Source organism: Leptopilina heterotoma, unplaced genomic scaffold, assembly GCF_015476425.1.
Source record: "Leptopilina heterotoma isolate Lh14 unplaced genomic scaffold, ASM1547642v1 Lhet_60, whole genome shotgun sequence".
NCBI lineage: Eukaryota > Metazoa > Arthropoda > Insecta > Hymenoptera > Figitidae > Leptopilina > Leptopilina heterotoma.
In genome coordinates, this window is record NW_025111138.1 from 606,780 (window position 1) to 846,109 (window position 239,330).

Genomic DNA, 239,330 nt, shown 5'->3' on the forward strand with positions numbered 1-239,330 from the left:
ATTATTTGGTAATAAAAAAGTAATCGATTATTTAAATCAAATAAATTCTTCTTCTTTTTTAAATAGAAAATTATCTCTCTCTATAATTAAAAAAAAAATATTTTCTATCAAATTTCTATCAAATGAAAAAAAAAATCAATTTGATTTGAAAAAGAAGCGAAATTAAAATTTTATTTTCACTGTGAATTATCGAATGGTTTATATAGTTGCGTGCCACGATTTTTTTTCGGAGTGGCCGACTTTTAATGTTTTGACTTTTGTTTTTCTTTTATTTATTTTTTCTCCTTATATACGAAGAAACTCTCGGTGAGTATAAAACCCTTAGCGCAGTTGTAACATTTACTAGTTTCGAAATACGTTAAATTTATTACGAGCGTGTTGAAGCACGTTGCGATATACAAGCCGGAAAACTCTTCGCGAGCTTTTACTTTACTTCGTACACAAGATTTCCTCAAACGTTACTCGCCACCCTCCCTTATATCTTTACTTGACGTTTCAACCCTTCACACGCCTTTGGAAGTCACGAAATTCAATTATACCTCGCACGCTCTCTCACATCCGTTTTATTAAAAACAATTTTTCCCCCTTTTTTGATATTTAGCATTTATTTTTCAATTTTCGCTTCAATTTTTCTTTTTTTCTTTTCTATTCACTGAAACCTTATTTTATTTAAACTTTGTTTCAATTTAAACAGAATCAAGAAAAAAGAAAGTTCCCAAAAAATATAAAAAAAATAAATAAAATAAAAAATATGAGTAAAAATATTAATTTTTGTATGAAAAAAAATTGCAATTTTTCTTTTCAAAAAAGAAAATAAAAGTCATATAGTGTTAAACGAATCGTTAATTATAGCGTGAAAGGTCAGCCCTTCGTATAAAGATTTTAGTTAAAGCTTCTCTCTCTCATCATAATGTTTTGTAATCCCTCGCTTTTCTCATTCATTGTTATTTATTTTTTTTTATCTTGTCGCCGGGGGTAGAGAAGAGAAAGACAATCCTCTTTATAAAAAGTTCGCAACACAGTATAAAGAAATAAGGCAGGCAAACGAATGTTATTTATTATATTATATGAATGGTAATTAAATTATTTCTTTCTCCCTTATTATCTTCGTGTAATCTACAAATAATAATAAAATAATAAAAATAATATGAACAAAAAAAAAAAAATTAATGGCGCTCTGGATTCTAGGCGATTGATCCTCAATGATATTATTATCAGACACCAAAACCTACAATTACAAGGATAATAATGGCTTTTCTCCTGATGATTTTTATTTCGCAATTCACAATTTTTTTTTACTCTCAAATATAGAGAAATATAGTTCGAAAATCAACTTTCAAAACGCGGCCAGCGCGACAATTATTTTTAAATACTATTTTGAATAAATTTTTCAAAATGAAAAACAATTTAAGGAAAAAAATTATTTTTTAAATAGAATATTTAAATAAAATTGATCTTCGATTTTTTTTTATAAAATATTTAAATAAAACTGATCTTCGATTGAAATGATCTTCAAATCGTTGTGATTGGCGAAGATTATTATGGCAGCGCATTTTTCTTTAATTACAACAATGCTCAATAACTTTTGCCCATTAATTTCTTTTACCTACGTTTTTATAATTATTTTATTGAGAAAAATTTTTTGCACGTAAACAATATTCGTGAATTTGTTACTTTTTTTTGTTCAGTAGTAGAAGTTCGTTTTAGTCAGACATATTTTTTGCATTTATTATCAGTGGTAAAAAAAGTTTACCAGTAAAAACTGGAATTTATAGTAAATTCTGATCAGTAGTAATTGTCAGTTTTAGTCAGACGTATTTTTACCGCAAGACTAAAAAAACTTTTTTAGTGGTCCACTAAAAAAAAGATTTTTTTTTTATCTTTTTCTGTAAATAATCTAATTTTTAGTATGACAAAAATGTTTATTTTTTTAATTTTTAGTAAAAGTAGTAAACATAACGTATAGTCAGACAGAACTGTCTTAAATCACAGACATCGTTACACAGATTTTTTACTATTTAAAAAACAATAATTTTTTAAATTTATAAAATAAATTTTTAAATATTTAATCTGTAGTTCTGGTAATTTTTACTAAAAGTACTAAATATACTACTTAGTCAGAACAAAAATTAAAATTATAGTCGTTTTAGACTCAGTAGTGCAAGCAGTTTTTAGTCAGACAAAGAATCGTATTTTTTAATTTTACTACTTTAGTAGCAATTAATAAAACTCAATTTTAGTTAAACTAAGAATTGTTCAGAATCAGTAGAAGATGTCAGTTTTTAGTCAGTCCCGTAAAGTTTTTCATCTTTTTAAAAAACAGTATTTTTCAATTTTATTTCCTGTAAGTTTTCTACTTAGTAGTACAAGTAATTTTCAGTCAGACCGAAAATAATTGAATTTTTGAATTATAATATATCAGTAGTAAAAAATAATTCTAGTCAAACTACGAAATTTTTAAGTATTAATAGCAGAATGGTATTATAGTCAAACAAAAATGATTAATTCTTCTTTAGAAATAACTTAAAATATTAAATATCAGTAGGTAATGCAATTATTTGTCAGACTAATTTTTAAACTTGTTTTTTCAAAAGCCTAATTGTGAAAGTTATTTCCAATGATAAAAATCATTCGAGTTAATTTTTATAAGTAGTAAAAGTAATTTTTAGACAGACTGTAATTTTAAACAGTTATTTTAATATCAGTAATTCAGTAGTAAATGTCAATTTTAGTCAGACACAGTTTTGAAGTATTTTTTTAGTTGCAGTAGTATTTATAATTCTTAGTCAGTTTATAATTTGTTCAAATTCTTTTAATTTTAGTACCAATATTACGTGTCTCCTTATAATTCTGACTGACAGTAGTAAAAGTCGGTTACAGTCAGACTAACGAATTGCTGTAAATTTAAAATTGAATCTAATTTGTTCAAAATTCTTGTAGTTTAAGTATTAGTAGTAAAGTTCTGCTCTAGTCAGACTAAAACTACGTGTATTTTTATAATTTTGACTATCAGTAGTAAAAGTTCGTTACAGTCAGACAGAAACTGCTTTACTTCTTCTACTTTTTTAGTATCAGTAGTAAAGGTTCGTTACTTGTTGGTTTATTATCAGTAGTAAAAATTTTTCTTAGTCAGACTGAAACTAGTTTGCTGCCTATAATTTTTTGTAGCAGTAGTAAAAGTAAGTTACAGTAAGACCAGCGATTTTCAATAAATTAAAAATTATATTCTTGTGATTTTAATAGCAATAGTAAAAATTCTTTAAAGTCAGACTTACACTACTTGGCTGCTTCAAATTTTTATCAGTAGTAGTAAAAGTACGTCACAGTCAGACAATATATTTGTTTTTCTTCTAAATCTCGGCCTTTACTAAACTTATACTAAAATTAGAAATTTTACTATTAGTAGTAAAGGCCTTTTTCAGCAAGACTGCAACTACTAGGGTACTTTTAATTTTTAGTAGCAGAAACTAATTTAAGTAGTAAATGTCAAGTTCAGTCAGACACGCTTTTGAATTTCGTATTAGTCAATCAAAAATTATTAAAATTCCGGTAATTTTGTCATCAGTAGTAAAAGTAATTCATAGTCAGACATTCCAAACATTCATTAAAAATCACATGAATTAAAAAAATTTTCTTTTTTAATATTTCAACATTTGTAATTTTTTACATCTATTTGCAAAAAAAAAAAAAAAAAAAAAAAAAATGGGTAAAAATTATCAAGTACCACTGCATTCTAGTGTCGAAGATCTTGAACAATAAATGGTGTATCCTCCCGGTCCGAACATAACATCGAATCATTATTAATATATAATTGCACTTGAAAAAATATCAAAGGACATTTCTTTTTTTTTTAACAATACAAATCGAGTTCGTTGACATATATATAATATATATTTTCTTTTTTCTTACACATAAAAAATTGACTATTAAAAATATAAATTTCTAATCGTAATTGAAACTTTCTTCGTTGCCAAAGTTGTGTCAAATGTCTATGAGCAAAAGTGTGTCTCGTTCCTAAAGTTTCCCAAGACTTCCTAAGGACTAAGTTTGAATTTTCGGGGGGAGGGTGGTGCTATATAGAGAGGGGGTCGAAGGGGGGGGGGTGTCTCTTCACAGGTCGCTGAACACGAGAGGCTCTGCCTTAAGATTCTATCGACAGTCACTGTGCATCAAAGGCGTAATAGTCGGCATACCGTTATTCAATATCGCTTTCTCGGCATTAGCCGAGATCGAACGTTGCTCACAGACAATAACTATTAGCAAACTTTGTAACAAATCGAATAATGTCCGTGAAATTTCAAGCAGCGTTTCTCTCTTGAGATTGATATAGTGGTCGGCATTGAGAAGCACTGTTGAAATTACGTTGTCGGCTTATCTCTCTTAGAAAATTAGTTCTTAATAACTTGGAAATGAGGTCCGAGGATGAGAACTCTTCCTCTCTCTCTCTCTCTCTCTCTCTCTTTTAGTCTCTCTTTTTCTTTTAAGTATTAATATATATAAACCAAATGAACATTTCTTCCGTTTCATCAACTTTTGGAATTTTAGTCCAACTCTCTCTCTCTCTCTCTCTTTAGTTTCCTTTCACTTGATCAGTTTTTCAAAAAAAAAAAAATTCTCAGCAAAAAAAAAAAGAATTCTCTTTACTTTAAGTTTTGAATTGTTTCTTTCAGAGTTTTTCATCCCGGGAACATGAAGATAATTGAGTCGATGTGCACTCTTCCCTCTCTTTTTTTTCACAATTTCTTCAAACGAAACAAACTTCTCTCTTCCGCTCGAACGCGTAATCGATCCGGGCAAAAAAAAAAAAAAAAAAAAAAAAAGGCTGGCGAAAAAAAACTTGCAGAGCAGCTGAAAAAGTATATCCAAAAAGAAATGAAACTTTTCGAAACTAAAACGAAATATACATTTCATACGAGAAAATAATAATGATCGATGTAAAAATACCTAGAGAGAAAGAAAAATTTCAAAAAGAGATAAGAGAGGAAAAAAACCAAAAATTCCAAGTTAAAAAGAGTTAAAAAATATATGCGTGAAAAATTTGGCAACAGTGTGAAACCCTGTGATACGGGAGATTTGAAAAAGGGGTGGGTGTGGGGGGATGAGGGAATGGTGGCTTTTGGCTACGCAACGATATCCATATCAGAAGGATTCGAGGACGTTGGTGCTAAACTGCCGAGAGTCTCGTCGTCGGGCAAAGGATGATGACAAGCGGGTGCAGGTGGACTCAGAGGTGGAAGGTGAGGTGACGACAGCATTGGATCACCACTGTGCACTGGTCCATTTGTATCATCTTCCATCAAATCCTCCAACTGAGACATACTTAGCGCCGCTGCCCCATCCGTTATCACATCTGGCATCTGAAACACATTTTTTTTTCTCAATTCTTTCGACCCCTAATTTCTCTTCATCATCAACACCACATAACACCTTCTTCTTCTTCTTTTTTTTTTCCTTTTTCTTCTTGACATAAAATCTTGTCTGATAAATGTTTCAAAAAAAATTTTCCGAAAACAAGAATTTTTTTTTGGAAATCCTAAATCAATATCAGGGTGTCTACAACTAATTTGAAAAAAATTTCCCTGACATTTACATGTTTTCTAGGCCTTCTAAATTTTTTTTTTCTCCAGGTTTTAAGAATCGACATAAGGGGTTAAAAAAAATGCATTGCATAAATTTTATTTAATAACAGTTATAAATGACGTTAAGGAAGTTCACAACGTTTGTCATCAACGATTTAAAGAAAAAAACAATATTTTACGTTTACAAAATTTTCTTTTTTAACTTTTTGTTCAAGAAACATTGTAAAAGTTTTATTAAGACAAAAGTTTGAATAGAAAATTATTTCTTCTTCTAAATCATTGTAAACGTCACCAACGTTATAAATTATGAATATAAAATAAAACATTTTAAAAAAAATTATCAGGGCTCGAATCAATAACAGTATTTAAAAATACGTACTTTACGGACCAAAAAAAAAAAATTACGGACCATTTACGAACAACAATATAACCAGTCCGAGTCAAATAAGAGAAAATTTTACTTAAAACTATAAAATAAATTTCTTCATGTTTTATATTTTATATAATAATTAAAGATGTCCGAAAGATAAAATCATTATTTTTATTTTATATTTTAAGAATATTGTAGGTACTTCTTCAAAATTATTTTCATCATTTCAATCCAATTATTATTTTCAATAATTTTTAACTAAAATTATTTAACTAAAAGTTCTTTGACAATTTTCAAATCCATTTATTTACAATATTCAATTTTACCGAAATTTACTGAAATTCATTTATAATTCTCAATTTTTATTAGAATTTAATTATTTAAATACAAAAATAAGTAATTTATTGAATTATTGAAGTTTCTTAAAAGTGAATTCTCATAAAGAATTTTACCAACAAAGGATAATTACATTTTTCGAATAATTTAATTAAAATTGTATTAATTTAAAATATTAAAAATAATTAAAATTCCTTGATGAGTTTTATTGTTTATGAAAATAATTGAATTCCTAAAAAGAATTTTATTATTTACGAAAATAATTAAGTGGATGGATACTAAATTATATGAATTTGATAATATTTAATTTATTAAATTTTTATCTTTATCTTATTAACATTTTTCATAATTTTATTTACTGATTTTTTAATATTTAAATTTTAAAATTATTCAATAAAAAGTATCAATTAATTAATTATTATATTAACTAATTAATATTATTATTAGTAATAGTAGTAGTAATTAATAAATAATTAAATTATAACAATAATTTTTTATAACACAAAAAATTACAATTACAAAAATTATTCTACTTTTTACAAATTTTATTGTCATTTCATTTATTTATTATTAGTGCAAAATTTATTACGATTATGTAAATTTTATTCATTTAATTCTAAAAAATCAAATTTTTTTTTAAAAATCTAAATAAAAAAAAGGAAATTGTGCAAATTTTTTAACTCTAAAAAGTAAAAAGAACTACTTATGTGGTTTCGTTAAAAAATTATTTAAATTTTTTTTTAAATAAATAAAAAATTTTTGCATAATTTCAATTTGTGAGACAATATTTTTTAACAAACCTTTTGGTTTTTTAGAGAACAAAATAAAAAAAAACTGTTATGATTTTGATTTGTTAATTACAATTTTGATATCAGGTATTACAGAATTATTATATATTTTTTTTTAAATAAGGCCAACAATTTGCATAATTGCGCTTTCTTATTTAAAAACTTGGCGAGAAAAAGCGAAAAAATGATAAAATAAAATCAATATTTTTTAAATTAATAAAAATTTGTTTAAAATTAATTAACGAGATAATAAATATTTGAGATAATTTGTTTAAAAAAATTTCTGAAAGAGAAATAGAAATGTTGCTAATTCTTTCTTATTTATCTTTAAAAAACTGAGAGTTTTGTTAAAAAATTGTAATTGAAAAATATAAATTGTATAAATTATTTTTTATAAAAAAAACAGAATATGGAATAAAAATTGTCATTATAAAATAGAAATTATGCAAATCAATTTCCAAAAAAACATTTCTTAACCTCTCCTCTTTTAAAACTAAATATTATTTTTCGATTTTTACAAAAAAATATTACTTTTTGTAAGTTTTTCTGCATTTTCATTGGAAAATTAAAATTTTTTCTAATAAATTATGCAAAGTTTAGAAATGGAACAATAGATTTTCAAAAAAATAGAAAAAAATTATATAAAAAATTTTTTTTTGTCATTTTAAAATTATATTGTTCTCACATTTTTTATTTAAAAAAAAATATTTATAATTGAAAAAAATTGTTATTTTAGAATTTTATTAGATATTTTATTGATAAAAAAAACTTAGCTTTCCAATGAAAATAATTTTAAAAAAGTGGAAAATAATACATTTTTTGTAAAAATTGAAATTATTTAATTTTTGTTAAAAATGAAAAATAATATTTATTTTTAAAAAAATATTTTAGGCTTTTATTAATTTTTGGATGCTACACCAAAATTTACTAGAGTTTTATTTAAATTTCAATTAATTTTTAAATTAAATTATTAAATTAATAATTTAATTTAAATATCATTTATAAATTATACATTCAAATGTAAAATTTACCGTAGTTTTAAGACAATCACAGAGAATTACATTTTTTACTTTATCGTTTATTTATTCTATAATTTATTTATTTATTATTATTTATAATTTTTTTTTTATATTTTTTTAATTTATCTCAAATTGAAACAAAAATCGTATAAAAACGTTGCATCGCAATAATTTTGATGTTCTTTTATAAATTAAATAATATAAATATAAATTAATATTTATAAATAAATATATATAAACAAATTAGTAATTAAATTAGTAAATTAATATTTTTTATTCTTTTATAAAAAAAATATTTGAATTTAAATATTTTTAGGCATTATTTTCGTAATAATTAGGTATATTATATTTTATGCTAATTCATATTTTTTAAGTAGTGTGAAGTATTAAAATAAAAATAAACAAAAAGATTATTGTTTACAGTTGACGAAGCAAGTAGTTATATAAAATAATAATTACTAAATTTGATTTTAAAAAATATATATTCCTAAAAATGAAAAATTAAAAATACTTTTTTAATTTTTATGCGTAGTAACAAAATTTTAAATCAATTATTACGTTCTAAAAACAAATGGGAAAGAAGCAACGGCAGTAGGGTAATAAAAATTTTCGATCATTTTGATCTCTTTTTCAATTCAATTTAATTTTCCTTTTGGTTAATTAATAATTTTCCCCTAATAATTTTTTCTATAATAATCAGTAATTAATATTTGTTAATATTAATATTTATTATTATAAATATTTATTATTTTTTTTTAATAATTTGTAAGCTTTAGATTAACTGTATTTTCTTTAAAAGACAAGAAAATTTCTCCTCCAAAAGCATGAAAAAAAAAAAATTGACACTAAAAGTTATAACGCGACTCGTAATAAACAAGCAAACAAACTATTCCGTCAAGTTGAACATGTTAATTTGCAGAAAGGTCGAATATTGTGTCATCAAAGTGATAAAATCTAAACGGAAGGAGACTCATACACGTTTTGTTTCATTTTTCTTTTCAATTCTCAACCTCGATGCATCAAGATGCTTCTCAAAAGCATAATATTATCAAAAAAAAAAAAAGAAAAAAAAATCGTCGTTTCCCCTGTCGCATTACGCGAGTAAATTGAACGTGTGCGGTCAAAAGCAATTAAGATCCTAATCGCATAATTGCTTCATCGAAAGTACGACGAGAGACAGAGGGAGAAAAAAAGTGCATTACGAATTGTTTTTGTTTTTTTCTCTCTCTCCCTCTCTCTTCTTCTCATGACAAGCAGATACATTTTCACTGTATATAGTCCATGGAAAGTTCTCACTTTGAAAATGTGCGGCCAAAGCGGTGAAAGTTTTTCTTCGATTTTCCTGCTTCGATACGAACCGAGGGTATATAAGAAGTTTGGATGTCTCTCAATCCTGAACAAATGCGGTTAAACTTTTTAAACCTCAGATCTTCGATTACTTCCCAAGGACACACGACAGTTCAAACCGACAACTTTTATTGAATCATGAAATGCCGCTCAATACAGCAATTTATTTATTTTTTTTTTTTCTTTACTTCACAATTTTTCTCTAACTTTAAACTTCACTATATTTTGTTTCTTTAATTTTAATATTAAATTTGTTTTAATTTTTCACTGACCTTTCTAATCACATTTTTTTTCCTCACAAAAATTCAGTGTACTCGCTGCGTTAGGAAACTTTTTTTCAAAAAACGTATTTTAGAAAAAAAATGAATTTCGAGAGAAGAATATCCCAGAATAGTGGAAAATAAGGAAAAAATTTAATCTCTCCAACAATGAGAATTCAAACTATTCTTATCAATGTTTACGTTTCCAATCAGAAAGAGATTTAACATCGAGCTTCATGAGATGTGAAACTTTATCTTGAACTAGTAATAATTTCCAACTATTATCATTTTAGAGGTAGAGAATTCACACCTGATAAGGGGAAAAGATTACTCTTGCGTGAAGAAAAGAAAAAAAGATTTGACTCAATAAAAATCAAATTCTTGATAATAGAACGTCAGAAATGTAATATTTTTTTTTTTTTTAAAGAATGTTATCTAATCGGAATGCAACCGATCGTAAAGCATGATTTTCAGAGAGAGTGAGAGAGAGAGATAGTGAAGAAAGAGAGCGAGAGAGAGAAAGAGAGAAAGAGAATTTTATCTCCTGTAATAATTCATCACTCACACTACCTCCGAAAAGCTCCGAACATCTTTCTCAAACAATTCACTGAGATTCACAAGACAAAATCACAGTTTCCTGAAAGCGAAGCACAGGAAGTGCGAGAGAACGCATTCATGAATACACTTCACCTCATTCGGGCTATTAAGGATTCATACTAGTCAGATAATGAATGGTGTTGCTATGCATTGAGCAGAGAAGTACTACGAGACAAACAACTTTAAACTAACAATCGCTTTATACCAGCAAATTCTTGCACATAATTTATTATATTTCACCGAAAATTCATTTACTATATTTAACGTCATTCATCACTTTGGGAATTAACCCTTTCAGTGCCTAAGGGGACGTATGCATATTGAGGCTAATATATTTTTTTTACTACAAAATAATAAACAAAACCAAAAACGAAAATTTCATTCAATTAATCATTCACTGATTTAATTCTCTAAATTTGAATCAGTTAAAAATTACTGATTTAGAAGAAAAAAGTCAGTTACTAATTCAAATAGTAATATTTCTACTGACAATTAGTTAAAAATAATTGATGTTTCAAGAAATTTGTTTTGACTTATTCAATTAGTTAAGTTTAATTAATTTTTCAGTTGCTTTTTACTAAAAATCAGTTATTTTTTCACTAAAAGGCAAATATTTTTAACCGATTCAGAAACAAAAAGTCAGTCACACTGATTATCACTTAAAACCATTAATTTAAACTGATTCAAATTAAGAGAGCAGGGTTGCAACAACATTTTAATTATATTTTTCCATGACTTTTCCCTGAATTACAGACAAAATTTTGACAATAATTCAACAGAATTGTTAGTTAAAAGTATAAAAATTGAGATTTTTAAAGATTTTAATTTGAAACCTATTCAAAATTTAATTAGTTATGAAAAATCACGCTCAAATGCTTTTATTCTTCAATTATAATCTAAAATTTTAACTGAAATACATTTTTAAATCAATTTTTATCAGAAAATTCTACTAGAATTATTATTATTTAAATAAAAACATAAATAATGATTTATTGAATAATCGCATGTTTCTTAAACTTGAATTCTCATAAAAGAATTTTTTAAATAATAGAATTCTTTTGACAAATTTTAATATAATTTTTAAGAATAATTAATTACATTTTTCCAGAAATTTGATTAAAATTGAATTAAAAATAATTGAAATTCTGCAATGAGTTTTATTATTTACATATGAAAATAATTTAATTCCTAAAAAGAATTTTATTAATTACGAAAATAATTTAATCCCTGTAAAAATTTCAGGTATTTATAAAAATAAAATTACGCAAAGAAATTTTTAAAAAAATTTGTAAATAATTGCATTCCTGTGAAATTTTTATTATTTTATGAAAATAATTAAAGGTTTGCTTAGAATTTTATTAAATATTTTTTTCCTGTCTTTAACTAAAATTCTGCTGTAAATGCATTATTTATAATAATTTCTAAAAAAGTTCCTTGAGAATTTTCAAATTCATTTGTTTACAATTCCATTTACAATTTACAATTCAAGTTCTTCAATAAAATATATATTGTTACTTAAAATTTATAAAATTTATAATTGTTATAAATATAAAATTATAAAATTATAAATATAAAATTTATAATTGTTACTTAAAATCTTTAAAAATTCAGATTTTCAAAGATTTTAATTTGAAACCATTTCAAAATTTAATTATTTCAAAAAATTCACGATATAGTGCTTTTAATATTCAATTATTATCTAAAATTTTAACTAAAATTTATTTTTAAATCAATTTTTATTATAAAATTCTACGCGAATTCAATTATTTAAATACAAAAATAAATAATTGATTGAAGAATTGAATTTTCGCAAAAATAAATACTCATATGGACTTTTACTTCCAAATTTTCAAATAATTGAACTCTTTTGACAAATTTTAATAAAATTTTAAAGAATAATCGCATTATTCGAAGAATTTTAGAACTTATGAGAATAATTGAATTCTTGCGACGAATTTTATTAATTTTTTTTTTTATTGATTGAATTCTTTTGAGAAATTTTATTAAAATACTTCATATTGAAAATAATTGAATTAATTTCGACAAATTTTTCGAATTAAATAAATTTCTACGAAGATTCTTTTTTAAAAATTTTAAAAATAATTAAATTTCTGCAATCATTTGTAACTTCTCCAAAATCCAATTTTTTTAGTGTTTCTTACTAAAATTCGTCTACAAATCCATTATTTTTAATAATTAATTGCATATGCAATAAAAAATTGATAATAATAATGAAAATAAGCATAATAATAAGCAAAATTAAAAAAATTATTTACAAATTTTTATTTAATTTAATTAATTAATATACCTCATTTAAAAACGAACAGACTTTAGAAATAAAATTTCAATACAATAAATCTGAATACATAATAAATTTGAAAATTTCAATCAAATATGTAAATTATTTATAGGGATTTGAAATATTCCGTTCTCACATGTAAATAAAAATATAAATTTTTAACAACATTTTTTGCCATTGCTGCAAAATAAATTATTTTTTTCTTCTATACACAATTTCTTAACTATTACAAAATCTATAATATATATTGATTCATTATTTCTTCATAAATATTTGAATCATTTGGAATGACAATTGAAATAATAAAACAATTTTAATTTGAAAAAATATATATATTGCCATTACTGCAATAGGCAATCAAGTTATTTACAATTAACTATTTATAAATTTTCTTACTGACTTATAAATCAGAGTAAATAGCTCTTTAATAATTCCAAAATAAAAATGTCCCTGAAGTATTCAATATTTATTTCCTCAATATTTTTTAATGAAAAATTAATTTTTTACATGAAATCGAGATGATTTTTTTTTCAAATTTAAAAAATTAATTATCAATCAATTGCTAATTTGTCATTATTTGATATTTTTTAACTACTCAATGGCAAAAATAAATAAATCCACCAAACAGATAATTTATATAATAAATAATTTATTTTTAAGAGCTAATAAATTGCTAATCAGTAATTAAATCCTAATTGCTAAAAAAGTGATAAAACTGGCAATTAATTTTCAATTTTCTAACCATTAATAAGTTTCTAATTTGTAGTGAAATTCTGCTTAAAATTATAAACAAATAACTTCAACAAACTATTACTAATTATACTAATTACACTAATTAAACTAATTACACTAATTACACTAATTAAACTAATTAAGCTAATTAATAATTAATCATTTAAAAAATAATTCTTTTTCTTTATTCCAAAATAAATTGATATTAAACAAATATTATTCAAAATGTTATTTACTAAATTAAATTAATTAACTAAACTGATTAATACTAATTAATCATTTCAAAAATAATTCTTTTTCTCTCTTCCAAAATAAATTAATATACAAATATTATCCGAAATATTATTAACAAAACAATTTAGAATTAACTTAATTAATTACAATTTACTATTTAAAATCGCATTATCGCATTCCTGGGGAATTTTAATTATTTATGAAAATAATTGAATGTTTCATAAATTTTTTTTAAATAACTGAATTCTTTTGGAAAAATTTATTAAAATCAGTAGACATTGAAAATCATTGAAATGTGAAAAATTTTTGAAAATAATTGAATTTCTGCGAAGAATTTTATAATTTTTGAATATAATTAAATTCTTGTGATGAATATTGTTACTTATGAAAATAGTTGAATCACTATAAAAGATTTCATTATTTATGAAAATAATTAAAGTATTGCAAAGAATTTTATAAAAAAATTATAACTGACTTTTTTGCTAAAAAATTGTCAATTCTTTTTTGCAAAAAAAATTATCAATTTTTTTAAATAATTGAATTTCTATGAAATTTTTATTATTTATAAAAATAATTAAATATTTGTGTAGAATTTTATTACAATTTTTTTTTAAATAAGTGAATTATTTCGGAAAATTGTATTAAAAGAGATATGGAAAATCATTGAATTGAGAAAAATTTTCGAAAATAATTTTATTACGGAGAAGAATTTTATTATTTTTATTGATAATTGATATTTTAACCCGAATTTTTTTTAATTTTTCAACATAATTGAATTTCTGAGAAGAATTTTATTACTTTTTCAAAAATCAATTTTTTTCCTGTTATTAACTAAAATTCTTGGATTATTTTCAATAATTAATTAAATATATAGGGTAATTGTACCAATTGTCGAGGATTTTAGCAAATATTATTCTAAATGTTATTTAGTAAATTAAATTATTTAATTTAACTGATTAATTAATACCAATATTAATCATTTCAAAAATAATTCTTTTTCTCTCTTCCAAAGTAAATTAATATTATACAAATATTATCCGAAATATTATTAACAAAATAATTTAATATTAAGTTTATTAATTGTTATTTAATTCTTAAATTAAGTATAACTTACAGAACAATTTAATATTATTACTTTAATTAATTATAATTTACTGTTTAAAATCGCATTACATATTTACATGGTTTAGAAAAAAAATTTCTTATCTTAAATTATAATATTTGATTCTTATTTTTTTTTTCTAATTAGCAACAATTGCATATGATGAAGCCTCATGAGGAGATGATTAAAATAATATAAATTGAAAATGTTGGATTAAATTGAAATTACAAAGCACGTGTCGTGAAATCGAAGACAACGGTACTATCACCTTTAAAGAGCATTCAATTGACTGGTGGTTATACAACAAGAGGAGACATACTCGTATCAATAGGGCGTTAGTGCCTACACGCATCCCTAGCGAATGAGCAATCGAATAAACAAACAACCATGCTATATTCTCGTAAAAAACAGATGCAGATTACGAAACGAGCTTAAAACAATTGAAATGTTTACATGGATTGACGAGTCAAAGAGAAAACGAATCAGCCATATATACTCCGCGATAGGCGGTTACAAGCTTTTGAGGTCCCAGCCTCCAATTTCTCTCGATTATTTTATCTCTAGTTTAAAAAAAAAAAAAAAAAAGAAAGAAATTCTATGTTTTTTTAGTAAATGAAATACAAAAAAGGCTGAGAGAGAAAAAGAGTGAGAGTGAGATAAAAATTGTGGATTTTCTTTCCACTTAATCCACGAAAATGTTCCGATGATTTTTAGATTAATCTTTGCAAATCTTTTTTTCCTTTTGCTATCATTCTCCAACTGTTCGCGTTTCACTTCATCAATATTGTGGATTTAACGATTTTTTGAAATAATACTTTTATAACTTTAGCAATATGGGAAAGAAAAAATCTAATATTTGAAATATTTTTTGATTAAAAACTATTTTTTTTTTATTAAAAAAAGAATGTGGTTTTAAAAGAAATGAATTTCATTCACAGAATTTGGCAATTTTGCTCACCGAAAGTATTATTTAGAAAATAATTTAGAAATCATTCTAATTATAAAGTATTAAAGATTTCTAAATTATTATTTCATTATTTGAGCGAAATTAAATAATTGAATAATAAAAATAATTTTCCAAATTAAAATAAAGCTATGTTTATTTACATTTGAGAAAAGAATATTTAAAATTTGTATAAATAATTTACCATATTTGATAGAAATTTTCAAATTTATTATCTATTCACATTTATTGTATTGTAAGTTTTTTTAAAGTGTGTTCTCGTTTTTGAATAGGAATATTAATTGATTAAATAAAATACAAATTTGTAAATAATTTTATTAATTTTGCTTATTATATTTATTTCTATTATTACTCTCAATTTTTTATTGTTTAAATATAAATGTAATTAATTATTAAAGATAATTAATTTCTAGACGAATTTTAGTTAAAAACACTAAAAAATTGAATTTTGGAGAAGTTACAAAATGATTGCAGAAATTCAATTATATTCAAAAGTAATAAAATTCTTCTCAGAAATTCAATTATTATCAAAAAATTTTAACAAAATTCTTGGCAAAATTTCAATTATTTTCAAACAATTTTTTTCAATTCAATGATTTTCAATATCTATTTTAATAAAATTACCCGAAAGAATTTAGTTATTTAAAAAATTTTTTGATAAAATTCTACGCAAACATTTAATTAATTTCCATATAAATAATAATAATTCACAGAAATTCAATTATTTAATTGAATTATTATTTATTTATTATTTATAATTATTTAGTAACACTTAAAAAATTGAATTTTGGAGAAGTTACTAATTATTGCAAAAATTCAATTATTTTAAAAAGTAATAAAATTCTTTCCAAAAATTCAATTACGTTCAAAAATTTAAAAAAATTTCCCTAAAAATTTCAATTATCTTTATAAATAATAAAATTTATTCTTCTCCAAAATTCAATTATTTTCAAAAATTTTAATAAAATTGAAAAATAAATTAAGTTAATAACTAGGAAAAAATGAGGATCGAAACCCATTTTATTTGTATAAAATTATTGGCAAAATTCCAATTATTTTCAAAAATTTTGCTTCATGCAGTGATTTTCGATATAATTTACTATTTTCATAAAATTTTCCAAAAGAATTCAATTAATTAAAAACAGGTTTTGATAAAATCCTACGTTTCATTATTTTCATAAATAATAAAGATTTTACATGAATTCAATTATTTACAAATAATAGTTTACAAAATTTCTTCACAATAATTCCATTATTTTCATAAATAATAAAACTCATCACAAAATTTTAATTAATTTTAAAACAATATTTTAATTAAATTCCTGAAAAAATGCAATTATTCTTAATAGTTTTATTAAAATTCGTCAAAAGAATTAAATTATTTTAAGAAATTTTGACATATTTGTTTATTGCAATTTAATAAATATTTGCAATACATTTTTAATTAAATTTCTTGAAAGAATATAATTATTTTCTAAAATTTTAATGAAAATCTTCGAACAATTCAATTATTTTCAAAATTGTTTAATAAGAATCTTCGTAGAAATTGATTTATGTAATTTGAAAAATTTGTCGAAATTCAATTATTATTAATTTCTACTATTTCAATAGAATTTCCCATAAGAATTCAATTATTTTTATAGATTATAAAATTCTTCGAAAAATGCAATTATTCTTGAAAATTTTATTAAAATTTTTCGAAAGAATTCAATTATTCGAACAACTTTTAATAAAGTTCTTTATTATAAAACTCATCGCACGATTTCAATTAGTTTTAATACAATTTTAAATAAATTTCTCAAAAAATGCAATTCTTAAATAATTTTTTTTTTAATTTTATTAAAATTCTTCAAGGAAATTCAATTATTAAAAAAAAAAAAAAATTTGATATCATTTGCTTATTAGAATTTAATAATTATTTTCAATACATTTTTTGATAAATTAAGTTATTGAAATAAAAATAAATATTAGGGAGATTTAAATTAATTCCTTCATTCGATTTTTTGTAAACTCGAGATTTTTTTTAAGTAACCGATTTTCTTCCACTCTCCCCTATTATGAAAAATATTATAAAAAAATTAAATATAAACAAATTTCTTATAAGATAAAATTCAATATTTATTCCTTTATCTCTAAAGGAAGATTTTTCCAATAAAAACAAGTTTTCTCAGTGTGTATATCAGAATTTTAGAAATTTTATATAATATCAGAGACTGGAGAATATAGAAAATTTTCTGAATTATTTTTTACCTTCGTTTTCTTTCATTTTTCTCGGGTGAAAATAAATAGAAGCGCTCTATGCCTCTAAGGGAGAATTATTTTAAAAATTCAGTCTCATAGTTTCCAACCTATATATATATAGATATATATTTAGAAAAATAGTAAAAAGAAAAAAATGTTTTAAATTGAAGTTTAAAAATAGCTTACCTTTCGATGTTCGAGTTTGTGCTTGGCATAAGCGTTGAAGAGGCCTTCCGATGTAGAAGCCCATGAACTAAAATCCGCAAGCGGAATTCCGTGTGTCTTCGCCTGGAGTTCCAGCTCCTGAACACGTAAGAGCAACCTCCGGTTCTGATTCTCCAACTGTTTATGCCTCAGTTCGCTTTGCTTCATTCTCGTTAATTCATTTTTAAGAAGTTTTATATATTCTACGGACGATTTTAAAATTGTACCTTTATTTGGTCTCACGTCCCTGACAATCTCGTAGTAACTGGAAAACAAAACAAAGAAACACTTTATTTTATTTTTTATTTTTTTGTTTTTTTGTGCAAAAAAGAAATTTTTATTTAAATAAACGATTATTAGTTGTCTATCTATTATCAAATAAATATTTATCATATCAAGTAAATATTTATTTCTATTGAATAATTTTTATTTGAGTCAATTGAATGGTATTTGCTACAAATACTTCAATTAAATTATTATTTTCTAGAATTTTTATCTATAAAATTTTTTTTTAAATCAAGTCTTTCTAATAATTTTTAAAAACGTTTTTTAATAATTTTCAAATCCATTTGTTTACAAATAAATTTTACGAAATTTTGATAAAAATTCCTTAGAAAAACTGAAAAAATTAATTCCACATAATTGTTAGTTTAAGTATAAAAAATTAAGATTTTCAAAGATTTGAATTTGAAACCTTTTCAAAAATTAATTATTTCTAAAAATTCAAGCATTTAATATTCAATTATTAATTATTATCAAAAATTTTAACTGAAATTAATTTTTAAATCAATTTTTATTAGAAAATTCTACGCAAGAATTCAATTATTTCAATACAAAAATAAATAATTTATTAAATAATTAAATGTTCCATACACTGTAAAAAAAGGGAGTTAAATTTTAACTCCCCCGGGGGGTCTATAAAAGTAGCACCCATTGGGAAGTTAATTCCAGGGGAGTTAAATAAAGAGAGTTAAAACTTCACACCCAAATGCTAACTCCCCATGGAAAAAATAACTCGCGCGGGTGTTGAATGAAGGGAGTTAGAAATTAACTCTCTTTTGGAGTTGATTTTTAACTCGAAAAATTTAACTCCCGAGTCCGTTAACTCCCTAAATTTTTTACAGTGTAAAATTGAATTATCCTAAGGAATATTGTCAACAAATTTTTAAATAACTTAAATTTTAAACAAATTTCTGCGTAGATTTTTCTAATAAAATTTTTAAGAATAATTACATTTTTTGAGGAATTCAATTAAAATTCTATTAAAAATAATTTAAATTCTGCTGAGTTTTATTATTTATGAAAATAATTGAATTATTGCGAAGAATTTTAGAAAGAAAATTACAATAATTGATTTCTTATAAAATTGTTAATTTTTTTTAAATAATTGAATTCGTGTGAAATTTTAATTATTTATGAAAATAATTGAATGTTTGTGCTGAATTAAATGAACAATTTTTTTTAAATAACTGAATTCTTTTGGAAAAAATTTTTAAAGTTAGTAGACATTGAAAATCATTGAATTGTGAAAAATTTTTGAAAATAATTGAAATTTTGACAAAAATTTTATTAAAATTTTCGGAAATAATTAAATTTTGAAACACAATTTTGATATTCATAAAAATAATTGAAATTTTGACGACCATTTCTAAAAAAATTTTAAGAATAATTGAATTTCTGTAAACCATTTTATTACTTTTGAAAATAATTGAATTTCTGCGAAGAATTTTATAACTTTCGAATATAATTGAATTCTTCTGATGAATGTTGTTACTTATGAAAATAGTTGAATCACAGTTCAAAATTTCATTATTTACGAAAATAACTTAATTATTGCAAAGAATTTTATAAAAAATTTTAAATAATTGATTTTTTGCTAAAAAATTGTCAATTCTTTTTTAAATAATTGAATTCCTTTGAAATTTTTATTATTTTCTGAAATAATTTTGTGGTTGTGCCGAATTTTATCAAAATTTATTTTGAATTTAACTGAATTCTTTTTGTAAATATTATTAAAATAGTAAATGATATTGAAAATCATTGAATTGAGAAATATTTTTGAAAATAATTCAAATTCTGACTGTGAATTACTATTATTTATGAAAATAATTAAATATTTGCGTAGAATTTTATTAAAATTTTTTTTAAATAACTGAATTCTTCCGGGAAATTTTATTAAAATAGTAGATGTTGAAAATCATTGAATTAAGAAAAAATTTTGAAAATAATTGAAATTTTGCCAAGAATTTTATTAAAATTTGTTGAAAATAATTAAACTTCGGAGAAGAATTTTATTATTTTTATAGATAATTGAAATTTTACTGCGAATTTTTAAAAAATTTTCAACATAATTGAATTTTAGGGAAGAATTTTATTACTTTTGAAAATAATTAAATTTCTGCAATCATTCGTGACTCTTCCAATATTCAATATTTTTGTATTATTATCTAAAATTCTTACATTATTTTCAATAATTAATTAAATATTAGATACATGAAAAATTTTAGCTAATTTCAGTAGAAATTGAATTATTAAAATATCTTTTTAACAGTGTACAATACATTCGGCAATATATTCAATTGAAGAAAATATTTTTAGAGAATAATATTTTTTGTTATTTATTAACAATCTCACCCTCTTTCTTTTGATAATGTCTTTCTCTCTCTCTCTCTAATCTATATACACAGAGAGAATGAGAAAAGCGAAATTTAATTATGAACTTAATTTGAATAAGGCAAATCACGTCATGAAGAAAATGTTGAAACTGTCTCACTATTCAAATATTCATTAAATTTGTTTAACTACATATCTATATATATGTATGTATATAGGGTGAAGAAAACGGAAGGACATCTTGGAGGAATTATTAATGCGAAGAATTTCGAAAGGAATGCAAAAAGCCCCGTCGAATAAACGATATTTCACCTTTCCTCAGTCTCTTTCTTGCCTTTTGTCTATTGAGGAACTATCTCCGGGGATATCCGGAGAAGGAATTCCGGAAGTGAATTCACGTGGAATGCCATGGGCAAGCGAGTGAAAATTTTACATCACTTCGACACAGACTCGCGATTCGTCTTGCGATATCGATGGATTCAACCGCGAAGAAATCACGAAGAATTTCCATAATACGTCGTCCTGCTCACTGTTTCCTCTCGCTATCTCTCTCTTTCTCTCTCTTTTTTTTTCTTTTTCTCTCTTACTCTCTTTATTTTTCTTCCTTTTCTCTCTCTCTCTTTTTCTATTTCTTTCTTTCTTTCTGTTTCTTTTTTTTTCATTTCTTTCCATTTTCCTGTTTGTCTGTCCTGACTTTTTACCTCTCTCGGTGTACCACTATTCGAAAAAGAATTTTCTCACTCGTTGGAAAAATTCATGAAAATCAGCCTTCAGTAAAAATGCGCTTAACTTCCCAACCTCTTTTGGAATTTACCGATTGTTCCCTGTTTATTGTATTTTTTTTTTATATTTTTTCTTCTCGATAGAAATAAAAAAGAATTTCCCTCTTTTATTGAAATTTCATTCTTTATTAAAAAATTGTTGCCTGCATTTTTGTTGTAACAAAATTCTTATAACAAATTTTTTCACCAAATTTCTGTACCAAATTTTTATTTATTTATTTTTATTTATTTATTTTACTTTTTATTTTATTTTTTTTATTTTTTTTTATCAATTTTTTATTTAACAAAAGATTAAAAAATAGTAAATTTTCCCTAAATAAAAAAAATTGCGAGTATTTTGCATAATTTGCGAATAAATATATTTTTATCAGTATTATAATATATTCGGCAATTTTTTTTCCCAAGTGGAGAAGGAAAAAATGTATTTGTCAAAAAGAACTTGCGACGAGGATTTGTCGTCGACTTGTCGTCTTTTTAAAAAACGCCATTTTTTTCCTGTTTCTTTAAATTTTTTTTTTTTTATTTTTTTTTTGTGAAATAAACGACAAATAGGAAGCCTATTATAACTGAACATTCGTCATTCCGACCCTTTCACTTTCCCTCAAGTCTCTTTCTTTGGCAAATGCGAGCTTCGCTTTTTAGAGAAAGTAATTCTTTGCCTTATCCTTCCAAGTGGAAAAATCGAATCCGCGTTTGCCTGTCGCACATCACTACTAAGATTATCTGTGACATTTTTAGGTAATGCGATCGACTGACACACAAAAGTAAGAGCCAAGTATAGAACAAATCCCCGAAGGATAGAAGCGTAACTGAACTTCCATTTCCCTCGAACTTTCAACCCTCCAGGAAAAGTATCTCTCTTTATTAAAAAAAATAAAAAAAAAGAAGAAAGAAAGAGAGAAACAGTAAAAGAGAGAGAATTCAAGTTATAAAGCATAAATCAAAATACAAAATCAAAATGAAAAAAAAAATAATGTATAGAATGTGAAATATAATAAACTAGAAAAAAGTGAAAAATAATGTGAAATATAAAAAATGGACAAGTGAATATAAAAAGATTAAAATAAAACAACAAAACATTTCTATTTTTCAACGGAAAATAATATTTCTCAAAATAGAACAAAAATTTGATAAAAATTAGATCTGGGGAATCGAAACAAAAAATATGAATTCAAACAGAAAGAAAATAAAATAATAAATATATAATCGAATAAAACAATAATTACAATCAGGAAAATAATAAATGTAAACAAATGAAATATTAATTACAGTAGTCAGAAAAATATTTACTTTCAAGAAAATAATAATTACAGTCAGAAAAATAATAATTACTCTCCAGAAAATAATTCTTACAGAGTCAGAAAAAAATTACATTTACAAAAATTACAATGTCAAAGAAATAATAATTATGGTCAAGAAAATAATAATTATAGTCAAGAAAATAAAAATTAGTCTGAAAAATAATAATTACTTTCACGAAAATAATAATTACAGAGTCAGAAAAAAATAATTACATTTACAAAAATTACAGTGTCAAAAAAATAATAATTATAGTCGTGAAAATAATAATTGAAAAGTCAGAAAAAAATAATTACAGTTGGAAAAATAATAATTACAGTCAAAAAAAAATTACAGTCGAAACATAATCATTAGAGTCAAAAGAATAATAATTTAAGCGAATTAAAGTGTCGGGAAAAAATAATTACACTCAAGAATATAATAATTACAGTCAAAAAAATAATAATTACAGTAAAAAAAATTACATTTACAAAAATTACAATTTCAAAAAAATAATAATTATAGTCAAGAAAATAATAATTACAGTCAGAAAAATAATAATAATTGCTCTCAAGAAAATAATAATTACAGAGTCAAAAAAAAAATAATTACATTTACAAAAATTACAGTGTCAAAAAAATAATAATTATAGTCAAGAAAATAATAATTAGAGTCAGAAAAATAATGATTAAAGTCAAAAGAATAATAATTCCATTTAAAAGAATAATAATTACAGTCGCAGGAAAATAATAATTACACTCATCAAATAATAATTACAGTAAGAAAAAAAATTACATTTACAAAAATTATAATGTCAAAAAAAATAATAATTATAGTCAAGAAAATAATAATTATAGTCAGAAAAATAATAATAATTACTCTCAAGAAAATAATAATTACAGTCAGAAAAGTAATAATTACTCTCAAGAAAATAATAATTACATAGTCAGAAAAAAATGATTACATTTCCAAAAATTACTGTGTCAAAAAAATAATAATTATAGTCAGGAAAATAATAATTAGAGTCAGAAAAATAATGATTAAAGTCAAAAGAATAATAATTACAATCAAGAAAATAATAATTACAGACAAAAAAGTAATAATTAAAGATAAAAAAATAATAATAACACTGCAAAAAAATAATTGGAATTCCAATAAAATCATAATTACAGAGTCAGAAAATTTTTGATTAAAATCAAAAGAATAACAATTACACTCAAGAAAATAATAATTACGGTCAGAAAAATAATAATTTCTCTCAGAAAAAAATAATAATTACAGTCAAAAATAATAATTACAGGATCCAAAAAATAACTATAGTCATGAAAATAATAATTATAATCAAGAAAATAATAATTACTGAGTCAAAAAAATAATGATCTAAGTAAAAAGAATAATAATTACACTCAGAAGATAATGATTATAGTCAAGAAAATAATAATTACAGACAGAAAAATAATAATTAAAGAGTCAGAAAAAAATAATTACAGTTAGAAAAATAACGATTACAGTCAGAAAAAAGTTACAGCAAAAAGAATTATAATTACAGTAAGGAAAATAATAATTACACTCAAGAAAGTAATTGCAGTCAAAAAAAGATAATTACAATTAAAAAAATAATAATTACAGTCAAAAGAATAATAATTATAGTCGCCTGAAAATAATAATTACACTCATGATAATAATAATTAGTCAGAAAGAAATTAGAGTCAGAAAAAAATTACAGAGTCAGAAAAAAGTAATTACAATTAGAAAAATAATCATTACAGTCAGAAAAGTAATAATTACACTCAAGATAATAATATTTACCCACTTTTTCTAAGTATATCAAATTGAGACAAAAGACGAATCAAAACTGTTGCGAAGCAACATTTTTGATTCGTTTTTTGTCTCAATTTGATATCCTTAAAAAAACTGTATACCCAGTCAGAAAAATAATAATTGCACCTAGGAAGATAATATTTACATTTTACACTCAAGAAAATAATTAAAATGTAAAAAAAGAAAAACAATAAAAGGAAGTAAAATAAATAATGTCGGTTAATACCCGAAAAATACGAATAAAAGAAAATTTTTTCAAAGAGCTGATCTCTTGACATTAAAATTGTAGAAAATAATCATCCTGTACTTTGTATTGAAATACTTATTTGAAATTGGCGGTAATCGTTCGTAGCGCCATCGATCAATAATGCGGATGCATTATTGATTACCATAGTCTTTTTAGGTTAGAATATAGAAATTGACACGACGCGCTGCAACATTGTTTTTGTAAGACGCTTATCAAAGAATTGTATTTTGTAACTTTCAACAATTATTATTATTAAATTCATATATTTCAAAGTATTTGTGTTATCACTATTATAAATCCTACAAAATTGGTGTCAGAAGTGGGATAGTGATAATTATCCTTTGAAAAAGAAAACGACGCGAAGACGGAACAAGCAGCTCAAAACGACGCTATCAGATTTTAACGTATTTGGAGAATAAGCTAAGCAGTTACGTGATCAACGACGCCGAGATTGAAAAGACGATCATTCTCGAGATCTAAAGACGAAGGAAGTAGCAGGTAGCTGTTCTCTGAAACCAAGACGATAAAGTTTCAAAGACGGAAGATTTTTCGAAGACGAAGGCGACAAAATTCTAAGACGAAAGCGACGAGATTATCAACAATCATATTCCAAGACGAGATTCTCCACAACCAGAAGCAGATATTTGCCAGAAACGAAGTAAATTCCAATTCCAACCGAGGACGACAACGTATGGTATGTTTATCTCAACATCGGAAAATTAAAGGAAATCAACGTTCAAGTAAGGTCATTGTGTAAACCCCGAAACAACAGATCGCAGTGTCATCACGTATTTGATAAGTATAATTCTATTTATGACTTTGTATTTATTTTATTGAGATCAATCTTATTGTAAAATTAAAAATGGAAAAATTAGTTCAAATTAAGAATATCGAAAAACAATTAAAAGTGGCTTCTCGTAGCGCAATAAGTGCACTTTATAGGTTAGTTTTTCAAGAAGAAGGAGACCGCAAAAATAGAAGTAAATTGCGTGAGTTTTCTGGGTTCACATTTTCCGACGATTCACCTGAATTCCATGATAAAGTAGATTATGCTAGTACGTTTTCTGTAGGAGATTTGACATCTATTTGCAACATTTTGGGGTTAGATTATTCTTCAAGCAAAGAGCAGCTTAGGCAAAATATTATTCGTGCACTAATGGATATTAATTCGTTGGCAGGGCACAATTCCGAAGACGATACAGATCGCGATGGAGATGACGATGACGAGAACGGGCAATTTGCAGGCGGTGGCGGGCAAAATGACGAAAATACCGGACGCGATAATAATTCCGAAACAGACGAAGGGAACCATAGTTCTGAAAATGAAGTAGATCGGGAAATAGACGTAAATAATGCAGAAACACAAAGAAACCCTCATGTAAGTAATACTCGACGAGCGCAACCTGTCAATTTTTCCCTGGGGTTTAAAGACGTCGAAGATTCGATTCGTGAGTTTGACGGTGGTGATAGTTTATCAGTGGAACGTTGGGTAGCTGAATTCGAAGACGCGGCATTATTATTCGAGTGGTCTGATTTACAAAAAGTTGTTTTTGCCAAAAGGTCAATTAAGGGGTTAGCGAAACTTTTTATTCAGGGTGAATCAGGATTGGTCACATGGAAAAAGTTAAAGACGGCTTTACTAAAAGAATTCTCGACAAAATTATCTAGCACTAAATTACATTCTATGCTTGCTAAAAGAAAAATTAAAGATTCCGAATCAGTTCAAGAATATTTTTTGGTTATGCGCGAATTAGCTTCACGAGGTAAAATAGAGTGCGAGGCTCTAATCGAACATGTAATCGAAGGATTGGGAGATGATCCCAATAATAAAGCCATTTTATATGATGCCCAAAATTTAGACGAGTTTAAGATTAAATTAAAGACGTACGAAAAAATTAGAAAATCTAATATGAAATCAAACACACAGTTAAGTAAGAAAAAAGACGTACCAATGGACGATAAAAAGACTGACAGTGCGAAAAATAAAACGACGCGATGTTTTAACTGTGGGAAATCGGGGCACATTTCTAGAGAGTGTAAAAGTCGAGAGAAGGGTACTAAATGTTTTAAATGCAATAAGTTCGGGCATATAGCGTCAAATTGCAAAGGTGCAAAAACATCTAGTCCATCGAATACGGAAAACAGGATAGATTTTGTTTATTCTGAAAAAGAAAATTCGTGTTATAAAGAAGTAGTCGTAGAAGGTGAAACCCTGAAAGCTCTCGTTGATACCGGCAGTGCTTTAAGCTTAATACGCGAAGACGTTTTCGAAAAATTTAAATTAATTAATTTAAGAGACTCGAAATGTAAAGCAGTAGGTTTCGGCGGCGGCAAAGTAGAGACTAAGGGATCTTTTCAAGCAGAGACTTTTATCGACAATGAAGCGTATAATTTGGATTTTGATGTAGTGTCAGTAGATTCTATGCCTATGAAATGTATTATTGGCCGTAATATATTGCCGTTAGCAGAAGTTCGAGTCGATAAAAATGGCGTTAAAATTATAAAATGCGAACAAAATGTATTTTTGGGAAATATAACTTTAACAGAAAAAATTGAAATCGACGTTGGTCCTCTCGATGATGATTCTATTTGTAAACAAGCGGAAATTCTTTTAATAAGTTATAAACCGAATAAAACTAAGACTACCGAAATTGTATTAACTATAAATTTAAATGACGACAAGCCGATTTATTCTAGTCCAAGACGTTTACCTATTGTTGAGCGTGACGTAGTAGATGATCAAGTTGAAGTGTGGGAAAAGGCTAAAATTATCAAACCAATTAATTGTGGCTACGCAAGCCCTATAGTACTAACTAAAAAGAAAGACGGCACATATCGAGTTTGTGTCGATTACCGACGAATTAATAAAGTTATTATAAAAGATAAATATCCTATTCCGTTAATAGAAGATTTAATTGATGCCTTAAAAGATTCGAAAATATTTAGTACGTTGGATTTGAAAAACGGTTTTTTTCATGTAAGCGTTAGCGAGGAAAGTCAGAAGTATACTTCATTTGTAACACACAAAGGGCAGTATGCTTTCTTGAAGGCTCCCTTTGGCCTTTGCGTTTCACCAGCAGTTTTCCAGCGCTTCATTAACTGTATTTTTAGGCCTCTAATAAATAATGGAATTGTATGCGTATACTTTGATGATATAATTATATTGGCGAAAACCGAACAGGAAGCGATAGAAAATTTGAAAACTGTTTTAATAGTAGCTAGCGACTATGGACTCGAGATTAACAAAAAGAAATGTCACCTTTTGAAAAAGAGAATCGAATATTTAGGGCAAGTCATCGAAGACGGAAAAATTTATCCTTCGCCTGGGAAAATATCGGCCGTGACCAATTTTCCGAAGCCGAAATCAGTTAAAGATGTACAAAGTTTCATTGGTCTCACGGGATATTTCCGAAAATTTATAAATAAGTACTCCTTAATAGCGAAACCGTTAAGCGACTTGATGAAAAAAGACAAGGAATTTCAATTTGGTCCTTCAGAGCAAGAAGCCTTTACAAATTTAAAAAAGATACTCACAGAAAAACCTGTATTGAAATTTTTTGATAGAGAACACGAAACCGAATTACACACTGACGCGTGTAAAGACGGAACCGCGGCAATTTTGTTACAACGTTCACCCGATGACGACAAGTTTCACCCAACACATTACTTAAGCCATAAGACGACACCCGCAGAACAGAAAATGACTAGTTATACGTTAGAAGCCTTAGCAATTGTTCGTGCTTTACAGAAATTCAGAGTCTATCTGCTTGGCATCGACTTCAAAGTGGTGACAGATTGTGCAGCCTTTAAGCAGACAATGGACAAAAAGGAAATTTCACCCAAAATTTGGAGATGGGCGCAGCTTATTGAGGAATATTCTTGCACCATAGAACACAGATCTGGCGAGAGAATGCGGCATGTGGACGCTTTAAGTCGCTACCCTGTTTTTACTATCGAAATCGACGATATAACCGCACGACTTAAAGAAGCACAGCAGAACGATCCGAAAATTAAAGAAATCGTCGACTCCCTTGATGACGGACTGAATGATAACTACGTGATGCGAAATGGTTTACTTCATAAGTTCGAAAATGGAGATGATTTACTGGTGATTCCTGCTTGTATGGAAGAAGAAATAATCCGTGTAGCACATCAGCGTGGCCATTTTGCTGCCAAACGTACGGAAGAAATTATTCGAAGAAATTATTTCATCTCCTCACTATCAGATAAGGTATCGAAATTTATAGGAAATTGTGTAAGCTGTTTGGTCATTAATCGAAAAGGAGGACGTAAAGAGGGTTATTTGAATAACAGCGACAAAACTGACCTACCACTACACACCTATCACATTGACCACCTGGGACCTCTCGAGTCTACTAGTAAACAGTATAAGCATATACTGGTCGTAGTTGATGCTTTTTCGAAATTCGTTTGGCTTTACCCAACAAAATCAACTACCACAAAAGAAGTCATAGATCGATTGAACAGACAAAAATTCATATTTGGAAATCCTGTTCGTATCATTTCGGATAGAGGCACTGCCTTTACATCGCAAGAATTTCAAGAATATTGTAACGAAGAGAAAATTAAACACCATCAAATAACAACTGGTTTACCGAGGGCTAATGGACAAGTTGAACGCATTAACCGTGTCATTATACCAACCTTATCGAAAATGTGTATAGACAATCCAAGTAAATGGTACCAACACGTTAATAAACTTCAACAGACCTTGAATTCGACGTTTCAACGGAGTATTGGAATGACTCCTTTCCGCTTACTTACTGGAGTGGAAATGCGACGAGCAGATGATTTGGAATTGGCAGAAATTTTAGAGTTAGAGTGGCAAAATCAACTTGACGAGTCAAGGAACGATCTTCGACAACAAGCTAAATCACAAATTTTAAAAGTTCAGCAAGAGAATAGGAAATCCTACAATTTACGCAGAAGAGAACCATCGACATACGCAGAAGGAGACCTCGTAGCCATTAAACGCACCCAAATGATTCCGGGTAGCAAGTTGAAACTTAAGTACTTAGGTCCTTACAAAATCACCAAAGTGAAATTCAATAACACTTATGATGTAAAACGCGTTGGCAATGGTGAAGGCCCTATGAACACAAGCACTTGCGCAGAATACATGAAACCGTGGGTTTCCAAAAATTAGTCATTCGTGGCGTATGACAATGTAGGATGGCCGAGTTGTAGAAAATAATCATCCTGTACTTTGTATTGAAATACTTATTTGAAATTGGCGGTAATCGTTCGTAGCGCCATCGATCAATAATGCGGATGCATTATTGATTACCATAGTTTTTTTAGGTTAGAATATAGAAATTGACACGACGCGCTGCAACATTGTTTTTGTAAGACGCTTATCAAAGAATTGTATTTTGTAACTTTCAACAATTATTATTATTAAATTCATATATTTCAAAGTATTTGTGTTATCACTATTATAAATCCTACAAAATATTATTAAATTTTAAAGTGAAAGGAGGTGAATAGATTAGCAGATTGAAGAAGAGAAAAAAAAACCTCTACGTGAAAATCGGTATACAGACACGAAGGAATTAAGTTTGAGAGAGAAAACTTTTCACACCATCTAAAGTAGGTAAATAATTCTTCTTTGGAGGTAAATCTCAACTTCTCAGCTTTGGCTCCTTGGGGCGGTTGCACGACTTGTTCGTCGCCTGAAGCTGTAGCTGGTATTATCGTATCTGTGTCATGTTTGTCTGGGTCTTTAGTGTGCTAGTTAGAATTTTATCATTGGTACTACTATGCAAGATGTTCTTTTTTTTCAGAAGCCTCTTTTTTCAAAAAAAAAGAGATCATCCTTTATTTTTTAAAGTTCTTTTTTCGAAAAAAAGATTTTTCTTTTATTTTGTTTCTTTTGTATTTTCTTCGTTAAATAATGGCTAAATAATAATAATATAATAATTAATAATAATTTATAATTTATTTACTCTCTCTCTCTGCATTATGCAAGGTTCGAGGATAATTAATAATAATAATTAAATAATAATTTCAATATTTTATAACAATAATATATTATTTTTATATTGAATTTTTATTTTTTGTTATTATTATTTGAATTTATTTATGAAATTGTTTATTTAGCAAAAATTAATGGAACAAGTCCTTTCGGGTAATTCACTACTTCTGGAATATAATAATTTTATTGATTTTATTTTCTATTTATATTATTTTATTATTAAAACTAAAAACTATTTTTATTACTCGAAATCTTGCGATAAAGTTCAAAATAAAAATTTGAATATTTTTGTTAAAAAAAATCTCCAAATATTTTGCACAAATATTATGTATTTATTAAATTGATGGAGGTCGTTAATTTGATAACTTATCTAAAAAAAGTTTGTTAAAAAATGTTACGATATTAATCGCAGTTGGCCCAATTTGTCGGGGAAAAAAGTTAAAATTGATTAAACTGCACTCAATAAAATGTGAAAATAAACACTTAATATTTAGTAAAATCATTTTTAATAGATAAACAATCACATTGATTTTTTCATGTAATATTAGGTAAAAAAGCGGATTTTCATTTTTTAAAAGGAGATTCAGATTAAAAAGTAAAATTTTTCAAATTAAGTACTAAATTATTGTAACGATACTTTTATTTTTAAATTCTATAAATTTTACTTGAGTCAAATAAATTTTATTTACGCTCCAAAAAAAAAATATTTATTTAAGTCAAACAAATTTTATTTCCGTTAAAAAAACATTTAAGTTAAATAAATTTTATTTTGTCCCAAAAAAAATTTTTTTGAGTCAAACAAATTTTATTTACGATTAAAAAACATTTATTTTAGTTAAATCAATTTTATTTCGGCCCAAAAAAATGTATTTCAATGAAATAAATTTTATTTACGCACAAAAAAATGTATTTTAGTTAAATTAATTCTATTTCGTCCTAAAAAAAATGTATTTGATTCAATCAAATTTTATTTCCGATCAAATAAATATTTGAGTTAAATCAATTTTATTTCGGCCCCAAAAAAAATTTATTTCTATCAAATAAATTTTATTTCCGTCCAAAAAAAATGTATTTGACTTACAGCAATACTATTTCGCTCCAAAAACTATATTTATTTATGTCAAATAATTTTTTTTTTTTATTCAAATATGAGAATTTTACTTTTGCCAAAATACAAATTTTGTCAAATAAATTTTATTAATGACCAAAAAAATTTATTTGAGTTACAGACAAAATTTATTTGGTTTAAATAAGAATTTTACTTCCGCACAAAAAAAAATTTAATTGAAATAAATTTTATTTAGATGAAATCAAAATTTATACTCAGAAAAAATTTTTTTTCTATTATCTACTAATTACCCTAGTAATTATTATTAATATTCCAAATTTTACTATTTCATTTACTACATTTAAATATTTTTATTTTAGTTTCAGTGAAAAATTACTCAATAATTAGTAGAAATTTTTACTAATTTAAATAAAAGAATCTTTAACTATTTTTTTAATTCCTTTTCACTAAGTTTTTTCCATTTTCAGTAATTTTTTAAGTTCAATTTTAATTTCAATAATTTTCTTTTCAGTAATTCAGATTTAGAAAGTAAATATACCAATTAATAGTTTCTTCACACAAACGAATTAAACAATTTAGCAAACAAATTATTTCAACAGTTGTTACTTATTGTTTCAACAATTATAATTGTCCTTGAGACAAAAAATCTATATAAGTACACTTGAATATCTATTTTACCAATAATATATCTATATATATTGAAAATTGTCAATATTTCTCAAGATATTTCAATCGTCTTTTCTAAAAAGAAAAAGAATTAAATAAATCTTGTAAAAAAGAAAAGATATTGAGAACGAAGAAAGGGAAAATTGTGTCAGTTTATAAGTGAAAGGAGGGGGGATATAAACCTATTGACAAGAAATTTTCTTTAAAGTAAAATAGAGTAAAGTAAAAAAGTAATTAGTAAGGTGTCACAAACATTAAGTGTTTCGTCTCTTTGAAAGTTTAAACCGTTTTCCCCACTATGCCTTGCTATTATTAATGGAGCGAGTTATGCACAAAGAGACCAGGGCACCTTTGTGACAGAAAAACATAAAAGAATTCTAACAGCAAAGAATTACGACCTTACGTTATGAAGTTGTCTTGGCTCTTGGTCTCTTTATGCATAACGCGGTCCATTTGTACTTAGTTCTTGTCAACCCAGTTTACAGATGAAAAGTGCAAAAGCTTCACGAGCCATCGTATACCTACACTATAACAAAAGAGGATATCAGGACTTTGCATCAAGAGAATTTTATTTTTTTTCACATTTTTAGGATATAATATATTATAATTATATACATCCTGTCAAGTAGTAGCAGAATCATTTCAATTTCATTAGAGGCCAATTTGTTTTTTCCTCCCAAGAAATACTGAAAAAATGGTTTATTGGAATTTATTTAATTTATTTAATTTATTTAATTTATTAAATTTACTTTGACTACTGAATATAATTCCATTCTTTTAATGGGTAATAATATAAACTAGCAATAATTCGCGCGCGGCTGACTTCTCTCTCACTTTTTAAAATTAAATTTCAATTTTAAAAATAATAGAACGTAAAAAATTGTAATTTAAATTTTTTTTATAATAATGAAATATGAATTGGAATATATAGTTTTAATATTCTTAAAATTATAATAATCCTATATTCTGACATAGGGAATTCAGGGAAAAGTCAGGAATTTTTTATTAAAAGATACTGAAAAAAATTAAATTTTTAGAATTCATTAGAAAATTCTGAATTTTTGCATCTTTTTTGTTTGACTCATATACTATAAAATTACCATGAATTTTAATACAAAACCTTCAATTTTTTCAATTTCTGACAAAAATTTCTTTTTAAATAATATAAATCTTGAACAACTATATCATAAAATAAATAAATTATTTAATGAATAATTGTACTTAAATATCTCAAAATTAATTCAATTTTAAAAGAGTTGTGTTTACAATTTTCAAAAATAAATGAACTTCAAACGGTTTCAAATTGAAATTTTATAAAATTTCAATGTTGAATGAATTTAATTAGAAATTTTAATGAACTTAGATTTTTGAAAAATTGTAATAATTCAAAATCTTCTAAAATTAGTTAAATTTGTCAATATATATTCCAATTAATCATTAAAAATGATAGATTTCTAGAATTTTAGTTAAAAACACTAAAAACATTGAATTTTGAAGAAGTTACAAATGAATGCAGAAATCCAATTATTTTCAAAAGTAATAAAATTCTTATCACAAAATTCAATTCTATTCAAAATTAACAAAAAAATCTTGACAAAATCACATTTATTATCTTTATAAATAAAAAAATTCTTCTTCAAAATTCAATTATTTTCAAAACTTTTAATAAAATTCTTGTTAAAATTTCAATTATTTTCAACAATTTTCCTCATTTCAATGATTTTCAATAGCTAATATTTTAAATTTTAATAAAATTACCCAAAAGAATTCAATTATTTAAAAACATTTTTAATAAAATTGTACGCAAACATTTAATTATTTTCATAAATAATAAAAATTTCACAGGAATTCAAACATTTACAAATTTTTTATAAGTTTCTTCTCAATAATTCAATTATTTTCAGAAATAAAAAACTCACCGCAGAATTTCAATTATTTTTAATATAATTTTAGTCGAATTTCTCGAAAAATTTAATTAGGCTCTAAAAAATTTTATTAAAATTGGTCAAAAAAATTCAATTATTTTCTAAAATAATAAAAATTTCACAGGAATTCAATAATTTTCAAAAATTGTAATAAAATTTTTCGCAAGAATTCAATTATTTTCCTAAATAATAAAAATCTTTAGTAGAATTGAAATATTTTTCTAAACAATAAAATTCTTCGCTGGAATTCAATTATTTAATATTTTCAAAAATTTTAATAAAATTCTTCGCAGAAAGTTAATTACTTTAAAAATTTTTATAGAATTCTTTCCAACAGTTCAATTATTTTTCGTAAATAATAAAATTCTTGGAAAGAATTCAATTATAATTAGAATTTTTGATAAAATTTTATCCAATAATTTAATTATTTTCCATAAAAAAAAAAAATTAAATTGAAATATTTTTCTAAACAATAAAATTCTTCGTTGGAATTCAATTATTTTCAAAAATTTTAATAAAATTCTTCGCAGAAACTTAATTACTTTAAAAATTTTTATTTAAATTGGTCAAAAGAATTCAATTATTTAAAAATTTGTTAATAAAATTCTTTATAAGAATTCAATTTTAAGAAACATTCAATTATTCAATAAATAATTTACTTTTGTATTTAAATAATTGAATTCTCGTAGAATTTTGTAATAAAAATTGATTTGAAAATGAATTTTAGTTTAAATTTTATATAATAATAGAATATGAAAATAATTTTTAAGAAGTTACATTAAAAAAGGTAAATTTGAAAATTTTGAAAATCTTAATTCCTATGGAAAAATAGTAATAATGAAATATTTAAAATATTTAAAAAAGAAATTATTGTTTTCGAATAATTTTACAATTAAAGATATTCGTAAATAAATTTAACAGAACATTTTTTTCAATAAACATTTTTCCTTTATTTTCCAAGAATTCAAAAATTTTCAGTTTCATTTTCAATTAAATTTTCTAATTGACAAAAATAATTTATAAACATTTTTTTTCTTTACTTTGAAAAACTTTGAATTTTATTAAAACAATTGAAATTAAGAAATAGAATTGATGTAAATTATTTCCTTATGAAAATTGAGAATTTTCTACAAAAATATTAAGAAACGGGAATTTCTAATGTTTTTCTTCACAAAAGAAAAAAATGAGTTTGTAAACAATATTGTTATTGAAAAATAAAAATTTTGCATAAATTGGGTATATTTCCTACTTTTTAATCAAAATTTTTTAACAATTAATAATTTTCTAGTATTTTTTATAAATAAAAAGGGGAATAATTTGCATAATAATTTAGATCAGTCAAACAAAATTTGTTATAGAAAAAAGCATATAACAAACAAAATGGGTATAGTTTTTATTTGTTAATCATAATTTTTTTAAAATTTTCTAATTTGTAATATTATTTTATTATAAATCATGAAAAAATACCTGCATATTTTCGATTTGTCATACAATATTTAAGAAAAAATGAAAAACATACACAGAAACTAACTTCAAACTGCAGACAGAATGAGTGAAAAGATACGGAAATTAATATAGTTAATAATAATAATTGTTGTGTTTTCAAACAATTTAAAATTCAAAATTAACACCGTTTTTCTAAGGATATCAAATTGAGACAAAAAAAGAATCAAAAGTGTTGCGAAGCAACATTTTGATTCTTTTACTTCTTCATAGAATGAGGTACTTTGAGATAGATTAATAAAGTTTAAGTAAATATTTTTTGGATTTTTAATTTTGCAAAAAAACGTTTTTTGCCCATAACTTTAAAAAAATGTTAGGACACCTATAAATGTTTTTCCATAATTTTGTAGAGTTTTTTAGACGCATCTTTTGAGCCCTAATTGAACATTTTTCGTCCATATTAACCGGAGATTCAAACTTTTAAAAATTCAAAATTTTGGAAAATAAGACTTTTTTGAAAATTTTGTTGAAAAATGTAGAAGTAATCTTAAAATTATCGTTACCGACTTGTAGAGCTTCAAAAAACGCCTCGATTGACCTATTTTTGAACCTAATTCGATAATAAATTTCGAAATTATTGGTATTTTAAAAACCAAAAATTGTGGAAAATGACATTTTCTCAACTTTTTTGTTTGAAAATTGTTGTTTAACTATTAAATTATTGTAACTATCTTGTAGGGTATTTAAAAATACATTGATTGACCCAAGATTCAATCACTTTTACCATATTTATTAAAAGTTATTCATATATTTTCCTATTATTATTATTATCTCTATGTGGAAGTAAAGTGTTCATGAAATGAGCACCAAAATTATAAAAAAAATATACAACTTGGCAGCGGTTTTTTTGTCTCAATTTGATATCCTTAGAAAAACTAAAGAACAAATTCACTTATTAACTAATTAACTAGTGAATTATTAATATTTATTATTTTCAATCTAAAAGAATATTATTATTAGGTATTATTATTATTATAAAAATAAAATACTCTAAAAAGAAGGAGCACAATTAATAAAACTTTCTAAAAAGATAATATATAGCTAAGGGAAAAGGTTATGCGGAAGATTAGATGGGATATTCTAGTTTTTAAGACCTGCAGGTCTCGACATTGACAAATGGATTCGAGCAAGGATTGATAAATTGTCGATCGACTCATACGTTCTCCTATGCAAAGTGGAGCTCGTTAAAGGGAACTCTGAAATAAATACCACCTCCTAGTTCCTCGAGAGAATCTCCAAAACGAATCGCCTTTCAATCAAATCGAAAATAAACAAATTTATTTATTAATCGCAACTATTTTCTCCACTCTCTCTCTCTAATTTTCAAAAAAAAATCCTTCTCCAAGGAAAAGTTTCTACAAAAAAAAAATATATTTATTAATTCATCTGCAGTTGATAAATTCTATTCAGAATTTAGAAGCGAATATTTACTAATATATTATTTTGATGTGAAATATGAATCACATCTAGATTTAAAGAAATAAAATTATCTTTCCATCAGGCTTCGTACTCGATAATTTATTTTATAAAAGTAGCAAAAAATATAGCTTTAAGACTGAAAAAATAATTGAATTTATGCAAAGAATTTTATTAAAATTTTTAAAAATTCCAGAGAAGAATTTTATTATTTATAAAAATATTAAAATATTAAAATATTAAAACAATAATAATAAACATAATATAAATTAAGAAATTAATTTCTTATTAATGGAGTATTTTCATCACGTCAATGAAGGAAAATTGAAGCGAAAAGTAAAAATATACTTGACCGGAGATGAATTTCATTATTAATAGACATTAGGATAAATTTAAAATTCTTCTAATCTCCCCTAAGAGGATTATTGGACTTTCATTAAATGCAGATTACAATTGATAAATGTGTTTCTGCATTATCTTAAACAGATCGAGGTTCAATATAAACTTCTCGTACTTTTATTAGCGTCCTTCAAATCTGATAAGTTGTACAAGCTTCTTATTTGTCTTCTATTAGAAAAAGAACTCACTGCCTTATTGCAAAGAACTCAAATCAATCGTTAAATAAAATTAAGTTTCTCATAAGGCAATTTTTAATCAACAATATTATGACTATAGTCAATCGACAATTTCAATTATTATACTCAAATCGATTTCTAATTTTAATAAATTTGTTAGAAAATTAGAAAAACAGAACAAATTAACTAAAAATTAATAAATCTCTAAATTTTCAATAGATGAATCAAATAGATGAATTTTTTAGCTCAAAGTTTTTGGAAATGGCAAAATATAGAAAATAAATTAATTAATTACTAATTTTAACTTTAAGTAGCATTTTTGGAAATAGAAATAGAAATTTTGTTTGTTCTCCTCTTCACATTGTTTTCGGTATGAATTTTCCAATCGAAGTTTAATTATACTTGAGGAAACGTGAGGAATAAGATGAAAGAAAAAAAAAAATAAGTTTGAAAAAAAAGAGTACTCACGGATCATTGGTTTTTGGTAGAAGGGTGCCAAGTTCCTTGATCCTGTCATTGATGTTGAACCGTCGCCGTCGCTCAACTGAAAACGGAAATTGTGCTCGTCAATCATTGCAGTCACTAGATAAGTAATTTGTTCAGCGCCAACTTTGATCTAATCAAAATCTAATCGCCATTTCCGCCTACTTTTACGAGTTCTCTCTAACGAGTATATTATTCGATCAGCTGGAGACTAAAGTTCCAAATTCATTTTCTTCAAATTATATTTCCTCTCGTCACAATATTATTATATGACGCGAGAGTTATAAAAATATTTATCACAAATTATAAATCAATTTTTCAAAATCCCTATACTCTTCAATTTCATAAAAATATTAACTTTTTCTTTTTTGCCCCCGAGGGTGGGGCAAAACCGAAAACATTGCACTTTTTCACAAAATATTTCTAATTTGTTCCAAAAAAATTTTTTTTCGCAATTATCCAAATTGTTCTATACTTATATGTTGAAATTAAATTAAGGGGAGCGGGGATTAAATTAAATTATTAAATTTAAATAAAATTCAAGGGGGGGGGAGTAAAAAAATTCTACGGGTGATTTAAATTAATTTATTCGATTCTTTGTAAAATCAAATTGGACCCCCTTTCCCCTGTTTAAAACAGGATTGCCACAGGTCAGGGAAATTAGGAAAAAGTCAGGGATTTTTATTAAAAGTACTGAAAAAAATGAAATTTTTAGAAATCATAAGAAAATTCTGAATTTTTCGTGTCTTTCTTGTTTGTCTTGATAAATAACAAAATTCTTCACAAAAATTCAATTATTTTTTGGAATTTTCAAAAAATTCTTTGCTAAATTCAATTATTTTTAAAAATAACAATATTAATCAGAAGAATTCAATTATTTTCAAAATTAATAAAATTCTTTGAAGAAATTCAATTATTTTTAAAAATTTTAACGAATATCTCGTAAAGAATTCAATTATCTTTATAAATAGCAAAATTTTTCGCCAAAAATTCAGTTATTTTCAAAAACTTAAATAACATTCTTTGTAAAATTTCAATTATTTTTAAAAATTTAAATAACATTCTTTGCAAAATTTAAATTATTTTCAAAAGTTTTTCGCAATTCAATGATTTTTCAATATTTACTATTTTTATAAAATTTATCAAATAATTTAATTATTGAAAAACATTTTTGACACAATTCTACGACAACATTCAATCATTTTCATAAATAATAAAATTTCATTTAGGAAATAAATTATTTTTATCTCAGAATTTCAAATATATTTCATACACAATTTTAAATAAATTCCTGGAGAAATGAAATTCTTCTTAAAAATTTTATTAAAAATTGAACGAAAGAATTCAATTTTAAGAAACATTTAATTATTAAATAAAATAATAAAATTCGATGCAATAATTAAATTATTTTCATAAATAACTTTTAATTCGTCGCAGAAAATCATTTATTTTCAAAAATTTGTAAGTATTTCTGCAAAAGAATTCAATTATCTTGATAAACAACAAAATTCACCCCATAAAATCAATTATTTTCAAAAATTTTAATAAAATTCTTTTCCAAAATTCAATTATTTTGATAAATATCAAAATTCATTACAAGTATTAAATTCTTTTGAAAAGTAATAAAAATACTCTACAGAAAATAAATTATTTTCAAAATTTTTTTTAGATTCTCGTCAAGAATATTAAATTATTTTTGTAAATAGGTAGCAAAATTCTTCTCACGAATTCAATTATTGTCAAAAATTTTAATAAAACTCTTGGCAAAATTTGAATTATTTACAACAAAATTTAATAAAATCGCATGAATTCAATTATTTTCAAAAATTATTATTTAAATTCTTCTTAGGAATTCAATTTTTTTTAATTTTAATAAAATTCTTCAAAAAGTTTTCAATTATTTTTAAAAATTTTTATTCAGTTATTAAAAAAAAAATTTTTTATAAAATTCTGCACAAACATTCAATTATTTTCATAACTAGTGGAATTTTTTAAGTGCTATTTAATTATTTTCATCAATAATAAAACTCATAGCAAAATTTTACTTATTTTCAATACAATTTTAATTGAATTTCTCCAAAAATGTAATTATTCTTAAAAATTTTAGTAAAATTCGTCGAAAGAATTCAATTATTTAAAAATTTACTTATAAAATTCTTTATGATAATCCAATTTTAAGAAACATTCAATTATTCAATGAACTATTTATTTTTCAATTTAAATAATTGAATTCTTGTATAATTTTCTAAGAAAAATTTATTTAAAAAAATTTTTTAATTACAATTTTCGATTATAATTGAAAATTGGAATTTTTGGTAAACTTGAATTGTAAACAAAAATGGATTTCAAAATTCTTGAAGAACTTTTTCAAAAATTATTAAAAATAATTTATTTAAAGAAGAATTTTAAAATTTTTTTTGAATTTTTTTTTTGTAAAAAATAATAATTAAATTGAAATTATAAAAATAGTTTTTAAGAAGTTACATTAACAATATTCTTATTGAATAAAGTAATGATTTTATCACTCGGTCATCTTTAATTATTAGAAAACATGAAGAAATCGATCACTCCGAGTCTTCGACTCGGAGCAATCGTTCTCTTCTTGTTTTATAAGAATATTTGTATAAGTTATTAAATTTCAAAAAGATTTGAATTTGAATGTTTTAAAAAATTTTAATTCCTACACTGAAAAAAAAATTTATTTTGATTCAAATAACCGATTAATTAACTATTATCAATTAAATATTTAATTGAATCAAATAATATTTATTGAAGTCAATTAAATGGTTTAGTTCATATTTGCTTCAAATACTGAAATTATTGGTTTATTGGTTCAAATACCATTTAATTGACTCCAATAAATATTATTTGATTCAAGTAAATATTTAATTGATAATAGTCAATTAATCGGTTATTTGAATCAAATAAATTTTTTTTTTCAGTGTACGGAATAATAATAAATTCACTTTCTATAATTACTTTTTCAAAAGTTATTAAAAGTAATGGATTTAAAAAAGAATTTCAATAAAAAAGTTCTAGAAAATAATAATTAAATTAAAATGATGAAAATAATTTTGAAGAAATTACTGTAACAGTATTCGTCTCGAAGTGATTGATTTCTTTATATTTATTATTAAAATTTTTCAAAACATTCAAATTCAAACCTTTTTTAAATTCGACAACTGTCGAATTTAACTTTTTTGTCGAATTTAAAAAAGGTTTGAATTTGAATGTTTTGAAAAATTTTAATTCCTACGGAAAAATAATAATTAAATATTTATTTAAAAATGAAGTTTTTTATATTTTCGAATTATTTTACAATAATTAAAGAAATTCGTAAATTAATGTAGAAACATTAACATTTAGAACATTTTTTTTTTCATTTCTAATAATTTTTAGAGTGCATCAGAATATTCTTCAGGATCAGGGAAAAAGTCAAAATTATGCCTGGAAATCAGGGAAAAATAAAATAAAATTTTTTTGGCAACCCTGTAAAAGATATTATCCAAGTTACGTATTTCGAAACTACCAGCAAACTATAAAGTAAACTCGCAACAATAGCTCTTAAAACTTATGCTAATATTCCTACTGTAAAACGAATTTAAAAAAAAAATTGTTCGAATTTAAAAGGAAGAAAATTAATTTTTTTTTTGAATCAACAGAGAATTATAAAACAGAATATTAGGAAAAAATGTTTCAATATTAAAATTGATAAATCTTGTTTTGAATTGAAATTATCAAAGTTTAAAGTGTTTCTAAAACAGCTTCGGTAAATTTTCGAGATACATTTAGCTTTGAATTTCATTATTCCGTTCATGTATCTCTCAAGTAGTAGAAGTCGAGCCTCTTCGTGTACGCGCATTCCTAAGGCGACTCGTTATCAACACAAGCACGCGTCGCAGACGTGAATCTTCTTAAGACGTAAGCAAAATATACATAACGAGGCGACGATAACGAATGAAAATACAGAGCACCGAATTTTAAACCAACAGGTGTTAATCCGACGATTTTATTAACGGGAATGTATATATATATATATATATATATATATATATATATATATATATATATATATATATATATATATATATATATATATACATACACATACAATGCTATTTGCAAATTTTCCTAAGCCTCTACAAATGACCCCGAGGACTTTAAATTTATCATTCATTTTTAGATGTATAAATATTCCTGTCACAACATTTCTCACTAAGATTACACTCGTTAATTTTTATTATTAATATTATTAATTTTTCTTTCACCTTGAATTAAAAAAATTTCATTTTCAACTTTATATCCATTCTCTACTCCAATAAAAAAAAATTTATTTGATTCAAATAACTGATTACTTGACTATTATCAATTAAATTTTTACTTGAATCAAATAAATTTTATTTTAGTCAATTAAATGGTATATTTAAATCAATAATTTCAGTATTTGAAGCAAATTTTAATTTGACTTTAAATTTTATTTTGACTTTAAATTTTAATTTGACTTTTAATTGATTCGAATAAAAATAATTTGATTCAAGTAAATATTTAATTGATAATAGTCCAAAGTCAAGTAATCGGTTATTTGAATCAAATAAATTTTTTTTTCAGTGTAATGTGTTCAAAACTTTCTGAAATTTTTGGACCATAACAAGATTATTATTAAAGTTTTTAGATTTGTTTACACTTAAAGTTTTTATTTTTTTTACAAAGAAACTTTTTATTCTTTTTTAAAATTAAAGTTTTTATTTTCTTTATAACGTAAAAGCTTTTAGTCTTTTTCTACAATTAACGTTTTTAGTGGTGAAATAATAAAAATGTTTTCTCGCAGTGCGGTTGACTATAAGTTAAAAAAAAAAAAATAACACTCAGTTGCAGAAGCAATTTATTTAACATTTATTTACTTAAATAGTAATTTAATAATTAATAATTAATATTCTTTATTGAAATCAAATTCTTCAAAATAAAAAATTTGAATAAAATTTGAAAAAACTTTTTAATTGTTTCAATGTTTAAAACTATTTTCAGGAATTCAATTTTAATTTTAATTACAATTTTACAAAAACCGAATTTTTTCTAGAATTTCTGTATTTATATTCAAAATTTCAATATTTTTTTACACAAATATTTAAAAACTTATTGTAATTCATCTTAATTGAAAAAATTCAAATAATTTTAATGTAAAATCTTTTGAAATTTAATTATTTCTAAAATTTTTTTTATCAATCTTTCTATTAATTACTTCCTGTTATAACGCTTCTAATATTCAATTATTTTTCAAAATTGTATTCTTTTTTAAATCAATTCATATTAGAATTCAATGATAATAATTGAATTATTTAAATGAAAAATATTTGTAAAATTTTATTATTTTCTAAATTTGTAGTTACAATTTAAAAAAAAATACAAAAATAACTCATTAAAGAGCGAAATTTAAAATTCTTTAAAATATATAATTTATTTTAATGAAGATTGAGAAAAACTCCAATTTTTTCAGTTTTTTAAAATTATTTTCCAGAATTCAACTATTTTTAAAAAATTTGATTTACGATATTTGAAAAATCTTCTTTTTCACAACTACTACATCAAATTATTCAAAACTTCAATAATTTTCATTAAAAATGTATTCAAAAACTTATTGTTATTTATTTAGATTGAAATTTCTTGTAAAATTTAATTATTTTCGGAAATTTTTAGTAACAATTAAATGATTACAGGACAAAAAATCCAATCCAAAAAATCCAGATCGAAAAATGCAAGAAAAAAATTCCAAAATACAAAAAATCCAAAATAATTAATATTACAATAGCAGGATTTTAATTATTTACATAAATAATAAAATTTTTCACAAAAATTTAATTATTTACATAAATAATAAAATTCTTCACAAAATTTCAATTAATTTCATAAATAAAAAAATTTCAATTAAATTCTATAAAATTTTTAAAACAATTGGTCCAGGAAATACAATTATTTTCAACAATTTTGATAAAATTCTTTACAAAAATTCAATTTTTTTTATACTTCCAATTTAATCGCTCGATTAATTTAATTATTTTCAGAAATTTAAAATGTTTTGGACAAAAAAATAAAAAAAAAAGTTCAAAGTAAAACTATTTTTTTTTATTTTTTTGAATTTCATTTACTTTGGATTTTTTGGTTTGGACTTTTTGTTTTGGATTTCTTGTCCGGATATCCAATTAAATCCTGCATTTAATATTTAAAAATAATTTTTTATTTTAGAATTTCTAAAGAAAATTTTATCAAATTTCAGTAATTTTTGTTTAATAAATATTTGAATATTTTTTATTTATTTCTTCACCAGTAATTAAAATTTCAAAATACTTTTAATGTAAAATCTTTTGAAATTGAATTATTTCTAAAAAATTAGAACTTCAATTCTCTCAATTCTTCAAATATTTTTTAAAATTTTAACTGAAATTTCTTTTCAATTCAATTCTTTTATCAAAAATTTGTACGAGAATTCAATTATTTAAATATAAAAATAAGTGATAAAATAATTGAGTATTTCTAAATATTGCAAAGCTGTAACTCTACTTATGGATTGTTTTTTTATTTTGGGTTCATAGACTATTTAAAATTTTGAATAATTTGTTATATTTTTAATAGATACTCAGAAATGAATTTAGAATATAGAAAATATTTTTAATTTTTCAAACGACAAAAACTCAATATTTTATTAACATTTTGTAAATAAACAATTTAGAAGACTAGTAGAAATAAAAAATGCAAAAGAGTATTAAAAATAGAAAATCAAAGAGTATTAAAAATAAAAAAAATTCAAAAGAATATTAAAAATAAAAAAAAATTTAAAACCAACATTTCATCTACTATTTTTCTTTTTAATACCGTTTTTGCAAGCCAACAAAAAATATTTCTAAACTTTATGGTCAAGCCGGAAATTGACAAACAAAATTCTTTTTTTTTTTTTTATTCAAAAATTGTTGAAAAAATCAAGAATTTTCTCTTTTTGTCAGATTTTCTCCTTAACGCTCGACTTCCTAAATAACATTCGTTAACAACAAAACCCAATAAAGAGACCAGAAATTCGTGTATTTACATGAAATGTAACATTCTCTATATATACTCGCAAAACGAATGACAAATTTACCTCCCGGTCTCGTCAGAATCACAGTTACGAAAACGAACAGTTTTGGTTGAGACTTTCTCTCTCCAGATTGCCACATCGGCTTGTTTTGAATTTAGATCAGATGGATATATATACAAGAGACAATGTTTTATGTCAGAAAGTTGTCTTACTTTATTCAGTGAATTTCATTTACCATTACACTTTGATTCATTTTGTAATCGTAGATTTTTTTTTATCATTTCCTCAAATCACTATGTCAGTTATTTTAAATTAAAAAAAAAAATTAAAATTCCAACCAAACTAAAATTATCGCAAGGCAAATTTTACAAAAACAATTTTTGTCAATCTATTAATTTACTTACGTAAATTACTTACTTAAAATTACTTACTTAATTTACTTACGAAAATTGTTTTTGTCAAAATTTTTTTCTCAATCTCTTAATTCAGGTACGTAAGTAAATTAATTGATTGACAAAAATTAATTTACGTATAAATAAATTAATTGACAAATTTTCTAATGTAAATGTTGTGTTTGGCAACTTTATTTTTTAATTTAATTTAATTTTTTTTTTCTTATTTTCAAAAAATACTTTCCAGTGGATTATTATTCTTTTTATAATTGTAAATTTGACGAAATAAAGTGTTGTAAAAATAACGATACTGTTAATAGACACATTCATTTTAATTAACTAATAAAGTGTGATTAAATTTGCAATCTAGTATTTATTGAGTATATAAATATCAATATACAATTTTTCCCCACAAGCTTTTATTAAAGTGAACACTCAAAATTAATTTAACACACGACCGCTTTTGTTGTTGAATGTAAAAAGCTCATTTAATTTTGTATCAAGTATTTCAATTTTACAAAATTACACCAACGTGTGTGTGTGTGTGTGTGTGTGTGTGTGTTGATACGACCGATTTAACCCAGAGAAAAAAAAGAGAACCGAAAATATTTCTGTTGTACTGTCAAATTATTATTTAAAAAAAATACACACACGCAGCTTATTGTTTATTATTCGAGGAAAGGGGGGAAAAAATCATGAAAACTGAAATTGTATACAAGGGTGAATTATTTCACTGTGAGCAGTTTATTACAAAACACTTGAATGAAACATTAGCAAACTGAACTGTGTCAATTACCATTTACGGAGAAAATGTCCCAATTACTTTAGCGGTAAAAAAATCTCAATTCCTTTTTATATATTTTTTTTTTGTTTAAAAACTGGTTTATATTTGGATACGTTTATAAATTAATGTTATATTTTTATAGAGTCGAGTCAATAAATTATTTTCACTCTGTATTACTACTGGAATTAAAAGAAAATATTTTTTTTTTATTATTTATTATTTACTCTTATTTACTATAATTTTTTATTATTGTTATTTATTATTTATTATTCAATATGATTTATTGTAAGTAAATATTTACTATTAATTCATTCATGTAGAAAATATTTCGTAGTCTTCCTTTCCTCTCGTCTATTTATTATTTTTACAGATTATTGTAATATTTAATTAATTAACTAAATAAATATTCAAAGAAGTGAGAAATTAAAAAAATGACAATGATAAAGAGGAATGAAATTAAGAGAATCTCCCTTTTGTTTAAGAAAAAATTTCCCTTCTTTATTTTCTAAATATAGAACCAAAAATTTTACGTTTAAATAAGATTCTCTTTTCAGTGTGTGTGGAAATTAATGTCAAACTTTGTTAATTTAATAAAATAAAATTGATACGTAATAAATATTTATTTGTACTTTCGAAACAATCAATAATTTTGTAAACAGGCCTAGAAAATAAAAAAATAAATAATATTAAATAACAGTAACAGAAGTAAGAAGAAATAATTTCACAGTTCACTCCTTTAGACAATATATATTTTTTTGCAGAAAAGAAAAAAAAATGATTTCTCGAGACATCGATAAATTTATTCTTTTACTTTCACATAAAGTCTGTAAAGTTGAGGGAAAAATATTTTCTCCGAAGCAAAAGAAACAGTTTTTCTCCATTAGAAAATAAATAAATAAAATACTATAGCCGAAGAAATATTCAGCTTTAAATTGATAAGAAGAGTTTAAAACATCAGATATTTAATTCACTATTTTGGCAGAGAAGAATTTAGATCCTAATTATTTTCATTTATATATTATTTACTATTAAAAATAATCAAAATAGAATAATTTTTACTAATTTACTATAAGTAAAATGTAAAACTAAAACTTTCTTTCTGGAACTTCTGCGTATTTTTGTCAACTTTTACTAATTTTTACAAAAATGTACAATTTTTACTCTAAAAATAGTAAAAATTGACAAAAATGAAGCGCAGACTTCGCACTTGATAATTAATTTTAAAAAAGTATTAAAAAGTACCCTTTCAAACTAAAAAACGCAGTAAAAAAGTTGCTATCAAAAAATTAAACTTGACGACCGAAAAAACTCGTTTTATACACTTCACAAAACTGACAAAAAATCCATTCTATATTTTATTTTTCTGACTTTTTCCCAATTTTCTTCAAAAATATTTACTTCTTTCTTATTCTACTGCTAATAAATTCAATTCTTGCAACAAATTTTATTATTCATGAAAGAATTTAAATATTTATAAAAATAATTTAATTGATGCGAAGAATTTTATAAAAAATTTTAAATAATTGATTTCTTTCCACTTATTTTTATGTAAACTCAAATTTAAATAATTGAATTCTTGAGAAATTTCTATTATTTATGAAAAGAATTGAATTCTTACGAAGAATTTTACAAAAATTTTTTTAAATAATTGAATTCTGTTCGAAAATTTTATGAAAATAATAGATATTGAAAATCATTGAATTGCGAAAAATTTTTGAAAAATAAAACCTTTCGTTGGATCAAATTTTTCAATTTTACACATAGATTTTATTAGAATTTTTTAAAGTAATTGAATTTCCAAGAAAAAATTTATTACTTTTAAAAATAATTTAATTCTTGTGATGAATATTGTTATTTATGAAAAATAATTGAATTTTGCAAAGAATTTAATTAAAATCCCTCAAAATAATTGAATTTTCGGGAATAATTTTGTTATATATATCTTTAATAATTGAATTATTTTTTGAAGAATTATTTATGTAAATAATTGAATTCTCGGGAAGAATTTTATTAAAATCTAAAAGAATAATTGAATTATTTCAAAAAAAATTTAATTAAAATTGTTTTTAAAATAATTGATTTCTTTCGAACAATTTTATTAAAATATTTGAAAATAATTTAATTCTTGTGAAGAATTCTAATATTTTTTGTAAATAATTGAATTCTTCCAAATAATTAAAAAAAAAAAAAACATTTTTATAAATAATTGATTTTTTCGAGGAATTGAAATTAGATTTTTAAGAATAATTACATTTTTTGAGCAATTGTATTAAAAACAATTGAAATCCTGTGATGAATTTTATGATTTATGGAAATATTCGATTAGTTGATAAGGATTTTATTAAAATTTACAAAATTAATTGAACTCCTGAAAAGAATTTTATTATTTATGAAAATAATGGAATTATTGCGAAAAATTTGATTAAAATGTTTAAAAAGAATTTAATTTCTGTGAAACATTTTTTTATTTTTAAAAATAATAATTGAATTCTTCATAAGAATTTTATAAATATTGCTTTAAATAATTAATTTTTTCGAAATATAATAAATGTTACCTATGAAAATTTTATTTAAAATAATTAAATTCTTTAAAAAAAACTTTATTTGTGAAAATAATTGAATTTTTCGATTAATTAATTTAATAGTAAGTTCAATTAAATAATTTTAAAAATAATTGAAATTCTTAGATGATTTTTATTATTTATGAAAATAATTAAATTCTTACTTAGAATTTTATCAAAAATTTGTTTAAAAAATTGAATTTCCATGAAAAATGTTATCATTAGTGAGAGTATTTGAATTATTGCGAAGAATAATTGTATAAAAATTTTGTTAAATAATTGAATTTCGAATATTTTTTGAAAATAATTGAATCGTTTTAAAGAATTTGATTATAATTTTTGAGAATAGTTTTTTGATTTCCAGTAATTGAATTCCTCTGGAAATTTTATTATTTACGAAAATAATTGAATTTTGGATGAATTTTATCAATTTTTTTTTTTTTTAATAATTGAATTCTTTTCCGAAATTTTATGAAAATACTAACTATTGAAAATAATTGAATCATTTAAAGAATTTGATTATAATTTTTGAGAATAGTTTTTTGATTTATATTAGCGAATTTAAAGTAGTGAGCGGAAATTCTCAAAAAAAAAAAAAGAAAAAAATAGTAGCTTTTAGTGGCTGAAATCTGAAAAAAGTACCCAAATAGTAGTAAATAGTAGGTTTTAGTTTTTTAGTATATGAGTGCGAATACTGAATTCGTTAAAATCACTTAAGAAATTTTTAATCGTCTTCAGAAGATTTCCTCTCCAACGGCAATAAAAATCAAAAATCACTTTTCAATCGTATAAATTGTAGTAGGGAATCGTGTAAAGATTTTTTGACCAGGAATTATTTCAATAAATCAAAAAAATTTCCAAAAGTGAAAATGAAAAAAAAATATACAGAGAACTCGATAAAAATCCAGATGCACAACGTGTAAAAGAAGATGAAAGAGGCAAGTGAGAAAAAAGAGAGCATATAAGAAGAAAACAAGCTCAGAAAGCAGTTTCGTTGGGCAGGTTTGAAAGCAGAGTAACTGCAACGACGCCGGAAAACTTCCTATGATCCTAAACAGACTTCTTCTTCTTCTTCTCTCGAGAGGAAACTTCGACTCTGATCCTACTGATTAGATTACGACAGTTAATTCTAGAATGAAAGAGAGAGAGAGAGAGGGGGGGAGAGGACGATCGAACGTGTCCAATTCAAGTCGTAAGCCGAACACTCGACTTTTCGCACTACGAGCATGGCGTTCTTTTCATTTCAGAAGTGGAAAAACTCCCACACTCAATATCCAATGGACGTGTACATACACCTATCTATTTCGCCAATTAGAACTCCAACACATTCTCATCGCTAATAAATGAAGGTGTTTCGAGAGTTCCTCAAAAAGACAGTTTTGAGCGCTTCTTTCCTCTTTACTCCTTTCTCTTCCTTATTTCGTTTCCTCTTTTACTTTCGTGTATACACTTCAAAAGCTTTACCAATTTTTTTTAACCAATTTTCAATGAAACTTTAGTAGAAAAAATTAAAACTAAGAGAGAATGGAGAAAAACCGGGTAACAAATTTCGTTCTTCCCTGACATTTCCCTGATTCACTCTGAAAATTATTAGATTCTCAAAAAAAGGTTCTATTACATTTAATTAAGAATTTCTTTAATTCTAAAATTATTCGATAACATCAATAATTTTTTATTTAAATAAATATTTCATAATTATTATTATTCCGTACACTGAAAAAAAAAATTTATTTGATTCAAATAACCGATTAATTGACTATTATCAATTAAATATTCACTTGAATCAAATAATATTTATTGGAGTCAATTAAATGATATTTGAACCAATAAACCAATAATTTCAGTATTTGAAGCAAATATGAACTAAACCATTTAATTGACTTCAATAAATATTATTTGGTTCAATTAAATATTTAATTGATAATAGTCAATTAATCGGTTATTTGAATCAAATAAATTTTTTTGTCAGTGTAGAAATTAAAATTTTTCACAACATTCAAATTCAAATCTTTTTGAAATTTAATAACTTATACAAATATTCTTATAAAACAAGAAGAGAACGATTGCTCCGAGTCGAAGACTCGGAGTGATCGATTTCTTCTTGTTTTGTAATAATAATTAAAGATGACTGAGTGATAAAATCATTACTTTATACTATAAGAATATTGTTAGTGTAACTTCTTAAAAATTATTTTCATAATTTTAATTTAATTATTATTTTCTAAAATTTTTAACTAACATTCTTCTTTAAATCAATTATTTTTAATAATTGTTAAAACAGTTCTTTTGAGAATTTTCAAATCTATTTTTATTTACAATTCAAGTTTACCGAAAATTCCAATTATTTGGAAATTATACAATTAAATATATATTAGAAAGTAAACTTTGAAATAATTTTTAAAAAAAATTTAATTAAACTTATTCAAAAAAATTAATTCTACAGAATTGTTAGTTTAAAATATGAAAAATTCAAATTTTCAAAAATTTTAATTTAAAACCATTTCAAAATTTAATTATTTGTAAAAAAATTCGTGCTGTAACGCATTTAATTTTCAATTATAATCTACAATTGAATAGTAAATTTCAAAAAAGGCTCAACTCTAAAAACCGTAAGTGTCATTTTCATATAACAAAAGACAGTGAAAGTGACTCTTACGTTTTTCAAAGTTCAGCCCTTTTCGAAATTCACCATTCAATTATAATTAAAATTTTTTTTTTAAATCAATTTTTCTTAGAAAATTATAAGAGAATTCAATTATTTAAATTAAAAAACAAATAGTTTATTGAATAATTGAATGTTTCTTAAAATTTAATTCTCATAAAGAATTTTATAAGAAAATTTTTAAATAATTGAATTCTTTCGACGAATTTTACTAAAATTTTTAAGAATAATTACATTTTTCGAGAAATTTGATTGAAATATTGTATTAAAAATAATTAAAATTCTGCTATGAGTTTAATTATATATGAAAATAATTAAATTGCTTTAAAAAATTTCAATATTTATAAAAATAATTGAATGTTTGCGCAGAATTTTATCAAAATTTTTTTTTCATAACTGAATTCTTTTGATACATTTTATTAAAATAGTAGACATTGAAAATAATTCCATTGTGAAAGATTTTCAAAAATAATTGTATTTTAACAAGAATTTAAAAAAAATTTTAGAAATGTTTTAATTTTGAAGAAGAATTTTGCTATTATAAAAATAATTGAATTATTGCGAAGAATTTTATAAAACAAATTTTATGCATATGATTGATTTTTTTAAGATAATTGAATTCCTATGAAATTTTTATTATTTATGACAATAATTGAATATTTACCTATTTTATCAACTTTTAAAAATAATTGAAGTATTTTGGAAATTATTATTAAAATAGTACATATTGAAAATTATTTAATTGTGAAAAAGGTATAAAAATAATTTAAATATTGACAAGAATTTTATTAAAATTTTTGAATATAATTAAATTTTGAAGAAGAATTTTATTATTTATAAAGATATTTGACAATTTTAAGAGAATTTTTCAAACATTCAATTATGTTTATAAATATAATCAATTTTTCACAGGAATTTAATTATTTAAAAAAAATTTGATATAATTTGATTATATTAGAATTTAATAATTATTTTCAATAGATGTTTAATTAAATTTCTTGAAACAATTTAATTATTTTAAAAATTATAATGCGAAATTTGTCGTAACTATTCTATTATTTTCAATATCTATAATACTTCAATAAAATTTCTCAAAAGAATTCAATTATTTAAAAAATTTAATAATATTCGTTGCAAGAATTCAATTATTCTCATAAGTTATAAAATTCTTCGAAAGAATTCAATTATTCTTGAAAATTTTAATAAAATTCTTCGAAAGAATTCAATTATTTTAAAAAATTTGTATAGTCCTTTATAAATATTCAATATGAAGAAATTTTCAATAAATTATTTATTTTTGTATTTAAATAATTGAATTTCCGTAGAACTTTCTAATAACAATTGATTTAAAATTGATTTTCACTTAAAATGGTACATAATAATTGAATTTTAGAAGCGTAATAGTGTTAATTTTTAAAAATAATCAAATTTCCAAGGATTTTTAAATTGAAAATCTTTGAAAATTTTAATTGTTGTAAGACATTTTTATTTAGAAAGAAATTGATTAAAATTTTAAATAATTTTATTTAAAAATTTTAACACCAAAATGATTTAATTTTTGAAAGAATTACAGTTGTAAGTTTTAGAGATAGTTAAATTTTTCCATTCTCACTTTTATTTTGATTGATATTTACTTTTATTTTCATTTTTGATAAAATATTATTTTTACTTTCGCTTTTATAGATTATTTTCCTTTTTATTTTCATTGTCACTTATATAGATTTTTATTTTCACTTTTACTTTGACAGAAGGTGAAAATAAAAGTGAAAGTAAAAAAAAGAATTCGTAATCGACCCATTTCACTTTCATTTTCACTATAACTCTAACTAATTTCTCTTATGACTTTCACTTACACTCTCTAAATTTGAATTAATAAAAATGTTTACTAAAAAATTATCGACTGAGATTTTTTTTTGGAATTGGTATATTTTACTAATAAATATTAATTTCAACTAATTTATTAGTAAAATTAACTAATTCAATAGCAAAAAATCAGTCACTAATACAAATTAGTTAGAGTTTTTACTAACTCAAAATTTTGTAAGTGAAAAAAGAAGAAGAACAAAAAGAAAGAAGAAAAAGAATCAAAAAGAGTACAATAGAAACTGAAACGAAACAAAATCTATTACCCGCCCTCAAAACCGAATCGGTGAAATTTTCCTGACGAGATTTTTACGTATAAACGTTTGGAATTGTTGTAAAACGTATATATACCGAAGATAGAGGGTGGAAACCTTTAATTCTTAGCACGAAAGGAGAAAGAGATTCCAGCAATCGGATCACGTATGCACAAGGGTCACGTGTGAAAAACGTGCGACACTTTATCCCGAACGACTGTCTTCCTCTTTTTTTACCCCGTGAATGTACATATGCCGGGGCAAAAGAGGTATATACAGGAGAACTCCAATACCCGATAAGAGCTTGCGGTTCAAAAAAAGAGAGAGAGAGAGAGAGAGAGAAAGAAAATGTATGTATATACACCTATGTATGAAAGAAAAGAGTTTGTGAATCGTTCTCGAAGTTAAAGAGAGAGAGAGAGAGAGAGAGAGGGAGGAAAAAATTGTTACTAGTATGCAGCGCAGATGTTTCTACCCTAAATTCTATTTCACCTCTTATGCTTGCTTTCTAATCTTTGCAGTCAGTATACAATTTATCAAGATATTTTTTTTTCTTTCATCTTTACTAAATTCTTTTCTGCTTTCCGACAAACATACTCCTTCGAATTCTAAATACTTTTCTAATTTTTATCTCCGTTTCTCAAGATTCTAATTATTAAAATTAGTAATTAATAAATCTAAAACTTACAATTGTAATTCTTTTAAAATTCAATCATTTTTTGTTGAAATTCTTAAATATAAAATTATTAAAAATTTTAATCATTTTCTTTTTTTTTAAATAAAAATGTTTTACAACAATTAACATTTCCAAAGATTTCAATTTTAAAATCCTTGGGAATTTAAATATTTTTAAAAATTAACTATATTACTATTTATTATAGTAAAAACCAATTCAAAAACAAAAAGTCAGTCGCTGATTTAAATTAGTGAACATTTTTAATAATTCAAATTTAGAGAGTGTGAATGAAAGTCAAAGAGAAATTAGTTAGAGTTACAGTGAAAATGAAAATTTTTTTTTTACTTTCACTTTCATTTTCACCTTCTGCCAAACTAAAAGAGATAATAAAAATCTATATAATTGAAAATAAAAATAAAAAGGAAAAAAATCTATAAAAGCGACAGTAACAATAAAATGTTATCAAAATAAAAATAAAAGTAAAAATTTAATCAAAATGAAATTGAAAATGAAAGTGAGAATAGAAAAATTTAACTACCTCTAAAACTTACAACAACTGTAATTCTTTCAAAATTCAATCATTTTTTTGTTGAAATTTTTAAATAAAATTAATAAAAATTTTAATCATTTTTCTTTCTTTTTAAATAAAAATGTTTTACAACAATTAAAATTTTCAAAGATTTCAATTTTAAAATCCTTGGGAATTTAAATATTTATTAAAAATTAACATTATAACGCTTCTAATGTTCAATTATTATCTAAAATTTTCACTGGAATTCAATTTTAAATCAATTGTTATTAGAAAGTTCTACGAGAATTCAATTATTTAAATACAAAAATAAATAATTTATTGAAAATTTCTTCATATTGAATATTTATAAAGGACTATACAAATTTTTTAAAATAATTAAATTCTTTCGAAGAATTTTATAACTTATGAGAATAATTGAATTCTTGCAAGGAATATTATTCAATTTTTTTTTTTAAATACAATTGAATTCTTTATTGAGAAATTTTATTAAAATATTTTAGATATTGAAAATAATTGAATTGTTATGACGAAATTTTTATTATAATTTTTAAAATAATTAAATTCTTTCAAGATATTTAATTAAAAATGTATTAAAAATAATTATTAAATTCTATTAAGCAAATTATATCAAAATTTATCTAAATAATTGAATTCCTGTGAAAATTTGATTATCTATGAATATAATTGAATTTTGAATGTTTAAAAAATACTCTTAAAAATAGCAATTATCTTTATAAATAATAAAATTCTTCTTCGAAAATCAATTATTTTCAAAAATTTTAATAAAATTCTTCGCAAAATGTAAATTATTTTCATACCTTTTCCACAATTAAAAAATTTTCAATATGTATTATTTTAATAAAATTTTGCAAAAGAATTCAATTATTTTAAAAAATTGATAAAATTTTAGGCGCAAATATTCAATTCATTTATATATTCAATTATCTTAAGAAAAATCAATTATATACAAATTTTTTATAAAATTCTTTGCACTAATTCAATTATTTTCATAAATAATGAAAATTTTTACAGTGATTCAATTACTTTCATAAGTAACAATATGCATTACATGAAAAAAAATTCAATTATTTTCAAAAGCAATAAAATACTTTACAGAAATTCAATTATTTTCTAACTTTTTAAAAAAATTCTCGCCAAGACTTCCATTATTTTTAAAATAGCAAAATTCTTCTTCAAAATTGAAGTATTTCTAAAAAATTTTTTTAATTCTTGTCAAAATTTCAATTACTTTCGAAAATCTTTCACAATTTAATGATTTTCAATGTCTACTATTTTAATAAAAATGTATCAAAAGAATTCAGTTATGAAAAAAAATTTTTGATAAAATTCTGCGCAAACATTCAATTATTTTCACAAATAGTGAAATTTTTTAAAGCAATTTAATTATTTTCATAAATATAAAACTCAGCAGAATTTTGATTATTTTCAATACAATATCAATCAAATTTCTCGAAAAATATAATATTATTCTTAAAAATTTTAGTAAAATTCGTTGAAAGAATTCAATTAATTAAAAGTTTCAATTTTAAGAAACATTCAATTATTTAATAATCTATTTGTTTTTTTAATTTAAATAATTGAATTGTCGCATAATTTTCTAAGAAAAATTAATTTAAAAAAATTTGTAATTACAATTTTAGATTATAATTGAAAATTAAATGCTTTATAGCACGATTTTGTAGAAATAATTGAATTTTGAAAAGGTTTTAAATTAAAATCTTTGATAATTACAATTTTTCATATTTTTAACTAACAATTCTGTAGAATTAATTTTTTTGAAAAAGTTTAATTAAATTTTTTTTTAATTATGTATTTTTTGTGTTTATATGTATTTATCGATTTATTTATTATTTATTTATTTTTTATCTATTTATTGATATATTTATTGATATATTTATTGATCTATTTATTTATCTGTTTATTTATAAATTTATTTATCTATTTATTGATTTATTTATTTATCTGTTTATTTATAAATTTATTTATCTATTTATTGATCTATTTATTTATCTGTTTATTTATCTATTTTTTATCTATTAATTTATTTATCTATACTTATTTACTTAAATATTTATCTTAATTAAAAATATTCTAATTTAGAAACACATCTTAAGTAATATTCTCCAGTATAATAATCTTCTATGTAGCAATTACTGTATTCTGGAATTTCTTCACGTTTAAAATTCAATTATTCTTAAAACAGCTACCGGTAAACGTTTTGTTTCATTTGAAGAGAAAAATTATATAACTCTTAGTAAGGCATTAATTAATTAATATTCCGAGAAAAATTTTTCTACCGACAATTAATCAAATCATGATAGAAATATGGAAGTGCGCGCGATGGCAAACTTGCTGCAAGGTTGACATTCAAGGTCTCGGGAAAATGCATATATTTAAAATTATTCCTGAATCAAAAATATACTGAAATCCAACTATCGATTTAATGTATCTCCAAGGAAAAAATAGATTAAAATCAAAGCAAAAAAATAAAGAAAGAAAATTTGTTTAAAATAAAAACAATGAAATAAAAACAATAAAATAAAAAAATAAAATATAAAAATAAAATATAAAAATAAAATAAAAAAACAGAACTAAATAAAAGAATTTCTTCGTTTTTTTTTAGTAAAGGCGGAACTTTGTGTGATTTTTTTATTGGATTTTGTGATAAATTTGGATTTGTGGGATAAATGATTGAATGATTGAAATTATATTGTCACTTGATTATAAAAAAGTAGATTAGTGAAGTAAACTTTATACTCACTCATATTGTGATTATCTTTCTTTTGTCTATCTTTGGCTAGGGCGTGGATTTCTGCATCAGTGAGCAGCAAAGGTTCTGGTTTTATTTGAAGGTCTGGAAGACTTGTTAAGCTCCCTGCTTGACTGTCCTTTAAGCCATCGCCCAAGGATCCAGCCTCAAACGACAGAATATCATCCAAAAGATCCTCCGCCTGAGAAAAGCAAATCGAAAACAGGTGAGAAAATTAAATATATATAAAATATATAAAAATTATAAATAAAATATAAGTGTTCACTACACTTTGTATTTTTTTACAAGCGGTCCGATTTTAAATAAATACATTATTTTACATGAATAATAAAAGTATTTTTATGCATATTAAAAGTGTATTAAGTCAGGGGGTCGATTAGGTAATTTCGTTTTTACTCTGACTTTCAATATCAATTGGAAAATAATTTTTATTTGCACTTTCATTTTAATTTTCAATCTCATTTTTATTTTCACTTTCATTTTTATTTTCACTCTCATTTTTATTTACACTTTAATAGATTTTTATTTTTACTTTGGCAAATGTTCACATTCACTTTCTTCTTTACTTTCATTTTTAATTTGCTCGATTTTTATTTTTACTTTCACTTAGACAGAATTTCATTTTTATTTTGGTTTTCAGTTTAATTTTCATTTTCCCTTTTAAAAGATTGTTTTTAGTTTCATTTTCACTTTCATTTCGAAAAGATTTTTATTTTTATATTCTATCAAAGTGCAATTAAAAATAAAAATCTATCAAAGTGAATATGAAAATGGAAGTAAAAACGAAAGTGAAAATAAATGACTGTCAAAGTAAAAGTGCGAAAGTAAACAGAAAATTAAAAGTTAAAATCTGTCAAGGGGAAAATAAGAAAAATTAAATATTTATCAAAGTAAAAATGAAAATGAAAGTGAAAACGAAAGTAAAAATAAATTACTGACAATGTAAAAATGAAAGAAAAAACATTGCCGTGAAAGTAAAAACAAAAGTGGAAGTAAAAATACAGGGTTGCCACAAAGACTTAATTTTGTTTTCCCCTGACTTTTCCCTGATTAAAATTGATTTTTGTTCGAAAAAATTCATGTAAATTCTATTTCAAGAATTAAATTACTATGAAATTTTTATTATTTCAGAAAGTAATTGAAGGTTCGTGAAGAATTTTATCAAATTCTTTTTTAAACAATTCAATTCACTTGTGAAATTTTATTCAAATAGTAGATATTCAAAATCATTGAATTAAAAAAAAGTTTTTGAAAATAATTAAAATTTTACCATGAATTTTATTAACATTTTTAAAAATAATTGAATTTTGGCAAAGAATTTTATTATTACTGAATATAATTGAATTTTTATAATGAATATTGTTATTTATGGAAATAATAATTGAATTCTTCTGTAAAATTTTATTAAAAGAGTAGCTATTGAAAATAATTGAATTGAGGAAAGTTTTTGAAAATATAATTGAAAATTTTTCCAAGAATTTATTAATTTTTATTGAAATGTTGATGAGAATTTTTAAAAATTTGTTAACATAATTGAAGTTCTATGAAGAATTTTATTACTTTTGAAAATAATTGAATTAAATAAAAAGTTTTTGGAAATAGTTGAAATTATTTGCCATGAATTTTATTAAAATTTTTGAAAATAATTGAATTTTTATAATGAATATTGTAATTTATGAAAATAATTGAATTCATAAAAAGAATGTTATTATTAATTATAAAAATAATTGAATTCCTGTAAAAAATTTAATTATTTATGGAAATAATTGAATTGAGGAAAATTTTTGAAAATATAATTGAAAATTTTTCCAAGAATTTATTAATTTTCATTGAAATGTTGATGAGAATTTTTAAAAAATGTTTAACATACTTGTATTTCTATGAAGAATTCTATTACTGTTGAAAATAATTGAATTAAAAAAAAAGTTTTTGGAAATAGTTGAAATTTTGCCATAAATTTTATTAAAATTTTTGAAAATAATTGAATTTTTACAATAAATATTGTAATTTATGAAAATAATTGAATTCATAAAAAGAATGTTATTATTAATTATAAAAATAATTGAATCCCTGTAAAAAATTGTATTATTTATGAAAATAATTATTGAATTCTTTTGTAAAATTTTATTAAAAGAGTTGATATTGTAAATCATTAAATTGAGGAAAATTTTTGAAAATATAATTTAAAAGTTTTCCAAGAATTTATTAATTTTTATTGAAATATTGATGAGAATTTTTAATAATTTTTGAACATAATTTAATTTCTACGAAGAATTTTATTACTTTTGAAAATAATTGAATTTTTGCAACTATTTGTAACTACTTCAAAATTCAATTTTTTTATTTGGATTTTTAAAATTTTTTGTATTTTTAATAAAAATCCCTGACTCTTCCCTGACCAATTCAACTTTCCCTTTTTACCTGACTTCCCTGACCTATTATGGCAAATCACAATACAAATTATGTAAAAATCTGTCATAGGGAAAATTGGAGAAAATAAAAATCTATCAAGTTTAAGAAGGAGAATCTATGAAAGTGAAAGTGAAAATAAAAATCTGCCAAAGTAAAAATAAAAGTAAAGTTAAAATATAATTATAAACACGCTTTTTACTATTACAATAATAAAATTAATAAAATTAATTTATAAATTAATTTATTAATTAATCAATAAAATTATTACAATTCACCCTAAATTATAAAATACTTGAATTAAAATCACCAAACAATATTAAGAAACTAAATTTAAAATAATAAATATTAAATAACAAACTTAAAATAAATTTTTCCGAAAGAGCCGAAAATGGAAATCGGTCAGAGGAGGGGGGAGATGAAATTTGCGACAAGAAAGAGGAAACACGCAGAGCCTCTCTCTTGGACGACCAAATCTTTGGTTTCCGTTTAGGAGGTATTAAATTTGTCTGCTGGTCACGGCGACTTGATCCTCAGAGAAATCGATACTATCGATAGACGTGTCATCGAACAACCGGTATTATTGATGGCGGCGCTTTAACGCTAGTTAATGCGATTTATAGCTATTCGCCTGGGCGCCTTGCTCGCTCGTGTGTCCCGTATACGAACGTCTTCGGAGAATGAACGAAGCGCACGTCGTTAATAATTCCAGGATGTCGTCGCCATCACTAAATCACATCTTACCTTAGAAATCGTGAAGCGCCCCTGTTTTCAGGGGGCTTTCCGTAAATTGCGAATGACCCAACTATACATATATATATATACCTAACCCCAGCGACAAGACATTTTTCCCTCGACAAAAAAAAAAAAAAAATTCTCATCAAAAAAAGAATAGAAAAAAGTCTGTAAACACGAAAAGAAAATTTTTCTCCTTTTTTATTTCTGCCTTTAAAATTTTAAAGAAGTAGAAATCAATAAATTTTAGTTGGCTTAAATCAATTTTACTTGGAACAAATAAATTTTAGTTGATTTAAATAAATTTTACTTGGATCAAATAAATTTTATTCGGTCAAATTTCTATTCTCTTGCAAGCAAAAAAATAAGTTTTATTTAATTTAAATAAATTTTATCTGAATCAAATAAATTTTATTCTGGTCAAATTTATTTTCTCTTTCAAGCAAAAGAAAATGTGCAAACACAGTCTTACAACAATAAAAAAAACCAGAAACTAAAGAAAAAATTTTCCTACTAATCAAAACTAAGAAGAATAAAATAAAAATTCATAAGGAAAATTCTTGGCAAAAATTTTTTCAAGAAGAAAATAAGAAGTAAAAAAATAAGTAAACAATTAATTTCTCTCGTACTTTCAAGAATATATCCTCTTTTTTTGTCGAATATTTTCAAAATGACTTTGATAAATCTCTATGATGACACTTGATAAATGAAAGTGAATCGATAAAACATTCTTTACATTGCAATTCTTTTTTTAATGATTCTAAAATTCCAAGTCTGAAATCGTAAAAAAAAATTTCTTTGTAAACAATTATAACACGAGAGAAGAATTTGATATCTCGAAGGGGGGAAAAAGAAGGAAATATTAGGTATATATATTGACCGTTTGAGTTATCATACTCATTAAACTTTTCCACGTACATTCCAATCATATATCAAGTTATTTTCTATATAGCTTTATTCAGAAGAACTCTTATATAAAAATGAAAATAATTGAATTACAAAATTATGAGACATTTCAAAGTACAGAAAAAAAGGAATGAAAAAAAATATATGTATATATATATTTCTTTATTATATATATAATAAATAAAAAAAATATATATACATATATAAACACTATATATATTTATTTATCCATATTTATTTATTTATGTATTCAATTTCGAATTCTTGACTTTTCATAAATCTTAACTTGCAAACAACTAAAAATGATTCTTAACATTTGTCGAGAAGTGTGTCAGTAGGTAAACACAATGTACTTGAACAATAAATAAACTCTCCAGTTGTCAGACTGCTTGCGTATAATTAATGTAACTTGTTAATTTAAATTTTAACTTCAACTTTATTGCAAGTTTCTTTTACTCGTACGCGACAGAAATATTGCAACACAATTTTCTATTTAACATTCTCATTCCCCCTGAGATAATTAATTTAATTAAATAAATTATTTAAATTCAGTACATTAATGAAATTATTATTTAAATAATAATTATATTCATTAAATTAATAAAAAATTAACATAAACAAAAAAATTTTTATTTGCTTCAATTATTTTTCCATACAGGAATTGAGATTTTTTAAAATTTTAAATTCAAACATTTTTTAAATTAAGCAATTTATAAAAAATTGTTATAAAACATATAATAATTAAAGATGACCGAGTAATAAAATCATTATTATAAGAAAAATCTTACTGTACGTAACTTCTTCAAAATTATTTCCATCATTTTAATTCAATTATTATTTTCTACAATTTTTTAATTATTTTTTATGAAAATAATTCAAATAAAAATAATTCAAATTTGTAAATTAATGAATTCCTGTGAAATTTTTATTATTTATGAAAATAATTAAATGTTTGCGTACAATTTTATTAAAATTTTGTTTAAATAATAAAAAAAAAAAAATTAAAAAATAATAGAAAAAATAAATTTTTCCATAAATAATAATCAAACCGATTCATTTAAGTATTTCTTTGCATTAAAAAATTACTTTTTATTTTATTTTTATTTTTACACTTTTTTAAACTTTGCAAATAAAAAAAACTACAAATTAAATATTTGTCAAAACGTTAAAATTGTGTTTTTATTTTAATATTTTATTAATTAATTAATTTTAATTTATTAAAATTGGTCGAAAGAATTCAATTATTATTTAAAAATTTGTTGATAAAATTCTTTAAGGGATTTGAATTTTAAGAAATATTTAATTAATCAATAAATTATTTATTTTTGTAATTAAATAATTGAATTGTAGTAGAATTTTGTAATAAAAATTTATTTAAAAATGAATTTCAGTTAAAATTTTATATAATCGAATATTAAAAGCAATTTAGCGTGAATTTTTAGAAATAATTGAATATTTTTGAGAAAGTTTAATTGTTTATAAATTTTATTTGTCAATTACAAATTTTAATTGAAATTCAATTCCTTAAAAAAAATTTTATTATTTATGAAAATAATGGAATTATTGCGAAGAAATTTATAAAATATTTGCAAATAATTGAATTCCTGTGAAATTTTTATTATTTATGAAAATAATTAAAGGTAGGGGGTCACTTTTACTAATTTATTTTTTCCAATCTCTTTTTTCCAAAAATAATTTTACCAATAACCAATTTTCCCAAAATTTATATTTTCCAAAAAAAAAAAATTTTCCAAAATAGAAATTTCCAAAAAAAAAATTTCCAAATATAATTTTTGGAACATTTTAAATAACATTCTTTGCAGAAATTCAATTATGTTTAAAAATGTTTAAAAATACTCTTCATAATTTCAATTATCTTAAAAAATAATAAAATTATCTTCCAAAATTCAATTATTTTCAAAAATTTTCCTGAATTAAATGATTTTCAATATCTATTATTTTTAATAAAATTTTTCAAAAGAATTCAATTATTTAAAAAAAAGTGTTGATAAAATTCTAAGTAAACATTCAATTATTTTTATGAATAAGAAAAACTCATCATAAAATTTCAATGATTTTTAATACAATTTTAATTGAATTCCTCAAAAAATGTAATTATTCTTGAACATTTGATTAAAGCTCGTCGAAAAATTCAGTTATTTAAAAATTTATTAATAAAATACTTTAGGAGAATTCAATTTTTAGATACTCATTTACTCAATAAATTATTTACTTTTATATTTGAAAATGAATTTCAGTAAATATTTCACATATTATTAAATTTAATTAATTGAATATTTAAATCATTATATCATGAATTTTTAAAAAATAATTGAATTTTGAAAAAGATTCAAATATTTTTGTTAAAAAAAATTTTTTGATAAAATTTTTTTTTGGTAAAATCAGTTTGGAAATGTAAATTTTTGAAAAAAATAAAATTGGAAAAACAAAACTTTGGAACTGATGGTTTGGTAAAAGTGACCCCCATTATTCTAATTAAATGTTTGCGTACAATTTTATTAAATGTTATTTAAATAATAAAAAAATAATATAGAAAAAATAAATTTTTCATTAAATAATAATCAAACCGATTATTCGATTCATATAAGTATTTTTTTGCTTTAAAAAAATAATTATTACGATTAAAAATAATTTTTGTGTCTCATTGCAAATTAAAAAAACTACAAATAGAATATTTGTCGATACGTTAAAATTGTGTTTTTATTATTTTAATATTTGACTTGGAGGATTGATAATTTTCTTGATATTTTATACAAATAAAATAATTTTCATAAAAATATTTTGTTACATTTTACACTCAATTCTAATAAGACCTCATTAAAATTTTGCCAATTTTTTACATTGTTTTACAATTTCATTTCTCTTATTTATCGTTTTTTCTAAAATTTCATGCGACTTTTGTTGTGAATTTATGCGACTAAAGCGACTTTTTTGGGATCTTAAAGTCGATCCGAGCCCTGTAATTATTTGAACCAAAAAAAGGGGGGAAAAAGGGGGTAAAAAAGAGATAAAAAAAGAAGTAGAAAAAAGCCATTAGAAAAAATATCGAATGTCTTTGAAAAATATATAATATTATGAAATAAAATGAAAACTTTTCAACTTGAGAGAAGCCATCTCGAAATTATATTCATATATATATAGTACAAAAAAGCCGTCCCGATTTTGATGGGAATCAAAGCAAATCGTTTTGACATTTAAATAAATAAATAAATAAATACAAAAAAAAAACTATCAAAGTTTGTGAAAGAGATCTAAGCGCAAGTATATATATACACAATCTTGGTAAGTATCAGAATATATGAAAGCCGTGTCAGTTTGTTCGGCTGATTCAACCGGATTTGGATTTCGATCGACAGATTCCCTATATCCTATATATGTTTGTGCGCGGTTCTCTCACTCACTCTCTTCTTGAACTCACTCTTCTTGTCGCATCGGTCGAGCATACAAAGATTGCAAATAACCAAATGTCGATGGGTCTCGAATGCGCGGAAAAAAGAGTGGAGAAAGCATGAAATGAGAAGTTTCATTGAAACGAGGTTCCCCCCCCCCATCCCTCACTATTTTTCCTATTTTTACCCAATGTTACACGTAACTTTTCAATATATTTCCTTTCGAGAAAGCTTTCGATAATAAAATCTGCACACGCGACGATACATCGACAAATCCAATGGGGCACGTCGCGTCGTTGTAACTTGCCAGTGGAAATTCTTTCCTATATTATATATATATAGAGGAACTTGTTTACTCGCATAACAAATGAAACTTGCTATTTTGTCGCGTTTATTTTATATACAAGACTGATCGCGTGCTTTTCATTACTAATTTCCATATTTTTCACGTGTACAACACTTTTATTAATTCATTATTGCTGCGCTAGATTTATTTCTGCTAAAATTCTTAACTGTTGCTAAAGGTACAATTTTAAAAGAAAGTTCTTATTGTTACTGTTGCTTAATAGCAAAATGTGTGTTACCTTATTTAAAAAATTCTTCCACCATATTGAATTTTTGAAAACTGACATCATTTTTACAGGGTTGCTATGCTTTTGTTTTTTTCAAATTTCCTGACTTTTTCAGGTTTTCCAGGTAAAAAAAAAACGGAATTTCTCCAGGTTTTTAAAACGAAAATTATTATTCAAAAACATCAATAACTTCATTTTTCTTTGAGTCAATTTTTTAAAAATAATTTTTGAATAAGTTCTTTGTGAATTTTCAAATATTTTTGTTTACAATTTAATTTTACGAAATTTTGATTATTCTGACATTCTTCAATTAAATGATTACAGGACGAAAAATACAATCCAAAAAATCCATAAAAATGTTCAAAGTCAAAAAATCAAAAATAAATAAAAACGTCCAAAATAAATAATGAAACATGTAAAAAAGAGCCACGTTTTTACGCAATAAAATCAGAATTTAAAATGTTATTGTTAAAATCGAAGGATTTTAATTATTTACATAACTAATAAAATTCAACACAATAAATTCAATTATTTTCAAAAATAAAAAAATTCTTCACAAAAATTTAATTATTTTCATAAATAAAGAAATTTATAGAAAACTTCCAATTAATTCTATGTAACATTTTTAAAACAATTATTCCAAGAAATAGAATTATTTTCAACAAATTTTCATAAAATTCTTTACAAAAATTCAATTATTTCTTCAATATAATTACAATTACATTACTCGATTAATTTAATTATTTTCAGATATTTAAAATTTTAAGTTTACCTACTTTCGATTCATAGACAACGAAATCATCAACTCAAAAAAAGGACAATTTCACTATAAGGGAAACTATTTAAATTTTTATATCTCAATTTTTTTCATTGGATTTTTAATTTCTTTGGACTTTTTGATCAGGACAAAAAATCCAAAAAATAAGTCCAAGTGAAACTATTTATTTTTTACTTTTTTGGATTTTATTTACTTTAAATTTTTTTATTTGGACTTCTTGTACGGATAACCAATCAAATATATATATTAGAAATTAAAAACTTGAAATAATTAAAAAGAAATTCCATTTAACTTTTTGAAAAAAAATTAATTCTACAAAATTCTTAATTAAAAAAAAGGAAAAGTTCAAATTTACAAAGATTTTAATTTGTAACCTTTTGAAAATTCAATTATTTCTAAAAAAAATCCATGCTATAATGCTTTCAATATTCAATTATAATCTAAAATTTTAACTGAAATTCATTTTACATCAATATTTATTAGAAAATTCCACGAGAATTCAATTATTTAACTACGAAAATAAATATTTTATTAAATAGTTGAATGTTTCTTAAGATTGAATTTTTATATAAGAATTTTATCAACAAATTTTTAAATAATTGAATTCTCTTGACAAATTTTAATGAAATTTTTAAGAATAATTTCATTTAAAGAAATTTGATGAAAATTGTATTAATAAAAATAATTGAATTTCGGAGAAAAATTTTATTATTTATAAAGACAATTGCAATTTTTGACTAGAATTTTTGTAAATTTTTTAACATAATTGAATTTCTGCGGAGAATTATATTACTTTTGAAAATAATTGAATTCTTGAGACGAATTTTATTAAAATTTCTTTTTAAATAATTGAATTCTTTTGTGAAATTTTATTGAGATACAAGACATTGAAAATAATTGAATTTTGACAAATTTTTTGAAATTAATTAAATTTCTACGAAGAATTTTATTAAAATATTTGAAAATAATTGAATTCCTGTGAAAAATTCTAATATTTTTGTAAATATCTGAATTCTTCCAAAGAATTTTAAACAAACATTTTTTTCAAATAATTGATTTTTTCGAGGAATTGAAATTAAATTTTTAAAAATAATTACATTTTTTGAACAATTCGTGTAAAATTTTATATTAAAAATAATTGAAATTCTGCGATGAATTTTATGATTTATGAAAATAATCTAATAGTTGCTAAGAATTTTATTAAAATTTTCAAAATTAATTGAATTTCTGCTAAGAATTATATTACTTTTGAAAATAATTGAATTCTTGAGACGAATTTTATTAAAATTTTATTTTTAAATAATTGAATTCTTTTGTGAAATTTTATTGAGATAGAAGACATTGAAAATAATTGAATTTTGACAAATTTTTTTAAATTAATTAAATTTCTACGAAGAATTTTATTAAAATATTTGAAAATAATTGAATTCCTGTGAAAAATTCTAATATTTTTGTAAATATCTGAATTCTTCCAAAGAATTTTAAACAAACATTTTTTTCAAATAATTGATTTTTTCGAGGAATTGAAATTAAATTTTTAAAAATAATTACATTTTTTGAACAATTCGTGTAAAATTTTATATTAAAAATAATTGAAATTCTGCGATGAATTTTATGATTTATGAAAATAATCTAATAGTTGCTAAGAATTTTATTGAAATTTTCAAAATTAATTGAATTTCTGCTAAGAATTATATTACTTTTGAAAATATAATTGAATTCTTAAGACGAATTTTATTAAAACCTCTTTTTAAATAATTAAATTCTAATATTGTGAAATTTTATTGAAATAGAAGACATTGAAAATAATTGAATTTTGACAAATCTTTTGAAATTAATTAAATTTCTACGAAGAATTTTATTAGAATTATTTTGAAAAAAATTTAATTGTTACTAAGAATTTCATTAATATTTTTGAAAATAACTTAATTCTTTGAAGAAATTTAATTAAAAATGTATTAAAAATAATACTTAAATTCTAATAAATAAAAATGTAGCAAAGTTTTTTAAAATCATTGAATTTCTTTGATAAATTTTAATAAAATTTTTATGAATAATTACATTTTTCGTAAGAATTCCATTAAAATTGTATTAAAAATAATTGAAAGTCTGCGATGAATTTTATTATGTATTTATGAAAATAATTTAATCTCTGTAAAAAATGTTATTATTTATGATAATAATTGAATAATAATTTGTAAATAATTAAATTAATGTTATTACATAACAGTTTCTAAGTAACTTGTTATTTTAACAGCACGGAGAAAAAGGTTTGTTACATTGACAAAAAGATTGTTAATATAGAACTAACAAATTTATTTTGTTGTCCTAACAATTCAAATTTTTTCTAGAAACAATAAATCTGTTGAGGTAACAAAAAATTCTGTAACAACAACGACAAAAATTTAAGCGCCAAAATTTGTTAGTTCAATATTAACAATTATTTTTTCTCTGTGAGTTGTTGCAAAGAAAATGTTCCTTAACAACCGTTGTTAAGTATCTTCTTGTTGTTTTAAAAGTTGTTGCTAAAAAAAACCTGTTGCATAATGACAACAGTTCCTTAACAATAGTTGCTAACTAACTTTTTCTTATTGTATAACAATTCTTGCTAAGAATCAATTGCAAAATGACAATAACTTAGCAACAAAATTCCACTTACGACCAACTTTGTATCAGTTGCTAAGCAACTGTTTAGCTTCTATCTCTCTGTCTCGTTCTTCATAGATGAAAATGCCAATGGAATAATCAAGTCAAAGATTAATTGTGCCCATTAATACAGATACATGTACTCACGTCACCGTTAGCGATTTTAAATTAGGTCTAATAATATTATTCTTCTCTTTTACTTCTCCATGCTACACGAGGAAAACGATTTTTACTTTTTTTTTGCCTATAAAGAATAACTTTTCATACATTTAGTTGAGATTGCAAATTCTCGGAATGAACGGGCAATTCTTGTACATTGGAAACTGTACAGCCTTCAAAGCGGCATAAAATATCTTACAGGGAAAGAGAGAGAGAAAAAAGTGTATTCATTTCGTTTTAATAAAAAAAAAAAAACTTGTTGCAATGTAAATATGCATCAGGATCGTCCTTGAAAGTTGTCACTTTTGCTCGTAGATATTGTCCCCATATACCAGAAACAATCGAATTTGTCTCATATTTTCGAGTTAAAAAAAGAAAAGCGCGAATAGAGGAAAAACCGAGAAAAGAAAGAAAAGAAAAATACAAGGAAAAAGAATTCGACTCAAAGTTTTAGAAATATTCCAAAATGGGTAAAATTGTTCTTCTACGGATTTTTTTTTGTTTTGAGAAATATTTAATTTTTAATCGTTTTTCAGAACAAAAAAAAAATGTAAAGAACGACAAATTGTATAATTAATTGTATAATTCTAAAATTAAAACCAAAAATTAAATTAATTCTGTGTGAATTAATATTCATGGAATTTAGAAATAAATTAAAGTCTTTTAAATCGATAATATATTAATTCATAGAATTTTAGAAATGAAAGGAATCATAATATTGATATTTCTTGTGGACATTTTATCAATTAACATCGCGCACATAAACGTGCAAATGATTTCGTAATAATAATTGAGTGATTAAAAACTTCTTAAATGGACAGATAGTAATAACGTCACTGTCATTATCTCTATGTCGACAAATTATTAAATCAACAAGAGTTTTATTACAAAAATTCCTTAATCGAAAAAAAGATTTTTTCAAATATCTTTAAAAATCAGATTAAAAAAAATTTCCTACAATTTCGCCAGAAAAATTCACTAATAGGAATTTCTATACATAAATTCTGATTAATATTATGTTGAATTTTTCGCAAATATTCTTTTTTAGATATTTCAGGGCTCGAACCAGTGAAAGTATTTCGAAAAAGTTCTTTGACAATTTTTAAAATCCATTTGTTTACAATATTCAAATTCACGAAATTTCAATTATTCGTAAATTCTTCAATTAAATATATATTACGAAATAAAAACGTCAAATAATATAAAACAATCCGCAATTCAACTTTCTCAAAAAAAAATTAATTTCAAAATTCAATTATTTCTAAAAATTCACGCTATATTGCTTTTAACCCCTTAACTGTTTGAGGAAAATACAACATGATTGTCCCAAAATGCCCAGCGGAATCTGATACTTTTTCAAATAGTATAATATATTTAAATTATAACTAATTATTCAATTATTTTCTAAAATATCATTAATGACCCTTATAATTTCTTATAATATTGCTATAAAGAAAAATATCTATCAATTTATATACAAATTATATTTATTTTGAGTGATAGTGATCACGACCCACGGGTGGGTCGGAAACAGTTATGGCCATACTTTTTCACGACCCACCCGTAGGTCGGAAACAGGCAACGGGTTAATATTCAATTATTATCTAAAATTTTAACTGAAATTCATTTTTAAATAAACTTTTATTACAAAAATCTACTACAATTCAATTATTTAATTACAAAAATAAATAATTTATTGAATAATTGAATATTTCTTAAAATTCAATTCCCAATAAGAATTTTATCAACAAATTTTTAACCTAATAATTGCATTCTTTCGTCCAATTTTAATAAAATTTTTTAGAGTAATTACATTTTCCGAGAAATTTGACTAAAATTTTATTAAAAATAATTGAAATTCTGCGGCGAGTTTTATTATTTGTGAAAATAATTAAATTCCGAAGAAGAATTTTATTATTTTTGAACAATATTTAATTTTTGCGATGAATATTATTACTCTTGAAAATAATTGAATTTCTGCAATAATTTGTAAATTGTCCAAAATTAAATTTTTTTCGTATTTTTAACTAAAATTCTTCTCTATAAGCATTATTTTTAATAATTTTTGAAATAGTTCTTTGAGAATTTTTAAAATCCATTTGTTTACAATATTCAATTTTACGAAATTTCAATTATTCGTAAAAATTCTTCAATGAAATATGTATTAGAAAATAAAAACTTGAATTAATTTAAAAAAAAATCCGCAATTAAACTTTCTTAAAAAAAATAATTCCACAGAATTGTTAGTTAAAAATATGAAAAATTGAGATTTTCAAAGATTTTAATTTGAAACCTTTTCAAAATTCAATTATTCCAAAAAATTCACGCTCTAATGCTTTTAATATTCAATTGTAATATATAATTTCAACTGAAATTAATTTTTAATTAATTTTTATTAAAAAATTATACTAGAATTCAATTATTTTAATACAAAAAGAAATAACTTATTTAATAATTGAAATTCAACAATGAGTTTTATTATTTATGAAAACAATTAAATTCCTAAAACGAGTTTTATTATTTACGAAAATAATTGAATCCCTGTAAAAATTTTATTATTTATGAAAATAATTAAATGATTGCAAAAAAATTTATAAAAAAAAATCTAATAAAATTAAAATATTGTAAAAAAAAAATTAAATATTGTAAACATATATTAGGAATTTACAATTAGGAAAAAGCAAAGAATATTATTACTCTTGAAAATTATTGATTTTCTGCAATAATTTGTAACTTAATTTACAAAATTAAATTTTTTTCGTGCTTTTAACTAAAATTCTTCTTGGTATAAACTATAAATGTATTATTTTTAATAATTTCTGAAAAAGCTCTTTGAGAAGTTTCAAATTCATTTGTTTATTATTTAATTTTACAAAATTTCAATTATTCCTGATTCGTGAATTATAATATTCGATTTTCAATTGTTTTTCATTCGTAAATTTTTATATTTAATTAGCCTTCTAGTTTGATATAGGTACATCTTTACAAAATTTAAGTGGTTAGACAACCAAAAAAAGAATTCGTCTTATTGTTGAAGAATTATTTAATTATTATTTATATTTATTTATATTTATTTATTATTTAATTATTAAACAAATTAATTAAATTTTTTGGAAAATTAGGAAAATTAATACTAATAGAATTAGAAAAAAAAGATTAGGAATTTAGACTTTACAAAAAACGTTTTTAGCAAAGTATGAAATTAGTAATTTAAAATTAGGAAAATCGTCCGGGAACAATTGTTATTAAATTAAATTTCCGCCTAGAGAACATAAAAAATTCGTTCATAAAAAAGATGAAGCGAATGAAGTACAAAAAAAATTGTGATGTAAAATATTGTTTTTGTGTTTGGAAAAATGTTTGTGAGAGAATTTTCATGCCCTCTAGGCGGGACTTTAACGAACTGCAAGTGGCGCGAAATTCAAAAATGGAAAAAATTCAATTAATAGTAGATGAATGTTAATCGTGTATAATTAATATGTACATAGAATTCTTTTCTAACTGAGGAACAAAAACTTCCGACTTACGTAAATCTAATAATAACGTTTTTCAATAATTTAATTCATTAGCAACACATTCGTTGTCTTACAATGTCGCACTCGTTCGATCTACTTGCACTGTCGTTGCGAACAATATTATTTGTAATTGTAATGTTTCAGTGGTTCAATTTATCACTACCGATGGCAGTGGAAGTCCGCCTCGGGAGATTATATGAACACATATTTCTCTGTATAAGTTATTGTTTATGTAATGTTTACGTATACAGGAGCACTTGAATGTAAGTGCAATGTCAGTATATGTGTACCATACGCAGTAAAGAGCAATACCGTATACATGGAATTCAATGCTCATTCAATGACTTAGTATGAATAGAGAGACTGAGCGAGAGACCAAGAGAAAGAGAGACAAGAAAATGAGAGGGACAAAGCGAGAGAGAAATAGACAGAGAGAGAGAAAGAGAGACACAGTGAGCGAGCGAGAGAGAGAGAGAGAGAATGCAAAGTTTGTTAAAATTTCAGTAAAGGCGTTGTTCCAAGTGAAATACACATTTGTTCTCTCAACTCCATGTCATCTTGTCGCCCTATTAAACCAGCACCCGCGCTTTCAAAATCAACGATAATACTACCCAGGTTTCCCCAGTGCTATTTCGAATCTCGCACACAAACCCTCAGGGCTTTGATTATCATTTTGAAACCGCTGTTCTGACTTGTAATCTTATCCGTACGATTCATCAGGGAAATTAATCGTAATGTGCGAGAAAGTAGAGGGCGAGTTGGGAAATGCTATATATATATATATATATATATATATATATATAATATGCTCGTTCCAAAACTTTTGTTATTGAACAAACATAACAGCTGAACTGTATTGTGTATAATCTCTCTTCATATTTACCTCGAGTGCCACAATTCGAATTTACATTGAATTTTCTCTTTTACGGTATTTAAATTTTATTCTATTTTACCTGAGGGTGTGTGAAAAAAGGGATTACATTCGTAAGAATTTGATTTCAAAAAAAAAAAAAATCTGCTCGATTATGGAGAATTTTCCCTGAAATTAGATACACAAAACCTTATACTTATTACAATAAAAAAAAAATTTATTTTATTCAAACTAGTCTAAATTATCAAATAAATATTTACTTAAATAATAATTTAATAGTAATTTACTTAATAATTTTTCAAAAAATAATCTCTCAAATAATAATTTTTCATACTCAGTAAATTGTATTCGAATCAATGATTTTTGTAGTATATTTGAAGCAAATACAATTTAATTGATTCAAATACCTATTATTATTAATATTCTCAATAAAAATATCAATGTAGAAATGAGAAATGTTTTAAATAAAAAATTTTATTTAAATTAGTTTCCCATTAAAATATTTTGAATAGCAACATTTTCTGTTTATTTTAATAAGTAAAGCGTCTGTTGCTCAGTGGTAAAGTGTTCGCTTGGCACGCAGACGACCCAGGTTCATTTCCCGGCCGAGGCGATGTAAAAAAAAATCTCAATTGAATAGAAAATAATTTTTTAAGAGTAAAATTTACTTCTACTAATTTCGATGCAATTAAATCTGTCATTAATAGTGTCAAAATATAATAATAGTAAATATAATATAATAATAATAATAATATAATATAATATATAGTAAATATAATAGAAAATGGAAAAAATTTAAAGTAAAAATAAAAATAACAACTGGGCTCGGATCGACTTTAAGACCAAAAAAATCGCTTTAGTCGCAAACAAAAGTCACAAAAAAAGTCGCGAAAAGTCGCATGAAATTTTAGAAAAAACGATAAAAAAGAGACATGAAATTGTAAAAAAATGGCAAAATGTTAATGGGGTTTTATTAGAATTGAGTGTAGAATGTAAACAAATATTTTTATGAAAATTATTTTTTTTGTTTAAAATATCAAGAAAATTATCAATCCTCCAAAGTCAAATATTAAAATAATAAAAAAACACAATTTTAACATTTCGACAAATATTTTAATTTGTAGTTTTTTTATTTGCAAATGAGACACAAAAATAATTTTTAATCGTAATAATTATTTTTTAAAGCACAAAAATACTTAAATAAATCAAATCATTAGTTTGATTATTATTTATTAAAAAATTTATTTCTTCTATTATTTTTTTATTATTTAAAAAAAAATTTAAGAATTTAAGAATTTATTTTCATAAATAATAAAAGTTTCACAGGAATTCAATTATTTACAAATATTTTATACATTTCTTCGCAATAATTCCATTATTTTCATAAATAATAAACATTTTTTTAAGGAATTAAATTATTTTCATAAAAAATAGTTAAAAATTCTAGAAAATAATAATTGAATTAAAATGATGAAAATAATTTTGAAATTTTTCAAAAATCTTAATTCCTATGGAAAAGTAATAATAATTAAATATTTATTTAAAAAAGAAGTTGTTGATGTTTTCGAATAATTTAAAAGAAATTCGTAAATAAATGTAACAGAACTTTTTTTGAGTAAAATTTTTTCCTTTATTTTCTAAAAATTTAAAAAGTTTCAATTTCAATTTCAATTAAAATTTGTAATTGACAAATAGAATTTATTAACAATTTTTTCCTTCATTTTTAGAAAACTTTAAATTTTATTAAAGCAATAATTGTTCTTGAGAAATAAAAATTATGCATAAAATATGTATATTTCCTATTTCTTAATTATAATTTTTTAACAATAAACAATTTTATTTAATATTTTTATAAATAAAAAAGAGAAAAATTTTCATAATTTAGATCAATAAAAAAAAATTTTTTATAGAAAAAAGCATATAATAAACAAAGTTTATGTCAAACAGTAATTGAAAAATGTGAAAAATGTCGATTAGTCGCATTTTTTTTCACAAAAAAGTCGAAAAAAGTCGCATTATCCAAGCCCTACAACAATAATAACAGTAATAATAATTAAACGTCTACAATTCGACATTTGCTTGACACTAATCGATTTGGGGTTTCGGGTTTAGTTCCGTATATCTTAAAATAAATCGATATTTTCCTATATATCACTTTAATCCAACATTGTCTTCCCTCAAGATGCCGAGAGTGGAGGGGGGAATGTATGCAAATCCATGATAGACTCTCAATGTATATTCTTGTTTCCATTTTCATATTCATGTATTTCGAAACAATAGTTTCACTACATCCTATAAGCGATTATTAATTAAAAACAAATATGAAGAACGCAAAAAAGAATTTTCAAAATTAATTATCCTATATATCATAATAAATAAAAAAAACGATAAATTCAATATGAGTGACAAATAGATTTTGGCACTTGAAATAATAACAATAAACCGCAGCTTCTCTTCTTTTCGCTTATAATCATGGCTATGAATTTTAAGAAAACATTTCTGTCACATCTGGCAATCGAATCAACTTTTGAGTGGCATTAAAATTATGACATTTTTCAAGGTGAAAAAGAAAAATTGACGTCATTTAAACATCCTTTTGTTTCATATATGAGTTTCTTTTTACGCATGAAAAAAATGTAATTTTTAAAAGAAAACAAAGAATAATATGTTATACATTATAATGCAAATGAACAGGTTTCCCAGTGCTTTTTTCATGTAATATTAGTTTAAAAAAAAATTATTTCAAGGGGATTCAGATTGAAAATAGAAATTTTAATTTTTTAAAAGAGCATTCAGATTAAAACCGGGGATTTAAATTTTTTAAAAAAGGATTTAAATTAACAAAAGGAGAATTTTTCAAATGTAGTAAAAATTATTATTGTAACGTTACGTCAGAAGTAGAATTTTTCCAAAAATTGCGAAAAGTAGAAATTTTTATTCTTCAAAATAACTAAAAAAATTTTTAACTTATGAAAAATGGGAATTTTTGAAAATTTTATAATAAAGAGGGAAAGGGGAAGAATATATAGATGATTTTGAGTGTTTTAGGGGAATTTATTAATTTTAGGGGATGAAAAAGGGGAAAAAGGGAATTCTGATAATTAAAAATTTACTGACTAACTAAAAATAATAAAATTTATAATAAATAAAAACAATTAAATATAATATAAATGAAAATAATGAAATATAATATAAATAAAGATAATCAAATATAATATTAATAAAAATAATCAAATATATAGTGTTTTCTCAAAACAAAATTAAAACAATATGAATCCTTTACTATACTCGTATGTTAAAAACCAAAAGAAAAAAATAAATACTTCATTCTTGTGATGAAATACAAACAGTTTATTCAATTTTCGTGAATTATTTTTGAATTTTCTTTCTGCAAATATAATTGTAATAATATAATTAAGTGTAAAGTATATTTGCACGACTAACATCTTAAAGTTTATAATTAGAAATCTGTGTAACATCAAAGAGACAAATGTTGAAAAGCAGAGGGGGTATAAAACGCCATTCTCTAAAGTAAAGGTTGGCAAAGGCACTGGAGAAGAAAGCTAATTTACAATTACATGCTTATGCACTTTCGGAAAACTGTGTGCCGACAGTTATTCTCCAGTTTTCTTGTAAAATTTACAGTCTTTTAAAGAAAATTATGACTCGGAAATAAACTTTTCTTCACCCCATCCCCTTTATTACTTTAAACCATTTTTCCAACATCAAAAAATAAATTAGGCATGTAAATATATTTCTCTAATACATTTCATTTCTCTCTGCTTTGTTTAACACATCTCTCTCTCTCTCTCTCTCTCTCTTTTCATTTATTCTCCTTTTCCTTATTTCCTTTTTTCTATTTCATTTTTTTTTTTAATTTCTTCTCTTTGATTTTTTTAATTTTTTCTTTTTTTTAAATTCTTTTTTAAATTTTACTTTTTATCAATTAATTTTAATTAATCAATTTTACTTTAAAAAAAAAGAATTCTCTTTCATTTCAAATATTTTTCTTCTTAATTACAACACTTTTGTCTGTATTTTCTTCTTTTCCTCGATTTTCTAAATTTTAATTGTCGAATTTCTATATAATCAATTTGATATGGAACGAAGAAAGAAACGGCGAATAAAAGCCAAGTCATCCAGTGAAAATTAATTATCTCTTAAAAAAGAAATCACCAAGCCATGGGGATGAAAGCTCATCTTGTTATAGAGGGGGGCGGGGGGTAAAGAAAGAGAGAGAGAGAGAAAGGGGGTGAATGAAAATTAAAAGACTAATGGCGAAAAGTTTTCAAGTAGCTTTCTTCAAGTTAAGACATCTCTTTTAAAAAGACATTTAGACATACAGACAAAAAAATTTTCCGCGTGATAATTCATTTCACACCAAACAAAAAAAAAAAAAAAAATGGAACACTTAAACTGTAAATCATTCTTCAAGCATAAAATTATTTCTAAAGAAAAACTAAAATTTGGTTCCTTTGCAAAATAAAGTAAAAAATCCAGTAAGAAATTATTTATTTATAGATATTAATTAATATTATAATTAATATTTCTATCAATTTTTCCATGCATGTACTAAATCATAAATATAATCAAATATTAACAAATAAAAACATAAAAGTAGTACAAAAATAAACAAATACTAAAAATAATAAAATAGTACAAATAATTTTTAAATTTCGAAATTTTTTTCTCAACTTCTTTATCTTTTCGAATTACATTTCTTTAATCAAGTTTCCACAATGGAAGTCACCTTAAAAATTACATTTAGATGTAATTGCAACCTGCATTTTATTGCCGTTACATTCCCCAGCAATGAGATAGATAAACGTAAAAGTCAACAAACAGTAATTTCGATTTTAAGAATTACGAAGCGTAACATCGTAAAACTTTGAAACGCAAAATTAAATCCCATCATCAAACGAAAAGGAAACTAATAAGAATAAGTTCAACCGCACAAAATAGAAAATTCAACCAGCACACAACTTAAAATTTCAGCCAATTAAAAGGTTTAAAAAAAAATTTTTTCCACAAAAAAAAAGTTTAAAAAGTATTTTTTAATTATGAATTTAAAAAAAAATGTATAAAGCTTTTTTAATTTCCAATTAAAGCAATATTTTAAGAACTTTTTTTTCAATTCCTGCAATTAAAAAAATCGTAATAATAAATCTGCGGATAAAAAAAATTTCCCTATAAGAAGGAGAAAATAAATAACTAATTACCTTCACATTGTCTGATTTTTTTTTTCATTCATGGCCAAAATTACGTTATCAAATTTATGTTATGTATATCTTGTATACAGATGCACAGGCAAGAAGCAATTGAAATAGTAATTGCATAACGTAATTGCATACAATTAAGTACCGCAAGCTAGGAAAATAATGCGAGGTATTGTGGATCTAATTAATTCTATTCTTTGTGAGACATTCGATAGGCACTTTGCCCTGACAGTTCAAACTTAAAATACTCTACTTTAACTTTTCTTTTTCTAAAAAAGAAAAGAAAAATAAAGAAAAGGAAAACTTGTTATTTTATTTTTAGCTTATATTCAAAAAGGAAGAAAAGAATTACAAGAAAAGATAATGAGACGAGAAGAAACATTATTATTTTAATTAATTTTCATGTTTCTAAAGTTAATTGTTAATAATTATATCCAAGAGAGTGAAGATTGTATAAATAATAAATGTATAATTAGTAAATTGTCTGAGTCATTTATGTGTACTCAATAAATACATAAGTAAAAAGATACATTTTTTTTTTGTAAATAATGAATTTACAAAATTATGAATGTAGAATGAATAATTAAATAATGAAATTGCGATAATAGAAGTCATTGAAGACTACAGTATACAAAGAATTACAAACAGATGAATTTATAAATGTATAAAAAGGTATAAATATAAATGAAAAAATATAAATATAAATAAAAAAAATAATATATAAATTTAAATAAATAAATAATATAAGTAAAATAAATTAGTACAATAAGTATAATAAATATAATAAATAAATTTAATGAAATAAATAGATAAATAAATAAAAATAAATTAATAAATATAAATAGTAATAAATAATAAATTGTGTAAATTAATAATTGCTGTAAATTATAAATATAATAATTTGATATAAATAATTTATGAAACTGCAAAAAATTCAAAATTTAAATCAATAATAAAATTTTTAAAGCTGCGAAAAAAATTCAATTTAATAATTTTTAACTAAATTTAAATAAATAATTTTCATAGCTACGAAAGAATTCAAACCAATAATTTCTAAAACTGCAAATAAAAAATATTAAATAAATAATTTTCATAGCTACGAAATAATTCAAATCAATAATTTCTAAAACTGCAAATAACAAATATTAAATAAATAATTTTCATAGCTACGAAAGAATTCAAATCAATAATTTCTAAAACTGCATATAAAAAATATAAATAAATAATTTTCATAGCTACGAAAAAATTCAAATAATAATTTCTAAAACAACAGAAAAGTTTAAATAAAAATAAAGATACAAAAAATTCAAATAAACAATTTCTAAAACTACACAAAAAATTATTTAAATATTTAGAGAGAGAGAGAGAGAGAGAGAGAGAGAGAGAGAGAGAGAAAATTACTTTCCTTAGAATTAATTTCTAATCACAACTATTACTCAACATAGTTGAAAATCAATTTCTTGGAAAATGTTTCTCAATGAAATAAAAAATTCTGGTAATCTCTTTATATTGATAAAGATATACAAAAGTCTCTCTTCATTCATCATTATTGTATAGATATAAATTCACTATATTTTTTATAAATTGTCTATCAATTCAATTATGTCACGTTAAAATATAATTTACTAATTTCCCTAACTTTGATTATCAATATTTATTAGAAAAATAAACGATGAATATTTGATTGCATTAAAGAAATGTCTATTAATACATACTTCAGTATTGTCAACGAACAAGTTACTGCGATCATAATCTCCATAATCGTAACAATTTATTCAAATGAATTAATGTAATTGCGGTCACTTCCTAAATGAATACTCCCGAGATAATTTATTACAGTTTTATGTTATATATTTTCATTGTATCTCTGAAATATTAGGAAAGGAAATTAAAGCTATTGATGCTATTTCAAGTAGCAAACAATTTTATCTAATAAATATTGTTATTAATTGTTACCTATTAATTTGTTACCTATTATAATTAATATTTACCATTATTGTACCATTAATATTAGTATCTTTATTTATTATATTAATGTTGGTAATATTATTATTAATAATAATATTAATACCTAATATTAATATATTAATTGTTTTCGAAATTTTTTTCTTAATATTATCAATGAAAATGTCAATAATGAACGATAAAAAATTTATTTAGAAACATTTTCTATGGAAATATTTTCGTGATCAAATTTATTGTATATTTTAATAAGTATAGCGTTGATGGCTCAGTGGTAAAGTGCTCGCTTGTCACGCAGACGACTCAGGTTCATTTCCCGGCCGAGGCGATGTAGAAAAAGAAGCTAATTGAATAGAAAACAATTTTATAAAGTAAAATTTGCTTTTACTGACTTAATATTATTTAGTTATTAAAATTTATTTAAATATATTATATTATTAATATAATACAGTAATTATATTTATATAATATATTTCGACAAAATTTTCCACAGTTCTAATTAAATAATAATCAGTAGAAGTAAATTTTATTTTCAAAAAATTGTTTTCGATATAATTATAGTTTTTTCCACACCGCCTCGGCTGGGAATTGAACCTGTGTCGTCTGCGTGACAAGCGGACGCTTTACCACTGAGCCACCGACGCTTTCCTTAAATTCACATAAAATTTTGTCCGTTAAAATATTTTTTCAACAGTTCTCAATATTTTTGGATCAATTGTTTTATTAAAAACTTGTTTTTGTTAAAAATTTGTTGAGATAAACATTTTTTTGTTAACATTTTTTATGATAACTTTTTTGTTAAAATTTTTTTATGATAAAAACTTTTTTTTTAAAAGTGTTTTGTGGTTAAAATTTCTTTTAACAACTTATACTGTTTACAATTATTATTTTTTTTCTGTTCTAAGAAGATGACCTAAAAAAAGCAAATTGACATTTAGCAGTGAATTGTGGCGGACGAGTTTGTTGGACTTTTTTGTCAACAAAAAGTCAACTTGAGACGTGTCAAGTTACTTTCTCGAAAACTGGGGATAGCTCAGAGATAACCAACAACGAAAAGTGCAAACCCTTGTCAGTTTATGTCTTAGCATGGCAACGTGAAACCTTATATTTGTACAAGCATTTGTATATCCATATCAGTAAGATGAATGTTTATGAGCAGTGAGATATTTATGTATATATACATATATATATATGGAGTCTAAAAAATCAGAGGGGCATTTAAATTCATTTTCTTTTTTTCTTTTGCATTCTTAAAGAAGAAATTCCCCTCACAATACATAGCGAATTTATTGCATATTCCCAAAACCACAATTAATTTCACTGCACTTTTAACAAAAAAAAAATCCCTTTAATTATCTTTAGCTAATTAAATTAATTATTCTACGCATATATGTTGGGAATTAGATACGATGAAATATATTTCACCAAATGTTAAATAATATTAATTAAATTCACAATAACTAATTGATTAAATTCTCATGGATGAAAATCACTAAAAGTGAATTTAGTCATTATTTATTTAATAATGACTATTTATTATATTTGATTATTAATTAATAATTATTGAATTACTAATTAGTTATTATTTAATTACTGATAAGCAGTTATTAAATTATTAATTAGTAATTATTTAATTACTAATAGACAATTATTGAATTATTAATAGACAATTATTGAATTATTAATTAGTAATTATTTAATTACTAAATAGCAATTATTGAATTACTAATCAGTTATTATTAAATTATTAATTAGTAGGTATTTAATTAGTAAATAAAAAAGAATAGTTTTTAAAAAATTATTTCCCATATTATATTAAACAGAAAAATTGTCACTTTATAAGAAATATAGTTTTCAAAAAGAGTAGGTATATTTAAAAAAAAGGAAAGTGGAAAAACTCATTTTTTAATGAGAATGTAATTAGTGATTATAATTCAAAGATGCGTCAAAGTGAGTGAAATGTCACGTGATGTAAAACTACGTATATAGGTATTGAATATGGTTTTAATTGGACAAATTGGACGTGATTATTATATTTTATATAATGAGATTACATTTCGACCAGTACTGTATAAATTTAGTTAATTGAATGCAATTTGAGTGCATAATTAGTAATAGCAACACAATCGAAATTCCAATAAGCTATGAAATGTTAGAGAACGACCTTTTAACAGAAATAATGGGGGATATGTATACAGTGAATCCACCCTCATACAGACATTCTCCAGTTTAATTGAATGTATAAATGGATAGCGGAAAAGATCCCGGAATTGCCACTTTAAGGTTGACTAGTTTACTATATACATACATTAATATTATTCTATATATATATATATATATATATTCCACAGCATTTAGCCCAAGAAAACTCAAATTAAACGATTAGAATAAATTGCAATTATTCTTTATTATTATATAAATATTTATTATATCAATGATTTAAATAAACATTTTTTCTTAAGTAAATAATTAGACAAATTTATAAATTAAAATATAGAATATAGTAAATTTGAAATATTCAAATTATAAGTGTTTTACTATTTCAGGGATCACCGTTAGTCACCTTTTTTACCTAATTTTCCTTTTTACCTATTTTCCCATTTTTTAATTTTTTATTATTAAACATTATTATTTAAGTTAATAGAATCCCTTAAAACACTCAAAATCATCTATATTCTTCCACTTTCCCCCTTTTTTATAAAATTTTAAAAAATTCCCATTTTTCATAAGTTAAAAAATTGTTTAATTATTTTAAAGAAAAAAATTTCTACTTTTCGCAATTTTTTGGAAAAATTTTAGTTTTTTGAAACTTAAAAATCATTTTATATTATTTTCTCAGAGTTTTTAAACTTGGAATTTTTTTTTATATAAGGCAAAAAATATTAAATAACTTTTACTACTTACAAAGTAAAACCCAAAGTGTTTGGAATTTTCTTTCAACGTAGTACAATTTTTTATTAAAAATTATTATTTACAAAGTAAAATTTACTACTTCTGAGGTAAATTTTTCTAATTTTTATAAAGAAATTTTCTTCGGAAATAGTAAAAGTTATTCTAGAAATAACAATTTTTAATAGTAATTAAAATTATTATTGTTCTTTATTAATTATTGTGTAATAAAATGGCCTGAATACTTTATTAAATATTAATAAATATTTTATATAAATTAGTGGAAAAAATCCACAAGTTTCCATTCATAAATATTTTATTATAAAATTATTATAATATAATAATTAAAAAATATGGTTTTAACAAAAAGTAAATATTATTTATTATTATAATTTTTATTATTGATAATAATTCAATTTGCTTCATTATTTTAGTTTTGTTTTCTGGAAGGGTTTAATTTAATTTTTAAATTAGGGTTTTTTGTTAATTAGTTTAATTGTTAATTAGTTTAATTGTTAATTAAGTAATTACATTACTCGATAGTAATATTTCTGTGTTTAAAAAAATGTTATTTTACGTATTTATTTAATATTATTATTATTATCTTACTAATAATTTAGCAGGACGAGAAATATTATTGTATAAAATAAATAAAATATTTAAAATGAATCAGATAAATAAAAAAGTAAAGAAATAAAATAAACAAGTGTTAATTAATAATAATCATCATTAATCAGTAAAAATATAATAATTGTTTCAATAAACGTATTTCAGTAAATTAGACAGACAATTTAATTCAATAAAGAATAATTGAAAAAAAATTGACCATTAAAATAGCCAATTATTTGCACAAAAAGAAAAAAAAATGCTTAAATTTGCTACATAGTAGAACAAAATGTTCGTGTGGTGATAATTATACCAATTTTGAGATTTTCCAAGTCTGATTTGCTACTCGCATAGTAGATCTCTTTTTAAAAAATTTAATTTCCGGAAATGCAAATTCATTCTATGATTATGATTTCGTAATAAAAAGCCAAAATCCACAAATGTTTTTTTTAAACACAATTTTTAAAACATCGAAACGTAACAATAGGCCATTTTTTTCAACATGGATTTCATTTTTTTCTAGTTATTGAAATTAAAATTTGCAAAACTGATAGAATAAACTTTACATTTATAGAAAGTAATTAATAATACTTGCACTTATATTTTTTGTAAATTATTCTTTTTACTCACAAATATTGTAATATTTACTTATTGATTCGAAATAAATTTTGGAATTTATTTATTTTATTACTTATTACTAATTTATTTATTGAAATTTATATGAATTTATACATATAAAAATGATTCAAAATAAATTTTGGAGTTTATTTATTTATTTTATTATTTATTACTAAGTTATTTATTTATTGAAATTTATATGAATTTACATATAAAAATAATTCGAAATAAATTTTGAAATTTATTTATTTTTTTTTTTATTATTTCTAAAGATATTAAATTGAGACAAAAAACGAATCAAAAATGTTGCGAAGCAACGTTTATTATTTATTATTGAGTTATTTATTTATTTTATTATTTATTATTGAGTTATTTATTTATTTAAATTTATATACGAAAACGATTCTAAATAAATAGCTTCATAGTTTCACAGTTAAAATCAATAATAATAATTCCAAATAAAAATGGGAATAGAAAATAAAAAAACTAAAAAAAAATTCTTTTTTCTTGTAACGTAAAATGTTGTCTAGTAAAAAATGTTTCTACGTCGTGTCCTGATTTTATAAACACATATACGTAAACGTGTTTACAGACTTTAAATCATTACGCAGGTATACTATACAACTCTTCTTTCATTTCACATATTATCTTATCTTTTCCTCATGCAGTGTACATTCATCTTACAACTTTTTAATTAAAAAAAAAAGAAAAATGACGTGGAAAGAGATTGCTACTAATTGAATAATAAAATTAACAATAATTTACTAAACAATTTGATTTAATTTTTTCTCAACTGATAAATATTATAATATAAACAAAATGATAAGAATATTTTTTTGGGAAAATTTATCTTATCATACTACAAATTTATAAGTAAATATATACCTGAAAAAATTAAGTATCTATTTAATAGGTATTGTTTAATTTAATTTAAAATTATACATGGTTTTTATTATAGACTAATTTTGTTTGGTTGGTTTATTTAAAATTTCAATTTCGTTTGATTTCTTGATTAAAAATTTCACTTTTGTTTCGTTTGTTTATTAAAAACTTTACTTTCATTTGCTTTGTTGATTAAAAATTTGTTTGTTTTTTTGGAAATTTTTATTTTTCTTTACATAGTTTACTAAAAATTATTAATTTTGTTTCGTTTACTATTTATTTTGTATTCAAAATATTTATAATAAAGTAAAATATTAAATTTTCCAACCCTGGGGAAAAGTTACATAAGAAAATATTACTTCTCTCGCGTAAAACTAAGACGAGCTAAAAGTGAAGACAAGTATCTTATTAAGTAAATTAACAATTTAATTACATTGCGTTAGAAGCTAGACATTGCAGAATTAAAGTGTACTTTAATGGGGAACGTGTTTATGAAAATTTACGACATTTCTGAAAATCGATATACGACTTTAGTTTATGTCGTCTTTCGCAATTTATGGTTTGTATTTACTTAAGAAAAAAAAGCACAAAACAAAGAAACTTTTTTTCTCCACTTTTTCAATTTTTTACTGTAACCAGTAATTTTTATTTCACTTCCATTCACGAATGAGAATTAAAAAATATTTCAAATGATTTTAAAAAAATGTTAATTTTATTTGTTGACTTTAAAAAAAGGACCAACAATTTTTATTCTAATTTTTAAATTATCATTTTACTCGGTTCATTTTTTTTTTTTTGTTTTTTTTTAGAAGAGGTTTTTCAATTGAAAGCATATTTTTCCGAGTAAAATTAAATAGCAAGTGTTTGTTGCCAGGAAAAATAAACGAATTGCAGGCGCAAGTCAATATAAACCTCAAATTGGCCATGTGCCACACGTGGATGTGCAACATCAAAACGAGGCATATAGAAACGTACAAAATAAGCTTCGGAAGGTGTGCAATGATTAATAATTCACCTTTAATAATTAACAACTCGAATCATTAAAATAAATATTTAAATTAGTTTCCTGATCACGCCTATACACCATTTAATAAACTAATTACCATTGAAAAGACCTAACGCAATAATAAAATAGAATAAGGAAAATATACACTTTCCTGATTCTTTTTCTAAGAGAAAAAAAAATGTTTCTTCAAAAAAAAAAAAAAAAAAAAAAAAATTACTCTCCGAATATTCACAGAAATAACTATTAAAACCTTTAATTACAAAAAAATGTAAAATCACTGTTTATAATCACTAATTTTAATTTAATTCTTTTTATAGGTTTTAAATTCTTAAAATGCTTAGAATTTTTTAATTTTAATTTTTACTTCGAAAAAATTGTGAATATATTTAGTTTTTTCTTTTTTTTAATTTAAATTTTTTTCACTGCAAAATCCGGTATTACTTATTAAATAATTATTTTTAACTTATTAAAGCATTAATTTTAAATTATCCGAAAATCAGGTAAAATTTTCGTAATCAAAGGAAGATCAAACACACAGCAAAATTCCCTTCATTTGAACGCATTTCGAACTTTACGAATTTCATAAATCCGAATTAAAACTTTAGTTTAACTAAACTTTCCTAAATTTTCGTACAGAAAAAAATGAATATGTAGGTACTACTTTCGATTTTTGTGTGTAAAATAAAAGCTAATTAAAATAATAAATCAGAAAGAAATAATTAGATTAAAATGATAAATCAGAAAGAAATAATCAGATTAGAATAATAAATTTAAAAAATAATCAGAATAAAATAATAAATTTAAAAAATAATAAAATAATAAATTAAAAAAATAATCAAAATAAAGTAATAAATTAAAAATAATCAGATTAAAATAATAAATATTTTTTAATTATTTAATTATTAACCAGGAATCGATAGTAAATAGGATTTAGTGTATTGAACACGAATCGATAACTAGAAAAATCGGTTCAATTTTGAAAATTTCTATAAAAATTTCAATAATTGAATCGAGAATCGAGAATTCAATTATTTAAATACAAAAATACAATTTTTATTTTTTAATAATAATTGAAACTATACTGTCCATTTTTTTTAATTATTAAGTTAAAATATTTTCAAAAAATTATAATATAGAAATTTTTTAAAATAATTTTTTAAAGATAAAAGTTTTTTAATTATATACAATTATTAAAAAATTTCCAAACAATTGTAATTTGGTAAAATCTTTTAAAAGTAATTGAAACTTAATAAAATTTTTAAAAAATAATTGAAATTTGGTAAAGTCTTTTTAAAATAATTCAAATTTAATAAAATTTTTAAAAAAATTAAAATTTGTAAAAATCATTTAAAAAATAATTGAAATTTGGTAAAATCTTTAAAAAAAAATTGAAACTTTATTATAAATATGATCATAATTTCTCCAAAACTTTAATAAATCAAAAAAGGTAAATTTTTAAAAATTTTAATTTACTTTGTTCGAAGGTAATTAAATTTTAAAAAAATTATGATAAAACAATTCTAAGAATTAGTTTCTTAAAAATATTGTAATGCAATTTTTCGAAAATAATTGAATTTCCTAAAAGAATTTTTGTAATAATTTAAAAAAACTGATTAATTTTTTGAAGAATTTTAATTAAATATTTTGAACATGATTGTTTTCTCCAAAAAAATTTTAGTGTTTATTATAATATATAATATATAATGTTTATTATATTTAATATGCATTTGAATTTAGAAATATCTTGAAAATATAAAATTGAAAATATTGAAAATGTAAAATTGAAAATAATTGAATTTAAAAAAAAATACTTAGATGAATGAAAAAATTCTATAAGAATTACTTTTTTTAAAAATAATTTAATATACTACTTGTTTAGAAGCTAATTATCATTAATTTTCACTTTTAAAATTTACACTTGAAGATTTTTCATTGAAATTTTTGAGAATTCAATTATTTTCAAAATTTGCAATTAAAATTCTCCAAAAGTTGATTTTAAAAATTTTGATAAAGTACTTGGAAAGAAACAAATACTTTCAATTAAATTTTACAAAATTTCAATTACATATTCGAAAGTCATTTTAATTGTATAATTCGACAATTTAATTAGAAAAATTGTTCAAAATTAATTTTCGAAAGATTTGTCTATAATTATTCTTCACGCTATATAAAAATCGAAATAAGTTGCAGTTTATACAAAAAATTTGGTATTTTTTGCAATATTTGTAAGAAAACTAAAAAATCGTAATTTTTTAAAATAAATCGAAAAAGGTGTCAATTTTTAGAAAATAGTTTTAAAAAATCATAATAATATCCGAGGAGTGTATAAGTAAAATCTAAAAATTATTTAAATTTCGAGTATTATGCGAATTTCAAGGACGACGAACAAAATGAAAAACAATATAAAACGCGTAAATATATCTAGAGTGAGCGAGAGAGAGAGAGGGAGGGAGGGAGATTTTAATGGTTTACGACGGAATCTTGTCGACAAAATTCATACCTCTTCATTTCATCTCAAACAGTTTACATAATGCAATGAAACAAGTGTAAGGTACATCGAGAACTGAGAGAGAGAGAGAGAGAGAGAAATATGGCGTCAAATCGACAAGGTTACGACGTCAAATTAGAAATATCAAAGCCTTTTGTACTTGTGAGACTTTTTAATGTTTTTTCACGTTCAACTTAATCGTTTCAAAATAGCCTTCACATAGACACATCAAGTTCCATGTTCATTTTCTAAACGACCGGATTCTCCTATCACTTCCTAGTTATCTATGAAAAAATGATCTGCTTTAGAAATACAGTCATAATAAGAAAATTGCCACAAATTAGTTTTTAATTGTTTCTAACTCAACTCCATACACGGAAACGCAGTGCTTCAAAATTTTAACAATTAAGCTCATTTTCTCTTCAAAATATATTTCTACGTAAACGTACGAAAATTTCTACTTTATAATGGAAAATAGAAGAGGAAACAATTTTATTTTAATTTTTTTGAAAAAATATTAAAATTAACAATTCATTTTTAATAAAATAAAAATTAGGGATTAAAATATTAAAAAAATGATTTTTTTCGTTCTTTTCTTTTTCGAGAATTTTTTTTCCCTTTCTATTTCCAAACCTTATTTATTAATAAAAAAAAAAATTAATTAAGTTAATAAGCAATTTAATAAACTTTACATAAAAAAATAATTTCAAAAAAAAATATCCCTTAGAAAATATTAATTATTAAATATTAACACACAAATTGATTATTAAATATTATAAAAAAAAATAAAAGAAAATAATTACTGCTAATTTATTATTAAAAAATTTTATTTTCTACACGTTGAAAAAATTTTTTGCGTCACAGCTAATAAAATTTGTGAGTAAAAATAATTTTCTCTTCTAAAAAATGATTTGCCAATTTTTTAAATCGCCTTTCTTTGTTTTTACTTTAACCTGCATTGGTTGCAATTAAAACTTTTTCTTCATATTAGAGACTCAAATTCATCTCATTACAAACTTCTAGAAACTCAAACACACACACACACAAAAAGTCCATCGTGAAAGTGAATTAAGAAAAAAAGTTACGACTTTTCGCGTTCGGCGTTGAATTCATTTGCATAATTTAATAGGGGTGAGAGAGGGTGAAAAAAAGGGGGGGTAGGTATCAAACTAAATGAAAGTCGATTAAACCGAACATACCATTAAATCAAAAATGGATTTTTTTTCCCTCAAAAATTAATAAAATGCAAAGTGGCAAATAATTTTATAGAAAAAAAAATTATTTTTTCTTGATCGAAATGTAAAAATTAAAAATGTAGAAACTCAAAATAAAAAACTAAAACTGTATAAACCAAAAATGTAAAAATTTAAATTGTAAAAAATTTTCTCAAAAATTAACAACATTTTGAGTGAAACAAAATTATTTTTTCAATTCATGTGAAAAAAAATCAAATTGTAAAAATATTTTCTCAAAGTGTAGCATTTAAGGTAAAAGAAAATTATTTTTATCTCCAAATGTTAAAAATTTTTTCAAATTGTAACAACACTTTTAGTAAAACAAAATTATTTTTTCAGTTCACCTGAAAAAATTTTCAAATGTAAAAAAATTTTCTCAAATTGTAACATTTAAGGTAAAAGAAAATTATCTTCTTCTTCAAATGTAAAAATTTAAATTGAAAAAAATTTTCTTAAAATGTAACAATATTTTGAGTAAAACAAAATTATTTTTTTGATTCACGTGAAAAAAAATTTAAAATGTAAAAATATTTTCTCAAAGTGTAACGTTTAATGTAAAAGAAAATTATCTTTTTCTCCAAATGTAAAAATTCAAAATGCAAAAAATTTTCTCAAAATTTAACAATATTTTGAGTAAAACAAAATTATTTTTTTGATTCACGTGAAAAAAAAAATTCAAAATGTAAAAATATTTTCTCAAAGTGTAAAATTTAAGGCAAAATAAATTATTTTTTTTCTCCAAATGTAAAAACTCAAAATATAAAAGCTCAAAAGGTAAAAAATTTTCTCAAATTGTAACAATATTTTAAGTTAAACAAAATTATTTTTTTGATTCACGTGAAAAAAAAAAATTCAAAATGTAAAAATATTTTATCAAAGTGTAACATTTAGGGTAAAATTAAATTAGTTTGTTCTCAAAATCTAAAAACTCAAAATAAAAAAGGTCAAAATGTAAAAATTCAAAATGTATAAAAATAAATTCTCAAAATATGTAACATTTTTGGTAAGAAAAAAATAATTTTTTTCCAATTCACGTGTAAAAAAATACAGTAATTTGAGGAGATTACTGCTGAAAAAAGATATTAGTCAAATATATTTATCATATTTGTAGAATTTCAAAGGCGTGAAGTAATAATGTTACACAACCGTGTCACAGTCGTATGCTAATAAAATCTTTTATCACACTTTTGTTTTCCTTTAAGAAAACTAATTTTGCAGCTCTGGATGGAGAGTGATTTATTTTAGCATAAACTGTAGATAACATATTTTTGATAAAAAAAAGAATTCCTTTTGACATAAATAACAAAAGAGAAAAAATTAATTTTTTTCGAAAATTTTTCTCCTTTATTTCAATAAAGGCAAAAAAAATTTAAAAGCAATAAATTTAATCTCCCTTTGAAATAAATACTTTTTCTCTCGAGAATTTTTTTTTCCCTACGAATTCATTTTTCGAATCAGTTTAAAATCCTAAATATGCAAAAAACGAAACCAAAGGTAAAAAAAAAATTTCGTCAATATAAAATCAGAGCAATTTTTATTTCTGTTCATTTTACTCTTTTCCTGTATTACGCAAATATATTTTTGCTGCATTTTTTTTTCTACGAATAAGTTCTATTTTTACAGTAAAAAAAATAGAAAGAAATAATAATAGAAAAAAAATAACCATTCAATAATGAGGATTCCGTTTTTCAAACTTAAGCGCGATAACGATATTCAAAGACTAGTATTACGTGAAGGTTGCTTTAACAAGCGTATATCCGGTACAATCCGCGCGGAACATCCATTCCGGAAATCATATTTACGTGAATATGGAAAATCTTATCCCACGTTCGCAGGATATTTTCAAAGTTTCAATTTCCCATGTAAAAATGATTTATCTTTATAGGCACTGGCGCTGGAGGCGAAATTTCCCTTTAATTTGACACAATTTTTCCAATTTGTCATTTATCCAACAAATTGTCATCAAGTTGAAAATTTTTTATAGTGATTTATTTTTAATTACTTTCTTTAAAGTTTTGAATTTAATCCCTTTTTCTAAAATTAATAATTTAAAATATTTTTCTTAAATTATTAATTATTTTTTTTATTATAAATAAAAAAATAATTCAAATAAAAATAAAATACTTCAATTACTTTTTCTAAATTAATGTTATTCATTTTTTTTTTAAATTATTTATTACTATCGCTAGTATCACATATTTTATATAGTGCTGCTTTTTAAAATTATTAATTTAATTACTCTTTCAAATTATGAATTGGAATTGATTCTTTTAAACTACGAATTTAATTATTTTTCTTTTAATTATGAATTTAATTACTTTTTTAAATTATAAATTAAATCTTTTTTTTTAATTGCGAATTTAATTACTATTTTTAAATTATAAATTAAGTTTTGTTTTTCTAATTACGAATTTCATTATATTTTTTGAATTATGAACAATTTCTTTACTCCTTTTTACTAATTATAATTTATTTTATAATTAATTTCTATTGGTATTCTTTCAAGTAGGAAATGAATATAAATAAAAAGTTTTTACTCTGCCTTTCGTCTTTTACTTTAATTTATTTACTTTAGAAAAATAATAAAAATTTTTTAATAAATTTTTAATCTTTTAAATTAAAAACTTCGAATATTGTAGAAAACAATTCGTCTTCAATATTGTAAAACAATAAATAAATTTCAATTACCATATGTATTTATTAATAATTATTACTTTTAATAAATTCTGAAATAAATTGCAGCTTTAAAAAAAAAATGAAACAATGTTTGATAACAAAAAACCTGTAGAAATCTTTCACATTCTCCATTATCTTTTAATATTTATCTTATCATTCTGGAAAAGCCAGCGTAGAGTAAAAGCAATCCTTGCACTAAGCGCAATTTTTGTGTAAATTAGTTCTTATTTCGTTGCAGGGAATAAAATAAAAAATAACTTCGAGTTTATTTTTCCCGCAACTATATTTTTTTAAAAAGAATTCTTCAACTAGCGTAACAAAGTATCGAACAATTTTTAACAAAAAATGTGAAATAATTAATTAAATTTTAATCTAATTATAATAAGTAATTAATTAACTAACAATCGACTGACACTATTAATTAGTAATTAGTAGTTAATAATTAATAGTTAATATTAGTTTATAATTAGTAATTAATAATTAGTACTTAGTAGTTAATAATAAATAGTTAACAAATAGTTATTAATAATTATTAGTTAATAATTAATAGTTAGTAATTAATAAATAGTAATAATTAATAATTCATAGTTAACAGTATGTAATTAATAATTAGTAATTAATAGTTAATAGTTAATTTAAGTTAATACTAAATTTTAGTTACCAGTTAATAATAATTCACTGCAACTGACTAACAAATCAAAAACAAATCAAACAAATACAAAAGTAACACAAAATAAAATCATTTCCCAAATCAAACAAAATTCAAGTTCCCATTTTCAAATTCCGCTCGAAATTCTAAAAGAAACGCATTTGAAATTTAAAAAAAGAATGTTTTAAATTAATCTTGTTTTATAACTTCATTGATTGTTTAAGGCTCAAAAAGAACACATGCGTTGTGCATATGAATCGTTAAAAATAAGTACTGCACTTGCATAATTGAAATACCAGACGGATGTTACCAGCTAATGATACATAAACTCGAATGTAGAAAAATGTAATAAAAAAAATACAAAACAAAAAAAAAATAAAAAACTAGAAAAAAATTTATTGTCAAATAAAACAATGTGTTTTATGTAAAATAATACAAGTTTTTAGCCAATTTTAAATAACACTATACAAAAGCGCTTATTTTATTATCGGCAAGTTAAAAATACTTTGAAGAATAAGTGTAGAACATAAACGAGTAATAACAAGCTCTACGCGATAACAATAACTTCTTTAAAATTAAAGACTCAGAAATAAATGTCATTATAAAGTATACACGTTCTGTTTTTCTTTTTACTTTCGAAACGTAAATAAAAAAGAAAAAATAATAAAATACAGTCACCTTAAAAAATTGACATTTTTTACCCTCTTTTTACTTTTTTTGATATCGAAAAATCGAACTTTGTTCTCTGGTGAAAATTATGCAAGTCATCAAATGTTATGTCATTGACATCTTTTTTTTTTGAAATTATTTACACGCGACAATCGATGAACCTCGAAAAATTTGTAACTTATTGTAACTTTTATTATTATAACTTATTACAATTAAATGAAATTATAATTTATTATAACTGAATATTATTATAAATAAATCTACACTATTATTATAAATTATTATAATTAAATATTATTCTAAAGTATTATAAATTATCATAATATATCATGATATTTATAATATTATAAAAAGGTATTAAAAATACCTTTTTCATTGCACAAATTTGAAACCAACTTTTATTGAATATTTTGAATGTTATAAAAACTTCGACGTCAATAATTTTAAATAGTAATTAATATTCTTTCCGTATTTTTTCTCTAAAAATTACAAACATAACCTAAAATTGTTTGCATCTTAGTGCTTTTTTTTTAAGCGTGTTATTTTTTAAAAATTAATTTCCAATGTGATGAGTTTAACTTTAAAAATCTTTTTTTATTGAATATTAATAATGATAAAAAATAATAATAATAATAATAATAATAATAATAATAATAATAATAATAATAATAATAATAATAATAATAATAATAATAATAATAATAATAATAATAATAATAATAATAATAATAATAATAATAATTACAATAATGATAATAATTATTGTTTTATTATTATAATTTCAAAATTAAAAATAATTAAATATTGATAACTAGTGAAAAAAAATTTCTTTGTTTCGAATAACCGATTACTTGTCAATTATCAATTAAATATTTACTTGAATCGAATAATTTTTGTCTCAGAAAATTAAATGGTATTTGCTTCAAATACTGAAATTATTTGTTCAAATGACATTTAATTGCCTCAAATAATAATTATTTCATTCAAGTAAATATTTAATTGATAATAGTCAATTTATCGGTTATTTGAATCAAATAATTTTTCCCAGCGTATAATAATAATTAGAATAATAATAATAATAATAATAATAATAATAATAATAATAAAAATAAAAAAAAAATAATAATAATATTAATAATTGTAAATAATTTTAAATAAATTTTAAAAAATCAGTGTGTAGTAAAAATAATTATGAGTTTTTACAGATACTATACGAATTGTTATTATTTATTATTATAATAACAAAACAGAAATAATAATCATAATAATAATAACAACAACAATAATTATGATAATAATTTTAAATAATTTGAATAATTTGAAGTTAATTTCAAAAAATCGTTGTAGTAAAAATAATTTTTACGTTTGTTAGAAACTAGGAAAACTGACTAGGTCTTTGTTAAAAATATAATTTAAATTGAAGGAGAAGGGGAAGAAATTTCCGTTTCAAAACGTTACTAACTTCAAGAAAAAATAATTCTAAGAAAACTATTAAGAGCCTAACGAAAGTTCCAATTAAAAAGGTTAGAAAAAATAACAAAAACTAAAAAGAAAAAATTAGAGAAAACAACAAGAAAAACTAAAAAGAAAAATGAGAAAAAATAATTTCTCTCCACAGAACGTATAATGATTAATTAGATTTTGTCTCGATGGAAAATGGAATTTGGAGCATAAATTAAATGATGACATTGAAAACAAAAGAATCTAATAATAGTGAACGTTTGCAAATTCCAAAACAGGAAATTCATGTATCCGTCTTGAAGCTTACCTTGCATCTTCTGGCGATTATGTTGAAAACAGGCATTGTGAAACTCGTCACCAGAAGCACACTGAACACGTGTTAACGTCTAACAAATTCGAATCACTGCTTACACTTATCAACGTTATCAGAGCACACCTCAGTGTATATATGTTTACAATATATACAACGTTCAACACTAAAAAATCCAACTTTAAAATATACTTTTCCTCTAGAAATGATGCATTCTTCTCTTTTTTTTTCAAAAATGTTTTCAAAAAAAAGATCGTTTTCTTTTGTCAATTCACCTGATAATTAATCAAGCAAATCACTCAAGGTTCATGAAATCAGTCAACTATTTCCATTTTGACCTTGTCACACTCTTTCTCACATACTAAAAATATTTAGTTTTTAAATAATACTAAAAATATTTTGTATTTGAATAATACTAGAAATATTTAGCATTTAGTAATGTAACATTACAAAATTTTTTTCCCCCTTTAAACAATCGAGTAAATTGCAAACTTAAAATATTGTTTGCTCTTTAATTTCTATTCTCCTTGAAGCAGATGGTAGACGACAGTTTTACTCCTAATAGATTTAATATAGCAGATGAATTCGATGGAGCATCAGGTCGATTCAACTCACAACTAGTAGCCTCGAGTTCTAATTAATTGATTTGTTCAGCTTCAGATCAAAGTTCCATACACAATAACAAAACGGTTTTTGATTTTTATTTATAAAAAAAAATTCTTTTCCCAAGGAAAAAAAAATTTCCGGTTTGATGATCATTCGAAGATTTTTAAACAATTCCTGTGTATTGTTTACTGTCGAAAAACGACAGGAAGTCTTACTGAGGATGACTTTGCTTTTTCTATAATCAATGATCAATGCAGCCTTGCGTTTTCTCCTAACAACGTTTCATCGAGTCTGCACAGTATCTACAATCAAGAACTCAAGGTTTCAGTTACCCAATAACGATTCCGGTGAACGAGTATCTCTTCATCTTTGTCAAGGGAATTTTCTTCTTCTTCTTCTTCTTTTTTTTCTTCTTTCTCACCGTCAATCACTTTTGGATAGTGCCCTAGTTTCGTTTTTTTTAATATGAACCGGTTTTCAACTCTCGCAAATTCTTGTCTCGTAACTTGAATACAACTTTCGTAATATTTGAATCACTTTTTGAAAATTAACTCCAATTTTTTTTAAACATATTTTTATTTCGAAACATATGAACACTGGGCAAACTTTGAAAAAAACCGGAAGAAGATAATCAAAAAGGGAAAGGGGAAGGACAAAAAATCGGAAAAGTGGGACAAGAAAAAAATGTTGGGGACAAAACACAAAAGTGTTGATTGCATGGGAACAACACGCGCGAATGAAACACATGCGTCTCACCGGCGAAATCCTCCCACAAGTCAAGTTTCCGTCATTTGTCACGACCCGATCGTGACAGATCGGCTCCGATCGTGTTGATCCGTTGGAAAGCACTAGCGGCTTCTCATTCGTGATTCGACCCTCGTCACAAATTAGCCGCAAGGTATCAACAGACCACGAAGGTTACCGATCTCAAATTCTTTCTCCTTCCACTTTTTGCGACTCCCCACCACTCTCGCTCCCCTCACTCACTCACTCACAATCACACAAACTGTCTTGAAAAACCCCCACAAATCTTCGGTTTCACCTAGAAAACAATTTCGGATCTCAGGAATTTTGAATTTTAAAACAAAAATTGTTGCAATTTTTGCGAATTGTCAAATTTAGAAAATGTCAATTTCAGAACAGTATTTTTCTCCAAATGGCAAATTAAGACAGAAAAAAGGAAAATTGCTGCAATTTTGATTCGCTTATTGTCTCAACTTTCAATCCGTAAAAAACCTGTGAAGTTAAAAAGAAAAAAATAGACTGACAAGTAAAGAGTACAGTTTTTCCGCGAATGCCAAATTGAGTGTTCTGTACTTGGCAGTCTTTTTTTTTAAATTTGCCCTCACAGGTTTTCTAAGTATTGAAAGTTGAGACAATAGCAGCAACTTTACGTTTTTTTTGTCTCAATTTTCCATTCGTAGAAAAATAGTGTTCTGAAATTGACATTTTCTATATTTGACAATTCGCAAAATTGCAACAATTTTACGTTTTTTGTCTCAACTTGACATCCGTAGAAAAACTCCAAACACTGTCAACTTCAGACTGTCAAATTCAAAAACAAGACTGTCAATTTCAGAACATAGTTTTTCTGCGACAAAAAACGTGTCGAAAATTGTTGCAAAATTGCTCAGCAATTTTGCAACAATTTTCGACACATTTTTTCTCTCAAATTTTCAATCTTCAAGAAACTGAAAATTTATGAAGACAGGAAATTAAAATTTTTTGACAATGAACCTGTCAAGAATAAAAAAAACTCCTTCTTGATCATATTCGAGAATAATATTCTTAAACAGAGAACGTACTTAGAACGAGCATCAGACGTTGACTATCTAGCGTTTGTCCAAGTGTGTATGGATCAACACACGCGATTGAGTGAGTTTTAGTGGTGGGGGGAGGTGTGAGAGTGACGCGCGGCAAGAGGTTGGGGGGGAGAATTACCCTTACATAACCTGAGTAGTATAGCCTAAATGCCCCTCCTGCTTGGACTAATCATTCATTCTGCGATGCTCAACAAGCGAGATCAGTTCGTAGAACTCTATGTGACACAAAAGAGCCGGTTTTTATTTCATCAAAGGAAAACATTGTCGCGTCCGTAGGAAATTACTTTATAGTGTATAATTAAAATTATTATCGACCACCACCACCACCCCCTTCGGCAAAAAAATTGCGTGAACACAAAAAACGCAATTTTATTTAATGTACCGAAATAAGAGAGAAAAGTTCTCTTTACTTGAAAAATTTTATAATTAGTTATTTACATTCAAAATTTCGTTTGAAAAAATTAATTTCATAAATTTTCATTTAGAAGTATGATTTTTATACTTAAATTTAATAAATAGAAAGAATTAATTTTTGACACTTGAATTTCACTTAGAAATTCATTAATAATTTTAAATTTCATTTGGAAAAATTAATTTTTACACTCAAATTTATTTAGGAAGAATTCAATTGTCATTTAAGTGTAAAATTAATTTTTCTAAATGAAATTCGAATGTAAAATTAATGTTTGTAATTGAAATTTAATTATAAAAGTTAATTGCTTCTAAATAAATTTAAGTGTAAAAATTAAATTTTCCAAATGAAATTCGAATGTAAAATTAATTTTCTAAATGAAATTTAAGTGTAAATTTTACACTTATTAATTTTTCCAAACGAATTTTACATTCGAATTTCATTTGGGAAAATTAATTTTTACACCAAAATTAAATTTAGAAACGAATTTTATTTAGAATAATTAATTTTATACTTAAATTTTATTTAAAAAAATTAATTTCTCTTTTGAATTACATTTAGAAAAATTAATTTTAGACAATTAATTTTTCCAAATAAAATTCAAATGTAAAATTATTTTTTCTAATTGGAAATTTAAGGGTAAATTTTACACTTATTCATTCTTCCAAACTAATTTTACGTTCGAATTTCACTTGGAAAAATTAATTTTTACACTTAAATTTTATTTAGAAAGTATCAATTATTTTCGTTCAAATTCCAGATCGAAAAATTAATTTTTACACTTAAATTTAATTTTAAAAAAGTTAATTTTCGTTCAAATTTCATTTGGAAAAATTAATTTGTAATATTTCACTTTCATTTCTTTTCATTCAATTTCACTCTTACTTCAACAAATTTTGTACTTAAGTTTTATTTAGAAAAATTAATTTTACATTTGAATTACATTTAGAAAAATTAATTTTAGACTGAAATGTCAATTGAAGTTGTTCCTAAATAAATTTTAGTGTAAAAATTAATTTTTCTAAATGAAACTCGAGTGGAAAATTAATTTTTCCAAATAAAATTCGAATGTAAAATTAATTTTTCTAAATGGAAATATAAATGTAAATTTTACACTTATTAATTTTTCTAAACTAATTTTACATTCGAATTTCATTTGGGAAAATTAATTTTTACACTTAAATTTAAATTAGAAAAAATTAATTTTCGTTCAAATTTCAGTTCGAAAAATTAATTTTTACACTTAAATTTAATTTTAAAAAAATTAATTTTCGTTCGAATTTCATTTGGAAAAATTAATTTGTATACTTCAATTTCATTTAGAATAATAAATTTTACACTTAAATTTTATTTAGAAAAATTAATTTTAGTTGAAAAATTAATTTTTCTAAATGGAAATTTAAGTGTAAATTTTACACTTATTCATTCTTTCAAACTAATTTTACGTTCGAATTTCATTTGGAAAAATTAATTTTTACACTTAAATTTTATTGGGAAAGTATTAATTTTCGTTCGAATTCCAGTTCGAAAAATTAATTTTTACATTATTTGTTAAAAATAAATATTTATTTGATAATACTCAAACTTTTCAAATTATTCAAAAATCCTTAACAGTCAATTATTTTCAAAGTTTTCAATTAAAATTATTGAAAAATTGAAATTTTAAACTATTTAAAAAACTGATTTATTTTTAAGATATAACTTTAAGACATTTTAATTATTTAAAAACTTTTTAGTTATCCCGAAATTAAATACCAAAATGCAATTATTTTAAAAATGTTCAATTAAAATTCTTGGAAAAAATCAATTATTTTCAAAATTTTTAATTAAAATTCTTCAATATATTAAAAATTTTACAGAATTTTAATAAAATAAAATTCTTCAAAAAACTCATTTATTTTGAATATAACTTTAAGGAATTTGAATTATTTAAAAACTTTTCAATTATTCCAAAATTAAATACCAAAATTCAGTTATTTTGAAAATTTTCAATGGAAATTCTACATAATATCAAAACTTTTAAAGAATTTCAAAAAAAAATTATTTAACCTACTCATTTATTTTCAATATATAACTTTAGGGAAAAACTTTTCATTTCTTCCAAAATTCAATCCCAAAATTCTATTATTTTCAAATTTTTCAATTAAAATTCTTCAATTTACCAAAAATTTTAAAGACTTTTAATAAAATCAAATTCTTTTAAAAACTTATTTATTTTCAATATAACTAAGTAAGAGTTTTTTTTACAAATTTTTCAATCATCCTAAAATTTAATGAAAAAATTCAATTAATAAAATTTCATTTAAATCAAATAAATTTTATTGGATCCAATAATTTCATGTTTTGAAGCAAATACCAATAAATAAAAAATAAAAATATTTAAAAAATAAAAATAAATGACAATAAAGATTTGTTTGTTACAAATCAATATTTATTTAATAATAGATATCACTTGAATCAAATAAATATTTTTGTCAATTTTTAATTAATAAAAAGTCGTCCACTAATTTAAATTAGTCAAAACTTCTACTAATTCTTAGTCATTTTCCACTATAAATGGTGTAAAAATATTTAAAATTTAATAATATTATTACTATTATTATAATTATTATTATTATTGTTAAATGCAAAATTAGAGTACTACTGTCGCGTCAAATTTAGTTGAGTTCGAATCTCTTTGTATGAATAATAAAAAATAATTTTAAAAAATTAAATAGCATAATTAATATTATAACAATATATTAACTAATGCTAATTGACTATAATTAATAAAAATTTTATAGCTCTGTATGAAACTATAACATATCAAAGTTAGAAAACAAACGAACTTTGTTTTCAAAAGTTATTTACAAAAATTAATTAATTTTTTTATTTATTTTATTTATAATACTCTCAGGGACAGTGTCAATTTTCTATTACTCCCCATAAGTTATTTTATAAAAAAAAATAAAAATAGGAATAAAAAAATTATAGTTACACAAAAATGTCAACAATTATTACGAACCGACAATAAATATATAAAGTTATTCTCTCGCGCTTCAGGCATATTGAATAATGATTAAAGATAAATCACTCGCGAAATTGACGAATACAAAATAAATGGAAAATGGATGGAAAAGGCAATTAGAAGAGAAACTTGTTGAGTGAAATTTAGAATGTCCTTTAAAAAAACAAAAAGGTGTATATAGATTTCCAAGGATTAAAGTACTGCATTTATGTTTCATGTCTCATTTTTACGTCCCAGTAAATATTCTATTCAACGACAACTCAATGTAAAAGTAAAAGACATAACATAAAAGATTTTATAGCTTTTTATTTTTAAAGGTCGTTTAAAAGGATTGGTTTCATAGAAAAGTCTAGATCTAAACGATTTATATATTCTTTCATTTGTAGAAAAGAAAAAGAAAATTTCCCCCAACAAACTATTTTCAACCCGCAGAATTATATCATCATTATTGAGTCAATCTATTCTAATAAAATTCGTAGATATATCTCCAAAAGAAAAATTCAATTTTATCTCAAATATATTAAATAAATATATTTATTAAATATAAGGCGATTATTCAGATGATTATTATAAATTATGAAATTGTAAAAATTATAAAATCCTCAATTTATGAAATCACTGTTAAATTGATATAGTATTAAATTTCAACGAATTGATACAAAAAATGTGGATCAAAATAAAAATTTATCTATTTTTTCGGCATCAATTTGACCCACTTTAGTATCAATTTGATACTTTCAAGAAAAATTGTGATATTATAAAATTATTCGCAATTTTTCTTAGGATATCAAATTGAGACAAAAAATGTAACAAAAATGTTGATAAAAATTTAATGAATAAAATTTTAAAAAATCAAGATTTGTAATTTGAATAAAATCTGTTGGAACGATTTGACCTACAATATGTATTCGAAATGATTTTTTGCTACGATGATTAACGGTATTTTAAAAAAGTAACCGCTATATAGGCCTCCGGTCAAACTTACTCTCAAATGCTTTTAGGAGCAATTAATTTCTCTAAAATATGCCCTTTTTGAACAAATTCTATTGAGAAACTAATTAATATACTTTCATTATTCAAGCGAATTAAAACTAAAATAGTTTCTCCTTTTAATTTGTTTTTAATTTTTTTCACTTTTTTTTACTTGTAATTACTTTTCTATTATTATTAAACAAATTTCTATGCAATCTATATAGAATAAAGCAAGAAAATAAATTGCATTTGTTTTTGTTTTCTCGAGAGAAAATTTATTAAACTGAACCAAATTTTTATTTCAATCAAATAAATATTTATTCATATTGAACAAACTTAAGTTAGAATCATGGTTTTTCTAAGGATATCAAATATTGAGACAAAAAAACGTACCAAAAGTGTTCTACAAAATTACGTTTTTTGTCTCAATTTGATATATTTCAAAAAACTGTGATAGCATAAAAATAATTAAACATGAAAATAATAAATAAAAACCTAAAAATAAAGTATTTTATTCAAACTTAATATTTTTCCGAGTGACAGAATCGTTTTCGCGCTTATAAATATTTGAAAAGAAATTTTACAAAACGAATATAAATTTTCCGATATTTTCTTTCAATTTAATTGATTATCAATTATTCCATAAAAATACTGTGGAGCTGATATTTTACATTAAATTAGCCAATCAGAATTTTTAATTTATTTCCTTAATAATTATATTTTACTTATAATATGTTATAGTATGAATTTAAATATTTATTTACTTACGAAATGAACTCGATAGAAAACATAATGCTCAACTCACCTGAAACAAAAAAAAAATACTTTATATTAGGATTATTATAAAAAATTAAAATTTTTTTTTCCATCGTCTACAATTTTTATAAAATTTGAAAAATGACAAATTTTGTAATATTCTTTAGGGAGGAGGGGGGAGGTTACACCGAAATTTTTAATTACATTATAAGAAAATAATTTAAACATTCATCCAAGCATAGATTTTTATTTACAACACAAATTTAAATTAAATAAAATTATCTAAAAATTTTGATTACCTAAAAAGTAGGAAATATGCCCATTTTTTTATGCATAATTTTTATTTCTTAATAAAAATATTGTTTACAAACTCATTTTTTTCTTTTGGAAAGAAAAACATTAGATGTTCCAGTTTCTTAATATTTTTGTTGAAAATTCTCAATTTTCATAAGGAAATAATTTGCATCAATATTTCTTAATTTCAACTGTTTTAATAAAATTCAAAGTTTTTTAAAAATAAAGGAAAAAATGTTTATAAATTATATTTGTTAATTAGAAATTAAAATTAAAAATGAAATTGAAAATTTTTGAATTTTTAGAAAATAAAGAAAAAAATTTTATTAAAAAAAAATATTCTGTTAACTTTATTTATGAATATTTTTAATTGTAAAATTATTTGAAAACAATAATTTCTTTTTTAAATATTTTAAATATTTAACTATTATTATTTTTCCATAGTAATTAAGATTTTCAAAAAATTCAAATTCAAACATTTTTGAAATTAAACAACTTATAAAAAATTATTATAAAACATGAAGAAATCGATCACTCTGAGTCGAAGACTCGGAGCAATCGATATTTTCATGTTTTATAATTATTAAAGATGACCGAGTGATAAAATCATTATTTTATAATATAAGAGTATTGTTAATGTAATTTCTTAAAAATTATTTTCATACTTTATTATTATCTAAAATTTAAACTAAAATTCATTTTCAAATCAATTTTTATTAGAAAATTCTACTAGAATTCAATTATTTAAATAAAAAAAAATGTATTGAATAATTGAATGTTGTTTAATAATTGAATTCTCATAAAGAATTTTTTCAACAAATTTTTAAATAATTGAATTCTTTTGACGAATTTTAATAAAATTTTTTAGAATAGTTACATTTTTCAAGGAATTCGATTAAAATTGTATTAAAAATAATTGAAATTCTGCGATGAGTTTTAATATTTCTGAAAATAATTGAATTATTGAGTAGAAAATTATAAAAAATTTGTAAATATTTGTAAATTCCTGTTTGTTTCTAAATAGTTAAATTCTTTTGGGTAATTTTATTAAAAGTTTTGAAAATAATTGAATTTTGAAGAAGAATTTTTTTTTATTTATAAAGATAATAATTGGGATTTAGTCGAGATTTTCTTGAAAATTTTAAACATAATTGAATTTTGTGATAAGAATTTTATTACTTTTAAAAATAATTGAATTTCCGAAATTGTTTGTAACTTCTTCAAAATTCAATTTTTTTTTTGTGTTTTTAACTAAAATTCTTTTATAAATCCATTATTTTTAATAATTAGTTAAATATATATTGACAGATTTAACTAATTTTAGAAGATTTTAAACTATTAAAATTTTTCAAAAATCTAAGTTTATTAAATTTTTTTAATTAAATTCATTAATCATTGAAATTGTATAAAATTTCAAATTGAAACCTTTTGAAGTTCGTTTACACTGTAAAAAATAAATTTTACTTTCAGTCCACTTTTGACTAAAACCATTTACATTAGAAACATTTTTGACTGAATTTTAGCCTTGAGAGTATTATTTTAAGTCCCAACATAGACTTAATCCAGTTTTAAGCTTAAAAATAGTCTAGTTTTCAAACATTTTGGTTTTAAGATGTAAATGATTTCAGACTTTGTTTTTTCTGTGATATTTGTGAAAATTGTAAACGCAACTCTTTTAAAATTGAATTAATTTTGAAATATTTGAGTAAAATTATTCATTAAATAATTTATTTATTTTATGATATAGTTGTTCAATATTTAAGTAATTTGAAAAGAAATTTTTATGACCCAAACAAAAAAGACACAAAAATTCAGAATTTTCTTATGAATTCTAAAAATTAAATTTTTTCAGTACTTTTAATAAAAATTCCTAACTTTTCCCTGAATTCCCTATGTCAGAATATATGATTATTATAATTATAATTGAGGGGCTGGATGCTATAATATGAAAACTATATATTCCAATTCACATATTTCATTTTTATGAAAAAAAATTGAATTAAAAATTCTTACCTTTTATTATTTTTAAAATTGCTAATATTATTTAAAAACAAAGTGAGTGAGAAGTCAGCCGTGCGCGAATTGTTGCCAGTATATATTATTATTAATATTCCTATACATTAATAAATAAATGATTGCAGACTATTAATTTATTAGAAATATACAAAAATTGTTTTCAGGTGAGAAAATAAATGTGCGACACTTTATGCGAAATGAAGGTCAAATGTCAAATTGTGCAAAAAGCAACCCTCTCCTTTTTGGCCGAGGAAATCAATTTCTGTGAGAATACATATATATACGTATAGAAACGCGCGGCGAGATAACCGGTGAGTATGGGAAGGCGCTCATTACCCACCCTCTTCAGTTTCCTTTCAAAGGGAATCGATAGCTTTCGAAAGAAATGGTCGGAAAGACGAGATAAACATCGAGATGCAATTTAAAGGATTTGCCGGGATGTAGATGGATTTTGGAAAAGATATATGAAAGTTGTTACGATTGGATGAAGAAAAATTGAAGCGTTGTAACACTGAAATTGCTTGAAAATGCAGTCACTTTTCATTCACTGCGTGATTGAACTTTTGTTTTCATTTTTCTCATATACAATTTATTATATTTCATTTTTTCATTCTTCTTTCAATCAATTTTCTTTTAATTTTTTTTCCCCCTTTTTTACAGAAATTGAAAACAGTGGATAATTATATTTTCTAATAAAAATAAGGATAAGTTGTTGGAATTAATTTTAGTGGAAAAAAAACAATTGAAAGAAAAATTAAATAATAAAATTTTAATTAAAAATTAATTATTAATAACAAATTTTAGAAATATTTAAAATAATAAAAATATTAAAAACAATAAAAATATTAAAAATATTTAAAGTATTAAAAATATTAAAAATAATATTTAAAATAATTATTAATTTTACTCCTAAAAATATTGCAAACTTACAGAGAATAGTCTCAGCTTGTAACGAATATTCATTCTGGTGTTAATTTTCGCTAATCACTAATCCCAATTTTAGAAATTTGGAACACTCCCGAACCACGTGTTAACAAACCGGAAAGAGAAATTTATCAGAATTCGCTTTTTGAAGTAAAAGAAACACTCCCGACATTTAGTGGTACTAAATTAAAAATCCAATTATTCGAAAACCACTAAATTTTTAAAAAATTCAAGGCTACATATCACTTTTAAAAATTAATTTTTTGATTTTAATTTAAAAATTGCAAAAGAAATTTATAACTAAGGGTAATTTTAGAAACACGTGGTCAAAGGAGACGCGCGAAGATAAATTTTGAAAATTTACACTCAACTTTCTGGCCAACGACTAACCACTGACTGATGGAATCATGTCATGAGTGGGTTTTACGAAATTGGGGAAGAAGAGGGTTAGAGGATAACGAGTTTTTCCTTCTCTCTCTCTCTCTCTCTCATTCTTCTTTTCATTCTCAAAATTCCAAGTTTATTTTAATTTCAAAAATATGAATAGAAATAAACAGTAGGTACTTCTGTTTACATCCGAGAGTTATGTTTGGGAACAAAGGTTGACCGACTTGACTTTCGAATTGCAAATTTCAAAACTTAAATATACCGGGTGGATATAAAAACAACTTTTATAATTTCTCAACGAGTATACTTAAATTATTACTGTGATTAAAATTTTTTACTTCCTTTTATAATATGAAAAACAAAATCTCGAGAAGAGGAAAAATGAATCTACCCTCCAAAATAATTTAAAACATTTTTGGCTCAAGTAAAAATTGTATTTGTGTCGAATACGATTTTTATTTAAAACTAATAAATACTTTAGTAGACTCTAAGACAAATATATTTTTCTAATTCAAATAAATTACATTTTATTATAATTATATTTGCATTTAAATTATATTTGGTTGTTTAAATCAATTGAATGGTATTTTGTTTCAAATACTAAAATTATTGGTTCAATTATAATTTGATTTAAATAAAAATTAATTAATTCAAGTAAATATTTATTTGATTTAAATAAAATTTATTTGATTCAAGTAAATATTTATTTGATTTGAATAAACATTATTTGATTCAATAAAATATTTGTTTGATGATAGAAATTCTTTTTTCAGAGTAATTATAAATTATTGGTAAAAATTCTATTACCTAATTTCAATTTAAGCAGAAGAAAATAAAAAAAAGTCAATTAAGAGGAAAAAAATGTAAACATGATTCCTGGTATAGTAATTATTTTCATCCAAATAGAATGTCATGGAACTGCTTGTCGTGGGGAAAGATGTATTGCGAATTATTCCGCGATATTTTCGCAAAGAGGACTATAGCCATGAAAATTTACGACATTGGGTCAGTAATTCCTAACCCTCATCTATTCCATATCTCCACATTCTCTAATTACTTCTCCATTGTATGAGGGTATTTACACTTTGCACAATACTTTTCCTTTTATTTGTGACTTTCTAAAAATATAAACATCAAAATTATATTCAAAATTACAATAAAAATTTTCATATTCTCGCAAAAAAAGTTATTTTTGTTTAGAATATTTCACAGTTAGTCCCCTTTTTTACCTTAATCTCTTCCTTTCCTCTTTCCCCCTTTTTTATCCTTTCAAATTAATAAAATCCTCTAAAACTGCTAAAATCTACAAAAATTGTTTGTTATCAAATAATTCTTACTTGAGTCAATTAATTTTTATTGAAATTAATTAAATGGTATTTGAAGCAAATACCATTTAATTGACTCAAACATTTTTTTGATTCAAATAAATATTTAATTGATAACAATTCAGCGCGCTGACTACTCGCTCACTTTTTTAAATAAAATTAGCAATTTTAAAAATAATAGAACGTTAAAATTTTTAATTCAAATTTTTTTTATAAAAATAAAATATGTCATAAATTCTGACACAGGGAATTCAGGAAAAAGTCAGGAATTTTCATTAAAAGTACTGAAAAAAATTAAATTTTTAGAATTCATAAGAAAATTTGGAATTTTTGTGACTTTTACTTAAATATTTCAAAATTAGTTCAATTTTAAAAGCGTTGCGTTTACAATTTTCATAAATAAATAAACTTCAAATGGTTTCAAATTAAAATTTTATAAAATTTCAATTTTGAATGAATTTAATTAGAAATTTTAATAAACTTAGATTTTGAAAAATTTTAATAATTCAAAATCTTCTAAAACTAGTTAAATTTGTCTATATATATTTAATTAATTATTAAAAATAATGGATTTAAAGAAAAATTTTAGCTAAAAACACTAAAAAAGTTGAATTTTGAAAAAGTTACAAATGATTTCAGAAATTCAATTATTTTCAAAAGTAATAAAATTCTTATCACAAAATTCAATTATGTTCAAAAATTCAATTATTTTTAATACAATTTTAATAAAATTCCTTGAAAAATGTAACTATTCTAAAAAAATTTATTAAATTTCGTCAAGAGAATTCAATTATTTAAAAATTTGTTAATAAAATTCTTTATAAGAATTGAATGTTAAAAAGCTTTCAATTATTCAATAAATAATTTACTTTTGTATTTAAATAACTGAATTCTCGTAGAATTTTCTAATAAAAATTGATATGAAAATGAATTTTAGTTTAAATTTTAGATAATAATAGAATATGAAAATAATTTTTAAGAGATTACAGGACAAAAAATTCAATCCAAAAAATCCAGACCAAAAAATCCAAGAAAAAAATTCTAAAGTACAAAAAATACAAAATAAAAATGGCCGAAGTCAAAAAATCAAAAATAAATAGTGAAACATGTGAAAAAGCCAAGTTTTTAAATTTTACGCTATAAAATTCAATTGGAATTTAAAATGGTAATGTTAAAATCGCAAAATTTCTAGAAAAATTTCAATTATTCTAAAAAAATTTTTTAAAATAATTCAATTCCAAAGTGAAACTATTTTTTTTTTTTTTACTTTTTTGGATTTCATTTACTTTGGATTTTTTGGTTTGGACTTTTTTTTATTTGTAGAAGACTTTGAATTTTATTAAAACAATTGAAATGAAGAAATAGAATTGATGCAAATTATTTTCTTATGAAAATTGAGAATTTTCTACAAAAATATTAAGAAACGAGAATATCTCATGTTTTTCTTCCCAAAAAAAAATGAGTTTGTAAACAATATTATTATTGAGAAATAAAAATTATGCATAAAATGGATACATTTCCTACTTCTTAGTCAAAATTTTGTAACAATTAACAATTTTCTAGTATTTTTTATAAATAAAAATAAGAATAATTTGCATAATAATTTAGATCAGTCAAACGAAATTTGTTATAGAAAAAAGTATGTAACAAACAAAATTAGTATATTTTTTATTTGTTAATCAAAATTTTTTAAAAAATTTTCTAATTTGTAATATTATTTTATTATAAATCTTGAAAAAATACCAAATTTTCGATTTGTCAAACAATATTTTTTACAGAAAAAAAACAGAAGCAAACGCAGAAACTATTTTCAAACTGCGGACAGAATGAATGAAAGAATACAGAGATTAATATAGTTGATAATTAATAGTCAACTAATGGATTATATTTGTATAGAATAAATTTTTTTTCTGTGAAGAAATTAATAGGAAATAATAACAAATATAAATACAGAGAAATAATTTTTTTCAGTAAAGAAATTAATTAATAAAAAAATAATAATAAATAGAAATACAGAGAAATAAACAGAAATGAATAAAATAAGATATAAGATGATTATCAAAAATGAGAAAAAGAAGAGATATTTTCCAATGGTCATATAGAGGAGAAATAAAAAAAAGGAGTAGATATTTTCCAATGGTCAAAGGAGAAATAGCATTTGAATGGAACGAGAGATTAGACCGCAGTAGAAATGGACGATTTTGGTCAGCCTTTCATGCGAAAATGTTCTCAACGGTTCTGAATGAGAATAATGAAGAAAGAGCAATGTTCTACGACCTCCAGACTGCAGTACCCCCCTCCTACTTGATTGTTAATGATGTCAAGTCACGTCCAGTCTAGCACAGGATGTCGAATAGAGAACGATTACTTCATATTTCTCAACTTTACTCATCATATTCGTCTTAAGCCCTCGTTTTACATATATACACAACATTATCTATCTTAAGCTTATTTCGATAATGATCATTGAAAAACTTATCAAATATTTGCGTCATCTATCAACAAAATTATCACAATATTCCATGACGTTTATTTTTCTCCTCACTTTCCAGTTCTAAAACTATCCTACCTGAACTTTTACACCTGTTTTTGAATTTTTACTCTTTTTACTTAAATTACTTTTTTATATACTTTAATTCCAAACTAATTTTTTTAATTACAAAAATTATTGTAGTAGTAATTAATTGACTATACTTTTCAACTATTCTGGGTAATTTTGTAATTATATTCTCAAGATTAGAAAAATTGTCCAACTTATGTCAAATCAATTAGGTAATTTGTTTTCACAGAAAACAAAAGATAATTATTAGAGCTCCGCTCAAAGATAAGAATAACAGTGCTAATAAAGAAGGGGAAGAGTTATATTGGATCAACACTTGATGTCATTGTTAATGAATTTTGTAACCGACGCGACAATATAAAACTTTATATACACAAAACAAATCTAAAATTTTCCATCAAGATCTAAACTCATATTTCCCGTCTGTCAAAAAAGAACTAAAGCTCCTCTCTTCAAAGAAGTAAAAATATTTACAAAATTCTAAAAAATCATACAAAAATAATTCATAAACCGAATGGAATATTGCAACAAACTGAAAGGTTAAGAGAAAGCAAAAAAGAAAAAAATCGAATGCAAAAACGAGCGTGGAAAGAATAGTTGATGGTAAAAATGTCTGGAAGGAAATATGAGACTGTAGATAGGAATACAAATAAGAAAGTAAAAGAAAATAAGGCAGCATTATCTTTCACACTCAGTTTCCTTTTCGCTTTCACGTTGTCACTCGAGAGAAAAAGGAAAGGGTGTGAGGGAGGCAAAACGAAATTACATCTTTGCATCGTCATGGATATCGGCAATGATGCACCCGCACACAAATTGCCATATAGATAGATATATATATATTTCTACTAAAAGCGCACTTTTTCCCTGAAGGGCATTCCATGAGTGAGTGGATGATGATGAAAGTGGAAACAGAGAGGAGAGTGGAGGAAAATGCCGCGAATCTATTTTGTCCTGCAAAGCGAAGCTGATCCATTATTCAAAATGGAAGGCCACCGGGCCAGCTGGCAAACGAGATTGAAACCGTTTGAAGAGGCTCAAATATTAGCCGAGGAACTATTCTTTCTCGAGACGTCTGCGTCCAACGGAGTGAAACGAGCTGCTCGAGTGGTCGAGCGTTACAAATGTATTATTGAGACCTAGGACTTTTCTACTCTTTCTATATCTCTTTTACTTACCACCACTCTCGATTATACCTTCTCCTTCTCCATCTTTGTAGCCTTTGACCCCCTTCCCTCTTTCCTTCATTCAATTCTCCTCCACTGTGTCCTCGTCCACCTCTCTCTACCTTTTCCTCCTCCTCCTCCTTTTTTCTTCTTTTTTTACTACCTTCAAACTACCTTGATAACGCTACTACTGATACTTCTGCTGCTGCTGCTGCTGCTGTGAAACACCCGGTAGAAAACTGGAGCACTATAAGTTGCTCGTACTGTCAAGGTAAAGTTAGACGAAGTGGTCTTCGTAAAAGGACATTTTATGATAACTATGCAGAACATGAAACGGGTTTCCTCGACAAAATGGAACAGATATTATCACAATGCAATTTTAGTCGAGGTGGTATGGCATTCTCTCTTTCTCCCGCGCGCATACACACACACACACCCTCTTCTGACAATACTTTACAAGCCATTCAATATTTTCTTATCTTATTTCCTCTTCTATACTACGTTTCATTCAATCAATATTATCCCCCACTGACATTATAATGTAAACTTGAATTTAAATTTTCTTCTCTTATGTGCCTTCATACAATTAAAATCATTCAGAGACTGAAAAAATAAAATCTCATCTCAAAAGCAAGTAAAGGACTTTTTCCAAATATTTCTCCTTGACTCCCTTTTTATCCATATAATAATTATTATTAGTGTACGTTAGGGTGTCCGTTATTTCCCAAGTTACCTATTTTCATTTGGGTATCGTCAAAATCGTTTCTTTTTGACCTAAAAACAATTCTATAGAAACTAGAAAAAAATTTTACAATGCCGTTTAACCCTGCCTAAATAACAATACTTTTCCCATTTAATTAACATGGGATTTTTGCACTTTTTAGAAAATAATTTTTATTTTGTTTATAATACTCTTTGACTAACCAACAATGCTTGATTTTGCTTCTATTATGATTCCTTTAGATAGAGAAATTTTCATATTATCGCGAAAAATTTATTACACAATTTTTAAAAAGGTCAATTTCATTTTTATTGATTTTTCTGATTATTTTGCTAAATCTACTTATTAATTAATTTTTATTCGGTATTTCATTGAAAGTTTCTTGTTTATATAAACATTTCCTATGAATTTCAAGCGGGCTAAACCATTCTGGCAATCAGGAAAATTTTTTTTTGAAAAATTTATTTTTACAAATTTTCAAATTGTTAACGTTCACGTCAACAATGTTATAACGATTCATTTGTTTTTAAAAATGCAAGTTAACAATTTGGAAATTTGCAAAAATAAATATTTTTAAAAAAATTCTCTTGTTTGACAGAATGGTTTAGCCCGCTTGAAATTCATAGGAAATGTTCATAATTATTTTAAGAATTTGTAGTAAAAATTTGATAACAAAAAAAGGTGATGTTTTTGAGAAAATTGATCTTATTATTTTCAGAAAATCATCCCCTATTTTTATAATTTTAAATATTTTTTTCAAATTTCAAACTGGATTGTGAAGAGGACAAGACCATCTACAAGACACAAAAAAGAAAATTCAATTTTACTCAAAAGAAAAAAAATGACAAACAAAACAATTTTTTTTTCTATAACATGAAGTTAGTCGACATGCCTGATTTGAAATGGATTTAGTCTATACTGTGTGATTCTTGGATAGTTTATGAATTGAAATTATTGTTATGGTCAAATTGGATGTATAAAACAAGAAACTTTCAATGAAATACCGAATAAAAATTAATTAATAAGTAGATTTAGCAAAATAATCAGAAAAATCAATAAAAATGAAATTGACCTTTTTAAAAATTGTGTAATAAATTTTTCGCGATAATATGAAAATTTCTCTATCTAAAGGAATCATAATAGAAGTAAAATCAAGCATTATTGGTTAGTCAAAGAGTATTATAAACGATATAAAAATTATTTTCTAAAAAGTACAAAAATCCCATGTTAATTAAATGGGAAAAGTATTGTTATTTAGGCAGGGTTTAACGGCATCGTAAAAATTTTTTTTAGTTTCTAGAATTGTTTTTAGGTCAAAAAGAAACGATTTTGACGATACCCAAATAAAAATAGCTAACTTGGGAAATAACGGACACCCTAGTGTACGTATAAGCAAAAGTTTTTTGAAGGATATCAAATTGAGACAAAAAATGAATCAAAAGTGTTGCGAAGCAACATTTTGATTCATTTTTTACATTATCATCACATGAGAAAGTATTAGTTTTTTGTCTTAATTTGATATCATTAAAAAATCTGTGTGCAATTTATATAATCAGTACAATAAATAAATAGTGTATAATTTCGATATGGTTGCCTCAAAAACTTAATTCACCCCTGTCTTTTCCCAAATTTTCGGACATAATTTTGACTTTCTTCATGACTCTAAAAAATATTTTGATTCACTCTAAAAATTATTCGATACACGAAAAAATGTTCCAATACTTTCACGTGCAAAAATTCCCTTTTTTCGTCCCACTAGAAATAGGGCATTTCAAAAAATTTCAATTAAACTTTTTCAAACAAAATGAGATACCTACACAGAATTTTTAATTAACCCCTTAAGCAGTGTAGTCAAAATAATGTTTTCGTGACACAAATGTACAACAATTTTTTTTTTTAATTTTTGATATCATTATATTTTATGTTTTGGGGTTTCTGAATCCAAATATTTGGTCAAAATTAAAAAAATTAAAAATGGCGATAGAAAAATTCCAAAGTTTACGGCTTTAATATTTCTTTTCTTCGCTATTTTTAATTTTTTAATTTTGACTAAACATTTGGATTTTGAGACCTCAAAACACTTCGATTAAGCATTTTCAGCCAAATTCATAAACTTTAAATATTTTTTTGTTCGCAATTTTGGATTTTTTAATTCTAATCAAAGATTTTGATTCAGCGACCCCAAAAACTTTATTAGAATATTCATTCCAATTTGTAACTTTTCCACAAAAATTCAATTATTATCTAAAACTTTAATCAACATTAATTTTTAAATCAATTTTTATTAGAAAACTCTACGAGAATTTAATTATTTAATCAAAAAAAAATAAATAATTTATTGAATAATTGAATTTTTCTTTAAATTAAATTTTCATAAAGAATTTTATCAACAACTTTTTAAACTCTTGAATTTTTTCAATAAACTTTATTAAAAATAATTAAAATTCTGCGATGAGTTTTATTATTTATCAAAATTCTTAAATTTTTGCAAAGAATGTTATTATTTCGAAAAAATAATTGAATTTAATAAAAAAACTTTTTAAATAATTGATTTTTTTTCAAAAAAAATTTATGCAAGTTCTATTTTAAATAATTAAATTCTTGAGATATTTTTTAATTTTAACAAATAAATTGAATATTTGCGTAGAATTTTATCAAAATTTTGTTTAAAAGACTTGAATTCCTTTGGGAAATTTTATTAAAATAGTAGAATCATTGAATATTTATTTTAAAATATTTATTTTTGAAAATAATTGAAATTTTGACATGAATTATATTCCAATTATTGGAAATAATTTAATTTATGCGAAAAATTTTGCTCATTAATAAATATAATTGAAATCTTGACGAGAATCTTTTTTTAATTTTTAAGAGTCGTTGAATTTTTGCGAAGAATTTCATTACTTTTGAAAGTAATTATTTTTAATAATTAATTTATTATCTAAAACTTTAACTGAAATAGATTTTTAAATCAATTTTTTATAAGAAAATTCAAGTGTTTAATTTTTATAAGTATTTTTATAAGAGAATTAAAGTATTTAGATACAAAAATAAATAATTTATTAAATAATTGAATTTTTCGATGAATTTTACTAGAATTTTTTAGAATAATTGAATTCTTTTGAGGATTTAAATTAATATTGTATTAAAAATAATTGAAATTCTCCGATGAGTTTTAATAGTTATGAAAATAATTGAATTCCTTAGGTAATTTTATTATTTATGTAAATAATTGAATTCCTAATAATAATTTTTAAAAAAATGTTTAAATAATTGATTTTTGGAAAGATTTATGCAAATTCTATTTTAAATAATTGAATTCCTGGGAAATTTTTATTATTTTAGAAAATAATTGAATATTTGCGTAGAATTTTATCAAAATTTTTTTTAAATGACTGAATTTTTTGTGAAATTTTATTAATAGATATTGAAAATCATTGAATTATGAAAAATTTTTTAAATAATTGAAATTTTGCGCTGAATTTTATTAAAATTACTGAAGATAAGTGAATTTCTGCGAAGAATTGAGATATTTAACAATATAATTGTATTCTTTTGAAGAATTGCATTAAATTTTTTTAAATAATATTAAATTTATATTAAGAAATTTAACTAATTTCAACAGAATAGAATTGTTTTGTATAAAATTTGTGATAATTTTATATTTTATGAGGCAAACGAAAAGGACACAAAAATTTGGAATTTTCTTATGAATTCTAAAAATTTATTTTTTTCCAGTAATTTTATTTAAATTCCCTGACTTTTCCCTAATTTCCCTGACTAAATTTATTTTCCCTGATTTTTCCAGGAATAACAAAGTTCCCATAAAAATTCGATTTTGTTTCTTTCTGACTTTTCTCTAAAAAATAATTTTTTTTTATTTGAACCAAAAAAATATAGAAGTCAATTAAATTCTTCCAAATAAACTAAAAATTCCATAACTACCCGTGTAGAAAAATTTCTTGGCGCTAGCTAGCAGTGCTAGATACATGGTAAATTTACATGCAGTCTAGCGCTGCTAGCTAGCGCCACGAAATTTTTCTACACGGGTAAACTCTTGAACATTGAATATTAAAGTAACGAATATAGTAAAGAAAATTCCTCTCCATCGTAATGTAGAATGAAAAAAATAAAATTCCATTCAGTCATCGTTAAAAGTCTTTTGCTCTGAATGATTCATTTAAGTACTAGCTTAAGTAGGATTACCACCTTGGGCTCATACCGATAATTAGCGCAAAACTCAGAGACCTGAAAAATTTAACAAGCACTTTGCAAGCCCCTAAATGACGAAAAAATAGTTCATGAAAAATTTTTCAAGACGAGGCAAAAATGCCTTATTTTACTTGTGAGTAAAAGAGAATCTTGTTGAGTTGGGAAAAAAATTTCGCGAAAAAAGGGGAAAAAAAAATTCATTTCTCTATTTTTTTTCTTTCTGGTCGCAATTTTTTCTTTTTATTTCTTTTTATCGTCATCGATTATGCTGCTGCTCTCTCATGAAACATGTGCGTTTAACATTATATCGCACGCGTCATTTCTCAATTGATACACGCAGAGCAGTTAACTTTTAATTGGTATCTTTAATGTCACGGTAGATTACCATTAAAAGAGTCTGTCGCATTTATATCCCAACATAAAATTTGAACTAAGTTCGCAATGAATTAAAAAAATATTCTTCAAATATTTTGCTTTTCCTTATTTATTTGTCATACATAAATAAAAGAATAATATAAAAACACAAAAAAATTTTTCAAAAATTCTCATTTTTCGAAAGTTAAAATAATTATTAGTTATTTTGAAGAAAGGAAATTCTACTTTTTGCAAACTTTGGAAAAATTTTAGTCTTTGGGAACTTAAACATATTTTTTTATTATTTTCTCAGAGTATTTAACTTAGTAACAGGGCTCGAACCAAATGAAGTATTTAAAAATACGGATTTTACGGACCAAAATGAAAAATTACGGACCAATTACTGACAAAAATATAACATCTTCAAAATTATTTTCATCATTTCAATTCAATTATTATTATTAAAAAATTTTTACTAAAATTTTTCTTTAAATTAATTAATTTGCAAAAAAGTTCTTCTACAATTTCCAAAATCCATTTATTAACAATATTCAATTTTACAAATTTCAGTTATTTGTAAATTCTTCAATTAAATACAAATTAGAAAATAAAAACTTCAAAGAATATAAAAAAAATTCAATTACACTTTTTCAAAAAAATTAATTTCAAAATTCAATTATTTCTAAAAATTCACACTATATTGCTTTTAATATTCAATTATTATCTAAAATTTTAACTGAAATTCATTTTTAAATTAATTTTTATTAGAAAATAATAATAGAATTCAATTATTTACATACAAAAATAAATAATTTATTGAATAATTGAATATTTCTTTAAATTGAATTCTCGTAAAGGAATTTATCAAAAAAATTTTAGATTATTTAAAATATTTAATTATTTAAATTATTGTCAAAAATTTTATAAAAAAAATTTAATTAATTGATTTTCTCGAAAAAATTTATGCAAATTCTATTTTAAATAACAAAATTCTTGTGAAACTTTTAATGTTTCAGAAAATAATTAAATTTTCATTGTATCAAAATTTTTTTTTAAAAATAATTTAATTCTTTTGAGAAATTTTATTAAAATAAATATTGAATTTTGCAATGAATTTTATTAAAATTACTGAAATTTGAAACCTTTTATAAATTCAATTATTTCTAGAAAGTGCAATTATTTGTAACTTCCCCCAAAATTCAATTATTATCTAAAACTTCAACTAAACGTAATTTTCGAATCAATTTCTATTAGAAAATTCTACGAGTATTCAATTATTTAAATACAAAAATAAATAATTTATTGAATATATGAATGTTCGTTAAAATTGAATTCTCATAAAGAATTTTATCAACAAATTATTAAATAATTGAATTCTTTTGACAAATTTTAATAACATTTTTAAGCATAATTACATTTTTCGAGGAATTCGATTAAAATTGTATTAAAATTTTAAAAAAATTGAAATTCTTCAATGAGTTTTATTTTTTATGAAAATAATTGAACTCTGTAAAAAAATTTTTCCTATTTATAAAAATAATTGAAGTTTTTATGAGAATTTTTTTTAATTTTTAAACGTAATTGAATTTTTGCGAAGAATTTTATTACTTTTAAAAACAATAATTGAATATCTGCAATAATTTGTAACTTCTCCAAAATTAAATTTGTTTTTAGTGTTAACTAAAATTTTTCTATATTACCCATTATTTTCAATAATTTTTGAAATAGTTTTTTGAGAATTTTCAAATTCATTTGTTTGTAACTGAAATTACTTTTTAAATCAATTTTTATTATAAAAAATAGAATTCAATTATTTAAATACAAAAAATAATTTTTTGTATATTTGAATGTTTCTTAAAATTAAATTTTCATAGAGAATTTTATCGACAAATTTTTAAATAATTGAACGCGTTTGTCGAATTTTAATAAAATATTTAATAATAATTACATTTATCGAGAAATTTGATTAAAATGTTATTAAAAATAATTGAAATTCTGCGATGAGTTTTACTATTTATGAAAATAATTAAATTCCTAAAAAGAATTTTTATATTTAGAAAAATAATTGAATCCTTTTAAAAATGTTATTATTTATAAAAATAATTGAATTAGGTATATTGCGAAGAAATTTATAATAAATAAATAATTGAAATAAATAATAAATAAAAATAAATAAATGAATAATTGAATTTCTGTGAAATTTTTATTATTTGTTGAAAATAATAGATATTGGAAATCATTAAATTGAGGAAATTTTTTGAAAATAATTGAATTTCGGAGAAAAATTTTATTATTTATAAAAATAATTGAAGTTTTAACGATAATTTAAAAAAAATTTTGAACATAATAAAATTTTAAATACAGTTTTTTGAATAGAAATAATTTTTAAATAGAAGGATTTTTTAATAGAAAGTAATAAAATAAAAAATTCTCACGAAAAGGAAAAGCTTCTTTCACATCATCATCATCATAATTATAAAACACGAAAAAAATGAATCATAATATTTTCAAACAACTCATAAAAAGCAAATTTTTACAATTTATAAAAATGATGGATATAAATTAAAGTTTCATTATGTCGTTGACTCGTTTAATATCAATAAATCGAAAACATTTAACGTGAATTGAATGAAATTAAATAGAAACGGGTTATTTCTAAGTTTAAATTGTCAAGCTAAAGGTTCTATTAAAGGAAATATAAGACCCCTATCTCAGAAAAGCATTCGGGAGCCTAATTGAGAGTTTCAGAACTTAGATGTGATACGCTTCGTTGAATTTTGAAATTCAAGGCGTCAAATTGAAATTATTCCGAACCAATAGATCAACAAACTTCAGTGTGTAAATGAAGCATCTGCATGAAGACACCACCATGCATATATTAACAATGTTGAGAACAACTGCCACTATATATATATATATATATAAATACAGTCATCTGTATACATATTTATTTGTTTGTTATATCAGTTAAAAAAATACGTCAGACCTTCTGTACTTTCAAATTAAATACTAATTTTATTCATTAATTTCGTTAATGAAAAAAAAACTCTACTCCGTCAAAAAAATTCTATACTTAATATTATTATTCTGTTATTATTCTTTAATTTATTACTAGAAATTTACACAATTATTTATTTACAGATATTGTCGGTGAAATAAAAAATAATTTTCAATGAAATAGAAAAAAGTGTTAATTTTTTTCCTTTTTTGCTTAAGAAGAAATGTACATATGAATTCTGCAAGAAAAAAAAGGAGAGCAAGATAAGAAGATCGGAGTCGAGACATTTATTTCTTATTTTCAATTTACGAAACTGCAACTTTAATTCCTGAAACACTAATGAACAACAGAAATAAAGTGCAATAGAAAGAATGAAAAGCGTCTTTCTTTGTATATGGATGAAAACTTTTTCTACTAAGCTGGACGTTAAAAAATTGAGATATTTATTTCTTGGAATAAACTCCGTCAGTTTCTTTCGTTCAAACAAGGATTTTCTTTTTTTCCATTCAACAATAATAATAATAATAATAATAATAATAATAATAATAATAATAATAATAATAATAATAATAATAATAATAATAATAATAATAATAATAATAATAATAATAATAATAATAATAATAATAATAATAATAATAATAATAATAATAATAATAATAATAATAATAATAATAATAATAATAATAATAATAATAATAATAATAATAATAATAATAATAATAATAATAATAATAATAATAATAATAATAATAATAATAATAATAATAATAATAATAATAATAATAATAATAATAATAATTTAAATTTTACAAATTGGAAAAAATGAAAGAAAAAATTAATTCAACTTTTTTATTGAAGAAAAACATTTTTTGAATTATTTCTTTAAGTTCTAAGTTAAAAAAATTAAAAATTTAATTTCAATTTTTATTACTCAATTATTATTATTATTATTTCCCTTTTTTTCCATCAACTCTAGACTTTTTCCCCTCATTATTATTATAAAGGAAAAGGAGAAATTAAAATGTCGAAAACTCTAATTACTGTTCTAAATTCAGCGAAAAAACATGAGAACCTTGGGTTAAAAAGTTTGAAAAAGCAAAAACTGGTTCGTTTTGTTTACAGATGCAAACATCTTGCGCTTCACGTAGTTTGAATTGTGTAACAGAGCGTTAACATGAATTCGACCAAGGTGTTCTCAAACCCAGTTATACAAGGGATTAACGCTACAGCGAAGACTGCCATAATCACTTAAATTAAGGTAAACATTCTTTGGTGTAAATTCGAAAGATCAATCATAACACTGTCGAACAATTATATTCCTTTTGGATTGTTTGACTAAACTGTAAAAAAAAAACGCAACTGAAGATTTTTTTTCCTTTTTTTTTGTTAATAAAAAAAAAAGAAATTAAATGTGAAAAGAAACAACAAAGAAATAAACAAGTTCGAAATATGTTGCAAATGACTAAAAAAAGAAATTTTTTCACGAACAAACATGCAAATATTTGTCATAATGCACGCACTAAGATTGTCGCAATCGCGCCAAGCGCACTCTCATATTTTCGCAAACAAATAAATACTTTAAACAAATTTATCTGTGGCAATAATTTTGAGGAAGCAAATTGGTAATAATATTTTAGAATATTTTCAGGTTTGCAACAAAAATTTAATTTTGTTTTTTTCCCTGATTTCCAGACAAAATTTTAACTTTTTCCCTCACCCCAAAAGTTACTGCAACTTCTTCAAAATTATTTTCCACATTTCAATTCAATTATTATTTTCTAGAATTTCTACCTAAAATTCTTCTTTAAATCAATTATTTTTAATAATTTTTCAAAAAGTTCTATCAAATCCATTTGTTTGCAATTCAATTATCGAAATTAAATCGATTGTTCGGAAATTCTTTAATTAAATATATATTAGAAAATAAAAAATTGAAATAATTTGAAAAAAAATCCAATTAAACTTTTTCAAAAAAAAATTAATACTACAGAATTGCTAGTTAAAACTTAAAAATATGAAAAATTCATATTTTCAAAGATTTTAATTTGATATTTTTTCAAAATTCAATTATTTCTAAAAATCCATACAATAATGAATTTAATATTCAATTATTATTTAAATTTTAACTGAAATACATTTTCGAATCAATTTCTATGAGAAAATTCTGCGAGAATTCAATTATTTAAATACAAAAATAAATAAATTATTGAATAATTCAATATTTTTTAAAATTCAATTCTCATAAAGAATTTTATCAACAAATTTTTAATTTATTTAAAATATTTAATTATTTAAATTATTGACAAGAATTTTATGAAAAAAATTTAAACAATTGATTATTCTCGAAAAAATTTATGTAAATTCTATTTTAAATAACAAAATTCCTGTGAAACTTTTAATGTTTTAGAAAATAAAATAAAATTTTCGTGTAGAATTGTATCAAAATTTTTTTTTAAATAATTGAATTCTTTTGAGAAATTTTATTATACTAGATATTGAATTTATTTGGGAAATTTTATTAAAATAGTAAATATTGTAAATCATTGAATTAAGAAAAATTTTTGAAAATAATTGAATTCTTGTGATGAATATTGTTATTTATGAAAATAATTGAATTTTGCAATGAATTTTATTAAAATTACTGAAATTTTAAACCATTTATAAATTCAATTATGTCAAGAAAGTGCAATTATTTGTAACTTCCCCAAAATTCTATTATTATTTAAATTTTAAACTAAAATTAATTTTCAAATCAATTTCTATTAGAAAATTCTACGAGTATTCAATTATTTAAATTAAAAAATAAATTATTTATTGAATAATTGAATGTTCGTTAAAATTGAAGTCTCATAAAGAATTTTATTAACAAATTTTTAAATAATTGAATTCTTTTGAGGAATTTTTATTAAATTTTTAAGCATAATTATATTTTTCGAGGAATTCGATTCAAATTGTATATTAAAAATAATTGAAATTCTCCAATGAGTTTTATTTTTTATGAAAATAATTGAATCCCTGTCAAAAAATTTTATTATTTATGAAAAAAAATATTGAATTATTTTGGAAAATTTTATTAAAGTTTTTAAAAATAATTGAAGTTTTTATAAGAATCTTTTTTAATTTTTGAACATAATTGAATTTCTGCGAAGAATTTTTTTACTTTTGAAAATAATTGAATTTCTGCAATGACTTGTAACTTCTCTGAAATTCATTTTTTTTTGTTAGTATTTTTAACTGAAATTTTTTATAAATCCTTTATTTTTAATAATTAATTAAATATATATTAAAAAATTTAACTAATTTCAGAAAAATTTGAATTATTAATATTTTTCAAAAATCTAGGTTCTTTTTTAAAATTAAATTCATTCAAAATTAAAATTTTATAAAATGTTAAATTCAAACCTTTTGAAGTTTATCTATTTATAAAAATTGTAGACAACTCTTTTAAAACTCAATTATTTTTGAAATATTTAAGTAAAATTATTCATTAAATAATTTATAAGTAATAATTTTATGATAGTTCTGCAAAAATTAAGTTACATATTTAAAAAGAAATTATTGTGAGAAGTAGAAAAAATGGAACATTTTGTATTAGAATTCGTGGTAATTTTATTGTTTATGAGGCAAACAAAAAAGACAAAAAAATTCAGAATTTTTTTTTGCAACTATAGGCAATAAAAAAGAAAAAGAGAAAAAAGAAAAAAAAGAAGAAGAAAATTATAAAAAAGAAAGCAATATAACTAGTTGTTCTTTTTTATTATCTTTTTCTGGTGCAGTTTCTTCTGCTTTGTTATTCTTTATCATTACAATAATAATTATAACACAAAATTGTATCATGTTTCTCTGATTTATTTATGATAATATTTCTTGAAATCTATCCCCTTGAAAAATAAACAGATCTTAAATTATTCTCATTGTAATTGAAACGTCAGTGTTAATTAATGAAAGCTAATAAATTTTTTGTGCAGCAAAGCGACCGTTATTTTCAATTATTAATTCAATGACAAATAATGCTGACGCATGAATTTCAAGTATAGTTTATACTTTCTGAGCTCATTTCTGTTCCAACTTTACATTCGTAACTTTATTTAGTTTATCTAAATTTATCTAGTTTTATACTTTGTAAAAATTGCTAAAATATATAAAATAGATATAATTTTAATTAAAATGAAAGATTTGCTAATTCTGAATTTGATTTTCGTTTCAAATCGGTTCAAATTGATCAAAATTTTCTGACTTTTCCAGGTTTTTTGAATGTTTATAGAATTCCCTGATATTTCCGCATGTTTTCTAGGTTTCCAGGTTGCTTGACAATCCTGTTATTGCAATGCATCAATTTTGATACGTTTCTTTTGCCTCAATTTGATATCCTCAGAAAAACTATGACTCACAAGAGCAGAAAATGGGTGAAAAGGCAAATGAGAATAAAATTGATAAATTATGTAAAGAAATGAACATTAATGACTTACCTCGGAATTACTGGTAGCAACACTTGAGAGATCAGGGGACATGGCACCTGCGGTAGGATCAGGACTTTGAGTAACAGCATGTGTGTGAGGCAGCAGTGCAGGAGCATGGGGATACGAGATGAAATGAGGATGCTGCGGTTTCGGTTGATGAACAGCTGGTCCAGGGGGTGCACTCTGAACCACCATGGGCATTTGTGGGGGTCCAGTGTCAAGAGGGGTTCCACCACCTCCATCACTTCCGATACTGTTGGGTATTCCCGTGTTTAAACCTTCATCCGATCCACGAAACGATTCATGTAAATATTGTCGCACTTGATTCTTTTGCTTCTGGACCACATGATAACGTGTCGGATTCTCCAATAGTGTCCTCACCTGAGCAGCATTAAAAAGCAAAAATTTATTATTATTATTTATATTATTATTAAATGCTACCAAAATTTTATTTTAGTCATACAATTACTACTATACAACTAAATTAAAGCTTACTCTCTAAATATGAATAAGTAAAAACTTCCATGTTAAAGAAGTTTATATACACTTATTTTTTTTCCCAATTTACTTCATAATATAATGGTGGAAAATTGCCAAGGCTGAAGATTAATTAAATATTAGAACAACTCTTATTGCTTCCAAGATTGGTCCAATCTTATTACGACAATCGTGTTTTCCCCTCTCTTTATAGATAAGATAGATGTGTATTGAGATAATAGATTTGTATAATAATTAGACGAAATAATGAAACAATACTTTGATAAAATACTGAAGATACTAAAATAAAAATACTAAAACAGAAATATTAAAATAAAAATACTAAAATAGAAATTTTACTCTCAAAATTCGAATTAGTTACATATGTAAAAATAACTAATAGTTAGAAACTGTTGACTGACTATTTTTTTTAGAAATTCGTAAAAAATAACGAATTATCAGTAAAAAAAAATAACTACTACTAATAAATAAATAACTGAAAAGTAGTCAAATTTGACACATTGAATTGATTGAATTTCTTTAGTTGTAAAATTATTCAAAAACATCAATAACTTTTTTTTTTAAATAAATATTATTTTTCAGTAGCCCAGGTGCGAATTTTGGTCGGCCGCCAGAGTTGGCAGGTCGGGCCCAGGTCGGCCCATCTATGGCTGCCAATAGGTCGGCAGCCAAAGTCGGGCCGACTTTGGTTACTGTTTCCACCCAAGGTTGGGCCGACTATGGGTGCCAGAGTTTAGAGAACCTAATTTTAGTTGGTCGGGCCGACTCTGGCCTCAGTCGGGCCGATGGTCGGCAAAACTATGGCAGCCAGAGTGTAAAAAACCTAATTTCTGTTGGTCGGGCCGACTCTGGCCTGAGTCGGGCCGATGGTCGGTAAAACTATGGCAGCCAGAGTTTAAAAAACCTAATTTCTGTTGGTCGGGCCGACTCTGGCCTGAGTCGGGCCGATGGTCGGTAAAACTATGGCAGCCAGAGTTTAAAAAACCTAATTTCTGTTGGTCGGGCCGACTCTGGCCTGAGTCGGGCCGACCATCTTAAAAAACATTTCTATACTGCCATGGTAGAAATTAAAAGTTTTTGTGTTAATTATTTCAGCTAAAATGGATTAAACAAAAACTAATAAACGTTATCTGATTTATTAATCGTTATGAATTACAAATTTCTTTTTTTAAATTGCAGCTTATAAATTCATTTTTGTTCTTAGGCTTTCATGTAAGCGTAGCGTAATGGTTAGCGTGTTAGACTTCGGTGCGTTAGGTTGCGAGTTCGATCCCTGCGAGCGTTAGAAATTTTAATTTGTATTTATGTATAAGATTGCGTCTAGTGTTAAGATGAATGCGATAAATAAATAAATAAATAATGAATATTAAGATATCACTTAATATCTGTTAATTGTAAAGTTAATAATTTTTTGCAAACGGTCGGCCGACTATTGGCTGCCAAGGTCGGCACGACCATGGTTGCCAAAATGAAGCCGACCTTCTTTCTCATGGTCGGGAAAACTTTGGCACCCCTGGTCGGCCCGACTTTGGCAACCATAGTCGGCCCGACCATGTCAGCCACTGGACGGCGGGTGTTACAATTCGCTAGTTCGGCCGACCTTTGGCTGCCAAGGTCGGCACGACTATCCACTTGGTCGGCGCGACCATGGCCCGACCAACTTTTCGCACCTGGGAGGAATTAAAATTTTTCATAACATAACAATAATTAATTTTTCATAACAACTAATAAGAATATTATTACAAAACATAAAGAAGGCGATCACTCCGAGTCTTCGACTCAGAGTGATAGCCTTCTTCATGTTTTGTAATAATTTAAATTACCATAAAATTTTTCAAAAAAAAAAAATTAATTATTTACAAAAATCCTAATAAAATCCTTCGCAAGAATTCGATTATTTTTTCAAGTAGTAAAATTTCTCAAAAAATTTAATTATTAAAAAAGAATGTTATAAAATTCGTTGCAATAATTCAATTATTTTCATAAACTATTATTTATGAAAATAATAATAATCAATTTTTCGGTAATTCATTTTTAAAACAATTTCTATTAGAAAATTCTAGAAGAATTCAATTATTTAAATTAAAAAATAAATAATTTATTGAATAATTGAATGTTTGTTAAAATTGAATTCTCATAAGGAATTTTATCAACAAATTTTTAAACAATTAAATTCTTTTGACAAATTTTAATAAAATTTTGAAGAATAATTACATTTTTCGAGGAATTTAATTAAAATATTGTATCAAAAATAATTAATATCCTGTATTGAGTTTTATTATTTATGAAAACAATTCAAATTTTCCCAAGAATTTTATAAAAATTTTTCTAAAGTAATTGAATTTCGGAGAAGAATTTTATTATTTATAAAAATAATTGAATTCTTAAAAAGAACTTTGTTAAATTTTTTTAATTAATTGAATTCTTTAGGACGAATTTTATAAAAATCTTTTTAAATAATTAATATTTTTTGAAAAATTTTATGAAATTTTGTATTTTAAATAATTGAATTTCTGTGAAAGTTTTATTTCTTATGAAAATAATTGAATTATTTCGAAGAAAATTATTAAAAATTTTGAAAATAATGGAATTTCTGGAATCATTTATGACTTTTCCAAAATACAATTTTTTTAGTGTTTTTAACAAAAATTCTTGTATCAATCTAGTATTTTTGAAAATTGTAAAAATTATTCATTAAATAATTTCTAAGTCATAATTTTATGATAGTTCTTAAAGAATATTTTAAAAAGAAATTATTGCCATAAATAGAAAAAATTGAAGCTTTTTGTATTAAAATTCGTGGTAATTTCATAGTTTACGAAGCAAACAAAAAAAAGCATTAAAATTCAGAGTTTTTTCATGAATTTTAAAAATTTAAATTTTTCCAGTACTTTTACTAAAAATCCCTGACTTTTCCCTGACTTCCCTGACCTGTTGCAACATGTGCTTTAGTAATAAATTTTACTTTTTACTCTTGAATTAGAAATGTTTTTCGGAAATAGTAAAAAGTTATTCTAGAAATAACAATTTTTAATACTAAATTTTATTTATTTTAGAGGAAATTTTACCAAGTCCGAAGTAAAGCTTACTAATTTTTGCTGAAATCTACTTCGGATATAGTAAATTTTATAGAATTTTAATATAAAAATAGCGTTTAATTATTTTTTCACTTAATTTGAAAAATACCTTTTTTAATCTGAATCCCCTGTTAAATAATAAAAATTCCCTATTTATTTAATATTACTTGAAAAAATCACTGTGATCCTTATAATTCATTAAAATTTAGGTAAAAATAGCGAAAAAAAAATTAAAATTCTTATTTAAAAAATAATAATAAATTGAAAAGTTTATTGGAAAAATATTAAAAAATTAAAAAATTTTATTGAAATAATAATAGAAAATTTTTAATTTTCTTAAAAAAAAATAAAATGTAAAATCTATTACATGGGAAAAAATTAAAAAGTATTTATTTATTTTGAAAATTGAGTTTTCTTTTACAAAACGAAAAATTTCTATCTCTTTGATTTGTAAAAACTGACAATTATTTAAGAATAGTTGTAAAATCCACTGGAAGTAAATTTTGTAATAGTTATGTTTGCAATTTTTATAAAATAATTAAATTTAAGAAGTTTTGAAGTTTTTTAAAATCTTACAGAGAATAGATATTTTTGACTTAGAGCCAACTATAGACTTTTTATTTGTTTTAACTAAATTTTATTTGGTTCAAATAATTTTGTTTGTGTCGAATAAAATTTTTATTTTAAACAAATAAATAACCTAATTGACTCTGATATTCGTTTATATAAATCAAATAAATAATATTTAGTTTAAATAAAATTTTTCTCTGTATATAATTCCTTTGGAAAAATAATAATTATTAAATATCCCTTTTTTGTCTAATTTAAAACAAATAAATTTTTTTTTCACTTCAATTTTTTTTTACTCTTTGCTTTTCAATTCAAAAGCAAAAAGTCAGATACCTATTCAAATTTAGAGAGTAAAAAAACCTTTTTTATAAAATTTCGTTGTAATAAAAATCGAGATTTAACCATATAAAATGGAATATGTACTTTTAGAGATATAATAATAAATTAAGTGATTCATGAAGAATGTGAAGAAAATGTTGTTCGTAAAAGGAGTTAGTCCTGCAATTATTCTATGAACAATTGACAGTAATAAAAATTATTTGCAAAGATGTAATTGAGATAAAGGACCAATGATTAATTTTTCCGCAAAATTCCAAGTCACACATGAATCACAATGAGAATAAGAAAAAAAAATAATTATAAAAGAATAATAATAATATAATAATAATTACTATTCTCAGGTCTAAATTTTATATCATAAATAATATTTTATACAACAGGGAAGAAAGTAAATTAAACAAAAATTTAGCAAAATTACTGAACTCCTACAATATCTATAATCGAAGAAACAAACAAAAAACAAAAAAAAAAAAAAAAATCAAAATCCAAAGATAAAAAATAATGACATTCTATATATTATTGTCGCAGGGATCTTAGAAAATTGGGAAAATACAAACAATCCATAAAGAGAAATTGACAATGTTTCTACCTTATTTTATGAGTTGTTACAACTCGTACAATAATGTTCTTCATCTTTCAAAGGTTTTAATACATGAAATACGACTTGGAAACGGATTCTTTTATGGGAAGCTGGGAATCAGTAACACAATTATTAGAGTGGGACCCTGCGCGATCTTTATATAAGCTCAATAACACATTTCGATCTCAGAAATCTAAACCTTTGGAGGAAAGGCATACTCGTAAAACTTCAATTCAAAAGAACGATAAAAACAAGTTGCAGAAGAAGAACGATAAACGAATTGCAGACAATCTAGATCAAATAATTCTATGGCTCTGGAGATAAGGATATATATATACAGACATATAGTTTCCTCTCTGACTTTTCGATTTTATTAATAGGAAAAGACAAAAAAAAAAGAAAATTTCGTATTTTATAAAACAGAAATAAACTAATTAGATAGTTTTATTTATCGACCAGGATAATTATCTTCTTTTGTGTAAAATGAAAACAATAGAGGTCTTTATCTTCCTGCAAAACAGACATGTTTAAATTTTCAGGTAAGTACATTAGACGAGCTTTTGTGCAACACGAATGTAAAATCACAACGAATATCTTTTGTTTCATATTATATTCTTTATGTAAAGATACATTATTATCACTCCATTTTCTTCTATATTTATTTTTCATCAAAAAATATTTCCAACTCATTTCTTTATATCAATTTTTTTTTGTATTTTTCATTTTTTTATTGGTGTTAAAAAATTCCTTTTCGATTTAAAAATACAATAAATTAAATTAAATTCTTGAGTTAATTGTACAAAAAAAAAAAGAATTTGCAATAAATTAACTTATTTATAAAAGTCGTGAAATTGCTCTTGTTTTAAAACAAAAGGAATTTTTTTCATTAACGATAGTAGTATCAATATATTATTAAAAGGGTTAATTTAGCTCGTTGTACTCGAAACACGTATTGTGTATACCTCCGAAAGGTGAAATTTTTTGAGAAAATTCGAGACCTGCACGTACACATTAATACTGCGCTTCTGGTTTTCCAATCACGAGTTTTTCGCGACCAACAATTCAATTCGGCTATATATATATATACAAAGAGAGAGAGAGAGAGAAATGTCACAATAAAATTCTATTTCGATTCTACCGTCAATCCTCTCGATAATTGTAAAACAAAGCGGAAAAAGTCCTTTCTGTAACATTTTCATAAAATCATTCAATTTATGCCATGATTTTTTTTATCTATATGATTTTTTCCATATAAGTATTAATTAACAGGGTTACGACAAAAATTTTGTTTTTCTTCTGATTACAAGACGGAATTTTGATATTTTTTTCTGACATTAAAAAATATTTTGATTTACTCTCTAAACATAGAAAGAAACAATAATTTTTTTAAGAAGTATTTAATCAGGATTACCACGCTTTTGCTCTTTTCAAATTCCCTGACTTTTCCAGGTTTTCCAGGTTAAAAAACGGAATTTTTCCAGGTTTTTAATACGAAAATTATTCGAAAATATCAATAACTTCATTTTTCAATAAATATTTAATCATTATTATTATTTTTTCATACACTGTAAAAAAAGGGAGTTAAATTTTAACTCCCCCGGGGGTCTATAAAAGTCGCACCCATTGGGGAGTTAAAGCCAGGGGAGTTAAATAAAGAGAGTTAAAATTTCACACCCAAATGCTAACTCCCCATGGAAAAAATAACTCGCGCGGGTGTTGAATGAAGGGAGTTAGAAATTAACTCTCTTTTGGAGTTGATTTTTAACTCGAAAAATTTCACTCCCAACTCCCGAGTCCGTTAACTCCCTAAATTTTTTACAGTGTATAGAAATTAAAATTTTCAAAAATTTCAAATTCAATAACTTATAATAATATTAATTATAAAACATGAAGATATCGATCGCTTTCTTCATGTTTTATAATAATTCAAACTTGCTACTTTGTTACTGTAACTTCTTCAAAAATTATTTCCATCATTTCGATTATTCAATTTCTAGAATTTTCAACTAAAATTCTTCTTTAATATAACATTCAATTGTTTTCATTGTTTTTCTCACGAGATTCTCGATTTTTTGAGACGAGACTCGCTCTAAGTGCATCTCTTTAAGTTAATTTTTTTAAAATAATTTTTGAAAAAGTTCTTTGAGAAGTTTTCAAATTTTTTTTTTACAATTTAATTTTATGAAATTTTGATTATTTTGACAGTCCTCAATTAAAAATGTATAAGAAATTAAAAACTTTAAATAATTAAAAAAAATTCCATTAAACTTTTTGAAAAAAATTAATTTTACAAAATTCTTAATTAAAAGTATGAAAGGTTCAAATTTTCAGAGATTTTAATTTTGAAACCTTTTGAAAATTCAATTATTTCTAGAAATCTACGCTATAATGCTTTTAATTTTTAATTATAATCTAAGATTTTAACTGAAATTTTTTTTTAAATCAATATTTATTAGAAAATTCTACGAGAATTCAATTATTTAACTATAAAAATAAATATTTTATTAAATAATTAAATGTTTATTAAAATTGAATTTTTATATAAAGAATTGTATCAACAAAATTTTTAAATAATTTAATTCTCTTGACAAATTTTAATAAAAGTTTTAAGTATAATTTCATTTGTTGAGAAATTTGATGAAAATTGTATTAAAAATAATTGAAATTCTGCCAAAAATTTTATTATAATTTTTGAAAATAATTGAATTTCGGAGAGGAATTTTATTTTTTTTATAGATAATTGAAATTCTGACGAGAATTTTTGTAAATTTTTAAACATAATTGGATTCCTGCGAAGAATTAAAATAATTTTGAAAGTAATTGAATTTCTGAGACGAATTTTATTAAAATATCTTTTTAAATAATTGAATTCTTTTGTGAAATTTTATTGAAATTTTAGACATTGAAAATAATTGAATTTTGAAAAATTTTTGAAATTAATTAAATTTCTAAGAAGAATTTTATGAAAATTATTTTGAAAAAAATTTTATTGTTACAAAGAATTTCATTATTTATGAAAATAATTCAATTTTTTGAAGAAATTTAATTAAAAATGTATTGAAAATAATAATGAAATTGTAATAAATAAATTGTAGCAAAAGTTTTTTAAATAATATTGAATTTCTTTGCTGAATTTTAATAAAATTTTTAAGAATAATTACATTTTTTGAGGAGTCCATTAAAATTGCATTTAAAATTAAAAATAATTGAAAGTCTGCGATGAGTTTTAATAGGAATTTATGAAAATAATTGAATCCCTGTAAAAAAATGTGATTATTTATAAAAATCATTGAATAATAATTTTAAATTAAAATTTTGTTAAAAATCTTTAAAAACAGGTGAAATTACAGAAATTTTTTTAAATTCCATTCTATTTCCAGGTTTTCCATACCCTTTTCTAAATTCCATACCTTTTTCAGGTTTTCCAGGTTTTCTAGTGGCAACAATATTAATAATTATTATTTTTCTAAAGAAATTACTCCCAAAGAAAAATTTTATTTAAATCAAAAATATTATTTATTTGAGTTAAATAAACGTATATTTGTCTCAGAACCAACTAGGTTATTTATTTGCTGTAAATAAAAATTTTATTCGACACAAATAAAACTATTTGAACCAAATAAAATTTAGTTAAAACAAATAAAAAGTCTATAGTTGGCTCTGAGTCAAAAAAATATATTCTTTATAAAATTTTTAAAAACTTCAAAACTTCTTAAATTTAATTATTTTATAAAAATTGCAAACGTAACTATTCCAAAATTCAGTTCCAGTGGATTTCACAACTATTCTTAAATAATTGTCAGTTTTAATATTTTGCTATTTTTACTTGAATTTTACATGAATTACAAGGATCACAATGATTTTTTCAAGTAATATTAGATAAAAAGGGAATTTTTATTATTTAAAAGGGAATTCAGATTAAAAAAGGGTTTTTCCAAATTAAGTAACAAAATTCTAGAATAACTTTTTACTATTTCCGAAGAAAATTTCTTCATATAAAAAATAGAAAAATTTACCTCAGAAATAATAAAATATACTCTGTAAATAATAATTTTTAACAAAACAAACTTGCGCTGGAAGAAAATTTAAAAAATTTGTACACGACAATTAACTGTGAAAAAAGTCAAATTTGCTATTGAAAATCGTTATTTTAAATAACTCTTACTGAATTTCATGATTTAATAAATAAAACTTTAGACACTGCAGTATAGAAAAAAGTACATTTTTTGAATTTAAAAAAAAAGTTATAAAAAAACAAAATAAAACGCAGCTACCAATTTAAAAAGCAATTTAACCCAAAAATAAAATGAAATGAAATGAAATAAAACTAAAAGACACGAAATAAATGAATTCGCAATAAAAATGTTAATGGTTTTTAATTATTAAAACTTTTTATATACACAACAAAATTCACACAATCTCGGAGTATTTTCTTTTTTTTAAATATGAGAATCCTTTTATGTGTGTGATATAAAAAAGACAAAAAAAAATATTATATCTAAAGTTGTAAAAGAAAAATTAGGAGATGAAAATTCTTCATTACATTAAAATGATACGAGAGATGTTTGTCTCTCTCTCTCTCTCATACAGTTTTTTCCTGATTTTTAAGTAAACATGCGAGAAAGATAAAAAAAAATGTATATATGAGCTGAAAATAAATATAGAAAAAAAGGAAAATAAATATAGAAAAATATAAATATAGAAAGAAAGAAAATATGGGAAAAAAAGGAAATAAATGTAGAGAAAAAGAAAAATAAGAAAAAATAAATAATACTGACTTGTAAAACTTGAGGTGGAACATCGACACCGATAGTTGGTAAAGGTGTTGGTGGTACAGGTCTTGGAGGTGCAGCTGCAGGCCTTTGTTGTTGTAAATTTTGCCTCAATTCAGCCTCTCGTCTCTCTTGTTCCTGCAGTTGCTCTCGCATTAACTGCAGCTTCAATTGTGTACGAGATGTGGGTGTTGCAGTCTTGAACGTTGGAGGACTGAAAAAAACAGTTCTCCTTTAAAAACTCCTTGCAAATTTAAATAATAATCACTAATACATATAAGAATAATTTTTTTTTGCTCTCGATTTTAAATTATTTTTTTTTGCTTTCGATTTTAAAATGTCCTCTGCTTTTTTTTCGCTTTCGATTTCTAAATATTTTCAATTTTCCATTTTTAACTTAACCCAGGGCTCGGATCAACTGAGTCGTCGCTTTAGTCGCATAAATTAAATTCACAACAAAAATCGCGAAAAGTCGCATGAAATTTTAGAAAAAACGATAAAAAGAAGCATGAAATTGTAAAAAAATGTAAAAAAAAAATGGCGAAATGTTAATGGGGTTTTATTAGAATTGAGTGTAGAATGTAACAAAATATTTTAATGGAAATTATTTTATTTGTATAAAATATCAAGAAAATTATCAATCCTCCAAGTCAAATATTAAAATAATACAAACACAATTTTAACGTTTCGACAAATATTCGACAAATATTATTTACAATAATAAAATTTTTCGCAAAAATTCAATTATGATCAAAAGTTTAAAATAATTATCGTCAAAATTTCAATTATCCTTATAAATAATAAAATTACTCTCCAAAATTCAATTATTTTCAAAAATTTCAATAAAATTCTTGGCAAAATTTCAATTATTTTCAAAAACTTTTCTCAATTCAATCAAATTTTTTACAGAGATTTAATTATTTTTAATAACATTTTAATCGAATTTCTCGATAAATGTAATTAATTATTACATATAAATTTTATTAAAATTCGCTGAAAGAATTCAATTATTTAAAAATTTGTCAATAAAATTATTTATGACACTTCAATTTTAACGAACATTTAAGTATTCAATAAATTATTTATTTTTGTATTTAAATAATTAAATTCTCGTAGGATTTTCTAATAGAAATTGATTCGAAATGTACTTTCAGTTAAAGTTTTAGATAATAATTGAATTTTGAGGAAGTTACAAATAATATTGCACTTTCTAGAAATAATTGAATTTTGAAAAGGTTTCAAATTTCAGGAATTTTAATAAAATTCATTGCAAAATTCAATTATTTTCATAAATAACAATATTCATCACAAGAATTCAATTATTTTCAAAAATTTTTCTTAATTCAATGATTTTCAATATTTACTGTTTTAATAAAATTTCCCAAATGAATTCAATATCTATTTTAATAAAATTTCTCAAAAGAATTCAATTATTTAAAAAAAAAATTTTTATACAATTCCATACGAAAATTTAATTATTTTCTGAAACATTAAAAGTTTCACAAGAATTCTGTTATTTAAAATAGAATTTGCATAAATTTTTACGAGAAAAATCAATTATTTAAAATTTTTTTTATAAAATTCTTTGCAATAATTTAAATAATTAAATATTTTAAATAATCTAAAAATTTGTTGATAAAAAAAATTAATTAATTAAAAGTTTCACAGGAATTCTGTTATTTAAAATAGAATTTGCATAAATTTTTACGAGCAAAATCAATTATTTAAAATTTTTTTATAAAATTCTTCACAATAATTTAAATAATTAATTTAATATAATAATAATTTTGAAAAGGTTTCAAAAAATATTTTTTGAACGTTTCAATTTTTCATACTTTTAACTAAACATTGGGTAGATTAAATTTTTTTGAAAAACTTTAATCGAATTTTCTTAATTTATTTTGATACTTTTATTGTCTAATATATATTTGATTGAAGAATTTCCGAATAATCGATGAAATTTCGTAAAATTGTATTCTAAACAAAGGATTTGAAAATTTTCAAAGAAATTTTTGAATAATTATTAAAAAAAATAATTTAAAGAAGAATTTTAGTTAAAAATTCTGGAAAATAATAATTGAATTTAAGTGATGAAAGTAATTTTGAATAAGTTACAGTAACAATATTCTTAAAATATAAATTAATGATTTTATTAGTCGGGCATTTTTAATTATTATAAAACATGAAGATATCGATTGCTCCGAGTCGAAGACTCGGTATGATCGGTTTCTTCATGTTTTATAACAATTTTTTATAAGTTGTTTAATTTCAAAAATGTTTGAATTTGAAATTTTTAAAAATCTTAATTCCTATGGAAAAATAATAATAATTAATTATTTATTTAAAAAAGAAGTTATTGATGTTTTCGAATAATTTAATAGAAAATCGTAAATAAATGTAACAGAACTTTTTTTTGAGTAAAATTTTTTCCTTTATTTTCTAAAAATTTAAAAAGTTTCAATTTCAATTAAAATTTGTAATTGTCAAAATAGATTTTATAAACAATTTTTTCCTTTATTTTTAAAAAAACTAAATTTCATTAAAGTAATTGTAATTAAGAAATAGAAATGATGCAAATTATTTCCTTATGAAAATTGAGAATTTTCTACAAAAATATTAAGAAACGGGAATATGTAATGTTTCTTTTATAAAAGAAAAGAATGAGTTTGTGAACAATATTTTTTTTGAGAAATAAAAATTTTGCAAAAAATGTGTATATTTTCTATTTCTTAATCACAATTTTTTAACAATTAACAATTTTATTTAATATTTTTATAAATAAAAAAAAAGAAAAATTGTCATGATTTAGATCAATCAAAAGAAATTTGTTATAGAAAAAATCATATAATAAACAAAGTGTGGACAGACAGAATTAATGAAAGAATGAAATACAAAGATTATTATTTAGAAGATAATAATAGATAATTTACAAAGAAAAATATTTCTTCTATTTAAAATTTAAGTCAAAAAGTAATTGAAAAATGTGAAGAAAGTCGATTAGTCACATTTTACTCAATAAAATTTTTTATCTTTTTAACTTTTTATCTGGAAAAAGTTGATTAGTCGCATTTTTTTCACCAAAAAGTAAAAAAAAGTCGCATATCCTTAAAAAAGTCGAAAAAAGTCGATTAGAAAAAAAAACGATTTAAAATATAGAATTTTTCGCACAGATTTCCTAAGGATATCAAATTGATACGTTTTGATGCGTTTTGATAAACAAGAAACAGGATATGTAGGAAAATAAATAATAAATGTAAAAATTGTTGTTTTCATTCTGCGTTTGTTGTTAATTTTTCATGCAATCAACTTTCAGTCATTGTGAATATTATTAAGAGATGTTCCCTCGCTCGTTTTAGCATATACCCCCGCAAATCGAGTCTTGATTGCATCAGTTTGTAAACCGTAGCTAGATTGCAAATTGCAGGAGGTTGCGAGCATCTTACCTCAGCTAATCCACCGAGTTGAAATCCCCAAAGTTGTAAAACTATACGAAGGCAAGCGTATTTCCCCGAAAACGTATTAAAACTTTTAACACTCTTATTATACAAAGTCGCAGTGGCCTTATATATATATATATATATATACAATCCACTTTTCCTTCCTTGGAAGAAATTTTTAATTTCTAACGAGACCCTTAATTGCGCGGAAGGGAATCTGTCAGATTTAAAGTCTCAAGGAGTTATTTATTAACTTCGTCCTCAATATTTGTTCCAAATTATTTTCTTTCCTTTCATTTACCTACAAAATTTCAAATATTTTATTTATTGTTAAATTTTTCGTCAATTATTTATAAACTTTTTGAAAAAATACAAATTTAAAATAAAAATATTGAAATAATTGAAACGAATGAAATAAATAAAAATAAATAATTTTTTACAGCATTTTATTATGAAGAGAATATTTTTTATTTGGAAAATACTTCGTATTTAATTTATGTATTTAAACACCCAAAAAATATTTTATCTGCAACAAATTTTATTATCTCAAAACTTTTAGAGGTTTCAGTTAAGACTTTCGCTATTCTAGAAAAAATTATCGCTGTTTCAGGTGAAATATTTTTTCCGTGAATGAAATAAAATGAAATTACAATTAAATTAAATTATAATTCTGTATTTACAACTAATTTTTAAAAGTAATAAAATTAAATTCTTTCAAATATAAAATTTATTTTAATGAAATTTCGGGAGTTCAATAAGCTGATAAAAATTTTTATTACCATTTTTTAAAAAACCTAATTTTTTTTAGAATTTTGCACATTATTCAAAACTTCAATCATTTTTGTTCAAACTAATATTTAAAACTTTATTGATATTTATTTTATAATTGAAATTTCACATAATTTCAATGTAAAATCTTTTGAAATTTAATTATTTCTAAAAATTGCAACCGCAATTTTTCCAAAAGTCAATTATTTTTTAGAATATTTGAATAAAATTATTTAAAATTTTAATAATTTTTAAAGGAAAATAATGTATTAAAAAGTTTTTTAAATAAGCATTTAAATTTTAAATATTATTGTACTTTTACGTCGATTAAAATATTAAAAAGATTTCAATTTAAAAACCTTTTCAAAAATTATTTCTTAAAATTTCTGTTCTAACTTTTCTAAATATTCCATTATTTTTCAAATCTTTAACCTGAAATTCTTTTTTACGTCAATTCTTATTAGAATTCAACGATAATTGCATTATTTAAATAAAAAACTTTTTAATAAAATTTAATTATTTTCCTAATTTTTAGTTACAATTCTTCAAGAAATACAATAATATTTGAAAATAATTCTTTTTCAAATCAATACTCAACAAGAAATTGTAGAAGAATTAAATTATTTAAATAAAAAACTTTTTAATAAAATTTAATTATTTTCCTAATTTTTAGTTACAATTCTTCAAAAAATACATTAATATTTTTAAAAATAATTTTTTAAAGTGAGAAAATAAAATTTTTTGAATAAAATTTTAGAAAATTTCCTATTTTTTCAATTTTTTAAAATTATTTTCCAAAATTGAACTCTTTTCAAAAAGATTAAATTACCTTTTTGTTAAAAACCTAATTTTTTCTGAATTTCTAAATTATTAGTTTTCAAATTTTATTTATTTTTGTTTAATAAATATTTTAATGTTTATAATTATTTATTTGTCCACCAGGAATTATAATGTCAAAATTCTTTCAGTGTAAAACATTTTGAAATTTAATTATTTCTGAAAATTAGAACTGCAATTCTTCCAATTCTTCAAAATTTTAACTGAAATTCTTTTTCAAATCAATTCTCCACAAAAAAAATTGTAGGAGAATTAAATTATTTTCATACAAAAATTTGTGTAAAATTTAATTATTTTTTTAATTTTTAGTTACAATTCTTCAAAAAATACAATAATATTTTAAAAAATAAAATTTGAAAGAGAAAATAAAATTTTCCGAAATATAAAATTTATTTCAATGAAATTTAAGAAGATTTATACTATTTTTTAAATTTTTAAAAATTATTTTCCAAAGTTGAACTATTTTCAAAAAGTTTTAATTCCGTTTTTTTAATCCTGCATTTTTTCGGAATTTCTTAATTATATTTTTAAAATTTTTTTCATTTTTGTTTAATAAATATTTTTATGTTTATTGTTATTTATTTGTCCACCAGGAATTATAATTTTAAAATACTTTTAATCAAAATTTAATTATTTCTAAAAATTAGCACTGCAATTCTTCCAATAGTTAAAATATTTTCTAAAATTTTAGCTGAAATTCTTTTTCAAATTAATTTTTATTCAAAAGTTGTACGAGAATTCAATTATTTAAAATTTTAAATATAAAAATAAATGATAAAATAATTGATTATTTCTAAAAATTGCAATTATAACTCTATTTATGGATTATTTTTTAAAGAAAGAAAATTCATAGATTTTTTAAAAATTTTCAATAGTTTGATATTTTTTTAAAATTTTTAATACTTTGGATAAAATTTCCTTCCTTTTCTGATTTTCCTGTCCTGTGAAAATCTTCTTTTTGTCAAAATTCCAGGGGAATTAATTTCACTAAAGCACTAAATACTCGATTTACAAATTAATTGGCAAACTTTTGCCATGAAAATTTGATCTGTAAAACAATTTGGAATCAAAAAGCCCTAACTTTACGCAAAGACAGAATTCTGGATTATTATTATTTTTATTTTTATTATTTTTATTATTATATAATTGTTGTTCATTAGTAGAATAAATTGAGCGCATCGTAAATGAGAAAGAGATAATAATATAATACGAATTTGAAAATTTTGGTTCGTTGTCTTCATCGCGACATTGAATTCTTTAATTAGATTTTATCTACATGCAAATCTGCCATGACCTCGAGAGCTTTTGAGACACGAACTTGACGCTCGCGCAATTGGTGAAAGCTGCGCGCGATATACGTTTTAGCTTCTTCCGCAAGTTTCTTATATAGAAAGAGACAGACGCGTTCGTTAAACTTTCAAGCTTGGCTAGGTAACCATGTTTATATTTATTTCACACTGAACAAATTTTCAATTCCTATCTGAATTGCATTTAAAAAAAAAAAAGTGGAGAAAAAGAAGAAAAAATTTTTTTTTATTCTCCCTCTCTTTCTCTCTCTCTCTATATAAGCTTTAAAGGAGATGAAATTAAATGTCGAAAGGGTGGAATTCTCTTGAAATTTACGGGATTAAAGATTTTTCAAGTAAATTGAAATACACAATTTCCGGGTTTATTGCTGAAGTAACTGTTATATTATTCAGACTATAAAGCATACTTGCTTTAGATCAAAAGTGAACAAAGGATAAATTGAAGTGCAGGATATGCTTTTAAAGAAACCTGTTTGCCTTCCTTTTGAAAATTTTATATTGACTCAGGAGCTCAAGTATTTTATGTTTTCTACATAATTTTCAAATGTAACTATCCTGTTAATATTTGACTTTTTTGCTGTATTTATTTTTAATTTTCTAGAAGCCGGAAAAAAATTATGCTTTGAGAAAGAAGAAGAAGGAGAAGAAGAAGAAAATTCTAAAGAAATAGCTTTTTAAAAAATAAGAAAATAAGTGAAAGAAAACTTGTAAACATATTAGAAATTTCTCTATAGAGAATATTTTTTATTTTTTAATTTTAACTTTGTGTTCTACTTTTTTCTGAACTGTTTCGAATTTACGGACAAAGTCAAGGTTAGTGTGACGTATTTTTTTTGTGTCAGGTTCACTAGCAAAGAAGTCAAGCTCAGGATTCTAATTCTATTATTGTTGGTTCTAATTTAATACATATGGACAATGTTCTTTATAGTCTTGGTCCATATGTTTGTTTTGTAAACTCGCGCAAACTTTCGTTGAAAATCATTTACTACTTTTATTTATTTATTAATTTTTTTTTTTGATAAATTAAATTTCTGGAAATACCAAATATTAGAGGAAAAAATTTGAATCAATATAAAAGAAATGACTAAGCTTTAATTTACATGACAGAGTTAATCTATAAAGATTATTGGTGAGCGATAAAATATTTCCTCTTACTGGCTGAAAAAAAAACTTGTCGAATTTTCTCTTTTCAATTTAAATTTGCACATTTTTCGCGAAGAATATTTTCATGAAATGAAATTCCAGAAAAAACGATATAAAAGTAGAATTGTAAAAAAAAATGGCAAAATCTTAATGTGGTTTTATTAAAATTGAGTGTAGACTGTAACAAAATATTTTAATAAAACTTATTTAATTTGTATAAAATATCAAGAAAATTATCAATATCTCCAAGTCAAATATTAAAATAATAAAAATACAATTTTAACGTTTCGACAAATATTTTATTTGTAGTTTTTTTCTTTCTAATGAGACACAAAAATAATTTTTAATCGTAATAATTATTTTTCAAAAGCAAAAAAATACTTAAATGAATCGAATAATCGGTTTCATTATTATTTATTAAAAAATTTCTTTTTCTATTATTTTTCAATTTATTATTTTTTTATTATTTAAAAACAAATTTAATAAAATTTTACAAAAACATTTAATTATTTTCATAAATAATAAAAATTTCACAGGAATTCAATTATTTACAAAATTTTTTATAAATTTCTTCGCAATCATTCAATTATTTTTATAAATAATAAAACTCATCGCAGAATTTCAATTATTTTTAATACAATTTTATTCGAATTCCTTGAAAAATGTAATTATTCTTAATAATTATATTAAAATTCGTCAAACTAATTCAATTATTTAAAAATTAGGTAATAAAATTCTTTATAAGAATTAAATTTTAAGAAACATTCAAATATATAATTTACTTTTGCATTTAAATAATTGAATTCTTACAGAATTTTCTAATAAAAGTTGAGTTAAAAATGAATTTTAGTTAAAATTTTAGGTAATAATTGAATATAAAAATAATTTTGAAGAAGTTACATTAACAATATTCTTATAATATAAAATAATTATTTCATCTCTCAATTTTTTTCTCTCTATTTTTTAAAGCAAAAAAAATACTTAAATGAACGGAATAAAATCGGTTTGATTATTATTTATTAGAAAATTTCTTTTTCTATTAATTTTTAATTTATTATTTTTTTATTATTTAAAAAAAAATTTAATAAAATTGTACGAAAACATTTAATTATTTTCATAAATAATAAAATGTTTTTAAGAAATTGAATTATTTTCATAAAAAATAATTAATTAATTAATTAATTAAATTCCCATGGAAAAATAATACTTAAATATTTATTTAAAAAAGAAGTTATTGATGTTTTTGAATAATTTAAAAGAAATTCGTAAATAAATGTCGAAAAAAGTCGCATTTCCTTAAAACAGTCGAAAAAAAGTCGAAAAAGTCGCACAATCCGAGCCCTGAAAAATTGTTTTTAAAAAGGAAAACAGTTTTCTTTTCGGTACAGAATAAAATAACTTCTCCCTAATTATCCCTTTGCAGAGAAAAATCAGAGTTTGAAATCGCAAAAATAAATAGAAAAAAAAATATTTTTTTACGATAGAAGTTTATGTTTATTTTTCTGTTAAGAGTTTCGACGTTCATAAGCATTGTTGACCCACTTCTTCAACTACTTTTTAAGCTGTTTGCCAGTTACGCCTATAAAATTAACCTGTTTCTGCCTTTGGGTGGGAGCTTTTATTTAACACCATTTTCTCTTGTTTGTTCTTCTGTTTGAAAATGAGAAGAATACCTTCATAACTAGTTCCACTTAGCAACTATATTTATATCATAACTTTAGCATTCCTTTTTTTTCATATTTAGAATTCCTGTTTGAGTCGTAGCTACAATTCAATTAGTATCCCTTTATACATTTTTATCCCATTTTAATATTGTGCAGTGTACAATTTCTACTTCCCTTTTTCATTATGTTAATCTCTTTGAGAATTTATTCATTATAATTTATTTAATTTATCATTGTAACATGAAAAATATTAAATTTAAATTAAATTCAGGTCTCGGACTGACGCGCGATTATTGATATATTTTTTGACAATACTCTCCACCTGCGAACGCCAAGGTCACCGCTAGGCGGCAGTTCAGTTAATAAAATCATATTCTTCGCCACCTAGTGGAGATCTTGGCGTTCTCAAGTGGAGAAATTAATTATTATTAATAATAATAATAATAATAATAATAATAATAATAATAATAATAATAATAATAATAATAATAATAATAATAATAATAATAATACTAGGAATTAATTATTAATATTTTAATTTACAAGAAAAAACAAATTTTGTCAAAGAAATTTATTTTCTGAAATTTTATACTTCCTGTCTTGGAGATTTTCATCTATTGAAACAGAGAACAGAAATATGACAACGTTTTCTAAGTGTATAAATTCAGGTACGTACTGCATCTGTTCTTTAATTCGAAGTTATAAGTAAATTGTAGGCAAAGGTCGAGGATCGTTTATGAGGGCAATTAGACCTAATCCTAAAGCGCATTTTAATTAATTTCTACCCATTATACAATTGTAGGAGTTTTAGATTTAACATTGAAGAACAAATTTTTTTTGTGTAATTATGTAAATAAAAAAATATTTTTTTTCATTTTTCGAAAAAGTCAGTTTTTTAAGTCACTAATCAGCTAACCGAAGTTGAAAAAATTTAATTTTCTTTTTCCATGATTTCCAGATAAAATTTTGACTTCTTCAAAATTATTTTCATCATTTCAATTCAATTAATATTTACGAGAATTGTCAACTAAACTTCTTTTTTAAATCAATTTTTTAAAAATAATTTTTGACAAAGTTCTTTTGAAAATTTTCAAATTCATTTGTTTACAATTCAATTTTACAAAATTTTAATTATTCGGCAATTCTTCAATCAAATATATATTAGAAAATAAAAACTTGAAATAATATCTAAAAAAAATTTCAATTAAACTTTTTCAAAAAAATTATTTCCACACAATTTTTAATTAAAAGTACGAAAAATTTAGATTTTATCAAAGACTTTACATTGAAACCTTTTCAAAATTCAATTATTTGTAACTTCTCCAAAATTTAATTAATATCTGAAACTTTAACTGAAATAAATTTTTAAATCAATTTTTATAAGGAAATTCTATTAGAATTAAATAATTTAAACACAAAAATACATAATTTATTAGAATGTTTCTAAAATTTAATTTTTATAGAGAATTTTATTAACAAATTTTTAAATAATTGAATTCTTTCTGCAAATTTTAATGGCATTTTAAAGAATGCTTCAATTATTCTGAGGAAGTCAATTAAAATTGTACTGAAAATTATAGAAATTCAGTGATGAGTTTTATCATTTATGAAAATAATTGAATTCCCAAGAATAATTTTATTATTTTAGTAAAACAATTAAATCTCTAAAAAGAATTTTAATACTATGAAAATAATTGAATTATTGCAAAGAATTTTATGAAAAAATTTTCAACTTTTAATTTTTTTTAAATTAGGTATGCAAATTCAATTTTAAATAATAATTATTTAAAATTGAAGTTGCATAATTTAAAAAAAATTAAAAGTTATTAAATAATTAAATAATTAAATTCTTGAAAGGTACTTTATAATATATTTAAGATAATAATTAAATTATTGCGAAGAATTTATTAAAAAGTTTTTAAACAATTAATTTTTTTTAAATTTATCCAAATTATATTTTAAACAATTGAATTCCTTTGAAATTTTTAATATTTTAGAAAATAATTGAATGTTCGTGTAGAACTTTATCAAAATTTTTCGAAGTAATTAAATTTCTGGGAAGGTTTTATTTTAAAAAATTTTGAAAATAATTGAATTTTTACTAAGAATTGTATTATTTATGGAAAATAATTGAATTATTGGATAAAATTTTATCAAAATTTTTAATTTTAATTGAATTCTTTCCAAGAATTTTATTACTTACGAAAAATAATTGAATTGTTGGAAAGAATTTTATTAAAATTTTTCGAAAATAATTGGATTCCAATGAAGAATTTTATTGTTTAGAAAAATATTTTAATTCTAGCAAAGATTTTTATTATTTACGAAAATAATTGAATTCTTGCAAAAAATTTTATTAAAATTCAAATAATTAATTTGCCGTGAAATTTTTATTATTTTAAAAAATAATTGAATGTTCGTGTAGAATTTTATCAAAATTTTCTTTAAACTAATTTTTGTTTTATTACTTTTGAAAATAATTGAATTCTTATGATGAACATTGTAATTTTTTGAAATAATTGAATTTTGTAATGAATTTTTTAATTAAAATTCCTGTAAAAAATTGAATTTCTGTAGAGAACTTTGATAGGTATTTATTAAGATAATTGAATTCTTTCGAAGAAAATATGTTTTAATCTCAACAAATCGCTAATACCTAATGCATAAAAAAATAACAAATTTAAATGTTATCGTAGTCTCTATAATTCCCTCGGTAAAGTATACGAGCGTTTTCATAAAGAACCTCTCAATAAATATCCAATATTATATATAATATATTTCAGAATAAATCTTTGATTATAAGAAAAAAAATCACTTTTCTTTCTTTTTGCAAAAAATAATATTCAAACTAAACAAACTTGAAAACGATGAATGAAAATTACAGTAAAAGATTTTCACCATTATAAAATACACTCTCGACGCAAAATATGATCGTCTTTATTTTTCACAAAAGTAAGCATTTACTTCTCCAATACTGGGGGGGAGGGGCTTTGCTTTTCGTGAGTTTATATAGACATTTCGCTTAGTAAAGTAACGACCATAATTTTGAATTTAGAGCTTATATAAAGAGCTATAGGAATCGCTTATGGTACTTTCATGTAAATGTCAAAGCTCTCACGATGCAACCTGACGACACATTGAAAGGCTTTAGCGAACAAGGACGCGTCTTTTCGCAATACACATGAAAAACGCTCAAGCGCTTTTCATAAAAATTCAGTCGAATAACGAACCCCCAAGAAAAAAAAATTCTATGATGAAAGCTGAAAATTTAAAATGCAATATCAGGCTGTGAAACTCGTTCAAAAGATAAAGGTACCTATATAACTCCGTTTGAACTCCAACAAAAGTCGAATACATATTTTCATTTTAATTGCCCCCTTTCCTCTCCCCTCTATATAGAAAATATATTTTATACTCGAAAAAAGAAAGGTATATAGCAGAGTATGGAAAATTTATTCCTTTTTTTCCTCTTATCAATTTATTTTTTAAATTTTAATCAATTTTCTTACAGAAGCATCGTTCTTTAAAATTTCATTAAAAAATTTTTTCTCAACTCTTTCTCAATTGTTCATTGTAAAGTTAATTTTTTCCAAGTTTAAAATTAAAATATAAATAGCAAAAATTCGCGCGCTAACTTCTTAACTTGCTTTTTTAAATGAAATTATCAATTTTAAAAATAATAGAATTTAAAAATTTTTAATTCAAATTCTGGATTTTTGTGTCTTTCTTATTTGCCTCATAAACTATAAAATTACTTACCACGAATTTCAATTATTTTCAAAAATTTTCCTAAATTCAATGATTGTCAATATTTATTTTAATAAAATTTTCCAAAAGCATTCAATTATTTAAAAGAAATTTTGATATAAAATTCTATGCAAACATTTAATTACTTTCAAAAATAATAAAAATTTCACGTGAATTCAATTAACAAATTTTTTATAAATTTCTTCGCAATAATTCAATTATTTTCATAAATAATAAAATTATTTGCCAGGGATTCAATTATTTAATTAGAACAATTCAATTATCTTAATAAATATCGAAATTTTTCACAAAAATTCAATTATTTAATAAAATTCTTTGTAAAATTCAATTATTTTTAAAAATAACAATATTCATTTCAAAAATTAAATAATTTTCAAAAGTAATACAATTTTTCGTATAGAAATTCAATTATTTTCCAAAATTTTTCTTACTTCGATGGTTTTCAATGTTCTACTATTTTAATAAAATTCCCCCAAAAGAAATTAATTATTAAACAAAAGTTTTTAAAAAAAATTCTACACAAACTTTCAATTATTTTTAAAAAAATATTTTACATTAATTCAATTATTTAAAATGAATTTGCATAAATTTTTTCGCAAAAATCAGTTTTAAAATTTAGCATTAAATTCTTCGCAGTAATTCAATTTTTTTCAAAAGTAATAAAATTCATTGCAAAATTTCAATTCAATTTCTTGTCAGTAATTCAATTATTTTCAGAAATAATAACATTTTTTACTAATATAATTATTTTCATAAATAATAAAACTTATCACAGAATTTCTATAATTTTTAGTACATTACTTTTACCTATTATTTTCATAAATAATAAAATTTTCACAGGAATTCAATTATTTAATTAGAACAATTCAATTATCTTAATAAATATCGAAAATCTTACCAAAAATTCAATTATTTTCAGGAATTTTAATGAAGTTCTTTGCAAAATTCAATTATTTTCAAAATTTTTTTAAAAATCCTCGTCAAGAATTAAATTATCTTTATAAATATCAAAATTCTTCACAAGAATTTAATTATTTTCAAAAATTTTTCTAAATTTAATGATTTTCAATATCTATTTTAATAAAATTTTCCAAGAGAATTCAATAATTTAAAAAAATTTTTGATAAAATCTTCGCAAAAGTTCAATTAGTGTCAAAAATAATAAAAATTGCATTTGAATTTAATTAACAAATTTTCTATAAATTTCTTGTCAGTAATTCAATTATTTTCATAAATAATAAAATTTTTTAAAGGGATTCAATTATTTTCAAAAATAATAAAATTCTTTTTAGGAATTCAATTATTTTCAACAAAGAAGCTTATATTAGAATTTCAAATATTTTGAAACAATTTTTATTACTTCTATCTATTATTTTCATAAATAATAAAATTTCCACAGGAATTCAATAATTATTTAATTAGAACAATTCAATTGTTTTAATAAATATCGAAATTCATCTCCAAAATTCAATTATTTTCAGGAATTTTAAAAAAAAATTCTTTGCAAAATTCAATTAGTATCAAAAATAATAAAAATTTCATATGAGAATTCCTATGAAATTTTTATTATAATTTTAATTAACAAATTTTTTATAAATTTCTTGGCAGTTCAATCATTTTCATAAATAATAAAACTTATCGCAGAATTTCAAATACTTTTAATACAATTTTTATTACATTTGTCTATAATTTTCATAAATAATAACATTTTCACAGGAATTCAATTATTCAATTAAAACCATTCAATTATTTTCAGAAATTTTTTTTAAAAATTCATTACAAAATTCAATTATTTTCAAAAATTTTTTTCAAATCCTGATCAAGAATTAAATTATTTTTATAAAATATCAAATTCTTCGACAAAATTCAATTATTTTCAATAATTTTTCTCAATTTAATAATTTTCAATATCTATTTTAATAAAATTTTCCAAAAGAATTCAATTATTTAAAATAAATTTTTGACAAAATCTTCGCAAAAGTTCAATTAGTATCAAAAATAATAAAAATTTTATTAGAATTTAATTAACAAATTTTTCTTAAATTTCTTGTCAATAATTCAATTATTTTCATAAATTATAAAATTTCCACAGGATTTTAATTATTTAATTAGAAAAATTCAATTTTCTTAATAAATATCGAAATTCTTCTCAAAAATTTAATTATTATTTTCATAAATATCAAAAATTCGGCACCAAAATTCAATTATTTTCAAAAATTTTTCTTAACTCAATGATTTTCAATATCTATTTTAATAAAATTTCCCAAGAGAATTCAATTACTTAAAAAAAATTATGATACAATTCTATGCAAACATTCAATTATTTTCATAAATAATAATAAAAAATTTGTGGAAAAAGAGGTTTTAAATTAAAATTTTTTTTAATCCTAGTAATTTTAATGGACTGAAAATTACTTAAATTGTTGCTGGGATACTGCTGAACAACATCCTAAAGAAATAAAAATTTTATTTTATCTCTTAAGTCGTAGCAGCCATAGCCGAACGTTAGCAGAAGATCAAAATTTGAGCAAAAAGACTTTTAAATATTCTAATTATTGAACTCCACAAAAAATGTATTTGTTCTTAAAAAATTTTTTTAAAAATTCTTCGAAAGAATCAAATTATTTAAAAATTTGTTGATACAATTCTTTATAAAAAATTAAGAATTCAATTTTACAAATATTCAATTTATTATTCAAATTGAATTATTTACTTTTGTATTTAAATAAAATATTAAAATATTTTAAATAAAATATTAAAATATTTTAAATAAAATAAATAAATGATGAAATAAAGAAAAAATAAAGTAAGTAAAAAATAATTAAATATAGAAATTTGTAGAGATTAAAATGTTTGTTTCTTTTTTTTTGAAATTCAAGTTTAAAAATGTACCTGCTGTTGGGTCGCACGTTTATATTATCGCATTGAAATAGGTAAATATTAAAGAAGAATCTGACAGTGATAAGATTAAATCTGATGTAGAAATTAAACTTTTTTTTTGCGCAATGAACAGTAATCCATGTAACAGTGAATTATTGCGATAAAAAATCGGCGAATTCTTATCTTGATTCATATATAAGCCACGTTAGATATGACATCCCTGATGCGAAAGATTTTTTCTCAAACACACTTTTCTCTAAACTTATATATTCTTCTTTTTATCCAAAAAAAAAGAGTTAGTCGGGAATTTTGTTTTTCGAAGAATTAACCAATTCTCCATATCGTAAAAAATGAACTTATCAGTCGTCTTTTTTTCTTCTTTCTTTTTTATTTCTAATTACAGTTTGTGAAGATAAAAAAATACGACAAAGGTATATAGTTGTTGTTTTATGAATAAAAAAAGAAAAACTCTAAAAATAATGATTGGAATGAAGCAATGTATATATAGAGGGATGAATCGTTATCTTATTCTAGAGAGAAAAGAGAGGGGAATTCGTTTACTGGATTTCTTAAAACAACATAGCCATTTTGTCTCGTAGTAGTTCTTCTTCCCTGTATTCACTGGGGACAACACTCCAAGACGAAAGTTGGCTAAAAGTTTTCCGTCTCGGCCGGAAGGAAACCGTTTTTCCGCTCTCTGCTTATCATGATTATGATTATGATTATTATTATTATTATTATTAGCTAGCAATCCCGGGTGTTTCATAATGCGGCAAACTTTGTCGTTTACTTTCGAGAACATAATTTTTGTACGCGCGCAGTCATCCATTTGTCTTTTCTTTTTTTGTCAATTTTTTGATTGCTATTGCAAATTTGTCACAGGTCACAAGAAAATAGGAAAATTCGGAGAAAGTAAAATTGCTTAAAAAAAATATTATAATTATTTCAATTAACATATGGTTATTTGAAATTTCAATAGGACAAAAAAAATTATTTCACACAGTTTTTCTAAGGATATCAAATTGAGCAGACAAAAAACGAATCAAAACGTTGCTTCGCAACACTTTTGATTCGCTTTTGTCTCAATTTTATATCCTTAGCAAAAATATGCAATTGTTAAACTAAGAAAACTGAGGATTAAATTCTAATAAATAAATTATGTCAAAATTTTTTTGACAGGGTGTCCAGCGATTCTTTAAAAAAAAATTTAAGGACTTTTCAAGGTCCAAAATAATTTTTTTCAAGGTCCATTTTTAAGGTATTAATTTTCAAAATATTTGTTATTTATAATCGAGTACAATAAAGTAAGTTCTGTTTATTAGTTTTCCTCAATAAGTGTATTGCAAGTAAATTTTTACTTACTTTCTAAATTTGAATTAATAAAAATGATTACTAATTTTATTTAGTGATTGACTTTTTGCTTTTGAATTAGTAAATTTTACTAATAAATAATCATTTCTACTAATTTTTTAGTGAAATTTACTAATTCAAAAGCAAAAAGTTAGTTAATAATTCAAATTAATAAACTTTAGTAAACTTTAGAGAGTACTTATAAATATTTTTATAATTTCTACATACAACAGTTATTCATAAATAACTTTAAAATTTAAATACAATTTATTGATAAAATATTAGAAATATAAAAAATATCTATTCAAGAAACATCAATCAAAATTGCTTTTAATTAATTGAATTTTTTTTGGAATTTCTATTATAATAATTGATATAAAAATTATTAAATTAAGAAAAATTTTTTTAAATAATTGAAATTTTGCAATGAATTTTATTACTTTTGAAAAAAATTGAATTACTGCGAAGAATTTAATGCTAAATTTTAAAACTGATTTTTGCGAAAAAATTTATGCAAATTCATTTTAAACAATTGAATTAATGTAAAATATTTTTTTAAAAATAATTGAAAGTTTGTGTAGAATTTTTTTAAAAACTTTTGTTTAATAATTAATTTCTTTTGGGGGAATTTTATTAAAATAATAGAACATTGAAAACCGTCGAAGTAAGAAAAATTTTGGAAAATAATTGAATTTCTGCAAAGAATTTAATTAATTTTTAAAATAATTGAATTCTTGTTATGAATATTGTTATGAAAATAATTATGAAAATAATATTTATGAAAATAATTGTATTTTGAAATGAATTTTATTAAAATTCCTCAAAATAATTGAACTTTGTCAAAGTTTATTGTTATTTATTTATAAAGATAATTGAAATGTTGACCACAATTTTTTTTAGATTTTTTGAAAATTATTGAATTTCTGCGAAGAATTTAATTAATTTTTAAAATAATTGAATTCTTGTGATGAATATTGTTATTTATGAAAATAATTGTATTTTGCAATGAATTTTTATTGTTATAAAGATAATTGAAATATTGACGTGAATTCAACTTAAAACATCAAGGAAATAAATATCATTTTTAATAATTTTAATTTTTCAAGGTTTTGTCATAAAATTCAAGGTGTTTTCAAGGTTTTCAAGGAGCAAATTGAATTCTTTTGAAGAATTTTAATTAAATTTTTAAGAATAACTGTATTTTTCGTTAAAAATCATTTAAAATTGCATTACAAATAATTGTAATTCTGCGATGAGTTTCATTATAGTTATAAATATAATTGAACTTTTGTAACGAATTTTATTTAAATTTATAAAAATAATTGAATTCTTGCGAAGAACTTAATTAAATTTTTTTTAAATAATTGAATTCTAGCGAGGAATTTTATAAAAATCTTTTTAAATAATTGATTTTTTCGAAAAATTTTATGAAAATTGTGTTTTGGGAATTTTTTTATTGAAATTATAGAAATTGAAAAAATAATTGAATTTCGAAACATTTATGAAAAACCGTATTACAAGTCCTCAGCATCCGAAGAAGTTAAATTTAAAAAAAAAATCACAATTTCCAAAATTTTTCTTCAATAGAAAAAATAAAAAATACATTTCTTCTTACTTTACATAGAGAATTCGAAAAAAAATTGTTCCTAAAATAAAAAAAAAAAATATTGCCAAGGAAAATTTCACCCGAAATGCCCCATTTAAAAATACTCCACCGTTTATGACTTTAAAAGATGTTTCTATTTTTAGAAACAGGTATTAAAAAAGGTTTATAAGTTCACATATAACTAGACTTTAATGAAGGTGAACTGAATTAAAAATAAAAAAGAGAAAAAAAAGGGGGGGGGAAACAAATTCCCTGCAGTATTCGTAAACCGGAATCAAGTATCGTTTCGAAATTTGTATTGCCACAGAGAAACGCAAGTGCCACGCTAACTTAAGGAAAAGCAACTGTATAAGAATTGCACCTACTCGATTAACTTCACTAATGAATGCTTTAACCAATGTCACTGCAAGCTAAGCTTTCGCATTAACGAAGCTTTTCTTTCGCTTAATGAACTTCTCGTTCTTTAATTTCGCTATTACGCGAATTGACCACAAAACCAAGAAACTCGAGCGCACTTTTATTATGAGAGAGGGAAAATTTTATGTAATTTTTTTTTCTTACGTTAATCACTCAATTTTCTTGACATTATGGAAAGTGTATTCTTTATTCCCTCTCTTTCTCTCTTTTTTCAAATCTAAATTACGAAAAATAAAATAAATATTTCTCTAAATACCCTTGTAATTTTATTTATTTATTAAAATTATTTATTCTTTATTTTTTTCATTATTTCTTTGTTTTAGTTTTGAAAAACATTTTTTAATTAATACGAAACTCAGAAAAATTTTTATTTGAATCAACCAAAATTGTTTGGTTCAATTAAAATTTGATATTTTTCTTCGAATTATTTTTATCATTTATTTTGGTTATTAATTTATTTTTCTAGAAATAAAAGTTTTTATTTAAAAATATTTTTTACAAATAAAAATATTTTTTACTACAAATAATTGTTACGCATTATTAAATTATTTGAAAACATAATTTTAAATCCAGAAAATAAGTTTGATTGACCCATTTTTTTGCAAGCATTCGCGAGAAAGTTGAATTTTAAAATTATCATATTAAAAACTAAATCTGATATTTGAATTTATAGAGAAATAGTATATATATATATTTTCGCGTCCAATGCATCTGCACATCAGAGTAGAGAGACGTTCGAAGTTCGTCGTATAATAAACTAGATGGGGGAGTGGGGTGACAAGAGCTTTCCGCGATCTTCCAAAAGTTCCGCACATACTGCCTTCCATTATAGATAGAGCGCTATTAAGTTAGGTAATCAATGTGTTGTGCCAAAACTTCATCGGTGGTCGTGTGCCACTGAAAACTTGAGCCAGATTCTTAAACGATTGGGAGTTATTGCAAAAAAAAAAAAAAAAAATGAGGGAGAAAAAATTTTTCCTTTTGTAAAAGAAACCCCAATTTGGAAAATAAGTTTTTTAATAAAATTTTTATTTTTTAAATATTTTTAAAATAAAATTAATAATTTTTTAACATAAATATTTAAATATTATTAGTTTTACAATACTTCTAATTCTAATATTCAATTATTATCTAAAAATTTTAACAACACGTCAATTTTGAATCAATTCGTATTAGAAAGTTCTATAAGAATTCAATTATTTAAATACAAAAATCAATAATTTATTGAATAATTGAATATTTATGAAAATTGAATTCTTATACAAAGAACTTATTTTACAAAAATTTTTTTAATAAATTGAATTATTTCGAAGAATTTTAATAAAATTTTTAAAATATATAATTCTTCTTAAATAATTCAATTCCTATGTAGAATGTTATTATTTGTAAAAATAATTGAATGCTGGCAAAGAATTATATTGAAATTTTTTTTAAATAATTAATTTTTTCTAAAAAAAAATTTTTTTATTAAATTAAATAATAAAATTTTTTGAGTAAATTAATTACAAAAAAAGGTATTAAACATATTTAAAAACTTTTGCTCATAAACAAATTTTATCAAAATTATTAAAATAATTGATTTCTGTCGAAAAAAAAAATTTTTTTTAAATAATTAATTTCTTTCAAATAATTTTATGGAAATTATATTTTAAATAATTAAATTTTGGTGAAAATTTTCCTACTTATAAAAAAAATTGAATCCTGGAGGACAATTTTATTAAAACTGTTTTTAAATAATTGGATTTTTTCGAAATATTTTTATTAAAATTATATTTAAAGTAATCGAATTTTGGTGAAAATTTTCCTTTTTATAAAAATAATTGAAAATTCTTGAAAAAAATTTTATTAAAACTGTTTTTAAATAATTGAATTTTTTAAAATTAATGTTATTCAAATTGTATTTAAAATAATTAAATATTGCTAAAAATTTTCCTATTTATAAAAATAATTGAATTCTTGAGAAAAATTTTATTTGATTTATTTTTAAATAATTGAATTTTTAAAAATTAATTTTATGAAAATTGTATTTAAAATAATTCGTCAATTTGAAAAAGATAAAATCTAAGTTTCAACAAATTTAAATTAATTCACAAAAAACAAAAATTAATTAAATTAAAAAAGGGAAATACTAAAATATTTTATATAAACATTTTTTGTTCTTATTTTTATGCGAAATTTTTCACTAAACGTAAAGTAACAATAGAGCTTTTACATACCATAGTATATGGTTCAATAATAAATTGACAAGGTAAAATCCTGAAAAATTTAACGACACACTAACGATAAATCGAAAAGGCACTCACTGATGCAGTGCAAATTTTCCCTTTTTCAGGTTTCAAATAAACGATGTGAATTTCAAAGAAAATTTATATATGAATTTTAAAATGTACCATTAACACTATTCAAGTAAACGTTCCCCGTTGCTATAATAGCGTGAAAAAGGTTCACTATTTCAATAGACATAAAGAGAAAAAAAAAAGAAAAAAGAAGAAGAAAAAAAAATGGAAAATTATTCAACCGTAATACTTAAGTGACATTTTTTTAGACATAAAAGTTTGTTGTGTAAGATATAATTACACCAGAAATATGTCAAATTAAATTGGGTTACGTAAATTCACGCGTCAGAACAGTAGAGAGTAAAATGACCATCTGACAAAAATCAAGAACAAGGTCTCTAAAGTGCAAAGAACTATTTCAACGCGATCGTTGAAAATTTTTTCCTATTTTTTCATTGATGCGGAAAATTGATTTTTTTTAACAAATACTTTTCCTATAAATTTTCTTTTTCTTACTTATGTCTAAAACAAACAGAAATACATTATCTATAAATAAAAATAAAAATATTTTGTTCTAAAACTTTAAATTTGTCATAAAATAAAAATTATTAACTGGAACTAATTTTATTACTAATATTATGATTTAATATATTAATTATTAAAAAAATTTTTATTATTAGACTTTATTCATCTGTTTATTCAGATTACACTGTTATTCCAATGAATATAAAATTGATTACTTAAATTGTTATTTTCAATATTTTCAATAAATAATAAAATATGTCATGAAAATATATTTTTATCAAATTACGACTATAAAAATAAACTGAAGATAATAAACGAAATTTGAAAATAAATAGCGGTTTTAAAAAAAATTATGATTTAAGTACAAGGGAAATTTGTAAGAAAAATATTTTTGTAAATTCAGACAAAGTTTATGCATCATTAAAGAGCAATCGAGATGCTATATTTATTTTCGACAAAGGGATCCCTATAATAGGACCTTAAGATTTTCATTTAGATAAAAAGAAAATCTTTTTCTAAAATATTGGCTAAAGTATGGCTGACCCTCGAGAGATCTCTTGTCTCAATGGAATAAATTATCGAGTTTTACGCTCTTCTGTTATTTTTTCCTTCTTCACCAAATCAAACATATTGTTTATTTTTTATATAAAACTTTTAAAAAAATCTGCCTAGGCCCATGCTAGATTCCTACTTCAATTATAACAATAATGTATACTCTCTAATTTTAAATTAGTAAAAATGTTTAAAATAATAATTTTTACTCATACAAATAAATATATATTAGAAAAAATAAACCTCAAATAATTAAAAAAAAAATTCAATTAATCTTTTTTAAAAAAATTCATTCTACACAATTGTTAGTTAAAAGTATGATGAAAAATTCAAATTTTCAAAGATTTTAATTCGAAACCTTCTCAAAATTCAATTATTTCCAAGAATTCAGGCTGTAATGATTTTAATATTCAATTATTATCTAAAATTTTAACTGAAATTCATTTTTATGAAACGAAAACCAATTGTTATTAGAAAATTCTACGAGAATTCAATTATTTAAATACAAAAATAGAAAATAATTTATTTAAGAAATAATTTAATTTAATTTTTTGAGACATTCAATTAAAATTATATTAAAAATAATTGAAATTCTGCGATAAGTTTTATTGTTTGAGAAAATAATTGAATTCATAAAAAGAATTTTATTATTTTTGAAAATAATTGAATTCCTGAAAAAAATTTCAATATTTATGAAAATAATTGAATTTTTGAGAAGAAGTTTATAAAAAAAATTTGTAAATAATTGAATTCCTGTGAAATTTTTATTATTTATAAAAATAATTAAATATTTGCGTTAAATTTTATTACAATTTTTTTTAAATAATTAAATTCTTTTGAAAAACTTTATTAAAATAGTAGATAATGAAAATCATTAAATTGAGAAAAATTTTTGAAAATAATTGAATTTATCTAAATTATTTTATTATTTATGAAAATAATTGAATTCTTAAAATATTTTAAGACGAATTTAATTAAAAATTTTATTGAAAATAATTCAATTCTTATAGAAATTTTATTCAAATTTTTTGAAAGTAATTGGATTTATTGAAAAAATTTTATGAAAATTGCATTGAAAATAATAAGTAGGTAGAATTTTATTAAAATTTTTTTTAAATAATTAAATTTTTTTTGGAAATATTTATTCAAGTAGTGGATATTGAAAATCATTAAATTGAGGAAAATTTTTGAAAATAATTGATTTTTTTCGAAAAAATTTCATGAAAGTGGTATTTTAAATAATTGAATTCCTGTAAAAATTTTATTATTTATGAAAATAATTGAATGTTTGTGTAGAATTTTATTAAAAATTTTTTCAAATATTTGAAATTTTGCCAAGACTTTTATTAAAATTTTTGAATATAATTGAATTTCGGAGAAGAAGTTTATTATTTTTAAAGGTAATTTAAATTTTGACAAGAATTTTTAAAAAATTTTTACCATAATTAAATTTTTGCTAAGAATTTTATTTTTTTATGAAAATAATTGAATTTTTGCAATCATTCGTAACTTCTCTCAAAATTCAATTATTTTGCTGTTTTTTGCTAAAATTTTTCTATAAATCGATTATTTTTAATAATTTTATTAATTAAATATATAATAAAAAATTTAACTAATTTCAGAAGAATTTAAATTATTAAAATTTTTAAAAAATCTAAGTTCATCTATATTTGAAAATTTGTAAATACAGTTGCATTTACAATTTTAAAAAATAGATAAACTTAGATTTTTTTTAAATTTTGATTAATTAATTTAAATTTTTAAATTTGAATTTTAAAATTCAATTAATTTTGAAATATTTAAGTAAAATTATTCATTAAATAATTTATAATTAATAATTTTATGATAGTTGTTCAAGAATTAAGTTGTTTAAAAAGAAATTATTGGCAGAAATAGAAAAAATTAAAGCACTTGTATTAGAATTCGTGGTATTTTCATATAAGCAAACAAAAAAGAAAAAATACACCAAAAATCAGAATTTTCTTATGAATTCTATTTTTTCCAATAGTACTTTTAAGAAAAGTCCCTGACTTTTTCCTGACTTTCCTGATCTGTGTCATATATATTAGTAGAAATTACTATTTATTAGTAAAATTTACTAATTAAAAAGCAAAAAGTCAATCACTTTAAATCAAATTAAATTTTTTACTGATTCAAATTTAGAGAGTAGAAAATTTTCACAAAAATACAAATACAAACTACAATTTAAAAAAATAATTTAATAATAATAACAATAATAATAATATAGAATTATTCAAATTACATTTTTTCGTTTGCATTCGATTACGTCAGATTTACAAATACGTTAAAATACTGCTGACGATTGAACGTCAAGATATCCTGAGATTCAAAGAAAAAAAGAAAAGAAAAAAAGTACATGACACGTTCTTGACAATTTGCCATCGTCAACTTCCGAAAGGAGCCGAGTGACTGTTATCAAGGTGGGAGGAATCTTCAAAGTTAGATTGACTGTATTTTTACGCGTTTGCTGGCCAGTCGGTTCGCGTTATTCGTCACGCATTCACATTGCCTTTTCCTCTACTATGAAATGCATATATAAAAATACATTGACAATAACAAGAAAAGCGATGAATCTGAGATATATATAAGAATCATCAATATACATGCACACATATATATATGTATATACAACACAATCGCAATTGATCGAGTTTCCGCCCATCACAGGAAGTAAATTGAAATTGGCGTGACATGAAGCCGAATCGAAAATATTTTTCACTACATACTCTCGTCTATATAGTTTATTTTTTCCACTTTTCTGAAACCGATAACAATGATTGGAGTTCAACGCCTCCTCAACTGTGAAGATATCTAATCGACAGTTTATGGAAAAAAAAAAATATTTTTCTATCCGACAGTATTGTAAAACAAAAAAAAATATAATAAATAAAAAACTCATAATTACAGAACCAATAATTTTTGTGAAATAAAATAAAAGAAAATTTCCGCAGTGCTAGTAAGGAACGAAGGTCAAAAATATACAAAATTTATTTGCATAGGGTATTTAAACGTTCGAATAACCAGAATTTATTTTCTGTTTAAATATTTCTAAAAATTACTATTAAAAAAATAACAGGTTTGCCTAAAAAATTTAATTTTGTTTTTCCTTCATTTGACTCTCCTCTAATTTCCAGACAGAATTTTGCCTTTTCCCCTTATCACTAAATTATGATTATATTTTTTTAAATTGCGACTGAAGTTTTCAATTAAAAATTTTTTAAATTAATTACAACTAATACAGGGTTGTCACGCTTTTTCTCTTTTCAAAATTCCCTGACTTTTCCAGGTTAAACAACGAAATTTTTTCAGGTTTTTAAAAAACATTTATTATATTTTACCAAATTAAATAATTCCCTGATTTCCAGACAAAACGTTAACTTTTTCCCTGGCCTCTAAAAAACTTTATTTTTAAATAAATATTTAATCATTATTATCTTTTCATAGAAATTAAGATTTTCAAAAATTTTAAATTCAATAACATATTATAATTAAATCCTGCTACTTTGTTACTGTAACATCATAAAAAATTATTTTCATTATTTCGATTATTCCTTTTTTAGAATTTTCAACTAAAATTCTTCTTTAAGTCAATTTTTTTAAAAATAATTTTGGAAAAAGTTCTTTTTGAATTTTCAAATCTTTTTTTTTACAATTAAATTTTACGAAATTTCGATTATTCTGACATTCTTCAATAAAATATATTAGAAATTAAAGACTTCAAATAATTTTAAAAAAAAATTCCATTAAACTTTCTCAAAAAATTAATTCTACAGAATTGTTAGTTAAAAATATGAAAAGTTCAAATTTTCAAAGATTTTAATTTGAAACCTTTTGAAAATTCAATTATTTCTAAAAATCTACAATGCTTTTAATATTCAATTATAATCTAAAATTTCAACTGAAATTCATTTTTAAATAAATATTTATTAGAAAATTCTACGAGAATTCAATTATTTAAATGGAAAAATAAATATTTTTTTAAATAATTGAATGTTTCTTAAAATTGAATTTTCATAAAGAATTTTATCAACAAATTTTTAAATAATTAAAAATTTAAAATTCTTTTGACGAATTTTAATAAAATTTTTAAGAATAATTTCATTTTTCGAGAAATTTAATGAAAATTGTATTAAAAATAATTGAAATTCTGCGATGAATTACATTTTTTATGAAAATAATTTAATCCCTGTAAAAAATGTTATTATTTATGAAAATAATTTGTAAATAATTGAATTGCCTGGGAAATTTTTATTATTTATGAAAATAATGAAATGTTTGCGTAGAATTTTATTAAAATATTTTCTAATTGAATCTTTTTTTAAATTTTTATTAAAGTAGTAGATATTAAAAATCATTGAATCGAGGAAAGTTTTTGAAAATAATTAAAATTTTACCAAGAATTTTATTAAAATTTTTGAAAATAATTGAATTTCTAAGAAGAATTTTACGATACTTTAGAAAATAATTGAATTTCTGCAATAATTTGTAATGGCTTGAAAATTCAATTTGTTTTAGTGTTTTCAACTAAGACATCTACTTATGAAAATTTTAAACGCAACTCTTTTAAAATTGAATTAATTTTGAAATATTTAATTAAAATTAGATTTCAAGAATAAAAACAATAACTTTAGAAAACCACAATTTTCCAGGATTTCGATCAAAATTCCCTGACTTTTTTTAAGGTTTTTAAAGGTTTATAAAATTCCCTGACATTTCTAGGTTTTCCACGTTTCCAGGTTACGTGGAAACCCTGTAATAACTTTAGGAAAATTATTCTTTAATTTAATTACTTAAAGTAAATTTCATTTTTTTTGCATTAAAAAAGTACTAATTACAAGAAGTAAAAAAAATGTCGTCGTTCATTTAAACGTTCAAAACATTTGAGAATTTTAGTATTGAACAAATATTAAACTGTTTCCCAAAAAAATGAAGAGGATAAAAAGAAAAAGAAAATTTTTTCATTTCAATTACGAACGATTCTATCTAAAGAAACAATTTTAATTTCTTTTTTCCTAAACACCGGGTGTCACGACAAATTTCTTAAATAAATAAGTTAATAAGAAGATTTTCTAAGAGAGTAACTTTTCCAACCTTGATATTGAATTAAAGAACTATGTCACATAATCTTACATAATAATAATAATAATAACAATAATAATAATAATAATAATAATAATAATAAATAATAATAATAATAATTTTCATAATAATAATTTTCGATTTAAATTAAAAAATCCACAGGGTTCAAGTATAAATAAATATATGAAATGTGCGTGTGTGCATGTTTAAAAAGAGTATAAGTATACACAATTGCAGCTATTAAAAGTAGGCCGCTCTCTACAATTACAGTAATTATCCTGTGGTCATTTAAATGGTCGAAAATCGTTGATTGCATCAGTTTGTAAATTGAAAGTACTGCGAGGGTAGAAACCCAATTCAATTCAAAATTATAAGCCATGTTTTCAAGTCAAATTTTTATAATTGTAAACAAAAATTTACATTCACTTTATAAAGCCACTGCACTGCCAGCTCAATATTACACACTCTATTCGAAACAAACACGAAACAACTACCTTTAATTATTTGCTCTCATATTTCTTGTATAAATTATACTTTTTTTGTTTTCAGCATTTTCCGTTGACAACATTCAAAAATTGAAAAAATTTTCCATTGAAATGTTATCAAGAATATGAAAAAAAAATGATTTAATAACGAAAATTTAAACAATATTCAAGTGTATTAAAAATAACTGGGTAGAAAATATATAAGAATAGGAATAAAATATATTATTATATTTAATATAAAAATATATTAAAATAATATATAAAAATATAATTAAAATAATATATAAAAATATAATTAAAATAAAATATAAAAATATTTAAGTTATTTTATTAATATAGAAAAATATTAAATATGTATTATAGTACATATTTATAAACAAATATATTTATATATAAACATTGTAAAAAAAAGGTAAACAATTTAATTTAGAAAATAAATATTTTGAAAAAAATTTTTTTTTTCCTATTTCAATTGTAAGTTTTGTCATTTCTACCGACTAGCTCAAGAGTACGACTGTAAACCTACTACCAGGGGCTTTTTGAAGAACGTACATACAACGAAAGTCTAAAAATAACTCGATAAAGAATGACTTTCGTATATTGCTTTTATAACACAATTGACTAAAAAATATTTTCTAAATTGTAAAATTAAAGAATAAATTTAATTTAAGTAAGTAATAATTAAAACAAAATTAAATAATTACTTTCAACCAAAATAAAAAGCAATTATAAGTAATGATAATAATAATTAAAATAGTTATCGTTTAATTTAATTCAATAATCAATAATAATTGAAATAATTATCATTCAATTTAATTCTAATTAATAATAATTTTAAAAAAATTAAACAACTACTTTCAATCGCACAATTAAATAAGCAATTTAGACACCAGTGTTTCATTTTATATTTACAGAAAGAAATTTACCCACAAAATTGTTTCTCACTAATCCTTTTACTCATGAGTAATATTTAATAAAACAATATTTAACCACATTTAATCCTTTTATCATCATAAATAAGGTTAATGACCATAATAATAGAATCGTTAAAAAAAAAAAGAAATTTCTCTTTTTTTTCTGATAAGATTCGTTCTCCAAAAATTACTGGACTAAAAAACAAGCTCATATCAGTTCAGTCAACTATTTCTCCTAATAAGAGAGAGAACAAAAAAAAATTGGTTACAAAATAAAAAACGTTCCGCAGAAGAGTTGAAACATTCTACAACTAATTCGTAACTTTTCCAACTAAAAGAAAAAAACAAATTCCATGACTCCCTCTATAATATAACTTGCCAACTTTTTTCCTGACTGTTTAGACCTCCCGTTGATTTTAATTTAAAAAAGGAGAGTTTGTTGCAGTACAAGTTCTTCTTTTAAATTTCAACAAAGTTGCTCTTCAAAATTAACGCACAGTGGATTATTATTCTTGTAATTAAAATTTCTCTAGTTTTACTAATCAATTTTTTTTATTAATTCTTTCAATTTTTCTAATTTTTCTTTATCAATTTTCTTTAATTAATTCTTTCAATTTTTCAACTTTTACTAAGCAAATTTTTTTTATTAATTCTATCAATTTTTCTAATTTTTCTTAATTATCTTTTTTTAATTATTTCTTTCAATTTTTCTTAATTTGTTTAAAATAATTCTTTCCAGTTTTTTATTTTTACTAATCAATTTTTTATTAATTCTTTTAATGGTTTGAAAAAAAAAAATTATTCATACTTTTTTCAGAAAACCAAAAAGCGGACATTGAAATGTGTGTAACTAAATTTGATAAATTTATTTATTTATATAATTAGTCATTTTTTACTAATTTATTATTAAAATTTACTAATTCAAAAACAAAAAGTCAGCCACTAATTCAAACTAATAAACATTTTTAGTAATTCATATTTAGAGAGCATTATTGTTATTTAGAATATTGTATCCTTAAAATTCTATGCTTAAAACCAGATTAAGTCAATTTTAGGACTTAAAATCATACTCTCTCAAGGATAAAAATTCAGTTAAAAATGGTCATTATTTTTTAGTAGTATTTCACTAATTTCGATTTGAAAATAGTAAAAGTGAAAAATAATAAAAGTAAAATACTGTCAGTAGAAACACTAACAGTAAAAATACTACAAGAAAAGTAGTAAAAGCGGAAAATACTAAAAGTAAAAATAGTAAAAGTGAAAAATAATAAAAGTAAAATACTATCAGTAGAAACACCAACAGTAAAAACACTATCAGTAAAAATACTTAACAAGAAAAATAGTAAAAGTGAAAAATACTAGCAGCAAAAACACTGACAGTAAAAATACTACAAAAAATAGTAAAAGTGAAAAATACTAAAAGTAAAAATACTATCAGAAAACTACTAACAGTTAAAACACTATTAGTAAAAATACTACAAGAAAAATAGTAAAAGTGACAAATACTAAAAGTAAAAATACTAGCAGCAAAAACACTAACAGTAAAAATACTACAAAAAAATAGTAAAAGTGAAAAATACTAAAAGTAAAAATAGTAAAAGTGACAAATACTAAAAGTAAAAATACTATCACCAAACTACTAACAATTAAAACACTATCAGTAAAAATACTACAAGAAAAATAGTAAAAGTGACAAATACTAAAAGTAAAAATACTACAAAAAAATAGTAAAAGTGAAAAATATTAAAAGTAAAAATAAAAAAAAGTAAAAGTAAAAATACTATCAGCAAAAATACTAACAGTAAAAATACTAAATGTACAAAAATTCTAAAAGTGAAAATAATAAAATTCACTTCATCAATTTTTCCATCTACAAGGCTCAGATTGACTTTCAGACCCAAATTTTCGAAAAAATCGCAAAAAAGTCGCATGAAATTTTAGACAAAACGACCAAAAGAGGCAGAAATTGTAAAAAAAATATCAAGAAAATTATCAATCCTCCAAGTCAAATATTAAAATAATAAAAACACAATTTTAACGTTTCGACAAATATTTTATTTGGCGTTTTTTTATTTGCAATGAGACACAAAAATAATTTTTAATCGTGATAATTATTTTTTAAAGCAGAAAAATACTTAAATGAATCGAATAATCGATTTGATTATTATTTATTGGAAAATTTATTGTTTCTATTATTTTTTATTTTTTTTTTTAATGTAATAAAATTGTACGCAAATATTTAATTATTTTCATAAATAATAAAAATTTCACAGGAATTTAATTATTTACAAATTTTTTATAAATTTCTTTACAATAATTACATTATTTTCATAAATAATAAAATTTTTTTTAAGGAATTGAATTATTTTCATAAAAAATAATTAAAAATTTTACAATCTTTAATTATTATAAGTTGTTTAACCTGTTGCCTGTTTCCGACCCACGGGTGGGTCGTGAAAAAGTATGGCCATAACTGTTTCCGACCCACCCGTGGGTCGTGTTCACTATCACTAAAATAAATATAATTTGTATATAAATTGATAGACATTTTTCTTTATATCAATATTATAAGAAATTATAAGGGTCATTAATGATATTTTAGAAAATAATTGAATAATTAATTATAATTTAAATATATTATACTATTTGAAAAAGTATCAGATTCCGCTGGGCAGTTTGGGACAATCATGTTGTATTTTCCTCAAACAGTTAAGGGGTTAATTTAAAAAATATTTGAATTTAAAATTTTTGAAAATCGTATTCCTATGGAAAAATAATAATAATTAAATATTTATTTAAAAAAGAAGTTATTGATGTTTTTGAATAATTTAAAAGAAATTCGTAAATAAATGTAACAGAACTTTTTTTTGAGTAAAATATTTTCCTTTATTTTCTAAAAATTTAAAAAGTTTCTATTTCAATTAAAATTTGTAATTTGTAATTTATTATTTTTTTATTATTTAAAAACAAATTTAATAATTTTGTACGCAAACATTTAATTATTTTCATAAATAATAAAAATTTCCCAGCAATTCAATTATTTACAAATTTTTTATAAATTTCTTCGCAATAATTCCATTATTTTCATAAATAATAAAATTTTTTTTAAGGAATTAAATTATTTCCATAAAAAATAATTAAAAATTCTAGAAAATAATAATTGAATTAAAATGATGAAAATAATTTTGAAGAAGTTACCTGCAGTAACAATTTTCTTATAGTATTATAAAGTAATGATTTTATCACACGTCATCTTTAATTATTATAAAACATGAATATTTCCTTTATTTTCTCAAAATTTGAAAAATTTCAATTTCAATTAATATTTGTAATTGACAAATAGAATTTGTAAACAATTTTTTCCTTTTAGTTTTAAAAAAAACTTTAAATTTTATTAAAGCAATTGTAATTAAGAAATAGAAATTATGCAAATCATTTCCTTATGGAAATTGAGAATTTTCTACAAAAATAATAATTTTATTCTTGAATTAATATTGTCCTTGAGAAATAAAAATTATGCATAAAATGTGTATATTTCCTATTTTTTAATCATAATTTTTTAAGAATTACAATTTTATTTAATATTTTTATTTTACATTATAAATAAAAAAGAGAAAAATTTTCATAATTTAGATCAATCAAAAGTAATTTGTTATAGAAAAAAACATATAATAAACAATGTGTGGACAGACAGAATTAATGAAAGAATGAAATACAAAGATTATTATTTAGTAGATAATAATAGAAAATTTACAAAAAAAAAATATTTCTGATATTTAAAATTGAAGTCAAAAAGTAATTAAAAAATGTGAAAAAAGTCGATTAGTCACATTTTACTAAAAAAAAAATTTGGAAAATGTCAATTAGTCGCATTTTTCACAAAAAAAGTCGAAAAAGTCGCACAATCCGAGCCCTGCGTCTATAAAAAATTTGTCGAATTAAAATAAAAAGCAATTCTAAAATTCTCAACATCGACCACAATCAACTAATGTACACATCTACTTGTATTGAGAAAATTGAAGGAGAATATCAATAAAATTAGTCGTTAGAGTACATGATTAAATGATGACGATGATTAATTTGCTAGGTTAGTCTCGAGCAATCCAGTACCAGCCTTGTGGTCGAGTGACGCGTGGTGCCCGCGCAAATGTTGTCGTTGTTGTTGCTGCAGAAGAAGAAGGTGGTAACACGGGGGGTGTGGGAGCGCGATCAACGATCGACGGATCCATCTCGAGAATCATTCGCAAATCGTCGTCAATGCCAATATGCACGCGCACGGATTTCTCTTTTTGTTGTTGTCGCCGTCGTTGTTGTTGTTGTTGTTGCTGCTGCTGCTGTTGACTATCGGAGATAAAGTTCTCCGACCTAGAGGAACGCGGTGGCTCGTTATCCAGATCAAAAATATTCGTCTGTTGATGTTGATTGTGACGTCGTGACAATGGCAACGATGACAACGACGACAACGACAACAGTGTCGGCAAATTTTGCGTTTTCAATTGCGTCGAACCCAAATCAGGTTCCGAGCTGCAATTATTAATTCGATCTAATCGTGAAACAAGTTCTTCGAACTCGACGATTTGCCTGGAAGTTTCGGACGCGGTGGCATGCATAATCGCGCTACCGTCCTTTCGCGATCGGACGTCTCGAGGCGTCGCGACGCTACTAAAACGAGAGCCAACCACTAGACATGAGAACCAACGTCTTATGACGTAAAAACGATTTTCCCCTTTCGTCTCAACAGCCGAAACTTTGAAATGCGTATACCTGCGACGTATATAAACTTTAAGACAGTGTCGAATTTGTATATATTGCTAAACTATATAAACACAACTAACAAATTCATATCTCTCCTCTCGCGAAAATGCCTCCTTCTCTTCAACTTTACCAAACTTTTCTTCTAATTAAAAAAAAAATATGTATAAAAATAAAAAAAAATAACCGGAAGATTATTAGGTAAAATAACTATTCTGTCCAATTCTTACTCTATCAAATAACGATTCGAAAAACTGTAAATTAGAAGATTTAAACAATAGAAAAAATAAATACTATGTAAAATAAGAATTAGGAAAAATAAAAATGATAAAAATTAATTATTAGTAAAAATAAATATTAGAAAAAATAAAAATTCGAGTAATAAAAAATTATTTAAAATATAGTAACAAAAAAATTATGCAAAATAACAAATAAAATAAAATTATAAAAACGGGTTATTACACAATAAAGAAAATCGTATAAAAAATTATTTGATATTACAAAAATTTTGAGAAATACTAATTCGATATAATAATAATTATGAGAAGTGAAAATTCGGTAAAGTTATAGTTACAAGAAATACAAGTCAGAAAATATAGAAATTATAAACAAGAATGATTAGAAGTAAAGAAAATTATAAGGAATGTTAATTCGAAAACGTTAAAATTAGTTTGAAAAACATTTCTGAGACAAAAATGAAATAATGTTTATCAAAATTAACAATTCGAAAATGAAAATATTAATGTAAATTATAATAAATATAAAAAATAATAATTTTTAGAAATTATAATTCGGTGATTTGAAGATTATAAAAAATATTCTTTCCCAGTAATAAACATTCTGATTATCGGTCATTCAAAAACATTTAATATTTCTGACAATTATTTTTTCGATTAAAAGAAATTATAATTAATTCTAGTGTATTAAATTTAAATTTCGCGCCATTGCAATAATTCCTTAAATTTTCGCCTAAAAGTGATTTGAAATTCAAAAAAAGTGTTGCATTGCATTTATTTATAAACTTTTTTAATTGTAAAATTATTCGAAAAACATCAGTAAGTTCATTTTTAAATAAATATTTAATTATTATTTTTCCGTAGGAATTACAATTTTTCAAAACATTCAAATCATCATTATTTTCATCATTTCAATTCAATTATTATTTTCTATATTTTTTAACAAAATAATAAAAAAAAATAAAAACTTGAAATAATTTTAAAAAAAATTCAATTAAACTTTTTCGAAAAAAAATTAATTCCACTTAATTGTTAGTTAATATAGTCAGAAAAATTCAGACTTTCAAAGATTTTAATTAAAATTTTAAAACCTTTTTAAAATTGAATTATTTCTAAAAATTTATGCTATAATGCTTTTAATATTCTATTATTATCTAAAATTTTGACTGAAATTAATTTTTAAATCAATTTTTATTAAAAAATTCCACTAGAATTCAATTCTTTAAATACAAAAATAATTTATTGAATAAAGAACTGAATGTTTTTTACTTCTTTACATAATTGAAGTCATTCGTCGAATTTTAATAAAATTTTTAAGAATAATTACATTTTTCGAGGAATTCAATTAAAATTGTAGGTATTAAAAATATTTGAAATTCTGTAATGAGTTTTATCATTTATGAAAATAATTAAATTATTGCAAAGAAATTTATAAAAAATTGAATTCCTGCATTAAAATTGTTTTTAAATAATTGAACTTTTTTGGAAAATTTGATTAAAATAGTAAATATTGGAAATCATTCAATTGAAGGAAAATTTTTGAAAATAATTGAAATTTTAACAAGAATTTTATTAAAATTTTTGAAAATAATTAAATTTTGCCAAGAATTTTAATAATATTTTTGAAAATAATTAAATTTTGCCAAGAATTTTATTAAAATTTTTGAAAATAATTAAATTTTGCCAAGAATTTTAATAAAATTTTTGAAAATAATTAAATTTTGCCAAGAATTTTATTAAAATTTTTGAAAATAATTGAATTTTAGAGATGAATTTTATGACTTATGAAAAATAATAGAATTTTTGCAATCATTTGTAACTTCTCTACAATTCAATATTTTTTAGTGGTTTTAACTAAAATTTTTCTATAAATCCAATAATTTGTAATAATTAATTAAATATATGTTAAAAAATGTAACTAATTTCAGAGGAATTTAAATTGTTATTAAAAGTTTTTCAAAAATTTATGTGAATATTTATTTAATAAAAAACAATTTATTTATTCAACAATGGCTTATTCGAATCTTAAATCTTTTAGTCCATTATCAAATAAATATTTATTTGTATCAAATAATTTTTATTCTAGTCAATTAAATTTATTGCAAAATGAAATAAATAAATAACAAATAAATAAAATTAAATCCTAACCAATAATGTAAATGAGACAAATTGGGTAGAAATAAAAGAACGCTATTTTATTTTATAAAAAATTGTGACAAAAAAAAATTTGTTTAAAAAAAAATAAAAATTGCTATAAATAAATTTATATGAATTATACTAAAAATCAAAGGAAACTTCAGAGAGAAGTGAATTTAATGCAAATCATTATTGCAATCGATAACAGTAAGTGTTATATGAACCACTTTAAAAACTCTGAGAATTTGTATTATGAAGTGAATACACATTGACACAAGGAAAAAAAAATTCTAAAATTATCGAGAAGAAACATCGGAACACGTCTACAAGCATAAAGATCAATATTAACGTTTCTGTTATTTCAGAAACTCATTCCGTCATGATTTAAAAATTACAAATTTTCATTAAGGAATCTATTTTATTTACCCAAATATTTTATGTAAACACTTCCTAAGTAATTTTTTCAAAATATTGCACTCTCTCAAAAAATTAAATTATATTTCCATTATTTATATATAAAAATAATTTTCAGTTAAAAAAATTTTGTTAAAAAAAATATTTTAATTAATTAATACTCATTTTCCAAACGCAAGTTAAATTATAAATAAAAATTTAATACTAAAATTGAAAATGAAAAAAAAATAATTTCAAAAAAATTCCCACTTTAAGGACGTGTGCGTTATGTAGAAAAAATTTATCTAAATTAATGTTTCTGTTTAGAAATTAAAATTAACCAAAACAGCAATGAACTTTCATTTTAATAAAAAATAATCTGGAGTGAGAAATGAGCGAGTAAAAATCAACACTGGCATTAAAAGGAACTAAACGATTTTAAACTAAATGGTATTTTGATGACTGTTAACCTCTCTAATTGGTCATGGAAAATTACTGAGAATTTAGAGATGACACAAAATCTCATAGCAGGATCTATATTATGTATTATTTATATTTAATTCCACCTAATTATAATCACATTAATTAATATATTCGTTAATATATTTACGGTAATTTAAATATTGTCAAAATCATTTGCAAGTGAATGATAAATAATAAATATTTACACGACAAAATTTATCATTGTTTAGTTCAATTTTAGTATAATTGCTGAAAAATATAGTTTAAATTATAGTTTACTCGAGAACTTAATTAGTTTTTAGTATATTAAAGAACTAAATTTACTTTTAATAAATACTAAAAGACTAAATTTAATTTTTACTTTAGTGTGCTAAAAAATAATATTTACGTTTAACCAAATTTACTTTAAAAATGATAAAAAAATATTTGCTTTTAAGTAAATTTACTTTTAGTTTGTTAAAAACTAAATTTACTTTGAGTATTAATTATAACTTTTAGTAATTATTAAAAAATCCAAATTTAACTTCTAGTAGGTAATTGTTAAAACTTAAAAAACAAATTTTAACTTTTAACCAGAAAACTAAATTTAAATTAAAAAAATTTAATGTCTCTTTAATTACATTTTTAATTAATTTAAGCTAACTTTAGAAGCTAAATTTACTTTTAGTGAACTAAAAAACTAAATTTACTTTTAGTGAACTAAAAAATTAAATTCAACTGTTAGTAATTACTAAAAAACTAATATTAACTTTTAGAACACTAAAAAACTAAATTTCAGTTTTAAAAAATTTAATTTTCAATTAGTTATATTTTTTAATCAATTTAATTTAACTTTAGAAGCTAAATTAACATTTAGTTTACTAAAAAAAACTAAATTTAACCTTCGATCCTATAAAAGTACCTAATTATTTGAAACGATTAAAATGTAGAGGAAAAATTACATTCTAACGTTTTAGATTCATTTTATAACACCAGTAATGCAACGTCATTGCGCCAATAATGATGATTCATCATTAGCATTTAACGAATGCAAATAAAAGTGTTTGAAAATTATTTCTCTCTTTTGTTGAATAATAATAAAAATAATAATAATAAAAAAACGAAAACGTACAATGCTTGAATGTACAAACAGTTTCTGCTCCATATAAATCTTATATGGTCAGTATAAATGTAACTCAATTCAACATTCTAATGTATCATTCATAAGGACACTCAAGAGCACTATACCGGAAGACAAAGATCATTCTATCTATCCCAGAAATATAATAGGCCAACAAAATTTCTTTCTCATTCAATTCGAATGACGAAAAAACAAAAAAAACAAAAGAAAAACATCGCTAAACAAACAAAAGGATTTTTTATTTTAAAAAAATTATTTCCCTCCAAATAAATATTTGACCAAATATTCCATTAAATATTTGACTAAAAATTTGACTCAATATTCGATTTAATATTCAGTTCAACATTAGACAGATATTTGACTAAACATTCGATTAAATATTAAATTAAATATTAGACAAATATTTGACTAACTATTTGACTAAAAATTTGACTAAAAATTTGACTAAATATTTGATTAAATATTTAACTAAATATTTAATTAAATATTTAACTAAATATTTAATTAAATATTCCAATAAATATTCGACTAAAAATAAGACAAATATTTTACTAAATATTTGACTACTTGACCAAAAATTTGACTAAATATGCGATTTAATATTCAATTAAACAATAGACAAATATTTTACTAAATATTCCAATAAATATTCGACTAAAAATTAGACAAATATTTTATTAAATATTTGGTTAAATATTTTACTAAATATTTGGTTAAATATATTACTAAATATTTGGTTAAATATTTTACTAAATATTCGATTTAATATTTAACTATTTGACTAAAGATTCGATTTAATATTTAACTATTTGACTAAATATTTGGTTAAATATTTGACTACTTGACCAAACATTTGACTAAATATTTGATTTAATATTTAATTAAACAATAGACAAATATTTGACTAAATATTCGATTAAATATTAGATTAAATATTAGATTAAATATTAAACAAATATTCGATTAAATATTTAACTAAAAATTCGACTAAATATTTGACTAAATATTCGATTAAACATTAAACAAATATTTAATTAAATATTTGCCTAAATATTCAAATAAATATTAGACAAATATTTTACTAAATATTTGGTTAAATATTTGACCAAATATTCAACTAAATATTCGATTAAATATTAAATTAAATATTCGATTAAACATTAGAAAAATATTTGTGTTTAAATATTTGAATAAATATTTGACTAAATATGTATGTAGTTAAATATTTTTATTAAAATTCTTTGTTTGACTACGATTAATAATTGTCAAAGAAAAACAGTACTAGAATTTTTTAAACTTTGTGTAAAATCTGCTAAATGTTTTATTATTGAAAGGCAGAAGTTTTTCCTTTAAAAAAAAACAAAACAAGTTTTTCCATGATAAAAACTAAATTACTATTGATTAAATCGTTGATTCATTCGATTAATTAAAAATTGTGTTAAATTGCATAGAGTAAAGGCGGATTCCAGAAGAGTAAGATAACAATTTACAGATGCGCTTTATTGCACTTGAAGAAAGACACTCAAGTTCAGTAAATTGGACAGTCACTGCAAATGGCAAATTGCCAATTATTTGCAACTATTGCAACATATACATTTCGTTTGGCAAATTCAAAATATACCTTTATCGCGTTTCAAAGAGGGATATAATATTTTAAATATATACATTATGTCATCGCGAGTTTACAACCTTTTATAGAAAATTTCCCACAATATTCACGTGTATTACGGAAATTAAATTGACAAAATTAAAAGAAAAATTCATTTCAAATTCTATTTTTTTCGCTAAAAACAATTAATTAAAATAAAAGTTACCAAATTCTTCACCCTTTGAGACCCCCTCCTACCTCTTCCTTGCCCAAATTTTCTTTCAATCCCTTCTCTATAAATTTTTATATTCAAAATCAACAGAAATAAATAAGTGATAAATAATTTCTATTAATAATAGAAAAAAATAATAAAGACAGAAGTAATACAAAATAATAAGGAAATAAATAATAAAAAAATAAAAAAGAAATAAATAATAAAAAATAATAAAGAAATAAATTTAAAAAATAAAGAAATAAATAATAAAAAATAGAGAAATAAATATTAAACAAATAAATAAAGAAATAAATTAAAAGTTAAGGATAAAAAAGATAAGGTATAATAAACAGTAGAAAAAAATAGTAAACAAATAATTTTTCCAGTTCAAAAATCACAGGAATAATTTTTTTACGTAAGAAATTTCAAAATTTCTTCCTCTTGTTTTACGTAAGAAAAAGTTGAAAATAAAACCCTCCGGGTTTGTAATAATTTATAAGATTTCGATACATTTCTTTTTCGCAGTGAATTCACTCTCCTTATGTAATTTTAAACATGATTCCCTAATATTGTGGTATACATTCGCCAAAGTACTACGTTCATCTTAGAAAGTGAGTTAATAATCGTTGCAAATATTTGAACCGGTTTGTACTGGATTCGCCCAACATCCATGCTCTTCTACATGATCTAACATTCTAGTTTATTGATATTGCGCCCTCCTCATATTATAACGGCGTTAAAGCAACAATTGGACCTTTAAAACACTCGCTACAATCATCACGCAGAGCGATTCGCATAAAAAGTCAAACACATCACTCATTTTCCCTTTGATCTATTGTATTACATCTGCTACATGGTTAGATATAAATATAGTAATAATATAAATATTTAATTATTATTTTTCTGTACACGGAGAGAGAATATAATATTCAATTTTTTAAAAGCATTTTACAAATTGGGGAAAAAGTGCGACAAAACGAAATTTTTATATAAAAAATATTGAACTTTAAAAAAAATTATGTGAAATTTAGTAAAGTTATATTAGAATTTAATTAATATTCTTGATATTTGATATAATTATATATACTAAATTTCACATAAGTTTTTTTAAAGTTTAGTATTTTTTATACAAAAATTTCGCTTTGTCGCACTTTTTCCCCAATTTGTAAAATACTTTCACATATATTCTCGTTCCGTGTAGGAATTAAAAAATTTCAAATGATAAATTATAAGAAACTTCTATAAAATTATTTTCATTATTTCCATTCAATTATTCTTTTCTAAAATTTTTAGCTAAATATCTTATTTAAATAAATTATTATTAATAATTTTTGAAAAAATTCTTTGCCAATTTTTAAATCCATTTGTTTACAATCCAATTTTACAAAATTTCGATTACTCGTAAATTCTTTAATAAACACTTCAATTATTTCTAAAAATTCACGATAATAATGCTTTTAATATTCAATTATTATCTAAAATTGAATTTTCATAAAGAATTTTATCAACAAATTTTTAAATAATTGAATTGTTTTGACGAATTTTAATAAAATTTTGAAAAATAATTAATTTAATTACATTTTTCTAGGAATTTGATTAAAATTGTATTAAAAATAATTGGAATTCTGCGATGAGTTTTATTATTTATAAAAATAATTGAATTCCTATAGAATGAATTTTATTATTTATGAAAATAATTGAATTATTGTGAACTCTTTTGGAAAATTTTATTAAAATAGTTGATATATTGAAAATCATTAAATTGAGAAAAATTTTTGAAAATAATTGAAATTTTGCCAACAAATTTATTAAAATTTTTGAATAATTGAATTTTTCCAAAGAATTTTATTACTTTTGAAAATAATTAAATTTCTGCAATCATTTGTAACTTATTCTTAAAAATTCAATTTCTTTTAGTGTTTTTAACTAAAATTCTTCTATAAATCCACAATTTTTAATAATAAATTAAATTTTTTAAAAATTTTAACTCATTTCTGAGGAATTTGAATTATTAAAATTTGTTTAAAATCTAAGTTCTTTAAAATTTCTAATTAAATAGGTATATTAAAAATTGAAACTGTAAAATTTCATATGGAAACCTTTTGAAGTTCATCTATTTATGAAAATTGTAAACGTAACTCTTTTAGAATTTACTGAATTTTGAAATATTTTAGTAAAACTATTCATTAAATATTAATTATTTAATTAATTAATTAATTCACTTTCTATAATTATTCATTAAATAATTTTATGATAGTTCTTCAAGAATTAAGTTATTTAAAGAGAACTTATTGTCAGAAATAGAAAAAATTGAAGGTTTTGTATAAGAATTAACAAATTTCATCAAATAAATTATAAAATTTATAAATTAATAATCCTCAATCATTGAAATGAAAAAATAAACAAAATACGAATTTAAATCTGAAAAACAATATATATATTTTTTTACTAACAAACAAATGAGATATGTTTGATTACCTGTTTTCACTGAATTTATTTTTAGACAAGCTTTAACTCTTAGTGTATTTTTACGAAAAAAAATTATATTAAATTTATTGAGATGATTTTATTTAAAAAGAATAAATACTTCTCAAAAATAGAAAAAAATATTTCTGATTGATTGTTGTTTTACCTCGAATTTTAAAAAAATACCGCTATTGTAATGAAAAAGAAAAACAAATGAAGCTGTATGAAAAATATGGAATCTGTATAAATACGCGATTGTAGAAAAGAGATTAAAACTTTTTATTTTAAATAAATATTTTTCTTTATTCTGTAGAATTTTATTTCATGACAAGTCTTTCCAAAAATTGTAATTTCCTGTCGTCTTTTTTGAAATTAATTTTAATAGTAAAAGTAGACCAAAATAACAAAACATTTATACTATAATAATAGATAAAAGTAAAATTAAGTTTTATACTTAAAATTCAATCAGTTGAATAAAAAGAACGATGAAAAAAAAATTAAATAAAAATAAAAATCATAATTTAAACGTTGAAATATTTACGAAAATGATTTTTTTACATTTTAAAAAGTAAAAGGAATTTCACATTTTTGTCGAGAATGCTACAATTTTGATAAAGCGCATTTAATCTGATAAATAAATTCTGCTTTTAACAGACACAAAAAAAATTTGTTTAAAAAGCCTTCTATACATTCCATTTTAATGGATTTTGTCACACTAACATATAAATATTTCAATATAATTTATTATCCGCAATGCAGAATGCAAACTGACAAGCAAGAAATTTTCACTGTCAAAACTAATTGAAAATTCTCATCCAACATAATATGAATATCTTTCAAAGTATGTAAATTTTTACAACATTTTATCTTTCCCACAAAATTAATATTCAAATATTGAAAAAAAAATGGAATAAAACAATAAATTTATTTTGAACTTGAAGAAAATTTATATTTCAATTATAATTGTCTAGTTCAATTTTTTTTTGTTTAATTTCTAATTAATTATATATTATAGATATTCTAATTAATTATTTATTCAATTAATTCACATTAATTATTTAATTTCTCATGCTTGAAATATTTGTCAAGCATAATATGTCAGGGAAAAGGTTAATGATAACGGATTACATTAATTATTGCAATGAGACCTGACACGGGGCTAAATTCTCGAGATAAAATTCTCGTTTTATGTAGTAAAATAAGACTGTTAATTTGATAACTTTTAATGAGAACCTAAAAACCCAAATGAAGAAATAACTAAACTTTTATGAAGCAAAGTGTCATAAACTCGAAATGATAAACCTTATATAGCAAGGTAGTTATTTCTAGAGACAACGGCAGATAACACACTTTAGGAATATTAACAAATCATTGTCAACATAATATGAACCAAAAATATTATTTCAACCCTTTAATGCATACGTAAAAAATTTTTCTTACTCTATATTTTTTTTTCCTTTTTAATTCTGTAGTTTTTCTCTCAATTTGATATCTTTAGAAAAACTTTGCGTCTTTGAAATTTTTTACGCTAACTCCTAATAAAGACAACAAATAAATCGTAATAGTAATAAAAATAATAAAATAATAAAAACAACAAACAAATCGTAAAAGACAACAAATAAATAGTAAAAGACAACAAATAAATAATAAGATAACAAATAAATCATAAAAAACAACAAATAAATCCCAAAAGAAAAAAATAAATCCTGAAAAACAACAAATAAATCCTAAAAGACAACAAATAAATCCTAGTAAAGACAACAAATTAATCCTAATAAAGACGGCCTAAAGAAACCTAATTTGTCAGTTTTAACTTTAATTGCAGAAAATATATGTATATATTATAATCTTTTAGTCAAATAAAACACATTTTAAGGTTCATGTACATTTCTAGTGTATATACGTTATTTAATTGTTCGTCAAAGTGAAATGAATCTCATCAAGTAGAACTATAATTTCATGAGAAACATGGTATGAATCTCGACAACAAAAGTTTAAAAGCGCGATTTAGCGTCAGAGCCTCTCGGGGAGAATCGAGTTTAAGCTGAAGAATAAACAACACAGCTATTACGGAACCTGACACTGAATAAAGCTGGAGAGCCAAAGGAGAAAAGAAAATGAGATCCACCCTTTACGATAAATAATATGTATTCACTTAATTGACAATTTAATAAAAATAATATTTTTTAAATTAAATTTAGTTTAATTATTATAATTTAAATTATATTATCAATAATAATTTAATTCAAATTATAATATTGAGATGAGAGCATAGTTATATCCGATTTGTAGGACAAAGGTTTCAATTAAAAAGTTCCAAATCAAATGTTCCGATTTACACACTGAAAAGTTCTAAAATACGAAAGTTTAAAAATAAAAAAGTGCTAAAATACAAAAGTAATTTAATTCATATGCATAATGTGACAAGAATTATTTTATTTTGTTTTCTTCTGATTTTCCCCTATCACTGATTTCTAAATTCAATTTTTCCAAACCTGAATAATTTTGTTAAATAAATATTTAAATAATTATTATATTTGTTTTTCCATGGAAAATAAAATTAGAAAAATTTCAAATTAAAACCTTCTGAAATTTAATAATTTCTTAAAATTACAATTTTAAGAAACAAATTCTTCTAAAATTAAATTATTTTCTACAATTTTTAACTAAACTTCATTTCCTAATAAATTATTTTAAATTTTTCTTCCAATTATTTGAATACAAAAATTAAATTTTCCATAATTATTGTAACTTTAACTGTTTATGCTTCTTTTTCATAAATATTATTAAGATTAATTACTGAAAATATTTAACCAAAAATGTGAAAGTAACTGATTTTTAAAAAATTATAATAAAGAAATTCTTAAAATTAATTTTTTAAATAATTTTTGATAGTGTATAGGTTTTTAATTTATGCAATTGAAAAATTTCCAAATAATTGAAATTCGGTAAAATCTTTTAACAATAATTGAATTTTTGAAAAATATAAAAAGAAATAATCAAATTTTTATGAAGAATTTCAGTTTTAAAAATAAACATGATTTCTACAAAATTTTAAAAATTGTCTAAAAAAGTAAATTTTAAAAAATTTAAATTTATTTTGTCGCAGAAGATAATTTAACTATCTTCGAACAAAAATAAATGTAATAAAAATTTTCAAAATTTGCAATTAAAACTCCTCGAAAGTTGATTTTCAAAAATTGTAATGAAATACTTGAAAAAATCAATTATTTTCAGTTAAATTTTAAAAAATTTCAATTTGTCTATAGTTATACTTTTTGCACTATAAAAATCGGAATAAATTGCATTTTATAAAAAAAATGTGGTTTTCGTAGCAAAACTTGGAAGAAAAGTCGAAAAAGTCGTAAGTTTTGAAAATAAGTCGAAGAAAGTCACATTTTTTGAAAAAAAATAGTCGAAAAAGTTGAAAAAAAGTAGAAAAATCTACCTCAGAAGTAGAGTAGAATTTACTCTGTAAATAATAATTTTTAATAAAAAATTGTACTACGCTGAAAAAAAATTTAAAAAACTCAACTACAAAAATTAAATCTGGAAAAAGTAAAAAAAAATTTCCAAGACATTTGGAACTTAAATTTTTTCAAAAACTTCCTTTTTAGAAATTTTAGTTAAAGTTACTATAAAAACTGCAATTAATAGAAGTTAATCGAGTATTTAAATATTTAAGTACAAAAGTTGAATTTTTTTTATAAAAATTGTAAAGCGTCACATTTTATAGAAATAAATCGAAAAAATGGCATTATTTTGAAAATAGTCGAAAAGAGCCAAACTATCCGATGTCTGTTATCGCATTGAAAATCTCGAGCATGAAATAAATTTCTACAAAATCGATGGCTTATGTAGATTCAAAATTCAAACATTCAAACCTTCATTTGAAAAGGTAATTTCTACCTTAAGGTTTTCAATTAGAATTTCATAGTAAAAATATAAAAGTTTAATTGGAAGTTGAAATATGAGAAATAATATTTTTTTTTATGAATTGTGAAAATTAAGTCGTATAAATATTTTTTAAAAAATTTACTTAAAAAGTTTCCAGAATTCAACTGAGATAAATTTTTAAAATTTGAATACAATAATTTGTATTTTTTAGCAGATTTTCAAACAGATTTAGATTTATTTTTATTTCTTTAGATTCCATTAAAAAAAATCATTTTAGTCCGAATTTATGTAAATTATTTGAATTCAGGAAAAGTTTTTAATTTTACGCACTCAGAAAAAATTGTTAACTTAAAGAAAAAAGTTTCTTAGCCTCGTTTTATAAATTTTTGTTTCAAGCAAAAAGAGGGTTCTTGATTCAAAGAAAATTTCTTTGATTTAAAGTTTTCTTAGAATCCAAAAAATTTGTCTTTATGGCAAAGAAATTTTATCATCAATATAAGGTCAAAGAAATATTTAATTGAAAATCGAAAATTTCTTTCAAACAATTAAATTGTTTTTTAGTAAAATAAATTTTTTAAATTTTAGTTTTCTTTAAATAAAAGAAAACTTAGTATTTAAAAAACTGTGAGTTAGCAAATTTCTAAGGATAGAGTTCATAAAAAAGAATATAAAAAAGTCTAACTCAAAAAAAAGTTCTGAAAAATACCAATGAAAATTAAACGTTTATTGTTATTAACAAAATATCTTTACTTATTGATCTTTATACTTATTAGAGAAATAAATAAAAAATATCTTTACTTATTGATCGAAATAAAATATTGTCTAGTAAGTTATTAGAAACTATAAACTTTTTCGAACCTTTAAAGTTTCAAATTATAAATTCAATACTCTATAATTTCTTCGAAACAAAAATCTTCAAAGAAAAATTTTGTTCCTTCTAATTTAGCTACAATTTTTCCATAACAAAGAGCTTCGGGTCCTTTTGTAGAAATTCCGTAATTTTTCCCACTCAACAATAAACAACTATGTTTTAAATAATCTACAAACACATTTCACCAATTCGCAGTCAGAACTCTAAAATTCAATATAAGAGAAATAATTTTTTTTCCCTCCAGTTTACTTTTTTATACATCTCGAAAAAATAAAAAAGAACACAACTCTGAATTAATGAAATATTCTGTAAACGTACCCTCAGTTTTCCGAGGGAAAAGTCAGAAACAAGGACAGAGAATATAACGATGAATTATGTGTAAGTTGATGCAAAAACAAAATGAAAAAGAAGAAGTCACAAAAAAAGCCAAGAAAACATAAGGAAACATCTGAAAACGTGAATATATCAAAAATATCCTTTAGAAACAATGCGAAAACGTATTCAATACAAAATAAAATGCATATCGTACAGCATGAAAAATTTCTATTTCTATTTTTTTTTAACGTATATACTATTTATTATATTGGAATTTTTACATACGAATAACTTTCAAAGCATGAGGAATAAAAAGCATTTTTTTTCTCCTTTTATTACTACTATTACTTCTTTTTCACCATTTTTCCATATAGCGTTCTTCTTCAAAAGAAACAAAACAAAAAAAAAGAAGAAGAGGGAAAAAAGTAAAAACAAAACAAGAGAATCATGTGACGAGGATTTCAGAAATTCTAGAGAATTTCTAACTAGACAAATGGAAGAGCGAACAGAGTGTGACGCTCAGGATACTATTTGCCTGTGCTTGCACAAATCACATTTAAAATGCCTGCGGGCAAGCGAACAAGCAAAATGAGTCCCTATCCCTTGATTGTTGATGTACTTCAAGTTATCCCTATTTTACTAATTGGATCACGCTCATTACCAGTCAGTCATAATATCGATACCTCAGTGTGATACAATCCTATCTTCTGGTAATACTTTAAACTGTCCCATCTCGAGGTGATGTTTTGTACCGTGCTATCTCTAATTTGACAGATTGTGGTATGAATAGAAAAAATAAATTACGGTACTTAAAATATTGATTACATTCAAAACAATAATTTTTTTATATTTTAGTAGATACTTTTTATCATAATATATAAAAATTGAGTGTGAATTAATGAAATTTAACCACTTAAATGCATTTAGAAAACAGCTAATACATTAACCCTACTTTTTGACAGCACGATACAAAGTATCACTTGAAGATAGGACTGTACAAAATATTACCAGAAGATAGGACTGTATTACACTGAAGTATCGATATATGAATCTAGCTTCGTTTCATTCCAATTATAGCGCGCGGCTAAATTCTTACTATACCTGTTTTAAATAAAATTAGCAATTTTAAAAAATAATAGAATTTAAAAATGTTTAAATTTTAATTAACTAATTACTAATTTAAATTTTTGTTGAAAACACTAAAAAAAAATTCTCGTAAAAATCTCAATTATCTTTATAAATAACAAAATTCTTCTCCAAAGTTCAATTATTTTCATAAGTGTCAAAAAAATTCTTGTCCTAATTTCAATTATTTTCAAAAATAAAATGCATTTTTCTAATTTCAATGATTTTCATTATCTACTATTTTAATAAAATTTCCCAAAAAAAATTCAATTATTTAAAAAAAAAATTTATAAAATTGTGTACAAACATTTAAATTTCACAGGAATTCAATTATTTTTATAAATAATAATTTTTTTTAAGGAATTCAATTATTATTTTCATAAAAAATAATTTAAAATTCTAGAAAATAATAATTGAATTAGAAATTAATTTGAAGAATGTAGCAAAAAATAGCTTTCAATCTAAAAAAAGTAATAAAAAAGTTGCTATCGGAAAATTAAACTTAACAACCAAAAAAATTCTTTCGAAGAATTTTATAAAAATTTTTAAATAATTGATTTCTTTCGACTACTTTTATACAAATTCTAATTCAAAAAATTGAATTCCTGAGACAATTTTATTATTCATGAAAAGTATTGAATTCTTACGAAGATTTTTACAAAGAATTTTTTTATTAATTGAATTCTGTTTTGGAACTTTTTTGAAAATATTGAAAATCATTGAATTGCGAAAATTATTTTAAAATAATTAACCTTTCGTTAGCTTAAATTTATTACTTTTAAAAAGAATTGAATTCTTGTCATGAATATTGTTATTTACGAAAATAATTGAATTTTGCAAATAATTAAATTTTCGGAAGTAATTTTTTTATTTATCGACATAATTGAATTCTTTCGAAGAATTATTTATGTAAATAATTGAATTCTCGGGAAGAATTTTATTAAAATCTAAAAGAATAATTGAATTATTTCAAAAAAATTTATTTAAATTGTATTTAACATATAATTGATTTCTTTCGAACAATTTTATTGAAAAAAACAATTTTATTTGAAAATAATTGAATTCCTGTGAAAAATTCTAATATTTTTGTAAATAATTGAATTCTTCCAAAGAATTGAAAAAAATATTTTTTTTAATAATTGATTTTTTCGAGAAATTGAAATTAAATTTTTAAGAATAATTACATTTTATGAGCAATTCCTGTAAAATTGTATTAAAAATAATTGAAATCCTGCGATAAATTTTATAGTTGCTAAGAATTTTATTAAAATACCTCAAAATAATTGAATTTTTGGGAATAATTTTGTTATTTATCGACATAATTGAATTCTTTCGAAGAATATTATTCATGTAAGTAATTGAATTCTTGAGAACAATTTTATTAAAATCTAAAAGAATAATTGAATTATTTCAACAAAATTTAATTAAAATTGTATTTAAAATAATAATTGATTTCTTTCGAACAATTTTATTAAAATATTTGAAAATAATTGACTTCCTGTGAAAAATTCTAATATTTTTTCTAAATAATTGAATTCTTCCAAAGAAGTTTAACAAAAACATTTTTTTAGATAATTGATTTTTTCGAAGAATTATGGCATTAAAAATAATTTAAAACCTACGATGAATTTTATTATTTATGAAAATAATTGAATAGTAGCAAAGAATTTTATTAAAATTTTCAAAAGTACTTGAATTCCTGTGAAGAATTTTATTAATTTATGAAAATAATTGAATTATTGCAAAAAAATTTCATTAAAATGTTTAAAAAGAATTGAACTTCTGTGAACCATTTTGTTATTTTTGAAAATAATTGAATTCTTCATAAGAATTTTATAAACATTGTTTTAAATAATTAATTTTTTCCAAAATTTAATAAATATTATGAAAATTTTATTTTAAATAATTGAATTCTTGTGGAAAACTTTATTTGTGCAAATAATTGAATTTTTCGATTAATTAATTTAAAATAGTATTAAAAATAATTGAAATTCTTCAATAAGTTTTATTATTTATGAAAATAATTAAATTCTTACTTAGAATATTATAAAAAATTTTGGTTAAAAATTGAATTTCCATGAAAAATGTTATTATTAGTAAAAGTACTTGAATTACTGTGAAAGAATTGTATAAAAAGTTTGTTAAATAATTGATTTTTTCGAAATTTTCTTGAAAATAATTAAATCTTTTTAAAGAATTTGATTATAATATTTGAGAATACTTTTTTAATTTCCAGTAATTGAATTCCTGTGGAAATTTTATTATTTATGAAAATAATTGAATTTTGGATGAATTTTGTCAAATTTTTTTTTAAATATTTGAATTCATTTGAAACTCTTTTGAAACTCTTTTGAACTATTTCTTTCAATACTAAATATTGAAAATAATTGAATTTCGAATATTTTTTGAAAATAATTGAATCGTTTTAAAGAATTTCATTATAATTTTTTAGAATAGTTTTTTGATTTCTAGTATTAACGAATTTAAAATAGTGGAAATTCGAGAAAAAAACAGAAATAGTAGCTTTTAATGGCTGAAATCTAAAAAAAGTACCCAAATAGTAGAATAACATAAAAATAGTAGTAAATAGTAGGTTTTAGTTGATAAGTGCGAGGCCTTTGGTTTAAATCATTCCAGAGAAAAATGTTCCTGTATATTTTGACTAAATTTTAATAATAATATTGAAATTTCATTTCTCACCCAAACAGAGAGATTAAAATCGAGATCGAGAGTGAAGGAGCAGGAAAGCGAGAAAGGAAGAAATATGAAGTGTAAATTAACTCAATTATTCAACGTGATTTAATTTCCTAATCGTTTGACTCGTCGACTAAAAATCTTATTCCCTCAGAGAATAATTTCAGTAAGATAAGTGAAGCGAATTACTAACATCAATTAATATAAGCAACAATGAATATACTTATCATTTGTTTTGCATTGTGTTTTCTTATTTTTTTTACACAACACAATGAAGTAGACAAATTTACAGATTATAATTGTCGTGATTTATGTTCATTTAAGGAACAAGACATTAACGTTCCCGAGCTTTGTTCCATAAGGGCTGCTCGCAAGAGCAAGCTCAGAAAGAGATATTTACTGCACTTTGGGACGTACATTCTCCTAAGAGAACCACGGCTTCTAGAAGAGGAACCGTACGTAATTTGTTATAATAAAGTCACCAAGACAGCAGAAAGGCGTGACGACGATTCACATTAGTTTTCAAAAAGCGAGAGCACAGCTTGGAAACATCAGAGTCCTTGATATTTTTATACGTCAGCTTTCTTAACCTAATTTAACAAAATCCTTAAGATATTAATTTTATATGTACACGCATTGTACACCCAAATAGACGCCAAGCTCCACAGTGCCCCTAAAAAGTATTTTAGGAGAAATAGGGGACTAAAAATTAAAAATTAGGGGACTTTTAGGGGACCATAAAAATTGGTTAAATAAAGATAAAAATATAGTTTATTTATACAGGATTGCCACAAAAATTTAACTTCATTTTTCCCTGATTTCCAAACACAACTTTGACTTTTTCCCTGACCCTAAAGAATATTCTGATTCACTCTAAAAATTATTAGATACTCAAAAAAAAGTTCTACTAAATTTATTTACAAATTTTTCCAAAAGTTAAATTATTCGAAAACATCAATAGTTTTATTTATAAAATAAATATTTAATCATTTCTTTTTCATTGGAATTAAGATGTTCAAAAATTTCAAATTCAAACCTTTTCAAATTGAACAACTCATAAGAATATTATTATAAAATATAAAGAAACGGAACACTCCGAGTCGAAGACTCGGAGTAATCCATTTCTTTATGTTTTGTAATAATTAAAGATGACCGACTGACAAAATCATTATTTTATTATTATAAGAATATTGTTACTCTAATTTCTTCAAAATTATTTGTATCATTTCAATTTAATTAAAATTTTCTAGAATTTTTAACTAAAATTCTACTTTAAATCAATAACATCAATTATTATTCAATTAAACATTTTCAAAAAAATTAATTCTACAGAATTGTTAGTTAAAACGACGAAAAATAATAAATTAATAAATTAATTCTACGAGAAATCAATTATTTAAATACAAAAATAAATAATATTGAATGTTTCTTAAAATTTAATTTTTACAAAGAATTGTATTAACAACTTTTGAAAATAGTTAATTTCTTTTAAGGAATTTAATTAAAATTTTAATGAAATTTATTATATTAAAGAATTTTATTACAATTTTTGAAGAATTTTATTAAATTTTTTAAAAATAATTGAATTCCTGAGAAGAATTAAAATAATAATTTTTTAAAACAATTGAATTCATGAGAAGAATTTTATTAATATTTTTGAAAATAATTGACATCTTCTTGAGAAGAATTTTTAAAAAATTTTTGACAATAATTTAATTCTTGAGAAGAATTTTCCTGTCTATTTATAAAGATAATTTAATTCTTGACGAGAATTTAAAAAAAAAATTTTAAATAATTTAATTTCTGCAAAGTATTTAATTATTTTTCAAAAGAATTGAATTCTTCTGATGAATTTCGATATTTATCAAAATAATTGAATTTCATTAAAATTCCTTAGAATAATTTATTTTATGGGAAGAATTATAATTAAATAATTAAATTTTCACATAGAATTTTATTAAAATTTTTAAAAATAATTGAATTTCTAAGGGTAATTATAATAAAATTTTTAAAACTAATTTAATTTCTGAGATTTTTATAATTTGTAAAAATAATTGAATTCTTAAGAATATTTTGATAAAAACTTTTTAAATAATTGAATTCCTTTAAAAAAAATTTAATCAAATTCTATCAAAATTTTTAAAAATAATTGAATTTCTGAGAAGAATTTTATAAAATTTTTTTAAAATAATTGAATTTCTGAGAAGATTTAAAAAAAAATTTGAAAATAGTTTAATTTCTGCAAAGTATTTAATTACTTTTTCAAAAGAATTGAATTCTTGTGATGAATTTTTGATATTTATCAGAATAATTGAATTTTGGAAAAGAATTTTATCAAAATTCCTTAGAATAATTGATTTTATGGGAAGAATTTATGCTATTTTGTTGTTTATCAAGCTAATTGAATTCTTCTGAAAAATTACTTGAAAATTTTTGAAAATAATTGATTTTCTGCGATGAATTAAATGTTATTTATGAAAATATTTGAATTATTGCAACGAATTTTATTGTTTTATTTGAATAATTGAATGTTTCTTAAAATTGAATTCTTTCCTCAAGTTTTAATAAAATTTTTAATAATAATTGCATTTTTCAAGGAATTTATTTAAAATTGTATTAAAAGTATTTGAAATTCTGCGATGAAAATAATTGAATTCGTAATTGAAATTTTATTATTTATGAAAATAATTGAATTTTTTTCGTAGAATTGTATCAACAAATTTTTTCTCTAATTAAATCTGTTGATAAATTTTATGAAAATAGTAAATATTGAAAATTATTAAATTGCAAAAAAACTTTTGAAAGTAATTGAACTTTTGCAAAGATTTTTATAAATTTTTGAAAATAATTGAATTTTTGGCGAAAAATTTTGCTATTTGTAAAGATAATTGAATTTTTTACGAGATATTCGTGAAAATTTTATAAAAATAGTTGAATTTCTTCGAAGAATTTCATTACTTTTGAAAATAATTGAACTTTTGCAAAGATTTTTATAAATTTTTGAAAATAATTGAATTTTGTAAAGAATCTTATTAAAGTTCCTAAAAATTATTGGATTTCTGTGAAGAATTTTGTTTTTTATCAAGATAATTGCACTAAAACTTTTGTAACAATTAAATAATATTAAAAAATTCATTCTTGTCAGAAATAGACAATTTTTTTGAAGGTTTTGTATTAGAATTAGTGGCAGTTTCATAGTTTACGAAGCTAAATTTGGTGTGAATTCATCATTAAAAGATAAAAGAAAAAAATAGGGGAAATTTTGAAAATAGGGTACGTTTAGGGGCCAAAAATTAAAAAAAAGGGGACTTTTAGGGAAATATGGGACAGACTGTGAAGCCTGAGACGCACAACAATCAATTTCTCAACTGAAATATTTCTTCACTGGAAACTTTTTTCTTTGGAAAAAAGTTTGCCTAATGATCTCGATATTAATAAAAATTTTGCAAACACTATAAATCAACATTAAAAATTGATATTAAAATGAATATAATTCACCCCTTAAAATTTCCAATGGATAAAATCAATGAAAAGTAACGTTAATACGTTTTTGCTGAAAAACCACCATCAATTTTCAAAGTAATATTCTGGGTTAATCGTTCATAATGAACTTTAAACCTTCAAATTCAATAAATTAGGGTTACTGTTCGTGGCTAATAAAATTGTTTCGCGCGCTTGCGAAATTATCAAAGTGATGACAACGTTGGGACGCATATACATAAATATTTGCAAATATTGAATTTACTGCTGTATACTTATTCATTTAGTTAATTGCAAAGTGCATTTCATACTCATAGACGAGGTATTTTAATTACGAAAAACTTCTTTAAATCAAACAAATTTCATTTAAAGTATATATTTAAACCTAGGTCACTTTGAATTAGAAGAAATAAGTTTCATTAAATTCAGAATAAAAGTGTAATTTAATGTAATTAATCAGAATTTCAAAAAATATTCTTAATTGAGAAAAATTTCTTTTAAAGTAATTTTTTTCAATGCGATAATAAATTAGATTATATTACTTTAAAATTCTATTTTTTCTTTTTTAAAATGCATTGCCTCAATTTTAAATTTCCGTTACTTTCAAGACTCTATAAAAAGATTTTAATGATACCTAGTGATGTCAACAGGTTTTATACACACTTATAGTAATTAAGCACAAGAGTTTGATATTCAAATTATAATTATAAATTTTTCTTCTTCTACATAAGATGAATAATATTCATCTTATGGAAATTATGCAAAGAAATGTATTTTTTACAAATAAAATTTTTAATTGAAACAAATAAAAACGTAAGTAGGGTATGTAAGACAAATAGAAATTTATTTCAACCAATTAATTTTTATTTGAACCGAAAAAAAATTATTTAACTAGAGTAAATTTTATTTCGGCTCCAAAAAATCTTATCAGAGTTAAATTAGTGTTATTTGCTCCAAATAAGAAATTTACATCCGCCCAAAAAAATTAAAGTCAAATAAATTTTCTTTGGTTCAAATATAAAAACTATATTTCTGTCAACAAAAATTTTATTTGAGTAATATAAATTTTATTTCTGACGCAAAAAATGTATTTGTATAAAATTAATTTTTTGTTGACGGAAATAAAGTTTTTATTTGAATTAAAAAAATTTTATTTAAGTCAAATAAATTTCATTCACGCTCAAAAAAAATTTGAGTTATATAAATTTTATTTACATTAAAAAAAAATTTATTTAACTTAAATAAATTTTATTTACATTAAAAAAAAATTTATTTAACTTAAATAAATTTCATTTCCGCAAAAAAAATTTATTTGAGTCAAATAAAATTTATTTTCGCTCAAAAAAAATTGGTTTGAATTAAATAAATTTTACTTTATTCAAATGAAAATTACTTCCGTCCAAAAACAATTTAAGTCAAATAAGATTTATTCTATTGATATAAAAATTCTATTTCCGTCAAAAAAATTTATTTTAGTCAAATAAATTTTATTTACGCTGAAAAAAATGGTAAATTTCATTTCATTTAAAAAAAATTTATTTGAGTTAAATACAATTTTTCTCTTCAAATATAAATTTTAATTCTGACGCAAAAAATGTATTTGTACCAAATAAAAAGAAATAGAAATTTATTTGAACCAACAAAAATTTATTTGACTTAAATAAATTTCATTTACATAGAAAAAAATTATTTGAGTGAAATGAAATTTATTTTTGCTCAAAAAAAATTGGTTTGAATTAAAAAAATTTTATTTGATTTAAATGAAAGATTACTTCCGGCAAAAACAATTTAAGTCAAATAAGATTTATTTAATTCAAATAAAAATTCTATTTCTGTCAAAAATATTTATTTGAGTCAAATAAATTTGATAGAATTTTTTTTTTATTAAAATAAGAATTTTAATTTCGTCGAAAAAAAATTTAAGTCACATAAACTTTAATTCCTTAAGAAAAAAATTTAAGTTATACAAATTTTATTTGGTTCAAATTTGGTAAAAAAAAATTTATTTGTTTCTTAAATACCTGGAACTAACAATTTAGTTGAAAAAAATGTTGAAATCAATTAACTTTTACAGAGTTAATAAAAAAATGAAGTTAATGAAAAAAATTTAAATAAAACTTGAAGAAACATAATTTTCATCGTTAATTGACTTGATTACCATTAATTTCTCCACATTAATTTTGAAGATCATTTTTTATATTGGATTTCTATCATAATTAATTGTAGATGTTTGAAAATAGTGGAGCTAATTTATTTGTAATCATCTTGTGTAAACCGCTTTTATATAAAAGGTTTCAAAGTTCAAATATCATGACCCAATCGGTTGAAGACTAATGGGAAATTATTCTCTTAAAAGCTTGGCCAAAGTCCATTCAGTGCGAACGGTAATTCACTAATATTATGGTAATCCAAAGCAAGTACTGTCTCACTGTGCCATACTCTGCCATTAACCGAATTAAAGCTGATAGTCTACTTATTTCTTTTTTAATCAACGATCAATGAAGATATCGACATTTAAAGAATTAAAATCAGTGCGGGAATTTTTTTTCCCCCTTTTCTCTTTTTTTCTCACGATACTAATTTTCTCAGGAAATAAACTTTCAGAAAGCCAATTATTGTGAAAATCAATATTATAATTATAAGGCGTTACAACTTCTTTCTTCCTTATGCAAAAAAAAAACTGGTTTATACTAAAATCGCATACAAGAATTTTTTTCCCATCTTTCCTTCTTACAATCATTTTCTAAAGTGTACAATAAATGAAACTCGAAAGTACATGAAACTTTCTGTGGCCCTTTCACTCCTCGACTCAAATAAATCACCAACAATTTTCAATGTTCAATGAACTCTGAGATATAAATTTCACAGCAAAAATAAGAAAATCTTGTTTTACTATATTAATGAATGAAAGAATGAATCTTATAAAAGATTATGCTTGATTGTAACTGAACTAAACTGAAAATAAAATATTTGTAATAAATTTTATTTTTTTCAAATTTAACTCTTTGTCGCAGTCGTTAAACCATAATTAGTTAAATTACCTGTCTTGAGTTCCAATCGTATTCTCAAAGAATGTCTAAAATAAATTTCCCATTTTATTTGTGTAGAAAAAAATCCCTATATTTAACGGTTGTGTAACACCTCAAAAAGAAATTCAAAAGAAAGTCGGTCGCTAAACGGAAAAACAAGATTCTTGTCTAGACAAAAAACAGGGAAACTCAAACCTGCTTTACTTGATGACCATGAATACAAAATGTAAGTAAATAATTAACACTATTTCTATTTTATCAAACATTTTTCGTTCAGTTTCTTTGCATTAAATTTATACACCCAGAGGAAAGATATATTTGTCTCACCCGCCAAACAGAAATTAATTTGAAACAAATAAATTTTACTTGAGTTAAATAAATTTTATTTCCATCCGAAATAAATTTATTTTGATTTAAAAGAAGTTTATTTCCACTCGAAAAAAATTTACTTGAAATAAATTTTATTTGATTAAAAAAAAAATTCCTTTTCCGCCCAAAAAATATGGGTATTCAAATATTAAGTCAAATAAATTGATTTGGTTTGAATAAAAATTTTATTTTCGCCCAAAAAATGTATTTGTGACAAATAAAGCTTATTTGAAACAAAAAAAAAAGACTCTGAGACAAATAAACAATTATTTAACACAAATATATTATATTTGGTTATAAAAAAAAATATTTCTCTGGGTGATGATAACTTTAATAACTTTGATAATAATTAAAAATTATTAATTACAATAATGAAGAATAATTTTTTATCCTTTGCTCATCGAAAAACAATCGAAAGTAATAATTAAAGAAATTATCTACTCTCCTTTTCTCCACAATTAACAATTCGAAAACAGCCAAATCTTTTCATCATTATTTGACAAAACCTAAAAAATAGTTCAACATCGATAAGAATTACGGAACTTCACAATTAAGATTTCTTTTTGGGAGAATTATCAACTAATGGATGATGAAACTAACGGAAGGTCATTGCCAAGCAATGATTTGAAAGAACAGTATATATAGAAAATTACTAACGTTGAATGGAATTTAATAAAATTTCAATTAAATTTCAAGCTTTTTTATTACTTCCAAGAATCAAAATACCATTTGCTAAATCATTTCTATTTTCTAATATTAAAATAGGTACATAATAATAAAGCAAATAATAAATTAATACTTTTTTAATATGGAGACATAGAAAACTAATATTTTCTAATCTATGAGAAAAATAACATTTTTAATGGAAAAAAAATTTTTAAAAAAAGAAAAAAATATTTTTTAGAAAAGAAATTATATTTTCTCTACATTTAACAATACAGATTGAAAAGTAATAAGGCAATCAACTGATAATATAAAAATAACATTACAACTGACCCTAAAAAGATTTTAAAACCTCCTACAATTTATGTGCAATAATAACAACTAAGAACAATTCTTATTTTAAAAATTGCAGTAATTACAATTTTCTCTGATGACTTTAACAATGCTCATTGTTTTCTTCAATTTTCTATTATAGTATTATTAGAAAAGCATTAAACACACAAGAGAAAATATTAAATTCTTTAGATTCTCCAAATTTTTAAAATGTTTTTCATTTAAAAAATTTTTGGCATCAAATTTTTTATTTAAAATCAAAATTAAATAAAAATTATTTATTGCAAGTAAATATTTACTTCCAGCAAACAATTATTTAAATCAAAGAATCAATCATTAAACCAATAACTTTTTCGTTTCTTGCAAATCCTACGATTTAATTCGTTTAAAAAAATAATTCATCACAAGTAAATATTTATTTGTATCAAATATATAATTATTGAAATTCAAGAATCTCTAATTGAAAAAAATATTTTTTTTTGTAGCAAATACTACTTTGTTCATGTAAATAGTAAATTTAAAAATTTTTTTAAAAATATATTAATAATTAGGTAGGTATTTATTGCAAGTAGGGGAACATAGTCTAGGTCGGCCACCTTTTTGACTTTTGTTTATAACTTTTTTTTAAAAATGAATTTGGACAATTGAAGTATATGGTTAGAAAGTCCTGTTTAATAGGAACATTTTTTCTGTACAAAGTAAATTGACAGGTTTAAAAATGAAAAAGTTATAAAGATTTAAAAAAAAAAAAATTTGTAGTCCAGGTTGGCCATTACAGTCAAGGTCGGCCATGTTTAAAATTCAAAGGGCATTAATCGTTAAAAAATAAAATAACATGTTTGGAGTTACGGAAAATTGATTCTTTATTGTTTACAGTTTGTAACTTAATGAAATAACAAAATAATAACAATAAACAATATAAAAAAATAAATATAAATAAAAAAAAGTTTTGCACTAAAATATTAATAAAATTAAATAAAAATATTAATAAGATGATCAATTATATTATGAGTTATACAGAATTGCAGTTTTTGCAAATGAAGTAGCTCGTCCTCAACTTTGCGCATTTTAAACACATAGTGGCCGACCTTGACAGTAAGTAAAATTTTTGAATTGTTGTAACAATAAAGAAATACGTTTCGGGATTCGATTTTTTACTTTGTTTTCCTTTCAACCATGAGTCCCACAAATTTTCTGCATACTTGCCTTGACGATTCAATTTGTTTTTTATCTTTTATTAATGGTTTTTCACATTATGCACAAAACTTTTTTTGAGCTTTTTTTGTACCGACGTCACAGAAAACACAATTTTCGATTTTCCGAAAATGTAATTGAACAAAAAGTTAGGTTTCACTAAGACAAGCTTCGACAAAAATGCGCGTAGGTGGCGCTAGTGAACTTGACAAAAAAACGCGAGTGGCCTACCTAGACAGTAGGCCAACCTTGACTACATTCCCCTATATATTTTTAGGAACAAATTTTTTTCAAATAAAAATTAAATAAAAATTATTTATTACAAGTAACTATTTTTTAGTAAGTAATTTTTATTTAAATCAAAATTAAATAAAAACTATTTATTGCAAGTGAATATTTTTTAATAAATAATATTTTTTTAAAACAAAAAATTTGTAATTGAATTAATAATTTCTTCGTTTGACGAAAGTACTATTTAATTGATTTAAATAAAATTTATTTATTGCAAGAAAATATTTTTGAGCAGGATTGCCACAAAAATTTATTAATTTTCTTTTTCCCTGACTTTTCCCAGATTTCCAGACAAAATTTTGACTCTTTACCTGACCCTAAAGAATATTCTGATTCACTTTAAAAATTATTATTATTATCTTTTTTAAATAACTATTTAATCATTTATTTTCAAAGATTTTAATATGAAACCTTTTCAAAATTCAATATTTTGTCATCATAACTAAAATTCTGTTATAAATCCATTATTTTTAATAATTAACTAAATATATATTTAAAAAAATTAACTATAATTTCAGAAGAATTTGAATTATTAAAATTTTTCAGAAATCTAAGTTCTTTATAATTTCTTATTAAATTCATTTAAAATTGAAATTTTATAAAATTTCAAATTAAAACCTTTTGAAGTTGATCTATTTACGAATATTGTAAACACAACTGTTTTAAAATTCATTTAATTTTACTTTCTCTGACTTTTCATAAATTCCCTGATTTCCCTGACCTTTGGCAACCCTGTTGAAATAAAAATTATTTATTGCAACTAAATATTTTATTTGTGTCAAATAATTTTTATTTAAATCAAAGAATCTATAATTGAACTGAAAATTTTTTCGTTTGAAGCAAATACTGTTTAATTGATTAAAATAAAAATTATTCTCTCCACTCTCTTAATTTAAATCAGTTAAAAATTATAGTTTTAACTGACAATCAGTGACTGACTTTTTGTTTCTGAATCAGTTAAAAACAACTGATTTTCAGTAAAAAAAATAACTGATAAATTAGTTCAACCTGACTAATTGAATCAGTAAAAAAAATTTACTGAAACATCAGTTATTTTTAACTAATTGTCAATAGAAATATTACTATTTGAATCAGTGACTGACTTTTTGCTTCTAAATCAGTTATTTTTAACTGATTCAAATTTAGAGAGCAAGTAAACATTTATAGTTGATTTAAGTAAATAATGTTGGATAATAGTTGAGTAATCCATTATTTTATTCAAATAAGTTTCCTCAATTGCAAATACAGAAATTTGCAATTAATTATTACGAACTTTTAATGTACTTTCTAAATCTGAATTAGTTAAAAATAACTAATTATTAGTAAAATCGTGGCTGACAAAAATAGTCAAATTTCACTATAATTGAATTATTAGTCACTAAAAATTTCAGTCATTTTTACAAAACCTAAAAGTGAATTTAAATAATAATAATTAGTCATTATTAACTAGTTCATTAGTAAAATATTACTATTTGAATCAGTGACTGATTTTTTGCTATCAAATTAATTATTTTTAACTAATTCAAATTTAGAGAGAATTTAACTTAAATTATTGCTCTCTAAAACTGAATCAGTGAATTTTGATTGAGAATCAGTGACTCTATTCTCGCGATTTGAATCAGTGAAATTTCACTGAATACCCATGAAATTTTCAATAAGCGTGACAGAAATTTTCAATAATTTTTTAATTGTCCAATCAGTGCAAAATTATTTGATATTTCAGTCATTTTCAAACTGATATTTTCAGTTAAATTTCACTGATTCAAATCACGAGAATAGAGTCACTGATTCTCAGTCAAATTTCACTGATCTTCAGTGGATTTTCACTTATTCAGATTTAGAGAGTAAATTATTATTAAACAAATTTTGAATCATCTCTAAATTAAAAATTTCAATCAATTCCAAACATTTCCTAAAATGCAATTGAAAATAATAATTCTAATCACAAAATGAATTCGTACATCAAAAACAAAATGAAAATTTGACGAATATATCGTCGGGTATAAATGAAATGTAAGATAAAAAAAAAAATAAAACAAGCAAAATTGTTTGTCAATCGTCTGTGGGGAAAGCGAAAAGTACGGCCCTGCATTCAACAGGTGACAGAGATAGAGTGGCGCGTAAGTGCTCATCGTGTGATGATGCCATCGCGCTCTTGCATTTACGTACCTGCCAGTATCGGGAGCCCGACTCTTGAGCTCATAGTACATGAAGTCCTGTGACGTTGAGAGTAGAGACAATGCCTGTTCGAAGTCATTGTTGTATTCCAAATCAAAGTCCTCAGCGTTGGTGAGTGCGGCCAAATCAAAACCCATATCTATCCCAGATTCGTCCATTTTCAAACGAGAATTATATACATATACATAGGGAGAGAGAGAGATATATATTAAATATATACGTGTATAGTTCAATGAGTTGATGATCGGAGGTAGTCAGAGAAAGTTAAACTCAATGTTGGTCTCTCCGGGATCCACGAGTAAGATAACGGCAATGACGACACACCACCCAACCAGCACTGTTACCGCGAAACGACAAACCAGAGACCACTGATAACGATAGACGTATCACTTGGGACTCAAATCATCGTATATATATATGTTATAACAGTATTACTGAACTTCCAATTTCCGAAGGAACCACATTGGAATGATGTTATACTCTCCTGAGAAAGTTCATGTACACTCAGAACTATTAATTCAATCAGAATTCAAACAAAACTTTCATTTTCAACTTTTAGTGTATGTATATACCTATATATATGTTTTCGGATTTTGCCTTAAGCACTGTTATTATTTTGAAACAATTATTTCCTCTTTCTTGCATGTCTGTGATTCTACGATAAGAGCTACCCTTTAAAGATTATATTTCTGTCATCACAACAATTATCACAGTTTTTCTAAGGATATCAAATTGAGACAAAAAAAAAGGAACAAAACGTTACTTTGCAACACTTTTGTTACGTTTTTTTGTCTCAATTTGATATCCTTAGAAAAATACTGTGTAATATGAAAATGATCTAATTTTTTGTGTTATGTATATTTTAATTATTATATTATTATATTTTAATTATATGTTATGTAATATTATTGGTAAAAAACAGTAAGAGGGTCATAAAAAAATAAAATAAATAATTAACTTCCGAGAAAATTACAATAATTTTCCATAAAAACTAAAATTTAGCGAATTATTAAGTTATAATAATTTATGCGGTTACTGTTATCATAGCAATCGCAGGGCTCGGATCGACTTTAAGACCCAAAAAAAAATCGCTTTAGTTGCATAAATTCACAACAAAAGTCGCGAAAAGTCGCATGAAATTTTAGAAAAAACGATAAAAAGAGTCAATAAATTTTTAAAAAATGTAAAAAAAAATGGCAAAATGCTAATAAGGTTTTATTAGAATTGAGTGTAGAATGTAACAAAATATTTTAATGAAAATTATTATATTTGTATAAAATATCAAGAAAATTATCAATCCTCCAAGTCAAATATTAAAATAATAAAAACACAATTTAAACGTTTCGACAAATATTTTATTTGTCGTTTTTTTTTATTTGCAATAAGACACAAAAATAATTTTTAATCGTAATAATTATTTTCTAAAAAGCAAAAAATACTTAAATGAATCGAATAATCGGTTTCATTATTATTTATTCAAAAATTTATTTTTTCTATTATTTTTTTATTATTTAAAAAAAAATTCAAGAAAATTTTACGCAAACATTTAATTATTTTCATAAATAATAAAAATTTCACACTAATTCAATTATTTACAAATTTTTTATAAATTTCATCGCAATAATTCCATTATTTTTATAAATAATAAATTTTTTTTCAAGGAATTGAATTATTTTCATAAAAAATAATTAAAAATTCTAGAAAATAATAATCGGTCATCTTTAATTATTATAAAACATGAAGATATCGATTGCTCCGAGTTAAAGACTCGAAGTGATCGATGTCTTCATGTTTTATAACAATTTTTTATAAGATGTTTAATTTCAAAAATGTTTGAATTTGAAATTTTTAAAAATCTTAATTACTATGGAAAAATAATAATAATTAAATATTTATTTAAAAAAGAAGTTATTGATGTTTTCGAATAATTTAAAAGAAATTTATAAATAAATGTAACAGAACATTTTTTTCAGTAAAATTTTTTCCTTTATTTTCTAAAAATTTAAAATTGCATAATTACAATTCTATCAAAATTGTAATTAGTTAAAAAAAAGTTTTGTTAAAGCGGAAAATAAAATTTTTGATAACTAATTCAATTAGTCACCTTTGACTATTTTTCTAGTTACTTATTTACTAACTCTCTAAATTTAAATTACTTCAAATGTTTACTAATTTAAATAATAGTTATTTTATATTTGTTGCCTTGTTTAAAAATAATCAAATAACTTTTATTTGAGTCAATTGAATGGTAATTGTTTCAAACACTGAAATTATTGATTCAAATACCATTTAATTAATTTAAAATTTTAAATAAAAATTATTTGAATCAAATTAATATTTATTTGATAAAAAAACTGCTAAAAAAGACAGCTTGAAATTACTAAAAACTTTAATTGTTAATAACTTTAACAAAATATCTTCTCTTTGATCTAAAGATGTAGGAAAGTTATTTTGATCGCACTAAGAGTAAAAAAATGATTTAACGTTAAAATTAAATCTTTTAATTTCAGCCACGCCGTTTGAGAAATTCTGACCTTGCACAATATTTTTTGAGTTGTAAATTTAAACAGTAAATTTTTTCCAAATAATGTGTATTTGAAGAGTCTCGAGTCATTTATAAATCACTTTGGAGTACTTACAAAGCACTTATAAAATACTTATATGCTCCGAAAACATTTTTTTCGACTTAAATATAATGTAATCATTACTTCCGTTATAAATAGCTATTATTAAGTATAAAATAGACTATAATATGATATAAATATACACTAGAGTAGAAGAAAGTAAAAAAGTGTCTTTTTTACCCCACTTTACCCTAAATATAAGAAAAAATATTCTGCCTACTTTCTCATTAAATTATTAAACAAAAAAAATTACAAAAAATAAATTTGAAAAGTCCTGTTTGTTAATCGAAAGATTTGGGCAAAATTTACCGCATAATGTTCTTTATAGTAGACAATGTTTACTATACAAGATTTCATTCCATTTATAAACTAAAACCCAGATTAGTCTCCTAATTCCTAGATTACTGAGATTTTTTTCAGGTGCATCAAAGATATCTCTTATCGTAGAATCATCCACATATAAAAAGTATTCCAAAAGTACAAATTTCACAGTATCGGAAATTGTTTTTCTTTTCCTTTTATTTATTTATTTTTTTTTTACTTCAAAATCTGAAGATGTAATTTATGCGACTGATAAGAGAATATAACACGTTTTCAAAACATGGTAGCGAAAATAACTAACTGTTAGTCAATGATTTCTATTAATAGTGACTTTTGGCTAATTATTAATTCCCGTTGATTCCTTTTATTACAACATATGAGCAAATAGAATTATGAATTCGTATAATAATTCAATAATAATAAATTGTGAACTTTATCCAAATGTAAAATAAGGCATCGTTTTTAAATAAAATTGTATATACATATATTCAAATTGTACAAGTCTCAATGAATAAAATAAATGAATAAATGAAAAAAAAATATTTATTTTCAATTTTAATAATAAATTTTAATTTAGTATAAAATAAAAATTGATATTGTGCTCTAAATTTGAATCAGTGATTTATAAATTCAAGCTAGTTCAGCTATAATTTGATATTTAATACTCGATTAAAACCAGTAATTAAAGAATTAGTTTATTTACTAATTAACTAATTAATTAAAGAATTAGTTTATTTGCCAATTAATTAATTAATTAATTTAAAGAATTACTTAATAGCATATATTTAAAGTAAATTTGTTTTACTGCGATTTTCAAGAAATTTCTATTGATAAACAGATAAGAAATATGCAATCAAAAACATCATGCCTTTTAAACAAAGCAAATATCGTTTTATTGAATAATATTATAAAATAATCGCAATAATATCCAAGTGAACTTTATCTCTCGATGCTCACAATTTTATTAGAAATGATTTTCATCCTACAATTATGAGTCTCATTCCTTGATCGTCTTTAATATGAAAATTGTCATCAATTTTTATTATCTCCTCGTGTACGCATATACAACCAATGTATACACATATATGTTATATATGTATATATATGCTATTCAGCTATTACACAAATATAACAAATAAAGAATTCCAACGTGAGACATCATTTATAATTAAGTAGAAAAAAATCAATATTTTTGTAACGAACTAACTTTTTGGAATTTTTTAATAATATTCACGTAATAATTGAATGTAATTGAGTATAGACGGAAAATTTGTAATAAATAATAAATTTATATTTAATAAATGTTTAATAAATATTTAATAGTATTTTATGAGTATTTAATAATGTTTAATAAATATTTAATAACAATTAATAAAGATTTAATAATAATTAGTAAGTATTGAAGAAAAATTTTAGTGCTTAAAAAACTGTCTTACTCAAAGTTTACAGACAAACAACGTGGCCTTTTAACAAGTGAATAGCCTATTTGCAATCTGATTTCTACCACAAAAATCCTTGTACAATTATTTTTATCTCTGATTATAAATTAAATAAATTTCATCTCGAGAAGAGATTGTTTTAATTTTCAATTTGCCACCGTAGTAAAATACTTTATTGATATTTTGCATTAAAAATTCTCTAAAGAAAATAGACGACAGATTTATTTATTTATACTTATAAATATTATAAACAAAATATTCAAATAACTTTAATTTCGTTAAAATTTAGTTTGGTTCAAATATTTATTCGATTTTAATCTCTATATAATGTGATTTAGTTTTTTTAAATTATTAATAATAATTATTATTATTATTATTATTAATATTTATTAAATTGGTTCAAATTTAATTTGATTAAAATATTATTTGATTTAAAATTAATTTGGTTCGAATTTAATTTGGTTCAAATTTACTTTGGTTCAAATTTAATTTAGATCAAATATTATTTGCTTCAAATAAAATTTAATTTGCTCCAAAAAACATTTTATTCAGGCCAAATATAATGTTTATTAATTTTTAAAAATAGTAAATAGTGACAATAAACTTCGAGAAAAAAATTAATTCCATTAAAATCAAATAAATTATTATTTGGCTCAGAGAAAACATTTCTCTGAATGCAGTGAAAAACATACTTGACTACAATGAGTGCAGTTAACAATAATGAGCCTTATTAAATTAATAAACATTTGTAATAGCAATAAGCAACTTGTCTATTACCATCATCAACGTAAACAACAAAAATGTCTCAATGCTAATCAACAAGCAAAATATAAATAAATAAATTACTAATACAAAAATATCAACAAAATATTTCGATCCAAAAAATAATTCTCATTTTTAAATAAAATTTCTGACAATTCATTAATTTTAAAAATAAAATTTCTGACAGTTCAATTTTTTAAAAATAAAATTTCTAAAAATTCATTTTAAAAAAATAAAATTTCTAACAATTTCGTATTTTTAAAAAATAAAATTTCTAACAATTTCGTATTTTTAAAATCTATTAGCAATAAAATTTCTAACAATTTCTCATTTCTAAAAGCAAACAATAAAATTTCTAAAAATATATCCAATATCCTGAAAATTATCAACTTTTCCAAACTCACTGATGGTTTAGAAATCATAATACATATCAATTGACAAATCATTACTTAGATTTCAATCATCAAGTTACATATTCAGAATGATGCTAAGTTGTAACTGTAATGCAATACAAGTGAAGCAAATTTTTCCCAGAAATTAAATCCTCAGATTTTGAATTCTTCTTTCGTGTCTGTATATTCTTTTCGAGTATCTACTAAAATTGAAAAAAAATCAACAATTGTAACCAACACTGTTTATGGAAATGTAAACACTGTAAAAAATCCATCTTAATTTCCAATTATCTTAATTCCCACTTTCGGCTAAATCAACTTACACTAGTCGAAAATTTGGCTTAATTTAAGATCAGGAATCGGAATTAAAGAGGTTAATTTTTTTCAAACTCAAGAGTGGATTAAATTTAATAAGAAACAGAATTTAAAGTGTAAGTGCTTGAAGACTATTTTCAGTGTAAAAATATTGCAGTTAAATTAAGATTGCTATCTCTTCTTGTCTACCTTAAAATAAAACTTTCTTTATACTGGAATGTCCATAAAAAACAAAATTCGAAACTGTTTAGACAAATCAAAATGATTTAGTCAAAAATGATTCTAATTTACATGCCAGTCAAATATGGTCAATACTCTTAGACAAGAATGGTAAATTCTTTTGGTTAAAGATGGTAAATACTTTAATGCAAGAATGGTACATTCTTGTAGTCAAAGATGATAAATACTGGCAGGCAAGAATGGTAAATATGTAGACAAGAATGGTAAATGATTGTGGTCAAAGATTGTAAATGCTTATGGTCAAAGATGGTAAATACTTTTAGGCAAGAATGGTAAATTCTTGTAATCAAAGATGGTAAATACTTTTAGGCAAGAATGGTAAATTCTTGTAGTCAAAGATGGTAAATACTTTTAGGCAAGAATGGTAAATTCTTGTAATCAAAGATGGTAAATACTTTTAGGCAAGAATGGTAAATTCTTGTAGTCAAAGATAGTAAATACTTTTAGGCAAGAATGGTAAATGGTTGTGGTCAAAGATGGTAAATACTTTGGTCAAAGATGATAAATACTTTTAGGCAAAAATGGTAAATACTTGTAGACAAGAATGGTAAATTCTTCTAGGCAAGAATGGTAAATACTTGTAGTAAAAGATGGTAAACACTTGTAGACAAGAATGGTAAATACTTGTAGACAAGAATAGTGAATATACCTGTAGTAAAAAATGCTAAATGCTTGCAGTCAAATCAAAATTCGAATGTAAATAGTTTTAGTCAAAACTTGTTTGAAAGTAAGATTTACTTTTCACAGTGTAATTAACATTCCAATAGTGTAATAATGTCTAATTGTTTACAAATTATCAATTGATAATAAAAGAAAGTACATAAAGTCAAACCGAAAGTATAAAAAGTCAAACATACACATATGTATGTACACACACTATTTAAGAGATGCGGCTATGAAAGTAAGCCATATGGCGACGAGAGTTTTTATCAATTAACTTATAATAATATTCGCGAACATAACCTTACGTCCTTTCGTAGAGCGTAATCAAAAAACAACTCCCGATCTCAATCTTGAAAAGGCCGTCACGAGAAACTTTGGCGGTGAAGAGTTATGCGGCGGGGAAATTGGGGGACGAGGGAGGGCAAAAATGATTGTGACAGTACGCGTCAGTACGAGAGAAAGAAAGAGAGAGAGAGAGTGAAGAGCGCATAATGGACTTTGGGAGAGAGGGAGATGACACTATTAAATAAGTGAAGAGAGAGCGAGAAAGAGAGGAGGAAAATAAAGATGTAGCTGAGCGGCTAACTATATTGAACAAGTCAGGCGCCAAGATGATGATGATGATGATGTTGATGATTATGATGACACTTTATTAAATGTAATTTTTCGCGCACATAAAATATGATTCCTCCTGCTTAAAATTATATTTTTGTCAGGAGTTTTTGATTTTTTGGTAATTTACTTGAATTGTCAAAAAATTGTAGTGTGTTGACATGTGTAAATGAGCACGAGTGAATCCCACGACACCGCACATGATCCATGTGAACGCAACTGTAGAAAAATTGTTCACCATTCACTTTGTCTGTTCGCGCGAACACAACCGCAGCGACTCTACTTGATACTACGCGGTTCAAGAACGATTTCGATTGTGCACGCTACTGACATCTTTTGAGAACGAGAAAAAATCGTTACCCACATCTTTCACTTATCCGACATATATGCATATCAAGGAGAAAAAAATTAGTTATTTTAGCTAACATACATTCAAAAAAAAGTCCTAGTAGATTACAGGGCTCGAACCAGTGAAAGTATTTAAAACTACGGACTTTACGGACCAAAAATGAAAAATTACGGACCAATGACAAAAATATAACCAGTACGAGTCAAATAAGAGAACATTTTACTAAAAACTATAAATATTAAATTTTTCATATTGGGATAACATTTCTTAACTATAAAACATGAAGATATCGATAACTCCGAGTCTTCGACTCGGAGTGATCGATTTCTTCATGTTTTATAATAATAATTACAAATTACCGAGTGATAAAAAATCATTTACAATTCAATTATTATTTACAAAAATTTTTAAATAAAATTCTTCTTTATAACCCGTTGCCTGTTTGCGACCCAGCGTTGGGTCGTGAACTTCTTAGGGGAAAATAAATGCAATTTCTTATGTAAATTATCAAATAAATTCTTTGATATCATTATTCACACACTATAGTGTTCAATGATACTAGATTAAGTAATAAATAAATAATTATTTATTATTTTTAAGTGTAATATAATAAATTTAAAAAAAAAATTTTTTTAATTTACTTACATTTGGAATATAAGGGTTTTTAGGCTCGGTGAATTCGAATTTGACCTTTATTTTTAAAAATTCAAAATGGCGGATCCAAAATGGCGGACACAATTTTTAAAATTTCTTTCGATTTTCATCAATTTCAGTATCTAGGGGTATTTTGGGTCGCTGAATTCAAAATTAAAATTCATTTTTAGAAATTCAAAATGGAGGATCCAAAATGGCGGACGTAATTTTTAAAATTCATTTTGATTTTTCTCAATTTCATTATCAAGAAATATTTTGGGTCGCTGAATTCTCAAAATTGACTTTCAAAATAAAAAATTCAAAATGTTGAATTCATAATGAGAGACTTGTAAATTTTTAAATTTATTCAGATTTTTATCAAATTTTGTACTTTATTTTATATCCTTTGCATTAGCTGATGCATACTAATTTTTATAATTTTATAAATATCTGCTAAAAATTGAAAAATTTTGTTAAATCGATTATTTTTAATAATTTTCGAAAAAGTTCTTTGACAATTTCCAAATCCATTTGTTTACAATATTCAATTTTACGAAATTTCAATTATTCGTAAATTCTTCAATTAAATAAATATTAGAAAATAAAAACTTAAAGTAATATTAAAAAAATTCAATTAAACTTTTTCAAAAAAATTAAATTTCATATTTTTAAAAATTCACTCTATATTGCTTTTAATATTCAATTATTATCTAAAATTTTAATTGCAATTAATTTTTAAATCAATTTTTATTACAAAATTCTACATAGAATTCAATTATTAAAAGGGAGGGTAAACCTATATTTTCAACTATATGAAGAAAATATTTTAAATATTTAGTAAAATTATTTTTATAGTCATTTTTTGAGAGGAATTGAGGTCATCAAAAAAATTGATCAAAAAATATTTTGACCCTTTTTGAATTTTCTTTTTCTAAAAATTGATAGATTTTGAAATCCATACATAATTTTGCAGAAAATATGTTTTTGTATTCATAAAAAAATTGCCGAAGAAAAAAATTAATATTTACAAAAGTTTTAGCATTTAAAAAAATATTATTATTATTAAATTTTATAATATTATACAATAACTCATTTGTTTTTATGTTCTAGAATTAGTTAGAAAAAAACAAATGAGTTTTTGTATAATAAAATTTGATAATAATCATATTTTTTTAAATTCTTAACATGAAAACTATTTTTTTTAAATGCTAAAACTTTTGTAAATATTAATTTTTTCATTCGGTAATTTTTTTATGGATACAAAAACAAATATTTTCTACAAAATTAAGTATGTATTTCAAAATCTATCAATTTTTAGAAAAAATAAAAATTAAAAAGGGGTCAAAATATTTTCTGACCAATTTTTTTTATGACCATTGAATTCCTCTCAAAAAATTACTATAAAAATAATTTTAAAATTGTATTAAAAATAATTAAAAATTTGCAATGAGTTTTATTATGTGTGAAAATAATTGAATTCCTAAGAAGAATTTTATTACTTTTGAACAATATTTAATTTTTGCGAAGAATATTATTAATCTTGAAAATAATTAAATTTCTACAATAACTTGTAACTTTTCCAAATTAAAATTTTTTTCGTTTTTTCAACTAAAATTCTTCTCTATAAATACATTATTTTTAATAATTTTTGAAAAAGTTCTTTAATAATTTTTAAATTCATTTGTTTACAATTCAATTTTACAAAATTTTAATTAAAGTTTTTCAAAAAAAATTAATTCTACAGAATTGTTAGTTAAAAAAATAATAAATTCAAATTTTCAAAGATTTTAATCTGAAACCTTTTCGAAATTCAATTATTTCTAAAAATTTACGCTCTAATGCTTTTAAAATTCAATTATAATTTAAAATTTTAACTGAAATTCATTTTTAAATCAGTTTATGATAAAATTCTACTAAAATTCAATTATTTAAATTCAAAAATAAATAATTTATTGAATAATTGCATGTTTTTTAAATTTGAATTCTCATGAAGAATTTGATCAATAAATTTTTAAATAATTGAATTCGAATGACGAATTTTAATAAAATTTTTTAGAATAATTACATTTTTCGAGAAATTCGATTATAATTGTAATAAAAATAAGTGGAATTTTGCAATGAGTTTTATTATTTATGAAAATAATTAAATGTTTGCGTACAATTTTATTAAAATTGTTTTTAAATCATTGAATTCTTTTGGAAAATTTTATTAAAATAGTAGATATTAAAAATGATTGAATTAAGAAAAATTTTTGAAAATAATTGAAATTCAGAGAAGAATTCAATTATTTCTAAAGATAATTGAAATTTTGACGAGAATTTTTTTAAGTTTTTGAATTTAATTGAATTTCTGTGAAGAATTTTATTACTTTTGAAAATAATTTAATTTCTGCAACCATTTGTAATTTCTCTAAAATTATCCAAATTATATCCTACAATTTACGAACTTTTCATCCTTTTTGAATCAAATTACGGACTTTACGGACCTTTTTTCCAAAAAAACGGACTTTTACGGACTTCAAGCAAAGTTACGGACTTTTACGGGATTTACGGACCCAGTTCGAACCCTGAGATTTTACTATTTTTCAACTAATCTCAATAAGTCAAATCAAAAAGTTAAGAATTTGTTTAAAATAATTGCTAATAAATTGAATGGAAAAATCCACCAACATTTATAAAAAACATATCCGCACTATTTCAATTGTTAAAAAATGCAATCTAAAAAATACAAGTTATTAAGGAAAAAAAATTTAATTAACATTCTTGACTTTTTTCTAGAAGGCTATTCATATATTTTTCTCCAGCTTCTTTGAAAGTCAGAATAATGGTTTTTCCTACGAAATATAATTATGCCTATTTTCGTTTTTCGCGAGATGAATAGACATTAAGGACAAATAAGCTCATAAAGAAACGTGAGTGTATTGGACAAAAAGAGGAAGACGCAAAGGAAGTGAAAGCTCTTAGAATTTAAGTTCCTTCGTCTGAAGAAGCGTTAACCCGCCCTGTTCTTTCGAGTTTTCCTTTTCGTTGTTCTCTCTACCTTCGTTGAAGAAAATCTTTTCTCTCTACGTATTATAGTTCAGTGAATAGCTCGGATGGTTGTTTGCAATCTCATAAATTCGTATAACAAAAGCTGCTGACGATGTTTATTAAATCTCAAGCATCGACAATAACGTCATATAATTTTTAATGTTTCATATTTCTCAATAGAGAAATAAAAATTTATGGACTCAAATTGTTACTCTTGATAAATTTACTGCGAAAGTATATATTATCTTTTGACTTTTATATTAAAGCTTCAAACTTTACAGTTTCATGTACTTTGTTAATATTCCGTTCATATACTTTAATGTCATATTAAAGAAAATTTTATATTTTAATATCAAAATTGATAAATTTTACTACTCTAGTTTAAATAAATGATATGTTATATTTTATATATAAATATATTAAGGGGAACTTTTACAATCTTTCATTCGCGATAGCAAAATATAATTTTTTTCACATTCATTTGACTTAAATATCATTTGACATCAAATTCATTTGATATAAATGTTAATATATGTCAAATTTTATTAAACCTAAATTTCATTTGGAAAAAATGTCATTTGACCTAACATTCATTTGAAATAAATATCATTTGACATGAAATTCATTTAACATAACTTTCATTTGACATCAATTTCTTTTGGAATAAATGTCATTTGACCTGAAATTCATTTGACCTGAAATTCATTTAACATAAAATTCGTTTGGAGTAAATGGCATTTGACCAGAAATTCATTTGGAATAAAAAATTTCATTTGACCCGAAATTCATTTAACATAAATTTCATTTGACATAAAACTCATTTAGTATGATTTCCATTTAACATGAAAATTAATTCACATAAATTTCATTTAACAAAAAAATCACTTCACATAAATTTTATTTGACATAAAATTCATTGGACATAAAAATTACTTGACATACTTTACTATTACATACTTTACTATTTGACACAAAATTCATTTGACTTTAAGTTTATTTGTTATAAAAATATTACCTCGAATTTTAAAAGTAATCAATCAGATATTTTATCAAGAAAATTGTAATTGACAAATTTTAAAATTCGCATCAATATTTTGATGTCAAATAATTTCTCTCAAATGAGAATAATGTTAAATGACTTATGTCAAATAAAGTTTACATCAAATTAATTTTATTACTTAATTTATTAATTAATTTTATGTCAAATAAAATTTATGCCCAATGAAATTTATCTTAACATTTACGTCAAATAAATATTCCATCAAATGAATTTTGTAAAATTAAATTTTGTGTCAATTTATTTGTTCGCCTAATCAAATCTTTGTCAAGTGATTTTTATGTTAAATTGAAATATTATGTTAAATAAAATTTATGTCAAATGAAATTTGTGTTAAATGAATTTTTTTGGCAAATGTAATTTATATCAAATGAATTTAATGTAAAATGAAATTCATGCTAAATGAATTTAATGTAAAATGAAATTCATGCTAAATGAATTTTATGTAAAATGAAATTCATGATAAATGAATTTTATGTTAAATGAAATTCAAAAGAAATGAATTTTATTTGAAATGAAATTCATCTCAAGTGAGTTTTATTTAAAATGAAATTTATGTCAATTAAATTCCATGTTAAATAAAATTTATGTTAAATTGTTTTTTATCAGCTAAACATTGTTGAAAATGACCCACAAGTTTTGAACGTCCAAATGAACGAAATATTTTTTACTAAAAGTTATTTTAATAATTTTTACTTATTGCAATACAAATTAAAAACTAAAATTTTGCATTTTAGAAACTTAATAATTATTTTTCTTCCCGGTGACTTAAAGTTATTATAATAAAAATTTAATTTGAATCAGAAATAAATAAACTTCCTTCATTTGAACGATAAGAACTTTAGGATATAATATATAAAAAAAACCATTTTCTTAAATTCGAAATCTAATAATGACAACAGAACGCAACTTTTGTTTTAAAAATGCTTACGCAAATGAAAATATTATAAAAGATTTAAATAAAATTAAAAACAAATTTAATATGTACGAATGTTGTAATTGTAATATGTTCTCGGTTATATCAGAGAATAAACATAATAATTGAATAATGGCATGTATTTTGTGATTATGAAATTCGAGTTTGCTGACAGTGACATACATTTGATTAAAGGGAACCCGTGTTATATTCAGATACATTAGTACGAATTTATGTGCAATGTCAAATGCTCCTGGCAGTAAGAAACCAGTAATGAACAATGAATCAGTGGAAGTGCATTATAATTTTGTGCAATCTAGTAATATTCAGTGCACTGATAAAAGAATCTGTCACCTTTTTATTGTCGCGAAAACTCTCTAAATGTTTCGACGATTACTGGTTCAAATACAAGGTAATTATCTCTCTTAATTAATAAAGAAACACAGTAAAACAATTGTTCAACTAAATCAAGTAGGTAAATAGAATTTAAAACCAATTTTAAATACTAAATTATTTATTTTAATTAAAAATTAATCAGGGTGTCTACTATTTTCGTTCAACCATATTCCCGGCTTTCTAATCATTTTTCCCGGTTTTTTTTCTCATCAAATTTTAATTTATTTGATTTCAAACATAAATAAATCTACAAATGGCTTCAAAAATTTTTATTAGAATTTTTATAAATAATTAAATTTTTTTCACGAGTTGTCTAACCCCTTGTTCTAATTTTACTTTCTTCTACAGTGAATCTAAAAAATAATAGTCAATATATGAATATAAAATTCATAATTATTTTCATTTTATTTTGATAATATTTCTGCATTTTTACTCCAGTTATATTTCAAAAATGTAAATCCCAATTACGAAAATATTTAAAAAAATTAATAATAGTTAATTTTTACTTCGAGGAATAAAAAATGATGAATCAAAAAATTCTGTTTCTAGTCGATGCGTAACAAAACTTACGTAGGGATTTTAGAGATGAAGAGACGAATTGCTTGGGAGAGCAATCTTTTCAAGATTTATGAACATAACTTATTGGCCACTGCGGGACATTATAGCTACCTCTTGCGAGACAACTGCATTGCTGATCTCAGCACCGGACAGTACCTTCGAGAATGGGTTCGTAATCGATGTTCTAAATCGTAAATCGACAATCGATTAAGTCAAGTCCTCGCAGAAAGTACCGATAAACTCCTAAGACTTTTTCCCGTCACATTTAAGTGGTTACTGTGATTAAAATCTTCCAATTTTTTCCCCTCTTTCCACCACACACAAATACTTGATTAATTATTTTGGTTAATCAAATAATTAATAATTGGAATTAACTAAATTATTTGAAACTAAAATTTGAATTATATTTGAAACTAAAATTGTCCAAAAAATAAAAAAAATCCAGGTGAAATTAATACCAAGTAATCAACTGCTACTCGACGATGACCCAATGGTACAAGCAGTCCTTCACGACCCAAACAGAGTGCCAGAATATTTAGACTGGCGGACCTGTGGTTTTTTAACACCGCCCGAGGAACAATTGGACTGCGGTAGTTGTTACGCCTATGCAATAATTGGAACAATTATAGGACAACTTTATCGACTAACGGGTCACGTTTATTCATTAAGCAAACAACAAATAGTCGATTGTAGTTCATCGACAGGAAATTTAGGCTGTGATGGTGGATCTTTAAGAAACACTTTAAAATATTTGGAACAAGTCAGAGGACTTATGGGAGAATCCTACTATCCTTACATAGGGCGGGTAATATTATTAAATAATTAATAAAATATTTATTAATAATAATAATAATAATAATAATAATAATAATAATAATTTCAAAACTAATTTTAAAATAGTAACAATTTTACATAATTTAATCAAGTTTGGAATTTAAATATCAAATTTGACTTATAGATAACAATCCACAAGTTTTTAACGTTCAAATGAACGAAATACATTTTATTAAAAATATTTTCATAAATTGCTGATTGCAATAAAAATTAAAAACTTTCATTTTATACTGAGAGAAACTTTATAATTAATTTTATTCATAGTGACACAAAATTTAAAATATCCCGTGTGGAAATAGCCCGAGTTAGCCGTGACAGAGTTAGGTTTCTGGTCAGGGGCTAGCTTGTAATGGGGCTCCCCGGACATAGCATGGCTAGCGCCCAGATTCAATTTCCACACTGGATTGTAATAAAAATTTAATTTGAAGAAGAAAAAAAATAAATTTCGTTCATTTGAACGTTCAGAACTTTAGTATCATAGATAAAATTAATTTTTTTTCAAATAAACTATATTAATCTCCGTATTCTTTCATTCATTTGTATCCGCAGTTGAAAGTTAGTTTTTGTGTATACTTTTGTTTTTTTCATTAAAAAATATTTTTTGACAAATTGAAAATATGCAGGTATTTTTTTATGATTCATAATAAAACAATATTAGAAATTAGAAAATTTAACAAAAATTATGATCAACAAATAAAAAATATACCCATTTTGTTTGTTATATGCATTTTTCTACAACAAATTTCGTTTGACTGATTAAAATTATTATGCAAATTATTCTCCTTTTTATTTATAAAAAATACTAGAAAATTGTTAATTGTTAAAAAATTTTTATAAGGAAGTAGGAAATATACCCATTTTATGCATAATTTTTATTTCTCAATAACAATATTGTTTACAAACGCATTTTTTTTGAAGAAAAACATTAGATATTCCCGTTTCTTAATATTTTTCTAGAAAATTCCCAATTTTCATAAGGAAATAATTTGCATAAATTCTATTTCTTAATTTCAATTGTTTTCATAAAATTCAAAGTTTTTTAAAAATACAGGAAAAAAATGTTTATAAATTATATTTTGCAATTAGAAAATTTAATATAAAATGAAACTAAAAATTTTTGGATTTTTAAAAAATAAAGGAAAAAATTTTACTGAAAAACATGTTCTGTTAAATTTATTTACGAATATCTTAAATTGTAAAATTATTCGAAAACAATAATTTCTTTTTTAAATATTTAATTATTATTATTTTTCCGTAGGAATTAAAATTCTTCAAAACATTCTTTATGTTTCATAATAATTAAAGAGGATCCATTGTTAAAATCTTTATTTTATATTATAAGAATATTGTTACTGTAACTTTTTAAAAATTATTTTCATATTCTATTATTATCTAAAATTTAAAGTAAAATAATTCATTTTCAAATTAATTTTTATTAGAAAATTTTACTAGAATTCAATTATTTAAATACAAAAGTAAATTATTTATTGAATAATTGAATGTTTCTTAAAATTTAATTCTTATGAAGAATTTTATTAACAAATTTTTAAATAATTTCATTCTTTTGACTAATTTTAATAAAATTTTTTAGAATTGTTACATTTTTCAAGTAATTTGATTAAAATTGTATTAAAAATAATTGAAATTCTGCAATGAATTTTATTATTTCTAAAATTAATTGAATTATTAAGAAGAAACTTATAAAAAATTTGGACAATTTTATTAACCTTCGCGCTACCAAAGATTTTTGTATACGCGGGCTACCGGATGGCCACCCGGGGTGGCCAAACGCTTTTTTACTTTTATATTCCAAAAACGATTAAAATTCATCAAACTTTTTGTAAATAACTATGTGTTAATACAATTGCTGTATTTTAATAAAGGTTTTATGCATATTGCAATTGTTTAAAAAATTTGTTATTGCAAAAACCTTTAATTTTCAAATAAACAAAGAGATTAGAAAATTTTTGAAAACTTTTCTTTTTTTAACGTTACTTAGTATTAAATCAAAAATTAAAGAAAATATTTATTGAAACGAATCATAAATATTAGTAAAAAATTATTTAAACAAATTATTGTTGTTATTTACCAACTTTTTACAGAATACACCTAGAAAGTTGCAGTTTTTTCCTAATTTTGCAATTTACTAAATCTTATATGATCACAAATAAAGAGTAAAAATTGAATTAATATTTAAACAATTTTAAAACAAATTATTGTTGCTATTTACCAACTTTTTACAGAATACACCTAGAAAGTTGCAGTTTTTTACTAATTTTGCAATTTACTAAACCTTATATTATTACATATTACAATTTATAAACGAATTATTAATTTGTTTAAAAATGGTTTAAATAACAATTCAATTTTGATTTTTTTATTTATAATCATATAAGGTTTAGTAAATTGCAAAATTAGGAAAAAACTGCAACTTTCTAGGTGTATTCTGTAAAAAGTTGGTAAATAGCAACAATAATTTGTTTAAAAATTGTCTAAATAATAATTTAATTTTTACTCTTTACATATTTGTGATCATATAAGATTAATAAATTGCAAAATTAGAAAAAAACTGCAACTTTCTAAGTGCATTCTGTAAAAAGTTGGTAAATAACAACAATAATTTGTTTAAACAAATAAAAAATTCATTGTAACATCAAAATATGTTGTATTTATTGACATAAAACAATTTTATTGTGAAACTTTCATGATTTCATTTTTATTTTTTTGCAATATACAAAATAACATCCGAACGTTTTTCAGTAGTGTTGAACATAGTTTTTTAATTGTTATAAATAAACAAGAAGAAATGTAAAAAAAAATTAATTTTTTTTATTTTTCGAAAGTAGATAAAATTTTGTTCAGTGACTTAAAATCGCGATTCGATTGATGCAAAAATCGAGCAGATTTACAACATTATTTATTGCTTGGCCACCCTGGGTGGCCATCCGGTAGCGCGAAGGTTAAAATTGTTTTTAAATAATTGAATTCTTTTGGGTAATTTTATTAAAATAACACAGGCCTGCATCATTTCGAGATAATGAATGCGACTAGGTGTTTCCGAAGGCAAATTTTGCCCTGAACACGAATCCAAGGTCCAAAATGCTCCATCGCGTCAAGTTTTAAAAAAAAATGGGGTTGAAACCCCTAAAAATAGCGTTTTTGGCACTTTTTGAAAAATTGTGGGGCAAAATCCTGACGTGATAAAAATTTTGCTATTATCAGAAATTAAAGCTTAATTCATGCCCTTTCAAATGAGCCCTCAGCCGATTAATATCCTTCAACCCTTAAAGCAGGGGGGTCTGTTTTTGTCCAGGGGTGCGAAAACTTTAAAATACATATAAAAAAAAAATTATTTAAGGGATTTTTTAGGGGTTGTGAATTGAGAAAAATTTTGAAGCTATAGGTTTAAGTACACGGCTACCCCTAAAAAAAACCCTTAAATAATTTTCTTTGTATATGTATTTTAAAGTTTTTGCACCCCTGGACAAAAATACACCCCCTGCTTTAAGGGTTGAAGGATATTAATCGGCTGAGAGCTTATTTGAAAGGGCATGAATTAAGCTTAAATTTCTGATAATAGCGAAATTTTTATCACGTCAGGAGTTTGCCCCACAATTTTTAAAAAAGTGCCAAAAACGCTGTTTTTAGGGGTTTTAACTTCATTTCTTTTTAAACTTGACGTGATGGAGCATTTTAGACCTCGGATTCGTGTTCAGGGCAAAATTTGCCTTCGGAAACACTTTGTCGCATTCATTATCCCGAAAAAAAGTTTCATTTTGCAGGCCTGTGTAATTGATATTGAAAATCATTAAAATGAGGAACATTTTTTAAAGTAAATGAAATTTTTACAATAATTTTATTAAAAAGTTTTGAAAATAATTGAATTTTGAAGAAGAATTTTTTTATTTATAAAGATAATAATTGGGATTTTGTCGAGAGTTTTTTTGTAAATTTTGAATATAATTAAATTTTGTGATATAAATTTTATCACTTTTGAAAATATATCAATTTCTGCAATTGTTTGTAACTTCTTCAAACTTCAATTTTTTTAGTATTTTTTACTAAAATTCTTTTATTAATCCATCATTTTTAATAATTAATTAAATATATATTGACAAATTTAACTAATTTTAGAAGATTTTAAATTATTAAAATTGTAAAAAGAAATTTTTGTCAGAAAGTGAAAAAATTTAAGGTCTTGTATTAGAATTCGTGGTAATTTTATAGTTTATAAGTCAAACAAAAAAGACACAAAAATCCAGAATTTTTTTATAAATTCTAAAAATTCATTTTTTTTCAGTACTTTTAATAAAAATTTCTGACTTTTCCCTGGATTCCCTTTATCACAATATATCATTATTATTTTATTTATTTATTTATTTATTAACTTATTAATTTATTTATTTGATTTATTATTATAATTATAATAATATTAAAACTACATATTCCAATTCATATTTTATTTGTTATAAAACAAAATTGAATTAAAACTTTTTACGTTCTATTATTTTTAAAATTGCTAATTTTATTTAAAAAAGTAAGTAAGAAGTCAGTCGCGCGCGAATTGTTGCTAATTGATTGAATTATTCTTCCTTATTTATAAAATTCATTGAATTTTTACAAAACAAAATAAATTTATTTTAATCATAAAGAAATTATGTAGTTTTATAAAACAAATTTAAATACGAGATGAAAATTAATAAGGAAAGACTTACGATCGCCTCTTGGACTTTGCCTCATTTTTATCATTCGCCGATGGCATATAGAGTGGTTATATACAAATTTGATAGAAAGATTCAGCTAGTGTGACATTAATAATTAATAACAATCACTGAGCTTTTGGACTTTGAAATACGACTTTTTTATCATCCTGTACAAAAAAAAGCAAGATAGAATATATATAAATTACGCCGTGTAAATCCGATTATCATGTCTTGAAACGACGCAACAAAAGTCGAGGTCGACATTATTTTGTTCGTTGATCTTTTCAGTTAACACACCAACAGAGGTGCGTGCCTCTAATTACTTGAAAAGACGTTAAAAGTTACAGTTTTTAAATTCCCTACTTTTCAATTCCACATCTATATCCGTTTTTGATAAAACACACGTCCAGCCATATTTTCCTCATTGCTTCAGGAAGTTCTCAAATCAACGAATTGCTAATCCTTATAATATTAGGAGAAATAAATTTTATATTTCTCACTCAAATAAAAAAAAATGTTTGACTCAGAGCCAACTAAACCTTTTATTTATTGAACATAAATTTTATTTGGTTCAATTAATAATTTTATTCGCTTTGCTTAAAATTTTACATAAAATTTTTATTTTACATAAAATTTTTTTTTTTACATAAAATTTTATTTGGTTCAAATAAACTCTACTTGGTTCAAATAAAAAATTTTATTAGTGTCGAATAAAATTTTTATTTAAAACAAATAATTTAGTAGGATTTGAGTCAAATATACTTTCACAGTTTTCCTAAGAATATCAAATTGAGACAAAAAAGGAATCAAAACGTTGTGACGTTTTGATTCCTTTTTTGTCTCAATTTAATATTCTTAGAAAAACTGTGTTCAACTAAAATTTTATTTTTAAATTAAAATTTATTCCCCAGTTCTGCAATCAATAATAAATTACAAATTCAATATTAGGAGCAATAAATGTCGAATAATAATAATAATAAATATTCGAAAATTAATAACAAAACTTGTAATAGAATTACAACATTTTTTTTTTGCAAGATTTCATATTATAATGCCTTAGAATAATATCCAATAGAATCTCCATTAGAATAATGAAGAAGAATTTTTATGATGCAATAAAAAATCTCTATGAACGTAATACGTGAGTAATACGAATACACTTATCATTTCGGTAATTAACTAAATTACCAAGTCACATTAACTGTTTTTAACGAGATAAGAGCGGATGAAGATAATTTAATTAAATGAAAAAAAGAAGAATCTGCGAAAATAAATATTTCAATTATTCTAAATTTAATATATTATCTAGGTCAATAATCTTCTCTTTCTTTTTCCTTCACAATCGGCATTTGCTAAAAGTAGAATTTACGCAAAAAGACACTACTGTCAAAGAAGAAACCTACAGTTTAGCCTCAATTACATTTTCAGTAGATAGAGTCGATTTTGGTCAGACGAGGATATGAGCTTTATTCCCACAGAGACACGTGTTTCAATATCAAATTAATTATATTTTCTATCTTATGGAGAATAGAAAATAGGAAATATGATACTACATTCATATACAGATTAAATAAAAAGAAAACTAATTAACTAAATATTGATATTAAAATACAGATTGGAAAAAAATTCAATTTTTTCATGGATTTGTTTTAATTTCCTTGAGTGAGGTGAAAAAGCCATGGAGTAAAAAAGACACTTGGGTTTTATATTGAAACTATTGAATCGTTAGAAATTTGAAACAAAAATTTAATTCTGACTTTGTTGCACAAAAAGTAAAAAAGTGTCTTTTTCACCCCACTATACTGTAATTTTTTAATTTTAATGTTTTAATTTTAATATTTTAATTTTAATTTTAATGTTTTAATTTTAAGGTTTAATTTAATGTTTTAATTTTAATAATTTTAATGTTTTAATGTTTTAATTTTAATAATTTTAATTTTAATCTTTAAATTTTAATTTCTTAAATTCTTAAACAAAAAAAAAACAAGAGTAAAAAAATAATTTCTCCCATTTTTCCCCAGAAAGGTACGTGTAAATTTCAAGAAAATCTAAGTGTTATTAATATCACATCGTGGGCAATTTTACCAGCGCGAGATGAAAGAGCATTAGAAGCAGCTGTAGCAACAATTGGACCAATTGCAGTATCCGTAAATGCATCTCCAAAAACTTTTCAACTTTATCAGTAAGTATGCGAATATTTCAATTCTATTCAAATACAAATAATTCACTTATGAACTTTTTAATATTTTTGCTTAATAAAACCAAAAAAAAAAACAAAAAAAAATCATGTAATTACAAGATGTGATATATTGAATTTCTTTCTTTTTTTATCGATAACCTTCAAACGTCATCGCAATTGCCCCGAGATGACACCAATAAAAAAATACCAATTACCGAAATATGAAAAAAAATTCAATTATACGCATTCTCTATAAAGTGAAACTTTTATAAAGGCCTATAAAACGACTATTTGTTTAACGAATCCTTACACTGCAAATATTTTTTTTATTATTAATTTTTCGTCCGTTTTCCCGTATTTTTTGTTTTAAAGAAATTTTTTTATTACTTCAAAATTAATTCAATTTGCTTTTTGAAATATTAATAATAATAAATGTAACACGGAAAAAAAGGTTTAACCGGAACAGCGTCATTTTACTAAATTAGAGAAATTTTTAGTTACATCAATTAAAACTTTCGCTGTTTACGAGAAATCGCTGATCTAGTTAAAGCTTTTTTCCGTCAAAACAATTGTTTAGCGTTAGGAAAATAAAAAATTTATTTAATTCAAATAACCAATTACTTGACTAATCAATTAAAAATTTATAGTTGAATCAAATAAATTAAAATAAATTAAATTGTATTTGCTTCAAATAATGAAATAATTGGTTAAAATACCATTTAATTGATTCAAATAAAAAATATTTGATTCCAGTAAATAGTTATTTGATAATAACAATTAATCCAAAATATTATTATTAAGATCGTTTTTATTTAAAGGCTCATTAATACTAAATAAAAAAAAGATAATAAAAAGAAATATTTATCTATTTCATCTAATTCAATTTTTATATGGCAATTAAAAAAAGAAGTTAAAATAATAATTGTACCAAGGGAATTTTTGTTATTCTTTTGTAGAAGAGTTAATCCCTAGTTCTGTGAAAAGTTTTTTTTTAAAAACGTTTTGTCAAAGCAGTACTTTAAAATCATCTGAACTTCGAACACATTTTTTTTTAGATAACATTTACTCGATAAATACTAAACAGCACGATAAATTCTTATATTTAATCTGTCAGTAAAAAAGTCGTTTACTCCCGGAACACTTTTGTCTCATAGATCTAAAATAATTTTCACATGTTAAACTTTTTTTTTTTAAATCCTAATCAAAATTCATCTATTTCACGTGTTTTCATGAATCACGTGTTTTCATCTAAATCTAAATTAGTAAAAATAAATACTAATTTGAATCAGTGAATTACTTTTTGCTTTCTAATTGGTAAATTTTACTAATGAATAGTAATTTCTACTAATTTATTAATAAAAAAATTATTAATTTTAATCAAATTGAATTTTGAGTGATTTTTTCTAATTTTTTCTGTATCTAATAATCTAATTATAAATTTTAAATTTTCTATTAATTTTCTAAGGAAAGATGAAAAATTTTATGAATTAATAATCATAAATATTATTCACAAACTGAATAATTTTCTCTGTAAATTTGAATTAATAAAAATTCCACGTTTTTACTTCTTACACTATAAAATTGGAATTTAAAATGTTAGTGTTAAAATCGCAGAATTTTAATTATTTTCTTAAATAAACATTCACAAAAATTCAATTATTTTCATAAATAAACAAATTTTTCAAACAAATTTAATTATTTTCGTAAATAAACAAATTTTCCACAAAAATCCAATTATTTTCATAAATAAACAAATTTTTCACAAAAATTCAATTATTTTCAAAAATAAAAAAATTTTTCACAAAAATTCAATTCTTTTCATAAATAAATAAATTTTTCACAAAAATTCAATTATTTTCAAAAATAAAGAAATTTTTCACAAAAATTCAATTCTTTTCATAAATAAATAAATTTTTCACAAAAATTCAATTATTTTCATAAATAAACAAATTTTCCACAAAAATTCAATTATTTTCATAAATAAAGAAATTTTTTACAAAAATTCAATTATTTTCATAAATAAGCAAATTTTTCACAAAAATTCAATTATTATTTTCATAAATAAAAAAATTTCCAAAAAAATTTCAATTATTCAATAAAATTTTTAAAACAATTATTCCAAAAAATACAATGATTTTCAAAAATTTGAATAAATTTTTTCAGAAAAATTAAATTATTTTTTTCAATATAATTCTAATTAAATTGCTCGATTAATTTAATTATTTTCAGAAATTTAAAATGTTAAGTTTACATATACTTTCGATTCACAGTCATCGAAATAAGCAACTCAAAAAAAGGACAATTTCATTCAAGACAACCATTTAAATTTTTATATCTCAATTTTTTTCATTGAATTTTTAATTTTTTTGCACTTTTTGACCAGGACAAAAAGTCCAAAAAATAAGACTTTCTTGTCCGGGAAACCTATTTGAATTAGTGATTGGCTTTTTGTTTTTGAATTAGTAAATTTTACTAATAATTTATTTTTTTATTTTTCTAATAATTTAGTAGAAATTACTATTTATTAGTAAAATTTAAAAAATTTAAAAATATATAAATAAATTTATTAGTAAAATTAAAAAATTAAAATTAGTAAATTTTACTAATAAATTAGTAGAAATTACTATTTATTAGTAAAATTTGCTAATTCAAAAGCAAAAAGTCAGTCACTAATTGAAATTAGCAATCATTTTTACCAATTCAAATTTTGAGAGTAAGTTATTCAGTTTTTGAATAATATTTATAATTATTATTTCAAAAACTTTTCACCTTCTTTTAGAAAATTAATAGAAAATTAAAATTTTTTAATTTAAAATTAATAATTATATAATATAGAAAAAAATTTCTCAAAATTCAATTCGATTCAAATTAATAATTTTTTGGGAAAATAATGAAATTTTTAGAAAATTTTTTTTTTAAAAAAACAACTATTTTTTCATAACTGAATTGTTTTATCCATATACTCGAAAAGAATTGCGTGAAATCAATGAAAAAAACATATTGGATTTAAAAGAAATTTTCCAAATCTATAAGTACTTCAAAAATACATATTGGACAAAATAAATATTGTATATATTTGATATTTTCTTTCGAGTTATATGCATTGGAATTTTTTTCTTTTTTTTGGTTTAAAAATCGTATTTTCTATTTTACAGTAGAGGTGTCTATGACGATCCCTCTTGTAGCGCAAGCGATGTGAACCATGCAATGTTAGTTGTAGGATATTCACCAACGTATTGGATTTTGAAGAATTGGTGGGGCTCAAACTGGGGTGAAAATGGATACATGCGCTTAGCAAAAAATAAAAATCGCTGCGGAATTGCCAACTATGCAGGTTATGCGAGAATTTAATTTAATCCAAAATACCTATAATAACCTACTGTCGCTCACTTGTCACTAGCTGTAGATTGTATAATAAAAGAGGAAAAAAAAAATAGAAAAACCATCGTTACATCAACAAATTTCCATCAAAACTAATGCAACTTCAGTTTTCTGTTAGAGAAAAATTAAAATTTTCAATCAAATCAATTTTGATTCAATTAAAGGGTATAGCCGGATAAGTATGCAAAAAGTGCCCCCGCATGTATTTTATTCATAATTTATCCATACATTCCTACCCACTTAAAGATAACATTCTGAAAGTTTGAACTCAAAATTCGCTTTTTTGGGGGAGTTATGGAGGGGGAAAGAAAAATCAAAAAATGCGTTTTTCTCGAAAACTACTGAACCGATTTTAATGAAATTTAAATATGTTATAAATGTCAACAAAACAGTTTTAAAAAAAAATTTTCAAATTTTTTTTTCAAAAAAATCCAAAAAAATTTTTTTTTGAAATTTTCAAAAAAAAATTTTTTTTCTTTTTTTAAGAGCGACACCTGCCATTTTTGTACTATTTACTCGTTAAAGTGTCTATTTTCAGAAAAAAATTTTCCTCAATTTTTTTTTGAGGTGCGTGATAGTGAAAAAATATAAAAACCACAAGTGGGTTATGGAGTTATAGAGGGGGAACGAAAAAACAAAAAACTTATTTTTCTCGAAAACTACTGAATCGATTTTAATAAAATTTTAAGAGGTTGTAAATATAGATAAGACGATTTTAGTAAAAAAATCAAAATTTTTTTTTCAAAAAAAGTCAAAAAAATTTTCTTTTTGATATTTTCAAAAATTTTTTTCAGGGTTATTTTTTGAAGTGAACACTTTTTCTTTTATTGTAAAAAGTACCTTATAATGTCCCCTTTAACATATATTTTTATTAAATTTTTAAGAAATATAGTTTTTGATTAAATGGCAAAAACCATGGTCATGCTATTTGTCACGTACGGTAATGCACATATATGCATATGGGCATTTTTATGTGATAGGGTATAGCCGGATAAGTATAGAAAAAGTGACCCAAATATATTTTTCCTATTCATTCTACCCACAAAATAACTTTTTGAAATTTTTAACTCAAAATTTTGAGTTTTTTGAACTTATGGAGAGAAAAAATCAAAAAACGCATTTTTCTCTAAAACTATTGTATGCATTTTTATCAGCTTTGGATTTGTTGAAAAGACAATTAAAGAGATCAAAAAACAAATTTCAAAATTTTTTTCAAAAAATCCAAAAAAACTGTTTTTTAAAAAATTAAAAAAAATTTTTTTGATTCTATTAAAGTGACATTTTTATGTATTTTCTCATTTCAGTCTCTTATGTGATCTACTTAATAAAAAAATCATGTCAGGCAAAATTTTTTCATTAAGTAGATCACATAAGAGACTGAAATGAGAAAATACATAAAAATGTCACTTTAATAGAACCAAAAAAATTTTTTTTAAATTTTTTAAAAAACAGTTTTTTGGAATTTTTTAAAAAAAATTTTGAAATTTTTTTTTGATCTCTTTAATTGTCTTTTCAACAAATCCAAAGCTGATAAAAATGCATACAATAGTTTTAGAGAAAAATGCGTTTTTTGATTTTTTTCCTCCATAAGTTCAAAAAACTCAAAATTTTGAGTTAAAAATTTCAAAAAGTTATTTTGTGGGTAGGAATGAATAGGAAAAATATATTTGGGTCACTTTTTCCATAGTTATCCGGCTATACCCTAACACATGAAATTGCCCATATGCATATATGTGCATTACCGTACGTGACAAATAGCATGACCATGGTTTTTGCCATTTAATCAAAAACTGTATTTTTTAAAAATTTGGAAAAAATATATGTTAAAGGGGACATTATAAGGTACTTTTTACAATAAAGGAGAAAGTGGTCACTTAAAAAAATAACCCTGAAAAAATTTTTTTTTAATTTGAAAAGATTTTTTAAGCTGTACATTGTACCCACATGCGGTTTTTATTTTTTTTCACTATCACGCACCTCAAAAAAAAATTGGGAAAAATTTTTTTCTGAAAAAAAACACTTTAACGAGTAAATAGTAAAAAAATGGCAGGTGTCGCTCTTAAAAAAAGAAAAAAAAATTTTTTTTGAAAATTTCAAAAAAAAATTTTTTTTGGATTTTTTTGAAAAAAAAATTAAAAAATTTTTTTTTAAAACTGTTTTGTTGACATTTATAACATATTTAAATTTCATTAAAATCGGTTCAGTAGTTTTCGAGAAAAACGCATTTTTTGATTTTTCTTTCCCCCTCCATAACTCCCCCAAAAAAGCGAATTTTGAGTTCAAACTTTCAGAATGTTATCTTTAAGTGGGTAGGAATGTATGGATAAATTATGAATAAAATACATGCGGGGGCACTTTTTGCATACTTATCCGGCTATACCCTTTTAATTCATATCAATGTTGATTTAAATAAATTTTGATTCAATTAAATTTTAATTCAAAAAAAAATTTTCTTTGAAATAAATTTTTACCCAAATAAACTTTGATTCAAATAAATTTTCATTCAAGTAAATTTTCGTTTTTAGAGTAGAGTGGGACGAAAAAGCCATTTGGGTTTTATATTAAAACTATATTAAACTTATTCCACTCTACCATAAAAAAAAATTTCGAATCTTTAGTTAATTTTTTCGAATGAAAAAATACACAGGAAAAAAAAAGTCTGACTCCGTTTACACCTTAAATTCAGCCCATGTATTTCACATAAGTCTGTCCTTGTTTAACGGGGCTGACTCTGTTTACACCTTAAATTCAGCCTCAAAAAGAGGCTGAAAGTAAAACTTCTTTTTTAGTGTGTAAAGAAGAAGGATTCAAACCTGATTTCAAATTCATAGACTAATTTAATTTACCTTCATTTCCATCATTAGGATAAAAAATGTACAGAAGAAGACAAACGAATTTGTAAAAAAAATATATTATTATAGTTAATTAATAAAATAAATTGTAAATTTGTGTTAATAATTTGAGCACGAATTTGAGATATTAAATATACGTCATCTTACTATTTACTATTTGTAATTTGAGAAATTCAAATGGAACACTATTATACGTAATAGCACGTAATTTGACATAACGTTTTCGTCATATGTTCCTTCGATAACATATACTACCCCTGCGAGGACGAATTTCCAAATTAATGCTTCGTTGAAACAAGCATCTACCATCCCGTGAGTACATTCCATCTGTTCTAGACGCGCCAAATAGTGTTACTATGGTTGACTGACATGGCTTAATTAGAAAGTAGATTGTTTACCTAAATGTCACACAGTCGTACATCAAATTAACGTCTCTACGAATATAATTTCAAAAAATCTGTCCTCATTCCTATAAATATTATAGAAATTCAAAACTCAAATTTTTGTTGTCATCATTAATTTACTTATTATTGATATTGCCCTAAAATTATTATTATTATTATTATTTTTACTAATCAGGGTTGATCATTATTATTTTTCTATAGGAATTAAGATTTTCGAAAATTTCAAATTCAAACCTTTTGAAATTCACTAATTTATAAAAATTTTGCTTCTGTAACTTCTTGAAAATTATTTTCATCATTTCAATTCAATTATTATTTTCTAGAAATTTTTAACTACAATTCTTCTTAAAATCAATTATTTTTAATAAATTTTGACAAAGTTTATTGAAACTTTTCAAATCCGTTTCTTTACAATTCAATTTTACGATTTTATGATATTTTGATTATTCGTAAATTTTTCAATTAAATATATATTAGAAAAAATAAAAACTTCAAATAATTTCCAGAGAAATTCAATTAAACTTTTTCAAAAAAATTAATTCTACAGAATTATTAGTTAAAAGTATGAAAAATTCAGATTTTAATAGATTTTAATTTAAAACCTTTTCAAAATTCAATTATTTCTAAAAGTTAATGCTAGGTATAATCCTTTTAATATTCAATTATTATCTAAAATTTTAACTGAACTTAATTCTTAAACCAAATTTTATTCGAAAATGCTACGAGAATTCAATTATTTAAATACCAAAATATATAATTTATTGAATAATCAAATGTTTCTAAAATTGAATTCTTATAAAGAATTTTTTTTACAAATTTTGAAATAATTAAATTCTTTCCACGAATTTCAATAAAAATTTCAAGAATAATTGCATTTTTTGAGGAATTCAATTAAACTTGCATTAAAACTAATTGAAATTATGTGATGAATTTTATTATTTATGGAAATAATTGAATTTCCAAAAAGAATTTTAATATTTATGAAAATAATTTAATTAAAAATAATTAAATTAAATTAATTTAATAATTTTAATATTCGTGAAAATAATTTAATTATTGCGAAGAATTTTATAAAAAAATTTAAATAATGGATATTTTTCTGAAAAATTTATGCAAATTCTATTTTAAATAATTAAATTCTTATAACATTTTTATAATTTATGAAAATAATTGAATGTTTGCTTAGAATTGTATTATAATTTTCTAATAGATATTGAAAATCATTGAATTGAGAAAATTTTTTTTAAAGAATTGAATTTTGCAAAGAATTTTATTTAAATTCCTGAAAATAATTTTAACAAAATCGAAATTAAAATTTAAAAAAAAAATTAGTTCTACAGAATTATTTATGAAAAATTCAGATTTTCCAAAGATTTGAATTTAAAACCTTATCAAAATCTAATTATTTCTAAAAATTGCTATTATTTGTAACTTTTCCAAAATTCAATTATTTATAAAAATTGTATAATACGCAACTCATAAAATTCAGTTATTTTTGAAATTTTTAAGTAAAATTATACATTAAATAATTTCTAAGTAATAATTTTTTGATAGTTCTTTAAGAATTAAATTATTTAGAATAATTTACTGTCAAAAATAGAAAAAATTTAAGGTTTTTTTATTAAAATTCCTGGTATAATTTCAAAGTTTTAAGGCAAACAAAAAAGACACAAAAATTCAGAATTTTCTTATGAATTTTATAAAAATTTCATTCTATTCAAGAATTTTTAATAAAATTCTCTGACTTTTCTCTGAATTTCCTGATTTCCCTGACCTGTGTCAACCCTGCTGATATTCTAACTAAACTGTAATAAATCCAGAAAAAGAAAGAATAGAGAAGTCAAAAAATGATTATAAATTTTTTAATCGTTATTGTAAAAAAAAATTCCTTACTGAAGATGAAGAAAAAATAAAAATGCAGATCAATCAGAGTTGCAACAAAAAATTGCTTTCTGTTATATTTTAAATATATGTGATTGTATAGCAAAACTATATTCAAATATTTGTCTATTTACTTTAAATAAATAAATGTCAATAAATAAATTTTTTAATCAAACAAAAATTTTGATTTTTCTGAATAATTTATGAAAAATATGAAAATTTCAGATTTTCCCAAAGATTTGAATTTGAAACCTTATCAAAATTCAATTATTTATAAAAATTGTAAACACAACTGACAAAAACCCTAAACAAAATGTGGAAAAAATGCAAATTCCGATAAGACCACGAAAAAAAGACCAAAGTAAAGCAATAAGTAATAGTCACATAAAAAATGGATGAGTAGTATATTTTTTTTATGGTAAAAATGAACTCAAGTGGATTATGGGGCCATTATTTCTGGCAATGTTTTCTTCTGTCGCCATAGCTTTTACTTTCGTGTCAGAGCGATGAGTGCAGGAAGAACGCATTGGAAGTAAAGAAAGAGAAACGGAAAAGAAGAAAAAAAAAGTAAATAAATATAGAAGTACTCAGTACGACGTAAGCTTTCATCATCTATTTCATCCTGATCCTTGCACGTACCCAGTAGTGACGGGGGTGGTCGAGAAAGAGAGGGGAGGGATGAAGAAAAATTTATTGTACCCAGGGACTCTCGCAGCCCTGTAAGAGCACTCGGTCCGCACTTATAAGCGCACGTACGTGTAAAGTCGACAAACGATATTAAGGAATATACAGTGGAAATCAAATTTTCTATATATATATATATATATACATATATACATTCGAGCACACAAACACTTTTTTCTATATAGAAATTCCTTTTGTCGATAAAATTTTAGAAAACTCCATTTTAACAAAACATATGAACAAGCGGTTTCTATTACGAAGAGCGATAAAAATAATCCGTTAGCAAAAAAGAGCTGAATTGAAAAAATATACTATTACCTCACAATTTTCTTAAGGATACAACAAATTGAGACAAAAAACGAATCAAAACGTTGCTTCGCAACATTTTTTATTCATTTTTACTTCCTCATAAAGGAAGTATTGTAATACCGAAATTTTTCGAGTTCGATTTTTTGACATATCTTTATGTTATTTGACCTCAGGAGTTCAAAAATGACATTTTTAAAAAATGTCATTCCGTAACATTAAAATTATCGTTATCAATTTGTAGAGCATTAAAAAACGCTTCGATTGACCTATTTTTGAACCTAATTCGATAATAAATTTTGAAATTATTGGTATTTTAAAAACAAAAAATTGTGAAAAATGACATTTTCTCAACTTTTTTGTTTGGAAATTTTTGTTTAACTATTAAATTATTGTAACTATCTTGTAGGGTATTTAAAAATAAATTGATTGACCCCAAATTCAATCACTTTTACCATATTTATAAAAAGTTATTCATATATTTCTATTATTTTTATCTCTATGAGGAAGTAAGTTCATCTAATGAGCACCAAAATTATACAAAAAAATATACAACTTGGCAGCGGTTTTTTTGTCTCAATTTATTGTATCCTTAAGAAAACTGTGCTAATAAGTACAGAAATTCACAAGGAAAGCAGCATTTCGTTTGGGGTTCGAGTCCTCGAGATTTTTTTCCAAATTCAAAACCATTTTCTTTTAAATTTTAATGATATACAACTGCAGGCTTCGCACTCATCTACTAATACCTACTATTTACTACTTTTTTTTACATTATACTATTTGGGTACTTTTTTTTAGATTTCAGCCACTAAAAGCTACTATTTCTCCCTTCTTTTAGAATTTTCATAAATAATAAAATTTCCACAGGAATTCAATTAATTTAGAATAGCATTTTCAAAAAAATGTCGAAAAAATCAATAATTTAACAAAATTTCTATACAATTCTTCACAATAATTCAATTACTTTCACTAATAATAACATTTTTAATGGAAATTCAATTTTATAACAATTTTTTGATAAAATCCAAAGCAAGAATTCGTCAATGATTTTCATAAATAATAAAACTCATCGAAGAATTTCAATTATTTTTAATACTACGTAGGTATTTTAAATTAATTAATCGAAAAATTCAAATATTTTTACAAATAAAGTTCTCCACAAGAATTCAATTATTTAAAATAAAATTTTCATATTATATTTATTGTATTTCGAAAAAATTAATTATTTAAAACAATGTTTATAAAATTCTTATGAAGAATTCAATTATTTTCAAAAATATTAGAATTTTTCACAGGAATTCAATTATTTTCAAATATTTTTAATAAAATTGTTGAAAAGAAATCGATTATTTTAAATACAATTTTAATTAAATTTTGTTGAAATAATTCAATTATTCTTTTAGATTTTAATAAAATTCTTCCCAAAAATTCAATTATTTACATAAATAATATTCTTCGAAAGAATTCAATTCTGTCGATAAATGACAAAATGATTCCCAAAAATTCAATTATTTTGAGGTATTTTAATAAAATTTTTCACAATAATTCAATTATATTCATAAATTAATAAAAATCTTCTCAGGAATTCAATTTTTGTAAATAATTGAATTCTTTCAAAGAATATTAAAAAAACATTTTTTTAAAATTAATATTAATTTTTTCGATGAATTGAAATTAAATTTTTAAGAATAATTATTACATTTTTAATGTAATTAATTTTTAATTAATTCAATTATTTTTGAAAATTTTTTAAAAATTCTTATCAACTATAAAATTCATGGCAGGATTTTAATTATTTTAAATACAATTTTACAGGAATTACTCAAAAATGTAATTATTCTTAAAAATTAAATTTCAATTCATCGAAAAAATCAATATTATTTAAAAAAAATGTTTTTTTTAATATTCTTTGCAAGAATTCAATTATTTACAAAAATATTAGAATTTTTCACAGGAATTCAATTATATTTTCAAATATTTTAATAAAATTGTTCGAAAGCAATCAATTATTTTAAATACAATTTTAATTAATTTTTTTTTTTTAAATAATTCAGTTGTTCTTTTAGATTTTAATAAAAATTCTTCCCAAAAATCCAATTATTTACATAAATAATTCTTCGAAAGAATTCAATTATGTCGATAAATAACAAAATTATTCCCGAAAATTCAATTATTTTGAGGCATTTTAATAAATCACTTTGCAAAATTTAATTATTTTCATAAATAACAATATTCATCACAAGAATTCAATTATTTTTAAAAGTATTAAATTTTTCTTGGAAATTCAATTATTTTAAAAAATTCTAAAAAAATCGTTGTCAAGAATTCAATTATTTTTATAAATAATAAAATGCTTTTTAAAAATCCAATTATTTTCAAAAAAAGTTAATAAAATACCACACAAGACATTCAATTATTCTCAAAAATTTTAATAGAAATTCTTTGTAAAATTTAATTATTTTGAAAAATTTTTCGCAATTCAATGATTTTCAATATCTACTATTTTCATAAAATTTCCAAACAAAATTCAATTGTTTAAAAAAAATTTTGTAAAAATCTTCATAAGAATTCAATTTTTTCATAAATAATAAAAATTTCTCAGGAATTCAATTATTTAAATTAGAATTTGCATAAAATTAGTCGATAGAAATCAATTATTTAAAATTTTCTATAAGAAGTTTAATTTTTCGATAGCTACTTTTTTTAGTTTGGAAGCTACCTTTTGCTACTTTTTTAAAATTAATTATCGAGTGCGAAGTCTGCAACTATAACGCATCGCTAAAAAAAGGACCTAAGAACAAAATCTTAAAGGTTTTTTTAAAATCATTTTTACCTTCCAGAAAAGATTCTTTTTTAATGTTGTAAGAAGAAAAATAATTTTTAAATACTTTAAACGAAAAAAAAAGCTTAAACATAAGTAATTTGAATTTAAAGTCACGCCCTCTCTTCGGAACGCGTCACAAATTTTCTTTGAAAAAAAAAGATAAAATAAAAGGATAAAAGTATAAAAAATAAAAAGTTATTTATTTAATAAAAAAATTTTGTGCAGAAAAAACTAAACAAACGATTAAAAGAAAAGTCTGTCCAGTTCTTCTTTGTAATTTATAAATAAAATAAAAGGGTCTCTCAACACTATTACTCAAGATATCAATTTGATCTAATTTGGTATCAATTTGCTACCTTCAAGAAAAAAGTAAATAAAAAGACGTTTCCGTACAAGTTTAAAAGCGCTAATTGTCAATTAGACGCAAGAACAAAACAAATACCAAGGGAGAAAATTTATTAGAAATATTAAAATAAAATTTGAAACAACATAGTGACGATAAATATAAAAATGGTAACTCACTGGTACTTTACAGATACACCAGTTGTGATACACAATAATTTTGTTGAAATTAAAAATCAATTCAATAAATAATTACACACACAAAAAATACCGAAATTTTCCTACCTACTGCAATATTTAATTCGAAATTTATCACAAACGTACAAAAAAAAGCTATTTCTACCTACCCACGTTATCTATTTAGTTCAAATATAATTTTTAATTTTTCACAAACACTCCACGGTTCTCTCACATACCGCCCAAGTGCAAAAGACCTACACTAGGGATAAAGGGGCACGTTAGGCTCCCATACGTCCCGGGACGCATCCGTCACCTGAGCTCAAAATTCCAGAAAACAAAACTCTTCAAATTTATTATTTAATATAATTTAACTTTTTAATAATTACTTGCAGTTTTCTCTCAATTTTAATAACTGGATAGAAGAAAGTAGTAAAAATCTATTCTGTTAATCGTTTAAATATTATAAAGTTGCATTTTTTAATTGAAATAGAAATGTATTTTTTAATTTAAAAAAATGTATTTATTAATGTATTTAAAAATGTATTTACTATTAAAATAAAAATGTACGTTTAATATTTTGAAAATAATTTTTTCGCTTCTTGGGTAAAAATTATTTTCAAAATATTAAGAAAAATTAAAGGAAGTTAAATTAAATTAAAAATTAAATATTGAAGAAAATAAGTATACAATATAAAAACAGATAAATAAACAATAAAAATAACATTGACAAAATTATGAATTTATATAGTAATAGAGTAAAGTGGGATAAAAAAGCCATGGGGCAAAAAAGACATTTGGGTTTTATATTAAAACTATTATATTACTTGACATAAAATACAATTTTAAATGCTGAAAACTCTTGAACATTATTTATTTGTCATGTAAATTTTTATTTACATGACAAATAAATAATTTAATAACAAAAAAAAACAAAAATATATATAACATAATATTTTGCCAAAATCTCAAAGTGGCTTTTTTCATGGATTACAAATACGACAAGGATTTTAAAAGATTAATAAGATTAATAACTAATATTTCAGTACCAGTTGAAACTTTAAAAAAAAAGTTAATTTCCGATTTTATAGCGTAGAAAGTAAAAAGGGTCTTTTTCACCCCACTCTACTATACAATTTCTATACAATAATAAATTTTGTCAATGGTGTCACTATGTTGCTATAGATTTCCTTATATTTAAAAAAAATATATTCTTAATGTAAAAATTATGTTATTTTTAATAATATTTTAGTAGAAATAACAATTTTTTTTAAGTAAAATTTACTAATTAAAAAGGAAAAAATTAGTTAACATTTTTACTAATTTAAGTTCAGAGAGATTTTCAATTTAAAAAATAATTTTAAGAAAATTTATTTTAAATAAAGGAAATCTATTAATAAAATATATATATTTTAAGTAAAAAGAGAATTTAACAAAACCTGACTAACCGATTGATGAAGAACATGTTGGTGGATAGACGTCACGATATTCCTAAACTTCTCCTCGAAGATTAAGATGAACCTCACTCGAAGTTTCTTGAATAAAATGCCAGCATGATCAGCTCCATAACAAACGTCTTTTGTCCTCGAAATATGCACCTGGAAATTAAAAAATGTTTCTTTATATAATCAAAACAGTACTTTCATTACAAAATTTATTGTTATTTTGAATTATAAAACTACAGTTTTATATAATAGTAGGGGAACATAGTCTAGGTCGGCCACCTTTTTGACTTTTGTTTATAACTTTTTTTTAAAAATGAATTTGGACAATTGAAGTATATGGTTGGAAAGTCCTGTTTAATAGGAACATTTTTTCTGTACAAAGTAAATTGACAGGTTTAAAAATGAAAAAGTTATAAAGATTTAAAAAAAAAAAAATTTGTAGTCCAGGTTGGCCATTACAGTCAAGGTCGGCCATGTTTAAAATTCAAAGGGCATTAATCTTTAAAAAATAAAATAACATGTTTGGAGTTACGGAAAATTGATTCTTTATTGTTTACAGCTTGTAACTTAATGAAATAATAAAATAATAAAAATAAACAATATAAAAAAGTAAATATAAATAAAAAAAAATTTTGCACTAAAATATTAATAAAATTAAATAAAAATATTAATAAGATGATCAATTATATTATGAGTTATACAGAATTGCAGTTTTTGCAAATGAAGTAGCTCGTCCTCAACTTTGCGCATTTTAAACACATAGTGGCCGACCTTGACAGTAAGTAACATTACCGAATTGTTGTAACCATAAAGAAATACGTTTCGGGATTCGATTTTTTACTTTGTTTTCCTTTCAACCATGAGTCCCACAAATTTTCTGCATACTTGCCTTGACGATTCAATTTGTTTTTTATCTTTTATTAATGGTTTTTCACATTATGCACAAAACTTTTTTTGAGCTTTTTTTGTACCGACGTCACAGAAAACACAATTTTCGATTTTCCGAAAATGTAATTGAACAAAAAGTTAGGTTTCACTAAGACAAGCTTCGACAAAAATGCGCGTAGGTGGCGCTAGTGAACTTGACAAAAAAACGCGAGTGGCCTACCTAGACAGTAGGCCAACCTTGACTACATTCCCCTACCTATTAAAATTATATTTTGAAAAATTAATTACTTTTCATTGATACTAAAATATGGTTTCACTTTTAATTTCAAAGTATCTAATTGATATCAATATTCGAATGAAATCTCAATTTGAAAAAAATTTTAATTGTATTAATTTGATACAGTTTCCTTTTTTTGATAAAAAACGTATCAAAACGATGCTTGGCAACTATATTTTGATACGTTTTTTATATCAATTTCATATCCTTAGAAAAACTGTGGTAGTGATATAAAAATTGTTTCGTTTCAATTATAAAATAAATAATAATATTATATAAATTAAACTAATAAATAAGTTGTAAATAATTCTTATCAGTGGATAAATTTATAGAAACTTATAATATTTATTTTTAAAATAAAAAATACTGACACTCAAATAATAAACAGTAAAAATAGTAAAATTTGAAGATCGAACCAACAAAGTGGTAAATCGATTAGAGAGATAAGTTTAGAAGGAAGTTGTAAAGGAGATTTATTATGTCCTCAACTGGCGAGAAGGTGTGAGAGACAGGATTTCCTCTCCTCTCCCCCCCCCCTTCTTCATAGTCACAATGATAAGAATTTCACGAACGTGGAAAATCCACGAGGATTTTCCTGTCGTGTTGACGACAGGAAGAATCTTCATCATGAGCATTTTAACTATCCAACGATCTGGATATGCTTTCTATTTGAGAATCTACTTTCATCACGTTATTATATATACGACAAATTCACTAAAGATTATTTCAATAATTTCTTTAGGAGTAAAGTATATTCTCTTTAACTTTCTTTAAAATCAACTATAACCTTTCTTAACTTTTTAAAATATTTTTGATAATAACTTATAAACTTTTCTAACTTACAAAAAGTATTAAGTTATTCAAAATATTGATAAATTTATAAACAGTATAACCCGTGTGGAAATTTGTCACGTATCTGTACCGTAATGATATAGTTTCACTAGTTGCTATCTAGTTGCGATACCGTGAAATGTTGTAGTAACTATCTTGAAATGTAACGCTACGGACATCAAGTTTCTAGATTGTTTTACTATATCAGAACAATATAGTGAAATATTATAAAGCTATAACACGGGCTCTAGTATAAATTTCATTTTTAGAAACTTGTTTAATACTTCTATATTGATTTACGGTAAATATATTTGTAAAAATTAATAATAATAATAATTAATAACATATGTACAATATAATTATATAACAATATTAACAAAGTTTATAATTATAATATATAAACTATTATTAATTTTTAACAATATTAAAGATTTTAAAAGGTGCAATAATTTCATTAAATTTAAAAAAAAATTTCGATTATTCGCTTTCTTCTTTTATACCATATTTTATTTTTAACAAGTCCAGTTATTTATTTGTTATTATTTTAAATTCTAATTAAGAATTTCAACCTATACTACACTTCACATTATTAACATAAATCACTTAAATTAAGACGGAAAAATATCGCACGCACGGGGGTTTGAACCCTAGACCTTTGGGACGCAATACGAATACACATACCACACAGCCACGCTGACTTGGAAGATGTGTTGCTTAAAATACCTTTTCAGTTTCGAGACTGCAATTTTTGCCTTTATTTATAATAAATTGTTTGTAAATGGTATATTTAAATCTATATACTTAATAACATTATTAATTACAATATGTAAATAATAATAGGGGAGAGTGGGGCAAAGGCGCTATGCGGGGTAAAGACGTTTTTTAAAATATCTCCTTAATTTTCTGTCTATTTCAATTGGTATTAAAAATTTAGTTGCAATGCAATCAGACCAATTGATTAAAAAAATAAAAACATAAAAATATCAAATATTTTAAGAAATATAACAAAAAAATTGTTTTGCAAAAATAAATTGATAATTTTACTGAACAAACTTTTATTTTTTAAAGCATAAGTTTAAGTATTTAATTTTTAAAAACGTAACATGTAAATAAATTAAATATTTCTCTACACAACTGGCGTGGTGTTTTAGTTTAATTTTGTATCTAAATATTTTTAATTTAAAGTAAAAAAAAAGTTTGTTATGTGGGGCAAAGGCAATATTGAATATAATTTGTTTAAAAACAATTGAATATTCGAATTTTTCTATATATTTATCGTATTTATTCACAATATAAGGTTAAAATCAATAAAAGTTTTTATTTTTTATTTAAATAGTTTAATTCTTTTAATAATATGTTGTTAACCTTATGTTTCGTAAATATTATACTAATAAATATCACTTGTTAATTTTTTAAGGCTTATAAATTCTTTCTTTTAGAAATATAAGGGAAAACGTCGCTGCCTCAGAATTGATCTAGATCTACAATATGAAGTAGTTAATGTAGTGAAACTATACAAATTCTAGACCGTATCCCAATGTAAAGCAGTTGTAGTGAAACTATACAGATTCTAGAACGTATTCCAATGTAAAGCAGTTAATGTAGTGAAACTATACAGAATCTAGACCATTTCGGTATAGTTTTACGTGACCAGCTTTACGAGATGTTTGCGGTACAGTTTCTATCTCGTATATAATTTAACCAGACACTTTTCTGCACGGGAAGTAAATTTCCCAAAAGTCTAACTAAAAGTAATTATTTTCCAATCTAATAAAAGATGAAGAGAACAATTTCAAATTTAATAAGATGGATAAATAATATTTTCCCTATGAATTCTAAAAATTCTCCTTTTTCCACATAAACTTAATAGAACATTAATTACACAAAAAATAAATGCACGGTGGGTTAAAAAAAATTATTTAATTTACAAACAATTTCAATTTACGAACAAGGCAAGTAGCTCTCATTTTTAATTTGCTCTCGTTTTATAAAATGAAGTTTTAATAAATATACACTCGGCCCTGAAATAAAATTGTAATCGCTTCATCCGCCTGCTTTTGCTTTTCCTAAAGGTTCTGCTTTAACGAGATGCATTAAACTTTACAGTAATGTGGTTTCGCGATTATATTTCACCGACGGCTATTGCTGCATCATTATTCATAATTAAAAGTCGCAGTAGTTGCTGGGATAATTTTGAACTACAATTTTGCAAGCGAAAATGAAGTTTCTTGCAGACTTGAAACTCACCCAGAAAACTTTCATTGCAAGCGAGCTTAAACTCGAGGAATACTTTTAAAATTTCAACTTTTATTATTCAATCTTATATCGATGTTTTCCCAATTGCGTTCAAAGACTTTCCCCCCTATATATAGTTGCAAAGAAGAAAATTTAACGCCATGCACACATATGTGCGCGGATACATATAAGAAAATAGAAATTCAAATCAATTCTGAAAGAAGGAATTCGCTATCTATCACACACGCTAGTGATAAATTATATAATTCAAAATGGAAGATCCAATATGGTGGCAATTATTAAAAACTCGATGTAAATGCACTATAAAATGAATTTAATGAAAAAACTAAAAAATAATGTAATATTCTCCTTTTTTCATACCATTGACCGTCCCCAACTCCTTAAACTGAGAAAAATAGAAG

At 22.7% G+C, this 239,330-nt stretch overlaps 2 protein-coding genes across 7 annotated transcripts; one reads left to right on the forward strand and one right to left on the reverse strand.

The window, feature by feature from the left end:
• Nucleotides 1-723: 723 nt before the first annotated feature.
• Nucleotides 724-205,998, reverse strand: LOC122509450 (microphthalmia-associated transcription factor). Of its 6 annotated transcripts, none has more exons than XM_043623549.1 (8): nt 205,329-205,998; nt 198,350-198,842; nt 135,530-135,737; nt 125,697-126,068; nt 58,018-58,207; nt 38,431-38,506; nt 18,055-18,337; nt 724-5,357 (listed from the first exon to the last, which is right to left on the reverse strand). In XM_043623549.1, exons 2-8 carry the CDS (start codon nt 198,514-198,516, stop codon nt 5,121-5,123), a joined length of 1,533 nt encoding a protein of 510 aa, XP_043479484.1. In that variant the 5' UTR covers nt 198,517-198,842; nt 205,329-205,998; the 3' UTR covers nt 724-5,120. The 6 variants fall into 6 exon arrangements, with proteins under 6 accessions (XP_043479484.1, XP_043479483.1, XP_043479482.1 ...); XM_043623548.1 differs by having other exon boundaries at nt 198,350-198,868; nt 205,309-205,998; XM_043623547.1 differs by having other exon boundaries at nt 198,350-198,868; nt 205,284-205,998.
• A 5,949-nt stretch (nt 205,999-211,947) lies between these two features.
• On the forward strand, nt 211,948-224,042 carry LOC122509453 (procathepsin L-like). The gene is made up of 5 exons (XM_043623557.1): nt 211,948-212,123; nt 212,657-212,833; nt 213,111-213,470; nt 220,224-220,384; nt 223,537-224,042. Exons 1-5 carry the CDS (start codon nt 211,992-211,994, stop codon nt 223,730-223,732), a joined length of 1,026 nt encoding a protein of 341 aa, XP_043479492.1. The 5' UTR covers nt 211,948-211,991; the 3' UTR covers nt 223,733-224,042.
• The last annotated feature ends 15,288 nt before the right edge of the window (nt 224,043-239,330 follow it).

What these genes read in the sequence shown, in the direction of transcription:
- LOC122509450 (XM_043623553.1), bottom strand. Translation starts at nt 169,162, where the DNA reads ATGCATGCCACCGCGTCCGAAACTTCCAGGCAAATCGTCGAGTTCGAA. An exon ending in CTACCAAAAACCAATGATCC is followed by an intron (nt 18,338 to 38,430) that starts GTGAGTACTCTT and finishes TTTGTTTTCCAG; the next exon opens with TTACTACGAGATTGTCAGGG. An exon ending in ACAAACTCGAACATCGAAAG is followed by an intron (nt 5,358 to 18,054) that starts GTAAGCTATTTT and finishes AATGTGTTTCAG; the next exon opens with ATGCCAGATGTGATAACGGA.
- LOC122509453 (XM_043623557.1), top strand. Translation starts at nt 211,992, where the DNA reads ATGAATCAGTGGAAGTGCATTATAATTTTGTGCAATCTAGTAATATTC. An exon ending in GACAGTACCTTCGAGAATGG is followed by an intron (nt 212,834 to 213,110) that starts GTTCGTAATCGA and finishes AAAAAAATCCAG; the next exon opens with GTGAAATTAATACCAAGTAA. An exon ending in AAAACTTTTCAACTTTATCA is followed by an intron (nt 220,385 to 223,536) that starts GTAAGTATGCGA and finishes TCTATTTTACAG; the next exon opens with TAGAGGTGTCTATGACGATC.